This window comes from Oncorhynchus keta, chromosome 33 (assembly GCF_023373465.1).
Source record: "Oncorhynchus keta strain PuntledgeMale-10-30-2019 chromosome 33, Oket_V2, whole genome shotgun sequence".
Lineage (NCBI taxonomy): Eukaryota > Metazoa > Chordata > Actinopteri > Salmoniformes > Salmonidae > Oncorhynchus > Oncorhynchus keta.
Genome location: NC_068453.1, coordinates 10,291,323 through 10,536,519, shown reverse-complemented (window position 1 = coordinate 10,536,519; position 245,197 = coordinate 10,291,323). Strand labels below are relative to the sequence as shown.

The window sequence follows — 245,197 nt, the reverse complement described above, 5'->3', positions numbered from 1 at the left end:
ACCCAATCATGACAAAGCACATGTTTGCATATGTATTAAATATAAACAGAAATACCTTATTTTACATAAGTATTCAGACCCTTTGCTATGAGACTCGAAAATTATCTCAGGTGCATCCTGTTTCCATTGATCATCCTTGAGATGTTTTTACAACTTCATTGGAGTCCACTTGTGGTAAATTCAATTGATTGAACATAATTTGAAAAGGCACACACCAGTCTATATAAGGTCCCACAGTTGGCAGTGCATGCCAGAGCAAAAACCAAGCCATGAGGTCGAAGGAATTGTCCGAGACAGGATTGTATTGAGGCACAGATCTGGGGAAGGGTACCAAAACATTTCTACAGCATTGAAGATCCCCAAGAACATAGTGGCCTCCATCATTCTTAAATGAAAGAGGTTTGGAACAACCAAGACTCTTCCTAGAACTGGCCGCAAGGCCAAACTGATCAATTAAGGGAGGAGGGCCTTGGTCAGGGAGGTGACTAAAAACTTGATGGTCATTATAATATGGCTCCAGAGTTCCTCTGTGGAGATGGGAGAAACTTCCAGAAGGACAACCATATCTGCAGCACTCCACTAATCAGGCCTTTATGGTAGTGTCCAGATGGAAGCTACTCCTCAGGAAAAGGCACATGACAGCCTGCTTGGAGTTTGCCGAAAGGCACCTGAAGACTCTCAGACCATGAAAAACAATATTCTCTGGTCTGATGAAACCAAGATTAAACTCTTTGGTCTGAATGCCAAGCTTCACATCTGAAGGAAACCTGGCACCATACCTACAGTGAAGCATGGTGGTGGCAGCATCATGCTGTGGGGACGATTTTCAGCGGCAGGGACTGGGAGACTTGTCAGGATAGAGGGAAAGATGAACGGAGTAAAGTACACAGAGATCCTTGATGAAAACCTGCTCTGGTGCGCTCAGGACCTCAGACCTGGGGCGAAGGTTCACCTTCCAACAGGACAATGACCCTAAGCACACAGCCAAGACAATACAGTAGTGGCTTTGGGACAAGTCTCTGAATGTCCCAGCCAGAGCCCGGACATCTCTGGAGAGACCTGAAAATAACTGTGCAGCAACGCACCCCATCCAACCTGACAGAGCTTGAGAGGATCTGCAGAGAAGAATGGGAAAAACCCAAATACAGGTGTGCCAAGCTTGTAGCGTCATACCCAAGAAGACTCGAGGCTGTAATCGCTGCCAAAGGTGCTTTGACAAAGTACTGAGTAAAGGGTCTGAAAACATATGTAAATGTTATATACAGTGCCTTGCGAAAGTATTCGGCCCCCTTGAACTTTGCGACCTTTTGCCACATTTCAGGCTTCAAACATAAAGATATAAAACTGTATATTTTTGTGAAGAATCAACAAGTGGGACACAATCATGAAGTGGAACAACATTTATTGGATATTTCAAACTTTAACAAATCAAAAACAAGAAAAATTGGGCGTGCAAAATTATTCAGCCCCTTTACTTTCAGTGCAGCAAACTCTCTCCAGAAGTTCAGTGAGGATCTCTGAATGATCCAATGTTGACCTAAATGACTAATGATGATAAATACAATCCACCTGTGTGTAATCAAGTCTCCGTATAAATGCACCTGCACTGTGATAGTCTCAGAGGTCCGTTAAAAGCGCAGAGAGCATCATGAAGAACAAGGAACACACCAGGCAGGTCCGAGATACTGTTGTGAAGAAGTTTAAAGCCGGATTTGGATACAAAAAGATTTCCCAAGCTTTAAACATCCCAAGGAGCATTGTGCAAGTTTGCCACAAGCCACCTGGGAGACACACCAAACATGTGGAAGAAGGTGCTCTGGTCAGATGAAACCAAAATGGAACTTTATGGCAACAATGCAAAACGTTATGTTTGGCGTAAAAGCAACACCCTGGACACACCATCCCCACTGTCAAACATGGTAGTGGCAGCATCATGGTTTGGGCCTGCTTTTCTTCAGGAGGGACAGGGAAGATGGTTAAAATTGATGGGAAGATGGATGGAGCCAAATACAGGACCATTCTGGAAGAAAACCTGATGGAGTCTGCAAAAGACCTGAGACTGGGACGGAGATTTGTCTTCCAACAAGACAATGATCCAAAACATAAAGCAAAATCTACAATGGAATGGTTAAAAAATAAACATATCCAGGTGTTAGAATGGCCAAGTCAAAGTCCAGACCTGAATCCAATCGAGAATCTGTGGAAAGAACTGAAAACTGCTGTTCACAAATGCTCTCCATCCAACCTCACTGAGCTCGAGCTGTTTTGCAAGGAGGAATGGGAAAAAATTCAGTCTCTCGATGTGCAAAACTGATAGAGACATACCCCAAACGACTTACAGCTGTAATCGCAGCAAAAGGTGGCGCTACAAAGTATTAACTTAAGGGGGCTGAATAATTTTGCACGCCCAATTTTTCAGTTTTTGATTTGTTAAAAAAGTTTGAAATATCCAATAAATGTCGTTCCATTTCATGATTGTGTCCCACTTGCTGTTGATTCTTCACAAAAAAATACAGTTTTATATCTTTATGTTTGATGCCTGAAATGTGGCAAAAGGTCGCAAAGTTCAAGGGGGCCGAATACTTTCGCAAGGCACTGTATATATATATATTTTTATACATTTGTAAAAATGTATAAAAACTTGTTTTTGCTTTGTCATTATGAGATATTGTGTGTAGATTGATGAGGGGGAAAAATGATGGAATCCATTTTAGAATAAGGCTGTAACATACCAAAATGTGAAACAAGTCAAGTTGTCTGAATACTTTCCGAATGCACTGTATACAGGTGTGTGTATGTGTACAGGTGTGTGTGTATACAGGTGTGTGTGTATACAGGTGTGTGTGTGTATACAGGTATGTGTATGTATACAGGTGTGTGTGTGTGTGTGTGTGTATACAGGTGTGTGTGTGTGTGTGTGTGTGTGTGTGTGTGTGTGTGTGTGTGTGTGTGTGTGTGTGTGTGTGTGTGTGTGTGTGTGTGTGTGTGTGTGTGTGTGTGTGTGTGTGTGTGTGTGTGTGTGTGTGTACAGTGTGTGTGTGTGTGTGTGTGTGTGTGTGTGTGTGTGTGTGTATACAGGTGTGTGTGTGTGTGTGTGTGTGTGTATAGGGGTGTGTGTGTGTGTGTGTGTATGTCTGTATTGAGGGTACAGAGTCATCTGTTATTTTCAGAGTGTGTCTGTGGTTTAAGGTGATGACATCCCTGCTCTTTGAAAGGTGTCTTTCCATAAAATATATTTGGGTCGTTGGGCCAAGGAGTTAACTGTGTCCTTTGTTGACGGAAAGTGACTCCAGCCCTCTCTCAATGACACCTTAAACCACACCAATAGCCCATGTTCTACTTTACCTATGCAATCCAACATACTGAAGGTAAAGTTTTGAGCTAAATTTGTACATTTCAGACCCATGCTTGTCTTGAATAGCATGTCTGTTCATTGTCTTTTGGAGGTAAGGTGAAATGCTGTTGTGATTCCTATGGTGTGTTTGTATCCTTATCTTCATCTGGTCCCCATCTGGTTTACATCTGGTCACAGTGTATAGGGCCCAGGACTGTGTGTGAATGCGTAAGCGTGTGAGCATACGCGAGTGAGGTTGTGCGTGCAACTAGCAAGGAGCCTCTCACCCTCCAGCTGGATGGAGTTTGCTTGAACTTCTGGACAACTGTGATTGTGAGGCTTGATGGGTTAAAGCAAGTTTCAAACTCATTCCACGGAGGGATCAAGGTTTTCGATCCTCCCTTGTACTTAATTGATTAATAAACACCATTAATTAGGAAAGAACTCCCCTCACCTGGTTGTCCAGGTCTTAACTTGAAAGGAAAAGGCAGAGAGACCCTGTGCTGGGGAATGCTCAACTGATAAGGGAGCTATGGTGACTGGGTCAAGTGGTCTCTGCTCCTTAAAAACGCTCTGGTCTGGAGTGAGTCTGATCGAGAGAGAGAGAGAGAGAGAGAGAGAGAGAGAGAGAGAGAGAGAGAGAGAGAGAGAGAGAGAGAGAGAGAGAGAGAGAGAGAGAGAGAGAGAGAGAGAGAGAGAGAGAGAGAGAGAGAGAGAGAGAGAGAGAGAGAGAGAGAGAGAGAGAGAGAGAGAGAGAGAGAGAGAGAGAGAGAGAGAGAGAGAGAGAGAGAGAGAGAGAGAGAGAGAGAGAGAGAGAGAGAGAGAGAGAGAGAGAGAGAGAGAGAGAGAGAGAGAGAGAGAGAGAGAGAGAGAGAGAGAGAGAGAGAGAGAGAGAGAGAGAGAGAGAGAGAGAGAGAGAGAGAGAGAGAGAGAGAGAGAGAGTGGAGGAAGTGGACAGAAGTCGCTGCTATGATGAGGCCATGGGGAGCAGTGATTTGTTACAGTGCTAATGCATTAGCAATCATCAACAAACAGCACATGTTTAAAACATTTTGGGGTTTGGTAACAATAATGTTTGGTAACAAGTAAAGTGAAGTCCTTACCCCATCTAAGTAGAAAGCCAGAGAAAAAGCCTACAAAGCCAAAGGATAAGTCATCATCCTATTGTTTTTATTGTAGCGTTAGGGCAAGACAGAACTGTTTAAGCCCTGAGGCTATGATTTAATTGGGGTCTCTTCCGCCACGCTGATCCTCAACAATGGGACACCACAGGGGTGCGTGCTCAGTCCCCCTCCTGTACCCCTTGTTCACCCATGACAGCGTGGCAACGCGCGTCTCCAACTCAATCATCAAGTTTGCTGACGACACAACATAGGTAGGCCTCATTACCAACAATGACGAGACCGCCTACAGGGAGGAGGTGAGTGCCCTGGTGGAGTGGTGCCAGGAAATGAACCTCTCCCTCAACGTCAACAAAACGAAGGAGCTGATCAAGGACTACAGGAGATAGCAGAGAGAGCATGCGTTCGTCCACGTCGACAGGGCAGCAGTGGAGAGGGTCAAAAGCTTCAAGTTCCTCGGCGTTCACATCACTGACGATCTGAAATGGTCCCTTCACATCGACAGTGTGGTGGAGAAGACAACCTCGGCAGGTTGAAGAAATTTGGCTTGGCCACCTAAAACCCTCCCAAACTAAAACAGATGCACAATTGAGAGCATCCTGTCAGGCTGTATCACCCCCTATTACGGAAATTGCACCATCCGCAAGCACAGGGCCCTCCAGTAAGTGGTGTGGTCAGCCCAACGCATTACCGGGGGCCACACTGCCTGCCCTCCAGGGCATCTACAGCACCCGTGTCACAGGAAAGCCAAGAAGATCATCAAGGGCCTCATCCTCCTGAGCCACAGCCTGTTCACCTCGCTAACACCTAGAAGGCGGAGACAGTACAAGTGCATCAACGCTAGGACAGAGAGACTGATGAACAGGTTTTATCTCCAGGCCATCAGACTGTTAAACAGTCACCATTAGCCGGCCTCCGCCCAGTACCCTGCCCTGAACCTTAGTCACTGTTACTAGCCGGCTACCTCACCTGGTACTCAATCCTGAACCCTAGAGACTGCTGCCCAATATACATAGTCATTGAACACTAGTCACTTTAATAATGTTTACATACTGTTTTACACACTTCATATGTATATACTGTATTCTAGTCAAGGCTGAACTACTGCTGTACACACCTCTTCTATTAATTTACTGTCCATACTGTCTATACACATCATTATATATATAATGATGTGTATAGACAGTATGGACAGTAAATGATGTGTATAGACAGTATGGACAGTAAATTAATAGAAAAGGTGTGTACAGCAATAGTTCAGCCTTGACTAGAATACAGAATATACACACACACACAGAGGTGCAACTTTGGTTTTAGAAGTGGGTGGGACATTATTATTTAATTTATTTTTTTAAATTATCCTGTCAGATCAACACTCCAAACAGCCTACCCGACTGCTCGGAGGCATCCGCATGGTCCTAAAGCACACCGTTGCCTTGTTTTGTATCACATTCCAATGATAAAACTGGGAGGGGAACAAAAATGTAACGTACATGTCCACCTAGTCCTCAGCGAAAGTTGCGCCCCTGTATATATATATATATATACAATATACAGTATATATACACAGTACCAGTCAAAAGTTTGGACACTACTCATTCAAGGGTTTTTCTTTATTTTTACTATTTTCTACATTGTAGAATAACATCACAACTATGAAGTAACACATATGGAATCATGTAGTAACCAAGAAAGTGTTAAAACAAATCAAAATATATTTTATATTTGCCTTGATGACAGCTTTGCATACTCTTGGCATTCTCTCAACCAGCTTCATGAGGTAGTCACCTGGAATGCTTTTCAAGTTACAGGTGTGCCTTGTTAAAAGTTCATTTGTGGAATTTATTTTCTTCTTAATGTGTTTGAGCCAATCAGTTGTGTTGTGACAAGGTAAGGTTTCTATACAGAATATAGCCCTATTTGGTAAAGGACAAAGTCCATATTATGGCAAGAACAGCTCAAATAAGCTAAGAGAAATGACAGTCCATCATTACTTTAAGACATGAAGGTTAGTCAATGTGGAAAATTTCAAGAGGTTTTAAAGGAAGACCCAGTTACCTCTGCTGCAGAGGATAAGTTCATTAGAGTTAACTGCACCTCAGATTGCAGCGCAAATAAATGCTTCACAGAGTTCAAGTAACAGACACATCTCAACATCAACTGTTCAGAGGAGACTGTGTGAATCAGGCCTTCGTGGTAGAATTACTGCAACGAAAACACTACTAAAGGACACCAATAATAAGAAGAGACTTGCTTGGGCCAAGAACACGAACAATGGACATTAGACCGGTGGAAATCTGTCCTTTGGTCTGATGAGTCCAAATTTGAGATTTTTGATTCCATCCGCTTTGTGAGATGCAGAGTAGGTGAACAGATGATCTCTGCATGTGTGGTTCCCACTGGGAAGCATGGAGGAGGAGGTGTGATTGTGTGGGGGTGCTTTGCTGGTGACACTGTCTGTGATATATTTAGAATTCAAGGCACACGTAACCAGAATGGCTACCACAGCATTCTGCAGTGATAAGCTAACCCATCTGGTTTGGACTTAGTGGGACCATCATTTGTTCTTCAACAGGACATTGACCCAAAACACACCTCCAGGCTGTGTAAGGGCTATTTAACCAAGGAGAGTGATGGTGATGCATCAGATGACATGGCCTCCACAATCACCCGACCTCAACCCAATGGGAATGGTTTGGGATGAGTTGGACCGCAGAGTGAAGGAAAAGCAGCCAACAAGTGCTCAGCATATGTGGGAACTCCTTCAAGACAGTTGGAAAAGCATTCCTCGTGAAGCTGGTTGAGAGAATGCCAAGAGTGTGCAAAGCTGTAATCAAGGCAAAGAGTGGCTACTTTTAAGAAACTAAAACACTTTTTTGGTTACTACATGATTCCATATGTGTTATTTCGTAGTTTTAATCTCTTCACTATTATTCTACAATGTAGGTGTGTCCAAACGTTTGACTGGTACTGTATATGTACTGTATATTCCGGACTCTGACATTGCTCATTCTGATATTTCTTCATTTCTTTCTTTTTAGAGTGTTGGATTGTGTGTGTGTGTGTGTTGTCTTGTGTTGCTGGGTATTACTACACCGTTGTAGCTTTTCACTACACCTGCGATAACATCTGCAAATCTGTGTACGCTCAACTTTGATTTGATGTCTCTGGGGCAGACCAGAGTTATGTTGTTTATCTTGCTGGAGTCCTACAGCACGTAGCGTGACGCAAAGTCAATGCTTCTCTTTCGCCTGATATTTCAAAGATTTTAGCTCGTGGCCCAGTGACGTGTCAGTTTATTCCTTGCTGCTTTGATCTAGACTGACTCTGGTTGATTTTAGTTTGAGGATTGTGTTATGTGAGTTGGAGATTAAAGACCCCGTCCTGGAGACCTCCAGAACAAGTCCTCCTGAGTTGACTTAGATCCTGTCATATAGATTTAGGAATCTCCCATGATGTCGCTGCAATACTTGGTGATTGAAGACAGTTGTGTTTTTTTTATCCTGGAAAATCTTGGCATTGAACCTACTGAACCAGACTGCACTGAATTGTAGTCTTATACTGCCCCCACGTGGTTGTAAAAGGGCACAACCTTGTTTAGAAAGTTAGAAAATGTCATATGTGAATTAGCTGCTACCAGCAGTGAACAGGCACTACTGTTACAACAAGTAGCTTTGTCTCTATCTGCTGGATACAATGCTTCACTGCATTTTCCACCGACATCTGATGAGCGAATGGAAGGGAGAGGCCCATTGACTCTGTGTATGGTATAAGGGAGTGGCCCATTGACTCTGCGTATGGTATAGGGAGTGGCCCATTGACTCTGCGTATGGTATAGGGAGTGGCCCATTGACTCTGTGTATGGTATAGGGAAAGGCCCACTGAATCTGTGTATGGTATTGGTAGTGGCCCATTGACTCTGTGTATGGTATAGGGAGTGGCCCATTGACTCTGTGTATGGTATAGGGAAAGGCCCATTGACTCTGTGTATGGTATAGGGAGTGGCCCATTGACTCTGTGTATGGTATAGGGAGAGGCCCATTGACTCTGTGTATGGTATAGGGAGAGGCCCATTGACTCTGTGTATGGTATAGGGAGAGGCCCATTGACTCTGTGTATGGTATAGGGAGAGGTCCATTGACTCTGTGTATGGTATTGGTAGTGGTCCATTGACTCTGTGTATGGTATTGGGAGTGGTCCATTGACTCTGTGTATGGTATAGGGAGTAGCCCATTGACTCTGTGTATGGTATTGGGAGTGGTCCATTGACTCTATGTATGGTATAGGGAGGCGTCAAGTCAGATTTTCTGTCCCACACCCATCTGAAAATTGGGAACACATAGTTCTGTTTTCTGTAGCATTTCTCGTCTGAGTTAGCCTGTTCACACATTCCCTTGCTGTAGTTATGGAACTTCCAATCTCTCTACTCATCATTTAAATGACGCTAAGAGGATATTTAGATTGATGTGGTTTTAGTACATCACCGGGGCCAAGCTTCCTGCCATCCAGGACCTCTATACCAGGTGGTGCCAGAGAAAGGCCCTAAAAATGGTCAAAGACTCCAGTCACCCTAGTCATAGCCTGTTCTCTCTGCTACCGCACGGCAACTGGTGCCAGAGCACCAAGTCTAGTTCCAAGAGGCTTCAAAACAGCTTCTACCCCCAAGCCGTTAGACTCCTGAACAGCTAATCAAATGGCTACTACTTGCATTGCCCCCCCCCCCTCAATTACCTCAATTACCTTGACACCAATGCTCCCCGCACACTGACACATTGACTCTGTACCGGTACCCACTGTATAAAGCCCCGCTATTGTTATTTACTGCTGCTCTTTAATTAGTTGTTATTCTTATCTCTTACTTTTTTAGCAATGTTCTTAAAACTGCATTGTTGGTTAAGGGCTTGTAAGTAAGCATTTGTATTGTTGTTGTTGTATTGTTGAATTCGGCGCATGTGACAAATCAAATTTCATTTGATTTGATTTTGCAGTAGGCTACATTGTCTTGACCCTTGAAAAAATGTAATGGGGCCAAACTGCTCTCTGCGCTATGGTCACATTTAGCCAGGGTCACATTTTGACCAGGGTTACATTTTGACCAGGGTTACATTTTGCCATGGGCATCTGCAGCAAAACCCCAATGTAATCATTGATTTTCTTCTCTATGTCAGTGACAGAGTGTTGCGTGTCTATTTGCCATTTCAACCAGGCTTACCAGACTCTCAAAAACAAATTGACACATTAAAAACATAACCAGTTATACTAGTATAATAGTGTACACTCTTAGAAACAAACTGCTATCTAGAACATAAAAGGGTTCTTTGGCTGTCCGTATAGGATAACCCTTTGAAGAACCCTTGTTGGTTCCAGGTAGAACCCTTTAGGTTCCAAGTAGAACCATTTTGGGTTCCATGTAGAACCCTTTCCACAGAGGGTTCTACATGAAACCCAAAATGGTTCTACATGGAACCCAAAAAGGTCATCCTATGGGGACAGCCAAAGAGACCTTTTGTCACCCTTTTTCTCTAGGAGCGTAGAGTCATGTAAGCCTGAGGCTTTTTGTCAGTCTCGTTTGACAGCAGGCAATGACCTAAGCGTACTGTACACACCTGTACCCTCCTTTATGGTACTTTGCATTGCGTGATCTCTATGCTCAGTTGAAGTCACATTCCATAACATGTTGGAACAGAACGAACCTGAAACTGTTTGCCTGAAACCAGGGATAACTCCTCCCTACATGGCTACACCCATTCAGTCTGCACTCCTCTGTTTCAATAGGGAATGTTTTTGATGTAGTGTGTAGAACAGGGGAACAGAGGCTGCTGTCTCCATGCCTGTGTCATCCCCCCCCAGTCAAAAAATACGTCAGCCTCACTTTTCCAATTCCTGTTTTCTGTTTTCTGTCGCTGCCATCTTCTTTTTCCATTGCCTTGTTCAGTCCCCTCTACTGGATCTGTCAATAAGCCAGTCATGACAATGACACATGGAATTTTTCATTACCTTTCCCCAGGGCACTGTGTAGTTCACTACCCATGCCTCTTTCCACTCCTGTTCACACCCTCTCTCTCTCGGATTCTCTCCCTCTCTATTTGTTCCTGTCCTGTTCAGACGAAGCCTGCTGTGTTCCCTAGCTGGCTGTGCTGCTGTTAAGGGAGGAGTAGAGCTGTGTAGGATTGAGTAGGACAGCGTATGACCGCGTAGAACAGTCTAGGGCTGTGTGTAGGGCTCTTTTAGGGCAGTGTAGGGCACGAGGGCTGTGTTGGGCTGGCAGAGGCAGGGCTCTCCCATGGCCTGCCCGCAGTGCCCGGCGCCTGGGTCCTACACCTCGGTTATCATCCCCCTCCGGAGCAGCCTCTATAGCCTTGACGCCCTACGCTTCTACCTATGGGTGAGACCTGTGTGTGGGTTAGATCTGTGTGTGTGTGTGTGTGTGTGTGTGTGTGTGTGTGTGTGTGTGTGTGTGTGTGTGTGTGTGTGTGTGCGTGTGTGTGTGTGTGTGTGTGTGTGTGTGTGTGTGTGTGTGTGTGTGTGTGTGTGTGTGTGTGTGTGTGTGTGTGTGTGGTGCGTGCGTGCGTGCGTGCGTGCGTGCGTGCGTGCGTGCGTGCGTGCGTGCGTGCGTGCGACAGACTGTCTGACTGACTGACTTAGCAATTGTACGGTACAGTACATTCTGCATATTGCCAAAGTGAGTGTATCGAGACAGGAATGACGTTGTGTGCATTTCACATGGCCTTATTTTACGTAAGATTATGTAGAGAACTGCAGTTGTGATTATAGATATTCAGTGTCTGTTCAACATGAAACGAGAGAGGGAGTTACAATGAGCTAATCACTTCCAAACGTTGTAAACACAAGCTATTATGTCGAGTTTGTATTGGGTGACAACAGCCATATTAGCCCCCAGCTTCCATCTGAAGCTCCATTTACACACAGAATCCTACACAAATACATTTTGCCATTGCTTAAAATTACTCTATTCACTCCTTGTTTCTACGAGGTAGTTCTAGTTTCATGGATACAGGTCCATGTTTTGTCTTCTACGGCAGAGCAGCATAACTCCACAGCAACAGCCACCCCGATGACAAATTCCCACATGTTTAGTCCAGCTCCTCACAGCTTCCTGCCAAAAGCCTAAAATAGTATTACAGTCGCACAGTAGTAGGCTACTCATCTACACTCTATTTCCATGTCCAACAGAACATACTTGTAGCCGCACCAACGTCCCTTTCCAACACAAATCTCCTAAATGGAAAATTGAATTTGAATGCTGCCTAAATTTCACTTCTCGTTGTCTCAGATAAAGAGGCTGAAGGACTTGGAAAGGGAGAAGGACTCCCTGTGGGCCGGGCTGCAGGTTCTGGAGCAAGCCCAGCTCTGGTACCGACGCATACTGGAGGACAACAGAGCCAGGCAGGCTAACGTGTGCACCAGGGCTGGGGCGAGGGCAAAGGAGTGGGGAGGAGAGGTGTGGGGAGGAGCGGTGAGTTACTACAGCGAGATGGAGACCGTTTTACACAGATAGACATAGATACAGAACTTGGCAAATTGTTCTCCATGTTGGCACCAACAGTACAAATAAGTAGTCTAACTAGAATTTGATCTAGGAATTGTATGCCTTGGCAAGCTGAGTGATGTCTATGACTTTACAAGCGTGCAAACATCGTTGAACCCTCCTGTTGATATTAAACATCTCACTTCTCAACACTCTGTACAGGGGGCGTCATCGTGCCTCCTGAGGTCTCAGATCCAGAGGGTGAATGGATCTCTGGGTAGTCTGATGAGTATGCCCAACGTAATCAGCTGTCCCTCCTCTCCAAAGAGGAACGGGGTGGAAGTATCAGACAGTGAGCTACGGTGGCAGAACACGGTGCTGGTACAGGTGAGAGAGAACCCCTTCAGTATCTTTATCCTTGATCTCCAACCCTGGTCTTGGAGAGCTAACGGGTGTGCTGGCGTGTTTATTTCACAGCCTAGCACTAAAGCATCCTCCTTCAGTTCTTTTGATTCATGTTGGTTGGTAGGTGGAGGAGGCCATTTTTCATATGTTTTTATTTTTGGCAGGAGGTGAGTGAGAAGAATGTTAAAATCTCCCTGTTGGAGCGGGAGAGAGACAGCCTTTTGCAAGAGCTGAGTCTGCGTCTGGGTGTACAAGTGTAGTTGTCATCCTGACTGAGTTGTTTGTACACTGCTATCAAGCCCATTTCACTGCTATCGCACATGGACACACACGTGACTAAGCACTGCCTCATAACTCTTCGACTAAAGTTCTTCAATGTCATGATTTCATTGTCTCTCACCAATGTAAATATGTTTGAAAAATAATCATTCAATATACTGTATGTACAAAGACTATGAGTGTGTTATTGTCTCTTTGTCTTGTTCAGTCCTGTGGAATGGTTTGCTGAATAACCAGACTGACATGTAGGATCATCACCTCAGGCTCGGGTCCTCACCTTCCAAACTGATATGCAAATGCCAAGTGGTCTTAGCCTAATTATGTAGGTTTGTCTATTGGACATGTACCACCTGTGAAACACAGAGCAAAACCAAATATTCCCAGAAGGGGGCAGTAGACCCTCAGCTATGCATATGCTGCAGTTCAAAATCTACAATCAAAACATTGAGAGAGACAAACTATAGTATTTCAATGATTGTCCAGTTATATGATAAAAAAAAGAGATTGAACACTGCAATCTGATACACCAACTGCAATCTGATACACCAGATTTGTCTCTGAGCAGTAGCCAGTAGCCAGTACCCAGCCAGCACCCTGTACCCTCCTCTCTGTCATCGTTCATCACAGTTCACATTTTCACCACACGCCTGTGAGGTTTCTGTCGATACACGTTACGGCTCCTCCGCTGGTGGTCCCGCACTTATGTTGCCTCAGCTGATAAGACTTATCTATCCTCTCTATCACTGACACATGTCTGGCTCACACACACACACACACACACACACACACACACACACACACACACACACACACACACACACACACACACACACACACACACACACACACACACACACACACACACACACACACACACACACACACACACACACGCACGCACACCTCATGAGGATAAACACACTTAGGCAGCCATGCCCTGCAGTCCATCTATTTGCATAAACACTATCAGACTAAATATCATCCCCCTTCTGGCTTTTATGGGCTATCATGAACAGGAGCTTTGGGAATGTTGCTTTGGGAATACTAGTGCAGTCTACTATATGGCAGCAGCCTTATTTATCTAACGTTTTAGTACTTCCTTTTGTTTTCTTCCTACTCCTAGATGTGGACCAATAATCTTGTTGTGGGTGATCTTCATCAAATAGAGAGAATGGCGGTGTCATTGTCCCCCAGAGAGTGTTTATACTGTACCGATACCGCTCCAGTGTCTCTGCTCATTTGTTTGGCCCAGAGAAGTCATGTTGCAGTTGTTTGTCTGTGTTTGGAATTATACATATCCCACCAAAGATTTATAGTTCTCCCACGAAGAGAGCGAGAGAAGCATGGTACCGGGATGGACATACCCATGCACTGCACGTTTACCAAGGCACATATCATGTGCTGTCATTGGCCAAAGCTTTCAGATTATGACGACCGCCTGAAACTCACATTTGAAAAGCACCTATTGGACTGAGAGAGGAGGCTTTGCTCAGTCAGCTTGGACAAGGAAAGTCGAATGCTGCTGAATTGTCACACCAACACATCAAATACAGTATGTTGCACAAAAGGTGTACATTTCTTTGGCCAAACGATACTGATAAAATCTGCTTTGCATTGGATTGCGTTCATAAATACAACCACATCCAAACCTTTTGTAACGACAAGAAAAAATAATAATTGCACGTCTCTGAGCAACCAAGGAATGTGTTTGACTGTGATTAAAATCTCTGTGGGAAAAAGAAAACATCCGTTACGGAACGTGCTTTCATATGAGTAGCTCCTGTTCCCTCTCGACAGGCTGCCACTGAACCAGCAAGGCCCTGGGTACCAGCACTCTGCTAATTATTGGTTCTAATTCACACCGCAGAGCCAAACAACCTTTTATTGAGGATGTCACGCTTCTATGACACTGACAATCATTCTTCCTTGCCAGCATGGTTCATTGACTATCAACTCTGCTGGTCTCCCACTTAATCTACCCTGTACCTGTTGGGATTTGTTTTCTTATTCTGTGGTTTTCCTAGAGATGTATTGATTTTAATCTATGGCTTTCCTCTTAAGAAGAATTAGGATGTACGTGCACCTACTTCCCTGCAGGTCTGTAGAGGTGTGAAATGTAAACAGATACATAGCTGGATGGCTTTCTCTCAGGTGCTGAGGGTTTTTAATGCATTCCACACAGACGATTAGGATGGAGAACTTCCTACACACCCTCAGATGGCACCCTCAGATGGTCACTAGCTTTGAAGTTCTCAGGAAGTCCAAATATACTTCATAGGGGGTCAAAATTAATGTATATCATCTCCAAGATGTGTTTATCTCCAAGATGTATTACAGTAAAACAGTAGTGTTGTGTTTGCATCAACAAAGTCCTGTGTATTTTCTTTTCTTGGCTGCCTGGCAATATCAGATAATGGATGTGTTTGTTTGTGACAACTGGATAATGGTGTCCACTTTATTAACAAAATGATACTGAAAATACTGTACGTCCTATTGTAATACTTGTTGTAATATGGTGTCCCAAAAGGGCACCATACAAAGAAAACAAGTGGCACCTTTCATCACTGCCAAAGATTATGCTCAAAATTAATGAAAAAGTGTCAATCATCCACACATAATAAAGTGTGATAGATGTTAACCTATTAGTCAGAGTGTAGAGTGTAAACAGACATGAGACACACACTTCCGATGGATACGTCACTCCAGGCTCTCCTGTCCTCAATGCATTGATGTTCGGGCCTACTCTCCCCTGGACTGAGTTCAAATGCTGAAAGGATGGATGACTCAAATCCACTTGCTTTTCAGTCCATCACATCAGTGTCAAATAGTTCAGGATTAAACTTGACTAATTCTCTCAAACAAAAAAAGTCTGGAGATGTTTCTTCTCTCCAATCATCTTTTCACTGAGACACTGACACAACGTGTCAAAAGGAATATAGACCCACACAATTGTATCTCTAGTGACCTGTTTTTCACCTGGGAGTGATGAGATGACACTGTATATGTTCAATGCATTGCAAACCACGTACTGTACCTATGCAAAAGATATTTGGGTTAAGGTGCCTCACACTGGTTTACAAAGGCAAACAACAATACCCTCGTCCCTGGGGCTGGCCTGGGATGCAGAAACAGTGCAACTTTTAACCTGATTTAGCATCTGATAGCAGGCTTTACAGAGTCCACGGTGTTCGTTGTCAAAATGCACTGTCTTGTGGCTTTTTGTCAAAATCAAGTGATCAACATGTTCAATGAAATTAACGATAGAGAGTACACAGCTCATGGATATAACTTGCACGTCTTTTTTATGGAACAAACCTCAACAAGGATGCAATAAAGTGAAAGTAAATACAATTTATTCGTTTTACACAGTTCTAGAAACTCAACTCTCCACTGTCGCTGTTCTTTGACTCGCCGTCGCTGTAGCATTCTGTCATCTTTGACACGGGCGCACGGGTGCGCATCTCTCCAGCTGACATTTCAACTATCCCACCACCACTGGACACGTTGACATCTAACAGACTCTGCAAGTGTTTAATGTAGTATATTGCAGCACGAAGTGTCTCCACTTTGCTGAGTCTTTTGTCCTCGAACTCTTGGGGAAGATGCTCCCGGAGCCGTGCGTAACCCTCGTTTACGCAGCGCACCCGCTGCCGTTCCCTTTCGTTCCTTTTCCGAATGAACGCTGGTTCGAATGAATAGTCATAGACACCGATGTGCCTGTGGAATGGGAAATACGAGAGACACCCTGCGAATCTCTGACCGTACACAGGATCCAGGTAGGTTGTTGTGTCCAGAGGAAAGGGCAGTCCACGCGTGCCCTTGTAATGCGCTATCTGGTGATCCATGGAGAGGCCGAGCGCTATGGGTCTGACATATGGCATGCGCTCAAATAATCCCTTCTTGTGGTCCGACATCTCTCTGTTAAGAAAAAAATAATTTAGGGTTGATTTATGCTGGTTATATAGGCTATTCATTATAACACAAAACTCTCAGGTTAGCCTATCATCATGGAAACTTTGAAACTCATCCCACCCATGGTTTAATTAGAAATTATAAGCTATTTCTAACTTTCATGCATCTTCATTTTCCCAACACCCAAAACCTTCGAAATTACAGTGTTAAATACATGGCACAGACTCGAACATTCCCATTAATTCCACAATTGAATTCATGACCTGAGTTTACCTCGTCACAGAGTCTTCATAATCATCTCTCATCGTGCGTTATCTCCTTTCCCCGTTTATGTGTGTCTATTGAAGTATGCAGGTGAAATTGTAACCTGTTAGAAAACAAGTTGTCACATCCCCATGCCCTCTGTCTGTGACAATCTCTAGTTTTTGTTGGTTATCATGCCAGGTGGGTGTGATCTTAAACTGGGCGGGGAGAAAGAGATATGTAGCCCTTTCTCTCAAGACAAAACTACAGTGTGCTATGTATATGAGTAGACTGAAAAATACTGAAAAATACTGAAAAAATACTGAAAAATAATTGGGGATTTACTTTTGACAGCAAAAGGATAAGTGGGGCCAATGGGAGATATAACTGTCAAACAAAAGCCAAGTCTAATTTGCATATCGAATAAGCATCCAAGTAATTTAATTTAAGTTACATTTACAAAGTTGTGGACTTGTGCAGCCTAAAAACCTTGTTGTTATGGTCCGTGATAAAATTTAAAAAACAGAGGCTTTGGCAAATGACCTCAGATCAGATGTTCATCCCGTAGCGCAGCTTCCTGCATGCGCTTGCGCATCCTCAGTGTGTCACGCTGTCATGGACCCGAAGATGAAGCCTTTTGGTAATTTTAGCTTTTGTTTTCATACAATTTTAACTTACGGTATGCTCCATTTTTATATATTGCATGAATATACAACATCGCAGCATTGTCTTTGAATCGTCAACGTGAGCTATACGCTCAAATGGGGATCGTAACGTTTTTTTTTAGGTCAAATTGTTAGTTTCTCTTGATTCTCGTTAACGCTATTCTTAGCATGCTAGCTAGATAGTCAGCTAACTGCATTACCAATGGTATTCATGTGTAGCGAAAAGGTGCAATATGCGGGAATCGTTCCGCCTTTACCTAATAGTTGGCCTAATTTAAGTTTGTGACAAAACAAACAATGGATCGTGTAGAGAATAATTTTCCCATGTAAATCGCTGTGAAATATATATGAATTAAACCAGAAATATTGTACTTTCTGCTGTTTGACTCGCTTTCAATGAGTGACAGATCTATAAGTCACATGTCTATGTGAATTTGGTCTGGTCGCCCAAAAAGTTACATTTTGCAGCTACCGTATGTGAAATTGGTCAGGTCCCCCAAAAAGTTACATATTGCTTACTTTGTTGATAGGGTCTCAGGGCAGTGGCTCTGATTTGGGACTGTAACATATTCTATGAAAGAGATATCTTGTTATTAGCTAGCTAACTTATGCATTGTCATATTTTGCTACATGTTTTGGTGAATGTGACATGAAGCAAATTGATGATTGGTATCTGTGTCTGTCCTCTCCAGCCAGCAGAATGCACACATTTCACACTATCTTGGATGAGCACACACTGCCGAAGTCAGGTATCCAACCACTGTGATAGACTTTCCACACACATTTGAATGTTTTTCTTTTGTCAGCCTCAAATGGGATATCACACAGTGTTTTCTAACACCTTAGACTTTTTTTGATTCCTCTCTAGAATGAATGACATGAACCTCAGCCCTGTTGGGATGGACCAGTTAAGTGTGCCCGCTGTGAGTGCCAGTCATCTGGGTCTACCCACCTCCCCAACGCACAACCCCATCACTACACCAGGTAAAACACATTCACTTATCTGGTGAAACTACATTATATTAATTTGTTTACATATTTATGGCAATTATAGTTGTTGATACAATGGTCGAAACATTAGTTTTGTTCCCCTTTACTTCAGGTATGTCTGTGGCGATACCCAGCCTGGGGCCCTCTCTTGGGTCTCTGCCCTCTGCTCTGTCGCTCATGCTGCCAATGGGTCCTCTTGGTGACCGAGGGGTCATGTGTGGCCTTCCAGAGAGGAACTACTCGTTACCTCCCCCCCCCTACCCACACCTGGAGAGTAGCTACTTCAGACACATACTGCCAGGTAGGGCGAAGCACTTCTCTTCACCACGGTCTGTTATCTCCATTGTATCTCTCATGGATATCTTAAGGATTCATGGCATTACATCATGACATATTTGCTGGTCTATATGTACATGGATTGGATATGATTTCTCTTTCTCTCTATCAAGGTATTCTGTCTTACCTGGCAGACCGGCCTCCCCCTCAGTACATTCACCCCAGCAGTCTGAACATGGACGGGACTCTCTCTGTGTCCAGCCAGAACCCCTCAGGGCTGGACCCTTACAGTGGCCCTGGAGGCCCTCTGGAACAGGGCCTGGTGTCCCTGGACTCCCGTCAGGTCAGTGGCCAGGGAGACCTCCACCAGGGTGGGGGCCACGAGGTGCAGCTGAACTCCACAGGGCTGAACATGGAGTCCCGGGTCAGCAGCCCCATGTCCCCAGACAGGATGGGAGAGGACCTGGCCAACATGGAGGGGGTGGTGGGGGCTGAGAACCAACAGCAGCTGGGAGGGAGGGGCCAGAACCACGAGGGCCTGGGAAGAGTTGAGTCCTCTGGGGGCGTGATGCCTCTGCACGGGCCTGGCCTGGAGCTTCCTGTGGGGATGGAGCCAGAGCACCTAGGGGGCCGGGTGGGGAACTCAGGGGGAGGTGGTCTGGGGGAGTCTTTACACAGCTCAGGGGAGCTGAACTCTGGGGTGGTGAGTGTGGTGCTCACCCAGTCCCAGCTGGAGCCTGTGTCCCTCCATGGTCATTCGGGCATGGGCCTAGAGTCGGTGAACGTGTCCCCCATCACGGCAGAGGTGTCCATGGGGTCAGAGAACAGCCTGTTGCTGGTCAACTCCACCCTGCAGCTGGAGGACTCCACCTCCAACAAGGAGAATATGGTCACTGCCTTCACCATCTGTGAGTAAGAGGGAAAAATGGCAGACATTTTTGTTTTGTGTTTACTTGCGCTGAGTTATTGCTGGGCACGGTGGCTCATTTTTGGTCTGTAAGGAACATTTTAGCTTGGTAATGTATAAAGCTCTCTCAGCTTACTGTTCTGTTCTTGTCATCCATTGGAAGTCTTTGAACTTCTGATCTGTTCATCTTTCTTAACTTGTTGTTATGTTGCGTTTGTGAACAGGGTGTACGCTGTGTGAGCGCTCGTATCCCTCTGACTGCCCAGAGCACGGCCCAGTCACCTTTATCCCTGACACGCCCATCCAGAGCAGAGCCCGTCTGTCCCTGCCTCGCCCGCTCTGCCTCCGCATCTCTGTAGCTGATGAGCCTTTTGGTATGGAAACCGCTGTGGAAGATGCAAGTTCGCTTCTAATGTCCTGTTTCTCTCCATCTGTTTTCATGTGTCCTTTCAATTGTATTGCTTATTCACCGAGTGTACAAATCATTGAGAACACCTTCCTAATATCGAGTGATTAGAACAGCCTCAATTCATCGGGGCATGGACTCTACAAGGTGTCAGGTGTTCCTCAGGGATGCTGGCCCTTGTTGACTCCAAAGCTTCCCACAGTTGTTTCAAGTTGGCTCGATGTCTGCTAAATGGCATATATTATTATATATTATGTCCTTTGTGTGGTGGACCATTCTTCATACGTTAAATTGTGGAGCGTGAAAAACCCAGTAGCGTTGCCGTTGTAGACACAAACTGGTGCGCCTGGCACCGACTACCATACCCTGTTCAAAGGCAGACATCTTTTATATTGCCTATTCGCCCTCTGAATGGCACACATACACAATCCATGTCTCAATTTATTCAAGGCTTTAAAACTCCTTCGTTAACCTGTCTCACCCTCTTCATCTACACTGGTTGAAGTGGATTTAACAAGTGGTGTCAATAAGGGATCATAGCTTTCACCTTGAGTCACCTGGCCAGTTTATGTCTTGGAAAGAGCAGGTGTTCTTAATGTTTTGTACACTCAATGTATATTGATTTGGACATTTCCATGTGAAAGGACCCATAAGCACCTACGTGAAGTTCATAGAAGCATTTAAAATTGTGTCTCAAATGAAAGCCAAGAGTCAATATATATATTTTACATGAAGGCATATATACATTTTTCAACCATGTTCCCTCCTAAAAGGGTTGAATAAGCAAAGGCTTTGATTTCTGGTCAAACGGAGGGAAAGTAGGTCTTAGAAAAACTCTACCAGGAAAAAGTCTTAATAGGTATTAGAAATAGATAAAAACACAATAATGATGAAGACCCCTGCCAACTAATGTCAACACTTATATTTGGTTTTGGAGACTTTTCCCTGCCTTCTGTATGTTTAAAAAACATTTTGTGGCTTGAAATTACGTTTCCAAAAACCTGTCTCTCTTGCGATATGTTCTCATTTCTCTCCCCAATGAGGAAGGATGACCATGAAAAAGGTAGACATATCAATTAGTTAGTGTTTTTACTGATGTTTTGTTTAGGAATGATTCATTGATTAAAACAGTGGTGTACAGTACAGGAATGTATAGTTCAGTAGTGTACTGATGTAGTTTGTTAGTTCAGTGGTGTACAGTAGGAATGATTCAGTTCAGTAGTGTACAGTACAGGAATGATTAAAACAGTGGTGTAGTAGTGTACAGTACAGGAATGTATAGTGGTGTACAGTACAGGAATGTATAGTTCAGTAGTGTACAGTACAGGAATGTATACAGGAATGTATGGTATAGTTCAGTGGTGTACAGTACAGGAATGTATAGTTCAGTGGTGTACAGTACAGGAATGTATAGTTCAGTGGTGTATAGTACAGGAATGTATAGTTCAGTAGTGTATAGTACAGGAATAATAATAATAATAGTATATGCCATTTAGTACAGGAATGTATAGTTCAGTGGTGTATAGTACAGGAATGTATAGTTCAGTGGTGTAAGTACAGGAATGTATTTTATCCAAAGTGACTTACAGTCATGTGTGCATACATTCTACGTATGGGTGGTCCCGGGAATCGAACCCACTACCCTGGCGTTACAAGCGCCATGCTCTACCAACTGAGCTACAGGAATGTATAGTTCAGTAGTGTATAGTACAGGAATGTATAGTTCAGTAGTGTACAGTACAGGAATGTATAGTTCAGTGGTGTACAGTACAGGAATGTATAGTTCAGTAGTATATAGTACAGGAATGTATAGTTCAGTAGTGTATAGTACAGGAATGTATAGTTCAGTGGTGTATAGTACAGGAATGTATAGTTCAGTGGTGTACAGTACAGGAATGTATTGTTCAGTAGTGTATAGTGCAGGAATGTATTGTTCAGTGGTATACAGTACAGGAATGTATAGTTCAGTGGTGTATAGTACAGGAATGTATAGTTCAGTGGTGTATAGTACAGGAATGTATAGTTCAGTAGTGTATAGTACAGGAATGTATAGTTCAGTAGTGTATAGTACAGGAATGTATAGTTCAGTAGTGTATAATACAGGAATGTATAGTTCAGTGGTGTACAGTACAGGAATGTATAGTTCAGTGGTGTACAGTACAGGAATGTATAGTTCAGTGGTGTACAGTACAGGAATGTATTGTTCAGTAGTGTACAGTACAGGAATGTATTGTTCAGTAGTGTATAGTACAGGAATGTATAGTTCAGTAGTGTACAGGAATGTATAGTTCAGTAGTGTACAGTACAGGAATGTATAGTTCAGTAGTGTATAGTACAGGAATGTATAGTTCAGTAGTGTATAGTACAGGAATGTATAGTTCAGTAGTGTATAGTACAGGAATGTATAGTTCAGTAGTGTATAGTACAGGAATGTATAGTTCAGTAGTGTACAGTACAGGAATGTATAGTTCAGTAGTGTATAGTACAGGAATGTATAGTTCAGTAGTGTATAGTACAGGAATGTATAGTTCAGTAGTGTATAGTACAGGAATGTATAGTTCAGTAGTGTATAGTACAGGAATGTATAGTTCAGTAGTGTATAGTACAGGAATGTATAGTTCAGTGGTGTACAGTACAGGAATGTATAGTTCAGTGGTGTACAGTACAGGAATGTATAGTTCAGTAGTGTACAGTACAGGAATGTATAGTTCAGTAGTGTATAGTACAGGAATGTATAGTTCAGTAGTGTATAGTACAGGAATGTATAGTTCAGTAGTGTATAGTACAGGAATGTATAGTTCAGTAGTGTATAGTACAGGAATGTATAGTTCAGTAGTGTATAGTACAGGAATGTATAGTTCAGTAGTGTATAGTACAGGAATGTATAGTTCAGTAGTGTACAGGAATGTATAGTTCAGTAGTGTACAGGAATGTATAGTTCAGTAGTGTACAGGAATGTATAGTTCAGTAGTGTACAGGAATGTATAGTTCAGTAGTGTACAGGAATGTATAGTTCAGTAGTGTACAGGAATGTATAGTTCAGTAGTGTACAGGAATGTATAGTTCAGTAGTGTACAGTACAGGAATGTATAGTTCAGTAGTGTACAGTACAGGAATGTATAGTTCAGTAGTGTATAGTACAGGAATATATAGTTCAGTGGTGTACAGTACAGGAATGTATAGTTCAGTAGTGTACAGTACAGGAATGTATAGTTCAGTAGTGTATAGTACAGGAATGTATAGTTCAGTAGTGTATAGTTCAGTAGTGTATAGTACAGGAATGTATAGTTCAGTAGTGTACAGTACAGGAATGTATAGTTCAGTAGTGTACAGTACAGGAATGTATAGTTCAGTAGTGTACAGTACAGGAATGTATAGTTCAGTAGTGTACAGTACAGGAATGTATAGTTCAGTAGTGTATAGTACAGGAATGTATAGTTCAGTAGTGTATAGTACAGGAATGTATAGTTCAGTGGTGTATAGTACAGGAATGTATAGTTCAGTAGTGTATAGTACAGGAATGTATAGTTCAGTAGTGTATAGTACAGGAATGTATAGTTCAGTGGTGTATAGTACAGGAATGTATAGTTCAGTAGTGTATAGTACAGGAATGTATAGTTCAGTGGTGTACAGTACAGGAATGTATAGTTCAGTGGTGTACAGTACAGGAATGTATAGTTCAGTGGTGTACAGTACAGGAATGTATTGTTCAGTAGTGTATAGTACAGGAATGTATAGTTCAGTAGTGTATAGTACAGGAATGTATTGTTCAGTGGTGTATAGTACAGGAATGTATAGTTCAGTGGTGTATAGTACAGGAATGTATTGTTCAGTGGTGTATAGTACAGGAATGTATTGTTCAGTGGTGTATAGTACAGGAAAGTATAGTTCAGTGAACACTAGATTTGAGTGCACTAATGTACTGAACTTTACTATACTTTACTGAACTCTGTATTGAACTCTACTGTACTGTGCTCTACTCTACTCTGAGCTCGAGTGTACTGTAATGTACTCTACTGTGTTTGCCACACATTTTAAGTGAAACATCTGAGTCTCAGCGTTACTCTATTCCGTTACTGTGGAATTGCCCATCCAAAAACAACTTACAGCTTGTTTGCCCATCATTAATATCTCTATATGGGTGTGTGTGTGTGTCTCTAAGGAGTGTTTGCTCGGGACATCATACCTCCCAGGACCTGCTTTGGACCCATGGTGGGTCAGCACTGTAGCAACGTAGACCTGCAAGACTGGCCAGACAAGGACACCCCTCAGATATGGAAGGTCAGTGGCTTACAACATCCACATCTCCTCATTTAGATTTCAGATGACCTTATCGTAGAATTGCATGTGAGTCAATGAAATGCTATGTCAATTATGTGGATGAAGGGAGGCACCATTCTGACCAGTAGATGGCGGTGTTGTTTCAGATGTTCCACAACAACGTGCTGGAGTTCTGTATCGTGACCACAGATGAGAATGAATGCAACTGGATGATGTTTGTCCGCAAGGCAAGGTAATTATCACTTAGTGAAGCAATCTCATGCATTTGGCTCAGTGTTATTATTTTTGATCCAAAATGGCTGCCACTCAGATATGTGGTGTCTCTGTGAGCAGGACCAGAGAGGAGCAGAACCTGGTGGCCTACCCTGACACCGGGAAGCTGTTCTTCTGCACGTCCACTGAGATCCTCCCAGACCAGGAGCTGCTCTTCTACTACACCAGGGACTACTGCAGGCAGATGGGGGTCCCTCAGGTCCCAGAGGGCCAGGTGTGCCAGTGCGGCAAAGAGTGCCAGTCCTTCGCCGAGCTCAAGTCCCACCTGAGCAGCCACAACAACCACGGCCATTCCCACAGCCCCAGCCAGGACCACCACCAGGAGGGCAAGCTGCCCAGCGGTACCTCCATCTCCTCCTCATCCCCCTGGGCGTGCCACTCCCACAACATCAGCCTCTCTCATAACACTAACAACTCTGGCTCCAACACACACAGACACTCGCTTGAGAGGAAGTACAAGTGCAGTATGTGCTCGCGGGCGTTCACCACGTCCACTAAGCTCAACGTGCACTTCATGGGACACGTGGGGATGAAGCCGCACAAGTGTGAATATTGCAGCAAGGCCTTCAGTGATCCGAGCAACCTGAGGATGCACCTCAAGATACACACAGGTAGGGGATGGGTGGCGTGGCCTACACTCACACGTGCACACATACACATTGACATGGGATCTCTCAACATAGCAGCTTAGCATTTTCTTTGTCAGTCTCGGGTGTTTTTAGATGAGTTATGATATTATTGAAAGTGTTTTAAAACACAAGATGGTTCTACTGTATACAATACCAGTCAAAAGTTTGGACACCTACTCATTCAAGTGTTTTTCTTTACTTTAACTATTTTCTACATTGTAGAATAATAGTGAAGACATCAAAACTATGAAATAACATGTATGGAATAATGTAGTAACCAAAGAAGTGTTAAACAAATCAAAATATATTTTCTATTTTCGATTCTTCAAAGTAGCCAGCTTTTGCCTTGATGACAGCTTTGCACACTCTTGGCATTCTCTCAAACAGCTTCACCTGGAATGCATTTCCAGGAGGAGTTCCCACATATGCTGAGTGCCAACTCATCCCAAACCATCTCAATTGGGTTGAGGTCGGGTGATTGTGGAGGATAGGTTATCTGATGCTGCACCATCACTCTCCATGGTCAAATAGCCCTTACACAGCCTGGAGGTGTGTTGGGTAATTGTCCTGTTGAAAAATTATAGTGATAGTCCCACTAAGCGCATACCAGATGGGATGGCGTATCGCTACAGAATGCTGTGGTAGCCATGCTGGTTAAGTGTGCCTTGAATTCTAAATAAATCACACAGTGTCACCGGCAATGCACCCCCACACCATTACACCACCTCCTTCATGCTTCATGGTGGGAACCACACATGTCGAGCTCATCTGTTCACCTACTCTGCGTCTCACAAAGACACGGCGGTTGGAACCAAAAATCTCAAATTTTGACTCATCAGACCAAAGGACAGAATTCCCTCGGTTTAATGTTCATTGCTCTTGTTTCTTGGCCCAAGCAAGTCTCTTCTTATCAGTGTCCTTTTAATAAACTTTTCAGAAATTCGACCATGAAGGCCTGATTCACTCAGTCCCCTCTAAACAGTTATTGAGATGTGTCTGTTACTTGAACTTTGTGAAGCATTTATTTGAGCTGCAATTTATGAGGCTGGTAACTCTAATGACCTTATCCTCTGCAGGAGAGGTAACCCTGGGTCTTCCTTTCCTGTGGCGGTCCTCATGAGAGCCAGTTTCAAAATAGCGCTTGATGGTTTTTGCGACTACACTTGAAGAAACTTTTTGAAATTTTCGTCATTGACTGACCTTCGTGTCTTAAAGTAATGGTGGAATGTCGTTTTTCTTTGCTTATTTGAGCTGTTCTTGCCATAATATGGACTTGGCCTTTTACCAAATAGGGCTATCTTCTGTATACCACCCTTACCTTGTCACAACACAACTGATTGGCTCAAACGCATTAAGAAGGAAAGAAATTTCACAAATAATTTTTTAACAAGGCACACCTGTTAATCAAAGTGCATTCCAGGTGACTACCTCATGAATCTACGGCTGGCCATGCTTTCCACCTGGCTACCCCTACTCAGGTCAACAGCCCTGCATCCCCCACAGCTACTTCCCCCAATTCTCCTTCACCCAAATCCAGATAGCCGATGTTCTGAAAAGCTGCAAAATCTGGACCCCTACAAATCAGCCGGGCTAGACAATCTGGACCCTCTCTTTCTAAAATTATCCGCTGCAATTGTTACAACCCCTATTACTAGCCTGTTCAACCTCTTTCGTATCGTCTGAAATCCCCAAAGATTGGAAAGCAGCTGCGGTCATCCCCCTCTTCAAAGGGGGACACACTCTTGACCTAAACTATTACAGACCTATATCTATCCTACCCTGCCTTTCTAAGGTCTTCGAAAGCCAAGTCAACAAACAGATTCCCGACCATTTCGAATCCCACCGTACCTTCTCTGCTATGCAATCTGGTTTCAGAGCTGGTCATGGGTGCACCTCAGCCACGCTCAAGGTCCTAAAACGATATCTTAACCGCCATCGATAAGAAACATTACTGTGCAGCCGTATTCATTGATCTAGCCAAGGCTTTCGACTCTGTCAATCACCACATCCTCATCGACTCTCTTCTCTGTATACATCAATGATGTCGCTCTTGCTGCTGGTGAGTCTCTGATCCACCTCTACACAGACGACACCATTCTGTATATTTCTGGCCCTTCCATACAACTCTCCTTCCGTGGCCTCCAATTGCTCTTAAATACAAGTAAAACTAAATGCATGCTCTTCAACCGATCGCTGCCTGCACCTGCCCGCCTGTCCAACATCACTACTCTGGACGACTTAGAATACGTGGACAACTACAAATACCTAGGTGTCTGGTTAGACTGTAAACTCTCCTTCCAGACCCACATAAAACATCTCCATTCCGAAGTTAAATCTAGAATTGGCTTCCTATTTTGCAACAAAGCATCCTTCACTCATGCTGCCAAACATACCCTTGTAAAACTGACCATCCTACCAATCCTCGACTTCGGCGATGTCATTTACAAAATAGCCTCCAATACCCTACTCAACAAATTGGATGCAGTCTATCACAGTGCAATCCGTTTTGTCACCAAAGCCCCATATACTACCCACCATTGCGACCTGTACGCTCTCGTTGGCTGGCCCTCGCTTCATACTCATCGCCAAACCCACTGGCTCCATGTCATCTACAAGACCCTGCTAGGTAAAGTTAACCCCCTTATCTCAGCTCGCTGGTCACCATAGCATCATCCACCTGTAGCACGCGCTCCAACAGGTATATCTCTCTGGTCACCCCCAAAACCAATTCTTTCTTTGGCCGCCTCTCCTTCCAGTTCTCTGCTGCCAATGACTGGAACAAACTACAAAAATATCTGAAACTGGAAACACTTATCTCCCTCACTAAAGCTTTAAGCACCAGCTGTCAGAGCAGGTCACAGATCACTGCACCTGTACAGATCATAGCCCATCTGTAAATATCCCATCCAACTACCTCATCCCCATACTGTTATTTTTTGCTCCTTTGCACCCCAGTATCTCTACCTGCATATTCATCTGCTGCACGTCTATCACTGCTAAATTGCAATTATTTTGCCACTATGGCCTATTTATTGCCTTAACTCCCTTATCTTACCTCATTTACACACACTGTTTATAGACTTTTCTATTGTGTTATTGACTGTATGTTTGTTTATTCTATGTGTGACCCTATGTTGTTGTTTGTGTCGCACTTCTTTGCTTTATCTTGGCCAGGTCGCAGTTGTAAATGGGAACTTGTACTCAACTGCCTACCTGGTTAAATAAAGGTGAAGTAAAAATAAAATCTAGTTGAAAGAATGCCAAGAGTGTGCAAAGCTGTCGTCAAGGCAAAGCGTGGCTGCTCTTAAGAATCCCAAATATAAAATACATTTATATTTGTTTTAACACTTTTTTTGGTTACTACATGATTCCATATGTGCTATTTCATAGTTTTGATGTCTTCACTATTATTCTACAATGTAGAAAATAGTAAAAACAAAGAAAAACCCTTGAATGAGTAGGTGTGTCCCAACTTGACTGGTACTGTATAAGGTGATCTACATATGCTTCTCGCATAGGTTTTACTCACTCTAACTTCAGGTGCTCCCACAGGTCAGAAGAACTACAGGTGCAATGTGTGTGAGAAGTCGTTCACTCAGAAGGCCCACATGGCGTCTCATATGGTGATTCACACGGGGGCCAAGAACTTCAAGTGTGACCTGTGTGACAGGATGTTCATCAGGAAGCAGGACCTCAAGCAGCACATGTTCACACATACACAGTAAGTTTAAACTTAAGCAAGCTATTGACATGAGTGGTATGGGAAAAGTATTGGTTCCAGTCAATAGCCTGTAACCAGGGCCCAAAGTTTCTGCCCGGGTCACATGGCCAGGGGAAACTCCTGGACATAAGACATATTGGTAAACACATTTTATGAAGTGTCTGGATTTCCATCAGTCTATTTTCCTCTGTTTTTATCACCATTTCCCCTTCTCTCCCTCTGTACTCTTTTCTCCACCCCTCTCCCATCATCATTCCCAATGCACAGAGAGCGTCAGATCCACTGCCCCAAGTGTGACAAACATTTCTTGAGGACCAACCACCTGAAGAAGCACATGAACTCCCATGAGGGCCGCCGGGACTACATCTGTGAGAAGTGTGAGAAGGGCTTCCTCACAAAATACCACCTCACCAGACACCTCAAGATCTGCAAAGGCCCCAAGACTGACCGTGGGGCCCAGGAAGAGGAGGGGGAGGAAGAGGAGGATGATGATGAAGAAGATGATGATGAGGAAGGAGAGGAAGTCGAGAGACTGATAGATCCAGATAGCAGAGAAGACTGTGGGTTAGAGGGATATGATTCTGAGAAACCTTTGTCCTCACACAATTGACTGTGACCTCAATGTGCCATTACTAGAAATGCTAATTTATTTACTTATTTTTAACTGTTAGTTTGTTTTGCCAAAATCTCATTTGTTGTCAGGTTAAGGTTTATTTTCAAATATCAGTTTAACATTGGGCACAATCAAACAAGGATCATCCAGATTTTGAAGTAGAGGTATTGTATGTGCTTAGGCTTCATGTTTTATTTCTTCAGGTACATTTCCCTTGCCTAACAGCTAATCATCAATTGTTTTCCCGCTGCTCTATCATCGTGGCCGGAGCGATGTGGCTGGGTAGCCAGGCAATAATCATCCTAGAAAAAGTTATGTTTTAACTCCAAAGCCATGGCCTTTTAACACACAATAGTTATGTTTTTTTTAACAGTGGTCATCTCTTTATGGAATAGATAATGAGTTTGAGTCTCTGGATGCTGACGGCTAGCTAGATGCTGGCTCTGCTGCTGGTTGAATGTTGAAGAGGTATTGTGATGTGTCGGCCACATCTTTTTTTATGTATGTACAAATATATGAATGATGTAAAACGTCTGAATTCCTTATCGATTGTGATAATGTAACGAAAAATTACATTCCACATCTCATCTGTAACAAGGTATTTATTACCCGATCCACATCTCAGTGGCGTGTTTTGAAAAGGGGCGGGTGTACAGAACGGAAGTAGTTAGACTGCTCTAGGACATTACACTTCCGGTTGAAATACAAAATTTGTGCAGCGCCGTTGGAGCTAACGGGGTATGTATGAAATGTACTTATATTTAGCTGTATTTACTCTATTCAATTACACTTATTGGTGGTATGAATGACTAAGTAAAAATAAGTTAAACAAGTTGGTAAAAACAAAAGTAATACTTTGCCAGTGATTCAGTGTTTTTATTAGCTAACTTAACTGCTGACGTTCGCATGCTATGCTAGCCAGCCAACTGGTTACCAGAAGATACTGACCATAACGTTATGCTTGTTTACACTGAGCTGCACTGGGGTCGGAAAGCATTCATGGTTACATTAAGATACCTTAGAGTCGGCGTGAGATATTTGTCGGAAAACGTACCTCGATGAAGGGATGGGATATGCCAGTGACACTACAAATTTTACTATTACCCACAATGATACATTGAGAAGATTGAACAACTGCTCGTTTTATTGGCTTCATGCCAGCTAGCAGCAGCAATCGATCGAAGCCATTTTGAAATTGTAGTGACAGGCAATTAGCTCATTTTGTTGTTCAACATGTGCCATTCCATAATGGCTACTGCCAACTAGCCTGAGGACGAAAATAGTATTTAAATCTTCTCCGGTGGAGCAGTGTGGATAAAGGTCCAATTTGGTGAACAGTGGCATATCCTATCCCTGCATTGAGGTAAGTTTTCCGACCCATATCTTTTGCCGGCGCCACGGTGTCTTAATGAAACTAACCATGATTGCGTTCCGACCCCATTGCCGTCGAGTGTCAGACACACTGGTTTATTTAGAAACTAGTTAACCCTTCTGTCTGAATTAAGCAGCCGACAGTGTGATAACGCTATGTGGACATGTCTCCGATGAAACAGGAGGGCATGTCTACTCTCATCGACAGGACGATGAGGATGAGGAGGGAGGAGCAGGCGCGCCAGGTGGTCCTCGCCTGGGCAGTCCTCAATGTGTCGCTAGCTGGCATGATCTACACAGAGATGTAGGTTGTGTTTTCTTGTCAACGGCTGACTGTAGTAGCCTGTTGCAGATGCCTAACTGGAAGCAAGTGGTGCCAATGCCTCTCACAGTAATATGTACATTGTCCTCTCAGGTCAGGGAAACTGCTGAGACTGTACTTCAGCATCTCTTACTGGCCTATCTGGTACATAGGTGAGTGCTCTGGTTGCTGTGGAAAGAAGTTAAACGTTGTTTTGGGAGGGAATGCCCAGGTGTGGCACTGATGCACACTGGTTACAGATGAGAAATAACTTGTCATTCATATTATCTCTCCTTCCTTTTCCTTTCCCACAGAGCTGGCCTTCGCCTCAGTCTTCAGCCTTAACGCCCTGTTTGACTTCTGGAAGTACTTCAAGTACACCATGGCCCCCTCTACCATTGCTGTTACCCCTGAACAGCACCGTCTTCTTGGCCTCAGAAACTCAAGTGAGTCATTGGCTGCAGAGTGGTTAAGGTGACGGTGTTGTACGTGTTTTGATGTATATTCTATGAACCCCAAATGTAGTCTATCCCTCTTGTACGTTTGTCTTTTTAGACTGCCCGAATCAATGAATACTATGTTGGTCTTCATCTCTACTCAGGTATCCAGGCATCACCCCCGCTGAAGCAAGAAAAGCAGGAGGCTCAAGCCCCGGCTCAGTCGTCACCCCTCCAGGGTCAGAGTGTGCTCAGCTTCAGTCCCTCCAAGCCGGCCAGCACCAGCCCCAAGTTCTCCCCCAGCTGTGTTCCCGGATACAGCCCCCTATTGAGCAGCCCGTCCACCCCGGGCAGCGGGGGACACTTCTCCCCCTCCCTGGCCTTTGGGAAGGTCGGTCAGAGTCTCAATGCTCTTTATTGTCTAGCTATCAATCTGATGCATTTGTGTTGGGTGTCTGTCAATTAATCTGGTACTGTAACCAAGGCACTATTTAGCTACCATTATCCTTTCACGTTTCCTGTGTTGTAGCTATCACTTTTTGGTTTTCCTTGTCATGTCTGAAATTTACTGGCATGAAGTCAGGGAGATAATGCTTTCCCATTTGTAACAGCTTTCTGTTGATTTCAGTTGAACTTCAGCCCCCCCTCATCCTACCCCAGCAGCATTGGCCCAGTGGATGGCACCAGCCTGAGGGCACGCTATCGTACCTCTCCCTCCGTGTTCAACTGCCCCGGGGGCAAGGAGGACTACATGGAGTCCCTGAAGACCCTGGACAGGTTCCTCCGCACCGAGGAGGAGAAGAGCCACCGCAGTCAGTTAGGTAAGAGTCTGACGATGTAGCTTAGTTCTGGCCTTATTACCATTTTCACTATGCATTACTACCAGTGAAACTCTTCTAGTTAAAAAATAAATAAAAATTATCTGACCGTGGCTCGCTTGATGAAGAGCTGTCAATCCCAATGTGATTTTCTTGGTTAAATAAAGGATTTTTTTTTCACCTTTATTTAACCAGGTAGGCTAGTTGAGAACAAGTTTTCATTTGCAACTGCGACCTGGCCAAGATGAAGCATAGCAGTGGGAACAGACAACACAGAGTTACACATGGAGTAAACAATTAACAAGTCAATAACAAATTATAATGAACTCCAACTGAGCTTTTGTCTCAACTGTGAAGAGCATTATTGTAATATCCTGTATGCATCCTTTGACTGTTTCTCAGGGAGCCCAGAGTCTGTGTCACCCTCCCACAGCCCGACGTTCTGGAACTATAGCCGCTCGGTGGGGGATTACGCCCAGAGCCTGCGGAAGTTCCAGTACCAGCCGGCCTGCCGTTCCCAGGCCCCCTCAGCCAGCAAGGACGAGACAGACCTGGGCTCCAAACAGGCTGCAGAGGAGGTTTGAGGGATCAATCAATCAATTCATCAATAAAATAACTATTCTTTATTATACCAGAGGGGAATTGGTTTTCCAAGCATGAATACACATTCTCCTGTAACCGTTCTTTTTGATCTGCAGGTTTGGGCCAGAATCACAACCAGTCGTCTCGTGGTGGACAGCATAGACAGCTGGACGGCCAAGCTCAGAAATGTAAGACAATATAACAAGCTTAGAAGTAACATTGAAGCTCTGGTAAAATCTGAAATTTAGTGTGAAAAAGCGGTTGATACGCGTGTAGTTTCTCTTTCTTTCTTTCAGTGGATAAATGACACCATTCTAGTGCCACTTGTGAAGGAGATGGACTCAGTAAATGGCCAGCTAAGGAGAATGGGCTGCTCTGAGCTCCAAATTGGAGGTATTTACTGCCCATATGCAATGGGACAAAATGGGAAATGTAGTGTACGCCGACCGAGTTATATTTACCCAGTATGTCGCCCTATTCAACAGAAGCCAGTATAGCCAGTCTAAAACAGGCTGCTGTTTTGAAGGCTTCAGTCATCCCCACCATGCCTGCTATTGTGCAGTACCTGGACATCACCCCTAATCAAGAGTATCTAGTGGAGAGGATCAAAGGTAGGCCTATGAGAGGTTACGTTTTGACTCCTTGCTTATTGACTGTGCTATATTCCTGTCATATACTATATGTGTCCACAACTGAGGGTCCAATACATTAGAGCCAAAGCAGCTAAGATTCTAGAGAGATTTGAATCCAAGGTCAGAAGACTTGATGAAAGCAGAGATTGACATATCATTGACACTGTTGGTTTCCCCTTGTCAGAGCTGGCCCATAGTGGCTGCATGAGTTCTTTCCGCTGGAACAGGGGCGGGGATCTCAAAGCCAGGAAGTGGGACACAGACCTTCCTTCAGACTGTGCTGTGAGTCTCATGCATCACCCCTAGTCTCGACCAAAAAAAGTAGTCATCTACTACATGGTTGAATTTCAAATACGCGTTGTGTTTTCTCTATTAGATCCTCATGCATGTGCTGTGCACATACCTGGACTCTCGCCTCCCGCCTCACCCCAAGTACCCCGATGGAAAGACCTTCACCTCGCAGCACTTCACCCAGACGCCAGACAAACCAGGTAAGGCCGAGCAGCACAACACACACAGAATGGACATGGTTCTTCTATTCTTTACTGATACCCTGTTCTTGTTTCTTAAATAGACGTGACGAATGAAAACCTCTTCTGCGTTCACCAAAGTAGCACCAATCCCCCGCACTACCAACTTATCTACCAGGGCCATGTCTACAGCCTGCCCAAGGTAAGAACCAAATCTCTGCCTCTTTTGTCCCGATGGCCTTTTTGGACATGCCTCAGTGAGTGAGATGTATCTGTCAAAAACCACATGTGCTCCATTCATTCGAGTCCCCTCTGATTGTGCTCCCAGGGAAGGAACAACCTGTTCCACACAGTTCTCATGTTCCTCTTCGTCATCAAAACCAAGGAGTCTGGGATGCTGGGGTGAGTACTCCCAATTATTCCACTGTATAACTAACATGGGGTGGCAGGTAGCCTAGTGATGAGTGTTGGACCAGTAACCGAAAGGTTGCTAGATCGAATCCCAGAGCTGACACGGTAGAAATCTGTCGTTCTGCCCCTGAACAAGGCAGTTAACCAACTGTTCCTAGGCTGTAATTGTAAATAATAATTTGTTCTTAACTGACTTGCCAAGTGAAATAAAATAAAAATCTGCATTTAAACTTCCCAGGCTAGGGTGCCATCACTGACTCCAGATGGGCACTGTAATCAGCTCTTTGTGATAATATGCCACTTTAATAAAGTAAACTTGTCAAGACCACATTGGCAATCAATCTCTATGTAAAACATTTGTTTTAATTGCACATAAGTTGTACTCGTCTGTCTTTTTACAGGAGAGTAAATCTGGGCCTTTCAGGCGTGAACATCCTGTGGATTTTTGGGGACTGATGCAATCTCTCCCTTGAGCATTTCACAGCAGTGTCACAGAGGATGTTAGAGGGCAAATACTTCCTCAAATATTTTGTCACCTCAAGGTTTGTTTGTGAAACAATACATCGTAGCTTCTGATAACAACAATATTCTGTAGATGTTAGTTAACATAACTGTCCTCAGATCTAGGTTCATAAGGAAGCACTTATGAGAGTAACATTTTGTTGTACATTTGTTCAGTCATTTTTCTGAGAAACAGCAGACCACATTTTTCACTTGAAAGTAGCTATTGTCATTTGTGACATTTTTAAATCAAATTATTACCAAGACCATGACTTAGACCATGATATTATGTTGCATCAAAAACAACAGTACTGTATTTTAACCCGAGACATCCACAATTTACTTGCTTTATTTGAAATATTCTGTGAATGTATCAGGATAGTGTCCTTGTAAATAATATACCATTGGGTTGAACCCTCCTGGCTTGAATGTATGTCAGTGAGTTTTTCTTTTTGTATGAATTGTTTGAGAGAGCTTGAATATTGCACCTAGGATGCTTGAGTTCTTCCTTTTTTGTTGAATGACAGGATTTGGAGTGGTAGAAAGTTACCTGCGTACGAATGCATGGCTTTGTTTACCAGGGCTGCAGTTACTTGCATTGGCATGCATATTATATATATTCTAACTAGACGTTTGTTCCACGGTTCAAATGCTTGATAGATACAAAGCCATGCACATGGTATGCCTTTTTAGAATGTCAATATTATGGAAGGTTCCAAGTAAATTGCTGTTATTTTTATTACCAAAGACTTTACTTGGAGAATTATGATGTATAGTGGTCAAAGAGGTGTCTTTTTATGATAGGTTGTGAGAATGTCATTTATTTTGATTTAAAAAAAAAAAAAAAAGTATATTTCAAAGATGGTAACAGGCTGCATGGACTTGTATGGGCTCATGGGGCAACTCCAATGCACTCCAACCCCCCTCATTCAATCAAATTGGAATTGTTTATACTGATGTGGTTTTCAATTGAGACATGGAAATAAACACCATTGTTTGAGTTCATCTGTCTGTGGTTGAAAACATATTTGTTTCCATATTTGTATTAGTTACTCTTTAGTCCTTACTCTGGTATCAATGTGACTAGATTTAGGTGCAAGAGCTCTACATTACCAGAACCCACCCCATGGTGGCAGTATTTATTTGCTCCCACAACGTATTTTCTCTAGATTGACCTCATGAAATGTCAAATCAAATTGTATACGTCTCGTGCCGAACACACCAGGTGTTACCGTTGTAACAGTGAAACGCGTGCTTGTAAGCATTAACCAATAATGCAGTTAAGAAAATATTCACAAAATAATCTAAAGTTAAAGAATTATAAGCCACACATTAAATTAGCAATATGGCTATATACAGATGTGCAGAGGGGGTTGTCAAATTAAAGGATGTAAGCAACCATTTCCAAGTTTTCCACTAATGAAATATAAATATTTTTCAGATGGCATTGTGCAATGCGATGCAGAACTTGAAAGGCTTCAATTTACAAACATTTGCATTGCGTTCATATCAGAATACAGCATCATTGTAAATAGTTAAAATAAAGGTTAAATACATTAAAATATTTTGTTACTGGTGCGTTTACTTTGTATTCTTGCTTAGAGGACTACACGTGAGACATCTTCAAATGTCTTTATGAATGATCATACTGGGTTTTTTTTTCTCCCAGATGTCGTCAATGTGGTTTGGATACAAGACTTGAATCAAATGTAAAATGTCATCCCTCACATAAGTAACTGTTTTAAGTACTGCACTGTATAGTTCCCGTTAAATACAAACGTAATCTACCATAATGCATTTGAAAATGTAATACTGGGAGATGTAGTTCTGTAGTGTTTTCTGTCAAATTATTTGATAAGGCTCGGGGTTATAAAGTCATTTTATGTAGCCAGTCTATTTATTTTATTTTTTATTTTGATAGTATCATTAATAGTGCTTGTCTGGCACTGGCATTGATCATTTTAATATTTCCACTAAATGTTTGAGACTTGAAAACGACGAAGACCACAATGCCTTGCTTTTAATCAGTACTCCGCCGCTCACAATCCGTCGCCTTGTTATGTGTTGGGAAAAGGACTTCGCGAAATAGCAGCGATGTCAGTCCAGGTTTTGGCAGCGAAAATGGCCGAGGTCGAATTAAAAGACGTCCCCGACAAAGAATTAACACCCGAATCGCCTCTGACACCAAAGGCAGATGACAAAGGGATGGTTGAAAACGAACCAAAAGCTACTTCGGCTACTACCCCAACGATGGAGCCGATGGTAAAAACCGGGGACACGAGTCCTGGTTTTCTCACCCCGAACACTAAGATGCCGCAGGCGTCCGCGATGAAACGGACAGATCCCCAACAAAACGGTGGAGAAGCTTTCGTAAATCGCGACGGTACGGTGGCAGAGGCCCCAAGATTGAAAAAGGTGAGGGCGAACGTAAATGGGATGTTGGTATTTTATTATGATATTCTGCTCCAGGCAGATGCGAGGTTTGTGTTTTGTTTGCAATGCTAACTAGCTAGCCAGCAAGCTAGAAACCTGGCATTGTGTGACGATGGCTGTAGCTTTAAGCGAGTAATAAAAAGCACTTTTGCTGTTACCTGACTAGTCTTGTTCGCTAGTCAGACAAGTCGTTTTTGAAATAAAATCGTATCCGCAAGTAACGGCAATGTTAGTTATCATATTTTAAAGGATATTGTGTTCATGGGCGCAGCCACAGACCCTAGCAAATTGCTGTCTAAACTTACCCACTAACTATAATTTAACGTTAACGATGCGCTGTCGTGGCGCTGTGTGATGCCGATGTTGGAACAACTACGTGTAGCTAAACTAGCAAGGAAGCTGTGAACAAAGTAGTTGGTCCAGATTGAACTTTAATGGCATCTGCATTCTACCTGGTGATGGTTTTTTTAACGCGTTTCAAGTCTCACTCACGCCCATGTCACAATTTTGTCCCCGAGGACGTAATAATGTGATGTCCACACATGTTCATCAAAATGTTGGTTTTTGTAACCCTATTGTAGCTCATGGACATTTGACACACATTTACGACCATGACAATACAACTAAAATAGCATTAGTCAAATCGTGGCCATGGTAGTCAAATGCATTCAACCAAGACTGTTGGAAGAAGTGATTTTAAATGATGTTGTGAGATGATCTGAATTTGCATGGGGTGCTCAGCTGTAGAGCACAGCAGTGGTGTGTGTGTGATCAGGAAGGAAGCAGCGTTCTGGTGGATAGCTAGGCTACATCACTTTATCAATGACTTATTTTGCCACCGCTCCAGTTTAACCTCACCACAACAGTAGCAGACTCCTCTGACAGGTCTGTCACACCTTTGTCACCTATTTCTTGTCTCGTTCAGCCTGGCAATAGATCACATAGACTACTTAAGGGAGTTTCCATCATTCAGGCTTACTCTGCTAGGCTCTCCTGTGGCTATACATCACCAGAAGATTTAGGCCTTCGTGTGTTCTTTATCAACACCTCTCCCTCAGGACGGGGTTGGCAAAGCTCTCAGCTCACTCGTCAATTAATCTTATCTCGTCAGCCTCATGGAAAGTTCTGATCTGAAGAGAATAATGGGGATCAAGGTTCAAGGAAAAGTATAACTTATCTGATAAGTAGATTTCCTTGAAAAGACTGGTGTCGACTAGGCCTAAGAAGTCTCACCATAAATTGTTGTTTAGGATTTATGGCCTGTGCTCACTGTCATAAAGCTATTAATCAAAGGTGTTCAAATCAATCTTTTGTAAGGCAGTTCATGTGCAGGTGGCAATTAAATGATGTGCTCTCTTCAGGATATAAAGTAGGGTCATAACTGGGTATACAACATTACAGCATATGCATACTTTTGTGTCCATGTTTGTGCAGACCCTCCCTAAATCATAGATTGGTTTATAGCAATGATGTACAGTCGTATGAAAAAGTTTGGGCACCCCCGACAATTTCCATGATTTCCATTTATAAATAATTGGGTGTTTGGATCAGCAATTTCATTTTGATCTATCAAATAACTGATGGACACTAATATTTCAGTAGTGAAATGAGGTTTATTGGATTAACAGAAAATGTGCAATATGCATCAAAACAAAATTAGATGGGTGCATAAATTTGGGCACCCCGATAGAAAAATCACATCAATATTTAGTAGAGCCTCCTTTTGCTAAAATAACAGCCTCTAGACGCTTCCCATAGCCTCTAATGAGTGTCTGGATGAAGGTATTTTGGACCATTCCTCCTTACAAAACATCTCCAGTTAGGTTTCATGGTTGCCGAGCATCGACAGCCCACTTCAAATCATCCCACAGATTCTCAATGATATTCAGGTCTGGGGACTGGGATGGCCATTCCAGATCATTGTACTTGTTCCTCTGCATAAATGCCTGGGTAGATTTTGAGCAGTGTTTTGGGTCGTTGTCTTGTTGAAATATCCAGCCCCGGCGTAACTTTGACTGATTCTTTAACATTAATCCCAAGAATCTGCTGATATTGAGTGGAATCCATGCGACCCTAAACTTTAACGAGATTCCCAGTACCGGCACTGGCCACACAGCATGATGGAACCCCACCAAATGTTACTGTGGGTAGCAAGTGTTTTTCTTGGAACGCTGTGTTCTTTTGCCGCCATGCATAACATCCCTTGTTATGACCAAATAACTCAATCTTTGTTTCATCAGTCCACAGCACCTTATTCCAAAATGAAGCTGGCTTGTCCAAATGTCTTTTTGCATACCTCAAAGTGACTGTTTGTGGCGTGTGTGCAGAAAATGCTTCTTCCGCATCACTCTCCCATACAGCTTCTCCTTGTGCAAAGTGTGCTGAATTGTGGAACGATGCACAGTGACACCATCTGCAGCAAGATGATGTTGTAGGTCTTTGGAGGTGGTCTGTGGGCTGTTTTTGACCGTTCTCACCATCCTTCGCCTTTGCCTCCGATATTTTACTTGGCCTGCCACTTCTGGCCTTAACAAGAACTGTGCCTGTGGTCTTCCATTTCCTCACTATGTTCCTCACAGTGGACACTGACAGCTTAAATCTCTGCGATTGCTTTTTGTAGCCTTCCTCTGAACCAGAATGTTGAACAATCTTTGTTTTCGGGTCATTTGAGAGTTGTTTTGAGGCCCCCATGTTGCCACTCTTCAGAGGAGAGTCAAAGAGAACAACAACTTGCAACTGGCCTTAAATACCTTTTCTCATGATTGGATGCACTTGTCTATGAAGTTCAAGGCTTAATGAGCTCACCAAACCAATTGTGTGTTCCAATTAATCAGTGCTAAGTAGTCACAGGTATTCAAATCAACAGAATGACAAGGGTGCCCACATTTTTGCAGAGCCTATTTTTAAAATCTGATTTAATTTCATACAACTTTATATTGCTACACTACAAATATTTGTCTGGACAATACCCCAGTACTCAGCTTTTATTAGAAAATGAATGGCATGCCACTGTGATCATTTTCTGTGACGACAGAGTAAATTATTATGCAGCCTCGAGGGGTGCCCAAACTTTTTCATACGACTGTAATTCCTTGTCCCCAAATAGGCAACAGATCTGACAAAACACCCTCCCACTATTCTGCCACCAACCCAGTGACTATGAACACAGGACTGGAAAATAGCAGTCACACAGCGAGAGAGGGAGGGAAAGTGGACTGGCTTATGACAGATGGTCCATCAGCCTTCTGTGTCCGATAAGAACAGCAGGACCAGGAACCCTACGAGCAGCAGGGAGAGGAGGCTGCTGCGGCATGGCATCTGGCTCGTTGTGGTGACCTGTCCTTAAAGGGACCACCGGCAATACCCTTTATGTGAATATTTAGTGCCATCCGCCATGGCACAGATTCCGTATTATGTTTTATACATGAATTGAGCTACTTAGACTGCATCTTGAACATCAAAATCATTTTCGGAAGGGGAAAACATATTTGTACAGGCCAATAAACTTGTTTTGTGTCCTCTCGCTTCACAATCATCTAAGTAGCCATGCATTGGAGCAGGAACGTGCATGCAAAGTTTTAGGCCTATTTATAGGCTGAATGCATGTGTGTGCTTTTATATATGGTTGTTATATAGGCTGCGTCTGTTGAATCCCTCAGTGCAGAAAGGGCATTGAGATGGAGAGCAGCAGTAGAGCTGATGGTATGTGGCATGGACGGCTGGTTCTAATCCATGCCTTACCATGTCACCACATGGGGGATTAAGCAGCTTGCCTCCCACTCTAGGTGGGCAGATGTTAGCCTTCGGACCGGCTGAGTGATTCGCGTACCCCCCCCCAACGGACTCTGCCAACCTATCATGATGTTCCTGGAAGGAGCAGGGAAATATACGCTGCCCCTGCCAGGAAGAATGGATTAGCAGCGGTAGGTTTCAGCTTTCGGCGCCATGTGTGGCTAAGACTGCTGCTAATGAACGTTCCCGTCCTCGCCGCCACACACACACACAAGCAGTGCCCAGTTACAGATGCTGATGACTGCCACGGGTAGGTGCTGACGACTGCCACGGATTACATGAACAATCTCCCTGGTCACCCGCTGCCCTGCTCTCTGACCCAAGGAAAAGGTCCCCATAAGGTATTTTAATTCAAGTGGAGGTCCTAACAGGAGTCACGAGCTTACTGTGGGCTTGGCAAGAGCTGTAGGTTAAATGGCTTGCCGACAGATCTGTATCGAAAAGGGTTCTGTTCAGGTTCGTAAAGAACTCCACGCAAAGCGTCTGGGTTTATGGGTAGTTGGTACCTTGAATTGTGTTGGAACACCGTTAACAAGGCATGTCCAATGTCTTGGAGACATGTTCTGATCATTTTTTGGGGGGCTCAGGAACCTGATTACCTGACGTTCGGTATTGATTTAGGTCAAGCCCTTTGACCCTCTGAACCTGGAACATCAAAAGGGGCATGACCCTTACTCCGGGAGAGTTTGAGTGGAGAGGATTCTCTTTAGCCCTGTGGATTACGACCTGTAGCCTACTGCTTCTTGCTGTTCCAAAGTGTAGGAGAAGGAAACATAATACTGTCTCTACCTAATAAATAAATACACGGGGAAGTGTGTTTTCCCTGCTCTTTTTGCCCATCTATCCTCTGCTGTCAGGAAGATGAGTTTTGGGCATGGCTGCCGTGACATGGCCCTGACAGTGCTGGTCATTGGCAGCCACCCCGGGGATCCTTCCTCATCTGGGACGGGCTCTATGACACCAGCGTCGCTTCCATCAGATTAACAGCCTGAGTGCTTTGTCCCTCCGAGAAGAACCCAGCCTGCTCCAATGATGTCGCTAGGGATTCAGGAGGAGTAGCCAGAAGGAGGATTATCACAATGACCTTGAAAGGGCAGCAACCGACAGGGCAAACACTCCTGTGTCATAAAAATGCAGATATCTTGGCAGATACTTTATTATGCTTACATAAAAGGCAAGCAGGCTCCAGTACTTCAATGGCTTTTTTGACATTGCCCAGTTATTTGACCACTATTCCCAAATGTAGCCTACAATAAAGGAGGACTCTGGGTCTATATACCATTTGTACTGTAGCCTATTTTAGCTGTAATATGGGAATGTCTGGCTCTTGTTTTTCTCCTTGCTCGAGGACTAGGAGATCCATTGATCCCTGTGTTCAATCAGCCACTGTTCTACTCTGGGTCCATGAAGACTTCATTCCCTAGCGTGACGCTGCTGAGATTATCACCTGAGAGCTGGGGCCTGTGATGGGGAGAATGTAGCAGCACAGAGTTTCTAAACCCAGGGGCGCAACATCACGAGACTTCTGGGAACGCTCGCGCAGCAAGAAGTCAATGAGAGATGTGTAAAATTCTTCCTTTTTAGTAGTTCATTTTCTCAATCTAAAGGCACAACCTAGCCAAGGAGTTGAGCATGTTATTTGCTCCAACCTCGTTAAAGTGACACTGACATTTACATTTTCGTCAAAAACAACTTCAAATTTGATTTGTCACATGCTTTGTAAACAACCGGTTTAGAATAACAGTGGAATGCTTACTTACAGGCTCTTCCCAACAATGCAGAAAGAAAAATAATAAAACAAGGAATAAATTATCGATAACTTGGCTGTATACACAGGGTACCAGTGCTGAGTCGCTGTGCAGGGGTACCAGTACAGAGTCCATGTGCAGGGGTACATGGTATTGGAGGTAAACATGTACAGTTGAAGTCGGAAGTTTACCGGGTGCGGTGGCATGTGCCTGTAATCCAAGTCACTGGGAGGCTGAGGTTGGGGGATCACGTGAGCTGAGGAGCTCTGGGATGCAGCACACTATGTCGAATGGGTGTCCACGCTAAGTTCGGTATCGATATGGTGTTCCTGGGGGAGCCCGGGACCACCAGGTTGTAAGTCGCTCTGGATAAGAGCGTCTGCTAAATGACTTAAATGTAAATGTACTCTTTAGGTTGGAGTCATTAAAACTTTCAACCACTCCCCACATATCTTTTTAACAAACTATAGTTTTTGCAAGTCGGTTAGGACATCTACTTTCTGCACGACATAAGTAATTTTTCCAACAATTGTTTACAAAGAGATTATTTAACTTATAATTCACAATTCCACTAGTTCAGAAGTTTACATACACTAAGTTGACTGTGCCTTTAAACAGCTTGGAAAATTCCAGAAAATGATGTCATGGCTTTAGAAGCTTCTGATAGGCTAATTGACATCGTTTGAGTCAATTGGCGGTGTACCTGTGGATGTATTTCAAGGCCTACCTTCAAACTCCGTGCCTATTTGCTTGACATCATGGGAAACTCAAAAGAAATCAGCCAAGACCTCAGAAAATAAATTGTAGACCTCCACTTGTCTGGTTCGTCCTTGGGAGCAATTTCCAAACCCCTGAAGGTACCACGTTCATCTGTACAAACAATAGTATGCAAGTATAAACACCATGGGACCGCTCAGGAACCGCTCAGGAAGGCGACTCATTCGTTCTCCTAGAGATTAACGTACTTTGGTGCGAAAAGTGCAAATCAATCCCAGAACAACTGCAAAGGACCTTTGTGAAGATGCTGGAGTAAACGGGTACAAAAGTATCTATATCCACAGTAAAACAAGTCCTATATCGACATAACCTGAAAGGCCGCCCAGCAAGGAAGAAGCCACTGCTCCAAAAAAGCCAGACTACGGTTTGTAACTGCACATGGGGACAAAGATCGTACTTTTTGCAGAAATGTCCTCTTGTCTGATGAAATAAAAATAGAACTGTTTGGCCATAATGACCATCGTTTTGTTTGGAGGAAAAAGGGGGAGGCTTGCAAGCCGAAGAACACCACCCCAACCATGAAGTACGGGGGTGGTAGCATCATGTTGTGGGGGTGCTTTGCTGCAGAAGAGACTGGTGCACTTCACAAAATAGATGGCATTGTGAGGAAGGAAAAGTATGTGGATATATTGAAGCAACATCTCAAGAAATCAGTCAGGAAGTTAACTTCTTATGGTATAGGGGACGCTTGTGTCCCACTTGGCCAAAAGCCAGGGAAAATGCAGCGCAGCAAATTAAAATAAATTGATATAAAAATCTAAGTCTCATTAAATCACACATGTAAGATCCTAATTTAAAGCTACACTCGTTGTGAATCCAGCCAACATGTCAGATTTTAAAAAGGCTTTTCGGCGAAAGCATAAGAAGCTATTATCTGATGATAGCACAACAGTAAACAGAGGGTAGCATATTTCAACCCTGCAAGCGCTACACAAAACGCAGAAATAAAATATAAAACATGCCTTACCTTTGACAAGCTTCTTTTGTTAGCACTCCAATATGTCCCATAAACATCACAATTGGTCCTTTTGTTCAATTAATTCCGTCCATATATATCCAAATGTCCATTTATTTGCCGCGTTTGATCCAGAAAAAAACAGCTTCCAAATTGCGCAACGTCACTACAAAATATTTCAAAAGTTGCCTGTAAACTTTGCCAAAACATTTCAAACTACTTTTGTAATACAACTTTAGGTATTTCTAAATGTTAATAATCGATCAAATTGAAGACTGGTCTATCTGTTCAATACAGGAAGACAACAAACCAAGCTACTTTTCAAGTCTTGCGCAACTCTCAACAGTGTTACGCAGTTCCTAAATGGCCATACTTCTTCATTGCACAAATGAATAACCTCAAGCAAATTCCAAAGACTGGTGACATCCAGTGGAAGCGGTAGGAACTGAAAACAAGTTCCTAAGAAATATCGTTTCCTAATGAGAACTCAGTGAACAGACAGAGACCTAAAAAAAAAAAACAATTCTGAACGGTTAGTCCTCAGGGTTTTGCCTGCTACCTAAGTTCTGTTATACTCACAGACGTGATTCAAACAGTTTTAGAAATTTCAGAGTGTTTTCTATCCAAATCTACTAATAACATGCATATCCTATTCTTTGCATGAGTAGCAGGAAGTAGAAGTTGGGCACTCTATTTATCCAAAAGTGAAAATGCTGCCCCCTATACCTTTCGAAGTTAAAGCTTGGTCGCAATTGGGTCTTTCAAATGGACAATGACCCCAAGCATACTTCTAAAGTTGTGACAAAATGGCTTAAGGACAACAAAGTCAAGGTATTGGAGTGGCCATCACAAAGCCCTGACCTCAATCCCTTAGAACATTTGCCGGGAGAACTGAAAAAGTGTGTGCGAGCAAGGAGGCCTACAAACCTGATTCAGTTACACACATATTCTTATTAATTAATTTACACGTGTGTATAAGGTAGTTGTTGTGAAATTGTCAGATTACTTGTTAGGTATTACTGCACGGTCGGAACTAGAAGCACATGCATTTTGCTACACTCACATCAACATTGCCATGACAATACTTACAAGCGTGATTGGGGATTTCTATTGGAGAAGCTGTTTCTGCCCGTCATACTGGACTGTCTTTGGTAGCACGACAGTGTGAAGTTTGAAGCTGACTCGCATGGCATGCCTCATGACTGCTTCTGTCTTTTTTCACCTTTCTGTTAAGATGTTACTTCGCAACGAAGGGGCCTTTCCTACTCGGGGGGCCTTTCCTACTCGGGGGGCCTTTCCTACTCGGGGGGGCCTTTCCTACTCGGGGGGGCCTCTCCTACTCGGGGGCCTCTCCTACTCGGGGGGCCTCTCCTACTCGGGGGCCTCCATTTGACAGTAAAGTCATAAACTAGGATGGATTGGAGGCATAAGTAAGTATCTCTTTGTCTTGCACACTAAATCAGGCCTTGTCCTGGCCATTCTAGTGGAAAAGAGTTTATAGATAAGTCACTTGTGCTTGGTCCTACATTATCCATTAACTGTTGGCTAAAGATTGAATAAATTTGAACATCCAGCAAAGGTCTTTGGCCAGGGCCACCCCCAGAAACCAGAAATCGAGGCCTGTGTCAATAAGAGAGGGCCCAGTTGAGAAAGACACGCACCAGTGGGGCTTCAAGGAGAGCCGTGCATGTGATGCGGTGTTCATTAACATGGAGGATGGTTGGAGGACAAAGCTGTAATGTGGGGGATGGGGACTAGATCTGTTGGTGTAGTGCTCACGTCAGCTCTCTGAGCTGGAATGATCCTCATGGGTTTTACCTCCTCACTCCAGGCCGGTCTTCGGGAGCTCCTGGAACTTTTAATTTTATTATTGAATTGATTGAATATCCGAAACACACAATTATACTTGCAGTGAAGCCGCTCAACAACTACACCACAACAGACTCCCATTCAGAACCCCCCATGCACCAACAACCAAGAAAATGAACTAAAGTGGAAAAATAAACAGACAGAAGACAACAGCAAACAAAGGTTATCAAGGACAACTAAAATCATAACAGCAATGCCAACTGTATATGTTTTAGTGCATGCCTTGGCACGATTACGTGTCTGAGTATGCGTGTATTTGAATGTGTACAAACACCTGCACGACATCAGCCTCCGGCATTAGCTGTATAAACGCTGCCCCTCAGTGTCATTCAAACATACTTTTTACCATGTTTTATTTGGACTTATCTTTGACCACCACTTCTATTTCCCGCACAGCATCTCCGCTCAACACGCGTCTTCAATTCCACATCCCAACCCTCCGCTTCCCTCAGCCCATCCCACCGATCTCTGCCGCCCGCCCTCTTTGGATTGCTACGGAACATACACTACCGTTCAAAAGTTTGGGGTCACTTAGAAATGTCCTTGTTTTTGAAAGAAAAGCAAAAAAATGTTGTCCCTTTTTTTAAAATAACATCAAATTGATCAGAAATACAGTGTAGACATTGTTAGTGTTGTAGATGACTATTGTAGCTGGAAACGGCAGATTCTTTATGGAATATCTACATAGGCGTACAGAGGCCCATTATCAGCAACCATCACTCCTGTGTTCCAATGGCACGTTGTGTTAGCTTATCCAAGTTCATTTTAAAAGGCTAATTGTTAGCACAGCTTTCAACTATGCTGTGATGTTTAACGTACAATTTTTAATCTATAGAATCCACAGATAAATACTTTTACTAAGAGTATTAGTATTTGATTGACCCGGTCTCTCAATCTCCTAACAGTACTATTTCTAGGGTCAACATTTTGTTGGTGGCAAGAATTCTATATAATAATTTTAGCTGAAAAGCATGAAGTCTTGAATCTTGCATCATTTTATACATCAACTCATACCCGTACCATGGAATTGGTACATCAAAAATCTCTTCCCAATTATTTTGCAGTCTGTATGGCACAGTTGTCAACATCCTGGTCCTCAAATGAAGCTGGTATACTTTCCTATTTATGCTATTTTTATTCCTCCGCCAGTTTTGATTCTTTATATTGGGCAGACAGACCAGTTCCCTACCTCCTCTCGCTACCACCCGCCTCCTCCATTTTGAGGTTAATGCTGCAATCAATTGGTTGTGCTCTTGGATTGAACCGAGCTTCCTGTTCAACTCCATGAAATACATAAATTATATTGTAAATTGGAATGGTAGTGTTAAGAACAAAATACCCCTTTCCCATAAATACAGGTATTTTATCCACCAGCACATTTGAGTTCAGCCATAATCATTGTTAGAACAAATATGACATATTTTCAGAGGGATGAAATTGAGACATGGCAATCTGCAAAAAGGCCATTTTTAAACAATGGAGGTTTAGTAATCTACTGAAGAACCATTTAGGTTTCAAGTAAAACTTTTTGAGTAAGTGAACCTTTCAGATGTTTAGTGCTTTTATATTTAATAATCTCAACCCACCCAGTTCATATTCATAATGTACAGTTGAAGACGGCTATTTTCCACCCACCTTCGCTAAATACATTTAATCTCGGTTTTTCACAATTCCTGACAATTCCCTGTTTTAGGTCTGTTACGATTACCACTTTATTTTAAGAATGTAAAATGTCAGAATAATAGTAGAGTGATTTATTTCAGCATTTCTTTCTTTCCAAGCTTTAACTTCCTGACTGATGTCTTGAGATGTTGCTTCAATATGTCCACCTAATTCCCCCTCTCATGATGCCATCTATTTTGTGAAGTGCACCAGTCCCTCCTGCTGCAAAGCACCCCCACAACATGATGCTACCACCCCCGTGCTTCACGGTTGGGATGGTGTTCTTCAGCTTGCAAGCATCCCCCTTTTTCCTCCAACATAACAATGGTCATTGTGGCCAAACATTTTCTATTTTTGTTTCATTAGACCAGAGAACATTTCTCCAAAAAGTACAATCACTGTCCCCATGTGCAGTTGCAAACCTTTGTCTGTTTTTGTTTATGGTGGTTTTGGAGCAGTGGCTTCTTCCTTGTTGAGTGGCCTTTAAAGTTATGTCGATATAGGACTTGTTTTACTGTGGATATAGATACTTTTGTACCTGTTTCCTCCAGCATGATGTCAAGCAAAAAGGCACTGAGTTTGAAGGTAGGCCTTGAAATACATCCACATGTACACCTCCAATTGAGTCAAATGATGTCAATTAGCCTAACAATGACAATTTTCTGGAATTTTCCAAGCTGTTTAACTGCAGTCATTTTAATGGATGTACATTTCTGACCCACATTTTGGATACAGTGAAATAATCTGTCTGTTAACAATTGTTGGAACAATTACTTGTCATGCACAAAGTAGATGTCCTTACCGACTTGCCAAAACTAGTTTGTTAACAAGACATTTTTGGAGTGGTTGAAAAACGAGTTTTAATGACTCCAACCTAATTGTATGTAAACTTCCAACTTCAGCTGTAGATAGGCACGCCTTATGCTGTCTGGTTTAGCATCCCAGATAAAGCAAAATAGCTTTTGCTCATATGATTTGAAAAACGAATCATCAGGTGTAGGCAGCTCCGTAAGTAAGTGAGTAAACTGAGAAATGACTAAGGATTTAATCAGGGTAATTTTCCCATAAATAGACATGTATTTACCTCCATGGTTGCAGGATCTTGTCTATTTTCACAAGTTTTCTATTGAAATTCATTGTGGAGAGCTTATTTTCTATATTTTGTGATATGAATACCAAGCATGTCTACTTCACCATCAGCACATTTTATAGGTAATAATAATAATAATAATATAGGTAAACTGCATGGTCATTTAAAAGTAGTATTTTTTGTATTTTTTAAAGCTCCACTGCGTAATATTGTACACGTATCATAATTAGGTTTTTAGTCCAGAATAGTTATCTAGATGTTCAATGAGACATTGCAGGGATCTAGCTTGCGGACTTAATACAAAACTTGAGTCATCGGCAGACATGGACACCTATTTGTTTTGAAGCCTTGGTTCTCATATCCTCTGTTATTGGATCGGATTTTTAATAGCTAGCTCCTGGAACTACTTTGTTTATGTACATCAGTCAAACCACTAGGAAAGACATCACTCGAGGGCTTTTCTATTTCAGCCGTTTGTGACCAACACACTTTATATTTTGTCCGCCACACGCAGTAGGACAACTCGCATTTGATCACCAGTGCAGATATATTTTCCCAAAATAGATATCGTAACGATATGAATGTCTAGCGTTCGTGTTTCTCAGCCTGCCTTGGACACTCAGTAGGGATGTGAGTGTGTTTTTGGCACGGTGCCCAATCAGTGCACTCGAGTCTCTGACTGATTATCGCAGTGGTTGTTAGTGGCCTTAGAAAGATGTTTTCTCACGCACTCGTTCACTCACGCTGTGTTCACCTGACGTCGCCCCACTCTCTCGATGCCTCAGTTTTCTGCTGTAGGCAAACAATAGTGTGAACCAAACCAAGACGTTTCTGCTGACTTACCGCACTTCCCGTGGGTTGATGGTCATTGTGTGCTGGAAAGGTGTTAATTCACTCTCCCTTACAATGTAATTACGGCACAATACTGGAGTGCTACTGCACCTTCCGTTGCCTTCATCTGTGGTGTTGTGATTTATTACCAGGGAAATTGGCTGTTTGCACCACTGCTAGATAATAATCTCTCTGCTAGACTCCAGACCCTGAATGGACTCGGCTCACGTGTTTTGTCATTTGTCTCTCACACAAATAAGCTTTGGAAGTGAAAAATGTAGGCTAGCTACTCCAAATTAGTCCGAGACACACACACACACAAGGACAGAGGATATTTAGAGCGCATTACAGCTCGATCTGGCCTGGGATATCTCTGTGCTGCAGCCAGGCACACATTCTCACAAAGGTGTCAGGTGCATGTGTGGCCTTGTGTCAGCGTCTGGGGTTCCACCTTCAGACCCTCTCCCTTCCTGTCGTCACTTTGTACTGTAGCCCCGGAGGGTGTGTTCCGTCAGGTGAAACGCTCAGAGCGTCCCAGGTAGAAATGTAACCGATGGAGCTTCTGAAGTCGCTAGAACTGGTTTCCACAGCCCCGGTAAGTGTACTGAGAATATTCTGACAGTTATACGTTAGCTAACCGTTAGCTGAAGAAGGTAAACATTTTGAATGGTGACGTTGAAGAGTAGGACGATGAAGAACCAGTGAAGGGGGGCTAGGTGGCGTCAGAGTGCTGAGTGTTCATCGGAAAGACCCCAGACAGTACATCTCTCTGACAAAGGCCTCCCCACAGGGAAGGAATTCCGTTCAGACTCTGACACCAGGCCCCTGTACAAAGAACCAGCATTGTATTCAAAAAGTGTGGCATCACAAAAGGCCCCTCACAAAGGAAAAAGCACTGTTCTGTCTGCCCGGTTTCCTCCCCGCCAGAGTTAAAAAGGCACGAACAGCGGTAGGCTAATCCAGCACTGGGAAAGACCATTCCCGTGGCGAAGGGGTAGAGGACTCCTATGAGCTGGATTAGCCTGACTCTACAATCAGTTCTGTTGCATTGCGTTCAACCTGCAGCCTCCGTTGCACTGGCTTTGACTATTGGCATCTGTTGAGTTGTCATACATGAATCCTGACGCCTCACAGCTGTTGTGGCAGGTAGCCTAGCAGTTAAGAACATTGGGCCAGTAGCCAAATGGTCGCTGGTTCGAATCCTGAGCCGGCAAGGTGGAAAAATCTGCAAGACAGTTAACCCCCAACAAAAAATGCTCCCTGGGACATGGCCGTCGATTTTTAAGGCAGCCCCCCGGCACTTCTTTGATCCAGAGGGGTTGGGTTAAATGTGGAAGACACCATTCGGGTTGAATGCATTCAGTTGTGCAACAGACTAGATGTCCCCCTTCATAAAAAAACGGTGTAGACTAAAGTCCATGTGCAGGTAGATATGTAAGTAGACATGTAAATGTAGCCTAGGTAGGGGTAAAGTGACTAGGCAACAGGATAGATAATACACACGCTAGCAGAGAGAACATTCAGTGGCTGGATTCTTAGTTTTTAAGGCCTTCCTCTGACACCGCCTGCTTCCACTGACCACCGCCTGTTTTTTTTCGGCCCAGATTACACAACCACTGACTTTTGCGGGGGAAGCCACATTGCGGCCAGGCTGACAAATGCATGAGCAGACATTTTGTCTTTTTTTTTTCAGGGCTCACAGATGGTTGGACTCCTTCCACGGTCGCAGTTAAACCCTGCCGACTCAGAATAGCATGACCCTACAAATGACTAAACCGCCCCCAGTATGTTTTATGTAATTGTACATTTCCATTGAGACAATGCTATTTTCAGAACACTTCTTACAAACATATAATTCCACAATCCCCAGCTCCCCTCCCTTGCTTTGTTGTGGGAGGAACTGATCTCTAAATTTCCCCCCATCTGTATATGTTGTTTTCTATCACTCAGGTTTAGGCTAGATACAGGCCTAGCCACCTGTTACTCTTTCTGCAAATGTCACTGACCCCTAGACGTTGAGTATTGTTTTTTTGTTGTCGTGTTTTTAAAAAAAAAAATGTTTTTTGCTAAAACGGCTAAATCCTTAAAAGCTTTATTCACAAAAAATAATAAATGCAGCATTAATCCGGCTGCATTTATAGACACTCAGCTAATGAAGGGAGAGGCCGCATCAATGAGTGTGTGGCTGGGATTTGGGAAACGGGGCAATCTAGTATATTGATCGTGTTTCCCTGACCAGGGAAATGATTGAAGAACACCAGATCCCATTATGAATGGTCATTGAGATTGGTTGGTGGTATCGCTGTCAGTGGGTGTTTGGTTAGACTGATTGGATTCTCAAAACGACCCCGAGGGATTGGGACAGTGACCTTTTTTCCTAAGTGACACAGGACCCTCCAGCAGTTGAGTTGGAACATTGTTCTCATGATGTTTTGTGTTTATCTCATATCAATTGATAGACTTTTAGAGCGTTGGCAATATGCGTGCGGCTATGGGAAAGCCCCCTTTTGCAGCGATCGAGTCTCACTCAAACGTATATCTGCTCCTGAATGTGCAGGTAGGTAACAGGCAGCCACATGTAATCCCTGCCTTGGCTTTCCCTGCTTGGTCTTACAGAGACTTAGATGCTTATTGTCAGTGTCTCCGAGTCCGTTCTCATGGCGACATGTTGAACTGGGTGAAACGAAGCCAACTGCAGGTGATTAGAGCAGTTGTGTGTGTGCTTCATGTGCTAAAGGATGCGTTTCTGAATGTGTCTTAATTGTCCTTTATTTATGGGGACACTTGTCTGTGAGTATGAATCAGCTGGGCACCGCTTTTGTTTTTCTTACATCACACCCCCGAGGGCAGCCATGCGGTGCTGCACTCTCCTCTGACTCGCGTCGCCAGCCTCCTCCGCAGCCATTGGAAGAGCGCACGAGACAATTCTCTGCATCATCACTGTGTGTGTGTGCGCATGGTTCAGTGTGCGTAGACTACCCTCTTCTAATCTGTCATTGACGGGGATGATCCTGTTGGATCTCTCGTTTTCCACCATTCATCCAATGGATTATTGCTCAGAGTTTGGTGAATGGATGAAATGTGGCCAGTGATTCCCGCGCAGCAGCGCAAGCCAAGTTGACGTTGGCATGGAGGTTTTCGAGCAGCTCCGAACTCCAGAAATCAGAGTGAACTTAAATGTACCGGTGCTGCAGTGCCAGACTGTCGGCTTATCCATCTCGTATACTCATCTGCCTAGCCGTGGACAAACCCCCTAGGTTCCATGGTGTGGAGGCCAGAGAAGTCTCCCACCATTTAGGACCCCAAAGATACTTTTAATATAACACTTGTCTCTGTTCCAATCTTGTGACTGTGTGGTTTTTCCATTTGGGGTTGTATGACATGGTCATTGTGTGGGTTTCTTCTATCGGATCTGCGAGGAGTGGGTGGGGAGAAGGAGAGGGAGGCTCTCTCAGGGTATAGGGCGTGCTGGCTGTTCCTAAATGGTAGCTGAGCTGGGTGAGCCGCTGGCTGTCTATCCGGATTTCAACGTTAACTTTATTTCTCTCACTGTCCCAGTCAGTGTCTGTCTGTCCTGCTCACAGAAGAAGTAGAATGATTAACTGTATGGGTGTCTGATATGCTGATAAGTGCAGAAAACCAGACCCTCCTGACCAGCTGTCCCAAATGCCAAAATTAGCCCCTAGTAGACACTCGGTTGCATCTTCTCCTGAACCTCCAAAACTCAACCCCCCCCAAACCAAAAGTCTAAATGTCAATTATAGTAAGCAATGTATTTGCCTTTTTTGTATTTGAAGTGAGAACCATATTTCAAAGGTAAGATAAAGTGTAAGACAATGAAAGGCTGCACTGTTTTCATTTTGTAGCTGCAAGCATATCTTGTTTTTTCTTGTGAGGATTTTTCACTCCAAAACATTTATTTCCAGTGCTAGGCCTGCTATGCTTTTGATATTTCTGTTGTTAACACATCTGTTCACTCAGCCCCACATTTAGTCTCTCTAAATAGCACACCATGTTCTTTTTTTTCTTTTTTTTGTCATTTGTATCTTGTCTCAGTATAATCAGGGGGCACGTTGTCCTGCGTTATCTGGGTCTGTTTTGATCCAGTCGTCCTCTAATGGAGTGCTGCTTCGTGACAGCAGGGCTGGATAAAGTGGGCAGACTGCTGTGTGGCCTGGCCTCTCGCTCGTCTGTCGTGTTAGGCAAGACGTGGCTGGCGTAAGGGAGTGAATGAGGGAAAGGAGTGTGTGAATGAGTGTGTATGAGGCCGTGTTAGTGGGCGAGCTCCAAGAAACAGCCTCTTCGATTGCTCTGAAGGTCCTGTAGCGCAAAGGAAGGCTGCTGCTTTTTAGGTAAGCACCAGGGAATGACGTACGTGGAAACACAAAGCACTTTGGGTAAGCAGTATCCTTGAGCCTCAGCTTATTATTCTGACTAAAATAAAAATTTGATATAGGACGTGTTCCTCCTCTCAGTGATCCGTGAATAGTTGCTGCTTACCCCGCAGACTCTTAGAAATTTCCATATTCTATATTCTCTTTCTATTTCTTATTACCCGTTGGAGATCAATATTGTTAGAACAATGTCACGTTCTAAGAACTTCCTCTTGTAAGGGGTAAGCAGTGTTTTCCCCTCCCTGAGAGGAGGGGGAGCAGGCAGTGTGTGGGTGTTCTCTGCCCTGTCACCCTTGCCAGCTGGTCCCAAAGGGGAGCTTTGTTTCTCCCTCAATTACACTCCTAAAAAGGACTCTGGTCTGTGACTAAGTTGTTGACATGGCCCGTGCTCTGCTCTTGTCCTGTTAAGCCTAGACTAGCTTATAGAAAGTAGTCTTTTCAGGATCGCTGAGTAGTCTATTCAATACCAGGTCTCTATGGAGTAGTCTGTGGTGCCCTGTTCCTCCGTTTTCCCCGTTTGCTGACAGACATTAACCTCGCTGTCACAAATTTTACCAGCCAGTGATTGGTTTGGTGCCTGCCCTGTCCTGCCAGTGATTGGTTTGGTGCCTGCCCTGTCCTGCCAGTGATTGGTTTGGTGCCTGCCCTGTCTTGCCAGTGATTGGTTTGGTGCCTGCCCTGTCTTGCCAGTGATTGGTTTGGTGCCTGCCCTGTCTTGCCAGTGATTGGTTTGGTGCCTGCCCTGTCCTGCCAGTGATTGGTTTGGTGCCTGCCCTGTCTTGCCAGTGATGTGGCGGATGGAAACATGAGACGTTGACACAAAGTGGAGTGTGTCTGTTATAATTGGAGTCGTACCATTTAAAGTGTCAGACCTCACCGCTGCAGTCGACACGTGAGATGTGCTTTTTTTTTCTTCCTGACCACCATTTAATCTTTTCTCCATTTTATATCCCTGACCCCGATCTTTCGCCAGTCCATTTGTTTATGTTAAGCATTTAGAACCGGAATTCATCAAATGGACCTTCAATCTGTGCTGTCGAAGGCTGCCACCACCATGTGACAGTGACCTGATTTTAAAAAATTTTAAAAAATCTATCTCGGCTAACAGCAAAGCATCTGACTCATGGACGGTCTGTTCGAAGAACTTGTTCCCCTGTGAGGAGAGTTGGAGTGAGGTCTGAGAGGGTAGCCAGCTTCCCTGTGAGGAGAGTTGCAGTGAGGTCTGAGAGGGTAGCCAGCTTCCCTGTAAGGAGAGTTGCAGTGAGGTCTGAGAGGGTAGCCAGCTTCCCTGTGAGGAGAGTTGCAGTGAGGTCTGAGAGGGTAGCCAGCTTCCCTGTGAGGAGAGTTGGAGTGAGGTCTGAGAGGGTAGCCAGCTTCCCTGTGAGGAGAGTTGCAGTGAGGTCTGAGAGGGTAGCCAGCTCCCCTGTGAGGAGAGTTGGAGTGAGGTCTGAGAGGGTAGCCAGCTCCCCTGTGAGGAGAGTTGCAGTGAGGTCTGAGAGGGTAGCCAGCTCCCCTGTGAGGAGAGTTGGAGTGAGGTCTGAGAGGGTAGCCAGCTCCCCTGTGAGGAGAGTTGGAGTGAGGTCTGAGAGGGTAGCCAGCTTCCCTGTGAGGAGAGTTGGAGTGAGGTCTGAGAAGGTAGCCAGCTTTCCTGTGAGGAGAGTTGGAGTGAGGTCTGAGAGGATTAACAGCATGTAGTCGCTCCCCTATAGAGACACTTCCATCCTTCCTCTGGCTGACTACTGACAACCTTGCAACAATTTTGCACTGACTGACTCAAGTCAATGAACTATTGTGTGGATGACGATTGCAGGTTTCATGAACCATGGGTCTCTTGAAACACAATTCTAATGGAAACTAACCAGGGTAACTTCTAACTCTGCAGATTTGTGAGAATCTGTGGAAAAGTGGAGCATGCACAGAGCTGAAGCCTGTATAATTACATCAACTCTGCTCATCATAGAGGGCATCATTTCAACTCAAGTACCGATGGAGATGTACTCTATGACCCTTCAATGAAAGCCCGAAGCTATATTTTCCTCTGAGCTTGTCCCCGTGTCCTTCCCATCTCCATTTACTTTGAATAATGGGCATCGTTCAGAGAAACAATGTGCAAGATCTCACGTCCTCAAGCCGGGATGAGGCCAGTGTCATGACTGGATCATCAGACTTGTTGGATGCGCACATTGTGCCAGCTGCTGAATCCCACGTAGAACTTCGAGGAAGAAAACAGAAGGTTCCCTGAATGAGTTGAGACAGCCTAGTTTGATCAGGTTTGTGCTGTGGTTCTCGGGTTTCAAAGGTTCTCTAACCACAACACCCACCGCCGATAAGACTCTGAAAGAGTCTGCAGCAGTAGGTTGGTGAGATGTTCGTCTTGAAGGAAACTCAGTAACTTGTAGTTAATGGGTATATTCCTGGGGGATGTAGCATCATGGTTAGTTTTGACCAGTATCAGCTAAAATGGGCAGTAAGGGGCAGATTGGCTCAATCGTTTTGAAGACTGTTCTGATGAGAACAATGGGACACTCATTCCAGGCTGTCCTCAGCCCACCCTGCCAAGACTCTCCTCAACTGTGCCAGAGAGGCTTATGGTGTCGACAATCTCTTCTCAGGAGTCCTAATTATCTCACCCTTCGTTACCTTCTGCGGTCTTATTTTACACAGACTAATACTAGGTTAACCCATACTAGGTTAACCCATGTCCTAAAGACCCATTTTTGGGGGGGGATCTCTTAAAACCAAAGCACAGCTCAATCACATACTTCCTCTTATAGCCCAGTTAAGACTGGGTCGGTTTTATTTGTTGTTCCCCCACCATCCACATTGTAGCAGTCCAGGCTCCAACCCCTGTCGCTACTGCTGAGTGCACACACACACAGGGCCTGCTCTAGATGTGTCTCTGTACAGCTCAAGGGTCACAATGGAGTATCCACACTTCACATGCATGGAACACACACACACACACACACACACACACACACACACACACACAGGGATATGCTCCCTCCCCTGGAATCAAAGACGACAAGCCTTCTCTCTGTCTTTCACTCCCCTCTACTGTATCTTCCATGAATGTTCCTCTGCTGTAAAGAACTGACCCGTGAGCTCTCCGAGAGGATAAGTACTCTGTAGGAATGGCCTGTCCTGTCTGCTCCTGTTGGCATGGCCCAAGGCCTGCCTGTGCTGGCTGTGCCATGTCGTCATAGAGACCGATCAGTCTATGTCATCTCTCTCAAGGACGTGTCACCGTCCACAGCGGCCCATTGGAGTGTCCTCTGTTTACTTAACACTCTGTTAGGGAGTTTCCCCTTCCCTTTAGCTTGTCAACTGACTTCACCTTCGTGTCTCCGAAGCGGAAAAACCCCACCACATCAAAGTTCACTCAGTTCAGTTCGATCCCGCGCTCTGTTCTGGTCATTTTCATTGCCTCAATGTTTGAAAGATCAAACATCTTCACCGAGGGTGGTAACTGGGGTTTTTGTCTTCCCGTGTTTAAGATTGGCAACGTGATATGGGGGGGGGGGGTATTGGCAGAGGGATGTTGGGAGATATTTTAAATGCATCACTGCCTCAATAATAGCTAAATGACAGCGTCTCAGGATCTGGCCCGTTTCAGTGGGCCGAGTCGTCATGCAGTCAATCATTACATTGCAGGCGCCTCTTCTCAAAAGTGTTTTGAGAAGCAACGTGAATGAATCTGTTCTATAATCAAACTCCAGGCCCCAACACACTCTGCAGACCAGTGTCTAAGCAGTGAGCAGCCAGCCCATCTCATGTCTGCCAATGTGGGGTAGTTCCCAGGCTCCCGTTACCTGCTCCTCTGTGTTCAGCTTGGTTTGAAGAAATCAACTGTGGGAGCAATTATTAGGAAATGGAAGATCTACAAGACCACTGATAATCTCCCTCGATCTGGGGCTCCACACAAGATCTCACCCCATGGGATCCAAATGATCACAAGAACGGTGAGCAGAAATCCCAGAACCACACGGGGGGACCTAGTGAATGACCAGCAGAGAGCTGGGACCAAAGTAACAAAGCCTACCATCAGTAACACACTACGCCGCCAGGGACTCAAATCCTGCAGTGCCAGACTGCAGTGTCCCCCTGCTTAAGCCAGTACATGTCCAGGCCCATCTGAAGTTTGCTAGAGAGCATTTGGATGATCCAGAAGAAGATTGGGAGAATGTCATATGAAACCAAAGTAGAACTTTTTGGTAAAAACTCAACTCGTCGTGTTTGGAGGACAAAGAATGCTGAGTTGCATCCAAAGAACACCATACCTACTGTGAAGCTTGGGGGTGGAAACATCATGATTTGGGGCTGTTTTTCTGCAAAGGGACCAGGACGACTGATCCGTGTAAAGGAAAGAATGAATTGGGCCATGTATTGTGAGATTTTGAGTGAAAACCTCCTTCCATCAGCAAGGGCATTGAAGATGAAACATGGCTGGGTCTTTCAGCATGACAATGATCCCAAACACACCGCCCGGGCAACGAAGGAGTGGCTTCGTAAGAAGCATTTCAAGGTCCTGGAGAGGCCTAGCCAGTCTCCAGATCTCAACCCCATAGAAAATCTTTGGAGGGAGTTGAAAGTCCGTGTTGCCCAGCAACAGCGCCAAAACATCACTGCTCTAGAGGAGATCTGCATGGAGGAATGGGCCCAAATACCAGCAACAGTGTGTGAAAACCTTGTGAAGTCTTACAGAAAACATTTGACCTCTGTCATTGCCAACAAATTGTATATAACAAAGTATTGAGAAACTTTTGTTATTGACCAAATACTTATTTTCCACCATAATTTGCAAATAAATTCATAAAAAATCCTACAATGTGATTTTATGGATTTTGTTTTCTCATTTTGTCTGTCATAGTTGAAGTGTACCTATGATGAAAATTACAGGCCTCTCTCATCTTTTTAAGTGGGAGAACTTGCACAATTGGTGGCTGACTAAATCCTTTTTTGCTCCACTGTACACTGTACCCATCAATATACACATCAATATACCTATCAATAAACAAAAAGCAAAACACAGTCTTAGAAACCAGTAAAAAGGTACTCAGTCAGCGTTGTTGAATTGCCCCAGAGGCACCAATTCAATAGTGTGAAAAGCAAATCAATGAATGTGTCAATACAAGGCATTTCTTAACATTGTGCAAATATTTCCCCTCAACATGTCCTGGCCTCCCTTTTTTGCTTCAAGGGGTTTGTGTCTCTTTCCTGGTCTGATCCAGCTGATGTGCAGTCATGCCTGAGACTCCTCTTCTCCCCATCCAGCTATGAGCCCTCCAGCCAGAGTCGAGCACAGTCTGTAGCTACTGTTGGCAGCACAAAGAGTGCACAGAGTTCAAACGCCTCTCACACATCCTCCAACTGCATATACAGAGTGTTTCAACAGGCTGGTGTCGTAATACGTATTCTTATAGTACATTTATCTCGGACTCACTCCTTCTCTACCTCCCCCCTATTTCTTTTCTTTTTTCACTTTCTCACTCACCTCCTCCGCCCCCCCCTCAAATGGTTCATTCCTCTTCCTGTCTGGCCATTCATTCTTCCTCGTCCTCGTTCTGTCACATGCTCCCTCTCCCTTTTCTCATAGTCCTCCAACCCACCCAATAATCAATCAGTCAAATGTATTTATATAGCCCTTCTTACGTCGGCAGATATCTCAATGCTGTACAGAAACCCAGCCTAAAACCCCAAACAGCAAGCAATGCAGGTGTAGAAGCACGGTGCCTAGGAAAAACTCACTAGAAGGACCAGAACCTAGGAAAAAACCCTAGAGAGGAACCAGGCTATGAGGGGTGGCCAGTCCTCTTCTGGCTGTGCCGGGTGGAGATTATAACAGAACATGGCCAAGATGTTCAAATAGTTCAATAAATGACCTGCATGGTTAAATAATATTAACCACAGTTGTTGTCGAGGGTGCAACAGGTCAGCACCTCAGGAGTAAATGTTAGTTGGCTTTTCATAGCCGATCATTGAGAGTATCTCTAGCGAGTTGAAAACAGCAGGTCTGGGACAGGTAGCACGTCCGGTGAACAGGTCAGGGTCCAATAGCCGCAGGCAGAACAGTTGAAACTGGAGCAGCAGCACGGCCAGGTGGACTCAGGACAACAAGGAGTCATCAGGCCAGGTAGTCCTGAGGCATGGTCCTAGGGCTCAGGTCCTCTGAGAGAAAGAAATAAAGAGAGAATTAGAGAGAGCATACTTCAATTCACACAGGACACCAGATAAGACAGGAGAAGTACTCCAGATATAACAGACTGGCCCTAGCCCCCTGACACAAACTACAGCAGCATAAATACTAGAGGCTGAGACAGGAGGGGTCAGGAGACACTGTGGCCCCATTCGATGATACCCCCTGACAGGGCCAAACAGGCAGGATATAACCCCACCCACTTCATCATCCTCCCAGGCCTGTACTGGTCCCATGTGTCTCCGGCACTTCCCTCCCTGTCTTGTTTCCATTCTCTCTGTTGAACCATGGACTCTGCCTGGTGTGGATTTCACAGTATCAGATCTGATCACATCTGTGCCTGTTTGTTTTCCTCGTGACTGTAGCCTATGGCTTTGTGCTGTTTGAAGCCTCTCTCCTTGCTGTTCTCCTGGAACTCTTTCCAGAGATTGGCCCCATGGTGGCTGGTTGCTCAGTGGGTATCATGAATATCATCATAAATGTAATGTAAATGTAAAATGTAAATGGTATCACTCTGCTCTGTGGCTTCGCCCTGGAACAGCTTACCCTGCAGCCGACCCTAGTGAGGCTGGACCTGGAGCAAACGCACATGCCGGCCTCAGTATACTACTATAGTAATATGACTAATATACACTCGGCCAATTGATTAGGTACACCATTCACGAAAGCGGTTCGCTCCTACAGACAGTCACGTGGCTGTAGCTTGCTATATAAAACAGGCATAGAAGCATTCGGTTACTGTTCGATTGAACATTAGACTGGGCAAAACAAGTGACTTACGCTACTTTGAGCGAGGTATGATCGTCGGTAGCAGGCGTGCCGGTTCCAGTATCTCAGAAACCACCGGCCTCCTGGGCTTTTCACACACGGCAGTGTCTAGGATTTACCGAGAATGGTGCTACAAACACAACCATCCAGTCAGTAGCAGTCCTGATAGCCAAAACAGCTCGTTGATGAGAGAGGTAAGTATCGTGCAAATAATGGCGCAGTACAACAGCGGTGTGCAGAACGGCATCCCGGGGAAACGCACAACTCGTCGGTCCTTGTCTTGGATGGGCTATTGCAGCGGACGACCACACCGGGTTCCACTTCTATCAGCTAAAAACAAGAAGAAGCGACTACAGGGGGAACACCATCACCAACACCGGACAATATGAGGAGTGGAAAAACATTGCCTGTTCTGACGAATCCGTTCCTGTTGCGTCATGGTGATGGCAGAGTCAGGATTTGGCGTAAGCAGCATGAGTCCGTGGACCCATCCTGCCTGGTGTTAAAGGTTCAGGCTCGTGGTGGTGTTGTAATGGTGTGGGGAGTGTTTTTTGTTTTTGTTGTTTTTTGCACACGTTAGGTCCCTTGATTCCAATTCAGCAACGTTTGAAAGCCACAGCATATCTGAACATTGTTGCTGACCAGGTGCATCCGTTCATTGCTACAGTGGGGTCCGAACCAGTACTCGATGGGTGTATCTGATAAACTGGTGCTGAAAATATACATACACACACACACACACACACACACACACCTAACCACAATTATAAACCGGGTGGTTCCAGCCCTGAACCCTTATTGGCTGAAACCCGTGGTATATCAGACCGTATACCATGGGTATGAAAACAGATCTAATTACGTTGGTAACCAGTTTATAATAGCTATAAGGCTTTCTTGGGGGTTTGTCGTACATGGCCAATATACCCCGGCTAAGGGCTGTATCCAGGCACTCCGCGTTGCTTCATGCATAAGAACAGCCCGTAGCCATATAGCACACTTCCTCAGGCCTTATTGCATAATGAGAGCTCACCTTTGGTGGTCTTGGCCAGTCAGACATGTTGCACAACTGCCAAACGCCCCCCATGCCAAGCGAATACACTGCCACCTGGTGACGTGACCTTGCCACTGCAGATACCTCAGTCTGGGCTGAGGGGGCACCTGTCCTCCCCAGACACTGTAAATGTGGCACGGGATGGTCATTTGGGCCATGTTTGTGCCTGTAACTCTGCCTGGCTGGCTGGCCAACCTCGACCTAGTTCCTCTCTAGGCTACAGTCAACTAGCCATGCCCAGCTCCATTGAGAGGTGACAGTGTGTTGGGTTAGCATCTATTATTTACATCTCATTAGCCTCGCAATCACTGAACATGCATAATGTATGTATTATGTGGCTGTGGTGCTGTGCAGTGCTACGAGGTTAATGCCTTTAATGCCGACTAGTAGGATGCAGGGACAGAGAAGGCTAGTATTCACTACTATGCGGCATTGGTGGTGCGCCACAAGGCTGTGATCTCTGCCCTGTCTCATCCTGGATGCGGGATTGGTCCAGCCCAATCCTACTTCCGTCATTACTGGTGGTATAGAAAAGGATTAATCCAATGTATCTGTTTCATGCACTAATATGGACAGTTGGGCCTGGCTATGAGGCATTGCCTTAGCTGCATTGGAGAGCGATCCACACGGTTGCCCTCTTTGTCAGTGATCAAGATGAATGGTCTTCCTCGCTACAGTCAATAATAGTTTCCTGTCATCTGTTTGAACAGCTCCTCCCTCTGCTCTGTGATCCGTGTGTGTCACTGGTCCACAGGAAATGTAGGCTAACCAGTTTTCTAGAACGGTAGTTCATTCATCACCCTCTGCTGATAATCCAAGCTGTTTCCCCCGCGTTCTCCTGTTCACTACAACGGTGGGCACAGCGTTCAGTCTAGTTTAACCGGGTTAGGTAATCCTAGTGCAGGGCCAGAATGCTGCTATAGGGCAGGCAGTTTACCCTGTACCCTGCTAGCAGTCTGTGGTCCTCCCCCTCCCTCCCCTGTCTTTCTTGCATAACCTTCATCTCTCACTCACATGTTAGCTAATGCTATGCATGCAGCTGTGAGCACTGTGCACGCAGGCCTGCCTTTTAATGGCTCTGCGTGGTCAAGCATTCGTCTGAAGTGGCAACATTTACTGTGACGCAGCCTCCGCAGACGTCAGGGCTTTCATACTTCTTGTGCTTGGCTGAGCAGAGCAGAGCTATTGTGGAGGTAGTTGTCAAGGAAGTGAGTTTGCGTTCACACAGCTATACGAAGCCCTCCGCCCTGTTACAACATTTGAGAGGCGTGCGGCGACGCGGTACGGAGATTGATTTGGCCTCTGCGTGCATCCGGAGGCTTCGCGATAACATCACACCCCCCTGTACGAAGCCGCCAACCAAATTTTCAGATCAAGCGCAGATAGGCTTTTAGAGCGACATATGGTCATTTGAGGAAACGAGTTGATTTGAGTCGCGTAACATCCATTCACATTCTTCGCAATAACAGTCTCTTCAATGTAGAGGTGGATGGATGTCAGCATTCTGAATGGAGCTCATTCATAATCCTGTGGTTGCTCATGCGTTCATTGAATGTACGAACAGTGATCATGCATGTCAGCCTCCCTTTTTATTCCAGTGCTGACCTAGTCTAACGCCATATTACGAAATGGAAATGATCAATTGCCGCATTCTTCGTTCTTGGCACTCTTACCTCCTATTGATAACCAACACAGTTAGCTCTCCTGGAATGTGTCATCAGTCAGCCACTGTGTCTGTTTGCCCAGGTCTAAAGCCTCGATTTAAGACTGTTGGATCAATGCCTTGTTTACTGGCCCTGGGTCCTCTCCTCCTGCCCTATGAAACCTCTTAGACCCAGATGTCGTGTGTGTGTGTGTGTGTGTGTGTGTGTGTGTGTGTGTGTGTGTGTGTGTGTGTGTGTGTGTGTGTGTGTGTGTGTGTGTGTGTGTGTGTGTGTGTGTGTGTGTGTGTGTGTGTGTGTGTGTGTGTGTGTGTGTGTCGGCTGTCGCAGAGAAGTTTGCTCCGGACACTCAGAAGGTCAGGAGGCACATGTCCAAGCAGTCCGTTTCCGTCACACACTAGCATGACGATCTGGCATAAGGACCAAGTCGGATGGCCAAGTTTGAAATCAGTTTCCTGATGCCCCTCGTTGACCTTTTGGTTTGAACTTTGATTAAACCATGTGACAGATAAATCTTTGGTAAGAAATGAAGCCAAACCTTTGATGTTTTGTGATCTCTCACTGCTGGGCAAGTGGGCATTGGTTGTTGTAAACTGCCACCATAGAGATCCTGTACGTCTATATTTCTTCTAGTCTATAATGTTTTCTAGTTCAGCAATCTTGGTCTCACGCAAACAAAATGGGCCTAATCACTTACACAAAGTCTCTATTGTCTGTCCCAGTGGTGGCAGCCCAGGGTCTCTCCTTGGCAGAACCCACTGTCTTGATCCCTCTGATTCTGAAGTAACACCGCCTGCAATCCTCCTTCCTACCATTTCTCCCTGGGTCCACCGGTCTACTGTGGGTGACCTCAATAGTCCCTCAGCCAAGAGCCATTCAGGGTCACAGAGTTGTTGGCCGTGATAAAGAATCCCCAATCCAATCCAGCCTGTGAACAATTAACAATTAAACAAGTGGAGAGAGAGAGAGGGGAGAGGAGAGGGAAAAACAAAAGTGGGGAACAATTCTGCATTGTTTCTGAGGCACAGCACATGGGTGACTGTCCGGACCAGTTGGGGCTGGATCGGGGGGTAAAGCTGCCTGGTAAAGAGAGGGTATAAATGGACCAGGCCCACAACTGCTAGTTTTCCAGGCCCACCCCCCTCTAGTCCAAACACAGTTTCTCACCTCACAGCAGTCCACTGAGTCATGTTGTCGAAGAAGAAGGATGAAGACACTGGAGGTGAACCCAGTAGGAGAAAGGTAAGATGGGAGGAGGAGGATGGATTAGGTTGGGACTTGACAGGCTTCGGTAGAAGATGAATGAAATTCAATCTACGTATTTGTACAGGCGTTTGTGGATCTCATTGTCTTGGGCCTCATTGCCTGGTGACTTTTCCCACTTGATTTGCATGTATTTGGTTGGCAGACGCAGACTTGTGTCCGAGCACTGTATTGTGGGTGTGTAAGGGAGAAGGAGAGCGAGAGATGTTTTGAGGACTGTGTATATACATTTGGTCAGTACCCTGCATGGTTGCTTCTGCAACAGCTAATGTGGATCCAATCAGAAGCCATTACCACCAGCCATGCTTCTCCCTCTGAGCGAAGGGGAAGGAAGCCATGATGAGGGACACGAGTGGATACTTTTTTTTGGGGGGGGGTCTCTATCGTGAGTATGCAAGACCTTTGTCTGCCTCGTGACTCAGAATCAATCTGTCTGGTTGGTGGTGTCACATTCAGATTGCACAACCATGAGTCACTCCCACTCCCTCTCTCTTTCAGTGGTCACGCCGTAGTTCCTGTATGGAGAGGTGAACAGACGCGTCTCGTACTCTGGATGTGCATCAGGCACTCTGGGAGGGGGCTTATTTCAGAGTGACTGTGTCCTGTGTCAGCGTTTTTGCGCGCGCACACACACTCGTTCGACTGTTTACGCTTTGTTTTTGCACTCCGAATGAGAAGCTTGAATGTTTGCGCGCATTGCAGTGTAGTCCAGGTGGTTGGAAAACCGGATAGGATTAAAGACAAATGTTTCTGTTAATGTAGTTAAGGTTTTCTATTATTTTGGTGCTGTAAAAATCCTATTTTTATCTGTGAAATCTCCCGGGCTCATATTTGTGGTGATTTGAACAGATTTTTTTTTTATCATGGTCACATCATTTTATTCCATTTTTTCCTCTCCCATTTAAGTTGTGTCCTCGTTGCTTGTTATATGGCACCAGTAAGTAATCCGTCAATATTACCAGCAGCGTATTCCATCCTAACCAAAGCTGCCTCCCTGGCTCTGGTCATGTAGGTCTTACATAATGCGATAAATCGCGTTTTTTTTTTAAACCAGTGGTTGTTCACTGTGAATAGAGTCTCGTTGTGAGCTGACTCGGCTCAATTCAGACCTTAGGGATGAACTGTTGTGCAAAATCAATCACTGACCCCTGACCCGTGGACACTTGATGCCCCTTATAGATCTTACAAGAACCCGATGTGGATAAATGGTGGAAACGCTACAAGGCCTTGAGTGCTACGGTTATCTCATTGCTTAGGATATACCCATCTGATACTTCCTTCAGGATACACAGGGGGCCAACAAAGGGAAACGTCTTATCGGGGAAGGAGTTTTTTGTTTTGGACTGGGTGTTGGAGGCTGGAACGTTGGTGCCTGTGTGGGCGTTGTGGTCTCATTCCTCCCATCTCTGCCAGCAGATCCAGTTTGCGGACCAGAAACAAGAGTTCAACAAACGTCCCACCAAAATCGGCCGCCGCTCCCTGTCCCGATCCATCTCCCAGTCCTCCACAGACAGCTACGGCTCAGGTACCGAGAATATACACACACACACACACACACACGCACACACACTCACACTCACACTCACACTCACACACACCTGGCATGCGCACTCACATCTGACACACTCACAAGCCCCCACACCCCCTGTGCCTAACTGGAATCACAGAACAGGTACAGTATCCAGTCTATTCCCAGACAGGTACGGAGCAGGACTGTTCTCCGTAACGTATAACTGGATTACGAGGAGACGATACAGGCCACAGAGAGCTGCTAGTGTTCTCTCTAGTTTCTAATGCTGTGTTCCAGTGAATAATGACTTGCAGACACACACACACACACACACACACCAATGTCCTTGTGAAGATTTGAGCTCAGTATTTTTTTCCGGGCAGGCAGGCCAGTGTAAGCTGTTAAATAATAATAATAATAAGTAAGGTTGGGGCCCATAAAAGACAGGGGGGGAGAGAAAGCTAGAGGAGAGGCAACGTTCCCACGATACTAGTAGTCATGGTCACCTGGTTGTCCCACTCCTGGTTGTTCCCAGGGCTCCTGGAGGCCCCTTTTCAAGAGAGAGGGAGAAAAAAAAGGAAGGGGGAGGGAGAAAGGGAGAGGAGAGGTGACATTTCCACTGACGCGTTGGGAATGGCTCTGTAGCAGAACGAGGAGGGCCCTTTGCTTTACAACCAGAGTTAATCTGGTAGGGAGACATGTTTGTCTCTTCTCAGGAGAGAAGTGTGAAATGCCACGTCCCTGGTGTGACTGGCCTCTCATTCTGCCACTTCTGTCACTCTCAGCCTACCTGGCTGTCCCTCGTCTTTTTGAATGTCACGCACAGACACTCACCGGCCGCTTCGACCCAAGCGCCCCCCCTCATACTCTCACCTCTTTCTCTCTTCCGCTCTCCCTCTCTTTCCTGATCCCCTGTACTGTAATCCTCAACTCTGTGGTTGCTGTAACTATTCCCACAGAAAGAAAGAGTGAACAGAGCGAGAGTCCCGACTGTCTTCACTGACCCTTCTCTCTCTTTCTCTCTCACGTGCTCTCTGTCCCAGCCTTATTGTCCCAGCCCGGGGGCTTGAACGCACACACACACGGTGAGAGAGCTGTAATTCCTGATGCTTCCCATCCGAAACAGTTCGTAAATATATTGTGATATTTTGTTTTTGTATTCATCTTCAGCATTGTTTTTTTTGTGTGTGTTTTTTCCCCCCCCTGGTTGTTCGCGCGCACATTTTTTTCTCGAGCCACGCTGGCGTCCGGTAGCCGACGTCTACGGCCCTTCGTCGGTGATTGCTCAACCGTAGGGATTCTTCAATTAAGTGTTTGCGGTCATTCGACGAGATACGACTCGTTTTCATGCACATTTTTGCACTTGAGAAATACTGCATCTAACCAAAAGTTCATGTCAAATTGCGCGACTAAGATCTCCTCGGCAAAAACCGTCAAAATGAATGACCGATTTCTTGAATCATCTTAGACTAATTCAGACTATTTTGAGGAAGTGTACACTGGCTACGGCGTCTCAAGATGGACAAACGGTACCATTGCCGCTATATTTCTTGTTTTTCAAGACGAGGTCTTTTAAGGGAGCATGCGAGGCACAGATGTTCACTTCACCTAGCCAAGTTCTTTCTGCTAGGATCAAACCGTACCAAGCATGTAGACGGCCATGCTGTGCAGGTGTATTCTGCCCTGGGGCTCAGTCCCCAGATGTAGCTCATCATGTGAGCTATGCAGTTGTTTTGGACGTCAGAGTAGATTGTGGCCTAGTGTCTGGTCATGTTACGTGTGTTGTTAGTTTAACGTCTATATCCCGAGGACGTGGTGAGTGTGTGGCGCGCGTGCAGCTAGTGTGCTGCTGTTGACTGTGCGTAGATGTGTTGTCGTGCCCGTGCCCTCTTCTCTGACCCCTCTCCACTGACCCCTCTCTCTTTTAGCTGCGTCGTACACGGACAGCTCTGACGACGACCCCTCTCCTCTGACCCCTCTCCTCTGACCCCTTTTCCTCTGACCCCTCTCTCTTTTAGCTGCATCGTACACGGACAGCTCTGACGATGAGACTTCTCCTCTGACCCCTCTCCTCTGACCCCTCTCTCTTTTAGCTGCGTCGTACACGGACAGCTCTGACGATGAGACTTCTCCTCTGACCCCTCTCCTCTGACCCCTTTTCCTCTGACCCCTCTCTCTTTTAGCTGCGTCGTACACGGACAGCTCTGACGACGAGACTTCTCCCCTGACCCCTCTCCTCTGACCCCTCTCTCTTTTAGCTGCGTCGTACACGGACAGCTCTGACGATGAGACTTCTCCTCGGGACAAGCAGCAGAAGAACTCCAAGGGCAACGGAGACTTCTGCATCAAGAACATCAAGCAGGCCGACTTCGGACGCAGGGAGATCGAGATCGCTGAGCAAGGTGGGCTAGGAATGATGTGTGGCAAGGTGGGCTAGGAATGATGTGTGGCAAGGTGGGCTAGGAATGATGTGTGGCAAGGTGGGCTAGGGACGATGTGTGGCAAGGTGGGCTAGGGACGATGTGTGGCAAGGTGGGCTAGGGACGATGTGTGGCAAGGTGGGCTAGGGATGATGTGTGGCAAGGTGGGCTAGGGATGATGTGTGGCAAGGTGGGCTAGGGACGATGTGTGGCAAGGTGGGCTAGGGACGATGTGTGGCAAGGTGGGCTAGGGACGATGTGTGGCAAGGTGGGCTAGGGACGATGTGTGGCAAGGTGGGCTAGGGACGATGTGTGGCAAGGTGGGCTAGGGACGCTGTGTGGCAAGGTGGGCTAGGGACGCTGTGTGGCAAGGTGGGCAAGGGACGATGTGTGGCAAGGTGGGCAAGGGACGATGTGTGGCAAGGTGGGCTAGGGACGATGTGTGGCAAGGTGGGCTAGGAACGAGATGTGTGCGTGAGAGACTGTGATTCTCTGATGGTGTGAGAGCATGTGTGATTTTGTGTTGGATGTGTGTGTGTGTGTGCCATGCTGACGGCCCATCTCCTCCAGGGCCGTGTACTCAGTGGCCGTATGTTCCCAGCCTGTGAGATCAACAGCGCGGGGGGGCGAGCTGCATTGCTCTGACTCTGTCTGTACAGCTGACCCCAGACAGCCCTAACGTCTGTACTGCGGGCTACAGCACTTTCAACTTTTATAAGTCGCTATACCCTCCTCACACGTTGTCTCCTCCACACAGAGATGCCAGCCCTCATGGCCCTGAGGAAGAGAGCCCAGGGAGAGAAGCCTCTGGCTGGAGCCAAAGTAGTGGGCTGCACCCACATCACAGCTCAGACAGCCGTGAGTTACACACACACACACACACACACGCCACCATCCACCGCTCAGTCCACTTGTGAGTCTGCAGCTTCTGCTCAGAAAACCACGACTCGCAGGTATACTGAATGTTACTCGTCCTAAACCAGCTGTACACTTCTTTCAGCGGCAGGACTTTTCTTTGAACACGAACGTCTCCGTTGTCTGTATCCTAACTGAACGCGCGGTCTGGTCTGTGTGTGTCGCGCAGGTGTTGATGGAGACACTGACTGCCCTGGGGGCTCAGTGCAGGTGGGCTGCCTGTAACATCTACTCCACTCAGAACGAGGTGGCGGCAGCTCTGGCCGAGGGAGGTGAGTGTGAACCGGGCCGCTTCATTTGAGCGTCTTTCTGTTTCACGACCGCTGGCTCTCTCAGTGCCCATCATATATCTCTCTCTCTCAGGGTTCTCTGTGTTCGCGTGGAAGGGCGAGTCGGAGGATGACTTCTGGTGGTGCATCGACCGCTGCGTCAACCTGGAGGGCTGGCAGCCCAACATGGTACGTGTCTGTCCCCCCGTCAAACGCCGTCTCTCAGTAGCAGACATTTGTTGCGGTGTGAATGGCGTCGTCGTTTATCCCGATCAGTCAGAAAGACACGCGTTGTGTCCCCCCTGTTCCAGATCCTGGATGACGGCGGAGACCTGACCCACTGGATCTATAAGAAATACCCCAACATGTTCAAGAAGATCAAAGGCATCGTGGAGGAGAGCGTCACTGGAGTACACCGGTGGGTGGATCACTGCTCGCACGCGACTTCATTATACGTTGACTCATTGTCTAGACTGAAGAAGAAAAAAAGTGTTTTTTTTTTGCCAGTAAGCTTCCCCTTCGTCAGGGGTTTTGTTTCGAAGTGGCTGGTCTATCTTCTATGGACATGTCTCCATCTAGTGGCCATACCGGGTAATGTCAGTTTTTACTGCTTTTATAATGATGCTCCCCTCTTGTTGCTGCTCTCTGTGTAGGCTGTACCAGCTGTCCAAGGCGGGGAAGCTGTGTGTCCCGGCCATGAATGTCAACGACTCTGTGACCAAGCAGAAGTTTGACAACCTCTACTGCTGCAGGGAGTCCATCCTGGACGGGTAAGGACAACTCTGTTCAAAGCAGAGACACGGCGGAACATTACTTCCTTCTTGTGGGAGACTTAAACGTCTGTCATGCTAAGTGCTGGTGATTTTGTGTTTCTTCGCTCTCCCTCCAGTCTGAAGAGGACCACTGATGTAATGTTTGGGGGAAAGCAGGTGGTGGTGTGTGGATATGGAGAGGTAAGTCTTGTCTTACCTACTGTGAATTAGTGATGGGGGGGGGGTCTATAGTTGCATATCGCTATATTATTTGTGGACGATATTAAATTGATATTTGAGTCCCAAGTATCGCTAAAATAATACAATAACTGCACCAAAACTCTGCTGTTTTTCTCCTTTTTAAATGGAGCCAATGTGTTTTCAGCACTTTTTTATTTCCCTGACTGATCAAAACTAGCTTTCTCACGCTCTCTCGTCTCTCTGCAGCAGAGATTTGGTGAGCAATATGTTTGGAACATCAAACCGTAATACGTATAGGATCGGCACCTAAGCACCGCGATAACGTTGTGTCATGAGGTGCCTGGAATTTCCCAGCCCTACTGTATATGGTGCACTTCTCATTTTTGAACCCTTATTATAACAGGTAAGTTGACTGAGAACACGTTCTCATTTACAGCAACCACCTGGGGAAGAGTTACAGGGGAGACGAGGGGGTGGGATGAATGAGCCAATCGGAAGCTGGGGTTGATTAGGTGGCCGTGATGGTCTGAGGGCCAGATTGAGATTTTTATCCAGGACACCGGGGTTAACACCCCTACTCTTACGATAAATCCCATGGGATGTTTAGTGACCACAGAGAGTCAGGACGCCCGTTTAACGGCTCATCCGGAAGACTGGTCCCTACACAGGGAAATGTCCCCAATGCATCCTACTGGCCTGCCAACTCCACTTCCAGCAGCATCTGGTCTCCCATCCAGCGACCGACCAGGACCAATCCTGCTTAGCTTCAGAGGAAAGCCGGCAGTGGGATGCAGGATGGGATGCTGCTGGCCATCTGAACTCCTTATTATATCAAAATGGACCACCAGAGGAAACTGTTTACCATCCTTGTCTATAGTAGAGCCTCCCTCAGTCCTATACTCATGTGTGTGTTTTATTTGTGTATCCATAGGTGGGGAAGGGCTGCTGTGCTGCTCTCAAGGCCATGGGCTCCATCGTGTACGTCACAGAGATCGACCCCATCTGTGCCTTGCAGGCCTGGTAAGTTCAGCCAATCAGAGCATGGCACATGAGCTGATCGGCCAATGTCAGCAGGGTGAACGAGGAAGTAACGCGTTTGTTTCCCGTCCCTGTTCAGCATGGATGGCTTCAGACTGGTGAAGCTGAATGAAGTGATCAGACAAGTGGACATTGTCATCACTTGCACAGGTGAACACCTCTCCCTTGTCCCCTCAGTCAGCACTAGATGGCCACGTTGTAAAATCACATTTGTGGTTGAGAACCACTATACCCCCATCCTTTCCAGCATGGGCACAGCAACAACAACCACCTTCTCCCTACTGCTTTAACCGCTTGACTGATTCAGCCTGCACCATTCTATTCACACACCACACACACACACACACACTCTCTCCCCCAGCAGTCTAGAGGGTGACTAGGTAGTAGGGTATTGACCAGTGGTCAACAACCGGTCCGTCTCCATCAACAAGGCATTCCTAGTCACCAAACATTTCTGTAAAACAAACTATGAGAAATCCTTGCGTTCCTATAAATCATCTCGAGCTGTTGGCGGCAGGTGCACTTGATTCAGCAGACCTAGTGCCGGGAAGGCAAAATTGTTCCCATTCTGTTCCCATTTCATGTGTCTGAAAGTAGAACTCTGCCTTACCCAGAAGGCCCAGAGAGCAAATCAATAAGCAAGCGGTAAGCCTATAGGTGCAATCAGATGGCTCAGATCACCGTGTCTGCGCAGTTTCCTGGAGCCATAGACTGTAAAAAAAAAAAAGCCTTTCTAAACTTTTAAACCCATGACTAGAGAGAGACTCAACGAATACAGCAGAGAGCTGTATGTTTTAAGTTGTTATTCAACCCTGTCAACACTTTGCCCTTTTTATGTATTCTAAAAGTTTTGAACATTCTCCCTACTTCCACTCACGCTGCAACCAGCACTGCAGCTTTTAATGAATGAGTAGCAAAGTGTTCCGATAAGCTTGCGCTGTTGTTATTAGCGGCGTGTCATTTTTTTTATATCGAGGAATATTTCACTTTATCTGGTCATAGGAGTAACGACATGAATTGGTGCATGAGGCAGATATAATGCAGCGCGACGTTGAGTTGCGTCCTCAGCTGTCCCCTTTTCTCAGAGGAGGGAAAGTGGAGGGATGTTGAGTCGGGTGAGAGGCAGCCTCACCACTGCTCCCCCCCCAGACTGACCATCAGATGCAGGTCGTCAGTCCAGTTCTTTTCCTAACAACAAATGATCTATAGTACAACAAATGATCTATTACCAGTGTGGCCATGCACCTACAATTTGTAAATATTATTTCAAAATGATCTGAGAAGAACAGCATTGGCAGGGCAATTCAACAATCGCCAATATGCAGTGATAATGTATTCGGCCTATAACCTACTCCACAAACCTCATTACTACAGAAATGTTTTTAATTGGTTAATGTTGAGTAGGCTTAATTTTTTTAATTTTTTAAAATATGACTTCAAAATGTTTTTGTTTTTTAAAATAATACTGGCTTGCATTTTGACTCCGATGATCAAGTGATCAGGGTTGGTGACCACTTGAGACATTACAGAAGTCGTCTCAATCACTCCGACCTGGCAGCCATGTCCGTTTGCGCTCCACATTCAGAGTGAAGAGTTCATTGCGACAAACTGCATGCCTCCCTAGTCAATTAAGCATGAAGCCTATTGATAAACTGCATGCCTCCCTAGTCAATTAAGCATGAAGCCTATTGACAAACTGCATGCCTCCCTAGTCAATTAAGCATGAAGCCTATTGACAAGCTGCATGCCTCCCTAGTCAATTAAGCATGAAGCATATTGACAAACTGCATGCCTCCCTAGTCAATTAAGCATGAAGCCTATTGACAAACTGCATGCCTCCCTAGTCAATTAAGCATGAAGCCTATTGACAAACTGCATGCCTCCCTAGTCAATTAAGCATGAAGCCTATTGACAAACTGCATGCCTCCCTAGTCAATTAAGCATGAAGCCTATTGACAAACTGCATGCCTCCCTAGTCAATTAAGCATGAAGCCTATTGACAAACTGCATGCCTCCCTAGTCAATTAAGCATGAAGCCTATTGACAAACTGCATGCCTCCCTAGTCAATTAAGCATGAAGCCTATTGACAAACTGCATGCCTCCCTAGTCAATTAAGCATGAAGCCTATTGACAAACTGCATGCCTCCCTAGTCAATTAAGCATGAAGCCTATTGACAAACTGCATGCCTCCCTAGTCAATTAAGCATGAAGCCTATTGACAAACTGCATGCCTCCCTAGTCAATTAAGCATGAAGCCTATTGACAAACTGCATGCCTCCCTAGTCAATTAAGCATGAAGCCTATTGACAAACTGCATGCCTCCCTAGTCAATTAAGCATGAAGCCTATTGACAAACTGCATGCCTCCCTAGTCAATTAAGCATGAAGCCTATTGACAAGCTTGCATGCCTCCCTAGTCAATTAAGCATGAAGCCTATTGACAAACTGCATGCCTCCCTAGTCAATTAAGCATGAAGCCTATTGACAAACTGCATGCCTCCCTAGTCAATTAAGCATGAAGCCTATTGACAAACTGCATGCCTCCCTAGTCAATTAAGCATGAAGCCTATTGACAAACTGCATGCCTCCCTAGTCAATTAAGCATGAAGCCTATTGACAAACTGCATGCCTCCCTAGTCAATTAAGCATGAAGCCTATTGACAAGCTGCAGTTCCTCACCCACGTTAATTGAAAAGGGACAGACGGCAGTAATCACTCACATGAGTGTGCACACACTCCGACTTAGTGGTGTGCAATGCCATTTGGACACGAATTCATACAGTAGGTCTATGTGGAGAGTGGATGTGGGGTGCTATTTTGAGTAGATTTATTTTTTAAATCTTTTACAGGAGATTTATTCCAAGCATCATTTGTGTAGTGTAGACAGCAACATGATTCCTTTTTTGAAGTGATCTAAACATCATTCAGCATGTATCGACCTAGCAGGAGTTACTGGTAGTGTTCACCTCTCTCCTCTGCCCACTTGTGAATTTCTCTGACGTTTCAGTGTACCGTAGTGAACGTGATGAGTGTCAAATTGATGGTATGTTTATGATGTTCCCTCTCCTCCAGGAAATAAGAACGTGGTGGTGAGAGAGTACCTGGACCGTATGAAGAACGGCTGTATCGTCTGTAACATGGGACACTCGAACACCGAGATCGACGTGGTGAGTCAAGCGTGTGCGCGAGCGAGTGTGTGCGCGAGCGAGTGTGTGTGCATATTTGTGTGGGGGTTTGAATGTACGTGGGTGTGTTATTGTGACTGCGACAGCTTAACTGATCGTGTGGGTGGAAGACACTGCTGTCACCAATGCTTGTCACATTATTGTCACTGTGGGGGAAGCTGTGATACAACAACGTCCCTGACCTGACGTTGTCATAGTTACGGGCTGGCTTGCCGTGGCCTATGCCTGTCAGTTAATACTGTTACGGTGACATCCCAGGGTCAGAGTGAAACCATTTTCGTAGAGACTGTTGTCATCAGGGCCTGAAACTAACTTTTTTAAATTTAAAAATCTACCAGACACTCAGATTTTTTCACCATAATAATTTTTTCAAAACGGATGAGCACACTGTATTACTAGTAAGAAGTGAAGTGGTATATTACTCAATGTTATTTAACTTTTAACCAAAATATCTCTGAGACAAAAATGTTCAGCTGCCCCTTTAAGGGCGGGAGGTTACCGTGGCAATGAGGGTAATGCGCCTCTGGAGTCGAGCAGCCGGACTCATCAGCGACGGTGTGCCTGTGATCTAGAGAATCTGACTAGCAGCCGATGTCTTTGCTAGCAGTTGAAGCAAACTCTCACATTGAAAAACAACCGAGCTTGTGAACAAAACAATGTAAATAGCCAAGAAACACAAGGACAATCTCTCACTTTATACTTTCAAGTAAATTAGACCAACTTTGTCTTCCCGACTGGCTCAGCATCATCTGGGTTGGGAGAGGGTTTGACCAGCCGGGATTTCCTTGTCCCGTCGCGCTCTCGTGACTCCTTGTGGCGGTCCGGGCGCCTGCAAGCTGACCTCGGTCGACCAGCTGGACAGTGTTTCCTCCGACACATTGGTGCGGCTGGCTTTTGGGTTTAGCGAGCAGTGTCAAGAAACAGTGCGGCTTGGCAGGGTTGTGTTTTGGAGGATGCACGGCTCTCGACCTTCGCCTCTCCCAAGCCCGTAGGGGAGCTGCAGCAATGAGACAAGACTGTAACTACCAATTTGGATAGCACAAAATTGGGGCAAAAAAAGGGCTAACATTATTATTATTTATTTTTTTACAATTAGACCACCTTATATATTTGTGTTGCACCGGTTCTAAAACGAGTCTTCAGCACCATGCACACAGCTCCCCAGCCAGGCGGTGTTCCTGCACTTGTCGCCAGGTGGGATATTATAGGATTTGTAGTTCTTTGTGTGATTAGCTGCCATCTATGAAACAAAACGACAGAAATGCTTTGAAAACAGCCACTGCAACATTTGTTTAGCTATACATGAGCTCATACTAGACTTCGAACTCTTTTTTTTATTCGCAAATGAGCACCCGCCAACGTAGCTGGTGAAATGGACATCTTTACCCACCAATACCAACGTTCATTTAGGCCCTGGTTGTCATAGTGAAACTGCTCTCGTGGAAACTGTTTCCTGTCTGTTTTGTTGTCCTCTCCTCCAGGCGAGCCTGCGGACCCCGGAGCTGACCTGGGAGAGGGTGAGGTCACAGGTGGACCACGTCATCTGGCCCGACGGCAAGCGGATAGTGTTGCTGGCTGAGGTGATCTACCATCATCCTCGTCACCTTAGTATGAGGCTCTCCTTGACGACTGCCTCAAATCACTGCTCAGTCACAAGTGTCAATGATCGGATCTATAAATCCTCCCCACTTCCGAATAACTGGGCTTAACTGATCCATAGTCTCTCTCTCTCGGTCTCTTTGTCTCTCTGTCTGTCTGTCTCTGTCTCTCTCTGTCTCGCTGTCTCGGTCTCTCGCTGTCTCGGTCTCTCGCTGTCTCGGTCTCTCGCTGTCTCGGTCTCTCGCCCTCTGTCTCGCCCTCTGTCTCGCTCGCTCTCGCTGTGTGTGTGTGTGTGTGTGTGTGTGTGTGTGTGTGTGTGTGTGTGTGTGTGTGTGTACAGCACAGCACTCCCTCTCCCATAGTAAACTGTGGCACTCTGTGGGTCTGTGCAGCAGTCTCTGTCTCAAACTCTGTCTGTCTGTGTGTGTGTGTGCACAGCACTCCCTCTCTCATAGCAAACTCTGTGGAGGCACTCTGTGGGTCTGTGCAGCAGTCTCTCTCTGTCTCTGTCTCTCTCTCTCTCTGTGTGTGTGTACAGCACTCCCTCTCTTATAGCAAACTAAGGCACTCTGTGTGTCTGTGCAGCACTCTCTGTCTCTCTCTCTCTCTCTCTCTCTCTCTCTCTCTCTCTCTGTGGGTCTGTGCAGCAGTCTCTGTCTCTCTCCCTCTCTCTGTGGGTCTGTGCAGCAGTCTCTGTCTCTCTCCCTCTCTCTCTCTCTCTCTGTCTCTCTCTCTGTGGGTCTGTGCAGCAGTCTCTGTCTCTCTCTCTCTCTGTCTCTGTCTCTGTCTCTGTCTCTCTCTCTCTCTCTAGGTCTGTGCAGCAGTCTCTGTCTCTCTCTCTCTCTCTCTCTCTCTCTCTCTCTGGGTCTGTGCAGCAGTCTCTGTCTCTCTCTCTCTCTCTCTCTCTCTCTCTGGGTCTGTGCAGCAGTCTCTGTCTCTCTCTCTCTCTCTCTCTGTGGGTCTGTGCAGCAGTCTCTGTCTCTCTCTCTCTCTCTCTCTCTCTCTCTGTGGGTCTGTGCAGCAGTCTCTGTCTCTCTCTCTCTCTCTCTCTCTCTCTCTCTCTCTCTGGGTCTGTGCAGCTGTCTCTCTCTCTCTCTCTCTCTCTCTCTCTCTCTCTCTCTCTCTGGGTCTGTGCAGCAGTCTCTCTCTCTCTCTCTCTCTCTCTCTCTCTCTCTCTCTCTCTCTCTCTCTCTCTGTGGGTCTGTGCAGCAGTCTCTCTCTCTCTCTCTCTCTCTCTCTCTCTCTCTGTGGGTCTGTGCAGCAGTCTCTCTCTCTCTCTCTCTCTCTCTCTCTCTCGTGGGTCTGTGCAGCAGTCTCTCTCTCTCTCTCTCTCTCTCTCTCTCTCTCTCTCTCTCTCTGTGGGTCTGTGCAGCAGTCTCTCTCTCTCTCTCTCTCTCTCTCTCTCTCTCTCTCTCTCTCTGTGGGTCTGTGCAGCAGTCTCTGTCTCTCTCTCTCTCTCTCTCTCTCGGTCTGTCAGTCTGTCTGTCTCTCTCTCTCTCTCTCTCTCTCTCTCTCTCTGTCTGTGGGTCTGTGCAGCAGTCTGTCTCTCTCTCTCTCTCTCTCTCTCTCTCTCTCTCTCTCTCTCTCTCTCTGTCTCTCTGTCTCTCTGTCTCTCTGTCTCTCTGTCTCTCTCTCTCTCTCTCTCTCTGTCTCTCTCTCTGTCTGTCTGTGGGTCTGTGCAGCAGTCTGTCTCTCTCCTCTCTCTCTCTCTCTCTCTCTCTCTCTCTCTGGGTCTGTGCAGCAGTCTCTCTCTCTCTCTCTCTCTCTCTCTCTCTCTCTGTCTGTGGGTCTGTGCAGCAGTCTGTCTCTCTCCCTCTCTCTCTCTCTCTCTCTCTCTCTCTCTCTCTCTCTCTCTCTCTCTCTCTCTCTCTCTGTGGGTCTGTGCTCTCTCTCTCTCTCTCTCTCTCTCTCTCTCTCTCTCTCTCTCTCTCTCTCTCTCTCTCTCTCTCTCTCTCTCTCTCTCTCTCTCTCTGTGGGTCTGTGCAGCAGTCTCTCTCTCTCTCTCTCTCTCTCTGTGGGTCTGTGCAGCAGTCTCTCTCTCTCTCTCTCTGTGGGTCTGTGCAGCAGTCTCTCTCTCTCTCTCTCTCTCTCTCTCTCTCTCTCTGTCTGTCTGTCTGTGCAGCAGTCTCTGACAGAATGAAGCCGCTGAGAGCGAGCCAGGCAGAAAGACAGGCTGGCCAGGTGCTTCAGTGTGTCTGTCTGTTTGATCTCCTCCAGGCTTTAATCAGAGAATAGAATCCTCCACTGCTGTTTGTTTGCCCCTGTCACTCGTCCCTCTTTTTGACTCTATTCTCTCCATCCTCGCTCCTGGACACTCTCACTTCTCCTCTGCTGTCTCGATCCGAGAGGCTTTTTTCCAAGAGAAGTGTCTGTTTTGTTAGTTTGGTTCTGCAGAGCTCATCTGCAGTCTGTGTTCTGTTCTGCTGACGCACTCCACTCTCGACAGAACAGGGAAGTGTGGTCTGTCTCAGTTCCACCAGGCAGTGTGTGCACACTGCGTAAAGTAACGGTACGCCCGTTATACTGTTACTGCTACTCGCAGCAAACGGGGAGTCGAAACGGAAGCAGCACCACCAAAGCTTCATTTCTGCGTACTGACACAACACGTTGCAGCTCTCTGGGAAACGAGAACATTGTTGCAGGCTTTCGCTGTGACTAATGAGTGTGTGATAGCGGTAGTAAATGCGGATCAGTTCCTCCTCCTCTGTGAACGATGCCTCGTTAGCAGTCTGCGCTCAGGAACAGTACCTGTCCCATTTTCTCTCTCTGTTTTACATGTCTGTGTGCACCAAATCTGTCTGGGATAACAGGCAACTTCTGTTATTCTGACCTTGGACTTTTTCTGATATTTGATGTCAAACCCACACACACACACACACACAGTATCTTATCATTGACACGGAGGTATAGAATCCCTGATTCTGTGTGCTGTTAACTGGTTGTTAACCCAATGTGTCTCTATCTGTCCTCAGGGTCGTCTGCTGAACCTGAGCTGCTCTACGGTCCCCACCTTCGTCCTGTCCATCACCGCCACCACTCAGGTACCGTGCGTGCCCGTGTGCGCTTGGGATTTGTGAGTGGGGTGGATCAGTGTGTGTGTGTGTGTGTGGTGTGTGTGTGTGTGTGTGTGCCACTTCGTACAGTAATCATAGAGATTAGGGTCTCGTCCATTGCTCTGCCGCTGGCGCCAGGCCCGCGTCCGTCATGAGAGCGACCGTGGCGTTGCCGTGGTAACCACCATGTGTGGGATTGACGATCCGGGTCTTGTCTCATACCTCAGGCCCTGGCTCTGATAGAGCTGTACAACGCCCCGGAGGGACGCTACAAACAGGATGTCTACCTGCTGCCCAAGAAGATGGGTAAGAGACCGCGCTCCATGTCCACACATACACACACACACACACACCCCTTCATCCCTCCTCTGTCCTCGGTCTCTCGCGCGCACACACACACACACGCTCCCTAATCCTTATTCGCTCAGGCCTCAGCCGGTAGCGACCTGACAGCACCCGTCCGCCTGTCTGAACCTCTGACAAAAGCCTTTTAGGAGAAAACGTTGAGTTGAAAGGGGGATCAGCCAGAATGCACAACAAAGACTCAACTCAGCAAAGAGGAGCACGAGATATCCAGGATGGGGATAAAGATGGTAGGAACTCCTCCCCTGCAGCCATGTCTTGGATTGGGTTATAGATGTTCCATGTCATGATACCAAACGAACACTGGGTGTTTGTGTATCAGGGTGTGTATGTGGTGTTTAGTCATTTGTCCTATTCGTTTACAGCCATGGCGCTTACTAGGAAAATATGTAAATCATGGTAGAATGCCTTCTATTTGGAGAGAAGGGGTGTGTGTCTGGGTGTGCTTCATTCACAGTAGAGTACATCTCATTGAAAGCCTGAGTGTGCATGCGTTGGTGTGTGTGACTGCAGCTGACAGCGTAGCCGGGTCTCTGCACCCCCGCCCCCCACCCCCCCTAGCATCTAGAGTAAAAACGAGGCTCAATATAGGTCAGCCTGTCAGAGCCTGCTGCTAAGCTCACTGCACCATCACTGACGGAGGGAGGGAGAGACCGAGACGGAGCCCCAATGTTCTCATCACAAACAAATGCATTAGTAAATAGCCAACAGCCCTGTGTCCTTGCTAGCTAGAGTAACTTAGCGCTCTCACTCGTTCTCTTTGTCTCTATCTTTCTCTGGCTCTTTTTTCTCTCTCTCGACCCCCCCCACTCCCTCCTTCTGTATCACTCCAGATGAATATGTGGCCAGTCTTCACCTGCCTACGTTCGATGCCCACCTCACAGAGCTGAGTGACGAGCAGGCCAAGTACCTGGGCTTGAACAAGAACGGGCCCTTCAAGCCAAACTACTACAGGTAAACATTAACGCCTGAATGCTTAGATTGCCTGCTAACATTGTATGTCACATACACTGACTATACCAAACATTATGAACACCTTGTTAATATTGAGTTGCAGCAAGGTGTTCGAAAGCGTTCCACAGGGATGCTGGCCCATGCTGACTCGATGCTTCCCACAGTTGTGTCAAGTTGGCTGGAAGTCCTTTGGGTGGTGGATCATTCTTGATACACACGGGAAACTGTTGAGCATGAAAATCCCCCTCTGAATGGCAGACATGCACAATCCATGTCTCAATTGTCTCAAGGCTTAAAAATCCTTCATCTACACTGGTTGTGGATTTAACAAAAGATTAACCAAGATTCACCTGGTCAGTCTATGTCATGGAAAGAGCAGGTGTTTTGTCTACATGTTTCATGGCCTTATATTACTCTGGTGTGTGATGCTATAAATACAGTGTATCAGAGTTATAATTAGAAGTCAATGAATCAATCAAATGTATTTATAAAGCCCTTTATAAAAGTGCTTATACAGAAACCCAGCCTAAAACCCCAAACATCAAGCGATGTAGATGTAGAAGCACCGTGAGACTGCTATGCTGCTGGGAAGAATGGAACAATCTTTCTACGTTACATAACAGTAACGACATGATTTGACAATTTTTTTCCCTCCCCAAGGTATTAAACCAACTCTGAAATGAAGAAAATACCAAGGCTCCATAAATCGTACAGAACCCAGAAGAAAGGCGAGAGGAGGAGCTCTGTGCTTATTGGTCAGAGTGGAGGGCGTGGCTTTACCTGCGCTTTGGCAGTGTTTATTTATTTACGCTAGAATAGTGTAACTAACCTTTTTTTGAGCTGCTCCTGCCATTTTGCGCTCCTTAGCTAGCGTCTCCTGGAGTTTCCACCATTTGGTTTTCTCTTAGCTACTTGTGTGTCAGTCAGTCGTACGTAAAAGCTCCCTTGCGAGATCTTTTTATTGTTCGTTTAAAAGCTAAAGATGGAGAAACTATTGATGAAGAAAAACAAAAGAAAACTGAAATGTACAACAACAAAAAATCTGAACGATGACCTCTGAAGATTTAGTGATGGACATGTGGTTCATGTCCTGTTGTCTGTCTTTTCCTACTCTTGATTTGTGTTTTGTTTTCAATGATAAATTGAAAGGGATTAGATGAAGAGGTGGGGGTGGGGGGGGGGGGGGTCATTGGGTCCAATCATATCCTGTCTTTCATTTGATCATTTGATTCAGATTTTTTCGTTGTCTTGTTTTTAGGTATGTTTTAATGCGTTGATTGTCCTTCTCCCTCAATCAAACTGGACCGACACAGGCGTGGGGCCGGGTTCTTTCCCTGTGATAGGTGGGAGAGGGAGGTCTCAACCAATCACTCAAACACAGGGAATCCATCTCAGCTGCCTGTCCAACAGTCACTCAATAATAAATGTTGTTCCTCAGCTCCCACACTGCTCTCACGATGATGCTAGTGTTGAAGTTATATGAAAAGTATTCCGCAAAACCAGAGTTTATGACATCCACGATGTCCGGAGCTAGATTCTCCTTTCAAAGCATTATCCTGAATTATAAACCGGGTCATTCGAGCCCTGAATGCTGATTGGCTGAAAGCCGTGGTATATTAGACCTTATACCACCATGACAAAACATCTATTTTTACTGTTCTAATTACGTTGGTAGCCAGTTTATAATAGCAATAAGGCACCTCGGGGGTTTGTGCTGTATGACAAATAAACCACGGCGTCGTACATGAGAACAGCCCTTAGCAGTGATATATTGGCCATATACCACAAACACCCTCGTGCTTTATTGCTTAATTAGAGGCATGACAGGTATGGGAGATCATTACAAGGGGATATATTTAGATATTTATGTAGAAATGTCGATTTTTCTATCTTTCCTCCACCCATCTAATATCTTACCTTTTTTGAAATTAAACATCTGTTTCATTCTAAAGATAAGCAATTAAATGTTATATGATAAATGTGATACATGTTCTGGATGATTTTTTTGAATGCTGTGACAGACTATTTCAGTGAGATGCAGAATGTACAGCCAGGCTGGTACTTGTTTCTTTGGCCGAGTCCTCAATAAGTAAGCAAATCTGTATAGTACTTACAGCTCCCAAAACCAATTGGTACACACAGCCGTTGTCAGGGGTTAGTTGTGTTTAACTGCAGTGAGGCTATAGCTTGATGACTGGATCATTACATAATGCTTGTAGTTAGTTGGGGACCTACATTTCACACAGTTCTAAAAATAAAAAAAATGTCACCTCTTCAGGCTTCAGTTTACCTCGTTGTTCTAATTTCTTATCTTTTTATGACAAAAGGGTAATAGTCACCTTTTTATAAATGTCCAAGATTTGGTGTCATCGTTAGTTTGCTGAGGTTTTCTGTTGAGGGCCAAACGTCCTCTGGTACGATTATTAGTCCGACTTCATTTACTCAACATTTTAGATGAACTTTTCGATTCCCAGCTGTTAAAGTTTTCCCCTGAACCAAAAGCCCATAGTACAAGCCAGAGGGGAGAATCCAGCTTTTCTTTTCTTTTTTATATACATGGCATAGAATGAACTAAATCCATGAGAATATACGCCCATATGCTCCCAATCCGACATTCTAAACTGTCACTGTGTTCATGTCATACTTGTGAGCTACCATTTGTGCATTTATGCCCCACCAGCCTCCATAATAACCATACAAATCAGAGACCCCGTCTGTGTGACCATCCATACTACTCATATGTCTGTTTGTCTGACTTTTAGAACATTACCCGTGTGTGTGTGTGTGTGTGTGTGTGTGTGTGTGTGGGTCATTTGTTGTTAGGACATGGTTGCTTCGATGCAGTTGTCTCAGGATCATAGCCTGTGCGTTCCCGGGGTGAAAGAGCATTAGTCGGTCCAATAGCTGCATCACATGGGCAGGGTTAACGCCAGCATCTTGTATGGTTAACTCAAAAGTATAGGAATTACAGCATATCAACTCTTGTATTTATTGTTGTAAATCCTCAGTCAGTACAAATGGAAAATTCTTCTCAAATTTTTAAGTTGTCGAAACGATGTTTAAACATTGCAAGTGATAATGATAGATGAGCAATAATACATCTGTAATCTTAAAGAATAAAAATGTAAAATATTGTATCAACCTTTGTCGTCTATGTGCTGTATTTGTATTCATTTTTGTGTATTTCCTTGAATATACCTACATTTAGATAGACAGATTGCCACCAATGCCTATTAGGCATCTATGGCTGGTTTACACAGGCAGCCCAATTCTGATCTTTTACCACTAAATGCTTTTAACCGATCAGGTCTTTTGCCAATTATTGGACAAAAGATCAGTATCGGGCTGCCTGTGTAAACTGATTTCCCATGACCTTGAGTTCAAAGAATGACAGACATCAATAATGACACCACTTGAGAGAGGAACAGAGGATGTTATGCGAAGTGCTAGAAACAAAGTATGATTGTGAACTAGGGCGTTTCACTACCTCTTGGATGATTTGATCACTAGGTGCTGGTACCAGTGTTTGGCCGAGTTTATCAGGATGGCTTTAGGTTATGTCCCCTCAATGGTATTAACAAGCCATGTGTCCTATAAGACTTATTTATGACTGCAGTTAAATTGTGAAAGAACATGCTTGTAACATTAACACGGGTTATTCAGTGACTCAACAAACGATATATTCTGTGTCCATTTTAATTATGTTCTCAGAACTTATAAATTTGGATACTTACTCAGTCATGGGGTTGTAATTGGGCTCTGCGCTCAGATTAAATTGATTACTGTGTTGCCAGATGACACAGTGATTGGGGGGGGGGTGACACTGGGTGTGTCTCGAGCAGTCGAAAGCAGCTGTTGTTGCCACTCAGTCAAGAGTTGTCGTGAGTGACCTAATCAGAGTGCACCCACTCTGCTACAGACACTCTGAGGCACACACACAATCAGATGTTGACTGCCTATTATCCCGTTCATGCTACACACACACATCAATTGCATTCAGTTCTTGTGAAAGAGTTGTCACACAATGGCAAAAACGCAAGTTAAATCATTCATTATTAAACTGTTGTTTTGGTCCCTAACAGCCACCAATATTAACCATATGAAATCAAATGTATTTGTCACATGCGCCAAATACAAAAAAGGTGTGGACTTTACAGTGAAATGCTTACGTATGAGTTATTTACCAACAACGCAGATTAAAAAAAAAAAATAGTAACACCATTAAGGTGGATTTAACAGAATAACATGAACACAGGTCTTTCACACCATAATCATGTTTGTTTTGACCAGCGTTCCTCATTCATAAATCCCTGCACACAGTATTAAACACCCTCGCACCCAACCAGCCACCATGCGTCAAGTTCACGTCCGTGAAAGAGATATGACCTTTGCGCTTTCATTAAACTGTACACTCCAATCAGATCATGTTAAGTGCTTTTCTCAGCCAGGGGTTGTTGCGGGGGGCTGAGAGGGGAGCCAGGCGATCTACACCAAGCAGCCTCCTGCTACAGTCACTAATCAATAATTCACTCCGTTCACTGTGGCGGTGGTGGGATGAGAGTGACTGTTGAGTGGTCTCGGTCTCGTCTATCGATCCCTACATTACCAACACTCAATGTGACAGCTTGCCTCAAGGAATGGATGTTTTGGGGGGAATATTAAATTCCCTCTAGAGCAGTGTTCTTCAATCATGATCCTGGAAGCCCTGACAGGGTGTGCAGGCTTTTGTTCTGGCCCAGCAGTAACATACCTGATTTGACGAAATAGTCATCAAGCTCTTGATTAGTGTAAGCTGCTTTGTTACTCTCTCGGTGTGACATCATTTTATTGACTCATAAGTTTCGTGTCTCGTCTCAGGTCTTGGATTGATTGAAATACCCGCTCTGACTAAAGTGTGGAGGAAATCACGATGTGACAGATAACATATGCACATTCCAGTCATTCTGACAGATCAAGATGGATCACACAGCTGTGTGAACACGGTGTGGTTACATTCAAGCAATAGATGCAAGTGAATGGCCTATCAGTACTTTGTTATAATAGCACATGTTTCATGCAATCCACAGAAACGGACAATGTTTCTCATGCAGGTGCCATTATGGAATGCTCAGCATCAGCACCAATTCATTGACCGCATTAGATCACTCGCATCATCTACCCCACTGATTCACTCGTGGGCAAGACCAACCCGCCAGTCACCATTTACAGTAGAAGTTAACCCCGCCCTCTCTGGCGTCCAGTCAACCAATCACACAGACGGGGACGGATTTTCTGAACTTGGAATACTGAAATCTGTTACAATTTGACAGGCTCGAGAGCCTTACCGGAATGCACGAGCTGCAGAGAAAGTGAACGAACCGATACAGAAAGATGCAGGCGGACGAAATGGAGGTACCTATCATTAATAACATTAACAGTAACTGCAACAATCAAAGGCCTCTGCCGAATGGGAGAGATGTGTTCAAGAATCTGCTGAAGGATTGGGAGGTAAAGCCAGTTTGTAGCTACTCATTGAGCCGGTATAGAGGGGTCGGTGTCCGTGTGGTGTGTTGTTGCTGGGGAGCTTTAAATGCCCTTTTGCTACAGAGCCGCTTTTGAAAGCTTGCAGCCCGGGTTGTTATTTTGGTGACAGCGCAAGTGGATGCTATAAATACCGTAAGCTTATGGTTAATTCTGAACGTGGGTAATGCAGGTAGCTAATGTGACTGTCAATGTCCAGGCCGTTTTGTGGTCGGGTCGGGTCTTGTCTTGCACCCGCCGCCTGGGAATTTGTGCATCGTAGACCGATGTCAGATTGGCAAATATACAGTAGGTTTATATACACCTTATTGATGTTAATTCGGTGTGTCCCATATGCTCTAGCAGCAGCCTATCTGTAAATATGTCAGTGTGTGACTCAATATTATTTTTGAATTACATTTTTTGTCAGTGCAGGAAGAGTGGATTTGAAATGGATAGAATAAGGCATAGGCTATTAGCTCGTTTCCTAATTATTACATATTAAGATGTAATTACTAACTGGATATTTATCAAATACAAAAACACACTAATAGGTTTTCAAAATGCTTCTGTAATTATATTGTACCTCAATGGCCTGTAGTTGCATTCAAGTAAACACGCTTGACATTATGTTCCATACTACTATGGTACAGCATATTGTTTTCTAATAACTAATTAATTCAGCCGTTAAAAGCGAAAAACAAATCAATAGCATTTTGGATTCATGTCTTGGCAGTGCAACCCAGATCCAGACTAGCCCTGCTAGTGGGTGAACTGCGGTGGTAGGTAGCCTACATCTTCATTTTTTATGTCACCTTTATTTAACTAGACAAGTCAGTTAAGAACACATTCTTATTTACGAAGACGGCCTACCCCGGCCAACACCTGGTGTAGTCAATATCTAAGACTAGAATCAGTGCGCAAGCCACACAATGTACGCCTAAGTCATCATTGCCGAAATGAGATATGATCAAACCACTTAATTATCTGTCATTGTCCAGGCTGTTCCTCGTGTGATCTGTGTTCACGTTTATTATTGCATTGGCCCATTGGCTTGGCTGGCTTTGGTCATAGGTTATTTTTAACAAATGCTCATGTGAGAGGAGGGTTGATGGGGGCTGGTGGGTATTTTGACGTGATGCCCAGTGTTTGCGCACACTGACGGCGGAGTGCAGGGTTCACTGTGCCAGTGTGGAAGGAAGCGCAGTGTTCATAGCAAGCTGGTTGGGGGGTGGAGAGAATTGTTGATGCCCATGTGTAGCTGAGTGAGAGACACCAAATTCCCCACTCTCCTTCAGACAAACATGAAAGAGCCCTCTATTGAGAGCAATAACAATAAAAACCTTTCGTTTTTTCCGGTGGGGGGGACTAAGTGTGTGTGTGTGTGTGTGTGTGGGGGGGCACAAAGCCAATCAGACACTAGGATTGAGGCCTGTGTTTTATTATAATCCCAATCAAACAATAATGAGCTGAAATGTTAATGGGGTTGAGGGTTTAGCTTGGTCTCTGAGAAACATCACTATCTGCACTCAAGGCAATGTGAGTGTCACGGTCAGTACAGTCAGCACAGTCAACACAGTCAGCACAGTGACATCGGTGTCAGTGGTTAGACTGGCATGACATGGTTTTAACTAGAGTGAAATATGATACCGATTTATTTTTTTCCGTTCTCTAGTGGTGATGATACTGTGCCGGGCTGGAACGAAAGCCTTCACCCTGTACATCCCCGGGGCCAGTGGCTTAGTGTGTAATTAACCTAAAGTTTGAACACCTAACTAGAGCACATTTTTGATGTAGCACATCAAACCGTGACTGGTCCATTTTTTCTCTGAAGACCAAAATATCTTCCCTAGTGATTTCCCCCCAAAGCTTACCTCCATTGTCGCCCTGTCACACTGTGAGACTATCGGCCCCTGAACCCCAGGCTCATCCTCTGGGAATGTGTCATTCTCCCCGTCAGAGGGTACGCCGTCATCTTCTCTCCTTAGCCTGCTGTGACTCCTGCTCTCTCAGCCGTCTGAGATGCACAGTGTGTGTGTGTGGGTCATTCTGAGTCCAGCCCAGTTTCTGAATTATTTATTTGGACACACGTTCCACTGACTCAGAATGCCTTTGCTCTCAGACTGTGTCTGAAAATCACCTCGTACGACACAACAAGTCTGCATCTGGAGTGGGATCTGTGCCAACTGTATTTGGAGTGAACAAATCATTAGGCCAAACGATTCTTACGTTTTCAATCGCTCCTATTGGATCTCAACCTAATCTGACAGACTGTTTCTGGCTCTGAGGCTTTGGGTTCTTCAGGTTCCAGTGAATTACAGATGTTAGCTTATCCCTGGCTATTGCTGCCCTTCTGTGGTAGGATGCATGGAAGAAACAACTACAGACAGTCCTCACACTTCAGCAAAGGCTCAGGCTCTGACACGTGCCATTTAAGGACCGTGATTAGCTGTCATTTTCTTTGTCACTAAATTGCTGCTGAGACACTCTCGCAAGGCTGACTAACGGCCGGTCTCAACCTATTTCAAAGTCTAGTCTGTCTCTGTCCAAGTGCTACGGCCTTTTGTATTGGCTGGCAGTATGAGAATGTTGTTGTTCTGTGGTGCTTTGATAACTGGTGAGATTGTGCATACTGTATCAGTCTGTCTCCGACCTGGGAAAATAATGCTTTAAGTGGCTATGACGGCAAACAGAGGCGGGCCCTGTCTCTGTCCTTATTCCCACCGTGTGTGTGTGTATACTATGGTGTCCTGAGGGCATGGGGTGAGGCTGATGTCAGAGCGGCATCAAAGATCCTTAACTGGATACGTCCGTTAACCCATTCTGATATGCAGGGCATGTTGACTCCTGCACACCTCTCATTCAGTTTTTCCACTCTGATTGTTCCCTGTATTTGCATAGCCATGCAATAATTATAAAGGAATTCAGGGGTGTGTGTGTCTGTGTCTATGTCTGTGTCTGTGTCTGTGTCTGTGTCTGTGTCTGTGTCTGTGTCTGTGTGTGTGTGTGTGTGTGTGTGTGTGTCATGTGCCTTCATTTCCCTTTGCAATTCTGCCAAGACATCAATGTTGTTTTCTGTTTTCAGAGCTCCATGGAGTCCCCTAACCTGGAGTTTGAGTATGGGGACACAGACAGCCTGACTGCTGAACTCTCAGGTAAGGTCTTTAAACCCTATCCCGGCGGTCACCAACCCTAGACCTGGGCAGGCTTTTGTTCCAACCACAAAGCTCATTATTCAAGCACCTTATTGAACAGTTGCTGGAACAAAATCATGCAAGGTAACCCCTGTAGCTTTGGTGACCACTGTCGTACAGTGCTGCGCTGTCAGCAGCTACATGGGATTGAGTCAATGCAAGGTCATATTTTTCCCTTGTTAAATGCAGCTGCATTGGTTAGGTCGCTAGTCCCGCTGAAACATTAGCTTACACAAACACACACTACCGTTGCTCTCTTGTGACTGTTCGATCAGGCTGGAGTGACAGTTGACATTTAACTACTGTATACTCGCTGAAGAAGGATTAGTCAGTGATGTCATGAATCTAACAAAAACACGACAGAAAGGATAACTGGGAGCCAAATAGATTCTTTATGAAAGGTACTTAGTGAAAGAGTTGGCTTATAATATATGCAATTTAGCAGATACTTTTATCCCGATCGACTTAGTCACATTACTTCCATGAATTTGACAAATGTGTGGCCCCAGGAATCAAACCCACAATCCTGGTGTTGTAAATCCCATGATTTACCAACTGAGCCATACAGGGCTTCCACTACAGTATACCCCGTAATGTCTTTCATGGCATTACCTCTGTTGAATCCTTCAGTACTGTACTGTATGTCATCCTGTCTGTCTGATGGTTCCCCTGTCTCTCCTGTTTTCCCACAGAGATATACAGTTACACGGAGGAGCCCGAGTTCGCCCTCAACAGGGACTACTTTGAGGAGGACTTCAGGAGCCATGGTACTGTTACCTTCTTGTCTGTCAGTGGCGGATTTGTCTTTCCAGCTAACTGTGTGTGTGTGTGTGTGTGTGTGTGTGTGTGTGTGGTCTTGCGCATACGCACGCATGTTTTCTTTTCTAAAGCAGCGAGTGTGCCAAAAGGCTTTCTGACTCACCTTGAACACGCTGTTTGTTTGCATACCCTCTAATGTGTTTGCCTGTTAATCTAGCATTTACGGAGAGAGAGAGTATGTAGAAGTGGATTCTCGCCCTGGTAATCATCTGGAGAGAGAGAGTCTGATAGAGAGAGGGGGTGAAAGAGAGAGAAGGACGGAGGGAAAGGGAGAGAGGGTCGAGGGAGCTGATTAATTGACCGCTCCCAGGTGTAACATTTCCCTTTTTCTGTAAGTGGTTCAGATGGAGAGAAGGAGGGAGAGTATACAAGTGAACTGTCAGCAGTGTTCTGCCCAGTGGTGTGTGTGTGTGTGTGTCTGATTGCTTGCTCTAACCTGACACTTTCAAGCTGGAGGTGTTGGGAGAAGGTCACACATACAGTTGAAGTCAGAAGTTTACATACACTTAGGTTGGAGTCATTAAAATCATTTTTCAACCACTCCACAAATTTCTAGTTAACAAACAATAGTTTTGGCAAGTCAGTTAGGACAGGATACCGACACAAGTACTTTTTCACACAATTGTTTACAGAAAGATTTGTTTCACTTATAATTCACTGTATCACAATTCCAGTGGGTCAGAAGTTTACATAAAATAAGTTTACTGTGCCTTTAAACAGCTTGGAAAATTCCAGAAAAAGCTTTAGAAGCTTCTGATAGGCTAATTGACATAATTTGTGTCAATTGGAGGTGTACCTGTGGATGTATTTCAAGGCCTACCTTCAAACTCAGTGCCTCCTTGCTTGACATCATGGGAAAATCAAAAGAAATCAGCCAAGACCTAAATTATAGATCTCCACAAGTCTGGTTCATCCTTGGGAGCAATCTCCAAACACCTGAAGGTACCACGTTCATCGGTACAAACAATAGTACACAAGTATAAACACCATGGGACCACACAGCCATCATACTGCTCAGGAAGAAGATGTGTTCTGTCTCCTAGAGATGAACAGACTTTGGTGCAAAAAGTGCAAATCAATCCCAGAACAACAGCAAAGGACCTTGTGAAGATGCTGGGGGAAACAAGTACAAAAGTATCTATATCCACAGTAAAACAAGTCCCATATCGACATAACCTGAAAGGCCTCCCAGCAAGGAAGAAGCCACTGCTCCAAAACCGCCATAAAAAAGACAGACTATGGTTTGCAACTGCACATGGGGACAAAGATCATACTTTGGTCTGATGAAACAAAAATAGAACTGTTTGGCCATTATCGTTATGTTTGGAGAAAAAAGGGGGAGGCTTGCAAGCCGTAGAACACCATCCCAACCATGAAGTACGGGGGTGGCAGCATCATATTGTGGGGGTGGCAGCATCATATTGTGGGGTTGCTTTGCTGCAAGAGGGACTGGTGCACTTCACAAAATAGATGGCATCATGAGGGGGGAAACTATGTGGATATATTGAAGCAACATCTTAAGACATCAGTCAAGAAGTTAAAGCTTGGTCACAAATGGGTCTTCCAAATGGACAATGACCCCAAGCATACTTCCAAAGTTGTGTCAAAATGGCTTAAGGACAACAAAGTCAAGGTATTGGAGTGGCCATCACAAAGCCCTGACCTCAATCCTATAGACAATTTGTGGGCAGAACTGAGAAAGCGTGTGCGAGCAAGGAGGCCTACAAACCTGACTCCGTTACACTAGCTCTGTCAGGAGGAATGGGCCAAAATTCATTCACCCAACTTATTGTGGGAAGCTTGTGGAAGGCCACCTGAAATGTTTTACCCATGTTAAACAATATAAAGGCAATGCTACCAAATACTAATTGAGTGTATGTAAACTTCTGACCCACTGGGAACGTGATGAAAGAAATAAAAGCTGAAATAAATAATTCTCCCTACTATTATTCTGACATTTCACATTCTTAAAATAAAGTGGTGATCCTAACTGACCTATGACAGGGAATTGTTAAATGTCAAGAATTGTGAAAACTGAGCTTAAATGTAATTGGTTAAGGTGTATGTAAACCTCCGACTTCAACTGTACATACATACATACAGGAACACGCACATCTTGCCAAACTCTGCTCTGCAGCCGTTGCCTCTCTTAGCGCCAGGACAAACAGAGCTCCCTTAGCTGTGGTTTTGCCGCGAATAGATAGCAGCCATACCTACCGTGACCAACTGTTCTATATCATGAGCACTGTTATTCAACAGCTCGTCGATTACGTTTTATCTCCTAATGTGAATCCTTTTGGCCGGATGAATTGTACTGTGTCCATTTTGCTGGTCTAATCTCCACATTCATTCTACCCCTCTCACATTCTTTCAAACTCTGCCCAGTTCATTGCTGTGCTGTAAATGCGGTTGTATTCTTACTCAAAACTTCGTACATCAGCTGATATCTCAAAGTGCTGTACAGAAACCCAGCCTAAAACCCCAAACAGCAAGCAATGCAGGTGTAGAAGCAGCTTACCGAGTTAAAGGAAGGTTCGTAATGAGGAACAATACATGTGTAGCACCAGGCATTCAATTCCACAGAGCTTTATTGTCCCCAAAGGGCAATTTTGTTGCAGCTGCAGCATATTACATAAATTAAGAGAGCTAGGCTACGTCTTGTTCTTCCAACTCTGTTTCCATGAAGCCAATAGGAATGAATAGCTGGATCCGTGGAAAGCTTGGCTGGCTGGCTGTGTGGCGGAGAGAGATAGGAGATGTGCTGTCTCTCTGTATCTGGGTTTTAAACTATGTCAAACGGTGACGTCATCAATGTTTTAACACATCTGCCAGACTGCCACTCTCCATCACTGCTAAATCTGTTATGCACCCATGTCCTCTGCGTCGCTACTCTCCACGCACTTTTATCATAATGAACATTATCAGAGCACTTCTCAGAGCCGCGCATTAAAAGTTACATGGGATGAACTTCACACAGGGGAAGTTTTGTCAGAGAGTTAGTGCTTTCAGCAAGTATTCACACCCATTGACTTTTAACACATTTTGTTGTGTTTACAGCCCAAATTAAGATTTTGTGTCACGAGCCTACACACAATGCTCCCTATTTTCAAAGTGGAGTTGTGTTTTTAGACATTTTGAATTAAAAATGAAAAGCTGAAATGTCTTGAGTCAATAAGTATTCAACCTCTGTATTAGGGCAAGCCTAAATACGTTCAGGGGTAAACATGTGCTTAACAAGTCACCGGTTGTATGTATAATAATAGAGTTTAACATGATTTTCAATTGACTACCTCATCCCTGTGCCAGACATTGAATTATCTTTAAGGTTCCTCAGTCCAACAGTGAATTTCAAACACAGATTCAAGCACAAAGACTAGGGAGGTTTTCCAATGCCTCGCAAAGAAGGACACCAATTGGTAGATGGGTAAAAAAAATAATAATAAAGGCTGACATTGATTATCTCTTTGAGCATGGTGACGTTATTAATTACACTTTGGATGGTGTATCAATACACCCAGTCACTACAAAGATAACTCAGTTGCTAGAGAGGAAGGAAACTGCTCAAGGATTTCACCTTGAGGCCAATGGTTACTTTAAAACAGTTTCAGAGATTAAAGGCTGTGTGATAGGAGAACTCATCACTGAGTACCACTCTTCATATTTTCAAGCTTGGCTGTGGCCGCATCATGTTACAGGTATGCTTGTCGCCGAGGACTAGGAATATATATATGTTATATGTATAAAGAAATGGAATTGAGCTAAGTACAGGCAACATCCTAGAGGAAAACAACAATAACCTAAAATACAAGGCCAAATATACACTGGAGTTACTCATCAAGACAACATTGAATGTTCCTGAGTGGCCTTGTTACAGTTTTGACTTAAATCAACTTTAAAATCTATGGCAAGTCTTGAAAATGGCTGTCTAGCAATGATCAACAAACAACTTGACAGAGCTTGATGAATTTAAAAAAGAATAATGTGCAAATATAATACAATCTAGGTATGCAAAGCTCGTGGAGACTTACTCAGAAAGACTCACAGCTGTAATCACTGTCAAAGGTGATTCTAACATGTATTGACGCAAGGGTGTGAATACTTACGTAAATTAGATATTTCTGTATTTCATTTTCAATGCATTTGCATTATGGCATATTGTGTGTAGATGGGTGAGAAGAAAAACAAATGTACTACATTTTGGATTCAGGCTGTAGCACAACAAAATGTGGAATAAGTATGAATACTTTTTGAAGGTACTGTATGTAAGAAAATGTCTACTGGAAGAGGGGAACTGACTAGCTATTTGAATTCCATTGATCGTGATGTCCTACAAGAATCCCAAGAGTTGAGGTAAAAAAAAGGAAACTATCCTAATTGTACAATATACTTCACTTTTAGGAATCAATCGCTCATAGCCTAGAAGTAAAAGGCGTTGCTGCCTTGATGTTGGATCCTGGCATCACAGTGGGGGATCAGTGATCAGTGGGTGTACTGCTATACCTTGCCAGGGCTGAAACAGACTGCTGTGACCATGCATGTGAGCTGGGTGCCAGGACACTTTGACTCTGAGACCGCTAGCTGCTCCTGGGTCAGTGTGAGTTTAATGACCAGACCTGATCCCTGCTAATCTTTTTCACGTGTGAAAAGGGCAGGGAGGGAGTGGGGGAGAGAGAGCGCGCGGGGGGGGAGAGAGAAATGGACGAAGAAAATAAAAAGTGAGGGAATGGGAGAAAGAAGTGAATAGAGTGAGCGAGAGTAAGAGAGCGACAGACGTTCAAACTCAGAGTCACAAGGTCACACAGTCCTACAAAGTGACATGACTCACCTGGTCTCTTTCACCCTGTCCCTGTCTCTCTGCAGTGCGGGGGAGGAGGTGGATTGAGCTGGGTCAGGAGCAGCAGAGGGCCTATGTGATGAGACTACTAGATGCTCTGGAGGTCACTGACCGGGACAAAAGGCTGAAGGTGGCCCGGGCCATCCTCTACCTGGCACAGGGTAATCATCATCATCATCATCATACTGTTGCCGCTTGCTATAGACCACCCTCTGCCCCCAGCTGTGCCCTCGACACCATTTGTGAATTGATTGCCCCCCAGCTATCTTCTGAGCTCGTGCTACTAGGTGACCTAAACTGGTACATGCTTAACCCACCCGCCAATCCTACAATCTAAGCTGGATGCCCTCAATCTCACACAAATGATCAATGAACCTACCATGTACAACCCCAAATCCGTAAACACGGGCACCCTCCTAGATATCATCCTAACTAACTCGCCCTCCAAATACATCTCTGCTGTTTTCAATCAAGATCTCAGCGATCACTGCCTTATTGCCTGCATGTGTAATGGGTCTGCGACCAAACGACCACCCCTCATCACTGTCAAACGCTCCCTAAAACACTTCTGCGAGCAGGCTTTTCTAATCAACCTGGCCGGGGTATCCTGGAATGACATTGGCCTCATCCCGTCAGTAGAGGAAAGTTCTGGGACACTGTAAAGTCTGTGGAGAATAAGAGCACCTCCTCCCAGCTACCCACTGCTCTGAGTCTAGGAAACACTGTTACCACCGATAAAACCTCTATAATTGAGAATTTCAATAAGCGTTTCTCTACGGCTGGCCATGCTTTCCACCTGGCTACCCTTACCCCGGTCAACTGCCCAGGACCCTCCACAGCAACCCGCCAAAGCCCTCACCATTTCTCCTTCACCCAAATCCAGATAGCTGATGGTTCTGAAAGAACTGCAAAATCTGGACCCCTACAAATCAGCCGGGCTAGACAATCTGGACCCTATCTAAAATTATCTGATCAAATTGTTGCAACCCCTATTACTAGCCTGTTCAACCTCTCTTTTGTATCGTCTGAGATTCCCAAAGATTGTACATCTGCCATAGTCTTCCCCCTCTTCAAAGGGGTGACACTCTAGAATCAAACTGCTGCAGACCTATATCTATCCTACCCTGTCTTTCTAAGGTCTTCGATTGCCAAGTTAACAAACAGATTACCAACCTTTTTGAATCCCACCCTACCTTCTCCGCTATGCAATCTGGTTTCAGAGCTGGTCATGGGTGCACTTCATCCACGCTCAAGGTCCTAAACTAAATCAAAACCGCCATCAATAAGAGACATTACTGTGCAGCTGTATTCATCGACCTGGCCAAGGCTTTCGACTCTGTCAATCACCACATTCTTATTGGCAGACTTGACAGCCTTGGTTTCTCAAATGATTGCCTCGCCTGGTTTACCAACTACTTCTCTGATAGGTATTTGTAGTATTCTAAGTCAGGGCCGTCCAGAGTAGTGATGCTGGACGGGCGGGCAGTGATCGATTGAATAACATGCATTTAGTTTTACTTGCATTTAAGAGCAGTTGGAGTCCACGGAAGGAGAGTTGTATGGCATTGAAGCTCGTCTGGAGGTCAGTTAACACAGTGTCCAAAGAGGGGCCAGAAGTATACAGAATGGTGTCGTCTGCGTAGAGGTGGATCAGAGAATCACCAGCAGCAAGAGCGACATCATTGATGTATACAGAGAAGAGTGGGCCCAAGAATTGAACCCTGTGGCACCCCCATAGAGACTGCCACAGGTCCGGAAATCTAGAATCAGCTTCCTATATCACAACAAAGCATCCTTCACTCATGCTGCCAAACATACCCTCGTAAAACTGACCATCATACTGATCCTCGACTTCGGGGATGTCATCTATAAAATAGCCTCCAACACTCTACTCAACAAATTGGATGCAGTCTATCACAGTGCCATCCGTTTTGTCAAGAAAGCCCCATACACTACCCACCACTGCGACCTGTACACTCGTTGGTTGGCCCTCGCTTCATACTCGTCGCCAAACCCACTGGATACAGGTTATCTACAAGTCTCTGCTAGGTAAAGCCCCACCTTATCTCAGCTCACTGGTCACCATAGCAGCACCCACTCGTAGCACGCGCTCCAGCAGGTATATCTCACTGGTCACCCCCAAAGCCAATTCCTCCTTTGGTCGCCTTTCCTTCCAGTTCTCTGCTGCCAATGATTGGAACGAACTGCAATAATCACTGAAGCTGGAGACCCATATCTCCCTCACTAGCTTTAAGCACCAGCTGTCAGAGCAGCTCACAGATCACTGCACCCGTACATAGCCCATCTGTAAACAGCACATCTATCTACCTCATCCCCAGACTATATTTATTTATTTATCTTGCTCCTTTGCACCCCAGTATCTCTACTTGCACATTCATCTTCTGCACATCTACCATTCCAGTGTTTAATTGCTATATTGTAATTACTTTGCCACCATGGCCTATTTATTGCCTTAACTCCCTTATCTTACCTCATTTGTACTCACTGTATATAGACTTTTTTGTTTTCTTTTTTTTCTACTGTATTATTGACTAGGATTTGTTTATTCCATGTGTAACTCTGTGTTGTTTGTGTCGCACTGCTTTGCTTTATCTTGGCCAGGCCACAGTCGTAAATGAGAACTTGTTCTCAAGTGGCCTACCTGGTTAAATAAAGGTGAAATAAAATAAAATAAATAAATAAATCATCATCGCTGTCACTGCACACTACAAGATCATTTGCTTTGGTTGTAGCATATTGTTACATGCATCTAGGAGATTCAGTGAATATTTAAATATTTCCCTTTTGATTTCTCTGACTAACATTTTCTTACAAAACAGAGGACATATACAGTATTTATGCTCATGTCCTTTAAAAAATATATATATTCCACCGTTACTTAACCAGGTAGGCCAGTTGAGAACAAGTTCTCATTTACAACTGCGACCTGGCCAAGATAAAGCAAAGCAGTGCGACACAAACAACAGAGTTACACAAACAAATGTACAGTCAATAATACAGTAGAAAATCTGTATACAGTGTGTGCATCTCATATAAGGAGGTAAGGCAATAAATATGCCATAATGGCGAAGTAATTACAATTTAGCAATTAACACTGGAGTGATAGATGTGCAATTAGAAACAATGGTGTGCAAAAGAGCAGAAGAAAGCAAAAAACTAATATGGGGATGAGGTAGGTAGTTTGTTGGATGGATGGACTATTTACAGATGGGCTGTAGCGATCGGTAAGCTGCTCTGACAGCCGACGCATGATGTTAGTGAGGGAGATATAAGTCTCCAGCTTTAGTGATTTTTTTCCATTCGTTCCAGTCATTGGCAGCAGAGAACTGGAAGGAAAGGCGGCCAAAGTAGGTGTTGGCTTTGGGGATGACCAGTGAAATATACCTGCTGGAGTGTGTGCTACGGGTGGGTGTTGCTATGGTGACCAGTGAGCTGAGATAAGGCGGAGCTTTACCTAGCAAAGACTTATAGATGACCTGGAGCCAGTGGGTTTGGCAATGAATATGAAGCGAGGGCCAGCCAAAGAGAGTATACAGGTTGCAGTGGTGGGTAGTATATGGGGCTTTGGTGACAAAATGGATGGCACTGTGATAGACTGCATCCAATTTGCTGAGTAGAGTGTTGGAGGTAAATGACATTGCTGAAGTTAAGGATCGGCAGGATAGTTTTATCAGGGTATGCTTGGCAGCATGAGTGAAGGAGGCTTTGTTGTGGAATTGGAAGTCAAATCTAGATTTCATTTTGGATTGGAGATGCTTAATGTGAGTCTGGAAGGAGAGTTTACAGCCTAACTAGCCAGACACCTAGGTATTTATAGCTGTCCACATATTCTAATTCAGAGCCGCCCAGAGTAGTATTGCTAGGTGGGCGGGTACGGGCAGGAATCGGTTGAAGAGCATGCATTTAGTTTTACTAGCGTTTAAGAGCAGTTGGAGGCCATGGAAGGAGTGTTGTGTGGCATTAAAGCTCGTTTGGAGGTTAGTTAACAGTGTCAAAAGAAGGGCCAGATGTATACAGAATGGTGTCATCTGCGTAGAGGTGGATCAAAGAATCACCCGCAGCAAGAGGGACCTTATTGATGTATACAGAGAAAAGTCAGCCCGAGAATTGAACCCTGTGGCACCCCCAGGGACTGCCAGAGGTCCAGACAACAGTCCCTCCTATTTGACACACTGAACTCTGTCTGAGAAGTAGTTAGTGAACCAGGCGAGACAGTCATTAGAGAAGCCAAGGCTGTCGAGTCTGCCAATAAGAATACAGTGATTGACAGAGTCGAAAGCTTTGGCCAGGTCAATGAATACGGCTGCACAGTACTGTCTTTGTTATCGATTGTGGTTATGATGTCGTTTAGGACCTTGAGCATGGCTGAGGTGCACCCGTGACCAGCTCGGAAACCGGATTGCATAGCGGAGAAGGTACGGTTGGATTCGAGATGGTCGGTGATCTGTTTGTTAACTTGGCTTTCGAAGACTTAGAAAGGCAGGGCAGGATGGATATAGGTCTGTAACAGTTTGAGTCTAGAGTGTCTCCCCCTTGAAGAGGGGGATGACCGCGGCCGCTTTCCAATCTTTAGAAATCTCAGACGATACGAACGAGAGGTTGAACAGACTAGTAATAGGGGTTGCAACAATGGCGGCCTTATAATTTTAGAAAGAGAGGGTCCAGATTGTCTAGCCCAGCTGATTTGTAGGGGTCCACATTCTGCAGCTCTTTCATGACATCAGCTGTCTGGATTTGGGTGAAGGAGAAGCGGGGGGAGGGGAGAGTGTTGTGTGGTGAGGGAGCATCTGTTGAACCCTATATGTGTGTCTGTTGTGTGGCGTTCCCCAGGGGTGTTTGATGAGTGTGACACGGACGCGGACGTGATCCACTGGTCTCGCCACAACGTGTTCCTGCTGTATGACATGGGCGTCTTCACCGCTCTCCTGGAGCTGCTGAGCATGGAGATGGAGTGAGTAGGACAACATTGCTACAACCGCACCACAACATCACTGCAATGTCTCGTAATGACTGTGTTGTTATGTCTCTCAACAAGTGTTAGCACCACTGTGGTTAGAGCTTACTTCCTCCTTTTTAATTTTTAATTTATTTCATCTTTATGTACCAGTTAGGCTAGTTGAGAACAAGTTCTCCTTTACAACTGCGACCTGGCCAAGATAAAGCAAAGTAGTGTGACACAGACAACAACAGAGAGTTACACAGGGAATAACGTGGAGTAAACGTGGTCCTTCTGTGGCTCAGTTGGTAGAGCATGGCGCTTGTAACGCCAGGGTAGTGGGTTCGATTCCCGGGACCACCCATACGTAGAATGTATGCACACATGACTGTAAGTCGCTTTGGATAAAAGCGTCAGCTAAATGGCATATATTATTATTATTATATTATTATATATAAACAATAAACAAGCCAATAACACAATAAACAAGTCAATGACACAGTAGAAAAAAAGAAAGTCTATATACAGTGTGTGCAAAAGGCATGAGGAGGTAGGCAATAAATAGGCCATAGTAGCGAAGAATTACAATTTAGCAGATCAACACTGGAGTGATAAATGAGCAGATGATGATGTGCAAGTAGAGATACTGGTGTGCAAAAGAGCAGAAAAGTGAATAAAAACAATATGGGGATGAGGTAGGTAGATTGGGTAGGCTATTTACAGATGGACTATGTACAGCTGCAGCGATCGGTTAGCTGCTCAGACAGCTGATGTTTAAAGTTGGTGAGCCTTGATTAATGGTCCAAATCATTTATAGGGTAACAATTAAGTACCTTAATGTTACTGTTTTCAATTTAAAATGGGGGAAAATAAACAAAATTAGTTTCTTAGCAAAGTACAATTTCTCAAGCAAGAATTTTGCTAGGACTGTCTGGGAGTGGTGTGAGTGGGGAGGAGAAAACTGAAAAGTAGCTGTTGTTGGCAGAGATGCTTGGAACTGTTTCTTATTGGTTTATTAACTCATTTACCTCATAGGTTGGAAATGTATAGAAAACACAGGGAAATCATGTGTTTGACTGCACTGGGCCTTTAATGCTACAGTGCTGGTACACAGTTGCATTCACTCTCACTAGTTGTTCGCTGGATGGAGTAGGGGAAGGAGAGACAGTGGGGGAAAGAGAGACAGTGGGGGAAAGGGACACAGTGGGGGAACGAGACACAGTGGGGAAGGAGACACAGTGGGGGAAAGGGACACAGTGGGGAAAGGAGACACAGTGGGGGAAAGGGACACAGTGGGGAAAGGAGACACAGTGGGGGAAAGAGACAGTGGGGGAAGGAGACACAGTGGGGAAAGAGACACAGTGGGGGAAAGAGACAAAGTGGGGGAAAGGGACACAGTGGGGGAAAGGGACACAGTGGGGGAAAGGGACACAGTGGGGGGGGGGAAGGGACACAGTGGGGGAAAGAGACAGTGGGGGAAAGAGACACAGTGGGGGAAAGAGACACAGTAGGGGAAAGAGACACAGTGGGGGAAAGAGACACAGTGGGGGAAAGAGACACAGTGGGGGAAAGAGACACAGTGGGGGAAAGAGACACAGTGGGGGAAAGAGACACAGTGGGGGAAAGAGACACAGTGGGGGAAAGAGACACAGTGGGGGAAAGAGACACAGTGGGGGAAAGAGACACAGTGGGGGAAAGAGACACAGTGGGGGAAAGAGACACAGTGGGGGAAAGAGACACAGTGGGGGAAAGAGACACAGTGGGGGAGAGAGACACAGTGGGGGAAAGAGACACAGTGGGGGAAAGAGACACAGTGGGAGAAAGAGACACAGTGGGAGAAAGAGACACAGTGGGGGAAAGGGACACAGTGGGGGAAAGGGACACAGTGGGGGAAAGGGACACAGTGGGGGAAAGGGACACAGTGGGGGAAAGGGACACAGTGGGGGAAAGGGACACAGTGGGGGAAAGGGACACAGCGGGAGAAAGAGACACAGCGGGGGAAAGAGACACAGTGGGGGAAAGAGACACAGTGGGGGAAAGAGACACAGTGGGGAAAGAGACACAGTGGGGGAAAGAGACACAGTGGGGGAAAGGGACACAGTGGGGGAAAGAGACACAGTGGGGGAAAGGGACACAGTGGGGGAAAGAGACACAGTGGGAGAAAGAGACACAGTGGGGGAAAGAGACACAGTGGGGGGAGAGACACAGTGGGGGAGGGGGAAGAGACACAGTGGGGGAGGGGGAAGAGACACAGTGGGGGAAAGGGACACAGTGGGGGAAAGGGACACAGTGGGGGAAAGGGACACAGCGGGAGAAAGAGACACAGGGGGGGAAAGAGACACAGTGGAGGAAAGAGACACAGTGGGGGGTAAAGAGACACAGTGGGGGAAAGAGACACAGTGGGGGAAAGAGACACAGAGGGGGAAAGAGACACAGTGGGGGAAAGAGACACAGTGCGGGAAAGAGACACAGTGGGGGAAAGAGACACAGTGGGGGAAAGAGACACAGTGGGGGAAAGAGACACAGTGGGGGAAAGAGACACAGTGGGGGAAAGAGACACAGTGGGGGAAAGAGACACAGTGGGGGAAAGAGACACAGTGGGAGAAAGAGACACAGTGGGGGAAAGAGACACAGTGGGGGGAGAGAGACACAGTGGGGGAGGGGGGAAGAGACACAGTGGGGGAGGGGGAAGAGACACAGTGGGGGAAAGAGACACAGGGGGGAAAGAGACACAGTGGGGGGAAAGAGACACAGTGGGGGGAAGAGACACAGTGGGGGAAAGAGACACAGCGGGGGAAAGAGACACAGTGGGGGAAAGAGACACAGTGGGGGGAGAGACACAGTGGGGGGAAGAGACACAGTGGGGGAAAGAGACACAGTGGGGGGAGAGACACAGTGGGGGGGGAAGAGACACAGTGGGGGGTGGGAGAGACACAGTGGGGGGGGAAGAGACACAGTGGGGGGAGAGACACAGTGGGGGAGGGGGAAAGAGACACAGTGGGGGGGGAGAGACACAGTGGGGGAGGGGGAAAGAGACACAGTGGGGGGAGAGACACAGTGGGGGGAAGAGACACAGTGGGGGGAGAGACACAGTGGGGGGAAGAGACACAGTTGGGGAGGGGGAAGAGACACAGTGGGGGGGAGGGGGAAGAGACACAGTGGGGGGAGACACAGTGGGGGGGGGAAGAGACACAGTGGGGGGAGAGACACAGTGGGGGAGGGGGAAGAGACACAGTGGGGGAGGGGGAAGAGACACAGTGGGGGAAAGAGACACAGGGGGAAAGAGACACAGTGGGGGGAAAGAGACACAGTGGGGGGAAAGAGACACAGTGGGGGAAAGAGACACAGCGGGGGAAAGAGACACAGCGGGAGAAAGAGACACAGTGGGGAAAGAGACACAGTGGGGGGGGGAAGAGACACAGTGGGGGGAAAGAGACACAGTGGGGGGAAAGAGACACAGTGGGGGGGAAAGAGACACAGCGGGGGAAAGAGACACAGCGGGAGAAAGAGACACAGTGGGGGAAAGAGACACAGTGGGAGAAAGAGACACAGTGGGAGAAAGAGACACAGTGGGGGGAAGAGACACAGTGGGGGGAAAGAGACACAGTGGGGGGGGGAAGAGACACAGTGGGGGAAAGAGACACAGTGGGGGAAAGAGACACAGTGGGGGGAGAGACACAGTGGGGGAAAGAGACACAGCGGGGGAAAGAGACACAGTGGGGGAAAGAGACACAGAGGGAGAAAGAGACACAGTGGGAGAAAGAGACACAGTGGGGGGTAAAGAGACACAGTGGGGGGTAAAGAGACACAGTGGGGGAAAGAGACACAGTGGGGGTAAAGAGACACAGTGGGGGAAAGAGACACAGTGGGGAAAGAGACACAGTGGGGGGGGAGACACAGTGCGGGGGAAGAGACACAGTGGGGGAAAGAGACACAGTGGGGGAAAGAGACACAGTGGGGGAAAGAGACACAGTGGGGGAAAGAGACACAGTGGGGGAAAGAGACACAGTGGGGGAAAGGGACACAGTGGGGGAAAGGGACACAGTGGGGGAAAGGGACACAGTGGGGGAAAGAGACACAGTGGGGGAAAGAGACACAGTGGGGGAAAGGGACACAGTGGGGGGAAGAGACACAGTGGGGGGGACACAGTGCGGGAAAGAGACACAGTGGGGGAAAGGGACAACAGGGGAAATCAGTAAAGTAATGTACTGCTCTGTAGGTTTAGGCTTATTAGAACATCTTAGTAGCTACATTTTCAGAAACATACATGCAATGCATTGCAAAATGAATAGGAAATATAGTCAAGACATTGACAAGGTTATAAATAATGATTTTTAATTGAAATAAATTGTGTCCTTCAAATTTAGCTTTCGTCAAAGAATCCTCCATTTGCAGCAATTACACCCCTGCAGACCTTTGGCATTTTAGTTGTCAATTTGTTGAGGTAATCTGAAGAGATTTCACCCCATGCTTCCTGAAGCACCTCCCACAAGTTGGATTGGCTTGATGGCCACTTCTTACGTACCATACGGTCAAGCTGCTCCCACGACAGCTCAATAGGGTTGAGATCCAGTAGCTGTGCTGGCCACTCCATTATAGACAGAATACCAGCTGACTGCTTCATCCCTAAATAGTTCTTGCATAGTTTGGAGCTGTGCTTTGGGTCATTGTCCTGTTGTAGGAGGAAACTGGCTCCAATTAAGCGTCGTCCACAGGGTATGGCATGGCGTTGCAAAATGGAGTGATAGCCTTCCTTCAAGAACCCTTTTACCCTGTACAAATCTCCCACTTTACCACCATCAAAGCACCCCCAGACCATCGCAATGCCTCCATCAAATCAAATGAAATTTTATTTGTCACATACACATGGTTAGCAGATGTTAATGCGAGCGTAGCGAAATGCTTGTGCTTCTAGTTCTGACCATGCAGTAATATCTAACAAGTAATCTAACAATTTCACAATAACTACCTTATACACACAAGTGTAAAGGAATTAATAAGAATATGTACATATATATATATGGATGAGCGATGGCAGAATGACATAGGCAAGATGCAGTAGTTGGTATAGAGTACAGTATATACATATGAGATGAGTAATGTAGGGTATGTAAACATTATATAAAGTGGCATTGTTTAAAGTGGCTAGTGATACATTTATTATATCCAATTTAAAATGTTTAAAGTGGCTAGAGATTTGAGTCAGTACGTTGGCAGCAGCCACTCAATGTTAGTGATGGCTGTTTAACAGGCGGATGGCCTTGAGATCGAACCCACAAATGTTGATGCTCCAGATACTCAACTAGTCGAAAGAAGGCTAGTTTTATTGTTCTTTAATCAGGACAACAGTTTTCAGCTGTGCTAACATAATTGCAAAAGGGTTTTCTAATTATCAATTAGCCTTTTAAAATGGTGAACTTGGATTAGCTAACACAATGTGCCATTGGAACACAGGAGTGATGGTTGCAGGAGTGATGGTTGCCGATTTCATAAAAGAATCTGCCGTTTCCAACTACGATAGTCATTTACAACATCAATTATCACTGTATTTCTGATCAATTTTATGTTATTTTAATTATCTAAAAAACAAGGATATTTCAAAGTCACTCATCAATAAGTCAAATACTATACACTGAGTGTATAAAACATTAAGAACAGTCGTCCTAATATTGAGTTGCAGCGCCCTTTTTGGCCTCAGAACAGTCTCAATTCATCGGGGCATGGGCTCTACAAGGTGTCGAAAGCGTTCTACAGGGATGCTGGCACTTGTTGACTCCAATGCTTCCCACAGTTGTGTCAAGTTGGCTGGATGTAATTTGGGTGGTAGACCATTCTTGATTCACACAGGAAACTGTTCAGCATGAAAAAACCCAGTGACGTTGCAGTTCTTGACCCAAATAGGTGCGCCTGGCACTTACTACCATACCCGGTTTGAAGGCACATAAATAATTTTCACTCTCTGAATGGTACACATACACAATCTATGTCTCAATTGTCTCAAGGTTTAAAAATCCTTCTTTAACCTGTCTCCTCCCCTTCATCTACACTGATTTTAAAGTGGATTTAACAAGTGACATCAATAAGGGATCATAGCCTTCACCCGGATTCACTCAGTCAGTTCTTAATGTTTTGTACACTGTACAATTTCAGGTGGTCTTTTCAAACAGCTCCTACACTTAAAGGGCATCCCATAAGCATACCACTGAATCAATAAGTAGGTATATTAAATGTCCCCACGGAGTCAATTCTCTCTGTGTGTGTGTGTGTGTGTGTGTGTGTGTGTGTGTGTGTGTGTGTGTGTGTGTGTGTGTGTGTGTGTGTGTGTGTGTGTGTGTGTGTGTGTGTGTGTGTGTGTGTGTGTGTGTGTGTGTGTGTGTGTGTGCTTGTGCTTGTGCGTGTGGGGAATTGAACAGGATTGAACATCTATTTTTAATTATTCTCCTGGTGGGAGTGACTCGGGAGGTGGGAGGTGGTACAGGCCGTGGTCTATGTCTATGCTGCCTGACTATTTTGGGTCTCTACCAACCTTAGCCATAGACTAATCTACCTAATGGGAGAGGCTGGTAGAGATGGTGCTGATAATAGCTGATTGGCTGGGGGGGGGGTGTGTGTGTGTGTGTGTGTGTGTGTGTGTGTGTGTGTGTGTGTGTGTGTGCGCTTGTGTGTGTGTGTGTGTGTGTGTGCGCTTGTGTGTGTGTGTGTGTGTGTGTGTGTGTGTGTGTGTGTGTGTGTGTGTGTGTGTGTGTGTGTGTGTGTGTGTGTGTGTGTGTGTGTGTGTGTGTGTGTGTGTGTGTGTGTGTGTGTGTGTGTGTGTGTGTGGGGAATTGAACAGGATTGAACATCTATTTTTAATTATTCTCCTGGTGGGAGTGACTCGGGGAGGTGGGAGGTGGTACAGGCCGTGGTCTATGTGTGTGTGGAGAGGAGACAGACAGCTCGATCATGACTCAGTGTCCAGGAATGGCTTCCTGTTCTGTTTCTTCTGTTGGGTATTTCTGTCCATCCCCTTGGCTCCTCTTTAACGAGAGAGTCACCGCCAGGCAAGTCTAATCCCTGCTGAGTGTTGCTGCGGGACCCTGGACAGTGTGGAGTTAAACACACACAGGCACGTACGTGTACATGCACACGCACGTTCACAGACCGGCAGAGAGATACACACACACCAGAAATGTTAATTCATGAATACACCATTCTCTCTTTCTCTTCTCCGTCCTACCTCCCACATCCATCCCTCTTCGCTTCAGCTAGGATATGAGGCACCTACTGGCTCTTAGTGAGGGGGACAAGAGCAGCGAGAGCAGGTTGAGAGCAGACAGAGGGAGACAGAGCACCGGCCTCTGCGATTCACACGTCACAGCTCACTGGCGAGGCGGCAGAGCCTTCAAGGCGTTGTTTCCTTCCTTTAGTCTATGTGCTCCTCTGTCCTGGTCTCTTATTGACCTCTGATTCTACGGCTTAGCAAGCAAGCAGCCGCCTCCTATTACTTCGTAGCACCTGTTAAGCTGCGGAGCCAACACACAGGGAATGATCTCTGTCTGTATTTCTCCTCTGCCATTTATCCTGCCTGCACTGGTGTTCATTCTCAGTTGTGATTTACGCTGGGGGGGTTTTCCACTTCAAATCAAATACAAGTTTGTCACATGCTTCGTAAACAACAGGTGTGGACTAACAGTGGAATGCCTACGGGCTCTTCCCAACAATGCAGAGAGAAAGAAAATAGAGATATACCAGAAAAGTCAAACACGTAATGATAGATACACAATGAGTAACGATAACTAGGCTATATACAAGGGGTACCAGTACCGAGTCCATGTGAAGGGGTACGAGGTCATTGAGGTAGATAAGTACCTATAACTAGAAACAAAGTGACACGTTAGTAGCAGCAGCGAGTCAGAAAAATTTATGCAAAAAGGGTCAATGCTATTTGGTTAACTATTTAACTAACTATTTAGCAGTCTTATGGCCTGGCGGTAGAAGCTGTTCAAGGGCCTGTTGGTTCCAGACTTGGGTGGCTGGAGTCTTTGACCATTTTTAGGGCCTTCCTCTGACACTGGCTGGTATAGAGGTCCTGGATGGCAGGGAGCTTGGCCCCAGTGATGTACTGGGCCGTACACACTAACCCACAACCCTCCAGGGTCCTTAGCTCAGTGATGGACGGTCCAGTGTGGCTCAGTTGGTAGAGCATGGTGCTTGCAACGTCAGGGTTGTGGGTTCGATTCCCACGGCGGACCAGTACGAAAATGTATACACTCTGAATAAGAGCATCTGCTAAATGACAAAAAATGGAAATGTAAAATATGATGAGCTTGGAGGGCACTATGGTGTCAATGAACTGCATTCTCATGTAGGTGTGCCTTTTGTCCAAGTGGGAAAGGGCAGTGTGGAGTGTAATAGAGATTACGCTATCTGTGGAACTGTTGGGGTGGAATGCGAATTGGAGTGGGTCCAGGGTGTCTGGGATGATGGTGTTGATGTGAACCATGACCAGCCTTTCAAAGCGTTTGTCGGCTGCAGATGTGAGTGCTACAAGGCGATAGTCATTTAGACAGGTTACCTTTTGGCTTTCTTGAGCACAGGAACTATGGTGGTCTGCTTAAAGCATGTAGGTATTACAGACTGGGTCAGGAAGATGTTTAAAATGTCAGTGAATTAACTTGCCAGCTGGTCAGCGCATGCTCTGAGTACACGTCCTGGTAATCCATCTGGCCCTGCGGCCTTGTGAATGTTAACCTGTTGATAGATTTTCCTCACATCGGCTACGGAGAGGGTGATAACCCAGTCGTCTGGAACAGTTGGTGCTCTCACGCATGGTTCAGTGTTGCCTCAAAGCAAGCATAGAAGGCATTAAGCTTGTCTGGTAGTATCACGTCACTGGGCAATTCTTGGCTGAGTTTCCCTTTGTAATCCGTGATAGTTTGCAAGCCTTGCCACATCCGACAAGGGTTCGAGCCAGTGTAATAGGATTCGATATTAGTCCTCTATTGACACTTTTCCTGTTTGATGGTTTTTCGAGGGTGTTGCGAGATTTCTTATAACCGTCCGGGTTAGTGTCCCTCTCCTTAAAAGTGGCAGCTTTAGCTCAGTGTGGATGTTGCCTGTAATCCGTGGCTTCTGGTTGGGAAAAGTATGTACGGTCAATGTGGGGACAGCGTTGTCAACGCACTTATTAATGAAGCCGGTGACTGATGTGGTAAACTCTGAAAATGCCATAGGATGATTCCCAGAACAAATTCCAGTCTGTGCTAGCGAAACAGTTCTGTAGCTTAGCATTCGCTTCATCGGACCACTTCCGTCACTGGTACTTCCTGTTTGAGTTTTTGCTTGTAAGCAGGAATCAGGAGGATAGAGTTATGGTCATAATTGCAAAATGGAGGGTGAGGGAGAGCTTTGTATGTGTCTCTGTGTGTGGAGTGAAGGTGATCTAGAGTTGTTTCTCCTCTAGTTGCACAGGTGAATTGCTGGGAGAAATGAGATAAGTTGTCCTGCATTAAGATCACCGGCCACTAGGAGCGCTGCCTCTGGATGAGCATTTCCTTGTTGGATAATGGATCTATACAGCTCATTGAATGTGGTTTTAGTGCCAGCATTGGTTTGTGGTGGTAAATAGACATCTACGAAAAATATAGATTAAAACTTGGTAAATAGTGTGGTCTACAGTTTAGCAGAACCTCAAGACTTCCTTTTAATATTAGAGATTGCGCACTAGCTGTTGTTAAGAAAGCGGCACCCACCACCCCCTTGAGCTTACCTGATACTGCCGTTCTGTCCTGCTGATGCATGGAAAAGCTCATAAAGCGGCCTCTATACATTCCATTGTCATTCTAGTCTTTGTCACTTTAGTTATAGGAAATGAGAACTTCCTGACCCCATGACCTGACCAGAGCCTAGACATGAGCGATACCTCTCGTCTGTTGTGTTTAGCTGTGGTGTGGTATGATTTGTACTGTATACATGCTGAACTGCTTCTGTGTTTGACTCTGCAGTAACAACCAAGCCTGCAGCAGTGCAGTGAGGAAACCTGCCATCTCTCTGGCGGACAGCACAGAACTCAGGTGACCATCCTTCCACCTCACTGATTTTTACAGCAGTCGCCCAATCAGCCAAGCCCAAAATCACAAACAGCAAGCAATGCATATGTAGAAGCATTATGGCTGGGAAAAGCTCCCTAGTAAGGAAGGAACTCTCTTCTGGCTGTGCCAGGTGGGAATTATAAAAGTACCTGGCCATTTAAGGTCAGATTGTTCTTCAAGATGTTCAAATGTTCAAGGATGGGCAGCAGGGTCAAATAATACTCAGTGGTTGTAGAGGATGCAACAGGTCAGTACTTCAGGAGTAAACACCACTAGAGTGATATCAACAGACCACCAACTTACTACTCTTAGGCAAGGCTGAGTATAGCCCACGAAGATCTCCTCCACAGCACGAGCCCAAGGGGGCACAAAACCGGATAGGAAGATCACATCTGTGACTCAACCTACTCAAGTGACAAACCCCTCCTAGGGACGGCTTGGAAGAGCCCTAGTAAGCCAGTGACTCAGCCCCCCTAATAGGGTCAGAGGCAGAGAATCCCAGTGGAGAGAGGGGAGCCGGCCAGGCAGAGACAGCAAGGGAGGTTCGTCGCTCCAGTGCCTTGCCGTTCACCTTTGCATCCCTGGGCCAGACTACACTCAATCATATGACCTACTGAAGAGATGCGTCTTCAGTAATGACTTAAAGGTTGAGACCGAGTCTGCGTCTCTCACATGGGTAGGCATACCATTCCATAAAAATGGAGCTCTATAGGAGAAAGCCCTGCCTCCAGCTGTTTGCTTACAAATTCTAGGGACAATAAGGTGGGAAACTAAATAACACGTCCTAATAGCTTGTAGAAAATGGAGGCCATTATGGCTTGTTTTCCATCTGAATCAAGGCGTTAATGCACAGGACACTGCCTCGCTAACATTGTATAATTACTGTAGGGTGATTTAGGCTGATGCATTAGCTAGGCAAGTGCATGTGGAAACGTGTACAAGAGCATTAAGTGTGCACACACACACATTTACAGATTCACACATGTACAAACTACACATAGGCAGACATAATGTATGCACAAGCACACACAGTTATGTTTTTTGGAGTGGAGAGATGTTCTACCTCAGTAGGTTACAGACTATTTGTCTTGATCCATGCATCAAGGGTAGCCTAGTGGTTAGAGCGTTGGACTAGTAACCGAAAGGTTGCAAGTTCGAATCCCCAAGCTGACAAGGTACAAATCTGTCGTTCTGCCCCTGAACAGGCAGTTAATCCACTGTTCCTAGGCCGTCATTGAAAATAAGAATTTGTTCTTAACTGACTTGCCTAGTAAAATAAAGGCAAAATAAAAAAAAATGAAAAACACACCTGTTCATTCTGACCTCTGACCTCTCGTGTTCCACTAGGGTCTTGCTAAGCATCATGTACCTGATGGTGGAGACCATCCGTCTGCAGACAGAGGATGACAGGCCAGAGTGGAGAACTGCCAGAGAGGCCTTCAAGACTGAACTGGGTTTGTGTGTGTGTGCGCATTGTAAGACGTTTCTGTAATTTCAACAGTAAAACACTGTAAAATGCCATACATGTGTTTTACAGCACATCAAGACTTTAATTTCAACAGCAAAACACTGTGAAATGCACAGTAAAATACCTTAAATGTGTTTTACAGGATTAATGATGGTGCATTGTGGGTTAATGTTGTGAGCTGGGAAAGAGTCTTGCTCATTAACATGCTGTATGTTAATGTATGCCTTGTAAGAGGCTGTATTTGTTGCACCCGTGAGTGAGAATGCTGTACCCACCCAGAATACAGTAATAAACTGTATTTTAGGAATTCTACAAACCTTTTACTGTAGATTTTCAGGACCTTACTGGCAGCAATTGACTGTAATTCAGAATACAGTACCAAACTGCATTTTTGGAGTGCCAAAAACCTTTTGAGCAGTAGTGGGTGCATGGTATTGTTCTCTTTTAAGAGGCTATATTAGTGAGAATGCTGTACGAATTTAACTGATATGTGATAGTAGTTCCCTAACAATGAAATGTATATAGGGAACAGATCAGAGTTAGCCTGGCTGACGTGACCCACGTGACGACACAGCTCGAGAGCTGGCCTCTGCCAGACTAGATCAGAGTGGCAGTGAGTCTTACACCTTTAATGGTTGAATATGTAACCATGTCCATTCGATCTGTTTCACCCTGTAATAACAGCCAGTTTGGAAGCCTTTCTTTAGGCCTCTAGAAGGGCAAGTGATATAAAACACCAAATGTTCATAAATATGATGTAATATTCAAATACCTAGCAGCCAACCTTCTCGCTCCAATCCCTTGTAGTTACAGTAAAATACTGCAATAATGACTTTCTTACAGTTTATTAGGCACCTTTACTGTATTGGACTGTGTTTCATTTCTTCGAAATTATAGTCATTTACAGGAAGGAGATGTCAAGCTACCGTGAATATCTCAGTAATGTTTTGGCACTATCCAGAGATAGTCAGAGAGATATCATAAGATATCTTGCTGTAATAACTATTATTTTGAAGACCAGTGTCTCCTTAATAACTACAACAATATTTTCAGTAACGGTTTCAGAAACGGTTTTACATGCTATGACTTTGATATGTGTTTTTTTTTCTCAACTTTGGTTGAATGCACAGACCGTAAGTTGCTAATGACAAGAGTGCCTGCTAAATCACCCAAATGTAAAAATGACAACTTGCAAAGAACACTGGGTGATTGCAGATTTATACCGTAATTTTTATTGGTACTGTAATTTAGATTACAGTAACTGACTTGGTAGTGTACATTAGATTACAGTAACAGTTTTGCTACTGTAAAATGGATTACAGTAGCTGTACTGTAAAAGAAAGTACAGTAACTTACTGGCCAATTGCTGCCAGTAAGTTACTGTAAATTATACAGGAAATGTTTTAGTGTGTACACTGTATGTGTGTGCTGGCTGTTGACCCTCTCCTCTAACCTCAGGTTCTCCTCTGTACAACGGAGAGCCATTTTCCCTGTTGCTCTTCACCATGGTGACCAAGTTCTGCAGTATGAACGCACCACACTTTCCCATGAAGAAGGTCCTACTCCTGCTCTGGAAGACCATCCTGGTCAGTAAGCTACAGCACCGACACCATTACCTGTCCGTTTAGTAGGCTAGCTGCTCCGTAACAGAGGTATTTCATCCACCACTAGTGTAAATTCAAAACACTTGCTAGAATGACGTTGGAACCGGAGTGTCAGGCTCGACTGGCTCCCGCAATGGAATCGATGGGTTCGTTTGCCAATAGCTGCACAGAGCTCTGTCCGCGTGATCATGTACATCTCTGTGGCTTTCTGTGTCCGTCCGTCTCTCTGCGTGTCACAGTTCACCATGGGGGGCTTCGAGGAGCTCCAGGAGATGAAGGTTCGAGGGAGAGAGAGGCTGAGCCTGCCCCCCCTGCCTGAGGACAGCATCAAGGTAATTCGGAGCATGAGAGCAGCCTCTCCTCCAGCCTCGGCAATGGAGCTCATCGAACAGCAACAGCAGGCCAAGAGAGGACGCCGCAGCCGCAGGGTACGTATTATACAGCCATTATATCATGCACATACTGTTCCTGGAGCTTTACACACACACACACACACACACACACACACACACACACACACACACACACACACACACACACACACACACACACACACACACACACACACACACACACACACACACACACACACACACACACACACACACACACACACACACACACACACACACACACACACCTGTGCGCTAGACTCACTTGACTGAATACACACCTGATGTGTTCTAACAGCGAGCCTAACTAAACCCGTGCAGTCACAGCCTCACGCGCCACGCCCTCTAACAAGCATGGATTGCTCAGCCTGACTGTAGCAGTAGAGAATGTGACTAGGAGCTATGTGCACACCCTCGGTGTATTGCATTCCCCCTGACACGTTTGTTCTTTTAACTTCTTCCTCTAATCCCAACTGTGCTGTTTTTAGACTGGGGCTCTGACTTCACCAGGCTCTCAACCTCCTCTTCCTTGTGTCCCTGCAGAGTGCCTTTGTTGATAGCTTGGAAGGAGACAGTCCCTTTCCCAAGAAGCAGGTCTTTACCCACTTTCCCTCTGCATTTTCTCTGCCTCGGGCTGGTTCTTGCACCTTCTATTCCTCCACCTCTTTCTTTTCCTCTTCTTTCTCCTCTTCCTTTTATTCCTTGTCCTCCTCCTCCTCCTCCTCTTCCTCCTTCCCCCTTTCCTCCTCCTTCACTGCGCTCTGCACTGTATGGGTGGGTACAGAGGCGGGGCTGGCTGTGGTCGAGGTCCCTGCGGACATGACGGGAGCTTTCCTCTCGTCTCCATCTCCACCGGGTTGCTAGGGCGCCAGCGTATCGCTGTAGAACAACAGTTCACTGCAGCTTCTTTCCCACCACGCAGCTGAATGTCTTGTTCTCCATGGGATATGAGTCATGTAGGTCTATGCTGCTTCCGTTACCTCTGTTGCTCTCCTCGCCAGCACACAGTCGACCTGACGACTACTTACTACCACCACACCGCCATACGTTGCATTGCACTGGCGCTCCGCTGCTACTAAATGCAACCCCCTTTGCCTGATGCTTGTTGCATTGATGATGCCGCAGTCATTCATTAAAACTATGGAAGTGGTTTGAGATTATTGGGGTTTGTGTTTGTATGACTCATTATGGTTGTAAGTGGAATGTTTAACACTTGAATATGGAGTTGGGCCCAAAGGTTCCTCAGGTTTTTTACTGGGAGTTTCTGTAACTTTTTTGTTTTGGAGTGCAGCCTTATGGTAGGTAAATCTTGAGTATTGCTTGGGGTTGGAGTGGGAAGCCAGGGCCTAACCCTGTGCGTGTGTGTGAGGGGACGGCCTCTTTCATGCCCCCTGCTGGTTGTTCTGGTTTCCAGCCCCTGGTAAAGCAGGACAGCCTAGACACGTACAACGAGCGAGACCCCTTTAAGAACGACGACGCACGCGACGAGGAAGAGGATGGCGAGGAAGCCGACAGTGGCATCGAGGGCGAGGTGGACCCCCTGGACCGTGATGTCATCATCCAGCCGCCACCCCCACCGCCCCCGCTCAGACCCCCCACTGAGAGAGCGTCCCTCCCCAAGGGTCTGCCCTGGGCCCCCAAAGTCAGGTAAGGCTGGAACGCCCAGTTCCAAACAAACCTCTCGCCCCTCGCCATAACTCTTAACCCTTCTGTGTTTGCAGGTCTGAAGGGATCTGAAACCATCAGAAGGCAGGGTGGATCGATCACTTTATTGCTTACCTCAGGCCTGAAAACTCAAGTGATAGCATACAAAATCTAAATGTACACTGGGTTCTAGTTGTGTTATTCTACACACTCGTGCTGCTGATAGTGCACCCTCTGTTTAGGAGGACTCAAAGTAACCCACCTCAGTCACTCATACAGTAACAGCCAGCTCCCCCTCGCAAGATGGCCTCTGTCTACACATTAGTGACAGTGGCCTATCTCTCGTGTGTGTGTGCGTGGGCGGACTTGGCGACATGAATAATAATTTAGGTGAGGTGGAGTTCCAGATCCCAATATCACACAGTGTACAGAGGCAGCATCGAGTGTGACTGATGAGGCTTTAAGCAGCCAACACGGCACCCTAAAGTGTGTGTGTGCAAACACTCTTAAGATGGATGTCTGTGGGAGAGGAGATGCATCATCTGGTTAGCAGCCGAACGTCTTTGATCGGTCTGTTTAGATAGTATCTCGACAAGCCCGGGAAACCAGACTAGGAAACACAGTAGGTCTCGTAGTGTGATCAGTGAGGAGGTGAATCTGGGGGGGGTTAGTGAGGGGCAGCAGGCCTCTATCGAATCTATCGGTCTGTCTCCACAGAGAGAAAGACATCGAGCACTTCCTGGAGACCAGCAGGAACAAGTTCATCGGCTTCACTCTGGGAAAGTGAGTGTCGCTTTCACTGTGTTGTCTGACAGGCTCGCTCCACGTGGTATACTGCCATGTGTGGTCCTAGTTATTGCAGTGCCAGTGACTGTTCTCTCTCGGCTGCAATGTTTTTATTTTATTTTCTAGTGACACAGAGACACTGGTCGGTCTTCCTAGGCCCATACACGAGAGTGTCAAGACCCTCAAACAGGTAAGGGGGAGATAAATCACTCTTGTCCTTCCACTTCTATCCTTTCTCCCTCTCCTCTCAATCCCTCCGTCGCTCTCGCTCCACCAGGATCGAGTGTTACACCGGTGGCGAAGCATTGACCGTTTATTTGACCTAGCTGGTCAATATCCCTGGACGTTGACATCCCACTTGGACATCTAATTGTGTGTTTTGAACTGACTGTGAAACACCGTTACACTGAGGAATGCCCTTCTGTGTGTCAACCTGTGAATACTAATGACCGCCCATTCAAAGCCGCTTCTGTTTACACACAGGGCGCTGCCTGACGAGATAATGTCGGAATACTATGGTATATCGCCATGGTGATGTCTCATTGAAAAGGTGTGAAGTGGAATAGAATGGATTGTGGTTATGAAGTGCTTTGCGCTGGCTCTCCTAGTGCTTTATATTGTATTGTGGCTAACTCACCCTATCCAACACCATGCTCTCTTTTCCCTCCAGCACAAATATGTCTCTATAGCTGAGATGCAGATCAAGAGGGAAGAGGAGCTTCAACAGTGTCCCATGACCCTGGTCAGTGACGCTTCTCACTGTTTACTTTATATGAAATGACAGGAACTCCTCTATTTGAATGAGTTTAATGCTAGGCTAAAACTATACTGGAAAATGAAGTGGGGGGGGGGGCTGTCAATGTTTTGACCCCTAGTTGCACCACACCTCCCAAAAGCATCATGTCTGCTCAATGTCTACATTTTTACATTTTAAAACTGTAGGGCTTTTTGTGTTTTATGTTGTGAATGTGTCTTTGTAATAACATTTGAATTCTATCTCTCTTCTAAAATAGATTCTTAATCTCAATGAGACTAACCTGGTCAAATAGAAATATGATCTTTCATTTTCTACGTGTTGGAACAGGGCTCTGTGATTGGAAACAAGATGACTAGAGACGGTGTGTAACTCATATGGTGTGGTGTGGTGTTGTGTTGTGTCAGGGAGAAGAGGATGTGGATGAGACCCCAACAGAGATCCTGTATCTGGGAATGCTTCCTAACCTGTCTCAGTATGTGGTGAGGACATCTACGGTTATATTCTGCTCTACCAAGACACTTCACATGGCATCATCTCTTACTTTGCATCTCAGAAATCATAGATTGTTACTAAGTATTTGCTGTCTAGACCTGTCATGTTTCCGAGCTGAGAGGTTGAAAGCTAAAAACCCACGTTGTATTGATCAGATTGCCCTTCTGAAGCTGCTGCTGGCTGCAGCACCTACCTCCAAGGCCAAGACGGACTCCATCAATATACTGGCTGATGTGCTGCCAGAGGAGATGCCGTGAGTGTAATAGCCTTGTGCCTCTCCTTGTTCCCTCACGGCCATCTTTGCCGTTCATGCTTAAGTTGAGTGATGGCGATAAGGAGGACATGTAATATAGTTTGTTCATAGATAAAGTCAATGACTATAGATTTGTCATGTCAAGGGAATTTGTTGCTATGAAGCACATAAAAGGTGTGTGTGTGTGTGTGTGTGTGATGGCAGAATCACGGTCCTCCAGAGCATGAAGCTGGGTATTGACGTGAACAGACACAAGGAGATCATTGTCAAGGCCATCTCTGCACTTCTGCTGCTGCTCCTCAAGCACCTGAAACTCAATCACATCTACCAAGTAAGCCCACCTACCACCCCTACCGGTCTTTCTTTCTCTCTACCTCTTTCTCTCTCTTTCTCTGTTTCCCCCCCTCCCTCCCACACCCCAGGTCAGCCACTATCTCTCGCTCTCCATCCCTTTCTCTCCCCCACCCCCTCAGGTCTGCCGCTGCTCTCTCGCTCTCATCTCTTCCAGTGGGGTAGTGGAGGGTAAACGCAGTTTAACCACTTTTGCAGAAAAATGCATTGAGTCAGCACACACACTAAGTCAGCCTCCATTCTCTCTCACCTCCCTGCATTCCACATTCACCACCACATTTCTCTCGCTTTCTGTCTTCATCTCCTCTCACATCCCCCACCCATTTGGCTCCTGGCAGCCGACAACACAGATCCTGCACTGGAATGATAGGCACACAGTCAAAGGTTCATACATCCCCCTGCACACAGAGAGGGAGGCAGGATAGAGGGAGGCAGGATAGAGGGAGGCAGGATAGAGGGAGGCAGGATAGAGGGAGGCAGGATAGAAGGAGGCAGGATAGAGGGAGGCAGGATAGAGGGAGGCAGGATAGAGGGAGGCAGGATAGAGGGAGGCAGGATAGAGGAGGCAGGATAGAGGGAGGCAGGATAGAGGGAGGCAGGATAGAGGGAGGCAGGATAGAGGGAGGCAGGATAGAGGGAGGCAGGATAGAGGGAGGCAGGATAGAGGGAGGCAGGATAGAGGAGGCAGGGAAGGCATGATAGAGGAAGGCATGATAGAGGGAGGCATGATAGAGGGAGGCATGATAGAGGGAGGCAGGAGGATGAGGAGGAGGGTTGGAGAAGTACCATCAGACAAGAAATGGGTACATAGCCGCACCATCCATTTTCCAAAATGCAAAGCTGAGCTCCTTCCAAAATCTGCTCTTGTAAAGGAGGATTATAATTCCTATTTTGGGCCGATTAGCTTCATGTATCGTCGTCCTACTGCTGCTTCTCCCTGAGACGAGAGAGTGTGTCTCTCTTCAGCACACGAAACCATGTACCTTTTTTTAAAAGGGATTGGTTCAAGATTGACTTTTTGGCACGCAACCACTATTGATAGGTAGTGAATCGTCTTCAGAGAGAAATGGAGCATCTGCTCTTTTGACAATAGTGTGCTTATACCTGGCAGCAGGTCAGGACTGTTCTGTCAAATCCTACATGAAAAAGGAGCTAGTTCCCCATTTAATAGGATGAAAGATGAACAACGCTGGATGTAAAATTATAGTAGCGCCATCTACTGCCCAAAATGATTACCTTCACTCTTATTTCCCACGACCAACTGCCAAATGAAGCTTGTTACAAAGATGCATTATTGAAACGGCAGAACCCAGCTCAGTGAAAGGGTTAAATGAGTCTGCCTATGGCTCCTATCCTGCTGGCTCTTAGACGGCCGTGCCGCAGAGCTGAGTACTTCCAGGGAGAGCAGATTGGCTAAATCCTCTGATTGGAACCCCCGTTATTCCCATCGTGAGAGTGTAAAGGGGTTGTCATTTCAGAGTGTCTTTTACACCCCAAAAGTCGGATGACAGAATGCTCATCATTGTTCCTGCTTTAAATTCATAGGCACACAGCAGTAATAGTAGCTGTGCTAACAAAAAGTGGTCTTGAACGGTCTTTTGATGATCGTAAACGATTGCATAGAATGTAGAAAAGAGGAGAAATCGGTCTATTCCTGAACTCTGCAGGCTGCTCATAAAATATAAAAAGACTGGGGGTTGGAGGATTAATCTTTTATTATTTAAAGGATATGAATTTTTATTATTAGGAGTTAAAGGGCAAGTGGGCCTTAGTGCTTTATCTGGTCCTCCATGGTTCCTGTGCACTAAAGACAGTCAGTGACTTTGCAGTGACCTTGTACTTCCTGTCTCTCTCTCTCTCTTTATCTCTTTCTCTCTCTCTCTCTCCCTCCAGTTTGAGATTGTCTCTCAACACCTGGTGTTTGCTAACTGCATCCCACTCATCCTCAAGTTCTTCAACCAGAACATCATGTCTTACATCAGTGCCAAAAACAGGTAGGACTCACTGACTACAACTGACTACCACTTAGATTCTGCCACAGTGCCAGAGGTGCATCTGCACCCACATAAAGGCAGGGGGGGGGGGGGTTCAGGTGTGGTTGGCAAATGTGTCGCTCTCACCTCAATGACAGGTGTAACACCACTGTTGACACAAAGATGGGCTGTTATACTCTCGTTTGTGCTCTCATTGTAGTATATGTGTGCTGGACTTCCCTCACTGTGTGGTCCACGAGATGCCTGAGCTCACGGCTGAGAGCTTGGTGAGTTCAGATCGCAAACCCATATGTTTACACCAGACTGTTTGAATGTTAATGGGTTTGGTTAATCTGTTGGCTGTGATTAGACACTGGCCGTGTCCGGCTACCCTTCCTAAACACTAGGCCGTTATACATGTATTCTTTGTGGGCGTTTTCAATTCTCCAAACCCTGTTGTTGCCTGTGATTTGTAGGAAGCTGGAGACAGTAATCAGTTCTGCTGGCGTAATCTCTTCTCCTGCATCAACCTGCTGAGGATCCTCAACAAGCTGACTAAGTGGAAACACTCCAGGACCATGGTGAGAGAGACCTGGTCCTGCGTCTCTTTATGATCACATGTCCCTTATTCAGTACCCACTTGCCTTGGGTGTACAGGCTAGAGGACAGTTTAGAATTAAAAAGATTTGTGACGGAACATTTTTGAGATCCACTGTGTCCTGCCTTCTCTTCCACCTCCTCTCTCAGATGCTGGTGGTGTTCAAGTCTGCTCCCATCCTGAAGAGGGCGCTGAAGGTCAAACAGGCCATGATGCAGCTGTATGTCCTCAAGCTGCTCAAGATCCAGACCAAGTACCTGGGCCGCCAGTGGAGGAAGAGCAACATGAAGACCATGTCAGCCATCTACCAGAAAGTACGACACAGGCTCAATGACGACTGGGCCTATGGCAACGGTAAGATGCAAATAACCTTTTGAACGCATACCTGAAGTCAACTCTTAATTCACTGGTCTGTAGGAGATGTGAAAGCTATGCAACGAATCAGAATGTGATGATGAATGTGAAATTAAATGCGGTAGGTACACACTATGTGTCTTTGACTATTGATCTCCGTAACGGAAAGTCCTATCAGCCAACTGCTGTAAGATGAAGGCCGGTAACTAAGGACGTGTTGCCATAGCAACCGAGCCAGGGACCAGCTAGGGGTGAGAGGCCCTCCGAGAAAAAGAGACGACTGTCTGTCATCACATGTCTCAGGTTCTATTCTCAATGGACCAGATGGACAGAGGGAAAGAGAGGAGAGAGCTCCATTGGTTCTTCGAATCAAATGTTATTGGTCACGTACACCTGGTTAGCAGATGTTAATGCTAGTGTAGCAAAATGCTTGTGCTTTTAGTTCCGACAGTGCAGTAACATCTAACAAGTAATCTAACAATTCCCCAACAACTACCTAATAGACACAAATCTAAAGGGGTGAATGAGAATATGTACGTGTAAGTACATGGATGAGCGATGGCCGAACGGCACAGGCAAGGTGCAATAGATGGTATAAAATACAGTATTTACGGTTGGAGTCATTAAAACTTGTTTTTCAACCACTCCACACATTTCTTGTTAACAAACTATAGTTTGGGCAAGTTGGTTAGGACATCTAGGGCATCTGTATGACACAAGTAATTTTTCCAACAATTGTTTACAGACAGATTATTTCACATATAATTCACTGTATCACAATTCCAGTGGGTCTGAATTGTACATACACTAAGTTGACTGTGCCTTTAAACAGCTTGGAAAATTCAAAAAAATGATGTCATGGCTTTAGAAGCTTCTGATAGGCTAATTGACATAATTTGAGTCAATTGGAGGTGTACCTGTGGATGTATTTCAAGGCCTATCTTCAAACTCAGTGCCTCCTTGCTTGACATTATGGGAAAATCAAAATAAAATCAGCCAAGACCTCAGACAAAAAATGTGTAGACCTCCACAAGTCTGGTTCATCCTTGGGAGCAATTTCCAAACGCCTGAAAGTACCACGTTCATCTGTACAAACAATAGTACGCAAGTATAAACACCATGGGACCACGCAGCTGTCATATCACTCAGGAAGAAGACGCGTTCTGTCTCCTATTGATGAAAGTACTTTGGTGCGAAAAGTGGAAATCAATCCCAGAACAACAGCAAAGGACCTTGTGAAGATGCTGGAGGAAACAGGTACAAAAGTATCTATATCCACAGTTAAACAAGTCCTATATCGACATAACCTGAAAGGCCACTCTGCAAGGAAGAAGCCACTGCTCCAAAACCACCATAAAAAAGCCAGACTACGGTTTGCAACTGCACATGGGAACAAAGATCATACTTTTTGTAGAAATGTCCTCTGGTCTGATGAAACAAAAATAGAACTGTTTGGCCATAATGACCATCTTTATGTTTGGAGGAAAAAGGGGGAGGCTTGCAAGCCGAAGGACATCATCCCAACCATGAAGTACGGGTGTGGCAGCATCATGTTGTGGGAGTGCTTTTGACCCAAGTTTAACAATTTAAAGGCAATGCGACCAAATGCTAATTGAGCGTATGTAAACTTCTCGCCCACTGGGAATGTGATGAAAGAAATAAAAGCTGAAATAAATCATCCTCTCTACTATTTTTCTGACATTTTACATTCTTAAAATAAAGTGGTGATCCTAACTGACCTAAGACAGGGAATTCTTACTAGGATTAAATGTCAGGAATTGTGAACAACTGAGTTTAAATGTATTTGGCTAAGGTGTATGTAAACTTCCGACTTCAACTGTACATGTGATATGAGTAATGTAAGATATGTAAACATTATTAATGTGGCATTGTATAAAATGCCCAGTGATCCATTTATTAAAGTTGCCAGGGATTGGGTCTCAATGGGGCGGCAGGTAGCCTAGTGGTTAGATCGTTGAGACTAGTAACCGAAAGGTTGCAAGATCGAATCCCTGAACTGACAAGGTAAAAATCTGTCGTTCTGTCCCTGAACAAGGCAGTTATCCCACTGTTCCTAGGCCGTCATTGAAAATAAGAATTTGTTCTTAACTGAGTTGCCTAGTTAAATAAAAATAAAAAATAAAATATAGGGAGGAGCCTCTTTAAGTTAGTTATTTCTGTTTAGAGATAGAAGCTGTTTTTCAGTCTCTCGGTCCCAGCTTTGATGCACCTGTACTGACCTCGCCTTCTGGATGGTAGTGGTGTGAACAGGCCGTGGCTCGGGTGGTTGATGTCCTTGATAATCTTTTTGGCCTTCCTGTGACATCGGGCGCTGTAGGTGTCATGGAGGGCAGGTAGTTGGCCCCCGGTGATGCGTTATGCAGACTGCACCACCCTCTGGAGAGCCTTGCGGTTGAGGACGGTGCAGTTGGCCTTCCACGGTGGCGATACAGACCGACCGGATGTCCCTCTGATGTCATTTAAATCCCAGAATTCACTGTTTTCTCTGTATTGATTGATTATTGAGGTCTATTGTCCTTTAACAACCGTATAACGTATTTTCCCGAACAGAAAATCGACAGAGACAGTGGATAGGGTTATGTGGTGCAGTTCATCGAGTTAATAGACCTGAGAATAAAACTCTGTTGTTCTTCTTGTCCTCCAGATATCGACGCGCGGCCGTGGGACTTCCAGGCAGAGGAGTGCGCCCTGAGGGAGAGCATCGAGAAGTTCAACAGCCGTCGCTACGACAAGAACCAGAACGGCGAGTTCGCCCCGGTGGACAACTGCCTGCAAAGCGTTCTGGGCCAGCGTGTTGAGCTGCCGGAGGACTTCCACTACAGCTATGAAATGTGGCTGGAGAGAGAGGTGTTTTCACAGCCTATCCAATGGGAGGGTCTACTACAACAGGCCTAATGAGCGGGGAGGACACGCATACCAGGGACACAAGCCTACGACTACTGTGATCTTCATGTAAATATGTGGCAGAAATAGAACATCAGTTTGTAGTCACCTGTATCCATGCAGAAATTGTACAGTAACGGTATAGACAGTAATAACGATGTCATGGCAACTTGGCAGGAGCAGGCTCTTACAGTACAAGCTATGTGGAATACTGTCACTATTCTGTCAGTCACAACATCCAATCCAACCACTATGTCCAAACCACCAGTTCATTTTTTTCTCTCACTCAATTTGATTCGCTTCTGTGCTTTGTGGAATAATTAATTTTAAAACCATGGCATGTCCTTTCTTTAAACGAATTAAGCACTGACACTGACACTGTTCTTAGTTTATGTTGTAATGTTTTGCATGTGTATTTATTCATGATCACAGCCATTATGTTTTAGTTCGTAAATCTCATAGGTGCAGATGATATTGTGGCTGATCTGTATATTTCTAGAAAAAAAGGGCATTTTTGGAAAGATAGTACTGTGTATTAACAGGCTAACAATTGATTGATTGTTTTCAATTAAAATAGTAAAACGTATACAAAAATAGCTTCTTAGCAAAGAGCAATTTCTCAAGCTAGAATTTTGCTTGGACTGTCTGGGAGTGGTCTGAGTAGGGAGGGGAAAAGTAGCTGTTATTGGCAGACAGGTTTTGAACTCTTTTATCGGTCTATTAACTCATTTTCCCCGCCTGCGGATGTCGCTAGGCAGACCAAAACTCCATCCCAAAGAAACAGGAAGAAACAGCACATACATTTAAAGGGGCATTATCATCATTTTCACAGTATTATTCCAACCTCGTAGTGTGGAAATGTGTATAAACCACAGGATAATTGAGCTTTAAGGGAGAATTGAACCACATTTCCCCTTCCTAGGTTAATAGTATTTTAATTTATGTAATCACACAGATATTCCTATAAGTCATTGATCATCAACTAGATCCAGCCGCGGGATGTTTTTTCTCTTGAGCGGATGGTCAAGGGGCCGAAACAACATAATTGCAAATAATTTGTATACATAAAATTGACTGCAAAAACCTCAAACACATATAGGATTTGACAAAGATAATAATAACCTCCAAACTTGCTTACATTTGTATGCGATCCTGTCTCTCTATTATGCGTGGGAATACTTGGGAACAGATTTCCACAATTAAAATCACATGGAGCTGATTTCCTGGTGTTTACAAATGTTTAACTTTTTTTTTTTTTCATGTCCAACAATGAGAAAAAATTAAATCACCCGGGGGCCAAATTCGACCCTCGGCCCGGCCCGCCTGTTGGGGAACCCGGCTGTAAGTAATACGTGGTAGTTAATTTATGTTTATAAAGGTCTGTGAAGCCTTTGGCCAGATGGAGAGAAAGGAAAGGATAAGGACACAGGAAAAGCTTTTTGAGGCTGATCTGAAGGGTTTGACCAGGGTTTGGAGGCTTGAGGGGGTTCATCGGCCCAACGTGGGAAGGCTGTCTCAGGATATGTCGAGGGCAGTGTCCCTGACTCCCTCTGGGAACCCGACGAGTCCTGTGGGCTTCACTCTCTGTCCTCCCAAAGGTGTCATGGCTGCCCTGGTTTAGCCCTCAATCCACCTCCCCACAGCAGCAAACCTTGAATAACAGCTGAAGGGATACACGTGTCCTCGTGAGGCTGATCTCCCTCGCTGAATACACAGTAGTTGTCACACAATGGTGCTGATTTTTTTTACGAGATCTGTTGTCTAGTCAATTTCTTTCATTGTAAAGCAGAACTACCGTGGGCTGTCAAGGCCATTAAGTATTCTCTGAGTGTTCTGTAACTTTCTCTTAAGGTTATGGAACATTCTCTGATGACACAAGCACATAAGACATCATCCTTTTTCATATTATCTAGTGTAGTCTTTAGTGTTTCTCTCCGGGGAATTTGTGTAGGCGGCCGAGATGTACTTGGTTGTATTATATTTGTATTGAGCGATGATTGTGTAACTGTGTTGTGCTTCTTTGTGGAATCTAAGTGTGCATGGCTGCAGTTTTATATTTCTGTTTGAATATGTCATATTTAAAACTGTATTCTGAAATTTTATACAATATTTCGAAATGTGACTTTTGTTGAAATTCCATTTTTAGAACACAAATTCTAAATGTACTCTCACCCATGATTTGGTATATGTAGGGTGTTTTGGTAAATGTCTATCGAGTCAGCACCATGTCTCAAAAGACAGTCATTTGACTTTCTGAGTTTTCTTGAATGCAAAAGCTTTCAAAAATAACTGCTTATCTTGAGGATTCTCAGGTTCAGAATGTACAATAATTGTAAAGATCAACAACTATGGCTTCCTCCTCACGACCTATACAGTATGTAAGTACGAGAGGACCTGGTGGAATAGCAATAACATGATCCAATCACAATCTAAGCATTGAAAAGTAGTCTATACTTTGATTGGCACATGCAGTAACCTAACACAATGTTGATCATTTCTTTAGACTTGTTGCAGTTACTCCTGACTTTGTTTCAGAAACCCTATAACCTTGTGCCAATGTAATGAGTGCCAGTTTTTGATTATAAATGAATGCCTTACTCAGAGCACCTCTCACTCGAAACAATGCAATCTCTCTTTTTCTACATAAAATCACTGGAAATACTCTACAGTACATGTATGTATGAGTTCTGGCAGTTGGAGGATGTGTTCCTAGATGTGTTTTACAGTGTTTGGATATTGCTATTTGTGTGGGTTTTTTTTTTTGTCATAATTATAGGACAGTGTAAAAATAATAATATTGATTTTGTTCAGGGGTATGTGCAATGACTGTCCTGTACAGCAGCATTATTCCGTTGAAAGACATCAGAGTTGAAACTTGTAAGATAATTCTGTCCTTCATTAGACTGTATTTTCTAAATAAAGAGATCAATGGTTTTAATTAGTATACCGTTTTCTATGTTTAATGTTTAGGAAGTCGACACTCTTGACTCTTTATCCACTATTCAGGATAGTGTTGTCTGACTTATGTGCATTCCACATAGTTTCCCTGGAGAACCGGTAGTGTGAGAATACATGAGGATTTATTGTCTGAAAGTGTTTATTTTTTTAATCCCAAAGTTAAAAAGCAAAATACCCCCCTTTGGTATAGGTCTATTTATTGATTGTGAATAAGGAATGGTGTTTTTGTAATATAATATTCGTGATGCCAGGAGATAATCAGCAGATTACCATGGTGATGTAAACAGACATTCTTTGTGGGAGACAAAGGACATGTGAGACAGCAACTAACGCCATGCCCAGCAGCACAGAGACGGGGGACAACCTTGTTAAAGCCGCTGCCTATTCAAACACCAAGAACAAGCCTAGTCTCTACGGCAACGGGATACAAACGCACGGGAAGTCGTCTCTCTGCCAGACGTTTACACTCAAAGGTTGGTAAGCATAACTATTTCGATTACAATTCTAGGTTATTTCAATATTGGTGTGATTTCATTTGACATAAAAAAAAAAGTGTTTTCACTTGTTCACAAGGACCTAATATAAAAATGCCACTTGGTAAGTTTTGGGGTATGCTTTCTTTACTTGAAAAGTAACCTATTCGTGTGATGTCCCTGATATTTCCAGGTTTCTTCGGTGACACATTTGCAGAGAATGAACAGATGATCTCACAGATTAAATAGGAGAGGAATGTCCACACAATGGTACAGTAAATTGGATGTAGTTTCTGAAGCATTGATGCAGTTGTTGCATACATTGATCACTGGTCTAGGGTGCAGTGTAGAGCAAGTAGCCTACATTACTAAACATACTGCTTAACATTAACTTTCCCATGTTATCTATAGTGATTATCAAATGGTTTGTCCGCAGCCTACACAATCAACAAAATCCAGAAAATCCAGGTCAAAAAGGCCTGTCAAAAAGGCCGAGAGGAGGAGGTCATCCAAGAAGAGATCAGTCAGTGCCAAAGCCACCAAGTCAGAAGTGGACATTCTCAGTCCAGCAGCCATGCAGAATGTTTACTACATTTCCCACAATGCAGTTGACTGTCTGGCGTTCCGAGGCTTTGGATGGCCTAAGTCAACTCAAAAGAAAACAGGAGGAATGAAGGGCAAGAAACCAAAAAACAAAAAGTGACTCTACGACAAACCTTGCCAAGACCAAAGCAAACATTGTCAGTTTAGTACGGCTCTATTCAATCCGCATGGTGGAAATCCAGCTTTTCAGCGTGATATAAATGTTAAGGCGCTGTTCCTGATCAGTGGAGGCTGCTGAGGGGAGGACGGCTCATAATACATGGCCAGAATGGACTGGTTTCACGTTTGATACCATTGCATTAACTCCCTTCCAACAATTACACTTCATTCCAGCCCTAAGCAAACACCACTATTCCAGATTTATCAGACTGCATTCATGCTAAACACTGCTTATGTTGGCTAAATCGGAAATGACCTTTACATTTCTATGGCAGAATCTGTAACGCTTCAGCTTTACAGATTGAATAAATCCCTAATTATAATGTATATTTTAGTTGATCTAGTCTGTTCAAATTCAAAATAGAACTCTGGTTACCTCTGATGGATTGGTTGTTATTTACAGAGAACAGTGGAAAGAAAACATGGGAATACATTGACCTCTGCTGGCCTACTGGCGCACCATACCCAGATGCTCCCAGGAAAGATTTCTGTGACGCGTGTAAAGAATGCTTCTCTGGATAATGGATGTTAAGAATAAAACATGGCGAGCTAGAATAACTGCCCTACAAAATAATCTATTTTACTGAATGGTGAGGAAGTATTGAGATCGGTCCCTTGCTAGACAACACTATCTTATGTGATGTAACACCTATTTTCAATTTATGACAGAACCAAATTCAGCAAATGTATTAACATCTGAGTGAGGCCTACAATGTTAAGAGACCAGCATTAAATTAGAATTGCAAACAATACCATTTACATGAGCTACTCATTCTCAATACCATAACACCTACAGAAATACAATCCATAGACCAGGCCTCGCAATTCAATTCTATTTATATGATAACATCACTCAAAAGCAGTAACTGCACTCTGTCTAGTTGTCAAAAATGACATGCGCATGTGGTAAAAATGCCATGTTTAGACATGAACACTAAGGCCTGCCCTGCCAAGCTTCTTGCCAGGATAAGGCCAAGGTTTCTGAAGTGTAGATGTTGTCCCACAGCAGTTAGTCATCTTTGCATATACACTCATAAATAGCACCATCATGTCAAGATAATGTTAAGTAGCCAATTACTTTAAGAACACAAAACAACAAAAAGAACACTGGTCCAGTCCAGGCACTGTGAAAACCCTGCTTAGAGAATACATTTTTACCATTTATTCCTCTGCCAGTGTAACCTTAGTACACATACTGCTTTTGATAGAACATATGAAATGAGATTAACATTTGGTATATATCCTCTGCAGTGTCTTGTTGTTCCAATAGTCCCCCACCTCTTCAAATCTGTCCGGTTCTTTCTTTCCATGTTGTTGAGCAAATCTCTTCTTCACTCTGCTGGAGGTTTCTTCTTTGCCTCCACATCCTTTTTGAAGGCTTCTATCTTTTTGGAAATGTTGGGGACCTTAAACACAAGTGGAGTAATCAGAGAAGAGTGGCAAGAAGGAAAGAGTTCAATGGCATAGGCCTATTGTGTTTTTTTTTTGTTTTGGCAAATACACAGGGGAAACATTGACACCGACTGACATATATAGTGGGTTGTTTCCTAGCGGACTTAACTCCACCGTCCAGGAAATTGGAGCAGAGACCTGGCTATTTGGAATATCTCTGACTACATCGATTCGACCCAATGTCAATACTTAAAAAAAATGTGAATTATGAAATGCCTACCTCGTACCTATGTTTGTCCTGGTTGCATGCTTTTCTTTTTCTGAATACCATACTTTTTCAATCAAAGTTAACCCACTACAACCGACTGTTTGCTCATTGTTGTTGCTCTAACACAGAACCCAAACAGGCTGCTCGCGTGCGCCATCGTGCCTACATTTATTTTGTCCCCCCCAGACCAAACGCGATCACGACACGCAGGATAAAATATAAAAATAAACTCTGAACCAATTACATTAATTTGGGGACAGGTCAAAAAGTATTAAACATTTATGGCAATTTAGCTAGTACTTGCTAGCTAATTTGTCCTATTTAGCTAGCCAATTTGTCCTGGGATATAAACATTGAGTTGCTATTTTACCTGAAATGCACAAGGTCCTCTACTCCGACAATTAATCCACACATAAAACGGTCAACTGAATCGTTTCTAGTCATCTCTCCTCATTCCAGGCCTTTTCATCTTTGAACTTACGATGATTGGCATCTAATCTTTCATAGTATTACTACACTGACCCGCAACACAGTTCATCTTTCAATCACCCACGTGTGTATAACCAATGAGGATATTGCGTGTGGGTACCTGCTTCTATAAACCAATGAGGAGATGGGAGAGGCAGGACTTGCATTGCGATCTGCGTCAGAAATAGAAAGGACATCTATTTTAGCCCTTGGCAACGCAGGCGCAATAATTGAATAACAGATTACAAAATGTTATTTGCAACGTGAATGGTGTGATCAGCCTGTTACACGGAACCCAAATCAGCTGCCATCCTGCATACATTTATTTTGTCCCCCCACACCAAACGCAATCACGACATGCAGGTTAAAATATCATAAACTCTGAACCAATTATATTAATTTGGGGACAGGTCGAAAAGCATTAAACATTCATGGCAATTTAGCTAGTTAGCTTGCACTTGCTAGCTAATTTGTCCTGGGATATAAACATTGAGTCACTATTTTACCTGAAATGCACAAGTTCCTCTACTCTGCCAATTAATCCACACATAAAACGGTCAACTGAATCGTTTCCAGTCATCTCTCTTCCTTCCAGGCCTTTTCTTCTCTTGACTTTATATTGCGAATAGGAACTTTAATAAATTAGGTGCATTACCACCACTGACCTGTTCATCTTTCAGTCACCCACATGGATATAACCAATGAGGAGATGGCACATGAGTACCTGCTTCTATAAACCAATGAGGAGATGGGAGAGGCAGGACTTGCAGCGTGATCTGCGTTAGAAATAGAACTGATTTATATATTTTAGCCCTTGCCAACGCTCGTTGGTGCGCAATAATTGAATAACAGATTTCTAAATTTATTTTGCAACGAGCGGTGTGGTCAGCCTGTAAGATGGCAACTGCCGCCCATTGAATCTCAACAAGGAAAGACGGTGGTTGTATTTGATTAACATTCATTGGAAAAGTATGGATTTCAGCAAACAACAAAGGCACGCAACTACAGAGGACAAACATTGGTACAGGGTAGATGTTTCATAATATATATTTTTAAGTATTGACCTTGTCGATGTAGTTTGACTCCAAAGCCTTACTCTGCTCGGTTGGTAGTGGAGTTTAGTCCGCGGCGATAGTTGTTCCTCTTAGTACCTCGTAGTTTTGAGCGAGGTACATCCCAACAACGTTTCCCAAGGTAAACCCAGCCTGCAAGATTATAAATAAGTGTTAATCAAGACGGAACACATGTTATTTTTACTAGCTAGGTCAGCAGCACTGATGGTTATATAGCTAGCATACACCATAATTAGCCCATCAGTAAACAGTAATACATTGTTTTCATTTCGATATCAACTCACCAAAAACTGTAGCATGGTCGTGTCTAACGAAGGAGACTGTTTAATATATTTTAGCAATCCTGTTTCAAACCTCGGTCGAAACAGCTAGCGAAGTCATCAACAGTGTATAATGCGCATGTCATGTCGCCTTCAAAAAGCATTTTCATTGGCCACGTCCCCTGTCTGTAAGGTTTCTGTCATCTACGCGGGGCGCTGTGTGATCAAACCGCTACTTCTTCTTCGGCGGTGTTGATCGGAGGGTGACATCCAAAGTTATGGTGCATTACCTCCACCTACTGTACTGGAGTGTGGACCAGAGACTGATAAATCCTACCTGCCAGCTCCGTTGCTCTTAAAAAAATCTAAAATATGATGGACTATATTTTATGAAGTTCTCCTCAATATACGTTTTAAACTAATTTCCTGTATCCCCGACTTTCCTCTGTACTTGAAATACATGCATGCCCTTAGTATCTCTATTCATCTGCTCCTGCCATCTCTGTTCATATCAGGCGTTTTGCCTCTGCCTTGCTCATTGAAACTACACGTCAAACATACCCACTACTAAGTGCTTGTTTGGCCAGTACATCAACTGCCTCAAATCTTATCTGTATACACATTTGTCTAATCCTGCCATGGGTTTGTAGCAGCTCATAAAGCAGGTTGTCTGCTACGTGAGCTAAAGGACTGGAGACTCAACACTGCACATTAATCAGAACAAATAACTACTCCTGGACCCACTGCAAGGCCAACAGTATGGCCATCTGCTCCGCCGTATGTACAGATGGATGATCTGTAATACTTTCCCTGACTGCCACCTCACATTCCTGCACGACAAGTGCTGACCCAGTGCATCCTGTCCTTGGCTCTTTTGAACCATTTGTGTAAATGGCCACAAAATCCAGACACACAGTATCCAGATGTCTCTTAAACAAATCAGATGGATCAACACGCTTCATATCTTTCTGTAGTCTCTCCAACACTTCTTGATCAACTACTGGAGGTGGGAGTAGCCATGGTGGATTTACAGGAATAGCTATAACGTTGGACTAAACTCCCTTCCATAAAATCTACAGTTGTGGTCAAAAGTTTTGAGAATGATACAAATATTAATTTCTGCAAAGTTTGCTTCTTCCGTGTCTTTAGATATTTTTGTCAGATGTTACTATGGAATACTGAAGTATAATTACAAGCATTTCATAAGTGTCAATGGCTTTTGACAATTACGTGAAGTTGAGACCATTCCAGCATGATGGAGCACTTTGCCATAAGGCAAGAGTCAATATTTGCAGTGTTGACCCTTCTTTTTCAAGACCTCTGAAATCTGCCCTGGCATGCTGTCAATTAACTTCTGGGCCACATCCTGACTGATGGCAGCCCATTCTTGCATAATCAATGCTTGGAGTTTGTCAGAATTTGTGGGTTTTTGTTTGTCCATCTGTCTCTTGAGGATTGACCACAAATTCTCAATGGGATTAAGGTCTGGGTAGTTTCCTGGCCATGGACCCAAAATATTGTTTTTTTTGTTTGTTCCCAGAGCCACTTAGTTATCACTTTTGCCTTATGGCAAGGTGCTCCATCATGCTGGAAAAGGCAATGTTCGTCACCAAACTGTTTCTGGATGGTTGGGAGAAGTTGCTCTCGGAGGATGTGTTGGTACCATTCTTTATTCATGCCTTTGTTCTTAGGCAAAATTGTGAGTGAGCCCACTCCCTTGGCTGAGAAGCAACCCCACACATGAATGGTCTCAGGATGCTTTACTGTTGGCATAACACAGGACTGATGGTAGCGCTCACCTTGTCTTCTCGGGCTAAGCTTTTTTCCGGATGCCCAAACAATCAGAGAGGGGGTTCATCAGAGAAAATGACTTTACTCCAGTCCTCATCAGTCCAATCCCTTTACCTATTGAAGAATATCAGTCTGTACCTGATGTTTTTCCTGGAGAGAAGTGGCTTCTTTGCTGCCCTTCTTGACACCAGGCCATCCTCCAAAAGTCTTTGCCTCACTCTGCGTGCAGATGCACTCACACCTGCCTGCTGCCATTCCTGAGCAATCTCTGTACTGGTGGTGCCCCAATCCCGCAGTTGAATCAACTTTAGGAGATGGTCCTGGCGCTTGCTGGACTTTCTTGGGCGCCCTGAAGCCTTCTTCACAACAATTGAACCGCTCTCCTTGAAGTTCTTGATGATCCGATAAATGCTTGATTTAGGTGCAATCTTACTGGCAGCAATATCCTTGCCTGTGAAGCCCTTTTTGTGCAAAGCAATGATGACGGCACATGTTTCCTTGCAGGTAACCATAGTTGACAGAGGAAGAACAATGATTCCAAGCACCACACACCTTTTGAAGCTTCCAGTCTGTTATTTGATCTCCAGTCCTGTCCTCGTCAACACTCACACCGGTGTTAACGAGATAATCACTGACATGTCAGCTGGTCCTTTTGTGGCAGGGCTGAAATGCAGTAGGAATGATTTTGGGGGATTCACTTCATTTGCATGGCAAAGAGGGACTTTCCAAATAATTGCAATTAATCCGATCACTCTTCATAACATTCTGGAGTATATGCAAATTGCCATCATACAAACTGAGGCAGCGTACTTTATGAAAATTAATATTTGTGTCATTCTCAAAACTTTTGGCCACGACTGTAATATCCTTCGCCTGGGTGACAACAGTTGGGGTCTAACAACACCCATGCCAATATATCCTCCAAACACCGGCTTCTCGGGCATTATCACTTAAATAATTGACAGTTGTGAGGAACATGTTAATTTGTTAGTTAATGTAGAGACAAATGATTATGCATATTTTTTTTTGTCAAAGCTAAGTTATTTAGCAAGCTAGCTGACTGGCTAACATAAGTCATCTAGCAGGTTAGCTTTATGGGCGTTGTGACATATGAGTATGACATTGTAAATCTGGTTGTTTAAAAATCTCTTAAGGATCAGACCCTTTTTTCAATTTTCATCTAAAATGACGTACCCTATCTAACTGCCTGTAGATCAGGACCAGAAGCAAGGATATGCATATTCTTGATACCATTTGAAAGGAAACACTTTAAAGTTTGTTGAAATGTGAAATTAATGTAGGAGAATATAACACATTCGATCTGGTAAAAGATAATACAATGAAAAAAACATGTTTTTTTGTATTTTTTTGTACCATCATCTTTGAAATGCAAGAGAACGGCCATAATGTATTATTCGAGCCCAGGCGCAATTTCGATTTTGGCCAGCAGTGTATGTGCAAAGTTTTAGACTGATCCAATGAACCATTGCATATCTGTTCAATGTTGTATCGACTGCCCAAATGTGCCTAATTGGTTTATTAATTTAAGTTCATAATTGTGCACTCTCCTCAAACAGTAGCATGGTAGTATTTCACTGTAATAGCTACTGTAAATTGGACAGTGTAATTAGATGAACAAGAATTTAAGCTTCCTGCCCATATCAGATATGTCTATGTCCTGGGATTTATTTTTTGTTTCTTACAACCTCAGGCTAATGTGATTAGCATATGTTAGCTCAACCGTCAGATCGGCTATGGACCCTAAAACGTTTGGTATAAATATTAGTTCAGAGCCTAGCTGTGAACCTCAGCTCTCATAGCCGATTGTATCAACCTCAAAACAGTCTGAATGACATTAATGAAGCTTATGGATTGAGTAGAATATAATAATTTTGTGCCAAGGATGCAAGTCGTATATACATGTAGTTATTACCATACAATGAGATCCCCACAATGTAGCGAGTACATTGAATATATTCACTGATCATGTACTCTCGCTAGATAGTTTGTGGCTCCAGAGACATCTAGACAGGCTCTTCAGGCCCGTCAGCAGTTGTCAAAGTCTTACACCCTGCCCGTTTCTACAATTTCTCTTCTTAAAATTGGACTTTAAACCTAACCTTAACCACACTGCTAACAGTATGCCTAACCTAGATAGCTAGGTTACTAAATGTCAACCTACAAGCTATGTGTTTGAGGCTTGTGTTGCAGATCTGAAGCAAAATATGGAGTTTGTGGTTCTGGGTCTGTTGCGTTTAATCTATAGTGTTTTTATGCTAGTCACACCTGCATACAAAACTGTATGCACAGGATGCTGATTTCAACAGTCAGCTTTGTACCATGAGTCTCTGACTGCTGAAATCCCAATGACTTGTCCTTTTTTTCTCACAATCATTGATTGCAAGGTCAAAAATCACTCCAATATTGTATTTAAAACCTTGCCTATTTGTTACCTTGTATAAGGAAGATGATTTGCCTCTAGGCAACCTACAAATACTGATCAACACCAACAAAAAGCTGTATACTTGACCTTGTTATATCATGTGTTCTTCAACTCAATCGACATTAGCATGAATTGCCTCCTGCATCACATCCGGAATGATTTAAACAAACGTTTCCCTTGTCATTGTGACAAGCAAACCCTCTTTCGCACGTACACACACGTACACACACGGATTCATTCAGCCACTCCTTCACTGCCCATTTTCTGTCCCCATTCGCTGCTTTAGATGTAGGGTTGCAGGCGTAACCAAACAAACAGCCGCTCTCCCTCTACATAAACCCTCCTCGCATCTGTGTTTCAGCTCTTTGTGTGCTGCACTGAGAATACTGATTCCTTATTCCCTCCACTCTGAATACAGGGATCCTCTCCTCTCACAACCCAGGATCCTAGGATTGATACTACAGCAGATCTTTAAAGATGACACCCACACCAACTGTAACTCTCAACACCGGGGCCAGCATGCCTATCGTAGGCTTGGGGACATGGAGGGTAAGATAAAGTGTGATTATGTTTCTTCTAGTCCTCTTGCATGGATGGCATTGATCATTGTTGAACTAAACTCATGGAATCAACAGTAGGCAGTTAACTGTTTATTTCCTTTGGCAGCTACTGGTATGTTTATGTTCAAATAAATGACAGTCTTCTCATTTGCCATATATCCTGGGAGTTTTAATGAACTATGATGATGACCAAGATTAGCAGCATATTTTTTGCACTAATGTTTTAATGTCACACTTGGAATTGCGGTTTAGCCTACACTTGAATTTACCAACGTAGGTAACTAAATTATGGCCTAACTCTGTGATATTGATGATGATGATTATATTATACAGTGTAATCATACATCTATCATGATTAGTATTTCTACAGTATTCTGTAACATTTCACGACAGAGGCTCAAATCAAGTGTGAGGTAACCACAATAGAACACAATATCCAGGCCCTACTCTGTAATTCCTCTGAATCCCTGTGCAGGCAGATGCGGGCAAGGTAGCAGAGGCAGTGAAAGCGGCCATCTCTGCAGGCTACAGACAGATAGACGGAGCCTACTGTTACCAGAATGAGGATGAGGTGGGGGATGGCATTCACACCATGATTGGCCAGGGGGCGGTGAAGAGAGAGGAGCTTTTCATCGTCAGTAAGGTGAGGACGATTATCGACTTGGGTCACTGTGTCAAAAAGTGGAAAACGTGTCATGAATCACAAGACTCATTAGTCATGTTTGTAGATTTGGTCATATGATTTCCCACTAGACGCCAGGCAGACAAAGAGCTCCATACGGGCTGAAGGGATGTCATGTGCATGCGCATGCTCTGTATAGTCACCAATGTCATGCTAGTACTATCATTTCCTCTGGGCGTACTCTTACTCAACTGCCACACGTCACCGTGACACTTCAATTTGTCCATAGGACAATATTGTATTTCAACATGCACTTGCAGCAGTCTAATATAACTGTTTCTCCCAAATAGCTGTGGTGTACCCTCCATCAGAAGTCTATGGTGAAGGGAGCCTGTCAGAAGACTCTGAGTGACCTCAGACTAGACTACCTGGACCTCTACCTAATACACTCCCCGATGTGCTTTCAGGTACTGTGTGTGTCTGTGTCAATAAAGGACCATTGTCCCTGTGACTGATCTGTTTGTCAATGCAGCCTGGAGAGAATCTATTTCCTTTTGGTGAAGACGGACAAGTAATCGCAGGTGACAGCAACTTCCTGGACACTTGGGAGGTAAGGAAGACAAAAATGGTATTCTGTATTTCAAAACAAAACATCCCCCGGACAACATTATACTGTAAGATATTTGACAGGTTACTGAGCTAGATCTTGACCTATTGTATAGGCTATGGAGGACCTGGTGGATGCTGGACTGGTCAAGGCTATCGGTGTCTCCAACTTTAACAAAGACCAGATTGAATCCATCCTGAACAAGCCAGGCCTCAAGTATAAACCTGCCAACAACCAGGTACTGTAGTCTGTGGTGATCAAGACAGACAAAACAAGTCCGTACAGTTTGTATCAAGGCATTATGGCCCCATCTCTCTGTATTACCAATGGCTCATCTTTGTATTTGTCCCTTCAGATTGAATGCCACCCCTATCTGACTCAGGAGAAGCTGATCAACTACTGTCACTCTAAAGGCATCTCAGTGACAGCCTACAGCCCCCTGGGCTCCCCAGACAGACCATGGTGAGACAGATCACACTTTTCTAAGATATTCCTGATGTGTATACAGTCACTTTGGGTCAAATAGAAGGTTCTAGAATTAAAATACACTCAACCTGTACACTGAAATGATCCAAAACATGCATTGTGTTCAATTTGTTATAGACAACGTTTCAATGAGTGCGTTCAGTGTCGGACCCTACTCTTTCCCTAGATTTTTTTTTCAGGCCCCACCCACCACAAACAATGACGTGTGTTTGACTTCACGTCAACATAAAATAAATGACATTTTCAACAGGGCGAAACCTGGTGAGCCGTCCCTGCTGGAGGACCCAAAGATAAAGGCCATCGCTGTTAAGCACAATAAGACCACAGCACAGGTATGAGAGAGTCAACACTTTCCCTTAATTCTGCCTTTAGTGACATACTGTAGCAAGATTTGATCCTGTATTTTAAGCCTTATCCAGAAATATTGAATTACACCGAAAATGAAAGAAATCGTCTGAGAATGGTGCTGGACCATCTGACGTAATAGGAAAAGAGGACACTTTTGATGAAAAGGTTCAAATCCAGGCATGTCACATGACTGCACCAAACACATGGTCCTAGATATAGGGAATACAAAGAGCAGAACAAACAGTGTTCTCAACCATGCTTACTCCTGTGAAGTTCTGAGTTTTCAACAATAGTCCATTCAAGTTGAGGTTAACGTGGCTTATATACCACTCTTCAAAGAACCTTACAGTACAATTATATATGCTGATAGATTTATAAATAATGATTAGCCTATGTATGAAATTGGATATTGGTCCCTTATGTAGATTTGAAAGAAAATGGCTAGGGGTTAGAATGGAGACAATCAATTGTCAAGGTTTTGGCTGCTATTTTCCAAGACACGTCTCTTCTAACGTAAGAATCGTTGTTTTGAAACCACGTCATCGGGGTGTGGGTCCAACACTCGCATGGTAACATTAAATTCTTTGGCTGGGTAAAAGGAGTCTTGGTCTAGGGTCAGTCAAATGACCAATCCCTGTTGTTGTCCTCTCCACAGGTCCTTATCCGCTTTCATATCCAGAGGAATGTGATCGTCATTCCCAAGTCGGCTACGCCCTCCCGGATCAAGGAAAATTTCCAGGTATTTTTTGACAATTACAATTGTGACTGGAAACGATTCAATAAATAAAATGTTTCACTTCATTGAACTTTGGCAGTGTCTTTTCCATTCAAACATAATTGCCTAGGTAGAGATGTGGAAGCCACTAAGTGCATTCTACGGGCGTGCTTACACAGAATCCTGAAGGAGTTGGTTGCTCAGAGGTTAAATCCCTGCCTCCCAACCTAGAGGTTCTAGGTTTAAATTTCCTCTCTTCTCTGTTTCAATGTCAAATATTGGATGTCATAAGGTGAATGCACCAATTTGTAAGTCGCTCTGGATAAGAGCGTCTGCTAAATGACTTAAATGTAAATGTAATATACAAAGGGCAGTGTTCTAAGTGTGGAAGAGCTGTTGGCTCTGGTAAGAATCTTACCTCCGATGTACAGAGTTGTAGGTTCGATCCCAGGCTCAGCTCCTGTATGTAGTTGTGTTCACTCTGGGATAGTTAGAAGGCTGTCAGAACTCATGGTGGTAAATACCTGGTGTCCCCTCCTGGAAAAAGTGGGCACTTTGTTTAAATATAGGCACGTCGTCATTTAAAACAAAGTGCCCACCTTTTCCAGGAGTGGTTTATCCCGTCCGCTTGTCACGCTCTTCCAGCCAATGCCAGTGCCCTCCGGGCATCAAATGTGTGGCAGCCACTCCCTGAAGTGGCCATGACTCACTGACCAGCAGAGTCCTCAGTAGCCAAACATGCTCAAGAGCCAGCACAAGAGTTCAAACTTACAACCTTGTGCTTTGGGGGGGAGAAAGATCCTTACACCAGAGCCACAGACCCCTTCACACTTGTTACCCTTCTCTTTGTATACAGTGTACGAAACATTAGGAACACCTCCCTAATTTGAGCTGCACCCCCCCCCCCCTCAGAACAGCCTCAATTCGTCGGGGCATGGACTCTACAAGGTGTTCGAAAGCGTTCCACAAGGATGCTGGCCCATGTTGACTACTTAAATATGGGCAAGACAAAGTGACATCAATAAGGGATGACCTGGTCAGTCTGTCATGGAAAGAGCAGGTGTTCCTAATGTTTTGTACACTCAGTGTATATGATATTGAAAGTCGTACACAAACAGGCAAGAGTAGTTTTGAACCTACATGCAAGGCAGGGATTTAACCTGGGAGCCACTGACACCGTTACCTTTTCTTTTTGTATATTTCACATTGAGAGTTGCATGCAAAAAGAGAAATTGTGGGATTTGAACCCACAATCTCTTGGTTTCAAGGCAGGGATATAACCCCAGAGCCACTGTTTCCTTCACACTCCTAAATTGTTATTTTGTCGCCTTCGAAAACAGGTGTTGGACTTCAAGTTAAGTCCCGCAGACATGAAAGTCATCCTTGGTTTCAACAGGAACTGGAGAGGATTCGCTATGGAATGGTGAGTCCAGAGTTCCAGAGTGTCTAGATGCTGACTTCAACCCCACTATCTTCTTTACCTGTTCTTCCCTGACGTACCCTCCTCCTCCTCCTCACTGCAGGGGCAACAAGCACAAAGACTTCCCTCTGCATGCAGAGTACTGAAACCTCAGCGTGGAACTGGAGCTAAAGACAGAGAACGGACACTGACACCCACATTCCTATACTGTAGCGCCCGTCTTCCTGTCTGTGAAAAACACTGGGGACATACAGTAGTTGTATATAGATTCAACCACTACGTTAACATTGTTCATGAGACCGAACAGTTCAGGAGGCGAACAGATTGCGTCAGTGTAATGTAATAAGTGGCAAATAGTGCCTTTACTTGTTCAAAGTTTAAACATGTTGTAAGTTAACTTGCATGTTGGAAAGTGCCTTTGAAAGCATGATACACATGCTGTGCGTCTCGTTCAAATATGAAATGATATTAAAATCAGTCCTTAGACAGCGCTCTTCAGAGATATATCTCAAACAATATGTTAACATTGACAACATACACAGTCAAATGTGACTCATTCCAGAATGCCTCGATGTTCTGCCCTTAGATGTTCTGCATTTCTACATATTTGAAACAAGATTCTAATCCTGAAATATAAACTGCCGACTACCTTGATCTATGAATATTTCCTCATCTGCAGATATAATAAAGAACACAGTACTATGTCAATGAGTAGAAGTGCTTTATCGTCCTGTAAGGCAAAGAGTGTGGATGACTCATTCTAGGCTAATATGACTAGGCATTGGAGGGAAGGAGGGTTCAACAACACATCTTCATGAACATAGGTCATAGGTCAATGTACTATTAGGATCAGCTATTTCGATACTATTTATATTCTACATTTTTAAATCTCTGAAACAAAAAGGAAACAGAGGAAACAGCTCACAGTTGATATGTAATACTGTACATCACACACACCAATGTCCATGTGATATTTCTGTAACTTACTTCAGTAAGACCAGGTATGACATACCCAGCTCCTATGGTTGAATTATGAATTCCTATGGTTAACATCAATTCTTTAAAGTCATACGATTATATGTGGATGCTAATTGATGAAAAAGCTTGCGAGTGACCAAAGAGAAACAAACAAACTGGGTCATCTGGGAAGCCACAAACACCATATTGTGCGCGTTAGGAAGCCTGGCACCTTGGATTTGCTACAGTATCAAACCAGGAACCAAAAGCTTTTTTTATACCTCACTAAATATTGATCCTATGTCAAATTATGTTTCCATGATTGTTGAAGAATAATGACCATTGTGCTATTAAAGAAGGCAATTATATAGGCCAGGGTGTATATCTCGTGAGAAATACAATACTGCAACACACAGATACTAAATCACAGTATGTATGGGTATTCGCAAGAAACTAGCTCAAGGATGGCTATTTCTGCACATTGTCTTAAAGGGAGAAATAAGAATGAATCTAAACGAGAACAGAAAGAGGGCAGACATCTCAAGCGAGTCACAGCACCAGAGATGGAACTTTGCAAATCCACCGTTTCCTTAAAATTCAGCATTGAAGGGGTAGTCCTTGTGCTTCATGCTCCTGGGTGACAAAGAAAAACAAAACACCATTCAGAGAGACAGTACAGTTGTACACATGTTCAGGAATCAATTGAACATGAAGTATATTTGAATTCAAAGAAAAGTAACAGCATAATACACATAGCTGTCATCATCACATTAAAATGATGATTTGACTTCATAATACTTATTTAAACAGTTTGAGCCTCTGCAGAGAGAGTGTATACTGTAAACTACAGCCCATTGGTCAAAATAAACCACGTAGGGCCTCACCCTGTCATTGGGCAGACTCTCCAGTTCCTGTTGAAGCCCAGAATGGTTTTCATTTCCTCGTCGCTCAACAAAAAGTCAAACACCTGCATGGTTCAAAGAGACAATTACCCCACAGCCACACACGTGAACTAAATCAGATGACACACCTCTTCAAATAATGAAGAATTATGGGAGATAATACCTGGAAATTCTCCTGGATACGTGTGGGGGTGATAGACTTGGGAATCACAATCGTGTTCCGTTGGATATGGAAGCGGATCAGGACCTGAAGTGAGGATGACGGAGAGAGGAAAGCAGACATGTAAATGGGATCCCAGGTTAAAGAAAATATCAGTACGGTTCGGGTTGGATCGATAGTGTGAAAAGGGAGTACAGTACCTGGGCAGAGGTCTTCTTGTGCTCCTCAGCGATGGCCTTGATGTTGGGATCCTCCAGTAGGGAAGGGTCCTCTGGTTTGGCCCTGTTATTGACACTGTGTTACAATCTTTTCACAGGGACAACTGTAAATGGCTGTGTATGTTCAGAATTCATGTACAAGGTGAATGTACATGGACTTTACCAAACATTAGGAACACCTTCCTAACATTGAGCTGAAATATTAGATTTAACAAGTGACATCAATAAGGGATCATAGCTTTCACCTGGTCAGTCTGTCATATAAAGGGCAGGTGTTCTTAATGTTTTGTATGCTGAGTGTATTTCTTTCAGGTATTATTAGTTGAAGTATACGCCCTCACCATGGTCTGTCTGGGGAACCCAGGGGGCTGTAGGCTGTCACAGAGATGCCCTTAGAGTGACAGTAGCTGATCAACTTCTCCTGGTTCAGATAGGGGTGGCATTCAATCTGGCAGTAGAAAGAATGTGAGGTTATTCAACTTGGCTGAAATTAGGGAGAAAAAGGGGGTACAAAATAACAACAAATAATGTAAATAAAAACATCAGAACAGCCTCAATTCAAGCTGAGCCGGGAATTGACTCTATGTGTCGAGGAATGCTTGTTCCACAAGGATGCTGGCCCATGTTGACAGAGTAAGTTAGAAAAAAAAACAAAAAGAATGTTTCCAAGTGTAATATAAACTGAGTATACAGCTGTGTCAAGTTGCCTGAATGTCCTTTGAATGGTAGACGGGAAACTGTTGAGCGTGAAAAACCCAGCAGCATTGTAGTCCTTGACACAAGCCGGTGTGCCTGGCACCTACTACCATACCCTGTTCAAAAGGCACTTTTGTCTTGCCCATTCACCCTCTGAATGGCAGACATACACAATCCATGTCAAGGCTTAAAAATCCTTCTTTAACCTGTCTCCTCCCCTTCATCTGCACTGATTGAAGTGGATTCAACAAGTGACATCAAGAAGGGATGACAGCTTTCACCTGGTCAGAGCAGGTATTCTTAATGTTTTGAAAACTCAGTGTATTACAAAAATAAAGAAAACTGGATGGAAAAATGCAGCAAATTCATTTAGAATTTTCAACATTTAAACATCAGCTGGCACACACCCAGAAAAAAGTAGTTTGTTGGAAGTGCTGACTAGCGGTGAATAAACTATTAACTATCAAAATAAAGAGTCGCAGACTCCATATATAAACTCCCAGTAATTTATTGGGTATTTACCAATGTTTTGGCATCACGGTGCCTTCTTGAGGGCAATGTCATGAGTACTTGAACCAGGTTATGACAAACAGTGCAATTAGTGCAACTAATGACAATAGTGAGGGGTGTGTCATAATGATGACATTTATTAGAATGAATTAGTGAAACTTAAAAAAAAACAATAGTTTATGGCATATTAAATATATTAGGCTATTGTTATCATATAGAAACATAGGTGTATGCTAATAAGCTGTAGAAAGAATATATCAATTTACGATCAATTTACGATGAACGATACTTGTTCATAATATAAACAATTGTTTATAAGAAAGGCCTGAGATCAAAGTCAATAGTCAGACCACTAGGGGTCAATATTTGCAGAGTAGGATATCCAGTAAGCCTCCCTTTGTAGTAGTAGGATCTCAATGTTACCTCCTCTCATTGGTAGAGCAACATTCTCAATGCCTGTGTATTTGAGGCAGGAGATTGGATGGTTAGCTTCAACAAAGTGAGCTGCTACAGGATAGTCAATGCTCTTACACCTGATTGAGCTCTGGTGTTCAGCTATGCGTTGTTCTAATTGTCTTTTCCTTTGTCCTACGTAGGCTTTTCCACACGAACAGGTGATGAGATAGATTACTCCCCTGGTCTTGTATGAGATGATACCACTAACAGGGATTTTTCGACCCATATGTGGGTGTCTGAAGAAGGATGTTTTTATAGTGCTATTACACTGTGCGTATGAGCGACATTTGTAGTTCCCATTTGGAATGGGTGTCAAGAGTGTCTGAGTGGGCTCAGGGGTAATGTCAGATCTCACCAAGTAACCTCCAATATTACGACCACGCTTATAGACCACGAGTGTGGGTTTCTTGAAGAGGTGTGTGATTTTTAATATAATAATATATGCCATTTAGCAGACGCTTTTATCCAAAGCGACTTACAGTCATGTGTGCATACATTCTACGTATGGGTGGTCCCGGGAATCGAACCCACTACCCTGGCATTACAAGCGCCATGCTCTACCAACTGTGCTACAGAAGGACCATTTTTGTTGTTGTCTGATTGCAGAATATGCCAGTGCTTTTTCAGGATTGCTTTAATTTTCTCTGAACCCTTGGTGTAATTAGTGCAAAAGACAGTTGCGTTGTTTTTCTTCTTTGGTTGAGTTTTTAGTAATTCCTCTCTTGGATGAGATATTTTCATCATTGCAGTGTCAAGAGTTTTGTCCTTGTAGCCTCTCATTTTGAATTTGTCATTGTTTTATCATTGCTGTCAAAATCCGTCTGGTTGCCACAGATTTGTTTAAACCTGCATAACTGGCTATATGGTAGACCATTCATGAGGGGAAGAGGATGCATACTATCCGCACATAGCAGGGTATTGCGGTCTGTGGACTTTGTGTAGATATCTGTGTGTAATGCATCATTCTGAGCATTTTACTAATGCACTTAGCTGTAAGGACATTTCATTTATCATGCTATACTGTTTAAATGTCAGCCCCCAGTGCTGGCTATATAGGGTTATAGCCAGCACTGGTGACCACCAAAAAACACTGCCCCACTTTCTTTACTGATTTCTCTGAACTATTGTCTATTGTCCTTGAGGACTATGATAAAATCATTGTGTTGGGCGATTTTTAATATTCATGTTGACAAAGAGACTTACTCCAAGGCCATTGAATTGATTCATCTTTTCGCTCGTTTCTGCCCCTGAACAAGTCAGTTAACCCACTGTTCCTATGCCGTCATTGTAAGTAAGAATTTGTTCTTGCCTAGTTAAATAACAAAAAAAAACGAGTCTCCATCTCTGTTATCTTAAACTCAGAAAGACCTCTACTATACCGCTGTCGTTTCGTCTAACGTTATGTTACCAGGTGAAGAATAAAACAATTATAGTCAAAATAATCATAACTTCTGTTCACAGGGAGGCTTTAATGACTATTTTAACGACCCTGGGGTTATAAGCGTTGATATCGACTCTGCTGCTGGAGCATGCTTTTGTGGCACTGTCGATAGCGCGCTGGACTTCGGGCTAGAAGGTCGAGAGTTCGACACCTGCTCCCCTGCTGTTGTGTTACAATGTTTCGCTGGTTGTACTTTCCCATATGATGTCTTGTGACCCTGCTCTACCAAATAGTTTACTAATGTGGTGATGTTTGGCATATGAGTTTCTTCGTCTTTTTTACACCAATAACAAATTCACTACATCAACACAGAACCCTCGCCCTTTAGCGATTGTTTAAATGCGGCGTGGTGCAAAGTTTGACTATTTGTAAACATCATTCGTGCTCTCACCCATATATACTGTCAATTTTAATATGTTACCTAATATCAACTCTCCTTGATTCTCACAATGATTATTCAACCCCAAAATAGGCCAAGGAGCAGGGTTAAGCACCCAAGCTAACTGGCTAAAGTTGGCTGGCTGCTAGCTACTTCCAGATATAAACAGGAGAACACATCATCACTCAGACCATTCTACTCACCAAGCAAAGCTGGTTAGGCTTTTTTCATGTTATTCAAAACGTTGGTGATTAACTGTGCTGCTGGCAATAATTGAAATTCTTATTTTCCCTAACGCTTACTGACACCCTTGATCGTTCGTAAACTCATCAGTTATTCTGCGCTCTGGTACAATAAGTCAGAATGAATTTACCAAGCACCCCATTTAACAATGTCCATTGAGAACGGACAACGACAAAAACATTTTTTTTTGAAAGGTCTCATCTTTTAAAAAAATATATATATTTTTTAAAGGCCTATCTTTAAAAAAAAAAATTGTAAAAAAAAAAACATCAAAATACAGAACAATGTACATTCTTACATCAAAACAGAACGCAGGTATTAATGAGAAAATATTGGAACAAACAAATAGTATATAAAAAAGAAATTAATACAAATAAATTCTAGTGCCATTGTAATCACTCTGAAAAAAACGTATTATAATTATGTAGTAAAATGTTATTCTTGTTATTGTTCACGAGGGTGTAATATTCATATGTGTAAACATACTGAATTCTAATTGGATGCATTTTACCGCCGTATCATACTGTGCTATTATTGGTTAAGACCACCCAGATGGTTAGGTCATGTCAGTTGATCATGGTTGGAGATAAGTGAACATGCAAGTTGTAGCTAGCTAATAAAGAGCTACGTTAAGAAATATCCTGTAGTACTGCATTTTATTATTTTGTACAAAGCGTGCAAAACAAGACATAGGGCTAATGTTTTAATAAAATAGTTCAATTCAATCAACAAAAGTGTAATTTACACAAATTTACATTCAAAGAACAAGTGAAACAGATTCTCACCCTTGTGGCAGAATCAGAATTCTTTAGGTAACATTTATAAATAAGATGTTGTTTATTACTGCTTATGTGAGATATTTGTCATTAGAATGTCTTCTTTTGGATAATACTGTTTGCAGTTTGCAGTTATCCCTTTCCTGCTAGGGCTAAGTTACATTGGGCCCCAGAGAGGGTGGAAAGGTTAGTCTTATCTGTGAATGTGTCTGTAAACTATTCCTAAACCATGTGAAGGGATGGTGTGATAAATGGGGAATCAGATTGGTGGCTTTCTTTGTATAATGTTCTTAAGATCTGTTATTTGTCATGTCGTCTAGGGGGGTGGATCTTTGCTCTCAGTTGCCATTATGTTGACACTCTCAGAGAATTCATTTATCAATTCACTGAATTGATCTGAGAGTCACAGGGTTGTGATGGAGCTCATATAATTAAAGATGGACTTTATGATAACTCTGACTTGTGTGTGGTTTGCTCTCTCAAGATTTGGTAATACAGGAAATGTCCACTACATTTGGCGATGAGGATGGAATGTGAACCTTCACTCGGTGACTGTTCCTGACGATCTAGGTAAATAAATCGTGCACGAGGAATCCCCCAAACTTGGGATCTTAGGGAAACCACACTTCGGGAACGAAGCAGATGGACCAACCTTTGATCTGAGAGGAAGAGAGCCGAGTGGATACCACATCTCGGACTGAGTTTTTTTTTAAAGAAAAAGGTGAGCGAACCACACACAGATTTGGAGTCTAGTTTAAAAAAAATATATGCCTGTAACGTATACTCTGAGCGTGAATTCCTGTGTAAGGAAGGCACCTTGGCGGCGTAAGCAGGGGCGAGTCAGAGGAGAGTAATCTGAGAGTTTGTGGACTCAAAAGATACTCTGCCACTGTCCGGTTGCGAGTGACCAAGAGCTGTCCTGACACTGAATTGATCACAGTGGGGATTGGTGCGGTCTGTGGGGGTGAGGGGCCAAGGTTGACTGTGTGTTCTGTATGAAACATGGTACTTGGTGAAGCCCTATTGCAAGAAGGACCTCATTCTGTGTGTCTGTGTGATTGTCTAAGTGACCCTCAGAAGTGGTGAATTCCAATTATTTTAAATGTGCTAGCCAGGTATGCCCTGGGTTACTCTGTGTGAGTATTTTGTTATGGGATCACTAGGTAATATTTGTCGGATCATTCTGTGTGAGCGGGGTAGGTTGACTCTGTGTGGGTAACCTTTTTATGTTCTGATGTTCTGTGTGAAGGTCTGACCAGTTCTGTGTGAACATCTGACCAATCCTGTGTTGGTGATCCTTAAAGTTCTGTGTGAGTACCTAAGATTTCTTATGTTTTATATGGATTCTGTGAATTATTTGAAATTATGATAAATTGTATGTGTGTATAATCAATTACTAGAGATTTGATAAAGTAATGTTGGGGATATAATTAGATACAATTTAAACCACCCATTCGTAGACATACGTAGGTTTTGAGTTGGTATCTTAAATGGATAATTTGATAAAGATGAGGTTTTAAGCACTATTAAACTAGTCTACAAAATCTGGGAAATTGAGCTCTAGAAACGGATTAGAGTGTGTCCATTTGACCCTAACGATGTAACTATAAAACGCATATTGGATTATCTCCTTCTGGGTACAACCTTTGAAATAAAACTGCCTTTAAGGTCTGAAAATGTTATATTTTGTCTTCCCAGTATGAGAGAAGTTGCGGGATTTATTGAATAAACTGTTTTCCATAAAGTTAGAGAGAATTCGAGGGAATCTCGACGTAATTTATAATGTCGTACAAAGCCTAAGGTTTTCCATCAAACTAATTATCATTGCGTGATTAATGTGATGTAGTAAAGTAATTGAAATACGTTGCATAAGTAAACATAATCTACTTTTATTAAAAGGGCAAGATCTGTTTCCTAGTCAATAAATGTAGATTTTATTATTTGATTGCTAATTTATTCATTTGGCATATGAGAATCATAGCTGGAGTAACGTTTGTACTATTAAACTTGGGCTATTATTTTTCTGGGAATTGCTGATAGTGACGTGTCCTGATTTTACTTGTAAAGTGGGTTTATTTGCGGAGAATTTTAGTTATTTACATAGCTTTGGTGGTGTAGTGGTGAGCATAACTGCCTTCCATGCTGGAGCTTCGGTTTCCGTTCCCAGCCATTGCGCTAACTGAAATCTGAGTTTTTGATTGTAATTAATCTGTTTGTTGTGTAGCCTGGAAAGTTATGGTCGCTAGTGTTTGAATAAGATATAAACTGAATGTTTTAATAGCTTGTTTGGTTCAAATTGATAGAAGGGATAAATTGAACGTTTTTAATAGATTGTTTGGGTTAAATTGATAGACTAATTCAACTTAAAATAATTACGTAGCGATGCAAGACGATGTCTGTTCACTAAATTATCTACTGGAATAATGTATTGAGAATTGAGTCGTATTTAAATTACTGTATCAATAGAGAAGACAGTTACCTAAGTTAAATCAATTCTGAATAATAGCGGAGAGATAATGGCGATAGAAAGTGATTACTGAAATGTTTTTCTTTCTTATAGATACATGACTGATACATGTTATAATTTTGGCGATGTGTGTGTTATTTTTAAAGAAATAGGATACATTTCATAAGTGTGAAGAGCAAAAAGAAGAGGACGTTATAAAGTTTGGTTTTTAATCTTACGAGAGAGGTAAGGAAAAATGTTGAAATGAGAGGGGTTATATATTTTTGCCCACTGGGAAAAAAGGAATAGGATATGTTGAGCTGAGTAAGGAAGAGAGTTAGTTGCTGTGTTGCCTACTAATTTTCAGGGTAAATTGCTAGAGGCAGGTAGACTGTTGTAGAATAACGTAAAACTGCGTCATTACGTTGAATATACAATAACATTACTCAAATTGTTTTGACCGTTGTTCAGGTACACTAATTTTTGTACTTTTGGCAGTACAATTTTGATTGAGAGATGTTGATTGCTGTTGTAAGTTCTGTTCAAGATCAAACATTTGTGACCAACTATGTTCATTGGGCTATATTTGGCTGTAAGAAAGGGAGATCTGAATGTTTGAATCGTAAAACATTGTGATAATGGATTCTGATGGTTATTGATTCTTGGTTTGATTGTTTAAGTAACACCAGTTAATTCGAGCAGGAAAGTTAATGTAGTCTAACATTATAATCTGTTTCCATTATGTGGAAGAATGTCAGGGTATTAATGTTGAAAAGCAACCTCTATAGTAAAAAACAATTGCATATGTTTTGGGAAATTAGCTAGGTTGAATTTGGTTATTTGTGCTTTTCAACTGATACTTAGACATCTGTCTCAGGGGCATCAGTTGTTGTTGTTTTTTAAAACATGCAGACTGTGTTTTATTTTATTGAGATGTAAACATGAGTCTCTGAGTAATTTTGTCATCTGAACCATTATAGTAGTGAGTTCTTGTGTAGTTTGTTTTTGCTGATTAAAGTGGTTTGTTTATTTGGTTACTGTTTATTGTTTATTTTAGGAGTTGATTTAACTTAATTAAACATTGTATTCTGATGTGTTTGAGTAGGATTCTTTATTCCGGGATGGAAGGAAGTTATCTAAATATGTAAGTTGAAGGAGCCATGGGAGAACACGTCTACATTTTTATTAAATGCCTGGGATTAAATGACTGATTTCTTACGCTGAGAAATGTACTACGTTTGCGACAGGAAAAAGTATTACATTTAGATAGTAAGGATAATTGTATCTAAGGGTAACATGTTCAATTAAGCATACATATACATTGATGTTGATTAAAACTTATGATTAATGATTTGAGGTACAGTGGAATTATCATTAGGTTTGGTTTATAGTTCACTTGAGTTTCTGAATCGATGTAGTGTAATGAATACTAACAAAGTGTTTTGTGTTTTTTTTTTTCTGGGAAAATGGGTGTTTCATTGTCCCTCTTTGGAATGTTTCCAGGGACTATAATCTTGGGGAGAGTGAGTGAGATTGAGGCCATAAACTACCAAATTGAAAGGGGCCTGGAAGTTTTTGTTTTAGTGCAAAGGTATCTTAAAGGGGCACGCACACACATGGGATTTTAATGAGTTTTTATTTTCTGAGTTTTAATTACACACGTTAATTCTTTTGATAAATTAATGTTCTGGGAACCTGGGATACAACATGTAGGAACTATTTGACTATTGTTTGCAATTAGTCTAATATAGTGAAAAACACTTCTTTGAAGGGATTTGTATGACCTATGACCTCTATGATGACTTTCCGTTGCGGATTGATCACCTGCATTGGGAAGCCATTTGGATAATGAATTTATGGTAATTTGTAATACTGCTTTCAAGATCATTTGTGTAATTGGTAAATATGTTTGAGTTTATAGTTCTTAGCCATATTTGTAATTTAGACCACTGTGAAGAAGGAGAGGGCATTGCTTTTAACTAAGTCTATTTTCCTATGACCACATGGGTTAAATAATTTTTCTTATGTGGAGTTTTTTTAGTTTAGTGATTTTAATTTGATTAGGTTAGTTGAAATTTTGTTTTATATGTTTTTTCCAGTTAAGTTTTACATTACTCTCATACGGAGAGATATATGTAAAAAATTTGGGAGGATTCAGTTTTTTGAGGTTTTGAATTGAATTTGAACACCTTGAGTGATATGTGAAGGAGTGTATTGTATTGTTGAGTGTATTGTATTGTCGTGTTTGTTTTGTTCTATTCCCGAGGGGTATAGGTCTAACTTCTTGATCCTTGGCTCTACGATGGAGTTGACAGTGAGATGGGGAGTATAAACCAATTTGAAAGAATAGTTTCAATAGAATGTGTTGATATTCTCTGTGAAATATGTTTAGATATGTGTATTAAGAATAATTGGTAAAAGTAATAATTTATCATGTAGTTAATGAACTGAACTAAACTGTTGTTCTGATCTGTTCTTTCGAGGTTATCATGAAAAGTGACGGTATGCATGGAAGAGATAATTGGACCGAATAGTGTGTGTACCTCAAAACCCCCTCTAACTGGCTGAAGAAAAGTGACAAAGGCGTTGAATAAGGCCCTTCTGAACCACTTCTACCCGAGAGAAAGGGACCAAGCCAGAAATCGGTGTAGTATCCGATCTAAGCTATCAACTGCTTTTCTTTCATGTTTCTCTCAGGAGTGCAAGAGTCCACATGGAGTGATCATGGAGAGAGATCTGTTCTAAACTTTTCTCATGATGCTGGTATATTGGTTGACGAATGGACAAGACATGAGTGGTAAAGATGAGACATTGAAGTTGGGACATTATCATGGGCCATCCACTTTGAACTGTAAAGCTATCTGAAGAAGAACGAAAAGGACGCCAGAAGAATCAGTGCCTGAGAGAGGGGGGGTTGGTCAACTGTGCCAATAAAATTGTTTTATACTTTTGTGGTATTAGGTTGATTGTAGAAGTCTACACCATGTAAAATTATAGTCATTTAGATTAAGAATGCATTGAGATACTGATCTGTATTATAATCATGATTAAAAAAGTTAATAGTAGAATTATAGGATAATTATACTGAATGTAAATTCTGCTAGTATTTTTGTGTGTTAAATTGAGGTTTTTACTTTGAGTGATAAGACCAATTTGAATCACTGAGGAATGTCGTTCTACATTTTGGTTGGATAAATAGTTGGGTTGGTAATTATGATTTGGAATATGAATGATTTCCCTGACCTATTCTCTATTCTTGACTACATCTCTGAGCATAAGGATTTAGAGGGATGCCTGTCCTATATGTTGTGAGGAGGCCTGTGTTTAGATACTGGTTCTCATGTAATTTAGGAGCATTTCTATGTTATGTTTTTATTTTCCTCAAATGGATTATTCTGTGTTATTAAACATGTGCAAGTTTGTCTTGTAGAATAAAGGTTGTAAACTTACATAAAAGCTAAGGTATTTGACATTGAGGGAATTTGATTTTGAATATTGAGTATGTAATTAATATTCTGATTCTTCAGAAGGGAAAGAGTCTCTTGAGCGGGGCACGTTGTGGCATAATCAGAATTTTTAGGTAACATTTATAAATAAGATGTTGTATTTATATATTACTGCTTATGTGAGATATTTGTCATTAGAATGTCTTCTTTTGGATAATACTGTTTGCAGTTATCCCTTTCCTGCTCAGTTCTCTGTTTGCCCTGCGAGGTGGAACAAAGTATTGGGACTTTGGCGGAAACTGTGAAGGCAACTCAGAGAAGGGGTGCATGAGGTTGAGCAGACGACAGTCGATCACGAACCCAGGCTACAGGACATAGAGAAACAGTGTGCAACGCCCGTATATACGATAATTGCATTTACCACTTATTGCTTAGCTAATAAAAAATACATAGCATACAATGCGGTGACTCATGGTCATATTTATCCTGATACCAGATTCCAATTGACGCAACCCTAACAATTGTGGACCCCGACGTGATCTGGTGAAGGACATCGCTGGACATTGGTGTGCCAGCCGATTGGCCAGTACTGTCGTCGGACGGTGTGTCTCACAAATCCTGCCTGGTCAACTAAAAAAGGTAAGCAGACACCTGTTGTGAAAAACTAAAGTTCTGCATATTGGCGTTATCCAAATTTAGTTTTGTGAGACACATGTTTGATGTAAGTAACCAAATTCTATTCATTTATATTGGTAAAGGATCATAAGGAATATATAGTGGTAAATGCAATTTTGAACTGATCGATCGCTCTTATGGTATAACAACTAATGTAATGTACTAAATGGGTCGGTTGGTGTAACGCGTACCCAGTTGTTTGAATGATGGTGAATCGGATTGGTTAAAGGAATTCACTAGTGTGTGTGTGAGCAGGATCGCAATGTAACAATGAATGCCGTGTACTAGTGTGCATGAGGAACATTCTCTAGTATAAATGGATATTTACTTTGGGTAAATTTAGAGTGAGTGCAGTACTACTGGGATATAAGTGGGCGCGCTGTATCAGAGTGAATGATCTACGGATAGAATTTGCAGGCCAACAAATGAAAAAGACCTGTGTTACATTGGATGGTTGCTGAAGCATATGTAGTACATTAGATATTTCAGTTGTAGCTGGTATCAAGTTTGAATGAAAGGTTTATAGATCCTTATAAGGGTTATAGTACCTGGTTATATTGCATAAGAGTAAGGGAGGATAAATAACTGCGCATTTTTATTATTTAAATTGAGCATTCCAAATTTTGTTGATACATTGCTAAGGTTTTTGGTAAATAAGTACTTTATAGGATTTAATAAAATACGATAAAATAATGGCAAGCCAGGAGGAAGAGAAGGTATTAAAAACATTGAAATCAACACTGGAATTTGAAGAAAGGAGAAAAACTATACAGGGAGTGGACAGAAGAGGGCAGCATTGCCGCCCCCAACGGGCTCCCAGTCGACGGGGAGCCTGGTTGGATATTGGAGATGCTAAAACTGAGAATAAGGAGAATCCTCGCTGGGGAAAAGCTTAGACCTTTCGATTGTAATATTTTCGGGGAATTGTATCGGTGCCGGAGTTTGCTAATACAGACAATTATAATAATATGGTTATTGGCGGGGAAACTCAATCATTTAAATAAAATGTTTTTGCCTTCAACGCGGGAGACTGGCGTTCGTATCTCAGCCTTGACATCGATAGACTAAAATTCATTCTAGGGGGCGCTAGAGAGCGTGCTATAGAGTAGACGTCCTTTGCTAGAGCTCCGCTCCATTTTGAAACAAATTAGTATTTATCTTAACCTCTCACGACCTATATCTTCAAACAAATATGACAAAGGGAAAAGGCACCAGAAAAGGGAGCGCTAAACAAGATAATTTGAATGAGATAGACAGCGAACCAAATTCAACGTCGCCAACCCACGAGGAGTTAGCTGAAGAGGCTAGCTTCCAAGAGATCCCCACAGAGCCTACGCAAAGTGACATACTGGCTGCCATAAACTCACTAAGCAAGAAGGTGGACACAAGGTTGGCTGATATCTCAAAGAGTTTTGGGACTTTGGCGGAAACTCAGAGAAGGGTGCATGAGGTTGAGCAGACAAACAGTCGATCACGAGGCCAGGCTACAGGACATAGAGAAACAGTGTGCAACGTTCAAATATGACAACAAAACCCTGAAAGCCCGACTGGAAATGCTTGAGTCGCTTTCAAGACGCCAGAACATCCAAATATGTGGGATCCAGGAGGACACTGAGAAAGGGAAACCCACTAAATTTGTCTCGGAGCTGATACCGGCCCTGCTGGGGAGTGAACACTTCAAAACGGCCATCCTGATCGACCGCGCACACAGATCTCAGGCACGAAGTTGTGAAAAAGGGTTCTGGGCCACCAAGGCCATTCATTGTACGGCTGCACTATCCCCAGACCAGGGATCTCATCCTCAAGCTGGCTAGTCAAAAGATAACTTCAACGGAGCCAGGGTGTCTTTCTACCCAGATCTTACCTTGGAGGTGAGGAACCAACGGAAAGAGTATGATGAGGTACGCAACAAATGCAGGGCGGCCAACATCCGATATGGATTCCTCTTCCCAGCCCGGTTTAAGGTGACAGTCGAAGGATCAACACGTACGTTTGACAACCCAACCTTGGGAAAGGGGGAAGGATGGAGGTGTATACTGGAAAGTTTTTACCATGTTAAACTCAACTCCACCCTTTGTAAGACTCTGTCTCTAGTGTTCCCGGAAGTCCCTCCTCAAAAGGCTCCATGGGGTGTTAAGGCGTACGGACGTGACTACAGTTGCATCACTGGTACAGGTAGGGGTTTTCATTATGGGCGGTTGCCTGCAGCAGATTGATGTAGTAACATAACCATTAATTAATGCCACCTGGCCAGTGAAAGGCATGAATCAAACTAAGGGTTTTGCTGATGTATGGTGGATGTGTGGCCAAAACAGGCATTTAGCACCTGTCCTTAGAGGTAACTGGCAGGGTACGTGTGCTTTAGCCAGTCTGATAATACCACTAACCATTACTGAAGTTACAGCTAATCAGCTCCTGGGATCTACTAGAAAAGCACCTAATGATGTTCACCCGTACTCCAGATATAAGCGTGATACACCTTGGTCTGAGGAAACAGGTAACATACATTTCAACCTACCAGGTGTGCCAGTAGGTTCCAACAGGAATGATGGTTTATGGCATCTATTACCAATTCTTGGCCCTGCTATTGTGGATGCCAAACAGACCTCATGGATAAATTATATATACTATAATCAACAACGTTTTGTTAACTATACCCGCTCTGCCCTTACTGGTATGGCTGAGCAATTGGAGGCTACTACCAGGACCGCCAGGCAGAATAGATTGACTTTAGATATGATCCTGGCCAGTCAGGGAGGGTTTGCAAAATGTTTGGTGAACAATATTGTACATTTATACCTAATAATACCAGTCCTGTTGGGAGTATATCAAAAGCATTGGTTGGGTTGGACGAGGGGAGCAGAAATGAATGGCGTGGCTGGGGTGGAGGAGTCTGGCTGGATGTCTTGGATGAGCTTGGTCAGTATGCATCACTGGTGGTTACTGGATTTTCTGACCCTAATTCTTGTATTTGTATTATTGATGTGTTGTGCTGCTTGCTGTTACAGATGTGGTACAGGCTTCAGGTATGATGGTTGCTTGATGCTCCTGAAGGAGATGCAGATAGGGGGAATCTAACTTCCGGAGAAAGATGGGGCTGACTGAGGATGACCCCTGGTTTGCTGTGGGGAGGTCGTGGAATGATAACTTCTTAAATACATAATTTAGTACGATATAATTGTGCAAGTTATCCCACTTAAAAAGATGAGAGAGGCCTGTAATTTTCATCATAGGTACACTAACTATGATAGACAAAATGAGAAAAAAAATCCAGCAAATCACATTGTAGGATTTTTTATGAATTTATTTGCAAATTATGGTGGAAAATAAGTATTTGTTCACCTACAAACAAGGAAGATTTCTGTCTCTCACAGACCTGTAACTTCCTCTTTAAGAGGCTCCTCTGTTCTCCACTCGTTACCTGTATTAATGGCACCTGTTTGAACTTGTTATCAGTATAAAAGACACCTGTCCACAACCTCAAACAGTCACACGCCAAACTCCACTATGGCCAAGACACCAGAAACAGAATTGTAGACCTGCACCAGGCTGGGAAGACTGAATCTGCAATAGGTAAGTAGCTTGGTTTGAAGAAATCAACTGTGGGAGCAATTATTAGGAAATGGAAGACATATAAGAACACTGATAATCTCCCTCGATATGGGGCTCCACGCAAGATCTCACCCCGTGGGGTCAAAATGATCACAAGAACGGTGAGCAAAATTCTCAGAACCACATGGGGGGGACCTAGTGAATGACCTGCAGAGAGCTGGGACCAAAGTAACAAAGCCTACCATCAGTAACACACTACGCCGCCAGGGACTCAAATCCTGCAGTGCCAGACGTGTCCCCCTGCTTAAGCCAGTACATGTCTAGGCCCGTCTGAAGTTTGCTAGAGAGCATTTGGATGATCCAGAAGAAGATTGGGAGAATGTCATATGGTCAGCTGAAACCAAAATATAACTTTTTGGCAAAAACTCAACTCGTCGTGTTTGGAGGACAAAGAATGCTGAGTTGCATCCAAAGAACACCATACCTACTGTGAAGCATGGGGGTGGAAACATCATGATTTGGGGCTGTTTTTCTGCAAAGGGGCCAGGACGACTGATCCGTGTAAAGGAAAGAATGAATGGGGCCATGTATCGTGAGATTTTGAGTGAAAACCTCCTTCCATCAGCAAGGGCATTGAATATGAAACGTGGCTGGGTCTTTCAGCATGACAATGATCCCAAACACACCGCCTGGGCAATGAAGGAGTGGCTTCGTAAGAAGCATTTCAAGGTCCTGGAGTGGCCTAGCCAGTCTCCAGATCTCAACCCCATAGAAAATCTTTGGAGGGAGTTGAAAGTCTGTGTTGCCCAGCAACAGCCCCAACACATCATCTAGAGGAGATCTGCATGGAAGAATGGGCCAAAATACCAGCAACAGTTTGTGAAAACCTCGTGAAGACTTACAGAAAACGTTTGACCTCTGTCATTGCCAACAAAGTGTACATAACAAAGTATTGAGATAACTTTTGTTCTTGACTAAATACTTATTTTCCAACATAATTTGCAAATAAATACATTAAAAATCCTACAATGTGATTTTCTGGATTTTTTTTTCTAATTTTGTCTGTCATAGTTGAAGTGTACCTATGATGAAAATTACAGGCCTCTCTCATCTTTTTAAGTTGGAGAACTTGCACAATTGGTGGCTGACTAAATACTTTTTTGCCCCACTGTATGTGTTATGCAACATAGCTGACTTGAAACACTGTTAACAGTTTCAGGGCCATGGGCCTTTCTCATGATGGAAAAATACAGAATAACATGAAGACAGGAACTGTGCAATGAGTTGGGGGGCACATTCAGAATGTAGTGTTGCGAGAACAAACAGTCTTTTGTTTGATAACAGGAGCCAGGTGCCTGATGACTGTATATTCTACACAGCTACAGCGACTGACCGCTGAAGCACTTAGGGGGCTGGGACCAGCCTCTGCGCCAACAATCAATGATAGGCTGGGTGAGTCTAAACCACGCCCAGTCTCTACTCTGTGACAGGCCGGCTCGGAAGCAGGTACTACCTATGTCAGAGTATATTTATAATATCTTTGTCAAGAACAAGTCAGCTCTCTGTTTGCCCTGCGAGGTGGGACAGAGAGCCCGTATATACGATAATTGCATTTACCACTTATTGCTTAGCTAATAAAAAATACATAGCATACAATGGGGTGACTCATTGTCATATTTATCCTGATACCAGATTCGAATTGACACAACCCTAACAATATTCACATGATCAAAGGGGATGTATTCACAATCATTGCAGTCAAACAAATTAAATCTACAACTTTTGACGTGAAACCAGATCTAGCGCCTTTTAATACAAGCGGATTGTTTTCTCATGCGACATATTTAAATTACTTTACGACATCACATTAACTCCGCAATGATAATTCGTTTTATGAAAAAAACACAAGTTAGGCTTTGTACTATGTTATAAATGACGTCGAGATTCCATCTTAATTCGCTGCAACTGTATGAAAAAAAAACATTTATTCAGTATCTTCTCTCATACTGCGTAAAAATAAAAATGTCAGGCCGTATGGGTAGTACCCAGACGGAGAAAATCCCATAAGCATTTAGATGAGGTAAATCAGTTTCCCATGCCAAAAATGGACATACGCCAACTATTTTCTGAGACTATTACCCAGTCATATAATACTGAACCTTAACTTTATCAAATGATCCATAAACGGACCACTCTGAACCTCTCAGAATACTTAGTTCACCCCTTTACCATGCACTGTAAAAAATGACCCACGGGCTTAGTAAATATTGCAAAAGAAAATCAATGATTTTTACTTAAAATAATAGGTTTCTGGTTTTACTTACATTTTTTAATACAGTACTTAATTTGCATGTGTTGAAAAAGACTGGCATTTGCAAAACATTTTAATGAATATTTCTAAGTAACAACCAACGACTTAAAAATATGATTTTCAAATGATCATTATTGTGTTGATTGATTGTGTTAATTGTGCTTGGATCATTGGGCGTCGTCTTGATCTTTCATTTCTGGAATGGCCATGCGGCAGGTAAGGACCAAATTATAACTTGGAAAGTAGTTTGGATCTCTCTACACATATTGTCAACGAAATGTAAAAAATATTCGTTAAATAATATTCTTCAAGTACGAAAATACTTTAACTAGCTATATTGCCAGAGTACGTTATATATTTGCACGTTGATAAGCTAGCTCGTTAACGGTCATGATGTCTGTATAACGTTAGTTAGCAAGTGGTGGGTGTGCAACTAGCTAGTAAGTTAGCAGTGCATTTACTCGCCTCAGCGCTGTTGTCATTTATGTGTACGTTTTATATTAACCGAAATAGCTATGTAACATATTAGCTACCTAGCTTACCAAAAAAAATGCATCGTCAGCAAACATTACAGTAGAACTGAACACATGTGCCCCTACAAGGTCATGTTTGCCTGCTAGGCAAGCTACCCAGGAAGAGACGGGTAGGAACAATACGTAGCTAGCTAGCTAACTACACCTGTCATTGCAGAAACCTTGTTGTTCCGGTATCCACAACATGTTCAAGCAGCACTGCAAACGTTGACATTGTGCAGTAGTTATCTAGTCAATATCTAACAGCCAAACTAGCGAAATGAAATAATTGGGCTGGCTAGTAAAATGGATAACAAGCAGCTCTTCCAAGTCAGCTTGCTTTTACGTTTTTTTAGCTAGCTAACGTAAACTCACTTACTTTTGTACATCGCCATGGTCCATACAATTGACCTTATTTTAGCGCCCCAAAAACATAATACTTACAGATCAACTGTAATGTCAATACCATTGTAAAGCACAATTTCTCCCCTTTCCAACATAATCAATTACATGACCTAAACAATGGCCGTTTCTGCATAATTCAAGAAGGCAATGAGCTCCGTCGGGTCTTTTTAAAAATGGCGTGTTGGGAAGCGAAGCTAATGCGTGATAGTGAGAAGGACAGTTGGGAAAACGATCTATCTGTCCAATTTATCGCCTCTAAAATGTAAAGAAAACACCATAAAGAGTTTATATAATGTGTCATTACATACATATTTGAAGGTTTGTGTCGAATTTGAATCGGGTTTTTAGGGCGGTGTTAAAGTGATCTTCAGAAGTAAATAGCGGCTTTGAGAGTCATGATCACATGCAGTGATGACACAAAATATGACTAGGTATTCCCCTTTATCCCCGTCACTGTCCATTTCTTGTTTTTAAACAATGAGAGAATGTAACAATGTTTGGGAGGGTCCGTTTTTCAACTTTTCTCCAAACTATAGAGCCATTACCATGTCGATCAACGCTTGAATAGAAACGTAGTTCACACCCCAGATTTTGAAGTCAACACAGTCGCTACAGTCCCATTAGTTTTCTTTGCAGCCTCGTTTGAATGTCGCGGTTGCACACATTTGTAAGGAAGGGGGTGAGTTTACGTTAGCTATCTAAAGCTGACGTCATTTGAGTGTTATTTTCCTGACATTGTCATAGATTTTAATACATCTTCTCCTCTTTAGGTATAGGTATTCACATATTCAGACATTCCTGAGTACTGGACAGACCATATTTTCCAGAACACATTGACAAGGTATGTCAATATATTAAATAGTAATACATTTTAAATATGTTCAATGTAATTTATATAACGGCTTGTAGGGCCCCATGATTTCCACTCTGCGGAAAACTCAGACGGAATCCTATGGAATCCAGAAATGTAAACAATACAGGTACCCCCTCGGACAGGATACACAGGATATTGGAGACTTATATTTCCCTCACTAACTTTAAACATCAGCTATCAGAGAGGTTAACCGATCGCTGCAGCTGTACATATCCCATCTGTAAATAGCCCATCCAATCTACCAACCTCATCCCCATATTGTTTTTATTTACTTTTCTGCTCTTTTGCACACCAGTATTTCTACTTGCACATCATTTGCAAATAAATTCATTAAAAATCCTACAATGTGATTTTCTGGATTTTTTCTCTTATTTTGTCTGTCATAGTTGAAGTGTACCTATGATGAAAATTACAGGCCTCTCTCATCTTTTTAAGTTGGAGAACTTGCACAATTGGTGGCTGACTAAATACTATTTTACCCCACTGTACCTGCTGGAACGTGTGCTACAGGTGGGTGTTGATGTCGTGACCAGTAAACTGAGATAAGGCAGAGCTTTACCTTGCATAGACTTATAGATGACCTGGAGCCAGTGGGTCTGGCGACGAATATGTAGCGAGGGCCAGCCGACTAGAGCATACAGGTGGCAGTGGTGGGTGGTATAAAGTGATTTGGTAACAAAACGGATGGCACTGTGATAGACTGCATCCAGTTTGCTGACTAGAGTGTTGGAAGCTATTTTGTAGATGACATCGCCAAAGTCGAGAATCGGTAGGATAGTCAGTTTTACTAGGGTAAGTTTGGTGCTGTGAGTGAAGGAGGCTTTGTTGCGAAATAGAAAGCCGATTCTAGATTTGATTTTGGATTGGAGATGTTTAATATGAGTCTGGAAGGAGAGTTTACAGTCTAGCCAGACACCTAAGTATTTATAGTTGTCCACATATTCTAGGTCGGAACCGTCCAGGGTGGTGATGCTAGTCGGGTGGGCGGGTGTGGGCAGCGAATGGTTGAAAAGCATGCATTTGGTTTTACTAGCATTTTAAGAGCAGTTGGAGGCCACGGAACGAGTCTTGTATGGCATTGAAGCTCGTTTGGAGGTTAGTTAGCACAGTGTTCAAGGAAGGGACAGAAGTATACAGAATGGTGTCGTCTGCGTCGAGGTGGATCAGGGAATCGCCCGCAGCAAGAGCGACATCATTGATATATACAGAGAAAAGAGTCGGCCCGAGAATTAAACCCTGTGGTACCTCCATAGAGACTGCCAGAGGTCCGGACAACATGCCCTCCGATTTTACACACTGAACTCTGTCTGCAAACTAGTTGGTGAACCAGGCGAGGCAGTCATTTAAAAAACCAAGGCTATTGAGTCTGCCGATAAGAATACGGTCATTGACAGAGTCAAAAGCCTTGGTCAGGTTGATGAAGACGGTTGCACAGTACTGTCTTTTATCGATGGCGGTTATGATATCGTTTAGTACCTAGAGCGTGGCTGAGGTGCACCCGTGACCGGCTCGGAAGCCGGATTGCACAGCGGAGAAGGTACGGTGGGATTCGAAATGGTCAGTGATTATTATTGTTTATTAACTTGGCTTTTGAAGACTTTAGATAGGCAGGGCAGGATGGATATAGGTCTGTAACAGTTTGGGTCTAGGGTGTCACCCCCTTTGAAGAGGGGGTTGACCGCGGCAGCTTTCCAATCTTTAGGGATCTCGGATCATACGAAAGAGAGGTTGAACAGGCTGGTAATAGGGGTTGCAACAATGGTGGCGGATAGTTTTAGAAAGAGAGGGTCCAGATTGTCTAGCCCAGCTGATTTGTACGGGTCCAGGTTTTACAGCTCTTTCAGAACATCTGCTGTCTGGATATGGGTGAAGGAGAAGCTGGGGAGGCTTGGGCGAGGCAGCTGCCGGGGGGCGGAGCTGTTGGCCGGGGTTGGAGTAGCCAGGAGGAAGGCATGGCCAGCCGTTGAGAAATGTTTATTGAAATGTTCGATTATCATGGATTCATCAGTGGTGACCGTGTTACCTAGCTTCAGTGCAGTGGGCAGCTGGGAGGAGGTGTCTTGTTCTCCATGGACTTTACAGTGTCCCAAAACTTTTTGGAGTTAGAACTACAGGATGCAAATTTCTGCTTGAAAAAGCTAGCCTTTGCTTTCCTGACTGACTGCGTGTATTGGTTCCTGCCTTCCCTGAGCAGTTGCATATCGTGGGGGCTATTCGATGCTATGGTAGTCCGCCACAGGATGTTTTTGTGCTGGTCAAGGGCAGTCAGGTCTGGAGTGAACCAAGGGCTATATCTGTTCTTAATTCTGCATTTTTTGAATGGGGCATGCTTATCTAAGATGGTGAGGAAATTACTTTTAAAGAATGACCAGGCATCCTTGACTGACGGGATGAGGTCAACATCCTTCCAGGATACCCGGGCCAGGTCGATTAGAAAGGCCTGCTCGCAGAAGTGTTTTAGGCAGCGTTTGACAGTGATGAGAGGTGGTTGTTTGACCGCGGACCAATAGCAGATACAGGCACTGAGGGCAAGTTGGTCAGGATAATGTCTATGAGGGTTCCCATGTTTATGGATTTAGGGTTGTACCTGGTGGGTTCCTTGATGATTTGTGTGAGATTGAGGGCATTTAGCTTAGATTGTAGGACTGCCGGGGTGTTAAGCATATCCCAGTTTAGGTCACCTAAACTTATTTCTGGAGAGGTTAATTTTTAAAATTAGAAGTTCAAACTGTTTGGGTATAGACCTGGAAAGTATGACAGAACTTTGCAGGCTCTCTCTGCAGTAGATTGCAACTCCTCCCCCTTTGGCAGTTCTATCTTGATGGAAAATGTTGTAGCTGGGTATGGAAATCTCAGAATTGTTGGTGGCCTTCCTAAGCCAGGATATCTGCAAGGACATCAGGGTTGGTGGAGTGTGCTAAAGCAGTGAGTAAAACATACTTAGAGAGGAGGCTTCTGATGTTGACATGCATGAAACCAAGGTTTTTTTCGATCACAGAAGTCAACAAATGAGGGTGCCTGGGGACACGCGGGGCCTGGGTTTACCTCCACATCACCTGAGGAACAGAGGAGGAGTAGGATGAGGGTACGGCTAAAGGCTATCAAAACTGGTCGCCTAGAGCGTTGGGGACAAAGAATAAAAGGAGCAAATTTCTGGGCGTGGTAGGATAGATTCAGGGCATAATGTGCAGACGGGTGTGGTGGGGTGCGGGTACAGTGGAGGTAAGCCCAGGCACTGAGTGATGGTAAGAGAGGTTGTATCTCTGGATAAGCTGGTTATAATGGGTGAGGTCACCGCATGTGTGGGAGGTGGGACAAAGGAGGTATCAGAGGTATAATGAGTGGAACTAGGGGCTCCGTTGTAAACTAAAACAATGATAACTAACCTAAACAACAGTATGCAAGGCATATTGACATATGAGAGAGCCATACAGCGAGGCATAAAGTAACCACAGGTGTTGATTTGGAGAGCTAGCTAAGACAACAACAACAGCTAATCAGCTAAAACAACAACAGGTAAAATGGCAATGAATGGGCAGAGAGTCGGGCAGAATGGGCAGAGATATCGAAGATATATGCATTAAAGATTAGTCTGAACTAGAGGTCGACCAATTATGATTTTTCAACACCGATACCGATTATTGGAGGACCAAAAAAAGCCGATACCGATTAATCGTACGATTTTTTAAACAATTGGATTTATTTGTAATAATGACAATTACAACAATACTGAATGAACACTTATTTTAACTTAATATAATACATCAATAAAATCAAATTAGCCTCAAATAAATAATGAAACATGTTCAATTTGGTTTAAATAATGCAAAAAAAAAAGTGTTGGAGAAGAAAGTAAAAGTGCAATATGTGCCATGTAAGAAAGTTAACGTTTAAGTTCCTTGCTCAGAACATGAGAACATATGAAAGCTGGTGGTTCCTTTCAACATGAGTCTTCAATATTCCCAGGTAAGAAGTTTTAGGTTGTAGTTATTACAGGAATTATAGGACTATTTCTCTCTATACCCTTTGTATTTCATTAACCTTTGACTATTGGATGTTCTTATAGGGACTTATTGCCAGTGTAACAGTATAGCTTCCGTCCCTCTCCTCGCTCCTACCGGGGCTCGAACCAGGAACACAATGACAACAGCCACCCTCGAAGCAGCGTTACCCAGGCAGAGCAAGGGGATCAACTACTCCAAGTCTCAGAGCGAGTGAAGTTTGAAACGCTATTAGTGTGCACCCCGCTAACTAGCTAGCCATTTCACATCGGTTACACCAGCCTAATCTCGGGAGTTGATAGGCTTGAAGTCATAAACAGTGCAATGCTTGACACACAATGAAGAGCTGCTGGCAAAACGCACGAAAGTGCTTGAATGAATACCAGCCTGCTGCTGCCTACCACCGCTCAGTCAGGCTGCTCTATCAAATCATAGACTTAGTTATAACATAATAACACACAGAAATATGAGCCTTAGGTCATTAATTAAAATCAATACACAGAAGTATACATTTGTTAAACCTGCATATTTAGCTAAAAGAAATCCAGGTTAGCAGGCAATATTAACCAGGTGAAATTGTGTCACTTCTCTTGCGTGCATTGCACGCAGAGTCAGTGTATATGCAACAGTTTGGGCCGCCTAATTTGCCAGAATTCTACATAATTATGACATAACATTGAAGGTTCTGCAATGTAACAGCAATATTTAGACTTATGGATGCCACCCTCTAGATAAAATACGGAATGGTTCCATATTTCACTGAAAGAATAAATGTCTTGTTTTCGAGATGATAGTTTCCGGATTCGACCATATTAATCTTGATACTACCCATCCCGGATCCGGGAGCGTAATCATCGACGGACACTAATTAGCATAACGCAACGGACATAAATATTACTAGAAAATATTCCTATTCATGAAAATCACAAGTGAAATATATTGAAACACAGCTTAGCCTTTTGTTAATCACCCTGTCATCTCAGATTTTCAAAATATGCTTTACAGCCAAAGAAAGACAAGCATTTGTTTATCAATAGCCTAGCATAGCATTATGTCCAGCTAGCAGCAGGTAACTTGGTCACGAAAATCAGAAAAGCAATTAAATGAAATCGTTTACCTTTGATGAGCTTTGGATGTTTTCACTCACGAGACTACCAGTTAGATAGCAAATGTTCCTTTTTTCCAAAAATATTATTTTTGTAGGCGAAATAGCTCTATTTGTTCTTCACGTTTGGCTGAGAAATCGATTGGAAATTGCGGTCACGACAACGCCGAAAAATATTCCAAATTAGCTCCATAATATCAACAGAAACATGGCAAACATTGTTTATAATCAATCCTCAAGGTGTATTTCAAATATCTATTCGATAATATATCCACCGGGACAATTGGTTTTTCAGTAGGACCGAGAGGAAAAATGGCTACCTCTGTATTTTACGCAATAATCACTCTGAGAGCCATCAGGTGACCACTTACACAATGTAGCCGCTTACGCTTATTCTTCAACATAAAGGCGTGAAATGACATCACAAGGCTGTAGACACCTTGGAGAATACGTAGAAAAAGTAATCTGGTTGATAGCCCATTCACTGCTCAATAGGGACGCATCGGAACGCAGAGCTTTCAAAACATGAGTCACTTCCGGATTGGATTTTTCTCAGGCTTTCGCCTGCAATATCAATTCTGTTATACTCACAGACAATATTTTTACAGTTTTGGAAACTTTAGTGTTTTCTATCCTAAGCTGTCAATTATATGCATATTCTAGCATCTTGTCCTGACAAAATATCCTGTTTACTTTGTGGACGTTATTTTTCCAAAAATGAAAATACTGCCCCCTAGTCACAAGAGGTGATTTTAAGAAAGGCATTGATGTTCATGGAGCAACGATAAGCACCGCATCGATTATTTTCAATGCAGGACACGCTAGATAAACTAGTAATATCATCAACCATGTGTAGTTAGCTAGTGATTATGATTGATTGATTGTTGTTTATAAGATAAGTTTAATGCTAGCTAGCAACTTACCTTGGCTTACTGCATTTGCGTAACAGGCAGGCACCTCGTAGAGTGCAATGTAATCAGGTGGTTAGAGCGTTGGACTAGTTAACTGTAAGGTTGCAAGATTGAATCCCCCGAGCTGACAAGGTAAAAATCTGTTGTTCTGCCCCTGAACAAGGCAGTTAACCCACCGTTTCTTGGCCGTCATTGAAAATAGTGTTCTTATGTGACTTGCCTAGTTAAATAAAGATTAAATAAAGGTGTAAAAAATATATATATATATTTTTTAAAATCGGCCTAATCGGTGTCCAACACGATTGTTATGAAAACTTGAAATCGGCCCTAATTAATCGTCCATTCCGATTAATTGGTCGACCTCTAGTCTGAACATTCTCACTCTGCACATGCTTTGGGAGGGGTTTCCCAATAGCATTCTGGCTCTCAGATCATCTTTTGTCCTTATCTGTTCAGAAGATGTTTCCTCCCCCTTCTCTCTCTCAGATTAAGGAAGAGTTCAGAAGAATTACAACTGTCTCTCTTGAGTCCACCTTTATCCAGAAGCTGGACGAATATACACCAACACTATTGGATTTGTTTAAGTCAAAAGAAGGTGCTGTAAAGGTGGGAATGTAGAAAATCTTTGAAATTCTGTACGGGGTATGCACAGTAACACCTTCAAAATAGTATATAGGTTATAGTGAATGTATTTAGTTGCCGGTATTAAATGTTCAATTCATTCAGTCAAGAGTGCGCATGCGCAGGGAGCCTTGTTGTTGATGGACCTAGCCTTGAGTGTAATGGCTACCTTGTATTGTGTTCATACGGTATAGTAAACTTTGTTAAACTGCAACCTTGTCGTTGTGTCATTTCGAGTTAACATTGGTAGCAGAGGATGGCTAATAACTACAATGTGCCATCTCGTTTCGACGAGAAGAGGTCGTACGAAAGTTGGAAAAATGAACTTGGAATCTGGACTCGAAAAAGCAAGCACTTGTGGTGGTATTATCGCTTGAGGGAAGAGCGAGAGATACAGCACTGGAAATATCTGTTGAGGATTTGAACAAGGATGATGGTATGGGAACTTTGATAAGAGCACTGGATTCTGTGTTTCTTAAAGAAGAGAAAGACCGTGCCTACGAGGCATATTCAAACTTTGACAGTGTTATGAGATATATTTCGGTTGCAATGACGGACTACATCATTGATTTCGAACAGACGTACAATAGGATGCGCAAGTACGACATGGTTCTCCCGGATACAGTGTTAGCTTTCAAGTTGCTAGATACTGCCTGTCTAGATGGTAGGGAGAAGCAGTTGGCTTTGACTGCTTGTACTGTGCTGACTTTTTCACCAAAAATAATTTTTGGTGAAAAGACGTCTGTCGCGCCAATAACAGATGGAATGCAAGTGAGCGACGCAGCATAATACACTGAGCAGCAGAGAAAAGGCACCAACAATTATGTATTATGAATAAAATAAATGTATCATAAAATATATATTTTTTAAAGGCGCCAACAAGTCACGTTCTCAAGACAACCAGAAGAGGGCGCCATTTCCCAGCACAAATCCACTGGACAAATATGGAAGGAGATCAAAATGTGCTATTTGTCAAAGCACTTACCATTGGGTAAAGGACTGTCCTCAAATAAATTAACAAGTTAAACTAACAGAGGAAAATGTAAACACAGAGATAGAGCAGTGTAGCATTACAGTTTTCAAATAACTGAGCTAAACGACTACCGCCCCGTAGCACTCACTTCCGTCATCATGAAGTGCTTTGAGAGACTAGTCAAGGACCATATCACCTCCACCCTACCTGATACCCTAGACCCACTCCAATTTGCTTACCGCCCAAATAGGTCCACAGACTATGCAATCTCAACCACACTGCACACTGCCCTAACCCATCTGGACAAGAGGAATACCTATGTGAGAATGCTGTTCATCGACTACAGCTCAGCATTCAACACCATAGTACCCTCCAAGCTCGTCATCAAGCTCGAGACCCTGGGTCTCGACCCCGCCCTGTGCAACTGGGTTCTGGACTTCCTGACGGGCCGTCCCCAGGTGGTGAGGGTAGGCAACAACATCTCCACCCCGCTGATCCTCAACACTGGGGCCCCACAAGGGTGTGTTCTGAGCCCTCTCCTGTACTCCCTGTTCACCCACGACTGCGTGGCCACGCACGCCTCCAACTCAATCATCAAGTTTGCGGACGACACAACAGTGGTAGGCTTGATTACCAACAACGACGAGACGGCCTACAGGGAGGAGGTGAGGGCCCTCGGAGAGTAGTGTCAGGAAAATAACCTCACACTCAACGTCAACAAAACTAAGGAGATGATTGTGGACTTCAGGAAACAGCAGAGGGAACACCCCCCTATCCACATCGATGGAAAAGTAGTGGAGAGGGTAGCAAGTTTTAAGTTCCTCGGCATACACATCACAGACAAACTGAATTGGTCCACTCACACAGACAGCATCGTGAAGAAGGCGCAGCAGCGCCTCTTCAACCTCAGGAGGCTGAAGAAATTCTGCTTGTCACCAAAAGCACTCACAAACTTCTACAGATGCACAATCGAGAGCATCCTGGCGGGCTGTATCACCGCCTGGTACGGCAACTGCTCCGCCCACAACCGTAAGGCTCTCCAGAGGGTAGTGAGGTCTGCACAACGCATCACCGGGGGCAAACTACCTGCCCTCCAGGACACCTACACCACCCGATGTTACAGGAAGGCCATAAGGATCATCAAAGATAACAACCACCCGAGCCACTGCCTGTTCACCCCGCTATCATCCAGAAGGCGAGGTCAGTACAGGTGCATCAAAGCTGGGACTGAGAGACTGAAAAACAGCTTTATCTCAAGGCCATCAGACTGTTAAACAGCCACCACTAACATTGAGTGGCTGCTGCCAACACACTGACACTGACACTGACTCAACTCCAGCCACTTTAATAATGGGAATTGATGGGAAATTATGTAAAATATATCACTAGCCACTTTAAACAATGCTACCTAATATAATGTTACATACCCTACATTATTCATCTCATATGCATACGTATATACTGTACTCTATATCACCTACTGCATCCTTATGTAATACATGTATCACTAGCCACTTTAACTATGCCACTTTGTTTACATACTCATCTCATATGTATATACTATACTCGATACCATCTACTGTATCTTGCCTATGCTGCTCTGTACCATCACTCATTCATATATCTTTATGTACATATTCTTTATCCCCTTACACTGTGTATAAGACAGTAGTTTTGGAATTGTTAGTTAGATTACTTGTTGGTTATTACTGCATTGTCGGAACTAGAAGCACAAGCATTTCGCTACACTCGCATTAACATCTGCTAACCATGTGTATGTGACAAATACAATTTGATTTTGATTTGACTTGATTTTAAATGAATCTGCTTCTGATACTGATATTTTTATAGTTGAATCCTTAGGATCTGCTGTGATTGATACTGCATGTACATGGACAGTGTTTGGTGCAAAATGGCTTGATTGCTATGTCAGTGAAATAAGTATGAAAGAAGTACAAAATATGATTGACACACCAAGCAACAGAGCTTTCAAATTTGGAGATGGGAGAATTGTCCATTCTACCAAGAGTTAAGATACCAGCAAAAATTGATCAGACTAAGTGTCACATTGAAACAGAGATGGTCCCTACAGATATCCCCTTACTATTAAGCAAAGCTTCCCTCAAGAAGGCAAAGGCTGTACTAGACATTTAAACAAATGACAAGGCAGTGATGTTTAAACAACCAGTGACTCTTGAATTTACTACCTCAGGCCACTATTGTGTAAACATTTTAGACAAAGTCCATGCAAAAATTAGATTCTGATTGACACGGAGCACATGGAGATTCTAACAGTCACAGAGAGCATGAGCACAAAAGAAAAACACAAATTATTGTTAAAGCTTCACAAACAGTTTGGACATGCTACAGTTGACAGACTTCAGTTCAGTTACTCAGCAGTTCAGGGAATAATGATGATGAGAAGTACATAACTGGAATCAAAGTGTGGAAAGGACCGGGAGTAGTCATTGGTCAAGATGGTGTGGTGATATTTGTGAGGCACGGAGGCATCATTGTCAGGGTGCATCAGTCAAGATGGCAGAAAGTAAATGATCAACAAGATAGAGGGGCTGTTGCTGAGAACCAGTCTCCTAATGGAAATTACAAAAAGGACACAGTAACAGACACAAACCTACCAGATGTCGCATCCAATGATATGGACACTGAAACAGGAAATGGAGCAGAGACCTTCAACCATGACACAGGTAATACTGTTGAGCGTTCAAATGAGGAAACCATTCAACAGCCACGTGTGTTAAGACAACATGGTTGTTCCAATCTGAAAACTGGACAAACTGTTAAATACACGGACAGAGAAAGTGGTATTCCACATACAGCAACCGTCAATGGACGCGCAGGAAAAGCCAAAGAAAAACACCAGAACTGGTACAACTTGCACTACTCTGAACCAGCTACACTTTCTGGCACAACAGGGTCAGCTGACCTGTCACTTGTAGATTATATCAACATTGAACCAATGGAAAATCGAGAAAAACAGAATGACATTCAAAATGATATATTTCAAACAAAGGACGTGTCATTTGACTCAGCTAAGCTAGATGAGCTCAGTAATAGGAGGGGAAATGGTGTGTTTGAGGAAGTCAAAGACATTGGCCAAAAATGCGTCTCAACTAGGTGGGTGTGTACCCTTAAAGAATCCTTAACTGGAATAGTGCCCAAAGCACGTCTAGTGGCTAGAGGTTTAGAGGAGCTGGCTGCTAAACAACTCCCAAACGACTCATCTAGTGGCTAGAGGTTTAGAGGAGCTGGCTGCTAAACAATTCTCAAACGACTCATCTAGTGGCTAGAGGTTTAGAGGAGCTGGCTGCTAAACAACTCCCAAAAGACTCATCTAGTGGCTAGAGGTTTAGAGGAGTTGGCTGCTAAACAACTCCCAAACGATTCATCTAGTGGCTAGAGGTTTAGAGGAGTTGGCTGCTAAACAACTCCCAAAAGACTCATCTAGTGGCTAGAGGTTTAGAGGAGCTGGCTGCTAAACAACTCCCAAAAGACTCATCTAGTGGCTAGAGGTTTAGAGGAGCTGGCTGCTAAACAATTCCCAAAAGACTCATCTAGTGGCTAGAGGTTTAGAGGAGCTGGCTGCTAAACAACTCCCAAAAGACTCATCTAGTGGCTAGAGGTTTAGAGGAGCTGGCTGCTAAACAACTCCCAAAAGACTCATCTAGTGGCTAGAGGTTTAGAGGAGCTGGCTGCTAAACAACTCCCAAAAGACTAATCTAGTGGCTAGAGGTTTAGAGGAGCTGGCTGCTAAACAACTCCCAAAAGACTCATCTAGTGGCTAGAGGTTTAGAGGAGCTGGCTGCTAAACAACTCCCAAAAGACTCATCTAGTGGCTAGAGGTTTAGAGGAGCTGGCTGTTAAACAACTCATCTAGTGGCTAGAGGTTTAGAGGAGCTGGCTGCTAAACAACTCACCAACATGCGCCCCAGAGTCACTCAGATTGCTGATGTCAGTGAACTGCCAGACAAAAATGGAAACTTAATTCCATAGACATCAAATCTGCATTTTTGTAGGGAACAGAGCTGTCAAGGGACATTCACATCCGACCTCAGCCTGAATCTAAGAGTGAAGGAACACTGGAAACTAAAACAGTGTGTGTCTGTCCTGGAAGATGCATCACTACTGGTACAACAAAGTCAAGGTTACAATGAATAGAGGTGGAAAAATGTCACAAGTGGATCCTGCAGTCTTCTATTGGCTTGATCAAGACTGCAATGTGACTAGAGTACTTGCCTGTCATGTTGATGACTTTATCTGGGGTGGCTCACAGACCTTTGCTTCAACTGTGATTCCACACCTCAAAGCTGTTTTCTAGGTGAGCTGTGAGGAGCATGATCATTTTTGTTATGTTGGCATAGAGTTTATTACAGTTGATGGAAAAATACTGATGCAACAGGAGAGCTATATCAAGAATCTCCAACCCATTCAGCTGGATTCTTCAAGAGCCGTACAAAGGAATTCCCCTTTGTGGAATTGAAGCTGATCAATTGAGGTCAAAGATAGGGCACATTTTATGGGTTGCCAGACAGAGTAAATCTCTGTAACCGGAAGGTTGCAAGTTCGAGCTGACATAGTCTGTCGTTCTGCCCCTGAACAAGGCAGTTAACCCACTGTTCCTAGGCCGTCATTGAAAATAAGAATTTGTTCTTAACTGACTTGCCAAGTTAAAACCTGTTGGGGATAGGGCTGTTTACTGCCCCCGCTGGAGTAATTGCGTGCCCATAGTAAACATAATTTTTTTTTGTCAAAAGTTGCTAATATATGCAAATAAAAAATATTATTGAATAGAAAACACTCTAAAGCTTCTAAAACCGTTTAAATTATGTCTTTATGTAAAGCAGAACTCCCAGGGCAGTCATTCTCCCAAACTCTCTCTTGTCATCAGAAAAGTTGGCCCAACTGTACACCTTTATAAAATGTTAAAGCTTGATTATGAACTTAGTTTGACAAGTTTAGTCGACATGTAATATGTAAGTTCGACGTTTTGGTGCGCATCCACTTGACTTTTGGCTACATTTCAACCGAAATGTGTCGTGTTTGAGAACCGAAAGACACAGACTGCAAAACTAAACGCTGTTTTTGGTAAGTATAATTCCTTCCAGGTCTTCTGATGGAAGAACAGCAAAGGTAAGGGAATATTTATGTGGTAAATTTGGGTTTCTGTGGACTCCAAGATAGAGGAGCCATAATGCTACTTTTTGAGCGCCGACTCATAGTATAGCCTAGTGAACGAAACCTGTAACGTTAAAAATAAATGTAACACATCGATTGCATTCAGAAGAAGTGTATCTAACTATATATATATGTAGAACATGCATATTTAGTCAAAGTTTATGATGTGTATTCCTTGTTAGCTGACGTTATCTGCCGGAGCTATCGTCATTTCTCAGGACATTTGAGTAGCATTTTTTGAACGATGCATCATTGTAAACAGAGATTTGTGGATATATATAGCATATTATTAAAAAAAAACAAATGTACTGTGTAACATTACTGTCATCTGATGAATATTTCAAAAGGTTAGTGCATTATTTTTCTTTTAATCCTGCGTTTGTTGATTGCATATTTTTTTCAACTTGGCTATGCAAATTAGCTGTGTCTTCGGTGGTGGTTTGACATAAATATGTGCTATGTTTTCGCTGTAAAATATTTTAGAAATCTGACTTGCTGGGTAGATAAACAAGGTGTTTATCTTTCATTTGAGCCATTGGACTTGTTAATGTGTGGAGGTTAAATATGTTTAGGAATATTTTTGCGTTCCATGCGCCACCTTCCAGCTGAACGGGGGGGGTGTTCCCAAATTGGAACCCTAGTCCCCTTCTGGTTAAATAAAGGTAAAAAAATAAAGGTAAAAATACAATTCCGTAATATTCTATGGTGGGCAGTGATGGACGGAACCCTAAAAATAACGTTATAGCAATTCCTATTGCTTATTATCCAAATTCCAATCATCTTATTATACATATTTCTATATGTTATTATCCAAACTCCAGATTAAGATTTATTTCCACATTCACCCAGCTCTCATATCACATTCACACGTTATTCCCAAACACACTTAATCAATATTTGTATAACCTGCAGGAATATTTTTCTTCTATAACGGGGCATAGATTTGGAATGAACATTTTACAATAACCAATTTTACCAAAATCATAAATCTCTAAGGTTTCCAAATTTGGGAAACCTGCAGGGATCTGGCCCACCAAGATACAGTGACCGACCACACACTAAAGAAATGGCCGAAATACAATGTCTAGACGTCATACAAACACATCAGTACCCGCGACCTGTTCTTCAAACAGGATTTCTCAAATTTCAATTGAAGATCACTTACATTCCTAGGGTTTATAATCAGATACCTATTTATCGTTTCCAAACCTACGTGGAGTAGGAATAATTTAAAGACAATGAATACCCTTTTTGCCTAACTGCCTAACTCTTACCTAGGTAAATAAGCGACTATACTTCTCGTTTCCACACCTACCCCTCAACCTAGGATAAGGGTAGCATGTCTTTCAAGAAAAAAATATATCATTAGCTACGTGACATTTCTTCTTGCCCACTCAACACTTTCGCCTAACTGTCCACTCAACATTAACAATTTCAATTTATGTTTAATTAGTAATATTAATTCTGTGCACATTCGAAGTTCTATTATTGAAATAAATCAATCTCACACACTGCACTTTTACATAGCCCATCTGTAAATAGCCCATCCAACTTCCTCATCCCCATACTGTATTTATTTATTTATCTTGCTCCTTTGCACCCCAGTATCTCTACTTGCACATTCATCTTCTGCACATCTACCATTCCAGTGTTTAATTGCTATATTGTAATTACTTCGACACCATGGCCTATTTCTTGCTTTACCCTACCTCATTTGCACACACTGTATATAGACTTTTCTACTGTATTATTGACTGTGTTTGTTTATTCCATGTGTAACTCTGTGTTGTTGTATGTGTCGAACTGCTTTGCTTTATCTTGGCCAGGTCGCAGTTATAAATTAGAACTTGTTCTCAACTAGCCTACCTGGTAAAATAAAGGTGAAATAAAATTAAAATAAACCCTTAATCTAATTCTGTTTGAAATGATGTATCCTTTCAGATGATGCTCCCAGCCAGAGCAGAACTGAGTTACAGCTCTTTTTTTTAGCAACAACCACCACAGTCTCACATTCAATTCATGCATATATGTACATAATGCATTTCAGCATATTTCGTGTGTTTTTGTGCGATCGTTCTGAAAACATGACAAACAGCAAATGTGTGGAATGGGTCAAAAGGTTAGGATTTGTATGAAATAAATAAATAATTCACAGCAGACAGTATCTGTTGTGAAGACTGTTCTCATTGTAAGTAAACCAGAGTTTGGCCCCTAAAACGAGCAGTCTCCCTCACATGAATGGAATGGAATAGGTTTATCACCTAAAGCCTTGTAAATCTACTGTCAGCCTTAACACAGGCACATGGAAGTTCTAAGAACCTTATTTGGTTGCTTCTAAGAAAATCAGTGAATGTAGTAACATAGGGATACATTCTAATATGAAAGTAATGTGATTAACATAATGTTGTAATTCTACGACAGTAACTACGTGGGAGGTGGGAATTTACCAGTTGTGAAGTCGTAAATACCAGTTGGATGCATTCACGTACTTTGAACTCGTTTAGAAGCTCCAATTGGCGAATGGCCATCAAGCTCTGTAACCCATCAACTAAAAGAACAGTTATCATGCTTGTAAACAATTGATAGTGTTCAAAAACGATATTAATATATTGCTTTTAATATATAATGTGTTGCTGCATTTAACTGCTGAAAATGCTGTTATGGAGGTCATTTCCTTAGTAGGTGACGTCAAAGATACGTATGTGGGAGAAGTGGGAGCTCAGGATGATAGGCGAGATTCCCACTACTAATTACCAGTTGGAGGGCCTTTCAGGTGATTTTACACCTTGGTTATGATGAAGCATAATTCCTATTGGAATTCAGCCAGAGTTAGGACAAAGAGAGAAGAGTATGAATGATAGCCAGAATGCTTCTCCAATAAAAATCTAAAGAAGTCAAATCCAATGTACCCCTTCGATACTGTGTTTTTTGATGGAATTGAACACTTTTAATTGGATTTAATTTGTTTGACTGCTATGATTGTGAATAAGTCCCCTTTGCGCGTGTGATTATCTTTGCAAAGAAACACTTGAATGAACTTTAAGGCTATTTTCTGGTAATTATATCATTACTGTGCCAAGATGTTAGGACTACATACTATTGTAATTGGGCTATTTGTGGGATTTACTTATCATTTCAATAGCATTGGGTCTATGTTACTGACTGAAATCTGAGTTTCTGATTGTAATTCACCTCAACTATTGCCATGCTTTTCTTAGATAGTTATAGCAGCCAATGTTTGTTTAAGATATAAACTGAACGTTTTTGCAGCTTGCTTGGTTCAAATTGAAAGACTCATTTCACAAGGTTAGAGTCATAACATGTTCAACTACTTAAGACATTGGCTTGAATCTAGGTTGTGCCTTTAGATTTCTAGAAGATTAACAACCAAGGAATAATTTTTCACTTCTCTCATTGACTTCTCAATCCCCGGCCTGGTCTGCTTCGCAAGTGTTCCCGGAAGTCTTGATGTTGCGTCTCTGGGTTTAGAAACTCTGTGGTTAGGATATCCAACAGTTGACATTTTCATTCACCTGCAACCTGCATTCAGAATGACTGTAAAGGGACATTGTGAGGAGACCTAAACCATTTAATCTGGAACAACCATTTCAGTAACGGGTTCAAATTAGTTTAGAAAAATGTATGTTATTCATCTCTGAGTAGCATAAGATCAACCAATCAATGCAATGCAAAAACACAGATATGAAAATAAATGACATATTATAAAAAGTATTTCTAAGAGTGTATGGTACCAATAATAATACTGTAGTGTTTTTATAGTACCAAATGCTCTTACTGTAATATGTATTACCACTGTTTTACAGTAACTAACAGGTAATTGGCTAAAAGTACATTTCAGTAATTAAAACAGTTTTAATGCCGTTACTGTAGTAAGTGGTTGGGGAGGGGAATGGGAGAGCTTTTGAATTCAGGCTAAGTGATGTATCAATTCAACTAATTTCCACAAGGGGCCTGCATTTTACATGTACACTCTAAAATAAATCATATTAGAATGTCATTGCATGCTGAGTCTTTGTATGCTGTAGTACTAAATTTCAAGAAATTTAGAACCAGGAACAGATATAGCCCTTGGTTCTCTCCAGACCTGACTGCCCTTAACCAACACAAAAACATCCTATGGCGTTCTGCATTAGCATCGGACAGCCCCCGTGATACGCAACTTTTCAGAGAAGCTAGAAACCAATATACACAGGCAGTTAGAAAAGCCAAGGCTAGCTTTTTCAAGCAGAAATTTGCTTCCTGCAACAAACTCAAAAAAATTCTGGGACACTGTAAAGTCCATGGAGAATAAGAACACCTCCTCCCAGCTGCCCACTGCACCGAGGATAGGAAACACTGTCACCACCGATAAATCCACTATAATTGAGAATTTCAATAAGCATTTTTCTACGGCCATGCTTTCCACCTGGCTACCCCTACCCCGGTCAACAGCACTGCACCCGCCACAACAACTCGCCCAAGCCTTCCCCATTTCTCCTTCTTCCAAATCCAGTCAGCTGATGTTTTGAAAGAGCTGCAAAATCTAGAACCCTACAAATCAGCCGGGCTAGACAATCTAGACCGTTTCTTTCTAAAATTATCTTCCGAAATGGTTCTAACCCCTATTACTCGCCTGTTCAACCTCTCATGTCGTCTGAGATTCCCAAAGATTGGAAAGCAGCTGCGGTCATCCCCCTCTTCAAAGGGGGGGACACTCTTGACCCAAACTGCTATAGACCTATATCTATCCTACCCTGCCTTTCTAAGGTCTTCGAAAGCCAAGTCAACAAACAGATTCCCGACCATATAGAATCCCACCGCACCTTCTCCGCAATGCAATCTGGTTCCAGAGCTGGTCATGGGTGCACCTCAGCCACGCTCAAGGTCCTAAACGATATCTTAACCACCATCGATAAGAAACAATACTCTGCAGCCGTATTCATTGACCTGGCCAAGGCTTTCGACTCTGCCAATCACCGCATCCTCATCGGCAGACTCGATAGCCCTGGTTTCTCAAATTATTGCCTCGCCTGGTTCACCAACTACTTCTCTGATAGAGTTAAGTGTGTCAAATCGGAGGACCTGTTGTCCGGGCCTCTGGCAGTTTCTATGGGGGTGCCACAGGGTTCAATTCTTGGACCGACTCTCTTCTCTGTATACATCAATGATGTCACTCTTGCTGCTGGTGAGTCTCTGATCCACCTCTACGCAGTTGACATCATTCTGTATACTTCTGGCCCTTCTTTGGACACTGTGTTTAAACAACCCTCCAGACAAGCTTCAATGGCGTACAACTCTCCTTCCGTGGCCTCCAATTGCTCTTAAATACAAGTAAAACCAAATGCATGCTCTTCAACCGATCACTGCCTACACCTGCCCGCCCGTCCAACATCATTACTCTGGACGGTTCTGACTTAGAATATGTGGACAACTACAAATACCTAGGTGTCTGGTTAGACTGTAAACTCTCCTTCCAGACATCAAACATCTCCAATCCAAAGTTAAATCTAGAATTGGCTTCCTATTTTGCAACAAAGCATCCTTCACTCATGCTGCCAAACATACCCTTGTAAAACTGACCATCCTACCGATCCGACTTTGGCGGTGTAATTTACAAAATAGCCTCCAATACCCTACTCAATAAATTGGATGCATTCTTTCCCAGTGCCATCCGTTTTGTCACCAAAACCCCATATACTACCCACCACTGCGACCTGTACGCTCTCGTTGGCTGGCCCTCGCTTCATACTTGTCGCCAAACCCACTGGCTCCATGTCATCTACGAGACCCTGCTAGGTAAAGTCCCCCCTTATCTCAGCTCGCTGGTCACCATAGCAGCACTCACCCGTAGCACGCGCTCCAGCCTATATATCTCTCTGGTTACCCCCAAAACCAATTCATCCTTTGGCCGCCTCTCCTTCCAGTTCTCTGCTGCCAATGACTGGAACGAACTACAAAAATCTCTGAAACTGGAAACACTTATCTCCCTCACTAGCTTTAAGCACCAGCTGTCAGAGCAGCTCATAGATTACTGCACCTGTACATAGCCCATCTATAATTTAGACCAAACAACTACCTCTTCCCCTACTGTATTTATTTTGTTTTGCTCCTTTGCACCCCATTATTTCTATCTCTACTTTGCACATTCTTCCACTGCAAATCTACCATTCCAGTGTTTTACTTGCTATATTGTATTTATTTGTATTGTATTTACTTCGCCACCAAATAAATAAATAAAAATTAAGATTTCCCTGAACTGGAACTAAGGGGCCTAGCCTGAGCCAACTTACTTTTAGCCAGTAGGGGCTCCTGAGCAGCAAAGCGGTCTAATGTACTGTATCTCAAGGGTAATTTTTCCTCTAAAGTAATAATGGAAATGACAATCTTTTCAAAATGATCGTTGTGTTCAGCCAAGACTTTCCTTCGAAATGGCTCTGCATGTTTTGACCTGAGACTTAGACTTTTGCATATATGTTTAGTTTCCACCAAAAGTTTGTCCATTTCATGTTACATCCAAAAATCTGCCTTTTTTTGAGTATACACTCCCCCCAAGGGGTACTATAGACACACACACATCCAAAGTACAATTTATATTTTGCGTGCATTGTGCCCCCCAACCCCTATTTTATGCTGCTGCCAATCTCTGTTTATCATATATGCATAGTCACTTTAACTATACATTCATGTACATACTACCTCAATTAGCCCGACGAACCGGTGCACATTGGCTACGGACTATCTGCATTGTGTCCCGCCACCCACCCGCCACCCACCACTTGCCAACCCCTCTTTCACATTACTGCTACTGTCTGTTTATCATATATGCATAGTCAATTTAACCATATCTACATGTACATACTACCTCAATTATCCTGACTAACTGGTGCCTGTATATAGCCTCGCTACTGTATATAGCCTTGCTATTGTTATAACCTCGCTACTGTATAAAGCCTTGCTATTGTTATAGCCTCGCTACTGTATATAGCCTCGCCACTGTATATAGCCTCGCTACTGTATATAGCCTTGCTATTGTTATAGTCTCGCTATTGTTATAGCCTCGCTACTGTATATAGCCTCGCTACTGTTATAGTCTCGCTACTGTATATAGCCTTGCTATTGTTATTGTCTCGCTACTGTTATAGTCTCGCTACTGTATATAGCTTTGCTATTGTTATAGTCTCGCTATTGTTATAGCCTCGCTACTGTATATAGCCTCGCTACTGTTATAATCTCGCTACTGTATATAGCCTTGCTATTGTTATAGTCTCGCTACTGTTATAGTCTCGCTACTGTATATAGCCTTGAAGTAAGCATTTCACTGTTGTATTCGGTGCACGTGACAAATAAACTTTAATTTGATTTGTCTTTTCTACAAGACATTCAAGTTGTGATTTTGCATTAAAATGTAATGTCCAAAACGCTGGAATCGCCCTTATTATTAAAATGATTGGACACATGCATTCAGTTAAAATATGTTTATTTCCTTAATGATTTAATTCGGTGCTGTCACATTTCATGAATTTCTTCTTTTGTCCCTCTTCTTTTGTTCCTTATTTAGCAACCCTAAAGAATATATCAGTTCCAACTCTAAGGACACAAAGAGACAAAGTAAGATTAATGATTTGTTATGAAATGCAGTGCAATTAATCATGGACAATATGAATTCATACACATTGCCTACTCAGACTAATAGGTGGGAAAATTAACTTTGTGGAATAAGCATATTATAGGAATTTCATGTCAAAAGATAAGAAATCTTCAGAAATTCGAGAAAGACATACACATGGTCAATAGATTAGACACACAAGCTAAACATCATACATTATTTGAATTCATACAGTACACCATCCTGTTATTCATTGAGGGTACTATCTCACCTTGTGGCCTCCCAGTCTTGAACGCGAGATGGCTCTGACGACCGCAGGATCCAGGTGGTTTTAATCATCTCTTGGTTATTCTCATTGAAATACTGCCCCGTGAAAGCGGAACAGGACCCTGTGAGGGGAAAAGAGAGAAAGAGGATGACAGAGAAAGAGAATCAGAATAACAGAGAAGGAATCAAAGACTGGTTGGTAAAGTAGGGGTATAGCTTTAAAACACCGAAGTGCATTATGAGTAACATAGTAAGTTAACTTTTGTTTTTGATGCTATTGTTCTGTGAGCAACGCTCTATTATTTTGTCATTCAGACTACCTGACATGGTGTACAAGTTTAATACATGTGAACTACTTCAGTGGAATTCCAGACCAGCTCGGCAGATAAGAACCCCAAATGTGGGAATTACCCCAGAGCACCGTCCCGACCACGGTCTGGAGGCGAGGAACGAAAGGTAATGTGACACTGTTGAAATTATTTGGCTGTGGCTGCGCGATTCAATGGCAACACCCCGTTCCATCCCCCTGGATGCCTCTTCCCCAGAGCTAAACAACCGCTCTGCACATGTTAATAATCTACTTTATGCACACTTTTTTTTTACGCACCCATCACGTTTTTCACTGTTAATCGTGAATGATGACTCTTCACATTCTACCAGTGAAACGTCCATGCAGTATCTGCATACTAACCATTTGATCTCAATCCGTTTCATGGGAATATAAATTGAGATCTTGAATTATGTAGTGTTTTTTCGTGAGCAGATGGTGTTAACCTCTACCCTACCATGTTTTGCCTAGTGTCACGCCCTGTTCAATATTGGCGGCATGAGAGAAAAATGTGACCGTTTGCACAATCATTCTAAAATGTCATGAGAAATTAGGTCGTTTTTCTTAACAGAAACATTCTCGTGTTATTATAGTTGGTTATGTTTTATGTAGAATACTAATGAATCATTATGTGATCTAACTTTATTAAAGAGCACCCTGCAGGCTCTGACATGTCGATCAAGCAGCGGGGCGGTAAGTAAAACGTTTTTGTGCAAAGTAGAGAATCCCGCAAAAGCGCAGAAGATTCAGTCGTTAGCTATCGAGAAGAGGCGTCCAGAGGATTCAGCCAAGCAGCTACACCCATGGTTGTTATTCATTGTAGTAGTATTGGTGCTGACAGTGATATGTATAGAATAGTCTACTTCTAATTTGACTTCTGTTTTGTATCTCAAAATAAATAATTATTTTCTTAAATGGTAAAGACGTAGGCACATACCAATAATTCCCCATGAAATGCAGAAGGCGATGGTTGGCATTTGTGGTTCCTTTATGTTGTAGAAGCCCACCAATGGTTCATTGAGTTCTTTGGTGACATGCGGATGTTCTCCCACATTTGATTTATACGTCCCACTGAGCGCCGAATTGGTTGGCTCAAACGTTAGAGTCATTATAGACCCCAGCTCATTCTCCCATTCTCCTGATAGGTGTGCAATCTTTGTAACCTACAGTTATGGCAGTAAGAGCATTTATGGATGTTACAGCTGTTGAGATATAAACAAATAGTTTCTTTCCAAAACGCTATATATCCATTTCCAGAAATGTTGGTAAATTAGCTTTTATTGTGAACTTATGAAAGAGATTGGTATTTATTTTTAAAAATCTTTTGAAATAATTTGTTTGAAATCACTTGATGGTTTAATTTCAGAAATCACTTGATGGTTTAATTTCAGAGAGACAAATAATTATGTTTTTTATTTACTCTAAATTTCTGCCTCACTATCAGATAAAATAAATAACTGTACAAATGATACATTTGTGACACCAATATGTATTTTTTTTAAGAAAAAATATAAATTCAGTAATATGAGATCTGTATGTAAAAAATTCACATTTTACATTTTAGTTATTTAACAGATGCTCTTATCTAGAGCGACTTACAGTTCATATTCAGTTCAAGGTAAAACAATACATTTAAAAAAATGTAAGATATGTGGTTGTCTCATCAAGCTATCACAGTCAAATATACAGTATACAAACATTATATTCCAACTAAACAATGGATACATAGAGCTTTGCAAATAAAATATCTACAATCTATGCATACAAAATCTGAGAACAGTAATATTTTACACACACACACACACACGACGGTACCCATAAGCTATCATTTCTGGTGAAAAAACACAAATGTAATACATTTGAGCGTATCGCGCTTTGAAAATACCCTTCAAATATTGAAACTATCAATTGCAGAATGGAAATCTTTTGAGCATCCGTACAACTAACCTTATTTTATCCAGAATTATTTGTAGCAACGTGTAATCACCTCTTTCAATTTAATCAACACAAGATAATTGGATGGAATTTTATATTTACCTCGGCCATTGCAGAATTTTAGGAGGGAACAATACTGAGCTAAATGGAAGAAACAAAATAACATTGTTAGGGTCACCTCAGCTACTTCTTATTTCTCACATCTTCTGGGTTAGTTTATATTGAAGGAAGAGTCAAACTTACCGTATCTGATGAGGAGTATCAGTGTAAATCACCCTAAATCTGTATCAATAAGTGCTCAATGAGCTGGCCTTTTTATTATGACTGTAGTTCCCTGAGGGTAACTGCTCTAGGGCTACACTTCCCTGACACTCTTAGCTGAGGGAGGTCCTAGATAAGGAAACTGGCACTACTGAACCTTTTGAACACATTACTATGCCAACTGAAATGAACCAATAACCTGTTAGATCACATTCTTTACTGTTTTTCTCGATTGCTTCAACACTGTGAATGAAACTGTGTGTGAAGGAGAGTCTCCTTCAATATAGACATTTGACTCTTCTAAATATTTATGGAAGTATTTATTCAAGGGTGAGGTGAGTTTATTTGTTTGTGTTTCAGTCATTCACCATTGTGGCCAAAGATGGCTTCTAGTCCTTAGGAAACTTTGCAGTATTTTTTTTATTTTTTATGTATTATTTCTTACATTGTTAGTCCAGACATTTTTAAGTGTTATTACATACAACTGGCTTCCAGTTGAAGCTCGCATCCGCTACAAGACCATGGTGCTTGCCTACGGAGCTGTGAGGGGAACGGCACCTCAGTACCTCCAGGCTCTGATCAGGCCCTACACCCAAACAAGGGCACTGCGTTCATCCACCTCTGGCCTGCTCGCCTCCCTACCACTGAGGAAGTACAGTTCCCGCTCAGCCCAGTCAAAACTGTTCGCTGCTCTGGCTCCCCAATGGTGGAACACACTCCCTCACGACGCCAGGACAGCGGAGTCAATCACCACCTTCCGGAGACACCTGAAACCCCACCTCTTTAAGGAATACCTAGGATAGGATAAAGTAATCCTTCTCACCCCCCTTAAAAGATTTAGATGCACTATTGTAAAGTGGCTGTTCCACTGGATGTCATAAGGTGAATGCACCAATTTGTAAGTCGCTCTGGATAAGAGCGTCTGCTAAATGACTTAAATGTAATGTAAATGATACAGCTGGGAAGAACTATTGGATATCAGAGAGACATCAACTTACCAGCACTTTGACCAGGAATACGACTTTTCTGAAGCAGATCTTATATCCGCACCACCCAGGGCATTTGAACAGATCCCAGAGGCCGACCCAAAACAACGCCGCTAGAGAAGAGGTAGGTGGAGCGGTCTTCTGGTCAGACTTCGGAGGCGTGCACACCACCCACCCCTTCCGAGTATATTACTCGCAAATGTCTAGTTCAGTTGACGAAATTAGGGCAAGGGTTGCTTTCCATGGCTCTCTCGGGATATGCCGTCTGAGTCGTTGAAGCCATCTGGATTCTCGGTGCGTCTCTCTGACAGGAATAAACATCTCTCTGGGAAAAAGGAGGGCGGGGGTGTATGTTTCATGATTAATGGTGTAATTGTAACAAAATACAGGAACTCAAGTCCTTTTGTTCACCTGACCTATAATTCCTCACAATCAAATGCCGACTTATCTCCCAAGAGAATTATCTTCCGTTATTGTCACAGCCGTGTATATCCCCCCTCAAGCCGATACCACAACGGCCCTCAAGGAACTTCACTATACTTTATGCAAATTGGAAACCATATATTCTGAGGCTGCATTTATTGTAGCTGGGGAGTCCGCCCCATCCCGCATGCGGGATCGTGACTACAGCCTCAAGCTCATTACCATAACGCAACATTAGCGATTTCTAAAAATTGCAAATGAAATGAAATAAATATGCCTGCCCTCAAGCTTATCCTTTTCTTAACAATCCTGTCGTCTCAGATTTTCAAAATATGCTTTAGAACCAGAGAAAATCAATAATTTGTGTAAGAGTGGTGATAGCTAGCTTAGCATTTAGCGTTAGCATTTAGCACGCAACATATTCACAAAAACCAGCAAAGGGATCAAATAAAATAATTTACCTTTGAAGAACTTCAGATGTTTCAATGAGGAGACTCTCAGTTACATAGCAGATGTCCAGTTTTTCCTGAAAGATGCTTGTGTAGGACACAACGTTCCGTTTTGTTACTATGCATTTGGCTACCGAAACTAACCGAAAATTCAGTCACCTAAACGTCGAACTTTTTTCCGAATTAACTCCATAATATCGACTGAAACATGGAAAACGTTGTTTGAATCAATCCTCAAGGTGTTTTGTCATATCTCTTCATTGAAATGCCGTCCCTGGAAGCGTGCATTCTTCTCTGATTCGGATGGAAAAATACTGGTAGCTGACTTTTGCGCACCAATTTCCACGCAGACACCGTGCGGGACACTTGGCAATTGTAGTCTCTTATGGTCAATCTTCCAATGATATGCCTACAAATACGTCACAATGCTGCAGACACCTGGGGGAAACGATAGGAAGTGTCCGTTCATTCCTGTCGCATTCACAGCCATATAAGGCGATCATGGAAAACGTGCCTTCAGAAATCCTGTTGATTTCCTGGTCGCTCAAACATCTTGGTTTTGCCTGTAGATTTTGTTCTATGGCACTCACAGTGAAAATCTTTGCAGTTCTGGAAACGTCAGAGTGTCTTCTTTCCAAAACTATCAATTCCAAGCATAGTCACATCTTTTCGTGACAAAATATTGCGCTAAAAACGGGCACGTCTTTTTATCCAAAAATGAAATACTGCCCCTATAGGACTAACAGGTTAATAAAGCAAATTTGAGATCAAGGCCACTGTTACTCTAACTTCCACAATTGCCATCGCACTGCACGCTGCCCTATACCATCTGTACAAGAGGAATACCTATGTAAGAATGCTGTTAATTGACTATAGTTCAGTATTCAACACCATAGTACCCTCCAAGCTCATGATTAAGAGTGAGGCCCTGGGTCTCAACCCCACCCTGTGCAATTGAGTCCTGGACTTCCTGATGGGCCGCCCCAGGTGGAGAAGGTAGGAAACAACATCTCTACTTTGCTGATCCTCAACATTGGGGGCACCACAAGGGTGCGTGCTTAGCCCGCTCCTGTACTCCCTGTTCACCCATGACTGCGTGGCCATTCACACCTCCAACTCAGTCAAGTTTTCAGATGACAGCCTACAGGGAAGAGGTGAGGACTCTTGGAGTGTGGTGTCAGGAAAATAACCTCTCACTCAACATCAACAAAACAAAGGAGATGATCTTGGACTTCAATTGACGGGACAGCAGTAGAGAAGGTGGAATGTTTTATGTTCCTCGGCATACACATCATGGACAAACTGAAATGGTCCACCCAATCAGACAGTGTGGTGAAGAAGGCATGACAGCGCCTCTTCAACCTCAGGAGGCTAAAGAAATTTGGCTTGTCACAAAAAACTTTTACAGATGCATAAAGGAGAGCATCCTGTCGGGCTGTATCACCACCTGGTACGGCAACTGCTCCGCCCACAACCGCAGGGCTCTCCAGAGAGTGGTGCGGTCTGCACAACGTATCACCGGGGGCAAACTACCTTCCCTCCAGGACACCTAAAGCACCCGATGTCACAGGAAGGCCAAAAAGATCATCAAGGACAACAACCACCCGAGCCACTGCCTGTTCACCCCGCTATCATCCAGAAGGTGAGGTCAGTACAGGTGCATCAAAGCTGGGACCGAGAGACTGAAAAACAGCTTCTATCTCAAGGCCAACAGACTGTTAAACAGCCATCACTAGCACAGAGAGGATACTGCCTACAGACACGAGTCACTTTAATAATGTTTACATATCTTGCATTACTCTTCCCATATGTATTTACTGTATTGCATATACAATACAGTATATATTGCATATACAATACAGTATCCGTGCCACTCTGTCATTGCTCATCCACATATTTATATATTCCTTTACTTAGATGTGTGTGTATTAGGTATCTGTTGTGGAATTGTTAGATATCACTTGTTAGATATTGCTGCACTGTCTGACCTGGAAGCATAAGCATTTCACTACACTCAGAATAACATCTAATAACCATGTGTATGTGACCAATAAAATTTGATTTGATATTAACTTCTTCGATATAAGGTGCGCTCTTTTAATTTTTGGATGAAAAACGTTCCCGTTTTAAACAAGATATTTTGTCACGAAAAGATGCTCGACTATGCATATAATTGACAGCTTTGGAAAGAAAACAGTCTGACGTTTCCAAAACTGCAAAGATATTGTCTGTGAGTGCCACAGAACTGATGTTACAGAAAAAACCCAGATAAAAATACAATCAGGAAGTGCTGCATTTTTTGAAACCGCCTCATGGCAATGACTCCTTATATGGCTGTGGAGGAGCTAGGAGTCAGGTGACCCTTTCCACGTTTTCCCCAAGGTGTCTGTAGCATTGTGACGTATTTGTAGGCATATCATTGGAAGATTGACCATAAGAGACTACATTTACCAGGTGGTCGCTTGGTGTCCTCCGTCGCAATTATTGCATAATCTCCAGCTGCAGTACTTTTCCGTTTGCTACTGAGGAGAAACCCAACTGCCACGAATGATTTATCATCGAATATATATGTGAAAAACACCTTGAGGATTGATTCTAAACACCGTTTGCCATGGTTCTGTCGATATTATGGAGTTAATTTGGAAAAAGGTTTGGCTTTGTAGTGACTGAATTTTCATTTTTTTCTTCTTATCCAAACGTGATGAACAAAACGGAGCGATTTCTCCTACACAAATCATATTTTTGGGAAAAAAGGAACATTTGCTATCTAACTGAGAGTCTCCTCATTGAAAACATCCGAAGTTCGTCAAAGGTAAAAGATTTTATTTGAAGGCTTTTCTTGTTTTTGTGAAAATGTTGCCTGCTGAATGCTGGGCTTAATGCTATGCTAGGCTATCAATACTCTTACACAAATGCTTGTGTAGCTATGGTTGAAAAGCATATTTTGAAAATCTGAGATGACAGTGTTGTTAACAAAAGGCTAATCTTGTGAGTGAATATATTTCTTTAATTTAATTTGAGATTTTCATGAATAGTTAATGTTGCGTTATGGTAATGAGCTTGAGGCTATGATTATGCTCCCGGATACGGGATTGCTCCCCATTTCTCCTTCTCCCAAATCTGTTCAGCTGATGTTCTGAAAGAGCCTGCAAAATCTGGACCCCTACAAATCAGCCGGGCTAGACAATCTGGACCCTTACTTTCTAAAATTATCTGCCGAAATTGTTGCTACCCCTATTACTAGCCTGTTCAACCTCTCTTTCGTATCTTCTGAGATTCCCAAAGATTGGAAAGCAGCTGTGGTCATCCCCCTCTTCAAAGGGGGGGACACTCTTGACCCAAACTGCTACAGACCTATATCTATCCTACCATGCCTTTCTAAGGTCTTCGAAAGCCAAGTCAACAAACAGATTACCGACCATTTCGAATCTCACCATACCTTCTCTGCTATGCAATCTGGTTTCAGAGCTGGTCATGGGTGCACCTCAGCCACGCTCAAGGTCCTAAACGATATCTTAACCGCCATCGGTAAGAAACCTTACTGTGCAGCCGTATTCATTGATCTGGCCAAGGCTTTCGACCCTGTCAATCACCACATCCTCATCGGCAGACTCGACAGCCTTGGTTTCTCAAATGATTGCCTCGCCTGGCTCACCAACTACTTCTCTGATAGAGTTCAGTGTGTCAAATCGGAGGGTCTGCTGTCCGGACCTCTGGCAGTCTATGGGGGTGCCACAGGGTTCAATTCTTGGACCGACTCTCTTCTCTGTATACATCAATGATGGCGCTCTTGCTGCTGGTGAGTCTCTGATCCACCTCTACGCAGATGACACCATTCTGTATACTTCTGGCCCTTCTTTAGACACTGTGTTAACAACCCTCCAGGCAAGCTTCAATGCCATACAACTCTCCTTCCGTGGCCTCCAATTGCTCTTAAATACAAGTAAAACTAAATGCATGCTCTTCAACCGATCGCTGCCTGCACCTGCCCGCCTGTCCAACATCACTACTCTGGACGACTCTGACTTAGAATACGTGGACAACTACAAATACCTAGGTGTCTGGTTAGACTGTAAACTCTCCTTCCAGACCCACATCAAACATCTCCAATCCAAAGGTAAATCTAGAATTGGCTTCCTATTTCGCAACAAAGCATCCTTCACTCATGCTGCCAAACATACCCTTGTAAAACTGACCATCCTACCAATCCTCGACTTCGGCGATGTCATTTACAAAATAGCCTCCAATACCCTACTCAACAAATTGGATGCAGTCTATCACAGTGCAATCCGTTTTGTCACCAAAGCCCCATATACTACCCACCATTGCAACCTGTACGCTCTGACACTCTTAGCTGAGGGAGGTCCTAGATAAGGAAACTGGCACTACTGAACCTTTTGAACACATTACTATGCCAACTGAAATGAACCAATAACCTGTTAGATCACATTCTTTACTGTTTTTCTCGATTGCTTCAACACTGTGAATGAAACTGTGTGTGAAGGAGAGTCTCCTTCAATATAGACATTTGACTCTTCTAAATATTTATGGAAGTATTTATTCAAGGGTGAGGTGAGTTTATTTGTTTGTGTTTCAGTCATTCACCATTGTGGCCAAAGATGGCTTCTAGTCCTTAGGAAACTTTGCAGTATTTTTTATTTTTTTATGTATTATTTCTTACATTGTTAGTCCAGACATTTTTAAGTGTTATTACATACAACTGGCTTCCAGTTGAAGCTCGCATCCGCTACAAGACCATGGTGCTTGCCTACGGAGCTGTGAGGGAACGGCACCTCAGTACCTCCAGGCTCTTATCAGGCCCTACACCCAAACAAGGGCACTGCGTTCATCCACCTCTGGCCTGCTCGCCTCCCTACCACTGAGGAAGTACAGTTCCCGCTCAGCCCAGTCAAAACTGTTCGCTGCTCTGGCTCCCCAATGGTGGAACACACTCCCTCACGACGCCAGGACAGCGGAGTCAATCACCACCTTCCGGAGACACCTGAAACCCCACCTCTTTAAGGAATACCTAGGATAGGATAAAGTAATCCTTCTCACCCCCCTTAAAAGATTTAGATGCACTATTGTAAAGTGGCTGTTCCACTGGATGTCATAAGGTGAATGCACCAATTTGTAAGTCGCTCTGGATAAGAGCGTCTGCTAACTGACTTAAATGTAATGTAAATGATACAGCTGGGAAGAACTATTGGATATCAGAGAGACATCAACTTACCAGCACTTTGACCAGGAATACAACTTTTCTGAAGCAGATCTTATATCCGCACCACCCAGGGCATTTGAACAGATCCCAGAGGCCGACCCAAAACAACGCCGCTAGAGAAGAGGTAGGTGGAGCGGTCTTCTGGTCAGACTTCGGAGGCGTGCACACCACCCACCCCTTCCGAGTATATTACTCGCAAATGTCTAGTTCAGTTGACGAAATTAGGGCAAGGGTTGCTTTCCATGGCTCTCTCGGGATATGCCGTCTGAGTCGTTGAAGCCATCTGGATTCTCGGTGCGTCTCTCTGACAGGAATAAACATCTCTCTGGGAAAAAGGAGGGCGGGGGTGTATGTTTCATGATTAATGGTGTAATTGTAACAAAATACAGGAACTCAAGTCCTTTTGTTCACCTGACCTATAATTCCTCACAATCAAATGCCGACTTATCTCCCAAGAGAATTATCTTCCGTTATTGTCACAGCCGTGTATATCCCCCCTCAAGCCGATACCACAACGGCCCTCAAGGAACTTCACTATACTTTATGCAAATTGGAAACCATATATTCTGAGGCTGCATTTATTGTAGCTGGGGAGTCCGCCCCATCCCGCATGCGGGATCGTGACTACAGCCTCAAGCTCATTACCATAACGCAACATTAGCGATTTCTAAAAATTGCAAATGAAATGAAATAAATATGCCTGCCCTCAAGCTTATCCTTTTCTTAACAATCCTGTCGTCTCAGATTTTCAAAATATGCTTTAGAACCAGAGAAAATCAATAATTTGTGTAAGAGTGGTGATAGCTAGCTTAGCATTTAGCGTTAGCATTTAGCACGCAACATATTCACAAAAACCAGCAAAGGGATCAAATAAAATAATTTACCTTTGAAGAACTTCAGATGTTTCAATGAGGAGACTCTCAGTTACATAGCAGATGTCCAGTTTTTCCTGAAAGATGCTTGTGTAGGACACAACGTTCCGTTTTGTTACTATGCATTTGGCTACCGAAACTAACCGAAAATTCAGTCACCTAAACGTCGAACTTTTTCCGAATTAACTCCATAATATCGACTGAAACATGGAAAACGTTGTTTGAATCAATCCTCAAGGTGTTTTGTCATATCTCTTCATTGAAATGCCGTCCCTGGAAGCGTGCATTCTTCTCTGATTCGGATGGAAAAATACTGGTAGCTGACTTTTGCGCACCAATTTCCACGCAGACACCGTGCGGGACACTTGGCAATTGTAGTCTCTTATGGTCAATCTTCCAATGATATGCCTACAAATACGTCACAATGCTGCAGACACCTGGGGGAAACGATAGGAAGTGTCCGTTCATTCCTGTCGCATTCACAGCCATATAAGGCGATCATGGAAAACGTGCCTTCAGAAATCCTGTTGATTTCCTGGTCGCTCAAACATCTCGGTTTTGCCTGTAGATTTTGTTCTATGGCACTCACAGTGAAAATCTTTGCAGTTCTGGAAACGTCAGTGTCTTCTTTCCAAAACTATCAATTCCAAGCATAGTCACATCTTTTCGTGACAAAATATTGCGCTAAAAACGGGCACGTCTTTTTATCCAAAAATGAAATACTGCCCCTATAGGACTAACAGGTTAATAAAGCAAATTTGAGATCAAGGCCACTGTTACTCTAACTTCCACAATTGCCATCGCACTGCACGCTGCCCTATACCATCTGTACAAGAGGAATACCTATGTAAGAATGCTGTTAATTGACTATAGTTCAGTATTCAACACCATAGTACCCTCCAAGCTCATGATTAAGAGTGAGGCCCTGGGTCTCAACCCCACCCTGTGCAATTGAGTCCTGGACTTCCTGATGGGCCGCCCCAGGTGGAGAAGGTAGGAAACAACATCTCTACTTTGCTGATCCTCAACATTGGGGGCACCACAAGGGTGCGTGCTTAGCCCGCTCCTGTACTCCCTGTTCACCCATGACTGCGTGGCCATTCACACCTCCAACTCAGTCAAGTTTTCAGATGACAGCCTACAGGGAAGAGGTGAGGACTCTTGGAGTGTGGTGTCAGGAAAATAACCTCTCACTCAACATCAACAAAACAAAGGAGATGATCTTGGACTTCAATTGACGGGACAGCAGTAGAGAAGGTGGAATGTTTTATGTTCCTCGGCATACACATCATGGACAAACTGAAATGGTCCACCCAATCAGACAGTGTGGTGAAGAAGGCATGACAGCGCCTCTTCAATCTCAGGAGGCTAAAGAAATTTGGCTTGTCACAAAAACTTTTACAGATGCATAAAGGAGAGCATCCTGTCGGGCTGTATCACCACCTGGTACGGCAACTGCTCCGCCCACAACCGCAGGGCTCTCCAGAGAGTGGTGCGGTCTGCACAACGTATCACCGGGGGCAAACTACCTTCCCTCCAGGACACCTAAAGCACCCGATGTCACAGGAAGGCCAAAAAGATCATCAAGGACAACAACCACCCGAGCCACTGCCTGTTCACCCCGCTATCATCCAGAAGGTGAGGTCAGTACAGGTGCATCAAAGCTGGGACCGAGAGACTGAAAAACAGCTTCTATCTCAAGGCCAACAGACTGTTAAACAGCCATCACTAGCACAGAGAGGATACTGCCTACAGACACGAGTCACTTTAATAATGTTTACATATCTTGCATTACTCTTCCCATATGTATTTACTGTATTGCATATACAATACAGTATATATTGCATATACAATACAGTATCCGTGCCACTCTGTCATTGCTCATCCACATATTTATATATTCCTTTACTTAGATGTGTGTGTATTAGGTATCTGTTGTGGAATTGTTAGATATCACTTGTTAGATATTGCTGCACTGTCTGACCTGGAAGCATAAGCATTTCACTACACTCAGAATAACATCTAATAACCATGTGTATGTGACCAATAAAATTTGATTTGATATTAACTTCTTCGATATAAGGTGCGCTATTTTAATTTTTGCATGAAAAACGGTCCCGTTTTAAACAAGATATTTTGTCACGAAAAGATGCTCGATTATGCATAGAATTTACAGCTTTGGAAAGAAAACAATATGACATTTCCAAAACTGCAAAGATATTGTCTGTGAGTGCCACAGAACTGATGTTACAGAAAAAAAACAGATAAAAATCCAATCAGGAAGTGCCACATTTTTTTAAACCCCCTCATGGCAATGACTCCTTATATGGCTGTGGAGGAGCTAGGAGTCAGCTTACATTTTCCACGTTTTCCCCAAGGTGTCTGTAGCATTGTGACGTATTTGTAGGCATATCATTGGAAGATTGACCATAAGAGACTACATTTACCAGGTGGTCGCTTGGTGTCCTCCGTCGCAATTATTGCATAATCTCCAGCTGCAGTACTTTTCCGTTTGCTACTGAGGAGAAACCCAACTGCCACGAATGATTTATCATCGAATATATATGTGAAAAACACCTTGAGGATTGATTCTAAACACTGTTTGCCATGGTTCTGTCGATATTATGGAGTTCATTTGGAAAAAGGTTTGGCGTTGTAGTGACTGAATTTTCATTTTTTTTCTTCTTATCCAAACGTGATTAACAAAACGGAGCGATTTCTCCTACACAAATCATATTTTTGGAAAAAAGGAACATTTGCTATCTAACTGAGAGTCTCCTCATTGAAAACATCCGAAGTTCGTCAAAGGTAAAATATTTTATTTGAAGGCTTTTCTTGTTTTTGTGAAAATGTTGCCTGCTGAATGCTGGGCTTAATGCTATGCTAGGCTATCAATACTCTTACACAAATGCTTGTGTAGCTATGGTTGAAAAGCATATTTTGAAAATCTGAGATGACAGTGTTGTTAACAAAAGGCTAATCTTGTGAGTGAATATATTTCTTTAATTTAATTTGAGATTTTCATGAATAGTTAATGTTGCGTTATGGTAATGAGCTTGAGGCTATGATTATGCTCCCGGATACGGGATTGCTCCCCATTTCTCCTTCTCCCAAATCTGTTCAGCTGATGTTCTGAAAGAGCCTGCAAAATCTGGACCCCTACAAATCAGCCGGGCTAGACAATCTGGACCCTTACTTTCTAAAATTATCTGCCGAAATTGTTGCCACCCCTATTACTAGCCTGTTCAACCTCTCTTTCGTATCTTCTGAGATTCCCAAAGATTGGAAAGCAGCTGTGGTCATCCCCTCTTCAAAGGGGGACACTCTTGACCCAAACTGCTACAGACCTATATCTATCCTACCATGCCTTTCTAAGGTCTTCGAAAGCCAAGTCAACAAACAGATTACCGACCATTTCGAATCTCACCATACCTTCTCTGCTATGCAATCTGGTTTCAGAGCTGGTCATGGGTGCACCTCAGCCACGCTCAAGGTCCTAAACGATATCTTAACCGCCATCGATAAGAAACCTTACTGTGCAGCCGTATTCATTGATCTGGCCAAGGCTTTCGACCCTGTCAATCACCACATCCTCATCGGCAGACTCGACAGCCTTGGTTTCTCAAATGATTGCCTCGCCTGGCTCACCAACTACTTCTCTGATAGAGTTCAGTGTGTCAAATCGGAGGGTCTGCTGTCCGGACCTCTGGCAGTCTATGGGGGTGCCACAGGGTTCAATTCTTGGACCGACTCTCTTCTCTGTATACATCAATGATGTCGCTCTTGCTGCTGGTGAGTCTCTGATCCACCTCTACGCAGATGACACCATTCTGTATACTTCTGGCCCTTCTTTAGACACTGTGTTAACAACCCTCCAGGCAAGCTTCAATGCCATACAACTCTCCTTCCGTGGCCTCCAATTGCTCTTAAATACAAGTAAAACTAAATGCATGCTCTTCAACCGATCGCTGCCTGCACCTGCCCGCCTGTCCAACATCACTACTCTGGACGACTCTGACTTAGAATACGTGGACAACTACAAATACCTAGGTGTCTGGTTAGACTGTAAACTCTCCTTCCAGACCCACATCAAACATCTCCAATCCAAAGGTAAATCTAGAATTGGCTTCCTATTTCGCAACAAAGCATCCTTCACTCATGCTGCCAAACATACCCTTGTAAAACTGACCATCCTACCAATCCTCGACTTCGGCGATGTCATTTACAAAATAGCCTCCAATACCCTACTCAACAAATTGGATGCAGTCTATCACAGTGTAATCCGTTTTGTCACCAAAGCCCCATATACTACCCACCATTGCAACCTGTACGCTCTCATTGGCTGGCCCTCACTCCATACTCGTCGCCAAACCCACTGGCTCCATGTCATCTACAAGACCCTGATAGGTAAAGTCCCCCCTTATCTCAGCTCGCTGGTCTACATAGCATCACCCACCTGTAGCACGCGCTCCACAGGTATATCTCTGGTTACCCCCAAAACCAATTCTTTCTTTGGCTGCCTCTCCTTCCAGTTCTCTGCTGCCAATGACTGGAACGAACTACAAAAATCTCTGAAACTGGAAACACTTATCTCCCTCACTAGCTTTAAGCACCAACTGTCAGAGCAGCTCACAGATTACTGCACCTGTACATAACCCACCTATAATTTAGCCCAAACAACTACCTCTTTCCCTACTGTATTTATTTATTTTGCTCCTTTGCACCCCATTATTTTTATTTCTACTTTGCACATTCTTCCACTGCAAATCTACCATTCCAGTGTTTTATTTGCTATATTGTATTTACTTTGCCACCATGGCCTTTTTTTTGCCTTTACCTCCCTTATCTCACCTCATTTGCTCACATTGTAAATAGACTTGTTTCTACTGTATTATTGACTGTATGTTTGTTTTACTCCATGTGTAACTCTTGTGTCGTTGTATGTGTCGAACTGCTTTGCTTTATCTTGGCCAGGTCGCAATTGTAAATGAGAACTTGTTCTCAACGTGCCTACCTGGTTAAATAAAGGTGAAATAAAATAAATAAAATTAAAATAGTGACAAACTGTAGCAAGTTTTGATCCTGTATTTTAAGCCTTATCCAGAAATATTGAATTACACTAAAAATGACAGAAATCACCTGAGGATGGTGGTGGACCATCTGACAGAAAAAGGAAAGGGGACACTTAAAAATAAAAAGTTAAAATCCAGGCATGTCACATGATTTCACTAAACTCAGGGCCCTAGCTATAGGGAACAAACCTTGTTCTCAACCATGGCTACTCCTGTTATGGTTTGTGAAATTCTCAATCTTAAACGAAAGTCCATTCAAGTTGAGGTTAACACAGCTTCAAAGAACCTTACAGTACAATGATATATGCTGATTGCTGATAGATTTATGTACAATTATTTGCCTGTGTCAAAGAGCAGTGTTCTAAGTGTGAAAGAGCTGTTGGCTCTGGTAAGAATCTTACCTCTGATGTACAGAGTTGTAGGTTCGATCCCAGGCTCAGCTCCTGTATGTAGTTGTGTTCACTCTGGGATAGTTAGAAGGTTGTCAGAACTCATGGTGGTAAATACCTGGACTCCCGCCTGTGAAAAGAGAAAAATTGAGAAAAATACCTGGAAAAAGTGGGCACTTATTTTAAATGAAGACGTGCCTATATTTAAAATTAGTCCATTTGGAAAGTATTCAGACCCCTTCACTTTTCCCACATTTTGTTAAGTTATAGCCTTATTCTAAAATGTATTAAATCGGTTTTTCCCCTCACCAATCAACACATAATACTCCATAATGACAAAGCAAAACTGGTTTGTAATTTTATTTTGCAAATAAATAAATAAAAATAACTGATCACATTTACATAAGTATTCAGATCCTTTACTCAGTACATTGTTGAAGCAGTTTTGGCAGCAATTATAGCTTCGACTCTTCTTGAGTATGACACCACAAGCTTGGCACACCTGTATTTGGGGAGTTTCTCTTATTCTTCTCTGCAGATCCTCTCAAGCTCTGTCAGGTTGGATGGGGAGCGTTGCTGCACAGCTATTTTCAGGTCTCTCTACAGATGGTTGTGGAAGGTTCAAGTCCGGGCTCTGGCTGGGCCACTCAAGGACATTCAGAGGCTTGTCCCGAAGCCACTCCTGAGTTGTCTGGGCTGTGTACTTAGGGTCCTGTTGAAATGTTAACCTTCACCCCATATTGAGAGTTGTACACAAACGGACAAGAGATTCGTTTTGAACCTATATGCAAGGCAGGGATTTAACCTGGGAGCCACTGAGACCTTCACACTTTTACCGGTTCATATGTTTGACATTGACAGTTGTTGAATTGTACTTAAAAAGAGAAAATGTCAGATTTGAACCCACAATCTTTGTTTCAAGCCACTGGTTCCTTCACACTTCTACATGGTTATTTTGTCGCCTTCAAACATATGTTTGGCTTCGAGCTGAGACAAAGACGTGAAAGTTTCAACAGGAACCGGAGAGGATTCGCTATGGAATGGTGAGTCCAGAGTTCCAGAGTGTCTAGATGCTGACTTCAACCCCACTATCCTCTTTACCTGTTCGTCCCTGACGTACCCTCCTCCTCCTCCTCACTGCAGGGGAAACAAGCACAAAGACTTCCCTCTGCATGCAGAGTACTGAAACCTCAGAGTGGAACTGTAGCTTAAGACAAGAGAACGGACACTGACCTGACACCCACATTCCTATACTGTAGTGCCCGTCTTCCTGTCTGTGAAAAACACTGGGAACATACAGTAGCTGTATATAGATTCAACCAATACTTTGACATTGTTCTTGAGATACAGAAAAGTTCAGGAGGCGAACAGAACGTCCACTGATAATGTCAGTGTGTAATGTAATACAGTTGAAGTCGGAAGTTTACATACACCTTAGCCAAATACATTTCAACTCAGTTAACAATTTCTGACATTTAATCCTAGTAAATATTCCCTGTCTTGGGTCAGTTAGGATCACCACTTTATTTTAAGAATGTGAAATGTCAGAATAATAGTAGAGAATGATTTTATTTCAGCTTTTATTTATTTCATTTTTCCCCCCCAGTGGGTCAGAAGTTTACATACACTCAATTAGTATTTGGTAGCATTGCCTTTAAATTTTTTTACTGTTTCGGGTAGCCTTCCACAAGCTTCCCACAATAAGTTGGGTGAATTTTGGCCCATTCCTCCTGACAGAGCTGGTGTAACTGAATCAGGTTTGTAAGGCCTCCTTGCTCGCACACACTTTTTTAGTTCTGCCCACAAATTTCCAAAGGGATTGAGGTCAGGGCTTTGTGATGGCCACTCCAATACTTTGACTTTGTTGTCCTTAAGCCATTTTGCCACATGTTTGGAAGTATGCTTGGGGTCATTGTCCATTTGGAAGACCAATTTGCGATCAAGCTTTAACTTCCTGACTGATGTCTTGAGATGTTGCTTCAATATATCCACATCATTATCCATCCTCATTATGCCATCTATTTTGTTAAGTGCACCAGTCCCTCCTGCAGCAAAGCACCCCCACAACATGATGCTGCCACCCCCGTGCTTCGGCTTGTAAGACTCCCCCTTTTTCCTCCAAACATAACGATTGTCATTATGGCCTAACCATTCTATTTTTGTTTCATCAGACCAGAGGACATTTGTCCAAAAAGTACAATCTTTGTCCCCATGTACAGTTGCAAACCGTAGTCTGGCTTTTTTATGGCGGTTTTGGAGCAGTGGCTTCTTCCTTACTGAGAGGCCTTTCAGGTTATGTCGATATAGGACTCATTTGACTGTGGATATAGATACTTTTGTACCTGTTTCCTCCAGCATCTTCACAAGGTCCTTTGCTGTTGTTCTGGGATTGATTTGCACTTTTCGCACCAAAGTATGTTCATCTCTAAGAGACAGAATGAGTCTCCTTCCTGAACGGTATGACGGCGGCGTGGTCCCATTGTGTTTATACTTGCGTACTAATGATTGTACAGATTAACGTGGTACCTTCAGGCATTTGGAAATTGCTCCCAAAGATGAACCAGACATGTGGTCTACCATTTTTGTTTCTGAGGTCTTGGCTAATTTCTTTTGATTTTCCCATGATGTCAAGCAAAGAGGCACTGAGTTTGAAGGTAGGCTTTGAAATATATCCACAGGTCAATGTCCAATTTTCCAAGCTGTTAAAGGCACAGTCAACTTCTGACCCACTGGAATTGTGATACATTGAATTATCAGGGAAATAATCTGTCTGTTAACAATTGTTGGAAAAATGACTTGTGTCATGCACAAAGTAGATGTCCTAACCGACTTGCCAAAACTGTAGTTTGTTAACAAGACATTTGTGGAGTGGTTGAAAAACGAGTTTCAACGAGTCCAACCTAAGTGTATGTAAACTTCCGACTTCAACAGTAAGTGCCAAATAGTGTTGCCTTTACTTGTTCAGAGTTTAAACACGTTTATTATAAATGTTGCACAGTTGTAAGTGTACTTACATGTTGGAAAGTGCCTTTGAAATCATGGTGTCCCTGTGCGCCTGGTTCTAATATGAAATTCTATTCATCATTACTTAGACAGCGCTCTTTAGAGATATATATATATATATAATATGTTAACATTGACAATTTACACAGTAAAATGTGATTCATTCCAGAATTTATTGATGTTCTGCACTAAAATGTCATGTATTTCTATATATTTAAACTGCTAACCATGATATGAATATTTTCTTATCAACTGCACAATGACTGGAGCAAAGAAAGCTTTATTGGTAAAAAAAAAATGTTTTTAAACTTTTACAAAAGAAAACTGGGAATTTCACAACAGTCTCAACCCACATCATGAGTCAGCCAATGAGTAGAAGTGCTTTATCCTGTTTGGCAAGGAGTGTGGATGACTATTTCTAGGGAAAACGGCTCCTATGAGTAGGAATTTGATGGAAGGGAGTGTCCAACAAAATATCTTCATGCATATAGGTCAATGTACTATTTGGATAAGCTATGTCTATATGCCAATTTTCTACTCGTTGGCTGTTTTTATCCCTGAAACAAAAACAGATGGATTTAAATGAAAAATCTCACAGTTGATATGTAATACTGTACATCACATACACAATGTCCAGGTGCCATTGTGATATTTCTGTAACTTACTTCAGTAAGACCAGGTATGACATACCCAGCTCCTATGGTTGAACTATGAATTCCTATGGTTAACATCAATTCTATAAAGTCATATGGGTATTATATGGCCTGTAAATGTGGATGAAAAAGTTTGTGAGAGACCATTGTAGACTCAAATCGAAAGAGAAACAAACTAGGTCATGTGAGAAGCCACAAACACCCTACTGTGCGTTAGCAGATCCTAGGCTCCAGATTTCCTACCAAACCCTCAAGCTTTTTTCAATCCTACCATGTGCATTATGCTTGGTTAGCATTCTATAACATAGGTCAGAGTGTATATGTCATGAGAAATACAATACTGAAACACACAGATACTAAATCAGTCAATCGCTAGAAACTAGCTCAAGGATGGCTATTTATGCATATTGTCTTAAAGGGAGAAATAATAATGAATCTAAACAGAGAGAGGACAGACATCTCAAGCAAGTCATAGCACCAGATGTAACTTTCCTTAAAATTCAGCATTGAAGGGGTAGTCCTTGTGCTTCATGCTCCTGGATGAAAAGGAAAAATAAACACCATTCAGAGAGACAGTACAGTTTTTCACATGTTCAGAAATCAAATAAACATGAAGTATATTTGCATTCAAAGAAAAGTAACAGCATAATACACATAGCTGTCATCATGACATTAAAATGATGATTTGACTGAAATTTGACTTCATAATACTTATTTAAACAGTTTGAGCCTCTGCAGAGAGAGTGTATACTGTAAAATACAGTACATTGGTCAAAATAAACCACGTAAGGCCTCACTCACCCTGTCATTGGGCAGACTCTCCAGTTCCTGTTGAAGCCCAGAATGGTCTTCATTTCCTCGTCGCTCAACACAAAGTCAAACACCTGCATGGTTCAAAAAGACAATTACTCCACAGCCACACACGTGAACTAAATCAGATGACACACCTCTTCAAATAATGGAGAATTATGGGTGATAATACCTGGAAATTCTCCTGGATACGTGTCGGGGTGATAGACTTGGGAATCACAATCGTGTTCCGTTGGATATGGAAGCGGATCAGGACCTGAAGTGAGGATGACGGAGAGAGGAAAGCAGACATGTAAATGGGATCCCAGGTTAAAGAAAATATCAGTACGGTTCGGGTTGGCTCGATAGTGTGAAAAGGGTATTAGAGTAGGGGCTAGTGGTTAGAGCATTGGGACAGTAACCGAACGGTTGTTAGATCGAATCCCTGAGCTGATAAGGTACAGAATATTTCGTTCTGCCCCTGAACAAGGCAGTTAAAAAAATAAAATAACAAATAATAATAATAATAATTTGTTTCTGGGGATTATTAGGTGACCGTGATGGTTTGATGGCCAGATTGGGAATTCAGCCAGGACAACGGGGTTAACACCCCTACGATAAGTGCCATGGGATCTTTAATGACCTCAGAGAGTCAGGTCACCTGTTTAACGTCCCATCTGAAAGACAGCACCCTACACAGGGCAGTGTTCTGGGGCATTGGAATATTTTTTTAGACCAGAGGAAAGAGTGCCTCTTACTGGCCCTCCAACACCACTTCCAGCAGCATCTGGTCTCACATCAAGGGACTGACCAGGACCAACGCTGCTTAGCTTCAGAAGCAAGCCAGCAGTGGTATGCAGGGTGGTATGCTGCTAACCCACTGTTTCTAGGCCATCATTGTAAATTAGAATTTGTTCTTAACTGACTTGCCTAGTTAAATAAAACATTTTAAAAAGACTATTGTACCTGGGCAGAGGTCTTCTTGTGCTTCTCAGCGATGGCCTTGATGTTGGGATCCTCCAGTAGGGAAGGGTCCTCTGGTTTGGCCCTGTTATTGACACAGTGTTACAATCTTTTCACAGGGACAACTGTAAATGGCTGTATATGTTCAGAATTCATGTACAAGGTGAATGTACATGGACTTTACCAAACATTAGGAACACCTTCCTAATATCGAGTTGAAATATTGGATTTAACAAGTGACATCAATAAGGGATCATAGCTTTCACCTGATCAGTCTGTCATGGAAAGGGCAGGTGTTCTTAATGTTTTGTATGCTGAGTGTATATCTCTCAGGTATTATTCGTTGAAGTATACACCCTCACCATGGTCTGTCTGGGGAACCCAGGGGGCTGTAGGCTGTCACAGAGATGCCATTAGAGTGACAGTAGCTGATCAACTTCTCCTGGTTCAGATAGGGGTGGCATTCAATCTGGCAGTAGAAAGAATGTGAGGTTATTCAACTTCACCTACAGTTCTTATTACAACACACGGGATGTACTGTATTATAAGTGAATTAGTGGTGGTATTTTATCTTGAGAAAGATACATCATTAAATTATATGGTGGATTACAAATTTAAAAAAACATTTATTTTAATTAAGACCCTTTGTGTATTACAGTCAAATAAGCCCAATAAAGATTAGCTGTTTATTCGGGAAGCTGTTCAGTGTGGTGACAATAGAAAGCACAAGGGGGTCTGTCCACTCAAATAACCAGATAGATATGTACCCGTTAATCAGGATGTCTATTGGGATAGATGTGCCTGGAAAACAGCAGGAATAGAAGGTCACCAAAGCATCGCTGCCTTGCCTCAGGGAAAGAGGCTGACTATAAAAGGCACTAAACAGGCCTTTATCTGACTAAGCGGTCACTGTGAATAAGACAATGGGGCAGGGATATTGACAATGAGGCCTCTGCCCTTTGAGGGAGGGTTTAAAACAAGCGTTGGGTGATCAGTGTCCTGAAAAGTCTAATTTAGAAGAAGGTTGAGGGATACAAGATACAATTAACGTCACATAAGAATATAGGATCAGCATTGTGTGCTTCACAATGTACTGTGTTGACCCCAGTCGTGCAAACTTTTTGAGTGACTATCGCCATCAGTAAACACTCATTCAGTAATGAAGGAAAGTCAGTACCTGGTTGTTGGCAGGTTTATACTTGAGGCCTGGCTTGTTCAGGATGAATTCAATCTGGTCTTTGTTAAAGTTGGAGACACCGATAGCCTTGACCAGTCCAGCATCCACCAGCTCCTCCATAGCCTAGTATACAGGACAACATGGCATCCCCATTGTGTGATAAGATTACAATAAACTCAGGGTTGTATTCATTAGGGCACACAACGGAAAACAAAAATGAGCATTTCTTATTGGACCAGGTAGTCCCTGTTTCAGTCCGTTTGGTGTCTAATGAATATAACCCAGTTGAAGTGATGTTCAATTGAAGAGAACTGTAGTGTCCTGTAGTGTCTTCGAGGACGCGTCCTCTCGCACTGACTCACCTCCCATGTCTCCAGGAATTTGGAGCCATCGTCGATATTATTTCCATTGCTGTCCGTAGGGAAGAGGTCCTCTCCCGGCTGCGCAACAACGATAGTAATTATAAAAGTCATTAGACACTCCTCTTACAACACCTGGGGAATTCAAATCTGGACCTTGAAGCCAGTTCTACTGCTGATTTTCATTCTTCCGCTCTTATCGGGGACTGATTTAGACCTGGGACATTATCAAGTAGAACAGAAAACAGCAGTACTCCATACCTCCGGGATTTGATTTGAATACCCCTGCCATGAAACAATGGCGCCTACTGGGGCAAAAAAAGCTATAAGTGAGATAGTGTTAAAATGATATTAGTCTCACCTGGAAGCCCATGGGCCAGTGTATCAGGTAAAGATCCAGGTAGTCCAGTTTCAGATCACTGAGAGTCTTCTGACAGCCTTCTTTCACCATAGACTTCCCATGGAATGTGCACCACAGCTGCAAAGAGAACAAGCTTGACTTGCGTAACTACCACCCAATTTCCTCAATTCAATCTAAACCACAATTTCACTAGCCAAGATTTGATTTGATCATCATATAGCCTTGATATCAAGTTCGTTATTTTAAATAGCATACTAAAAGAATGGTTCAACTTCTCACTGCAATGCCAGTGGTACAAATTTGAGAGCAGATAACTGTACTGCAGACAGTGAATCTCACCTTGCTGACCACGAACAGTTCCTCTCTCTTCACCACCCCCTCCTTGACCATGACATGAATGCCCTCTCCCACCTCTGTCTCGTTCTGGTAGATGAAGGCCCCATCGATGTGCCTATAGCCTGCAGCTATGGCCGCCTTCACCGCATCAGTTACTTTACCTGGAGGGGACTGGTACAGAGGGAGCAGGAAACAGAATGATTCATTCTTTCAAATGATTCAACTACAACCGTATCAAGATCTTCAGTAGCCAAATCGGCAGTTGAAGGCATGCTTAGGACGTTACGGATACGGCGGGGCGTTACTTCGCTCATCACGCTCTAGCGACTCCTCGACTTTGGTCGTCAGTTTAACAGTATTTCCTCTGACACATTGGTGCGGCTGGCTTCCGGGTTAAACGGGAGGGTGTTAAGAAGCGCAGTTTGGTGGGTCGTGTTTCGGAGGATGCATGACTTAACCTTCGCCTCCTGAGCTCATTGGGGAGTTGCAGCGGTGAGACATGATTGAAATGGTGAGAAAAAGGGGGTAAAGCACATTTTTTTTTAAAACAGAGGCACAGAATAAGTTAGAAGAAAAACAAAAAGAACTGGAGAAACGTAGTCAAGAACGATCATGTGTAATATAAACTGAATATACTAAATGTTATGAACTCCTTCCTAATATTGAGTTGCACCTCAGAACAGCCTCAATTCGTTGGGGATTGACTCTGTGTCGAAAACGTTCCACAGGGATGCTGGCCCATGTTGACTCAAATGTTTCCCACAGCTGTGTCAAGTTGCCTGAATGTCCTTTGAATGTTGGACCAGTCTTGATAGACACGGGAAACTGTTGAGAAACCCAGCAGCATTGCAGTTCTTGACACAAGCCGGTGTGCCTGACTACTGACTACCATGCCCCATTCAAAAGGCACTTAAATATTTTGTCTTGGCCATTCACCCTCTGAATGGCAGACATACACAAGACATGTTTCAAGGCTTAAATCATTTAACTTATCTCCTCCCCTGCATCTGCACTGATTGAAGTGGATCTAACAAGTAACATCAATAAGGGATGATAGCTTTCACCTGGTCAGAGCAGGTGTTCTTAATGTTTTGAACACTCAGTGTATCACAATAAACAAAACTGGATGGAAAAACGCAGCAAATTATTTTAGAATTGTCAACATAAAAAACATGAGCTGGCACACACCCAGAAAAAAACTAGTTTGTGTGGAGGTGCTGACTAAAGGCAAATAAACTATTAACTATCAAAATAAATATAGTCTCAGACTCCACATATAACCTCCCAGTAATTTATTGGGTATTTACCAACGTTTCAGCATCACGGTGCCTTCTTCAGGGCAATGTCATGAGTACTTGAACCAGGTTATGGAGACAAACAGTGCAATTAGTGTAACTAATGACAATAGTGAGGGGTGTGTCATAATGATGACGTTTATTAGAATGAATTAGTGAAACTGTTAAAAAAATATATTTTTTTATGGCATATTAAATTAGGCTATTGTTATCATATAGAAACATAATTGAATATTGTACATAATATTTGCATCAACATACATTGTTTAATTAATTCAATTTCACATATTTAGTCGTTTCGTATTTCATTTCATATTTGTTATATATAATCCTTTTGGTTCAACCTTAATGCATAATAAGCATCATCAACAGGGGGAACATATTAGGTTTATGCTAATAAGCTGTCAAATATATAATACTGGTTCATAAACTAAACGATTGTTTATTAGAAAGGCCTGAGATCAAAGTCAATATTCAGACCACTAGGGGTCAATGTTTGACCCAGTAAGCCTCCCATTGTAATAGTAGGATCTCAATGTCACCTCCGGGCTGACAAATCATAAGAGGGTGGTTTACAGAGATACAGTAGGTGGAATGGGCTGAGAGCAGCTGAGGGGTGGGTTCAAAATACCATGATCTATAAATGTTGTGACTGAAAATACTATATACAGTGCATTCAGAATGTATTCAGACCCCTTGACTTTTTCCACATTTTGTTATGTTACAGCCTTACTCTAAAATTGATTAAATAAAAACGTCTACACACAATACCTCATAATGACAAAGCTAAAACAGCCTTTTTGACATTTTTGCAAATGTATTAAAAAAAACTAAAACAGAAATACCTTATTTACATAAGTATTCAGACCATTTGCTATGAGACTCGAAATTGAGCTCAGGTGTATCCTGTTTCCATTGGCCATCCTTGAGATGTTTCTTCAACTTGATTAGAGTCCACCTGTGGTAAATTTAATTGATTGGGCATGATTTGGAAAGGCACACATCTGTCTATATAAGGTCACACTGTTGACAGTGTATGTCAGAGCAAAAACCAAGCCATGAGGTTGAAGGAATTGTCCATAGAGCTCCGAGACAGGATTTTGTCAAGGCACAGATCTGGGGGAAAGGTACCAAAACATTTATGCACCATTGAAGGTCACCAAGAGCACAGCAGCCTTCATCATTCTTAAATGGAAGAAGTTTGGATCCACCAAGACTCTTTCCTAGAGCTCGCTGCCCAGCCAAACTGAGCAATCGGGAGAGAAGGACCTTGGTCACGGAGGTGACCAAGAACCCGATGGTCACTCTGACGGAGCTCTTGAGTTCCTCTGAGATGGTTGTTCCAGAAGAACAACCATCTCTGCAGCACTCCACCAATCAGGCCTTTATGGTAGAATGGCCAGATGGAAGCCACTCCTCAGTAAAAGGCTCATGGCAGCCTGCTAGGGGTTTGCCAAAAGGAAACAAGATGAGAAACAAGATTCTCTGGTCTAATGAAAACCTGAATGCTAAGCGTCACGTCTGGAGAGAACCTGGCACCATCCTTACAGTGAAGCATGGGGGTGGCTGTGGGAATGTTTTTCAGTGGCAGGGATTGAGAGACTAGTCAGGATTGAGGGAAAGATGAACAGAGCAAAGTACAGGGAGATCCTTGATGAAAATCCTCTCCAGAGCATTCAGGACCTCAGACTAGGGCAAAGGTTCACCTTCCAACAGAACAACGACCTGAAGCACACAGCCAAGACAACGCAAGAGTGGCTTCGGGACAAGTCTCTGAATATTCTTGAGTGGCCCAGCCAGAGCCCGGACTTAAACCCAATCAAACATCTCGGGAGAGAACTGAAAATAGCTGTGCAGCGACGCTCCCCATCCAACCTGACAGAGCTTGAGAGGATCTGCAGAGAAGAGTCGGAGAAACTCCGCCAAATACAAGTGTGCCGAGCTTATAGCGTCATACCCAAGAAGACTAGAGGCTGTAACTGCTGCCAAAGGTGGTTCAACAAAGTACGGAGTAAAGGGTCTGAATAATTATGTAAATGCGATATTTAATTTTTTAATATAAATTAGCAAAAATGTCTAAACTGTTTTTGCTTTGTCATTATGGGGTATTGTGTGTAGAATATTAAGGGGGGTAAAAACATGTATCAATTTTAGAATAAGGTTGTAATGTAACAAAATGTGGAAAAAGCCAAGGGATGGGTATATATGTGTATGTGTAATATCTCTATCGGATGTGTTTAAGTACTATGTATCCAGATGTAATATGTCAAATAGCAAAATATAGTTATGCAACTACTGTGTAAAAAAAAGTTTCATGTACGTAAATTGTATATGTAACAAAAAAAGCAGTAAAAACAAAATTATTTGTCCTTCAAAAGAGGGAATGGAGGATGGTCCAATAATAAATACTGCATTTTTTAAATATATATAATGCAGTAACCTACAAAATGTCCCTTGTGGATTCAAATGTTACAGACTTGATCACAAGATATTGCACAAAGGGGATTTGTGACTTTGAATGATACAGCTATGAGGAAATGGGTGCAGCCTTTCAACGACAAAAATCACAAGACCAAGGCAAAGCTTTATTGTAACAGAAACTATGGGGTCTATTGCCTGTTCCTAAAAACGTAAGAGTTCACATATCTATGGGGTCTATTGCCTGTTCCTAAAAACGTTCACATATCTTGACTAGCTAATATTTTGACAATACAGTAGGGCAGGCTATATATAAAAAATCTAAAATCGAACAAATATCAGTGCTCATTTTATGGAATTGCAGCTGGCTCCTGTTTTTTTTTTTTTTTTTTTATCGTCGAGAGCTTTCTAAATAGAGAAAAGTAACGTTAATTGAGAATATATTATAGTTCCATAACGGAAGAGAGAAAGCTACGTATTCATATGTCATAAATGCATACCATTCTGTAATTTCCAAAGTTGCTAACTAGCTCAAAGACCAAAAAGAACTCAAAGAACTCAAAAAGTTGGACCTAGCTAGCTAGCAGTATAGCTAGCTTTCTTGGCAAAATACAAGTAAAGGGGATTACTTGCTAAATTTAGAACAAACCTTCCACGTCCCGAGACCGAGAATGGGCATGTCTGCACCGGTGTTCAATTTCACGGATGTTGCCATTGTCCTCTTTGTTGCAAAATATACCTTTAGATACTTGTTTGCAATTGCAGACGGTTCTAGTCCAACCTCAAGTGCAGCGCAAAGTGCAGAGACTACGAATGGTACAGCAGCCAGCCCATATTGGTGATCGATTGCTTACGCCTGGAATTCTATATAGCTGAACATCCTGGACAACAGCGCCACCCGGTGCCACCCTCACTCTCTTTATTAATGATTTTTACAATGGCACAGATGAGTCGCTTCATATAAACCTGGAGATGGATTTTAAATGTTTCCAGCATACGAATACGTTCTTTGCAAAACAGAATCCTGAACCAAAATAGTTTAATAGCATTTTCACAAATGGAATAATCATTGCTGCCCCCCCCATATACCTTGAATTCAACATTTGCATCTTATCAATTTGTTTCTGAAACTTAATCAAAAACGTTTGCTTCACCTCAAGCACTAGAGGGAGACATTACCACACCGTTCAGCTTGCAATCAAACGCTAAAAGGGGCAATTGCAAATGTTACGATTTTTTTAAACTTAAAAATACATATACTCATCGAATTCTTGAATAATATAACTTAAATGCCTCGTGAGCTTAGTTAAATTGTCTTACCGCATCAGAACCCAATATATAAGCATGTTTTTACATTGTTTGTAAACACTATATTGCCCCAAATATGGTTAAAACTATCACTTTGATTTATGGATGCTCAGTCAGTCCTTGCATTCATAGCTCTGTCTATGAATTTGAGAGTGGTCAAATTTCTCCAGCCCCAGCCCCAAATGCACTCCAAGGAAAAACTGAAATTATGCATTTAGTGATACACGCATGAAGTCAAAAGGTTAAATTCTCATATGGTATTGATACTAAGATTTTAATATTTGTGTGAAATGTGAGGAAGAGATGTGGTCAAGCAAGAAAAACAACCATTGCATTGCCATCAATATTCCTATTTTAAAAAATAAGAAAAAGACTAAGATAAAGCCTAAAGCATGTGATTTAGGGGGTAAAATATAGACGAGTCTTTAGTACACTCAACACAAATATAAACGCAACATCTAAAGTGTTGGTCCCATGTTTCATGACCTGAAATAAAATATCCAGAAAATGTTCCATATGCACAAAAATCTTATTTCTCTCAAATGTTTATACAAATTTAATTTGGTCCTTGCTAATGAGAATTTCTCCTTTGCCAAGATATTCCATCTGTCTGACAGGTGTGGCATATCAAGAAGCTGATTAAACAGCATGGTCATTACACAGGTGCATCTTGTGCTGGGGACAATAAAATACATCTCTAAAACGTGCAGTTTTGTTACACATCACAATGCCGCAGATGTCTCAAGTTTTGAGGGAGCGTGCAAGTGAAATGCTGACTGCAGAAATGCCCACCAGAGCTATTGCCAGAGCATTTAATGTTCAGCCATCTCCAACGTAATTCTGGAGAATTTGGCAGTACATCCAACCGGCCTAATGACCACAGACCACGTGTCACCACGCCAGGCCAGGACCTCCACATCCGGCTTCTACACCTTCAGGATCGTCTGGAACCAGCCGTCCGGATAGCTGATGAAACTGAGTTTACTTCACCGAAGAATTTCTGCACAAACTCTCAGAAACCGTTTCAGGGAAGCTCATCTGCGTGGTCGTGGTCCTCACCAGGGCCTTGACCTCTTTGCAGTTCGGCATCGTAACCAAATTCAGTGGGAAAATGCTCACCTTCAATAGCTACTGGCAAGCTGAAGAAGTGTGCTCTTCACAGATGAATCCCGGTTTCAACTGTACCGGGCAGTTTGGCATCTTGTGGGTGAGCGGTTTGCCGATGTCAGCGTTGTGAACAGAGGGCCCCATGGTGGTGAGGTTCTGGTAGGGCAGACATAAGCTCCGGACAATGAACACAATTGCATTTTATGGATGGCAATTTGAATGCACAGAGATTCCGTGATGAAATCCTGAGGCCCATTGTCGTGCCAATCATCCGTCGCAATCACCTCATGTTTCAGCATGATAATGCACGGCCCCATGTCGCAAGGATCTGTACACAATTCCCGAAATCTGAAAATGTGCCAGTTCTTCCATGGCCTGCATACTCACCAGACATGTCACCCATTGAGCATGTTTGGGATGCTGCGGTTCGACGTGTATGACAGCAAGTTCCAGTTACCGTCAATGTCCAACAACTTTGCACAGCCATAAATAGGGGAGTTGGACAACATTATACAGGCCACAATCAACAACCTGATCAACTCTATGCGAAGGAGATGTGTCTCCAGCAGATGCATATCTGTATTCCCAGTCGTGAAATCCATAGACTAGGGCCTAATAAATAAATCAATGAAAATTGACTGATTTCCTTATATGAACTGTAACTCAGTAAAATCTTTGAACTTGTTGCATGTTGCATTTTATATTTTTGTTCAGTGTAATTTCCTATACACTATCTTGAATTTGAACCTGGTTAAAAATTCAAGAAACACAGTATACCATAAGATTTAGTATTTACTTACCCTTTGGTAAGGGCTGGATTCATTCCTTAACGCGAAAGATCCGTGTAAAAATGTAAAGGTAATTTTTGATTGAGCCAACACATGCATCGTTTACCTTGAATGCAGTCTCCACGAATGCGGAACATTGTCTTTACATTTTAATCAAGCTATAACACGGAACTTCCGTGATATGGATTGGATTGACTCCAGCCCTTAATTAACCAGGTTAATCTCGGTGTCCCTTCCACGGGACGGTTGAGCTAATGTGGGCTAATGCGATTACCATGGTAAAGACATATCTGATATTGGCAGAAAGCTTAAATTCTTGTTAATCGAACTGCGCTGTCCAATTTACAGTAGCTATTGCAGTGAAAGAATACCATGCAATTGTTTGAGGAGAGTGCACCATTTTGAAGATGAAAAGTTATTAATAAACAAATTAGGCACATTTGGGCAGTCTTGATACATTTTGAACAGAAATACAATGGTTCTTTGGATCAGTCTAAACTTTGCACATACACTGATTCCATCTAGTGGCCAAAATCTAAATTGCACCTGGGCTGGAATAATACATGATGGCCTTTCTCTTGCATTTCAAAGAAAAAAATACAAAAGAACAGTTTTGTTTTCTTTGTATTATCTTTTACCAAATCTATTGTGTTATATTCTACTACATTCCTTTCACATCTCCATAACCTTCAAAGTGATTCCTTTCAAATGGTACCAAGAATATGCATATCCTTGCTTCAGGGCATGAGCTACAGGCAGTTAGATTTGGGTATGACAATATAGACTAAAATTGAAAAAGGGGGTAATCCTTATTTTTCTAAAAATCTCTGTCTTGAAACATGTGCAATGTGAATGTGTGGAGCCTACTGTACGTATCAAGTAGTTATTCACCACCATAAAGAATAAGCCAAACCCCAAAAGGCAACCAAAAGAAGAAAAAAAAACACCACTTTTGTCAAAGTCAGACAAAACCTCACAGACCTTTAAATGAGCCGTTCAAAATTCTGAAAAGGACGTACTGTAAGAAAAAATAAGAAAAGAAACAAGAAACAGAAAAGTTATCAGAGCCGCTGTCTGCGTATCTCACAATGGCTCTCGCTGAAGTTTGTGTCTCTTCTGATCTTCTCCCAGCTGGACTTCTGATTTCCACCCCGTCTCCTCTGATCTGCCTGCAGACATCCGACAGCCTTTTGCCAGCCGGTGAGCTGTCAAAGTACCCCTGGAATCAAACGCACAGCCATCCCATCTCCATGCTCTGGCATGATCAAAGAGGCACAGGTAAGCCAGACATGGAGCCACATACAATTGCCATCTAAAAAGGTGGAACATTTTCATTTTTTAACGTTTATCTTTTGTGTAACTTGACTAGGCTGAGATGACACGGCTCCTGGAGAACAGAGTCAATGCATCGATCAGAATCAAGGACAAGAAGTTGATCAGTTTTGAAGATAAGAGAGATTAGTTCATCTTGATCTGACTGTCTCTAGGAAACTTTTGGACAAAAAGTTCAACACTGTAGTGAGTTGTCTGAACCTCTCGGAAGAATTTGAATTTAAGATGGAATTTTCATCACCTTCCGTCTAAAGCTCATGTTTAAGTCAATCATTAAATACATATATATACTGTCACTGTCTCATCCATGTCAAGATATGGCTATATGCTTGATATGAAATACAATATACCTACTATTACCTATGTTAAAGTACAGGCAAGAATTTATAGATAAAGAGAAATATGGACAGAGAACACACATGCACACACACACAGGCTATTGACCCAGTATTCCTTTCTGATGCCGCTAGTGATCTACTGATCTCCAAGTCTGGCCTCCCTGATGTGTATGGTTATAATGGGGTCTCTGTGGGCCGGTGGCCATGCTTCCCTTCTTCTCCCTGCTCCCTACCAGAGATCACACACTAAATCTTTGAGTCCTGACCTGTCCTGTGGAGATCAAACAGTATCGCTGTGCTCGGCTCGCCGGACCTCCTCTCTCTCTCTCTCTCCGACTCTGTCTGTCTGCCAGGGTGCACTGGGTCATCCCTGTCCACACAGAGGTAATACTGAGTGTCAGCTCCTGCTGAGTTCAACCACATACCATACATTCTGTCTACGGACTAAACACAACATAGGAGATATTGTCATCAGGCTTTTATTAAAAATCTCTACTGCAATCAATGGAAAATGCTTTTTATCAACAGAAAAACATCAAATCAAATTCAAATCATCTACATGATTTTAGTATAGATCTTCACTGGAAATACCAGGAATACTAGCAATCTCAACTGGGTTAAAAGACGATGAACACTAACAAAGCAGTTATCATTGAATTGGGTCTGATCAATGTGAATCAAATTAAAGCAGTGGATTATCATCTTCTGAGAAAAGTTATTTGCAGGAAAACACATAACAATGTAGAAACATAGAAACAGAAACATTGTAGAAAGTCAATGGTTCATGAAATATGAACGTGTCACTTTCTTTAAGCGTTTGATGGAATTCTGGCTGGACAATCAGACCTTGATGATGATACTTGAGTTCTCAGAAAGAAGAGGAGAGAGGTCATGTAAAGACATGCAACAAGTAGTCTGCACTATCCACCTCACCATCACACAAAATAACTCCTCTGTCCAGTGGGACACCCGCTGCCCCTCTCAGAGCTGGACGACCTTTCACCTCTTCTGGGCACTGAGGCAGACACGAGCCTCTGAGTGTCTGCTTCCATCGTCTGCCCATTCCCTCCCTGTGTGTTTGTAATGCGGTGTGTGTGCGTTCGGAGTGTGTGTGTGTTTGTGTACGGTCCGTGGAGCATCCATAGCCACGGGCCTCTCCTGGCCACTCTTGGCCCCTCAAACAAGGCAGAGGCTTCAGCTTGATTAACCACTTAGTTCATCCTCTCAGACAGAATACTGCAGGGAGAAAAAGCAGAGTAATGAAGTGCTACTCTGATGCCTGGATGTTTTGGGGTTCAATATTGCTTTGCTCCCTGTGAATAATCTGAAGATGTTTCTTTTTCGTCAAAACAAGTGCCCACCCATGTCCCTCTCTCGTCAGCCCTAACTGGTGTGAATAAACATAATCAATATAGTACATATTTTGAGAGGGAATCGGAGGCTTTTCCCCTCAAAAAATCACTTCTGAATGGCTGTTCGTCTTTCTAATTATATAGATTATACTGTGTGTGTCAGACATGGGCTCAACAGACGCGGAATAGAAGAGTGCTTTGCCTTTGTACCGGATGGAACAGAGTGTCAGAGTTCCACAAAGGTTGGCAATTACGTTCTCCCATGTGCTTCTTTGTTCATGGGAAGAGGAACTGCACTCGACAGACAGACATGGATAGACTGTCTCAAGAAGGATTGAGGAGTTGAGGAGTCAAGACTTAGTTGAAAGTCAAGTGACTGTGCAGAGCCGGCGAGTCGAGCAGCAACACTCGCGGCTAGACACATATGCCAATCCCCAGACCCCACTGTAAACTGGGGTTCAATTCCCACATCCACCTTTCCTACTGTTCTCCTACTTGCCTGCCTCCCTCTGTCTCCAACTTGCCTAAATGAAGTGCAAAATGAAAAAAGTATATCAAGTAACCGCTGTCAGTAATTCTCTTTCATGACATCAAATTGTCTCAATAAATGAGTTTTAGTATGAATGTAGGTAATGCATCTGACTTTCAGGACTTCAAATAGCCCCGTTTACTGTAAACAATATTCTGTTGAGGATTTTCACAAACATCCCTCATTGAGGAAATAGATGACACATCAAAAACGGAAAATTCACCTGAAGCTCTTACAAAGAATTGCTCTACTTTCGATCAGCGCTCCAAACGGCTCAAACTCCCTCTGTCCTAACAATTGCAACCCTCTTTGAAAAAGACGCCGTGGAGTGAGGGATGTGGCACACATTCAACAGTACACGTAGCGTGATGACTTGTCAAAATCTGTGGGTGATTATTTCTGTCCAAGATATGTCCAACCAAGGATTTGACGAAACAACTTCCCTTTGCACTCCGCTCCAATAGACACAAAAGAGGAAACAGGGTTTTGGTTAAATATCTAGGGCCTTTTCACTTGCCCATCCAGGGCTGATATCTAAATCTGAAGTTTCACTACTAAACTATAAGACTCAATTGACTTCACCTCCAGCCTTGCTACCCACTCCAAACACAGGTAGGCTATTCCATATAAGGGCCAGGTTTCTTACTAATAACCAATAATCACAGATTTATCTGAACAGATATTTCTGATTTATAAATTGTAGCTAGCAAAGTTTTGTAGCAGTAGGCCTGTGTGATTTTCATTTGAATTGAATTTCATGATTTTGGATGATGATGGAATTCTGTCCCTGCAGACTTGTCTGTGTTGCTTGAAGTAGAGGAGGTACATCAAACCACAGATCTAGGATGCTTCCCTTGAGCATAAGGGAGGATGGAGTATCTGATCCTAGACGAGGGCTTGGATACAAATTCGACCTACTCTGGTCCTATCCATCTCGAACTTCTCCTCTAACCACATCCTGCTTAACAGGAGGTATCTTATTCAGGATGGATTGCTCTTTACAAACATAGGAAACATTTAAACTGTTGACACTTGTTGGGTATTTTTAAGTGATGGTTCTGATTGGCTATGCCATGTTGGGGAACTAAAATAACCCTATATGCTTTCTTTATTGAACCAGTTAAGAACAAATTCTTATTTACAATGACAGCCTACCGGGGGAAAAGTTCAGGGGCAAACAACAGATTTTTGTCTTGTCATTTAGGGGATTCGATCTAACAACCTTTCAGTTACTGGCCCAATGCTCTAACCACTAGGCTACCTGCTGCCACAATATAAGTTTCATTCTAAGTCTTTATATGCCCTCGTTAAAAATGGATGCAGCAATGCTGAGGTTTACTGCCATTTGATTTTCTACAAACAAAGAAAAAAAAAGCCTCCTCGTTTTGTGATTGAGAAGTATCAGGAAAGGAAATACAAAATGTGCAATACTGCATAGCTTTGGAAGTTCACTATTAATTCCTCCGTGCGTATTCGTTGTAAACTCAGCAGAAAAAAGAAACGTGCGTTTCTGGTGTAACTCGGGCAGTTGTTGCCATCCTGTACCTGTCCCGCAGGTGTGATATTCGGATGTACCGATCCTGTGCAGGTGTTGTTACACGTGGTCTGCCACTGCGAGGATGATCAACTTTCTGTCCTGTCTCCCTGTAGCGCTGTCTTAGGCATATCACAGTCAGTATGGACATTGTAATTTATTGTCCTGGCCACATTTGTAGTCCTCATGCCTCCTTGAAGCATGCCTAAGGCACATTCACGCAGATGAGCAGGGCCCATGGGCGTCTTTTGGTGTTTTTAAAAGTCAGTAGAAATGCCTCTTTAGTGTCCTAAGTTTTCATAGCTGTGACCTTAATTGCCTACGGTCTGTAAGCTGTTAGTGTCTTAACGACCGTTCCACGGGTGCATGTTCATTAATTGTTTATGGTTCATCGAGTGAGCATGGGAAACAGTGTTTAAACCCTTTACAATGAAGATATGTGAAGTTATTTGGATTTTTACGAATTGTCTTTGAAAGACAGGGTCCTGAAAAGGGGACATTTCTTGTTTTTTGCCGAGTTTAGAAAGTCGTGTCGCTGCAGCCTTGCAGTTGTTTGTGTTTGTTATTCTGCCCCGAGAACAGCATGTCTCATGTGCTGTGATTGTTTTTTTGTTTCAGTGAACTTCTACAGTGTACACAATGACATTGCAAGAAAAGCCTTCCACGCCCCCCTCTTTTGGGGGATTTCCTCTTTTGCTTGGTCACCAGATATTATTCTCAATATGTTTAGAAAAATATCTTGGACTTCTGTAATTTGTCACGATCATCATGGGACATTTGATTTTTATCATGTTAAATGGGCATCCTGTTTAGACGGGATATGTATTGCTTTGCACCCAATAGTTTGCACACACACTGGTGAGGGATCGAGGGAAACAGTGTGAGTATTTAAAAGGGCACATGAGTCATTACAGAACGTGTCACTATGACTTGGCGAAAACATAAAAAAAACAATGTTTAGAGGACAGAGAGGATTGCAGTGCCCACTGCATATGCGTACTGTGCATTATGGGTGGTGTGTCCACAATGTGAAAAGTGTTGGGTGTGCTGTTGTAATTTGTGTGGGAGTAGGCTACTGGATGAGTCAAAGTTCTTTCATGATTCATGTTATACCTAGGCTATTATAGGATTTCTGAATATAATTTAACCCAGCTGGATGTAAACATATAATAGTACTTTTTGTGACTGGGTGTGGAGATTCAACAATGCATTCCTATAGGATGGCAAGAGAGGGGAACCACTAGGAGCGTAGGAAATAGACTGCCCTCTTGTGGATCATAGGGGAAAGACAACTTGAGCACGAAGACAAGTTGAGCATCTTGGACATTCACCATCTTGGTGTTCAGTAATTCAGATATAACACAGATCAGATATTATACTAGTGTTAGTGGACTAAATAACATTGCCTCGTTAAGAAAAGGATGACGCTACTCTTCTATCAAGTGCTATGTCTGGTGATGGAAGAACCCTTCAGACACTCACTTTGCCGTAGAGGGGAAAAGAGTGGGCACTTCACTGCTCCACAGAGACTAACCTAAAATGCTGGCAGACGGTTTGGAGAGAGAGAGAGAGAGAGAGAGAGAGAGAGAGAGAGAGAGAGAGAGAGAGAGAGAGAGAGAGAGAGAGAGAGAGAGAGAGAGAGAGAGAGAGAGAGAGAGAGAGAGAGAGAGAGAAAAATATAGATCAAATAATGTACACATTGTATCATTGTACAGTCTAACAGTTCACTTCCAAGTGGAGACCATGCTAACCTTACCCCAGTGGGGGGTCTCATTGACTTCAGTGAATGTATATGTTGCCGCCCAGACCTGACCAACCAGAGATGACACAGAGGATGGAGACGAGGAATCTATCTCCCCCCTCTGAGACCACTCCACTGTCTCTTATGCTGGGGCGCGTTTGTCTTTGAAGTAATGAAAGTGATCAGATTGACTTGTGAGGCATTTATTCTGACAGACACAAGTGCATTTTCTCTCTCATGGGTAAGGTAATGCTGTAATCGCTAGGCAGACATGTCTGTCTGTCTGTCTGTCTGTCTGATAACTGAACACAGGTGGCACAAATTTGTGATGAGATGTTCCTGCCAGTAATGCATTTAACCGTGTCAAGTTCAATCAACAAGTGTGACATCTTGATGAAGGACACGAGCTGTCTGCTACCTCAAAACAAATAGCCTGTGTGTCAATATGCCTTTCTCAAACAACAAGCCCAAAGAGTGATCAGATTGTCAGGCAGCGTCTTGAAACACAAAAGGGACTGGTAGGCCTAATCTAGGCCTAGTCATTTCATAACTATGACCAATAATCTGAGTTCATTTGCACACATAACACACAGGGTGATTGTAGAGTGGCAGAGTGCTTACCGTTGGGCTGTACAGAACAGAATAGCAGTGCTGTGCTTGGAATGGGGCCTGCATCTCTCCAGTGTCCGTAGCCTCATCATTATCCCAGCTCAGTGAATCACATCCTAAGGAGAGAAAGCAGTCTCTCATGGCTGCCTGGTTCACAGCTCCATGGGAGGTGTTGAGGGACAATGATGGAGAATTAGCGGTGAAAAGAGCAAATAAATAGGTGCTTACTACTTGAAAGCTCTGCCACAAAGCCACAGCAGCCCACTGAAGACAAGAGAGGGAAGAGAGAAGAAACATGTTTTTTTTTCTTCTCTTCATGTCTTGCCTGATGAAAATAAAAGGTTGAGGCTCAAAGGAAGACATAGAGGCAGTGGGGGATAGGAGGTGACGCGGAGAGCAGGGAGCCTCACAGAGCGGTGGTGTCTATGGGAAGGGTTTTAATGAGGTGGAGGGTGGAGGAGTGGGTGAAAGGGGGTATTAGGGAGAAGGGGGGGGTTTGCTCGTCAGACTGTGACACAGACACTCAGAACATAACATCCTCCTGAGGAAACGATGCACTGACTACCTCTCTCTGGGGCTGAGAAGGACGTGTGTGTGTGTGTGTGTGTGTGTGTGTGTGTGTGTGTGTGTGTGTGTGTGTGTGTGTTTGCTTGCGCTATCCTTGTGGGGAGCAGAAGTCCTCACAAGGATAGTAAAAACAAGGACAATGTGGCCTGTCCCCACAAGGAAAAAGGCTATTTTAGGCTTAGGGGTTAGGTTTAGGGTTACAATTAGTGTTGGAGGTTAGGTTTAGGGTTACAATTAGTGTTGGAGGTTAGGTTTAGGGTTACAATTAGTGTTGGAGGTTAGGTTTAGGGTTACAATTAGTGTTGGAGGTTAGGTTTAGGGTTACAATTAGTGTTGTAGGTTAGGTTTAGGGTTTCAATTAGTGTTGGAGGTTAGGTTTAGGGTTACAATTAGTGTTGGAGGTTAGATTTAGGGTTACAATTAGTGTTGGTTTAGGGTTACAATTAGCGTTGTAGGTTAGGTTTAGGGTTACAATTAGTGTTGGAGGTTAGGTTTAGGATTACAATTAGTGTTGTTTTAGGGTTACAATTAGTGTTAGGTTTAGAGTTAGCGTTATGGTTATGTTTAGGGGTTTGGGGTTAAGGTTATGTTAAGGGTTATGTTTAGGGTTAGAGAAAATAGGATTTTGAATGGTAATCAATTGTTTGGTGTGTGTGTGTGTGTGTGTGTGTGTGTGTGTGTGTGTGTGTGTGTGTGTGTGTGTGTGTGTGTGTGTGTGTGTGTGTGTGTGTGTGTGTGTGTGTGTGTGTGTGAGTTCGGCAGAGGAGTAGCAGAGGGACAATGACGACAGCTGTCTGTTTTAAAAGGAGCGAGACAGAATAACATTTGCATGTTGCCCTCGAAAGACCCCGACTAAATAGCCTGGAAACCTGTTGAATGTAACTGGGATCTGATTGACCCATTGACGGGGAATTAAGTGATCATACCATGCTGTGAAAAAAAACAAGTTGCAGGAGAGAACACAATACGAGGGGATTCAAAGCTTTTAAGCCTCCTGACATGTCATCTTGTGACGCAATCATTTTCAAACTTGATTTTGTGTGTGACAAAACTGCACATTTCAGAGTGGTCTTTTATTCTCCCCAGCACAAGATACACCTGTGGAATGATCATGCTGTTTAATCAGTTTGTTGATATGCCACACCTGTCAGGTGGATGGATTATCTTGGCAAAGGAGAAATACTCAATAACAGGGATGTAAACACATTAGTGCACAACAGTTGAGAGAAATACGCCTGTTGTGTGTATGGAACATTTCTGGGATCTTTTATTTTAGCTCATGAAACACTGGACCAACACTGTGCCTGTTGCTTTTGTATTTGTGTTCAGTATACATGCTTATATAAATCATTTTAGTGGGCATACGTATATAGTCACATCCGTATTTTTCAATTCAACACTATCCACCCCTAACATAGGTGTCAACTGTTTAGCCGAGTATAGAAAAAGGCAGTCTTTGCTAAACCATTTGACCTCTAAATATGGCTAAGTAGTGTACTGGGTGCAACTGGGAACAAAAGCCTGGTTTAGTGACATTACCTTGCCCACAAGTGCCCATTAGTATATTACCACTGGCAAAATGGACTCCTTGTCTGAGAGGGCAGAATGTCCTCTACCTAATAGAGGGACCTACACACAAACAATTGCTGACACTGACCCAAGTCAAGTGCAGACAAGGCCAATTGTTCAAGATAGGCAGGCTAAAACAGGCATCACCCGTGGAATGCAGATATGTGGACAACATATATTTTCCCCGTCACCCAACTTCATCCAACACATGTGTCCTTTGTCTGAGATAGAATGGGCAATTATCTAGCACCAGTGTTCTGCAATGCTGGCGGCAGAAAAAAGAAGGGGCAATTACATAGTGTTTGCGTTATGCACCGAGAGAGGAATAGGGAGAGAGAGGTTAGGGAGGGAGAGAGGGGGAGAGAAAGAGAAGGGGAGAGAGGCAGCCAGAACCTCGCTAATTACCTCTCCGTGTGAAGGGATGAAGAGGAGAAGGGCCATTGCTTAGGGCCGACACACTTCTCCTTCCCTTCCACCTCACTGCCACCTCTCCTTACCTCCCTATTAGTGGCCCCTTCCCTTCTAGTCTCTGCTCTGTTTATTTCTCAAAGCTGTCTCTGAGCGTGTGGGGCCGTCTCTCCACTAACTGATCTCTAACGGAGAACACATGGGGATGACACACAGACATTCATACAGGCATGGGCCAGGGCAGCCGATGCTGGCTGAGGGGTCCTCATTTGTGCCAAAGGTGATTCACACCGTGGGCAGAAGTTGCCCGACTCCATATCTGCACAAAAGCACAAGGAGGATGAAAAGTATCAAATCGTACCAGTGGTTGCGGACAATTCTTTGACACATGTGTAAAATAGACTACTGAGAAAGGCCCCAAATTGACTTATTGAGGTACAATCTCTCTGTGGGACTATACAACATAAAGTAAGCCATGGCATTTAATTGTGTTCCACTGTTTAAGGACAGGCCACACTGTGCTGAATCATGATTTGGATGGATTCACCCCAATATGTCACTTTAGGTCATTTACATTGGTTTATTGGCAGACTTGTTTTCCCAATTTAATTGCCCAGCTTGATTTGGTTTATTTATCAACTGAATGCATTATGCCGCGGTAATTTCAATGGTTTATACAGAACATGATGCTCCCTATTACTACAGTGACACTCATTATCTCCTACTAGAAGAGACAAGGACATTACCCAGCATACATGACCCCATTGGTCCCATGTGGGTATTTGGTGGGCAAGGTGGGCAGGGGGCTAGCCCACACAAAGCCCACACCTGCACAAAACAGGCTAGCCTACCAGCCCAACACAGGACAGCCCACACCAGCCAAATACGGGCAAGCCTACACCAACCCAACACAGTCTAGCCTACACCAGCCCAACATGCAGTAGGCCAGCCCACACCAAGCCCAGCTACTTTATAATGTAGAGGCATGGGCTAATCATAATATGTGTGGTTGGTTTACAAATAGCCCAATTAAAGTTGTTAAGTAAAAAAATAACGAAAGATACAAATTGTTGACACTATTCAAACCAATGATGGTTTGGAAAATTAAAGACAATTATCTCAGAATCATCTTGTTTCAGATAGGAAAGTAGCTCTAGGTTTACAAGTTATTTTTGTGCAACCATTACTGAGAATGGGGCGGCAGGGTAGCCTAGTGGTTAGAGTGTTAGACTAGTAACCGTTCAAACCCCAGAGCTGACAAGGTACAAATCTGTCATTCTGCCCCTGAACAGGCAATTAACCCACTGTTCCTAGGCTGTCATTGTAAATAAGAATTTGTTCTTAACTGACTTGCCTAGTAAAATAAAGGTAAAAAATAAATAAAAAAATTAAAAATGACATTCCAGTAAAACATTTGTGTTGTGCTATGTCAATATTGTACAATGTGAATGATGAAGTCTGTGAAAAGGACTATGGTAAGTGCATGTGACAAAAATGTATCTGGTTTAAATATATGTTTCAGGACCCTGTCTTTCAAAGATAATTTGTAAAAATCCAATTAACTTCACAGCTCTTCATTGTGAAGGGTTTAAACATTGTTTTTCATGCTTGTTCAATGAACCATAAACAATTAATGAACATGCACCTGTGGAACGGTCATTAAGACACTAACAGCTTAGGCAATTAAGGTCACAGTTATGAAAACCTAGGACACTAAAGAAGCCTTTCTACTGACTCTGAAAAACACCAAAAGAAAGATGCCCATGGTCCCTGCTCATCTGCATGAACGTGCCTTAGACACATTATTCCATTTCTGTTAGTCACATGTCTGTGGAACTTGTTCAGTTTATGTCTCAGTTGTTTAATCTTGTGTTCATACAAATATTTACACATGTTAAGTTGCTGAAAATAAACACAGTTGACAGTGAGAGGACATTTCTTTTTTGCTGAGTTTATATATATATATATATATATCTGACAGCAACAACTTTATTGTTCAGATACAATGTAAAGGGCAGCCAATCCAAAAGGGTGGGCTTTATTTCTAGCTGCCCTTGAGGTCAACGAGCAAAGGTGGATCTGCCTAATGTGGGCAGCCTTTGTGAGGCCAATATTTTAGTCCCGCATTGCACCCACATCATGCCAATGTTTGCTGGGTACTTTTTTTATAACCCTTATTTGACCAGGTAAGGTGACTGAGAAGACATTTAGAGCAACAACCTGGGGAACAGTTACAGGAATGAGCCATCTGGAAGCTAGGGATGTTATTGACTTGCTAATTGTTTACTCCATGTGTAATTTGGTAGCCATCTTGGGAATTGAGCCAGGAAACTGGGGTTAACACCCCTACTCTTACAATAAGTGCCATGCAATCTTCAGGGTACCACACACTCATTTAACATCCAATCTGAAAGACAGCACCCTAAATCACTTGGAATATTATTTTAGAATGAGTGGCTCCAACTGGCACGCCAACACCACTTCCAGAGGTATCTGGTCTCCCATCCAGAGACTGACCAGGACCAACCCTGCTTAGCTTAAGAAACATACATGTTCAGGCAGCAGCATACCAACCTGCTTGCCGCCGAAGCTAAGCAGGGTTGGTCCTGGTCAGTTCCTAGATGGGAGACCAGATGTTGCTGGAAGTGGTGTTGGTGGACCAGTAGGAGGCACTCATATATATGCAACACATATATATGAGGGCCAATTCCGAGAATAAACTGTTCAACAGGCTGCTGTCACATTTACATTACATTTAAGTCATTTAGCAGACGCTCTTATCCAGAGCGACTTACAAATTGGTGCATTCACCTTATGACATCCAGTGGAACAGCCACTTTACAATAGTGCATCTAAATCTTTTAAGGGGGGGGGGGGTGAGAAGGATTACTTTATCCTATCCTAGGTATTCCTTAAAGAGGTGGGGTTTCAGGTGTCTCCGGAAGGTGGTGATTGACTCCGCTGTCCTGGCGTCGTGAGGGAGTTTGTTCCACCATTGGTGGGGCCAGAGCAGCGAACAGTTTTGACTGGGCCTGTCATCAGGCAAAAGTTTTCAGAGGAAGTTCCTTTGGAAAATCCTTTAATTTTAATAGGAATCTCATGTGGTTAGAATTAGTGGGCACCTACAGTATCATAGTATGTTTTATGACAGGTTATTGTGGGGAGTCGTAACATTACTGTCTATGACAGCCATCTTAATGATCAGTCAGTCAAACAATAGATTGTTAGCTCAACGAGCCAAACATGACATTGGCTTAAAACTTCTTAGGGCTGCAATCCCGATCGAAATGACAACAGCCAGTGAAAGTGGGGACACCAAATTCAAAAGAACAGAAATCTCATAATTAAAATTCCTCAAAAATATATGTATCTATTACAGTTTTAAATGTAATCTTGTTGTTAATCCCACCACAGTGTCCAATTTCAAATAGGCTTTACAGCGAAAGCACCACAAATTATAATGTTAGGTCACCACCAACTCACAGAAAAACACTGCCATTTTTCCAGCCAAAGAGAGGAGTCACAAAAAGCACAAATAGAGATAAATTGAATCACTAACCTTTGATGATCGTCATCAGATGCCACTCATAGGACTTCATGTTACACAGTGCATATGTGTTTTGTTTGATAAAGTTCATATTTATATAAAAGAATCTCAGTGTACATTGGCGCGTTACGTTCACTAGTTCCAAAAACATCTGGTGATATTGCAGAGAGCCACATCATTTTACAGAATTACTCATTATAAATGTTGATAAATACAATTGTTAGACATGGAAATATAGATATACCTCCTTAATGCAACCGCTGTGTCAGATTTCCCAAAAACTTTACGGAAAAAGCAAACAATGCAATAATCTGACTCCACCATGGAGTCAACAGAAATCAGAAATCACATTATAAATATTCCCTTACCTTTGACGATCTTCATCAGAATGCACTCCCAGGAATCCTAGTTCCACAATAAATGTTTGATTTGTTCGATAATGTCCATTATTTATGTCCAAGTAGCTACTTTTGTTAACGCGTTTAGAACACAAATCCAAACGCTTGTGCAGGTCCAGCCAAACGTCGGACGAAAACTTCAAAAAGTTATATTACAGGTCGAAGAAACTTGTCAAACTATATATAGAATCAATCTTTAGGATGTTATCATAAATCTTCAATAAAGTTCCAACCGGAGAATTCCTATGTCTGTAGAGAAGCCATGGAACGCAGGTCGCTATCATGTGAAATGTGCGTGACTGGGACCTGGCTCTCTGCCAGACCACTGACTCAAAGAGCTCCCATCCTGCTCCACAACACAGTAGAAGCCTCATTCAAGTTTCTAAAGATGGTTAACATCTAGTGGAAGCCCAAGGAAGTGCAACTTTATCCATATCCCACTGTGTATTCAATAGGGTCTGGGTTGAAAATCAACCAACCTCAGATTTCCCACTTCCTGTTTGGATTTCTTCCTAGGTTTTTGCCTGCCATATGAGTTCTGTTATACTCACAGACATCATTCAAACCGTTTTAGAAACCTCAGAGTGTTTTCTATACAATACATACATATATATATATATACACATATATATATATATATATATATATATATATATATATATATATATATATATATATATACACACATATATATATGCATATATTAGCAACTGGAACTGAGGAGCAGGCCATTTACTCTGGGCACCTCTGGGCACCTTTCATCCAAGCTACTCAATACTGCCCCTGCAGCCATAAGACATTTTAATGACTGTATAGGCCGTTGTCTGTCCTGTTTCTCTTTGACCCAGACAAGACCATCCGTGGAGAAGAGAGCCATGTTCGATTATCAGACTGACCTGCCTGTGATGCAGCTGGTGAGGGGTCAACTAAGGGGACAGCCTGGGGGGGTGACGCAGAAATACTTGGGCCCCCCAGGACCACACCGCCACCCCCATACGTGGCCCCAGCAGCACCGGCCCTACCCCTACACTCCTCACCCTGCCTGTCCAACCCGGCCTGCCCACCCTCCATACCCATACCTGGAGGACTACAACACAGAGAGGCAGCCTCCAGCCTGGTATCAACCACACAACACATGGAAGGTATGGACAACCTTCTTGTTTAATTTCTCACATGGGAGATGAACAACTCTTTCCTTATGATAGACAAATCTACTGTACATTGTAAAGCAGTGGTCCACCAAATCAACCAACCTTTTCTGAGTCAAGATCACTCTCTCAAGTCAAAAACGTAAGCCTATGCAGCATTAACTAATTAAAAACAGTTCTGTAGCAATGAGGTTTGTGCAGTAGGCTATAGGCCCACGGCATTTTCACTGTATACTGGCTTTGGTTTATTTGCCCTGCCAATGCATTGTTGTTCGGGACATTTTTTTACAATCATGTTTCAAAATTTGAGGTAGGCTATATGATCACACCGGTAATAGATTGATCAGTTGTTGTATTACTTCTGAGGCACAGCTGAGTGAGCATACATTTAAATAATTAGCTTTACATTTGTGTTTTACTGGGCTGATGGTGCCTGCATCTGATGGTCAGTCTAAGCGGAGGGAGAGAGCAGCAGACCAACATGCTGACCACACAGATCGAATTGCGAAATAAATGTACACTTTAATGTTATTCAATCATTGCACCCACACTGCTCGCGGGCGTCTGCGTAGCAAGGCACTGAAATAGAACTTGGTTCAAATGTTTTTTCATTCAACCTTTATTTAACTAGGCAAGTCAGTTTAAGAACAAAATCTTATTTACAATGACGGAATACACCAGCCAAACCGAGACAACTGTGCACTGCCCTATGGGACTCCCAATCACGGCCTGTTGTGATAGAGCCTGGATTTGAACCAGGGTGTCTGCGGTGACATCTCTAGCACTGAGATGCAGTGCCTTCGACCGCTGCGCCTCTCGGGAGGCCACTTGGGAGCCCACTTGGAAATCCTATTTGTGACACTAGACAAGTCCCTCCTTTCCCATCTCCTCATTGGTTTTTAGGTCCCCAAATGAATATTGTTGGTTCAGAGTTCGCTTTGATATTTCAATGTGCTTGCACCGATCAAGTCTGGTGTGGGTGGACAAAATCAACATGGGCGCGAGCGGTCTGGTCAGCATGTGATGGTCCATCTCTCAACGTTCCTCCACTCGCCCTTTCTTTCATTGACACTGACCAAAAAGGGACACCAAAAAATAGCCAAGCCGCTAATAATAACAACGGAAGTCTACCGATACACTTTCCTACTCGCTCATCACAGTGCTTGTTGTGACATATAAAAGTGTTGAAAAAGTGTCGACAGTGCCGAGCAAGAACTTGAACTCCCTCATAAAAACAAAAGCTCTTTGCTGTATTCGTTGACAGTCTCTCTCTAGTCATGGTTTTAAACATTTAGAAATCTCACAGTATCAACTTTGCTGTAGCTTTTATTTATGCCTGCTACTGTTGCTGCCAACATGGTACCTTCGGACACATGAAGTGGTTCAAAACGTGAACACTTCTCCTACCTGGCGCGCAGGGCAGCTGAATTGAGTGCACCTACCGCCAACAACAAAACTAATTCAAAATCAAGAAAGTACATTTTTCGTTGTTTTTTTCCCCCCCAGAATGTTTGGTGATCGAATAGGAATGCCTTGGAGATCGACCAGTTGTGATCTGTTGTAAAGTATGGCTGTGGTGTTTTTAATTTTAAATTTGATTTAACCTTTATTTAACCGTATCAACGAAGGCGCACCAATTCATAAATCAACAAGGTGAATGATGCTCATTGTTGATGATCCTGTCACATTCTGGAGCTCATATGGCTGGGTATAGTAGGCAATTGAGGTGAGGCACCTATCTCTGTTCAAGGGCAGTGTTGTTACTGTCCCTGGCCCGGTGGTGGTGGTGGAATCTGTATTTTGATTAGATTAGAAACACCATATCAAACAAACCTTTGAGAGGAAAACAATGGATGAGTGTGTTGTGTGAGGCTTGGCTGAGTGTGTGTGTGTCTGTCCATGCGTTTTGGCTGTCTCTGCTCTGCCATTGATAGTTAATCTCATGATGTGATTAAAAACGAATGCCGATGTCCGCACATTTGAGCCAGGAACCACCCAAAAAGGTTCTTTGTGTTTCAAGGGTCATTTCTCTGGAATTCTGTCCCACAGGATTTGGCCGGTATTGTCCTGACAATAAGTCCTCCTCACAAAGTGCTGATGGACCACTGAGCCAAGACTGTCACTGGAATTATAGGGTTAAGATGTGTGTGCTTGTCTGTGTGTATTTTGGTTGTGCTAACGCTATGGCGTAAATCCAGTTTCTTTAGAGTATTCCCCCCTGCCCCCCTCTCTCTCTCCTCCCCTGGCTTCTAGCTATGCAACTGAGAGTTTATATATCCCAGTTTGGGGATGTTGGGGCTGTAGTCTATGAAGTAGAATAACTCCCAGCTCTGTTGCAGTTGGCCCAGACAGGTTACCCATAGCAAGAAATGAATCAGGCTTGCGGCCGGTGTTGGGGAGAAGTCAGGGAAACTTCAAAGCAGCAATTCTGTTTTCTCTGGTCTGCAGGAGGCCTTTCATGTGTTAAAGTGTGTCGGGTTCAGGGGAGCTAAGGCCTCACTTGTGTCTCGGTGTGTGCCATTGAGTGTGTGTGTGTGTGTGTGTGTGAGAGAACGAGAGAGAGCGATAAAGAGTGTGTGTGTATACACCTGTGTATTAATTTGTGTTTGTACTCACACATGTGTTTGCCTGTGTGTGTGTAAGTGATAGCAAGAGGGCCTATCCTCTTAGAAGCAGGGTATCCTCTAAGGTTGCCGGGTGGCATGAGGGATGGATAAGAATCCAGATTGTTTATGCACAAGCAGCCCCTGCTGTGAGCCTGATGATGCCTGATGTTGACTGTCTCAGGGAAGGTGGAGGTGGAGGGGTTGGTGGGGGGCCCAAAGCTGACAGCCCTATAGACCCCACTGAGGGGCTGGGTATAGGAAAGGGGGGAGGTGTAGTTAGGAGGGATAGCTAGGGATTCAGGCAGTGATCGGGCCAGACCACCCATCTGGGCTGGCGCAGTGCCCGGGGGTGTCGTGCTGTGGCCCACTAGGCCTGTAGTCAGTCAGCATGAGGGACTCTATCTATGTATCTATACACTCCAGTCCAGACCCCATCTCTGCTGGGATGAATCCAGAGATGGAGCCAGACGTTGGATATTGAAGCCACACAACCAGTGGGCTCCCGAGTGGCGCAGCCGTTTAAGGCACTGCATCTCGGTGCTTGAGGTGTCACTACAGACACCCTGGTTTGAATCCAGGCTGTATCACAACCGGATGTGGTTGAGAGTCCCATAGGACGGCGCACAATTTGTCCAGCGTCATCCGGGTTTGGCCGGTGTAGGCCGTCATTGTAAATAAGAATCTGTTCTTAACTGACTTGCCGAGTTAAGCAAAACTAGGGCCTCTGTGGTTCAAAAGAAAGGCTTTTATAGTGCAGGCCTACACACACTCTGAGCCTGCCTGGGAGACCCGAGGGCCAGTTGAAATGACTATACAGTACTGTAGCATCTTTGAACTATACCTAGGCTACTCAGCTTTTTTTTTAGGTTTCTTGTCTCTGGCCAGAATACAATGTCAGGGAAATAGTTCATCTACCATATGGAGGGACACTTCAAAGTAGCCACCCTTTGCCTTGATAAGCACTTGTTGGCTGCTTTTCCTTCAATATGCGGTCCAACTCATCCAAAACCATCTCAATTGGGTTGAGGTTGGGTGATTGTGGAGGCCAGGTCATCTGATGCAGCACTCTATCCCTCTCAAATAGCCCTTACACGGCCTGGAGGTGTGTTGGTTCATTGTCCTGTTGAAAAACAAATGATAGTCCCACTAACTGTAAACCAGATGGGATGGCATATCGCTGCAGACTGCTGTGATAGCCTTGCAGGTTAAGTGTGCCTTGAATTATAAATAAATCACAGACCATGTCACCAGCAAAGCACACCCTGGAATGAGTAGGTGTGTCCAAACTTTTGACTGGTACTGTATATCTCATACTGTACTTTCCTCCCCGATGGTTAAAAGAAGGAAATGCACTTTAAAAACAAAATGTACATGTAAAAATACACATTAATTCATTCCAGCATTAAAACTCATTAAATACATTAAAGTAATGATCTTGTTTGACATTTGGCAATTTTCAGATGTGATTCGTAACAGCATTTAAATGCTGGGGCTTGAGACAGGACAGGGACGGCCTTCTGTGTGTGTGCCAACTCTCAGATCCCTGCCCCATCATCCACTTACACACAGGGCCTACTGCACACTGGAACACTGGCCCCCATTAAACAAGCAGCCCCCCACATACTAGACGTTATGAGATGAATGCAGTGCATGTAGCAGGTGTCTGCCAAAATTCCATTCCTATTTAAACCTCCCGGCCCATACCAGCGGTTAATCCTATTACGGCTAATTGAGTGAAGTCGTCAGTCTTTTTCAGTTAAACCAAGTTCAGCCTCTAATAGGATTCAAAAGAAAAGCTACAATGGTACAATGCATGAAATAGAATAAGCAACCAGTTAGTCCAGTAGTGTGTGGCTGGAGCAGTGAGCGGTGAGCGGTGAGCGGTGAGCGGTGAGCGGTGAGCATGGGCTAGTATGGCCTGAGAAGATCTGCCCCCCTCCCCTCCGCTGATTTGGGATCTGTTTTATAATGAGAGAGGGGTGAGTCCGGGGTCTCCGGAGGCTAGAGGTGCCGAGAGGGGGATCAGGACTCAGTGGTGGTGGGTTGAGGTGCTTATGGTACTAGTGAGGGGTTTGAGGTGGGGGATGTTTGTGGTTGGTGTGGGGAGGTTTGTGGGCGGTGACGTTGCTGTCTGATTATTGGATTGATCCTTATCCCACTGTGCTCATCAAAGGGACCACACAAGGGATAAATGCTCTATTATTTGTGTCATGTTCACAGACAATATGAACCTGGAGTCCATTTCACACGGATCATATTTGAGAGAAATAGGAATTGCTTCAGCAAAGCCCTTAACATTTCATCATTTCCCTACGTTCCACGCGGCGAAGCAGACAAATTGTTCCAAAATCGTTTGTGATCTCGATTTTGTTAACACCACCAGGTCAAATGCATCAGTGGCCTCGTGAAAGACCCTAGTGGGATCTTATCTTGTCCTTCCTAGTCACCTATGACCTGCTCCTATCTGAAGAGGATGAGATGCGAGAGAAGACTGCAACTCCTTCAGACAGACCCACTGTGCCCTGTCCTAATTTGATGTAACTTAGCCCCCTCATCCCTTCGTCCCCATGTCCCTTCTCCGGCAACCAAGTTAGACCAAACTGGGACACCTATTACCAGTGGCGTCAGGAGAGGGAAAAGGGACCAGTCTGAGACCAGTCTTAGTTAGTGGTGCTGGGCTGCATGTACTCCCTTTGAACCGCACAACCATGGAGACCACGCTAGCAGTGACTACCTTTAAAGAGCACAGCCATGGAAACCAGGCTAGTAGGTGACTCCCTTTGAAGAGGACAACCATGGAGACCAGGCTAGCAGTGACTACCTTTAAAGAGCACAGCCATGTAAACCAGGCTAGTAGGTGACTCCCTTTGAAGAGGACAACCATGGAGACCAGGCTAGCAGTGATACACAGTCACATTAACTAGACCACTATGAACACAGTAGGGGTGAGACTAGAGACACGTCTGTCTGTTCATGACAGACAACTATTAGTCTCCCTAGGCAGACAGGCTGTTGCCAGGGTGACAGGTAGCCTGGCGGATAAGAGCGTTGGGCCAGTAACCAAAAGGTCGCTGCTTTAAATCCTTGTTTCCAACAAGGTGGAAAAATCTGCCGTTGAGCAAAGCAGTTAACCCCCACAACAACTGCTCCCCGGGCGCTGATGATGTGAATTAAGGCAGCCCCCCGCACCTCTCTGATTTAGAGGGATTGGGTTAAATATGGAAGACACATTTTGGTTAAATGCATGACTAGGTGTCCCCTTTTCCCTAGATCTGAGATTTCCATCACTAGACAACTAAGGGAGCATTTAGAGGACTAGCTGGCATATCGAAAATAAATACAAATCTTCATTTGGTTTCGGAGATGCAATAAACTGAATTAAAAACCCCAAATACAATTCATGATAAGATATGCAGTATGAGATATGCAATATCTTATACATGTATATTTCAATTGTACGCAATTAAATTACATTTTAAAATCCCTCAATAATTGGGCTCCCGAGTGGCGCAGTGGTCTAAGGCACTGCATCTCAGTGCAAGGGGTGTCACTACAGTCCCTGGTTTGAATCCAGACTGTATCACACCTGCCTGTGATTGGGTGTCCCATAGGGCGGTGCACAATTGGTCCAGCGTCATCTGGGTTTTGCTGGGGTGTGCTGTCATTGTAAATAAGAATTTGTTCTGAACTGACTTACCTTGTTAAATAAAGGTATAAAAAATACTGAGATAATATAATAGGTTAAAACGAATGTGAAATTTCACTAAGATTGGCCCAATATAGAGCTGTAAAATTCACAACTCTCATTTTCTACAGTCTACTTAGAACAATCCCTTAAGTCCTCTAAGTGTTTAAAGAGCTAACAGGCAAAAAAAACAACAGCAATTACTGAGCTAATTCAAATCCTCACACTAATTCCATCGGCGGATGCTGTACTGTGGAGTATCTTGCTGTCCTGTATATTTTATACATATAAATAAAAGTACATTATCTATCTATAGAATCACTGAGGGTGTATGACTTGCCCTGCAGTAGTAAAAGGGGAGTCCATATCATTGGATCCCAACATGATCAGCTACAGTATAATGCCGAATCAGTGCTTCTTGTTGGAGGTGGTTTCTCCAGCAAAAGAGACGTTATCTCAATGAGACTGTCCTGTATAAATGAGGGTTTAATTCAATTCAAAATGAAAGGGAGTAAGAAGAATGTCTCTCAGTGTTTGCAGTCCACTGGGTATTTCCCAGGCCTATTCTATTCTAGCTTGGTTCCAGTCTGATTTATATTTGGCAACAGAGGAGTTTGAGGAGTTGGCTAACATACGGATCTGAGACGAGGCTAGAGCCATTCTTTACTGGGCCACATACTTCTGAAGTGCACAACCCATGTATTGTGGGGTTTAGTACCTTACTTGGTAGGATGGATAGACAGAAAGACAGACAACGGCGTGATTGACTATACTTTATCTATACTATCTATCTATACCATAAATCAAGTGTGGCCTTTCCAACAGGCCGTTAAACTGGCTCAAGCTGTGACAGAGCTCAGGGCGGTTAACCCTTCATTCAGCTGTTGGACATTTAAATGGAAAGCGCAAGCAAAGTCCACTGTGGAGGGACAAAGAGAGCCGTGTCGTTTTAGCTGGGTTTGACTTGTGGGAATCAAGGTTAGGGACAGAGAGTGTCTTCAAAGCAGGAGTTGTGGGTCTGAATATGTTACATAACAAGCTAAGTCACTTTGGATAAAATTCTTTAAATACTAAAATTGTCATGAATGATTACACAGAGAGTTTATCCCTCCTGTCAAAGACATGCTAGTTGTGCCACTAGAGGTTCTGGGTTCGAGTCCAGGCTCTGTCGCAGCCGGCCGAGACCAGGAGACCCAAGGGGCGGCACGCAATTGGCCCAGCGTCGTTAGGGGAGGGTTTGACCGGCAGGGATGTCCTTGTCCCATTGCGCACTAGCGACTCCTGTGGCGGGCCGGGACAAGACTGTAACTACGATGAGACAAGACTGTAAGAGACAAGACTGTAACTACCAATTGGATACCATGAAAATGGGGTAACATTATAATTTTTTTAAATGATGATGGACCTATATATTGCCCTTTTTCCGGCCTGGACAAAATTAAAATCAGGCCCGTGCTAAAAGGTTTGCCCACCACTGGTCTAAATGGTAAATGGTTCCCCTGTTAGCATCACCAACCCCAGCGACCCCCAAATAAGTGAGGGGGGAGAGGGGTGTTGGTGTTGTGGAACGTACGAACCAAAAATATTAAGAAAGAGAACCCAAAAGAAACAAAGGGGGGCCAGGAGAAAAAGTAAAAGATAAAAAAAAAATTATAATTGGATTAATTGGCATAATGCAAGGTGGCTAGGCACAGCGAGGGAGAGTGTCAGTGTTACTAGGCAGAATCCCCACCATCCTCCAAGTAAGACAGTCTGCACAATTAGCAGTGCGACCCTTGACCCCGGTCAGAATAATTAATGAATAACAGAGGGGATAAAGACAAAAGACGTGGAGCGGTTTGGGTGAGGAGCACAGGCGGCGTAATACATCAAAGCGGGCCGGTAATTGGCCCGGTGGCTTTCATTCTTTGCCCTATTTCTTTCAATTCATTGACTCAAAATAATGGGTTCAGGTTCATTATCAACAGGTCGTAAGCTCTGGGAGTGCACAACTTTCAACAGTGTAGTGGTTAGGCTGTGCTGAGCTGGGCTGTGCTATGTTGATGGGTGAGGGCTAAGCTAGCTAGTCCACCGAGACCTGACGGCATTATTAGCCAACAACGTCCGGGGAAAAGTAAAGAGTTGGACAGATACAGAAGCGAAAAGTCATCATATTTTAAGAAAAGTTTAAACTGGAAGAAACACTGCTACGATCAAGCGATAGACATTATGCTGGAATATAATTGGTACGGGCAGGTAAGTCAAACAGAAATGCTGTTTAATGTTTTGTATTGTTTTGTGTCACTCATTTCAAAGTAAGATTAGAAATAATGTCGAATAAATAACAATAATTATCAAACGGTACAAATATATTAACATAATATGGCATCACTCTTTGAGAATTATGGGCACTTGACCAATTCACCAATAACATTTTCAATAGAGTACACGAATGGACCATGTGCATGCAAAGTTGTAACAATTGAATTCACTTTTAGATAATGCAACAAAGCCAGGAAAAGGATCATCCAATGTTTGATGAACTCTGATGACTAGATAGATATCCCTTTGTCAAGGCCCAACCACTTGGTCTACAGATAATCATCTCTGGCATGCTCTTATCAGGACCACTCGTCTTCTCCAGCAGTGTGGTTATCCTGTAGGGTGAGACGCGTAGTCGAGTTAGGAGAACAGGCTACGAGATTGACAAACACGTGCGCGGGAGAGTCTGGTGACGTCAGCAATGTTATGGCTACATGATTACTGTAATATTATTATTACACTAATAGTCTAATGACCATGTAATACGCACATGGTCATAGAACAAGTAGAAGGGGAAGAGAGTTGTGGCATTTCAAATGATTATTATGATTTTTTTTTTAAAGGTGAAAGCTATAGTAAGGGCTGCAACCTGAGTATTTAACAGGTTTTCGGAGGTTTCTCCCTTACACTGAGCGTCACGATCGTCGTCCTCCTCGTCCGAGGAGGAGTAGTTGAAAGGATCGGAGAACTAAAATGCAGCGTGGTATGTGCTCATCGTGAATTTAATCAACAGAGAACACTTGAACAAACTATACAAAACAATAAACGAATAACGACCGTGAAGCTATAATAAGAACTGTGCTGACACAAGCCACTAACATAGACAATCACCCACAACCCACAATGACAAAACAGGCTACCTAAATATGGTTCCCAATCAGAGACAGCGACTAACACCTGCCTCTGATTGAGAACCATATCAGGCCAAACACAGAAACAGACAAACTAGACATCCAACATAGAATGCCCACTTAGATCACACCCTGACCAAACAAAACATAGAACATACAAAGCAAACTATGGTCAGGGTGTGACACTGAGGTCCAAAGACAATCTTTGGAGACATGGCATGCAAAGAGAATTATAGACAGGATAGCCAAGTGGTTTTAAGAGCATTTGGCCAGTAACCGAAAGGTCGCTGGGTCCAAACCCCGAGCCGACTATGTGAGAAATCTGTCGATGTGCCCTTGAGCAAGGCACTTAACCCGAATTGCTCTGGATAAGAGTGTCTGCTAAAATGTAACAATTTGAAATAGGCCTGTTATCAATTCAAACTGAGGACAACATCTTGAGACTGATACCCTGTGTTGCCTGATCACAGACAGAGCTGTGTCCTTTGAGCATTCCATGTCAAAGGACACAATTCAGAAGGAACTGAAACATGTGTAATTAGCCCAACTCACGCTACATACCATGGCGGAGAGAAGAGTGTAGGAGAGTTTAACTCAATTGCCTTAACCCGAGCTTTCAAGCGGAAGACACGTGATTGTTGTAAAATAAAAACACCTCCGCACTTGTTATGGTTCCTATCTAACCTCTTACAGCTCACTCTTCTTTCTTTTATTTTAAATTGTGCTTTAATTGCAATTCAAATCCTAATAAGTCTAAAGTCAGTCTTTTGGTCTGGAGCGCACCCCGGTGTGATGAAAAGACGGGTGTCGTGTCACATTAGCCTCAGACAGGTGCTCACTCCCATTCTCTCCCTTTCTCTCGCTCTCTTTCCATCTCTCTCCGCTGCGCATCAGATCATAGTGATGCTGAGCCCCCCAAAAAGGGGGAGAGAGGTGGGGGGGGTGATTGGGAGAGGTGAGAGAAAAGGGGGGAGAGGAGAGGTAGAGAGACACATCTCAGGAATGTTAACACTGGGATTATTAGCCGTCTCTCGCTGCATTAAAAAGACCAGGCTGAAACAACTGTTGGAGCTCTTTAAAGATCGCTATGTTACACCTTTAAAGGGCTTAGAGGCCTGCTGCTGAGCTGACCCACTCTGACATCACACGGAACACCGTTTGAACTATCATGGCAGCTAGTACTCGGGGTTCAGTGGGTTTGAGTGAAGTCAAAAACATCTAAACTGTTATCCTATTCTGAGATGAAGATTAAAGAGAACCCCCGATAATTGATTGTTTTTGCAGGTTAGAATCCCTGTGATCGTTCTTGTTCTCGACCAATAGCTATAGTATAGATCAGGGATGGGCAACGTTGATGTGGGTGGGGGCCACCCCAAAAATCTGAACTCTGCATACCCCCCCATCCATACCCACACATGCAGTAAGTGCCAGCCCTGCCATTTGGGTGCCTCTAACCAAAACATTTGAGGGACCCCCCTCCTCCTTACGATTAAAACAATTTTTTTTGACCGTGGAGAAAAAGTTTTAGAGTTACATTCCTGCCATTCTACACATTTTTGCCATGGGGCAGAGAGAAGATGTTGCAGTTTTAGAGCAATTGGGTGGAGAGAAATGTTTGGTAATTCAACCATAATTCGACCAAATTTAGATAGCTGGACGGTAGACTAATTTACCAATCTAAACAAATTTAGCTGACATGGGCTAATCGAGTGGCTGTCTGTGACACAGAAAAACTGCTGTCACACAACCACATTTCCAAATTGCATCTTGTGTATTCTCCTATTTTAACTCTCAAGTGTAAATTGAGACCCTCAACAGTTTTTAAATGTGTTTTTCGTTTTTTGAAGGGGGGGGGGGACTGACCCATGGGAAACCAGTTGCCAATCCCTGGTATAGATTGTGCTGCCTACACCTGCTACTATATGCATGCAAATCAGAGTAGACCAGCTGGTCATCAGAGGGTTTTAGAAGCGAGGAGAACTTAGAAGGAGGAGAGGCTTCTCCTCGACATGCAGACAGGCTAAGAGTACAGCTGATTCGTACATTTCCCCCATGACTGTCTTGGCGCTCGATCCTGGCCCAGGTCCTAAGGAGACAGGACTGGGATGGGGGACTGGGACAGAGACCACTGGACAAGGGGAGACAAGGCCCCTCTTTGACAGGCCGGCCAAGGGAGGCTGGCACAGTGGTGTACTTTGTACTCCCCGCTCTTGGGGCCTTGTCTTCTTCAATATCAAATTAAACTCAGGCTGAGCTGATTAATCAATTAAGAAATGAGGGGGGTCCATTGATCCAATTTAAACAGACTGGCCTGGACAATTAATGTATTAATCTATAAAGAAATGATTGAATATTAAAATCTATTTGATTAAGTTAAAACAGTACCGTTATGAACTCTATAGTAGAGTACTTTGGGGAAATTTCATGGTTCTTTGCATCCCTCTGTCTGTTGTCAGTGGAAAAAATAAATGTGCTTTGCTAGTAAGCCGAATTGTAAGTATTTATAGAACTTTAGTAGACAGTAAAGTAAAATGAAAGCCAGTTAAACAAACAGAATACACAGGTCAATTACAGTGCCTTCAGAAAGTACTCATACCCCTTGACTTATTCCACATTTTGTTGTTTTACCGCCTGAATTCAAACTGGATTAAAACATTAAAAAAATTCACTGCTCTACTGAGGGACCTTACAGATAATTGTATGTACGTGGTACAGAGATGAGGTAGTCATTCAAAAATCATGTTAAACACTGTTATTGCACACAGAGTCCATGCAACTTATTATGTGACTTGTTAAGCACATTTGTACTCCTGAAGTGAATTAGGCTTGCCGTAATGAAGGGGTTAAATACTTATTGACTCAAGACAATTCAGCTTCTCATATTTTATTAATTGGTAAACATTTCTAAAAAAAATAATTCCACTTTGACATTGTGGGGTATTGCGTGTAGACCAGTGACAAAAGAACATGTACATGTAATCCATTTTAAATTCAGGCTGCAACATCAAAATATGGAAAAAGTCAAGGGACGTGAATCCTTGTGATGATCTTGTAAAACGTATATCCAGTCATTATTCCCTTGGGTAAGACATTTTTGTCACAGTATTTGTCTGTATCAGATTTAACAAGGCTAATAGAAGTGTATCAAAGTGACCGTGATGTATGATTATGTGTAAACAACACTTAGCTGGGCCAGGCAATGCCAGCATTGAGAGTTGTGTGCTGTTGTTTGTGTCGGAATGTTGAGCTGTTAAGATGACTTATGGATCTTTTATTACACGTATACACATTATCTGGGTACTGTCAAACAGTGTCTTGTGAGCATAACCACAATAATGATTTGAATTTATGATCTGGCAACTTTTCTTAAATCCTAATTGCTTTACACTGTATGTGGGTTAACTTACCCCCTTGCTTCTACTACCAGAGCACAGAAAGCACCAGACTGACCTCGTAACCAGACAGGGGACAGTATTCTACCTCCTCCCCCTTATCCTTCACTCCTCAGGCTTACGCTCGGTTCTAACCTCCGCCTGGGTGCCTCTGGGTAGCACAGGTCCTCTCCTGTGTGCGCGTGTGCTCTGTCGCCCTCTCCCCTGTCCCCCTCTGTAAACATGCAACTGTGCGACGACAGGGGACCAAAGACGCTCAGGACAAACGCGCCTTTGTCCGCCACACACAAACCACATATGATTTGTTCCTGTAAGGTCAAAGTTGATCAAATGTTCTGCTTAGTTCTCATTAAACAGCATTATTTGATTTCCCACAATCAGATTACGGGGGGCGTAATGAATATATCGAGTGAAAGGTTTTGAACGGTGGCTTGCAGATTTATCCCACATATATACTTAATGTGCACTTTCAAAAGTTTGGGGGCGAATTTTACTCCAGGGAGATCCAAAAGGTCAGCTGGAGGAGGAGGTAAGGCAGGGATGCGACCAGCGTAGATTTTTATCTCCAGTCTGCACGTTCTAAGCCAGGCAGGGCTGCTTTTAGTAACTCTGATATAGGAGGAATCAATGAAAGATGATTCACAACATGCAGTAAATATCACCCTGGTCGGAATGAAACCATTTTTCTGAGCTGTCAGCTTTTCTCCCTCAGTCACAGAGTAGAATATAAATCAAAACAATATGAAAGCAGCATGAGCTTCCCAGAATCAGACAGCCATGACAGGCCAACTAATAGTTCCCACTCATTTCATCTACCCTGACATTTGGTGCAAAATGGACCAATTGCTTTCCATTATCTCACCTCTATCGGATCGCTTTCTGTTCTGAGCGGAAGCTAGGATGGTCGGCAGTCATTGTTTACCTAAATGTTCGTGAAATAAGACAGACCAAGAAGGCTTGGTTAAAACCTATTGATGATCAGGTTTAAAACCATTCATGATTAAATATAAGGTTGGAGGTTTACAGTCGGTATGGTCTAGGCAGCTATAAAGTGAAGGGTAATTGCATTGTGTTCAGCCTGACTATCAGCGTGACAATGTACAAACTGAAGATATACTGTAGGCTATAGACTCTACACATAGAGAAGATCATAGACAGTTGAAGTCGGAAGATTACACACACTTAGGTTGGAGTCATTAAAACTCATTTTTCAACCACTCCACAAATTTCTTGTTAACAGACTATAGTTTTGACAAGTCGTTTAGGACATCTACTTTGTGCATGAGACACGTCATTTTTCGAACAGTTGTTTACAAACAGATTATTTCACTTATTATTCACTGTATCACAATTCCAGTGGGTCAGAGGTTTACATAAACTAAGTTGACTGTGCCTTTAAACAGCTTGGAAAATTCCAGAAAATTATGTCATGGCTTTAGATGCTTCTGATAGGCTAATTGACATAATTTGAGTCAATTGGAGGTGTGCCTGGGGATATATTTCAAAGCTTACCTTCAAACTCAGTGCTTCTTTGCTTGACATCATGGGAAAATCAAAAGAAATCAGCCAAGACCTCAGAAAAAAATGTAGACCTCCACAAGTCTGGTTCATCCTTGGGAGCAATTTACAAACGCCTGAAGGTACCACATTAATCTGTACAAACAATAGTACGCAAGTATAAACACCATGGTACCACTCAGCCGTCATAGCACTCAGGAAGGAGACGCGTTCTGTCCCCTAGAGATGAACATACTTATGTGCGAAAAGTGCAAACCGATCTCAGAACAACAGCAAAGTAGCTTGTGAAGATGCCAGGCAGAAGCCGCTGCTCCAAAACCGCCATAAAAAAGCCAGTCTATGGTTTGCCAATTTGTAAGTCGCTCTGGATAAGAGCGTCTGCTAAATGACTTAAATGTAAATGTTTGCAACTGCACATGGGGACAAAGATCGTACTTTTTGGACAAATGTCCTCTGGTCTGATGAAACAAAAATAGAACTGTTTGGCCATAATGACCATCGTTATGTTTGGAGGAAAAAGGGGGAGGCTTGCAAGCTGAAGAACACCATCCCAACCGTGAAGCACAGGGGTGGCAGCATCATGTTGTGGGGGTGCTTTGCTGCAGGAGGGACTGGTGCACTTCACAAAATAGATGGCGTCATGAGGTAGGACAATTATGTGGATATATTGAAGCAACATCTCAAGACATCAGTCAGGAAGTTAAAGCTTGGTCACAAATGGATCTTCCAAATGAACAATGACCCCAAGCATACTTTCAAAGTTGTGGCAAAATGGCTTAAGGACAACAAAGTCAAAATTCACCCAACTTATTGTGGGAAGGCTACCTGAAACGTTTGACCCAAGTTAGACAATTTAAAAGCAATCCTACCAAATGCTAACTTAGTGTATGTAAACTTCTGACCCACTGGAAATGTGATGAAAGAAATAAAAGCTGAAATATGTCATTCTCTCTGCGACATTTCACATTGTGAAAATAAAGTGGTGATCCTAACTGACCTAAGACAGGGAATTTTTACTCGGATTAAATGTCAAGAATTGTGAAAAAATGTAGTTAAAATGTATTTGGCTAAGGTGTATGTAAACTTCCGACTTCAACTGTATTGACTGCCTATATAGAATCAATTAGACAATGTTTGTACCATGTTTGTGCTGCTGCCACATGTTGTTGTCATGTTGTGTTGCTACCATGCCGTGTTATGTGTTGCTGCCACACTGTGTTGTTGTCTTAGGTTTCTCTTTGTGTCGTGTTGTGGTATCTCTCTTATCGTGATGTCTGTTTTGTCCTAAAACATTTTCATCCCAGCCATGTCTCCCCACAGGAGGCCCTTTTTGCCTCTTGGCCGTCATTGTAAATACGATTCTGTTCTTAACTGATCTGCCTAGTTAAATAAAGGTTCAATAGAAAATGCAAAAATGCTTACGACCCCCAAAAAATCTGGTATGTGAGGTAAAAATAAGATAATTAGAACACTCTGAGCGTGGTAAAATATGAAATCAAGGAGAACAATAAAATGGCGGTGGTTACGATAAGACATAGTATTTCACTTTTTCCCTTCAAATTCAATCAATTTGTGAAAATAGATTTCGCCAATGGAGAGGCCATGAAAATATCATTGCGTTAGGTATACAGTACTACAATGACAGTATTCAGTCTGCTTTTGACATGCATTCTTTTCAGACTACCACTTTGCTATCGGAATATCTACTTAAGAAAATATCCAATATATCATGCCGCAGTGGAGGCTGGTAGGAGGAGCTATAGGAGGATGGGCTCATTGTAATACCCGGAATGGAATTCATGGAACGGCGTTCAATGTGGTCTGCATGTGTTTGGTCAGTTTGATACCATTCCATGTATTCATTCCAGCCATTACAACGAACCCATCCTCCTATAGCTCATCCCACCAGCCTCCTCTGTAGGCTGGTATCTTCTTGGAGGTGAAAAAAAACGTGGATACATTTGTCCTATGAAATTGTACTCTACTTGAGTCACGTTATAGACATCTCTTTACTGAGTGCATATCTTAGGACCTCAATGGTACAGAAGTGACAGCTCGGTACTCCCATTCCCTCTCTGCCAAAACACAGATTAAAATAGCCTGCAATACCACTTCTCTTAACCTCACCCAGAGGATGACAATAAAGAGGATCCATTTAGTCCCAGACCAGTGGTCAACACAGTGCTCAGCCAAGGTTAGAGACAAAGATGCCCTTCAAAACCGCAGACACAG

The 245,197-nt window shown here is 43.4% G+C and overlaps 10 protein-coding genes, 2 long non-coding RNA genes and 1 other non-coding gene across 24 annotated transcripts; 9 read left to right on the top strand and 4 right to left on the bottom strand.

The window, feature by feature from the left end:
- Nucleotides 1–10,459: 10,459 nt before the first annotated feature.
- On the top strand, nucleotides 10,460–12,802 carry sapcd1 (suppressor APC domain containing 1). Its single transcript, XM_035748183.2, has 4 exons — nucleotides 10,460–10,840; nucleotides 11,750–11,932; nucleotides 12,167–12,331; nucleotides 12,514–12,802. Exons 1-4 carry the CDS (start codon nucleotides 10,739–10,741, stop codon nucleotides 12,607–12,609), a joined length of 546 nt encoding a protein of 181 aa, XP_035604076.1. The 5' UTR covers nucleotides 10,460–10,738; the 3' UTR covers nucleotides 12,610–12,802.
- A 4,514-nt stretch (nucleotides 12,803–17,316) lies between these two features.
- Nucleotides 17,317–30,078, top strand: LOC118366208 (PR domain zinc finger protein 4-like). Of its 2 annotated transcripts, none has more exons than XM_035748699.2 (11): nucleotides 17,317–17,423; nucleotides 18,141–18,197; nucleotides 18,317–18,432; nucleotides 18,551–18,739; nucleotides 18,888–19,622; nucleotides 19,846–19,995; nucleotides 24,190–24,308; nucleotides 24,455–24,540; nucleotides 24,642–25,192; nucleotides 28,763–28,931; nucleotides 29,199–30,078. In XM_035748699.2, exons 3-11 carry the CDS (start codon nucleotides 18,318–18,320, stop codon nucleotides 29,539–29,541), a joined length of 2,457 nt encoding a protein of 818 aa, XP_035604592.1. In that variant the 5' UTR covers nucleotides 17,317–17,423; nucleotides 18,141–18,197; nucleotide 18,317; the 3' UTR covers nucleotides 29,542–30,078. The 2 variants fall into 2 exon arrangements, with proteins under 2 accessions (XP_035604592.1, XP_035604593.1); XM_035748700.2 differs by having other exon boundaries at nucleotides 17,391–17,462.
- A 92-nt stretch (nucleotides 30,079–30,170) lies between these two features.
- Nucleotides 30,171–36,072, top strand: LOC118366209 (transmembrane protein 209-like). 3 transcript variants are annotated; one of them, XM_035748702.2, is made up of 15 exons: nucleotides 30,171–30,282; nucleotides 31,098–31,219; nucleotides 31,331–31,389; nucleotides 31,531–31,662; nucleotides 31,818–32,044; nucleotides 32,282–32,474; nucleotides 32,874–33,049; nucleotides 33,170–33,241; nucleotides 33,350–33,446; nucleotides 33,539–33,664; nucleotides 33,870–33,967; nucleotides 34,062–34,176; nucleotides 34,260–34,357; nucleotides 34,484–34,557; nucleotides 34,968–36,072. In XM_035748702.2, the coding sequence occupies exons 2-15, from the start codon at nucleotides 31,104–31,106 to the stop codon at nucleotides 35,020–35,022; spliced, it is 1,638 nt and encodes a 545-aa protein (XP_035604595.1). In that variant the 5' UTR covers nucleotides 30,171–30,282; nucleotides 31,098–31,103; the 3' UTR covers nucleotides 35,023–36,072. The 3 variants fall into 3 exon arrangements, with proteins under 3 accessions (XP_035604595.1, XP_035604596.1, XP_035604594.1); XM_035748703.1 differs by lacking the exon at nucleotides 30,171–30,282 and adding an exon at nucleotides 30,867–30,907; XM_035748701.1 differs by lacking the exon at nucleotides 30,171–30,282 and having other exon boundaries at nucleotides 31,065–31,219.
- Nucleotides 36,073–37,087: 1,015 nt separating this feature from the next.
- LOC118366207 (putative adenosylhomocysteinase 3) lies at nucleotides 37,088–84,958 on the top strand. Of its 3 annotated transcripts, none has more exons than XM_035748696.2 (17): nucleotides 37,088–37,482; nucleotides 66,974–67,082; nucleotides 69,326–69,469; nucleotides 70,245–70,345; nucleotides 70,572–70,674; nucleotides 70,766–70,860; nucleotides 70,983–71,089; nucleotides 71,325–71,441; nucleotides 71,561–71,624; nucleotides 72,556–72,644; nucleotides 72,742–72,812; nucleotides 75,735–75,829; nucleotides 77,329–77,427; nucleotides 80,419–80,487; nucleotides 80,727–80,805; nucleotides 81,696–81,816; nucleotides 82,477–84,958. In XM_035748696.2, the coding sequence occupies exons 1-17, from the start codon at nucleotides 37,162–37,164 to the stop codon at nucleotides 82,481–82,483; spliced, it is 1,791 nt and encodes a 596-aa protein (XP_035604589.1). In that variant the 5' UTR covers nucleotides 37,088–37,161; the 3' UTR covers nucleotides 82,484–84,958. The 3 variants fall into 3 exon arrangements, with proteins under 3 accessions (XP_035604589.1, XP_035604590.1, XP_035604591.1); XM_035748698.2 differs by lacking the exon at nucleotides 37,088–37,482 and adding an exon at nucleotides 65,382–65,536; XM_035748697.2 differs by lacking the exon at nucleotides 82,477–84,958 and having other exon boundaries at nucleotides 81,696–81,820.
- Nucleotides 84,959–87,085: 2,127 nt separating this feature from the next.
- On the top strand, nucleotides 87,086–127,709 carry LOC118365934 (striatin-interacting protein 1 homolog). Of its 3 annotated transcripts, none has more exons than XM_052491854.1 (22): nucleotides 87,086–87,207; nucleotides 90,401–90,470; nucleotides 91,202–91,276; nucleotides 96,189–96,323; nucleotides 101,014–101,134; nucleotides 111,103–111,171; nucleotides 112,537–112,643; nucleotides 114,116–114,243; nucleotides 114,501–114,689; nucleotides 115,197–115,247; nucleotides 116,068–116,300; nucleotides 117,015–117,080; nucleotides 117,210–117,273; nucleotides 117,754–117,825; nucleotides 118,245–118,319; nucleotides 118,488–118,585; nucleotides 118,790–118,916; nucleotides 120,830–120,930; nucleotides 121,130–121,196; nucleotides 121,386–121,490; nucleotides 121,657–121,861; nucleotides 124,527–127,709. In XM_052491854.1, the coding sequence occupies exons 1-22, from the start codon at nucleotides 87,187–87,189 to the stop codon at nucleotides 124,775–124,777; spliced, it is 2,430 nt and encodes an 809-aa protein (XP_052347814.1). In that variant the 5' UTR covers nucleotides 87,086–87,186; the 3' UTR covers nucleotides 124,778–127,709. The 3 variants fall into 3 exon arrangements, with proteins under 3 accessions (XP_052347814.1, XP_052347812.1, XP_052347813.1); XM_052491852.1 differs by having other exon boundaries at nucleotides 87,124–87,303; XM_052491853.1 differs by lacking the exon at nucleotides 115,197–115,247 and having other exon boundaries at nucleotides 87,132–87,303.
- trnaa-ugc (transfer RNA alanine (anticodon UGC)) lies at nucleotides 109,277–109,350 on the top strand. Its single transcript has one exon. It is a non-coding gene; the product is annotated as a tRNA-Ala (tRNA).
- Nucleotides 127,710–128,109: 400 nt separating the features above from the next.
- LOC118366204 (small lysine-rich protein 1) lies at nucleotides 128,110–128,899 on the top strand. Its single transcript, XM_035748692.2, has 3 exons — nucleotides 128,110–128,196; nucleotides 128,390–128,466; nucleotides 128,633–128,899. The coding sequence occupies exons 2-3, from the start codon at nucleotides 128,464–128,466 to the stop codon at nucleotides 128,897–128,899; spliced, it is 270 nt and encodes an 89-aa protein (XP_035604585.1). The 5' UTR covers nucleotides 128,110–128,196; nucleotides 128,390–128,463.
- Nucleotides 128,900–129,777: 878 nt separating this feature from the next.
- LOC118366206 (short transmembrane mitochondrial protein 1) lies at nucleotides 129,778–132,612 on the bottom strand. Its single transcript, XM_035748694.2, has 3 exons — nucleotides 132,444–132,612; nucleotides 132,238–132,291; nucleotides 129,778–130,364 (listed from the first exon to the last, which is right to left on the bottom strand). The coding sequence occupies exons 1-3, from the start codon at nucleotides 132,456–132,458 to the stop codon at nucleotides 130,290–130,292; spliced, it is 144 nt and encodes a 47-aa protein (XP_035604587.1). The 5' UTR covers nucleotides 132,459–132,612; the 3' UTR covers nucleotides 129,778–130,289.
- Nucleotides 132,613–136,950: 4,338 nt separating this feature from the next.
- Nucleotides 136,951–142,119, top strand: LOC118366201 (aldo-keto reductase family 1 member B1-like). Its single transcript, XM_035748688.1, has 10 exons — nucleotides 136,951–137,202; nucleotides 137,689–137,856; nucleotides 138,186–138,302; nucleotides 138,368–138,445; nucleotides 138,558–138,680; nucleotides 138,798–138,904; nucleotides 139,179–139,260; nucleotides 139,932–140,015; nucleotides 141,332–141,414; nucleotides 141,515–142,119. The coding sequence occupies exons 1-10, from the start codon at nucleotides 137,131–137,133 to the stop codon at nucleotides 141,555–141,557; spliced, it is 957 nt and encodes a 318-aa protein (XP_035604581.1). The 5' UTR covers nucleotides 136,951–137,130; the 3' UTR covers nucleotides 141,558–142,119.
- LOC118366198 (aldo-keto reductase family 1 member B1-like) lies at nucleotides 142,116–211,181 on the bottom strand. Of its 5 annotated transcripts, none has more exons than XM_052491857.1 (10): nucleotides 210,987–211,181; nucleotides 206,628–206,795; nucleotides 206,289–206,405; nucleotides 205,931–206,008; nucleotides 205,569–205,691; nucleotides 143,990–144,096; nucleotides 143,631–143,712; nucleotides 143,434–143,517; nucleotides 143,253–143,335; nucleotides 142,116–143,001 (listed from the first exon to the last, which is right to left on the bottom strand). In XM_052491857.1, exons 1-10 carry the CDS (start codon nucleotides 211,050–211,052, stop codon nucleotides 142,959–142,961), a joined length of 951 nt encoding a protein of 316 aa, XP_052347817.1. In that variant the 5' UTR covers nucleotides 211,053–211,181; the 3' UTR covers nucleotides 142,116–142,958. The 5 variants fall into 5 exon arrangements, with proteins under 5 accessions (XP_052347817.1, XP_052347818.1, XP_052347816.1 ...); XM_052491858.1 differs by lacking the exon at nucleotides 143,990–144,096 and adding an exon at nucleotides 204,754–204,860 and having other exon boundaries at nucleotides 210,987–211,180; XM_052491856.1 differs by lacking the exons at nucleotides 143,631–143,712; nucleotides 143,990–144,096 and adding exons at nucleotides 204,395–204,476; nucleotides 204,754–204,860 and having other exon boundaries at nucleotides 210,987–211,178.
- On the top strand, nucleotides 148,192–151,836 carry LOC118366203 (uncharacterized). Its single transcript, XR_004821906.2, has 3 exons — nucleotides 148,192–148,870; nucleotides 149,399–149,459; nucleotides 150,763–151,836. It is a non-coding gene; the product is annotated as an uncharacterized LOC118366203 (long non-coding RNA).
- Nucleotides 182,635–185,708, bottom strand: LOC118366200 (avidin-related protein 4/5-like). The gene is made up of 5 exons (XM_035748687.2): nucleotides 185,554–185,708; nucleotides 185,413–185,451; nucleotides 184,313–184,538; nucleotides 183,052–183,169; nucleotides 182,635–182,761 (listed from the first exon to the last, which is right to left on the bottom strand). Exons 2-5 carry the CDS (start codon nucleotides 185,419–185,421, stop codon nucleotides 182,725–182,727), a joined length of 390 nt encoding a protein of 129 aa, XP_035604580.1. The 5' UTR covers nucleotides 185,422–185,451; nucleotides 185,554–185,708; the 3' UTR covers nucleotides 182,635–182,724.
- Nucleotides 211,182–215,673: 4,492 nt separating the features above from the next.
- LOC118366199 (uncharacterized) lies at nucleotides 215,674–221,086 on the bottom strand. Its single transcript, XR_004821905.2, has 3 exons — nucleotides 220,988–221,086; nucleotides 220,108–220,167; nucleotides 215,674–216,446 (listed from the first exon to the last, which is right to left on the bottom strand). It is a non-coding gene; the product is annotated as an uncharacterized LOC118366199 (long non-coding RNA).
- Between the last annotated feature and the right edge of the window lie 24,111 nt (nucleotides 221,087–245,197).

What these genes read in the sequence shown, in the direction of transcription:
- sapcd1 (XM_035748183.2), top strand. Translation starts at nt 10,739, where the DNA reads ATGGCCTGCCCGCAGTGCCCGGCGCCTGGGTCCTACACCTCGGTTATC. An exon ending in GAGAGGTGTGGGGAGGAGCG is followed by an intron (nt 11,933 to 12,166) that starts GTGAGTTACTAC and finishes CACTCTGTACAG; the next exon opens with GGGGCGTCATCGTGCCTCCT. An exon ending in AGAACACGGTGCTGGTACAG is followed by an intron (nt 12,332 to 12,513) that starts GTGAGAGAGAAC and finishes TATTTTTGGCAG; the next exon opens with GAGGTGAGTGAGAAGAATGT.
- LOC118366208 (XM_035748699.2), top strand. Translation starts at nt 18,318, where the DNA reads ATGAATGACATGAACCTCAGCCCTGTTGGGATGGACCAGTTAAGTGTG. An exon ending in GGTCACTGCCTTCACCATCT is followed by an intron (nt 19,623 to 19,845) that starts GTGAGTAAGAGG and finishes GTTTGTGAACAG; the next exon opens with GGTGTACGCTGTGTGAGCGC. An exon ending in ACACCCCTCAGATATGGAAG is followed by an intron (nt 24,309 to 24,454) that starts GTCAGTGGCTTA and finishes GTGTTGTTTCAG; the next exon opens with ATGTTCCACAACAACGTGCT.
- LOC118366209 (XM_035748701.1), top strand. Translation starts at nt 31,080, where the DNA reads ATGTCTCCGATGAAACAGGAGGGCATGTCTACTCTCATCGACAGGACG. An exon ending in TCTAGTGGAGAGGATCAAAG is followed by an intron (nt 33,665 to 33,869) that starts GTAGGCCTATGA and finishes TCCCCTTGTCAG; the next exon opens with AGCTGGCCCATAGTGGCTGC. An exon ending in CCAGACGCCAGACAAACCAG is followed by an intron (nt 34,177 to 34,259) that starts GTAAGGCCGAGC and finishes TTTCTTAAATAG; the next exon opens with ACGTGACGAATGAAAACCTC.
- LOC118366207 (XM_035748696.2), top strand. Translation starts at nt 37,162, where the DNA reads ATGTCAGTCCAGGTTTTGGCAGCGAAAATGGCCGAGGTCGAATTAAAA. An exon ending in ATCTGTGCCTTGCAGGCCTG is followed by an intron (nt 72,645 to 72,741) that starts GTAAGTTCAGCC and finishes GTCCCTGTTCAG; the next exon opens with CATGGATGGCTTCAGACTGG. An exon ending in CCATCACCGCCACCACTCAG is followed by an intron (nt 80,488 to 80,726) that starts GTACCGTGCGTG and finishes CTCATACCTCAG; the next exon opens with GCCCTGGCTCTGATAGAGCT.
- LOC118365934 (XM_052491852.1), top strand. Translation starts at nt 87,187, where the DNA reads ATGCAGGCGGACGAAATGGAGGTACCTATCATTAATAACATTAACAGT. An exon ending in CCTGACTGCTGAACTCTCAG is followed by an intron (nt 90,471 to 91,201) that starts GTAAGGTCTTTA and finishes GTTTTCCCACAG; the next exon opens with AGATATACAGTTACACGGAG. An exon ending in GTGTCAAGACCCTCAAACAG is followed by an intron (nt 117,274 to 117,753) that starts GTAAGGGGGAGA and finishes TTTTCCCTCCAG; the next exon opens with CACAAATATGTCTCTATAGC.
- LOC118366206 (XM_035748694.2), bottom strand. An exon ending in ACCTCGCTCAAAACTACGAG is followed by an intron (nt 130,365 to 132,237) that starts GTACTAAGAGGA and finishes CTTGTGTTTAAG; the next exon opens with GTCCCCAACATTTCCAAAAA.
- LOC118366201 (XM_035748688.1), top strand. Translation starts at nt 137,131, where the DNA reads ATGACACCCACACCAACTGTAACTCTCAACACCGGGGCCAGCATGCCT. An exon ending in ACAATAAGACCACAGCACAG is followed by an intron (nt 139,261 to 139,931) that starts GTATGAGAGAGT and finishes TCCTCTCCACAG; the next exon opens with GTCCTTATCCGCTTTCATAT. An exon ending in GGATCAAGGAAAATTTCCAG is followed by an intron (nt 140,016 to 141,331) that starts GTATTTTTTGAC and finishes CTTCGAAAACAG; the next exon opens with GTGTTGGACTTCAAGTTAAG.
- LOC118366200 (XM_035748687.2), bottom strand. An exon ending in CATTTCATGGGGAATTATTG is followed by an intron (nt 183,170 to 184,312) that starts GTATGTGCCTAC and finishes TTCCCCTCACAG; the next exon opens with GGTCCTGTTCCGCTTTCACG. An exon ending in CAAGACTGGGAGGCCACAAG is followed by an intron (nt 182,762 to 183,051) that starts GTGAGATAGTAC and finishes TTGTGTCCTTAG; the next exon opens with AGTTGGAACTGATATATTCT.
- LOC118366198 (XM_052491857.1), bottom strand. Translation starts at nt 211,052, where the DNA reads ATGGCAACATCCGTGAAATTGAACACCGGTGCAGACATGCCCATTCTC. An exon ending in TCGGTCTCGGGACGTGGAAG is followed by an intron (nt 206,796 to 210,986) that starts GTTTGTTCTAAA and finishes CCTCTGTACCAG; the next exon opens with TCCCCTCCAGGTAAAGTAAC. An exon ending in AATTCCTGGAGACATGGGAG is followed by an intron (nt 205,692 to 205,930) that starts GTGAGTCAGTGC and finishes CCTGTATACTAG; the next exon opens with GCTATGGAGGAGCTGGTGGA.